The sequence below is a fragment of the Populus nigra genome, chromosome 15 (genome assembly GCF_951802175.1).
Source record: "Populus nigra chromosome 15, ddPopNigr1.1, whole genome shotgun sequence".
Classification (NCBI taxonomy): Eukaryota; Viridiplantae; Streptophyta; class Magnoliopsida; order Malpighiales; family Salicaceae; genus Populus; species Populus nigra.
In genome coordinates, this window is record NC_084866.1 from 6,477,785 (window position 1) to 6,766,142 (window position 288,358).

General features: G+C 35.5%; 2 protein-coding genes and 1 pseudogene across 2 annotated transcripts; all 3 read right to left on the minus strand.

Moving 5' to 3' along the window:
• Positions 1-32,349: 32,349 nt before the first annotated feature.
• LOC133674687 (uncharacterized) lies at positions 32,350-218,884 on the minus strand (annotated as a pseudogene).
• LOC133674485 (eukaryotic initiation factor 4A-15) lies at positions 137,723-140,715 on the minus strand. Its single transcript, XM_062095607.1, has 5 exons — positions 140,537-140,715; positions 139,902-139,971; positions 139,651-139,757; positions 138,848-139,278; positions 137,723-138,709 (listed from the first exon to the last, which is right to left on the minus strand). The coding sequence occupies exons 2-5, from the start codon at positions 139,967-139,969 to the stop codon at positions 138,074-138,076; spliced, it is 1,242 nt and encodes a 413-aa protein (XP_061951591.1). The 5' UTR covers positions 139,970-139,971; positions 140,537-140,715; the 3' UTR covers positions 137,723-138,073.
• A 25,998-nt stretch (positions 218,885-244,882) lies between the features above and the next one.
• Positions 244,883-248,445, minus strand: LOC133674688 (U-box domain-containing protein 35-like). Its single transcript, XM_062095899.1, has 9 exons — positions 248,283-248,445; positions 248,099-248,184; positions 247,875-247,996; positions 247,555-247,764; positions 247,151-247,476; positions 246,947-247,071; positions 246,276-246,704; positions 245,272-246,081; positions 244,883-244,945 (listed from the first exon to the last, which is right to left on the minus strand). The coding sequence occupies exons 1-9, from the start codon at positions 248,443-248,445 to the stop codon at positions 244,883-244,885; spliced, it is 2,334 nt and encodes a 777-aa protein (XP_061951883.1).
• Between the last annotated feature and the right edge of the window lie 39,913 nt (positions 248,446-288,358).

Here is a 288,358-nt window from a genome sequence, read left to right on the forward strand (position 1 = left end):
TTTTCTGAATCTCCTAGCTCTACAAGGATCTTTAATGTGCTGTAATATAATTCTAAATGCAGCAAGGATTCATAAATGTTTCAAAATCCTTTTCTTATAAGTATTCCTTATTCATCCTAGCTACAACAAAGAAAGAAAGTCAGCAATTTATTCTTCTAATTAAGTAAGGAAGTTGGTCAGATCTTATTCCTAAAGAGAGAAGGATTATTTGATGCTTTCCCTAACTTAGGAAGGAAAGTAATTAAATTAACAACAAAGGAGGAAAATTGTTTTTTTATTGTCCAAGTTAAACAATGAAATCCAGTTAATCAAGGACATTAAAGGGGGAAGCAACACAAAATTTCCAAATCAGATTCCTCCTAGTTTATTTGGGACTTCTTAACGGTGACAAATTTGATTCTAGCATATTTAAGATGATAACTTTTGGATTTTTAATATTTTTATTATTTTCTTCCTAGTCTTTGGGTTATTATTACTTATTTGAGTCAATTATAAGTGGGCTTCATATAAGTCCACCTAAGGAGGTCCATTAAGTCAAGAGTTAATATAAATAAAGGCATAATCAAACATGTAAGGTTACACAATTGTCAGATCAATAAACTTCTTCTCTGCACTTGTTGTGTGTTGGTGGGATAATCTCTTTCTTCAATAAGTCATTTTTCAGTTCTTTACACAACCAAGGAAGGGAGATTATCCCACTAACACACAAGAAGTACGGCAAACAAGAAGTTTCATTAATTTAAATTCTATAACCTTACATGTCTGGTTATGCTTTTATTTATACTACTCTAGACTAAACAAACCTTAATGGACTTTTTATGTCAGCTTATATGATGCCCACTTACAATTAAACCCAAATAACATAAATAAAACCTAAACTAAAAAGAAAATAATAACAATAATAATAAATTCGAATTTAATATCCTAAATATGATAGGATCAGATTTGTTGCTCTTTAGAAGTCCCATATAAACTAGGAGAATTAAATTTGAAGTTGCCTTCTCTTCAGTTTCCTTATTTGTAAAGTATTCTTAGCTGACTTGGAAACTTATTTTTCTTCTTTTAATACATACGTCAACTTACCAAAAAAAGACTTGGAAACTTATTTAATGATAGATTCCTACTATAATAAGGAGAAAATAATTGTTTCCTTCCATAAGGATTCCTCCACCTTAATATGGAGTCCATACCATATATGGAAACTATGTTGTTGCCCATTAAATATCCTTGCAAGACTAGGAAATTCCTAAAATCAGCTGCCAAATCCTTTTAGGAAAAGAATTCTAGCCAAATAAAAAGTCCACAAATCAAAAGAAAGTAAATAACAGAATTTATATAGCCTTTGTTGACTAGTATTGCGCTGCCTTTCCGAACTCCGATTAACCTGAAAATGTTAACCCAAGATAGGACAACATGTTCGGAGACTTCTCTTACAATTACAGCCCAATTAAATAGTCGAATTGGAAATTATGACTATTGTTGTGAAACTGGACAATTGCACATTTTACATCATCTTGGAAGCCGAATTTAAAGAGAGAGGGTGTTGTCCGGCCGAGATCCTTTGTTCCTTCTAGAACTGAACCACCAAAGGCTCAAGTTGGTGTCCCTATTAGTGCCAAAGGTAAATCAGAAACTCAACCTAAATGTACTCATGATAAATATTTCAGGTGTTAGGAACATGGACATTATGCTTCAGAGTGTCCAAATAAGAGAATCATGATGATTAGAGGTAATGGTGATATAGAATCTGAAAGGAACAAATCTGATTGTGAAAGCATGCCACCATTGGAGGATAATGATGGGGATAAGTTAGTATTCCGGTTGAGTCCTTCGTTATAAGGCGAACACTTTAGGTTTAGGTCAAGGAAGATGAAACTAATCACTAGCCCCACCCTATTAAGGCCAAATTCCGCTGTTTTCTAGTGTTTTTAGGCAGTTTTAGTTTTCTAGCGTAGAATATTTATACAATTTGCATTATTTTCAATCTCTTGTGTGATTGGTTTATTTTGAGTTTTCTTGAAGATTTATGCCTGTAACTCGTTCTACTAATCAAATTCAAGTGCAGTTGGATCTCGAAATAGAAAACACTTTACGTAGGTTACGAAAGGAAGCTTGCCTCAAAACCATGGCTGTTGCACGACAACAAACACTTAAGGAGCTTGCTGCTCCTAACGTGGAAAACCAACCATTGTGCATAAACATCGACAATAATGTAAACTTTGAGCTCAAATCTGGTTTTATACATTTGTTACCAACATTCAATGGTCTTGTAGGAGAAGATCCTCATACTCATCTCAAGGAGTTCCATATGGTTTGCATTGGCATGAAACCGAATGGAGTTGACGAAGAACAGGTTAAGTTGAAAGCTTTCCCTTTCTCTTTAAAAGGGGCAGCAAAGACATGGCTTTTCTCTATTCTCCCAGGATCTATTGGAACTTGGAATGCCATGAAGAAGATTTTCCTTGAGAAGTATTTCCCAGCATCTCGAGTTGCCAACATAAGGAAAGAAATATGTGGGATTCGGCAATCTCATGGAGAGGCACTCTCCGAATATTGGGAAAGATTTGAGCAACTCTGCATTCAATGTCCTTATCATCAAATACCTGATCAACTGCTCATTCAATATTTCTATGAAGGATTGATGCCTACTGACCGTAGTATCATTGATGCTGCAAGTGGAGGGGCATTGGTAGATAAGACACCCGAGGCTGCACGCCAATTGATCTCAAACATGGCAGCCAACTCGAAAGAGTTTGGCACTCGTGGAGATTTCTCAAACAAACGAGTAAATGAGGTAAGTGTTTCTAACCTTGAAAATAAAGTTAATGATCTTACTTCTCTTGTGCGTTCTTTGGCTTGTGGAAATGTTCAGCAGGTAAAAGTTTGTAGCATATGTTCCTTACAAGGACATGCCTCAGATATGTGCCCAACAATGCAAGAAGATTATATTGAACATGCTAATGCAGTTGATGGAGCATTCAATGGACAGCCCCAGCGTAAATATGATCCCTTTTCCAACACGTACAATCCCAGATGGAGAGATCATCCCAACTTACGCCATGGGAACCCACCTCAACAAAGCAATCAAGGCCGACAGTTCCATCCCCATGGATTTCAATCCCAACAGAATTATCAAGCAAGACAACCCCCTCCTCCATTCACAAACTCCAATGTTATGGGGTCGTCATCCAATGATGATCTTCGTGAGATGATGAAAACTTTGGCTTCTAACACTGTGACCTTACAACAAAATGTCATGTCTTTTCAACAGGAAACAAGGTCAAGTATTCACAACTTGGAAAAGCAAATGGGGCAAGTAGCTTCAAGTGTAGGGAAATTGGAGGCACAAATGAATGGAAAATTGCCCTCCCAAATCAGTAAATGGAAGACAGAATAGAAATAAGCTTCTATCACTTACAAGGGAGGATGGAGAGGTTGTCGAAGGACACGAGGCAGTCAAATCAGAAGTAATTGCATACTTCCATCGTGTGTTAGGAGTGGATCAGATGCCTAGGGTTCTGAACGAGGAAGTGATGGACTCGGCAATTAACTTGAAACTGTCTTCAGCGCAACAGCATCTACTCGCACAAGATGTAACAAGGGAGGAGATTAAGCATGCTATGTTTAGTTTGAAGAACAACAAAGCCCCTGGTCCGGATGGCTTTAACGCAGGTTTCTTCAAAAGAATGTGGCACATAGTTGGGGAAGATGTAATCAACGCTGTTAGATCCTTCTTTCAGACTCGTAGAATGCTTAAAGAAATGAATGCTACATCCATTTCTCTTATTCCTAAAGTTGTTAATCCTACAAGGTTGACTGATTTTCGTCCTATATCTTGCTGCAATACAGTGTACAAATGCATCGCTAAGATTCTAGCTGGGAGAATCAAAGTTGTTTTGCCATCCTTAGTTGGTCCATATCAGACTGCTTTTATCTCAGGACGGTGAATCAGTGATAACATTCTTTTGTCTCAGGAACTAATGAAAGGCTATCATAAATCTACGGGACCTGCTCGTTGTGCTATGAAAGTTGATCTGATGAAGGCTTATGACTCGGTGCGGTGGGATTTCGTTGACGCCATGTTAATAAAAATGGGATTCCCTATAACAGTCATTGATTCGATCATGGTTTGTGTTACATCATGTCAATTCTCTATCAACGTCAATGGTGAGCTTGCAGGTTACTTTCAAGGGGGAAGAGGGCTGAGACAAGGGGATCCATTGTCGCCATATTTGTTTGTCCTATGTATGGAAATCCTTTCGGGGCTATTCTGCAAGATGAGTGCCAACCAAGAATTCAAGTTCCACTGGAGATGCAAGAAGGACAAAATTTCTCATCTTTGTTTTGCTGACGACTTGATGATTTTTAGCAACGGGGATGTAAAGTCAATTCGTATGATCAGAACGGTGCTCACAAAGTTTCAAGACCTATCAGGTCTGTATCCAAATCCAAACAAAAGTGACATCTTCTTGAGCGGTGTGTTAAATGCTGAGAAGGAGCAAATTATTCATATTCTTGGGTTTAGAGAGGGGGAGCTCCCTATGAAATATTTGGGAGTACCTCTTCTCTCATCCAGACTAAAGGCTGTTTATTGTAAGGGCCTCGTGGATCGAATCACCTCTAAAGTTCGACATTGGACTTGTCGAACACTCTCGTATGCAGGACGGGTACAACTGATTAATTCAGTCTTATTTTCCATACAAGTCTATTGGGCATCTCTCTTTCTCTTACCTGGGCAAGTAATTAAAAATGTGGAGCAAATTATGAAATCCTTTCTTTGGTCAGGTTCAGATATGAGAACTACTGGGGCTAAAGTGGCTTGGGATCAGGTATGTCTTCCAAAAAAGGAGGGGGGGCTAGGAATAAAACGGATAACAGAATGGAACAAGATTGCTTTGTTGAAACACATTTGGAACCTGTGCAATGACTCAGATGGCTCAATATGGTCTACTTGGATCAGATCCAATCTGTTGCGAGGTAGGAATTTCTGGACAATCAAGACACCACAGAATTGCTCTTGGGCTTGGGGAAAGATTCTAAAGCTGAGATCCTTAGCATGGCCAAAGATGAAGTACATCATAGGAGATGGAATGACAACCTCTCTATGGTTTGACAATTGGCATCCTCACAGCCCACTCGCGGATTCTTACGGGGAAAGATTCATCTATGATTCAGGTATGGCCAAGAACGCGAAGGTGAATGTGCTAATTCATAACTCAGAATGGAAAACTCCTACCACCCAAGCTATTGCCTGGCACCCCATTATAGAAGCTATTCCTTCCAATTCTAATCCTAAAATGGGGCAAAAGGATGAGATAGTTTGGTTGGATTCACCAAATCATAGATTCTCGATCAAAGTAGCTTGGGAACAACTAAGACGTCATCGTCAGATGGTTGAATGGCATGACATTGTGTGGTTCAAGAATGCTGTTCCAAGACATTCATTTCTTCTATGGATGGCTGTCCAACAGAAACTCACAACTCAAGATAAACTTCATCGGTTTGGTATACATGGTCCCAATAGATGCTCGCTCTGTCTCCGCAACAATGAGGATCACAACCACTTGTTCTTTGAATGCTCCTATACTAAAGCGATCTGGTGGGATGTTTGTGACAGATCCGACATTCCAAGAATGACAAAAGGCTGGGATGAATGGATTCGATGGGCCACTGTCTCTTGGCATGGCAAGAGTTTCGTCAATTTTTCTCGTAAACTGAGTTTTGCAGCTACAGTGTATCATGTATGGCAAGAACGGAATGCAAGGATCTTTGCTGGAATGTCTAGAACTTCGAATTTGGTCTTTAATCAAATCGAATGTATCATTCGTGATAAGCTTGATTTGATGAGGAATGTCGCACCAACAAATGAAAACAAAAGGATCCAACGAGCTTGGAGGGTGAATACCATAGATTCTTAATTTGTTAGTTAGCTGGTTGTATTGGTTTCCCTAACGAATCCAGTGAGGTTTCAGTGTTATGGTCGATGGCTAGCTTGTAGCCATCTGTTGTTTTATGTTTCTGTTATCATTGTAAATCTGGGGTATGCCCCTTATAATGTTTGTATCTTCTTCTTTTAATACATACGTCAACTTACCAAAAAAAAAAAAAATTGCCCTCCCAAGCTTTGAATCCAAAAGAGAATGTTAGTGCAATAATGCTGCGAAATGGGAAAGAACTTGAAAGACAAAGGTCAAAACAAATTGAGATGGAGGAAGAAGAAGAGATAGAAACCGAATTGAGTACAAAGAAGAAACATCCTTCTCCTTCCCAAACTGAAATAACGACCAACACTCCAAAGGTAATTCCTCAATCAATGAATTCCAGTTTTAAAACAATTCCACCCTTTCCTGTAAGTTCTTCTAGGTCAAAGAAAGAAGACAAAGAAAAAGAGATTTTAGAGGTTCTCAAGAAAGTGGAACTCAACATTCCTTTGCTTGATGCTATCAAGCAAATTCCCAAGTATGCCAAATTCTTGAAGGAGCTGTGTACTACCAAGAGAGCTTTCAAACTGAAAGGTCACGAAACGGTAAGTATGGGTGAAGTTGTCTCTGCTGTTGTTCTAAAGAATATGCCTTTGAAGCAAAAAGACCCAGGTGCGTTTACTATCCCATGTGTTATTGGTAATGCTAGTTTCAAAAGGGCCTTGTGCGATTTAGGTGCATCCATTAGTGTTATGCCCAAACATGTTTATGATTCTCTTAGTCTGGAACCTTTGAATAAAACTAGTATTGTCATACAACTTGCGGATCGTAGTTTTGTTTATCCACTTGGTGTGATAGAAGATGTCCTAGTCAAGATTGATAGTTTGGTTATTCCATGTGATTTTTATATTCTTGATATGGAACATGATTCTTGTGATTCATCAAACAACACTCCTATATTGTTTGGGAGACCATTCTTGAAAACTGCCAACGCAAAGATTGATTGTGGTAAGGATACCTTGTCTATGGAGGTAGGAGATGAAAAAATTGAATTCAATTTTCATGATGCAATGAAATATCCTTATAGCAATGTTTATTATATCACATGCTATGACCAAATTGATAAGTGTGTGCACCAAGTTTGTGATTTTGATTGCGAAGACGGATTAAGCGTAGCTTTAAGCTATAGCTATGATTTTACCAAGATAAAAGAGATGGAGAGGCACATATGTGTTCCCCAAAATGTGCACCAATCAGCATTGACTTTCCAAGCTTTGCAAACTATCCTCCATGATGCAGGAGTCATTCCCCCCATCACAGATAGTGAATGGGTGGCGTCTATCCTTTTGGTACCCAAAAAGACTGGAACCATGTTAGAAGAGATTCGAAATGATGCTTACGAGAATGCAAGGATTTACAAAGAAAAAACTAAGAGTCTCCATGACCGAATGATTACAAGAAAAGAGTTTAATGTTGGAGACAATGTCCTTCTTTATCATTCGCGTTTGAAACTTTTTCCTGGAAAGTTACGCTCTCGTTGGATTGGACCATTTGTTGTTTCTAATATTTTTCCTTATGGTGCAGTTGAAATTACAAGTTTAGAAACCAACAAAGTACTCAAGGTCAATGGGCATCGTTTGAAACCTTTCTATAAAGGTTGGACGGCAGAACTCACCGCTTCTATAGAGTTAGCTGAACCAATCTATGAAGAATGAACATGCAACATGTCAAGCCAATGACATAAAAATAAAAGCGCTTACTGGGAGGCAACCCAGAACAAAAAAACAAATCAGATTTGGTTTCTTTTTCCTTATCTTTTATTTTTTTCGCATTTTCATTTGTTTTCTGTCATTCTCTTATGTTCCTTTGCTTTTATTTCAACATTGAGGACAATGTTGTGTTTTAAGTGTGGGGGTATTGGGAGAATTTTAGTTTTTTGTGTTGTTTTAAAAAAAAAAAAATTGTGTTTGATCTTTTTAACTCCCATTGTTTTTGAGAATATGAGTATTATGTATGAGAATTAATTGAGATAGATGAAGATCTAAATCAAATGAAGAAGTATGCATGCAAATTTTAAGGTTTAATTGGTTTAGGGATTGACTTTGAGAATATGCCATGTTGACTTTATAGTGTTATACCAATGCAAGCTTTTTAGCCTTCAACATTATATTCTTTGAGTGAGCATTCTTTCAATGATATGTATCGCTAGAACTTGCTTCATATCTTGTTGAGATTACATTCACATTACATGTGTACATGAAGATGATAAAGGCATTAGAAATTTTAACCACTTGAACCAAAAAGCCAACCTAAAGCATATTGTCCTTAGTGAGCCTCTTTTGAGCTTGTTTATCTTTTCTTTGCTTTATCCATGTCTAAGCCTTAACTTTTTATATGTTTTCCTTTTCCCCTGGCCAAGGATTAGTAGAGCATATACTTGTGATATCTCATGGAATTATAGTTAGAAATTATGCGAAAAGAAAGAAGAAGTGATGCTTGATGAAAAGATGGGGAAAGTTGCCAAACGTGAAAAACAAAAAAAAAATAAGAAAAAAAAAAGTGTTCCTATATATTCTTAAGATTTTATGTTGAAAGAGCTTGAAATCAAAAGAAGAGAAGCATTGATGATTGTCTGGGTTGTAGGACAGATTCGGACTTCTTTGTTGTTGCTACAATTTGGACTTGAAAACAGCCTTTTTGAATCTTTCCATCCATATAAAATAGACCTAAATCCAAGATCTACAGCTCCATATATGACCCAATTACCGAACAGTGTTCCAGTTTGGACTGCACCAACATCTCTTTTCTAAGTTTGGCCATCTCTTTGTCTTTTCAATTTCAGTACTTCAACTCATCAATCAATTCTTTCATTTTTGTGATAGGCCTGCATTTAAGATGAACATTTACCATAAATTAAAGGTATCTTGTATAATTAGATATGTTATTGTAAAACATGCTTTAATTAAGGAGTTATTGATACTTTAAGTGCAAAATGATGATATAAAACCTTGATAAAAATGCACTTTTAAGTACTAATCACACCCCCCAACCAGCTTATTACTAGTCCCTAGTAATTAAGGCGTTAAAATAGCAAAACAATTTGCAAATTCCACAAAGCAAGGCATTCATCATTCAACTTCCATTAATCTATCCAGATAAACAAACTCTCATTAAATTTTGTATATCTGCTCAATATCTCTTAAACAAAATATTAATAAACCTTCCTTGTTATGTGCTCAATGTATGAAACATAGATGATGGGGCTTTTATTGGAAGAAAACAATATTTTGTTCTAATGTTTAAGGTTAACTTCCTTGGGTTGGGATTGTTTTATTTTATTTTACTCTTTTTTTTTTCTTTTTTTTTTATATCTATACATATAACATAAAACACAATGCATCTTTAACCCATGTAACGAGCTTTCGGCTAATGACTCCCAGACCAGTTGATCTTAGGGCATTAGGTGTTGAGACACCCCTACGAGCGTAGTAACTCGGGTTGCAGATACTGATACGTAGATAGTGATAAAATATCAGACTGCTTTTATCTCAGGACGGAGAATCAGTGATAACATTCTTTTGTCTCAGGAACTAATGAAAGGCTATCATAAATCTACGGGACCTGCTCGTTGTGCTATGAAAGTTGATCTGATGAAGGCTTATGACTCGGTGCGGTGGGATTTCGTTAACGCTATGTTAATAAAAATGGGATTCCCTAGAACAGTCATTGATTGGATCATGGTTTGTATTACATCATGTCAATTCTCTATCAACGTCAATGGTGAGCTTGCAGGTTACTTTCAAGGGGGAAGAGGGCTGAGACAAGGGGATCCATTGTCCCCATATTTGTTTGTCCTATGTATGGAAATCCTTTCGGGGCTATTCTGCAAGATGAGTGCCAACCAAGAATTCAAGTTCCACTGGAGATGCAAGAAGGACAAAATTTCTCATCTTTGTTTTGCTGACGACTTGATGATTTTTAGCAACGGGGATGTAAACTCAATTCGTATGATCAGAACTGTGCTCACAAAGTTTCAAGACCTATCAGGTCTGTATCCAAATCCAAACAAAAGTGACATCTTCTTGAGCGGTGTGTTAAATGCTGAGAAGGAGCAAATTATTCATATTCTTGGGTTTAGAGAGGGGGAGCTCCCTATGAAATATTTGGGAGTACCTCTTCTCTCGTCCAGACTAAAGGCTGTTTATTGTAAGGGCCTCGTGGATCGAATCACCTCTAAAGTTCGACATTGGACTTGTAGAACACTCTCGTATGCAGGACGGGTACAACTGATTAATTCAGTTTTATTTTCCATACAAGTCTATTGGGCATCTCTCTTTCTCTTACCTGGGCAAGTAATTAAAAATGTGGAGCAAATTATGAAATCCTTTCTTTGGTCAGGTTCAGATATGAGAACTACTGGGGCTAAAGTGGCTTGGGATCAGGTATGTCTTCCAAAAAAGGAGGGGGGGCTAGGAATAAAACGGATAACAGAATGGAACAAGATTGCTTTGTTGAAACACATTTGGAACCTGTGCAATGACTCAGATGGCTCAATATGGTCTTCTTGTCTGTTGCGAGGTAGGAATTTCTGGACAATCAAGACGCCACAGAATTGCTCTTGGGCTTGGGGAAAGATTCTAAAGCTCAGATCCTTAGCATGGCCGAAGATGAAGTACATCATAGGAGATGGAATGACAACCTCTCTATGGTTTGACAATTGGCATCCTCACAGCCCACTCGCGGATTCTTACGGGGAAAGATTCATCTATGATTCAGGTATGGCCAAGAACGCGAAGGTGAATGTGCTAATTCATAACTCAGAATGGAAAACTCCTACCACCCAAGCTATTGCCTGGCACCCCATTATAGAAGCTATTCCTTCCAATTCTAATCCTAAGATGGGGCAAAAGGATGAGATAGTTTGGTTGGATTCGCCAAATCACAGATTCTCGATCAAAGTAGCTTGGGAACAACTAAGACGTCATCGTCAGATGGTTGAATGGCATGACATTGTGTGGTTCAAGAATGCTGTTCCAAGACATTCATTTCTTCTATGGATGGCTGTCCAACAGAAACTCACAACTCAAGATAAACTTCATCGGTTTGGTATACATGGTCCCAATAGATGCTCGCTCTGTCTCCGCAACAATGAGGATCACAACCACTTGTTCTTTGAATGCTCCTATACTAAAGCGATCTGGTGGGATGTTTGTGACAGATGCGACATTCCAAGAATGACAAAAGGCTGGGATGAATGGATTCGATGGGCCACTCTCTCTTGGCATGGCAAGAGTTTCGTCAATTTTTCTCGTAAACTGGGTTTTGCAGCTACAGTGTATCATGTATGGCAAGAACGGAATGCAAGGATCTTTGCTGGAATGTCTAGAACTTCGAATTTGGTCTTTAATCAAATCGAATGTATCATTCGTGATAAGCTTGATTTGATAAGGAATGTCGCACCAACAAATAAAAACAAAAGGATCCAACGAGCTTGGAGGGTGAATACCATAGATTCTTAATTTGTTAGTTAGCTGGTTGTATTGGTTTTCCTAACGAATCTAGTGAGGTTTAAGTTTTTGGTCGGTGGCTAGCCTGTAGCCATATGTTGTTTTATGTTTGTTATCATTGTAAATCTGGGGTATGCCCCTTATAATGTTTGTATCTTCTTCTTTTAATACATACGTCAACTTACCAAAAAAAAAAGATACGTAGATAGTGCAATGTTTGATTCCCTTAAGCTTTTCTCCTTAACCCATGTAACAAGCTTTGGGCCAATAGCTTCCAAGTCAGTTGACTTTAGGGTATTAGGTGTTAAAACACCCCTTCGGGCTTAATTACTTAGGTTAGGGAGGCTACGAAACCAAACTTATCTACGTTTTTATTATCATCATTTTTTCTTTTTTTTTTTTTTTTTTTTTTTGCAAATTATAAACTATCCCTATCCCTTAGTTGTTACCTTTAACAAAAGAACATAAATAACGTAATAATCCAATGTGCAACCCACAATCATATGTTAAAGTGTGTGTGTGAAAATGAAGGTTTAAGAATAGTTGTTAAATGAGTATATGAGCAGAACCAAGTGATAACAATGCGAGAGTTTGTAAACCTGAATATTTCAAGAAGTATTCTAATAGGCCTTGTTATGAATATTGCAAATAACCATTAGAAAATGTTTACTAAAATGCGTCTCAAGAGTCATTCCTCCTTACTCTGCCATCCTAGTAATAACAGTTTTGCCAAATGGTTTTTAAAACAAAAACAGTTAGTTGGTTAGTTTTTTTTTTTTTTTTAAATACTACTACTCTCTCCCCCCAACCAAAACGAGACATTGTCCTCAATGTCCTAAGGTAGAAAGATAGAGTATAGAAGACATTACCTGAAACAACGAACACTGACAAACCTGAAACACACTTAAACAAATATAAGAAATAACAGAACAAAATACTATGCTAGAAATAAAACCAAAAGACACAAGGATTCACAAATGAAGGCTCAAATCCAATCTAAGCTTTTTACGGCTTTCTGTAGTTGACCAATTGATGCGACTCATGGAAGGATCAATTACAGGGGTGAAAGATTGTAGTTTGTCGATCAATTGTTCAGCCGTAGCAACAGAGATTATGATTTGTCGTGCCGAAGATGTTAGAAATTCCTGTTCCACAGCTTGATCAAGAAAAGACAACAAAGTATCATAAAAACCATTAACATTGAGCAAACCTATAGGTTTATGGTGAATGTGAAGTTGGGCCCAAGAGGAAATATGAAAGATCTCTTCCAATGTGCCCAGACCACCTGGTAAGGCAATGAAGGCATCAGCATGGTTAAACATTGTATTCATTCGATCAAACATTGTGGAGACCTGTAGTTCCTCTCCAATTGTTATTCCAATGATGTCCCCTTTTGTTAAAGCTTCGGGGACAACCCCCAAAACTTGACTACCTCCTAAAAATGCAGCTATTGCCACACCCCCCATTAACCCAAGGCTGCCTCCCCCATACACTAAATGAATCTTTTTCTCAGCTAGTACCTGACCAAGATGATTTGCTGCTTCTAAAAAAACTATTTCCTTCCCAGGACTGGATCCACCGAAAACACAAATATTTTTTATGTGATAACTTGAGGAACCTGCCATTTCTACACGCTTCTATATCTGTCTAATGTAAGGGATGAGTAGAAATGAGGGGAAGGAAGAGAAGATTTTATAGATGAGAAATTGAAGATGCAATCATACCACCTATATGTAGGCCAGCTGGAGTCTCACACTCTCTCTCTTTATTTATTTATTTATTTTGAAAAAGCATGTGTATGTACAGGTAGTTGTGATTGTGGCTCACATCTTCCCTTGGTTTTACGTCCAAGAACGGCTTAAACGCCCTCTATGGGTCGGGGATAGGCTTCCCATCCAGTTTTCTTAAAAACTGGCAAACAGGGTCTTTTTTAGTCAGATTCCCAAGACTAAGTCTATCATGTTCTTTATGAAAATGGGGCCATAAATCATGAATTGCACGATGCACATCTCCACTAGGATGCGTCTCACGGGTCAACAAAAGATTATCTAAAGACCCCTTACTCAGGCCATCCTTAATGAATTGTATTTTATCTTCACGGTTTATAGATACCATTCCTAAAGAACGACATGTTGCATTGCAAGTCCATCTGGCACATTTGTGACAGACTTTCAGTCGTTTTGCACGACGTTTCTTTGCAAAAGTGCTTTTACCTGTTCCAAGCATGTGTGAAATGAAAGAATTGGAGGACTCACCTGATAATCGGACCTTTGCTTCAATCAGCCAGCGAATATCTTCAGGAATTCCATGATTCATTAACAACTTCAATCTTGCACACCTAGCACGGTAAATTTTTGTAATCGCATTCTGAGGCAGAGCGGGAAAGTACTTTTTCAATTTTTCAAGAATGGTGTCCATTTTGAAATGAGAATTGAAGAGATTCAAAGAAGAGAGGAAGAGCAAAGAATTGTACAAATATATACAAATATCAGTTATTATGGGAAACTGAAAGAACCGACTGAAGTCACGGAGTACCGTTATCCGCCTTTTGACCGGGGTGAGAGACTAGCAAAACAAGAGTCACACCAAAAGGAAACACCAAAAACAATGTGAGAAAATGAATCAATCTTTATATACAGGATCACTCAATTCAATCGAGTCATTTTCAACTGAAAAATTATCAAAGTAGACTTTCAAACGATGTCCATTTACCTTGAAAACATTGTCATTCTTTGGATTCTCGATATCACAGGCCCCATATGGATACACATGTTTCACAATGAAAGGACCACTCCATCTTGATCTTAGTTTTCCAGGAAATAAATGGAGTCGAGAATTATAAAGCAAGACTTTTTGACCAACATTAAATATTTTTCTCAATATTTTATTGTCATGCAACTCTTTGATTCTTGCTTTATGAATTCTTGAATTTTCATATGCATCATTTCTTATTTCCTCAAACTCATTTATTTGTAATTTTCGCAGTTGACCAGCATCATCAAGGTTTGAATTAAAAGCTTTAATAGCCTAATAAGCTTTATGTTCAAGTTCCACAGGCAAGTGACAAGGTTTTCCATAGACTAGTCTATAAGGTGACATACCTAATGATGTTTTATAAGCAGTTCGATAAGCCCAAAGTGCATCATTAAGTCTTAAAGACCAGTCTTTCCTATTAGGGTTCACTGTTTTCTCCAAGATTTGTTTGATCTCCCTATTAGCAAGCTCTACCTGTCCACTAGTCTGAGGGTGATAAGGGGTGGCAACTTTGTGAGTGATTCCATATTTCTTCATTAAAGACTCAAATGGCTTGTTGCAGAAATGTGTTCCACCATCACTTATCATGGCTCGAGGGATTCCAAATCGACTTAAGATATTTTCTTTCAAGAATTTTATCACTGTTTTGTGATCATTGTTTCGACTTGGAATTGCCTCTATCCATTTTGAAACATAATCTACTGCGACTAATATGTACACGAAACCAAATGATGAAGGAAATGGACCCATGAAATCTATACCCCAACAGTCAAAGATCTCAATGACAAGAATAGGATTTAAAGGCATCATGTGACGTTTTGAAATAGATCCCAACTTTTGACAATTTTCACAAATCTTACAGAATGCATGTGAGTCCTTGAACATGGTGGGCCAGTAAAATCCGCATTGTAAGATTTTTGCAGTTGTCTTTCTTGATGAGAAATGGCCCCCACATGCCTCAGAATGACAAAATTTAATGACACTACTTACCTCATTGTCAGGAATGCATCTTCGAAATATTTGATCAGGACAATATTTGAATAAATAAGGGTCATCCCAATAAAAGTTCTTCACTTCATTCAAGAACTTTCTTTTGTCTTGGGTACTCCAATGAGCTGGCAATTGTCCTGAAACAAGAAAATTAACAATATTAGCAAACCAAGGCATCGTAGAGACAGAAAATAAAGATTCATCAGGAAAGTAGTCATCGATTGGTGTGATGTCAGATTTTGAATCTGTTATCAATCTTGACAAATGATCGGCGACAACATTTTCGGTGCCCTTCTTGTCTTTGATTGTGATATCAAATTCTTGAAGTAACAAAATCCACCGAACCAATCTAGCCTTAGAATCTTTCTTAGAAAGAAGATATTTCAATGCTGCATGATCACTAAAAACAACAACAGGTGAGCCAACAAGATAAGACCTGAATTTTTCACATGCAAATACTACTGCAAGTAATTCTTTTTCAGTAGTGGTGTAATTCATTTGAGCACTATTCAAAGTTTTACTTGCATAGTAAATCACATAGGGTTTCTTATCTTTTCTTTGTCCCAAGACAGCACCCACGGCATAGTCACTAGCGTCACACATTATTTCAAAAGGTAAAGACCAATCAGGAGGTTGAATGACTGGAGCAGAAGTAAGCTGGTTTTTAAGTTTAACAAAGGCTTCTTCACAATGTTCAGTCCATTCAAAGATATTATCCTTTGTTAGAAGGTTACTCAAGGGCTTAGATATTAAGTTAAAATCCTTGATGAACCTTCTATAAAAACCAGCATGTCCTAAGAATGATCTAACATCTTTAATAGATTTTGGTGTTGGCAAGTTAGCAATTAACTCGATTTTAGATTTATCAACCTCAATTCCTTTTGATGAAACAATGTGACCAAGTACAATGCCGTCTGTTACCATAAAGTGACATTTTTCCCAATTCAGTACAAGATTCTTCTCTTCACACCTGCTCAAAACCTTTTCTAAGTTAGTCAAACAATCATCAAATGAATCACCAAAAACAGAAAAATCATCCATAAAAATCTCAAGAAAACGTTCAACCATATCACTGAATATACTAAGCATGCATCTTTGAAACGTGGCTGGTGCATTACATAATCCGAAAGGCATTCTTCGATATGCAAAGGTACCAAATGGACATGTGAAAGTAGTTTTCTCTTGATCTTCTAATGCAATTTCAATTTGGTTGTAGCCTGAATAGCCATCTAAGAAACAATAAAATTCATGACCTGCAACTCTTTCTAGAATTTGATCCATGAAAGGTAAAGGAAAATGATCTTTTCTAGTCATTGAATTAAGTTTCCTATAATCAATGCACATGCGCCAACCAGTAATAGTCCTAGTTGGAATTAACTCATTTTTTTCATTTGTTATCACAGTAACTCCAGACTTCTTAGGTACCACTTGAGTAGGACTTACCCATTTGCTGTCAGAAATAGGATAAATGATTCCATTATCTAGAAGCTTAATGACTTCATTTTTCACTACTTCTTTCATATTAGGATTAAGCCTTCGTTGCATTTCTCTAGAGGGTTTAGCATTTTCCTCCAAATAAATCCTGTGAGTGCAAATCAAAGGACTAATTCCTTTTATGTCAGCTATGGTCCATCCTAATGCATTTTTGTGCATTTTCAGAGTTTGTAATAACTTACCTTCTTGCTGTGCATTAAGTTTGGAAGAGATTATTACCGGAAAAGTTTCATTTTCTCCCAAAAATGAGTATTTGAGATTGAGGGGTAACGGCTTCAAATCAGGTTTTGGTGGTTGAACACTTGAAGGTATTGGCTCAATTGATCACGGCGACAATTCCTCAATTTGTGGTCTCCAATTACTTGCCTTTGATTCTTCCTGAAAATAAACCATTTACAAATCATTAGATTCATCAATCTCAATTTCATTGGAAGTGGTTTGAAATTGATCATGAACTAATTTTTCAGTAAAGTCCACTTCTTGTAAATCATTATCTTCCCCAGGTTGCTTGCAAATGTTGAAAATATTCATCTCCAATGTCATGTTTCCAAAAGATAGCTTCATGAGTCCATTCTTACAATTAATCAATGCATTAGAAGTTGCAAGAAATGGACGTCCTAAAATAACAGGAAATGAATTACATGCTTCAACAAGTTGTGTATCCAAGACAATAAAATTCACAGGATAAATGAATTTATCGACTTGTACTAACACATCTTCAACTATTCCTCTAGGCACGTTTACAGATCTATCGGCAAGTAAAAGAGTCACAGAAGTTGGTTTTAACTCACCTAGATTGAGACTTTGAAAAACTGAATATGGAAGTAAATTCACACTAGCTCCAAGATCAAGTAAAGCTCTTTCAATTTTATGTTCTCCAATAAAGCATGAAATTGTAGGACAACCAGGGTCTTTATATTTCAATGCATTATTGTTCTGAAGAATGGCACTTACTTGTTCGGCTAAAAAGGCTTTCTTTTTCACATTCAGTTTTCTCTTCACAGTGCACAGATCTTTCAAAAATTTAGCATAAGAAGGAACCTGTTTAATAGCATCCAGCAAAGGTATATTGATCCTTACCTGTTTGAAGGTTTCAAAAATTTCAGAGTTGTGATTGACTTTCCTTTGTTTGGTCATGGCATGAGGAAATGGAAGTGCCGGCGGAGAATCAGTCTTTTCTTTGCAATGATCAGATTCAATCCCTTCCTTACCCTCAGAGATTGACTCATCATCATTCTCACAAGGTTCAAGAATGGGTTTTTTAATAACCTTACCACTACGAAGAGTGATGACTGATTTGGCTTGATCCATGTGTTGGCTTCCAGAACTACTTGCATTTACATTGTATTGCCCCTTTGGATTTTGTTGTGGTTGAGAAGGAAACTTACCTTTCTCTTGGAAACTGAGAGCAGATGTGAACTTTGCAAGAGTATCTTTAAAATCTGTCATGCTTTGAGCAAGTTAAGTGTTAATTGCCTCTTGCTTTTCCATAAATGCATGCAATGTTTCCTCAAGATTTCTTCTAGGAGGTGGAGCATAAGGAGGTGCATATCCACGAGAATTTTGGAAATTATGATGTGCTTGAAACGGTGGCTGTGAAGTTTGAGCATTATTGTTCTCACTCTTCCAACTGAAATTTGGATGATTTCTCCAACCAGGGTTATATGTTTGCGAATATGGGTTATGGTTGGGCCTTTGAAAATTGTTTAATGCATAGGCTTGTTCATGGAGACATTCTTTAAAAGAAGGCAAGGTTGGACAGTCATTGGTTGAATGTTCGTTGGTTTCACAGATTTGACATGCAATGACATAAAACAAAAGCGCTTACTGGGAGGCAACCCAACACAAAAAAAATAATCAGATTTGCTTTCTTTTTCCTTATCTTTTATTTTTTCGCATTTTCATTTATTTTCTGTCATTCTCTTATGTTCCTTTGCTTTTATTTCAACATTGAGGACAATGTTGTGTTTTAAGTGTCGGGGTATTGGGAGAATTTTAGTTTTCTTTGTTGTTCTATAAAAAAAAAATTGTGTTTGATCTTTTTTAACTCCCATTGTTTTTGAGAATATGAGTATTATGTATGAGAATTAGTTGAGATAGATGAAGATATAAATCAAATGAATGAGTGTGCATGCCAATTTTAAGATTTAATTATTTTAGGGATTGACTTTGAGAATACGCCATGTTGACTTTATAGTGTTATACCAATGCAAGCTTTTGAGCCTTCAACATTATATTTTTTTTTATTGTGCATTCTTTCAATGATATGTATCTCTAGAACTTGCTTCATATCTTGTTGAGATTACATTCACATTACATGTGTACATGAAGATGATAAAGGCATTAGAAAATTTAACCACTTGAACCAAAAAGCCAACCTAAAGCATATTGTCCTTAGTGAGCCTCTTTTGAGCTTGTTTATCTTTTCTTTGCTTTATCCATGTATAAGCCTTAACTTTTTATATGTTTTCCTTTTCCCCTGGCCAAGGATTAGTAGAGCATATACTTGTGATATCTCATGGAATTATAGTTGGAAATTATGTGAAAAGAAAGAAGAAGTGATGCTTGATGAAAAGATGGAGAAAGTTGCCAAACATGAAAAACAAAAAGAAAAAAGAAAAAAGAAAAAAAAAGTGTTCCTTTATATTCTTAAGATTTTATGTGGAAAGAGCTTGAAATCAAAAGAAGAGAAGCATTGATGATTAAAGATGGAAAATTTATGTGCTTTAATGGAATATCTTGTTTGAAATATCATTTTTCAGAATGCTCTACTTTCTTTGGTTTGAACCTTTCCTTTTACTCTCTTTTACCTCACCTTAACCTTAGCCCCATTACAAACAGAAAATAAGACCTTTTGATTCATGCATTGCTTGTAATATGTGGTAATGAAGATAAGATTGACGAGCAAGCTTATGGTAGAACATATTCTTTGATTGAATTTGAGAGATTTAAACACATAAACCCTAAACACGTGAGTGTTGGAGTGTATATCAATAAGAGGACCTATTACTTTGGCATGGCATAGATTTCATTTAAATCCCGACGATTGATTGAGTTTTGAAGTTTGCATGTAAATGAATTCATGAGAATTATACTATTTATCCTTCATGATTGTATTCTTGTTTATAATGCATATATTCTTGGACATTGATGGAAGATTAAGAGATTGATCATAGTTATTTTCAATTTGATTTTATCTATCCTTTCTCGAGGACGAGCAAGAGCTAAGTGTGGGGGTATTTGATGTAACCATATTGTTCGATAGTTTCACCCATATTTAACTAGTGTTTTGCCTATGTTTTATGAATAAAATACCTTGATATTCTTTGTTTTATGTTTTGAAGGCACCTTTAGATGAAAGATGCAAAAAGGAGTAAATTGGAGGTAATTGACAGATTTGACCCTCAGTCGATGTTTTGTGCAGAGCGTGAGTTCTAAAAGTCGAAACGAAGTGATTCCAGTGGCATTAGAAAGATAACATCCATACCTTTCTGGAAATCCAAGTGAAGAAAAATAAAATGACAAAGAGCATGGAAATCACATCCTTCAAAGTCAAAACTCGCATTCTGCCAGTGTTGACCTTTGTCCATTCAAAATTCAATATCTGGAGCTGTAGATATCCAATTGATTCAAACTCAATTGTTTTGGATTCCTGACTCAAAGGTCTATAAACGCTCCAAATTTCAGCCAAAAACGATGTCATATGAGGGAGATATGAGTTTTCAAAGATGACAACTGAATTCTGCCAGCAAACAGGTTTCGTGAAGAAACGAGTCCAAATTACATCCCGAAACATCAAAACCGACATCCAAGTTTTAATTTCAGCAATTTAGCTCCTCAAGAACATCAATCCAGAAGGTCAAGGAAGGCAGCCACCAACCTCAAGCCACCAACCTCAAACCACCAACCACAAACCAGCTGCCAGCCACCAGCCGCCAGCCGCCTTCACACTACCACCATCTATTGATATTCACACTTGAACTTTGATTTTTCTTACTTATAATTTGTGTATAAATAGGCAGCTAAGTTTATGCTATGAAGAGAGCCAAGAGAGAGGGAGAGGGAGTGCAGTAGAATCAAAGAAAGAAGGGTGGCAGCCATAAGAGAAGAAACACAAACTCTCCCCTCTACAACCCAAAAATCATGTATTCTTTCATCTTTAGGAGTAGTTGTTCAATAGATATGTAAGGCTAAGCTCGTTTTCTTGGTTGCAAGGACGCAAACACCTTCAGATTTCAAGAACTGTGAGATTTATTCTTCCATTTATTTTCAGTTTGTATTATGAATGCGTATGTTTGTTTTCCAATGCATAGTTTCTATGATTGTTTATCTTAATTGCTAGAGCGGACTCTAAGTTATTATTGTGAACAATCTATTGCTAAGTTTGATATCAAAACCGGAGTTGTGGTATATAAACTTGTGAAGCAACTAAGCTTGATAATTGTAGCGGAACAACGTTATTAAACTTAGGGAGAACATTCGATCAAATGCAACACAAGCTGACAACTTGGTTGTTAAGATTAATGAATTTATCTAGATCTTAAGGCTGCCATTGGAATAAATCATTAGTGCGGACACTGTGATTGTTTGTTGGTTAGAGTTAGTTATACGGCGGATCCGTTAATTAACCAATGTTAAGAAAAGATAAAAATTCAGAATATAAACTGGAGTTTCGTTTCAAGGATCAGTTCTGATTTCTGTTGGTTGATGTGTGCTTGCGACCAAGGTTTGTTTTCTTGATATATTTCAATTTCAATTGATTTTATTTGCTATTGTAATTTCTACCATAGTTTAGATCATTGCAAATCAAACCCCCCCAATTACATAACGTATAGCATAAAAATCTGAACTAAACCTTCCTCGTGGGATCGACCCCTTGCTTGCTCTATACTATCTTGTTTATTTTAAGCTAGGGTAATTAATTTGTGCGACCGCGACATCGCAACAAATTTTGGCGCCGTTGCCGGGGAAGTAATTTTACGTCATCGTCAGATGGTTGAATGGCATGACATTGTGTGGTTCAAGAATGCTATTCCAAGACATTCATTTCTTCTATGGATGGCTGTCCAACAGAAACTCACAACTCAAGATAAACTTCATCAGTTTGGTATACATGGTCCCAATAGATGCTCGCTCTGTCTCCACAACAATGAGGATCACAACCACTTGTTCTTTGAATGCTCCTATACTAAAGCGATCTGGTGGGATGTTTGTGACAGATGCGACATTCCAAGAATGACAAAAGGCTGGGATGAATGGATTCGATGGGCCACTGTCTCTTGGCATGGCAAGAGTTTCGTCAATTTTTCTCGTAAACTGAGTTTTGCAGCTACAGTGTATCATGTATGGCAAGAACGGAATGCAAGGATCTTTGCTGGAATGTCTTGAACTTCGAATTTGGTCTTTAATCAAATCGAATGTATCATTCGTGATAAGCTTGATTTGATGAGGAATGTCGCACCAACAAATGAAAACAAAAGGATCCAACGAGCTTGGAGGGTGAATACCATAGATTCTTAATTTGTTAGTTAGCTGGTTGTCTTGGTTTCCCTAACGAATCTAGTGAGGTTTCAGTTTTATGGTCGGTGGCTAGCCTGTAGCCATATGTTGTTTTGTGTTTCTGTTATCATTGTAAATCTGGGGTATGCCCCTTATAATGTTTGTATCTTCTTCTTTTAATACATACATCAACTTACCAAAAAAAAAAAAGATGAAACTAATCAACAAAGGGAGAACATCTTTCACACGCGTTGTTATGTACAAACTAAGGTGTGTAGTTTAATTATAGATAGTGGAAGCTGTGTTAATGTTTGTAGTACCACCCTTGTTAGTAAACTGAATTTGTGTACTCTTAAGCATATGCTAAATCATATAGATTGCAATGGCTGAATGATAGTGGCGAAGTGAAAGTGACTAAACAGGTTACCATTCCATTTTCGATTGGAAAATATATTGATGAAGTTCTGTGGGATACCAACCAATGCACATAAGTCATATCATGGGTTAAAAATAGGTATACCATTGTAAAAGATGGTAAAACCATCACTCTTATACCTTCTACACCCAAACAGGAGTATGATGATCAAATAAAGCTAAAAAGTGAGCATGAGGCAGGAGGAGAGAAAATCAAGGTGAGGAACAAGGGGAGAGAAAACCATCAGATTCAGAAATTGGTGAGGTTTGAACTAGGTCATTGGGTTTGGGTGCATATGAGAAGGGAAAGTGATGCGAACCTCGTGGTCACGGCCATTGGGTTGGTTTATAGTCTTGTTGCCTTGAAGCATGTCTTCCATTGTGATAAGCTCATATACTTCATCTTAGGTTTACCTAGGTCAAAACAGGGTAGGGATTCAATTTTTGTAGTTGTTGATAGGTTTTCAACATGGCACACTTTATTCCATGTCATAAAACCGATGATACAACTAACATTGCTGATCTATTCTTTAGGAGTACGGCTTCCCGGGGTTCCTAAGAGCATTGTGTCTAATAGAGATGTTAAGTTCCTTACCTATTTTTAGAAGGTGTTATAGGGCAAATTGGGTACTAAACTGTTGCTTTCAACTACTTGCCACCCCCAAAAAGATGGACAAACCAAAGTAGTTAATAGGACCTTAACACAACTTCTTCGTGCTGTCATTCAAAAGAACTTAAAGACTTTGGAAGATTATTTGCCATTTATAGAGTTTGCATACAATCGTAGTGTGCATTCTACTACTGAATTTTTACCATTTGATATTATGTATGGATTTCACCTTTTAACTCCCATGGATTTGATTCCTTTGTCTGTTGATGAAAGGGTTAGTTTGGATGGTAATCGTAAAGCACAGGTGGTGTAGACACTCCATGAGAGTGCAGCAAGAGATTGAAAAGAGAAATTGGGTATATGCGAGCAAAGCCAACAAGGGGTGAAAATATGTTGTCTTTCAGCCCGGTGATTGGGTTTGGGTGCATATGCACATAGAAAATCAAAGCTACAACCACGAAGATACGATCCGGGCAACGAAAAAACAATCAGATTCGAATTCTGACGTAAAATGCAGCACTTGTTATGTGTTGGTGGGATAATCTCTCCTTCTTGGTTATCTAAAGAACTGAAAATGACCTATCAAATAATCTTAGCCAAATAGGAAGTCCATAAGTCAAAATGAAGCAAATAACAAAATTCATACAGCCTATGTTGACCCGTATTGCAATGTCGTTTCGAAGTCCGATTGACCTAACATTTTAACACAAGGTAGAACAACATGTTAGGAGATGCCATGTAAACTTTCAGCTCAATACAACGGTTGGATTGAGAATTTTGACTATTGCTGTAAAATTGGACAGTTGCGCATTTTATGTCAGAATCCAAATCTGATTGTTTTTTCGTTTCCCTGATCTTATCACTTCTTATGGGTGGAAAATCAGATTTTTATTATTTTCTTCTTAGTCTTTGGTTTATCATTACTTATTTGGGTCAATTTTATAAGTGGGCTCAAATTAGCCCATATATGAGGATCCATTAGAGCTATTTAAAGCATTACATAAGTGTTTTGTATGCTGAAAAACACGTAGTCATAGATTTATAAAATAAGCTAGGTTTTGCACGATGCAACACGTTATCTTTGTTGGAACAAATATCAAATCTAACTTATCAAGGTATAAGTGGCCTTGTGACGTCATTCAATTTAATTCTAATAGTGATGGTGCATTGAGACAAATTTTAATTGTATCACACTTCTTAAACCAGATTTTTCAGCTTTTTTGAGAAAGTATCATCTTTGTTGGGGGTTGCTTGACTACGTAATCAAGAGGTTCGCATATGTAGCTCTCATAAATCTTTGATAATCAGATTGATGCTAGCTAATGCAGTATACTAAATTTAGAGGTAGATGAATTCTCAGCTCCATGGTGAGGCTCTTTATAATGTTTTGGTTGTTTTATAGTGATATCATTAAATGTATTGATGCAAACCTCGTAATCACGTCGTCATGCAACCCACAATCAAGATTGAGATTTGATCCCGGAAAGCCGAAATAGATCTGATAGGAGTGTGACACAATGGAAACCTGCCACAAGGCACCAACACTATTGGATTGAGTAGAATGATGCCACGAAGCCAGTTAATCTTCGATAAGTCAGATTCAGTTCGTTCATGAAATGAAGAACGCAAAAATCAATCTCACACGTTAAAACTAAAAAATTTAGAAGTAATTATCATGAAAGCTGCCGAATTTTTGGCTTACATGAGTTTAAATAGTTCTTGGAAAGTTAACTCTAATGGCCCCCTTATGTGGACTTATATGAGGTCCACTTAAAACTGACCCAAAAACCCTAAACTAAAAGGTCCATAACTTGATCTGAGCAAGCCTTGAATCCTAGCTCAAAACAAAGTTTTAATTAAGCCCAAACATGATAGAAAATACCACTAGCTTTTCTTTCCTTCTGTAGCTAGGATGAATAAGGAATCCTTATAAGAAAAGGATTTTGAAACATCAATGAATCCTTACCACACTTGAAGATTATACTGCAGCTCATTAAAATCCTAGTGGAACTAGGAAATTCTCAAAACCAGCTGCCACATCCTTGTAGGAAAAGAATCCTAGCCAAATAGGAAGTCCACAAGTCAAATGAAAGTAAATAACAAAATTTATTCAGCCTATATAGACTAGTATTGTGGTGCCTTGCAGAAATCCGATTGACCTGAAATTTTAACCCATAGTAGGAAAACATGTCTGGAGAGTCCACATGAACTTTTAACCTGATCCAACGGTCGGATTGAGAATTATAACTGTTGTCGTAAACCTGGACTGTTGCGCTTTTTATGCCAAAATCCGAATCTGACCTTACTTGGATCGTATCACAAGGCTGAACCGTATCATTCCCTCCCTCTTCAAGAAGATTCGCCCTCGAATCTTGAATAGGATGAGTAGCAACTTCAGTAGCCTTCAGAATTCCCTTATTACTGTATAGAATTAGTGACCGACGAGAATTTCAAATAAGCACGCTGTACTAACCACTTGCGTACATACTTTTGAATGATAACCACAATGGCTCTCCTTCGTCTTTCTTTTTTTGGCATTGTACCTCCTTTTCCTATGAAGCTTGAAGATCATAGAATAATCTTCTACACTTATCAACTTCTCGTTCTAAAGCCCCCAAACCATGGCTTAGTTTTTTGCATCGTTGATCTAGAATCCTCCTCTGTTCCCTCTCCCTTGGTGAATACATGACACAAATAGGGAGGAAAAAAAACAAAAATAAAAATAAGACAAATACAAGAATAGAGTTTCATAACAGGAAGAACATTGATTTAAACTTGAAATTATAAATCTGACTATCGTTTGGACCAGAATTGATCGAAAACAAGCAAATATGAAATTGATGAGAATGACTCAAACAATAGCCAAATATCCCAAATATGATAATAAATATACTGAAAGGAACAAAATCAACAGAAACAAAACAAGTTTTGAAAGACAACGCAAAACAAACCCGTTACAGCAAGACAAAACCCGATTCTGGAACCTAAAGAAAACGCAATTCAAATGACCTTGAGTTTCAAATATAGTATTAGGATACCAAGAAAACAATAAATCTCAGTTTCTAGGTCGTTCTATTATGTCTAGGTACCCAAACCCCGTGTATGATAAGTTTGTGGTAAAATTGAACCTCCAATTAAAACATCAAGAAGCCGTTATCAAAATAAGCCCAAATTTAATATGTAGTTCGATCTCATCCCCAATACACAGAATATGAAGTTTCAATTGATTCTAAGGTGATTTACTTATGGTTCACTAAAAGTAGTGTTTCTGCGGTAAAATTGATCCTCGAATTAAAACCTCAAGCAAACAAGATCAGAATAAGGGAAAATTTGACAAATGAAGTGATCACACCCCTAGTAGACTGAATATGAAGTTTAAATTGATTCCGAGGTGGTTTGCTTATGGTTTACCAAGAGTTGTGTTTCTATGGCAAAAATTGAATGATACTTCAAATTTCACTTAATCCCCACCCCCTCTTTTTTTTTTCTTTTTAATATACTGATACGATTAGAGATAGTGACAAGATGAAATATAACCTTTTTTTTTTTGCTTAGATGACGCAAACACAAAGAAGAAGATGGACGCAAACACTGATAAACTTAAAGGAACACTAAGAAAACAAAAACAACATAAGGATGTGACCTTGTTTCGGAGCCTAGCTCTGATACCAACTGATGCGAACCTCCTGATCACACAACTCACAATCAATATTGAGATCTAATCCCGGAAAGCCGAAATAGGTCTGATAGGAATGCAACACAATGAAAACCTGCTCCAAGGCACCAACACCATTGGATTGAGTAGAATGACGCCACGAAGCTAGTTAATCTTTGATAATTCAGATTCAGTTCGTGCGAACTGAAGAATGCAAGAATCACTCACACGTTAAAACTAAAAAATTCAGAAGTAATTATCATAAAAGCTACTGAAATTTTGGGTTACATGAGTTTAAATAGTTCTTGAAAAATGAACCCTAATGAACCTCTTATATGGACTTAGGTTAGGCGGATTTTGTTTTCCTATTCGAGCTTTTTTATGTTGTTTTGTTACTTTTTGGTTAATACATTTACTTTATCCAAAAAAGAATTACCTTTGTTTTCTTGAATGTCCAAACAACCTTAAAATTAAGATTTGACACTAAAAAATAAATTAAAGAAACCAAAGAGAATGAGATTGGAGATGTATATCTCTTAGTTCCTGAATTCAATCTTTTGTAATTTCAAGTTTACAACATAATCAATTTTTTTTGTGATTTCGTTATTTTTCATATATGAGCTACTAATTTTCATTTGATAGTAATGAAATTCAAAGACCCCCCCCCCCCCCAAATAATCAGTTTTGAAGAAAGAACACTAAACAAATATGAAAACTTAAAAGATAAAAGGATATAATTTGATCTTAACACCTTATTCTGATGTTAATTGATGTGAACCCGAAGGGTAAGAACCTAACCACATACAAGAAAGCTAAAATCAGATTTGGTTGATAAAATCTTGAGACAATTTTTACTTGAACCAAAACACCAAAACTACTAGAATGAAACCTGATACGATCTAGAAAAGGTCAAATTCGGATTTTGACTTAAAAAGTGTATCTATCCAGTTTTACAGCAACAATTATAATTTACAATCCGATCGTTGGATCGGGCTGAAATTGTACATGGAGTCTTCTGACATGGTGTCCTACCATGGGTTAAAATGTCAGGTCAATCGAAGTTCGGAAAGGCATCGAAACACGGTTCAACAAAGGCTGTATAAATTTTGTTATTTACTTCCTTTTGACTTGTGGACTTCCTATTTGGTTAAGATTCTTTTCCTAAAACGATATGGCAGCTTATTTTAGGAATCTTCTAATTCTACAAAGATCTTTAATGGGCTGCAACATAGTTTCCAAGTGTGGCAAGGATTCATAAATGTTTTAGAATCCTTTTCTTACAAGGATTCCTTATTCATCCTAGCTACAAAAAGGAAAGAAGACTTCAGAATAAATTCTACCTTGAGATCAGATTTCCTAGTCTATTTAGAACTTCTTGACGGTGACAAATCTGATTCTAGCATATTTAGGATGGTAAGTTTTGGATTATTATTATTTTTTTATTATTTTCTTCTTAGTCTTTGGGTTTTTATTACTTATTTGGGTCAATTGTATCCATGGTTCTCTAAAGAACTGAAAAACGACTTATCAAAGAGCAACTATCTTCGTGGCATCATCCTTATACTTCTTGTTCGCGAATCAATATTCATTGAGTGGGGGGTCTCCGTTTACAATAGTGCTTGTGCCTAGGTACAAGTTATATTTGTGTCACACTCCTATCAAACCTGATTTACTTCTTGTTCTCGAATCAATGTTCAGGAATTGGTGTCTTTGCGTGTTGGTAGCGTGACCGTGCGATCACGAGGTCCGTATCGATGGTGTCAGAGAGAATCAAAATTACATCCTCGTGGTGATGGTCCATTTCAGGTTTTAGAGAGAATCAATAACAACGCATACAAAATTGACCTTCCAGGTGAGTATGGTGTTAATGTTACCTTTAATGTTGGTGATCTTACGTTGTTTGACACAGATTTTGATTCGAGATCAAATCCTTTCGAGGAGAGAGGGGATGATGTGGATCAGCCTAGAAACACCAGCAAGGACCTATTACATGTTCCAGATGGTCCAATGACTCGATCCAAGACAAATGCATTGAATGCACAGATTTTGAAGGTTTTAACCAAGTAAAAATTGAAAGGTCCATTAGAGTATCAAGAGAAGACCCTAGTACATCTTATCCATATGCAAGAGGGCCCTAATACAATCTTATTTAGGCCATGAGGTGAGGACAACAAAGAAAACAAAAGAATCCTACTACAACTTGGAAATAACATAGGTGACTACCTTTTCCTTTTGTTTCTATGATTAATGGGCTGCATAAATAAGCCTTGAATCAGTTTTGTCATATTATACTTCCTTCTCTTCTTCTCATGGGAGAACATGGATTTAATATTAGAGGCTTTATTTTATTTTGTTAGCGACAACACAAAGCTTGTTTGGACTTAATTAATACTTTGTTTTCAGCTAGGATCCAAGGCTTGTTTGGATCAAGTTATGGGCTTTTCAATTTAGGGTTTTTGAGTAGAACTCATATAAGTCCACATAAAGGGTCCATTAGTGTTAATTTTTCAAGAACTATTTAAACTTATGTAACCAAAATTTCAGCAGCCTTTGATGACTATTAGTTCTAAATTTTTCAGTTTTAATGTGTGAGAGTGATTTTTGCATTCTTCAGTTCTTGAATGAATTGAATCTGAGTTATTGAAGATTAACTAGCTTTGTGGTGTCATTCTACTCATTCCAACATCGTTGGTGCCTTAGGGCAGGTTTCCATTGTGTCACACTTCTATCAGACCTATTTCGGCTTTCCAGATCTCAATCTTGATTGTGGGTTGCATGATCACGAGGTTCGCATCACCTAGGAAGGAAAGTAATTAAATCAACAACAAAGAAGGAAATTTGTTTTTCTTATTTGTCCAAGTTAAACAAGGAAATTCAAGCTAATCAAGGACATCAAAGGAGACAGCAACACAAATTTTCCAAATCAGATTTCTCCTAGTTTATTTGGGGCTTCTTAACGGTTACAAATCCAATTCTAGCATATTTAGGATGATAATTTTTGGATTTTTATTATTTTCTTCTTAGTCTTTGGGATATTATTACCTATTTGGGTCAATTGTAAGTGGGCTTCATATAAGTCCACCTAAGTAGGGTCCATTAGGGTTTCTTTAAGTCTAGAGTCATTATAAATAAAGGCATAACCAAACATGTAAGGGTTAGACAATTCAAATTAATAATTCTTGTTTGCCACACTTGTTGTGTGTTGGTGGGATAATCTCCCTTCCTTGGTTCTCTAAAGAACTGAAAACGATTTATCTAAGAATAACTGTCTTCATAGCGTCATCCTTATACTTCTTGTTCATGAATCAATATTCGTTGGGTGGGGGTCTCCGTTTCCAATAATACTGGTGCCTAGGTACAAGTTATCTTTGTGTCACGCTTCTATCAAAACTGATTTACTTGGCTTTCTAGGAATTGGTGTTTTTGTGTGACTACATGATCACGAGGTTCGCATCATTAAGCCTACACCAAAATCGGTAAGTGAGGTAAGGAGTTTTCATGGACTTACTAGTTTTTATAGAAGGTGTGAAGGATTTTAGTACTATTACTGCACCTTTAACTGAAATTGTGAAAAAGTCGTTAGATTTAAATGGAACAAGATAAGGCTTTTAATTTGTTGAAAGATAAACTTTGTTCGGTGCCTATTTTAGCTTTGCCAGACTTTACGAGACCTTTGAAGTTGAATGTGATGCTTCAAGTATAGGTATGAGAGGTTAATGCAGGATAGGAGGCCTATTGCATATTTCAGCAAAAAACTTAATGGGGCAGCCTCGAATTACCCTACATATGACAAGGAGCTCTATACCTTGGTAAGAACTTTAGAGTCCTGGCAGCATTACCTATAGCGTAAGGAGTTTGTTATACATTTAGATCATAAATCATTGAAGCAGTTGAAAGGGTAAGGTAAGTTGAGTAGGCCATCTTAAATGGGTTGAATTTATTGAAACATTTCCGTATGTGATCAAGTATAAGAAAGGAAAAGAAAACATTGTGGTTGATGCACTTTCCCGTAGGTATATTCTTTTATCTACTTTGGATGCTAGGTTTTTAGGATTTGAACACATAAAAGAAATGTACAAGGATGATAGTGATTTTGCTAATGTTTATAATGCTTGTGAAACTTCAGCTTTTAGGTTGTTCTAACTTTATGGATATTTGTTTAAAGAGAATTGTTTATGTATTCCATTAAGTTCTATGCGTGAATTGCTTGTGTGAAGCACATAAAGGCGAGTTGATGGGTATTTTGGTGTTGTTAAGACTTTGAATGTGTTGCATAAACATTTATATTGGCATAAAATGAAAAAAGATGTGCAACACATATATGAGAAATGCATATCTTGTAAGAAAACAAAGTCTAGGACTTAACCACATGGCTTGTATATCCCTTTGCATGTACCTAAGGAACCATGTGTAGATATTTCGATGGACTTTGTCATAGGTTTACCTAGATCAAAACGGGGTAGGGATTCAATTTTTCTAGTTATTGATAGGTTTTCAAACATGACACACTTTATTCCATGTCATAAAATCAAATGATGCAACTAACATTGCTGATTTGTTCTTTAGGGAGATAGTACAACTTCACGAGGTCCCTAAAAGCATTGTGTCTGATAGAGATGTTAAGTTTCTTAACTATTTTTGGAAGGTGTTATGGAGCAAATTGGGTACTAAAATGTTGTTTTCAACTACTTGTCACCCCCAAATAGATGGACAAACCGAAGTAGTTAATAGGACCTTAACACAACTTCTGCGTGCTGTTATTCAAAATAACTTAAAGAATTGAGAAGATTGTTTGTCATTTATAGAGTTTGCATACAATTGTAGTGTGCATTTTATTACTGAATTTTCACCATTTGAAATTGTGTATGGATTTAACCCTTTAATTCCTATGGATTTGATTTCTTTGCCTGTTGATAAAAAGGGTTAATTTGGATGGTATTCGTAAAGCACAGGTGGTGAAGACACTTCATGAGAGTGTGCGACAACAGATTAAAAAGAGGAATCATGTGTATGCGACCAAAGCCAATAAAGGGCGCAATCTTGTTGTCTTTTAGCCTGACGATTGGGTTTGAGTGCATATAAGAGTGTGTGGCAACAGATTGAAAAGAGAAACCGTGTGTATGGGACCAAAGCCCATAAGGGGCGCAATCATGTTGTCTTTCAGCCTGGCAGTTGGGTTTGGGTGCATATACGCAAGGAGAGATTTTCAGCCGATAGGAAATCAAAGCTACAACCATGAGGAGATGGGTCATTTCAGATTAAGCCAAACCCTTTCCTCTGCCAAAGTAGCAGAGCCACTAACACCTTCCTCTTTTGACCATAACCAGGACCTCCATCTCTCCATTTTTCATCACTTTAGTAACCTAAAAACACTTGAAACCATAAAATTATAACAAAACATACAAGATAACCTTTCTCTCCTCACGACCTTTAACTATCATCAACCACTCCTCAATAGCTTCACCATCAGCAAAACAGTAACTGAGACAACACAATAGCTCCTCCTCACTTCTCTTTTCCTTGTGGCAGCATCGCCAGCCTCTCATCACCCACAAAGGCAACAACGACATCAACGTCGCCTCCTTTCACTAGACTCACAGCATAGCTCACGGTCTCTCCTCTCTCAACTGACTAAAACAATAACCACCATTAACTATCTCCACCATACACGACAACTTCCTTACTTCTCTCAGCACCATCTCCTTCTATTGCGCCTCTTTTCTATCGTTGGTTGTTGAAACAACCAAAAAGTTAAAAAAAAAACTAAGAGACCCATAAAGACAAAACAAAAAAAAATCAATTATTTCTTACATTTTATTCCTTTTACAGGTGACAATGATATTCACCAAAAACACAGGAAGAAAAAGGAGGAAATGTCGCTCAAATCCACCTATTTTTGTCTCTACCAGTGATAGCAGCGTGTGGTTCTACCCACGGCCATTGTTTTAATGGTCCTAAAATTCCAGTATGCCTTTTGAGTTCCCAGCAATCTCTTCAACCTATTTCCAACCTTTGAAAGGACCATTTCGCAAGTTTTTGAATTTTATATGTGTGTGTTTTTAAATAATTGCTAAATTTTAAATTTATATGGTTTGTAAACATGTAATTCTGGGATGTGTGAGTAAAATATTGTAAAAACAAATGTGTCTATGCATAGCAATTTCTTTTTATTACTTTATTTATTTATTTATTTTTATTTTTTTGGTAAGTTGACGTATGTATTAAAAGAAGAAGATACAAACATTATAAGGGGTATACCCCAGATTTACAATGATAACAGAAACATAAAACAACAGATGGCTACAAGCTAGCCACCGACCATAACACTGAAACCTCACTGGATTCGTTAGGGTAACCAATACAACCAGCTAACTAACAAATTAAGAATCTATGGTATTCACCCTCCAAGCTCGTTGGATCCTTTTGTTTTCATTTGTTGGTGCGACATTCCTCATCAAATCAAGCTTATCACGACGTCATCGTCAGATGGTTGAATGGCATGACATTGTGTGGTTCAAGAATGCTGTTCCAAGACATTCATTTCTTCTATGGATGGCTGTCCAACAGAAACTCACAACTCAAGATAAACTTCATCGGTTTGGTATACATGGTCCCAATAGATGCTCGCTCTGTCTCCGCAACAATGAGGATCACAACCACTTGTTCTTTGAATGCTCCTATACTAAAGCGATCTGGTGGGATGTTTGTGACAGATGCGACATTCCAAGAATGACAAAAGGCTGGGATGAATGGATTCGATGGGCCACTGTCTCTTGGCATGGCAAGAGTTTCGTCAATTTTTCTCGTAAACTGAGTTTCGCAGCTACAGTGTATCATGTATGGCAAGAACGGAATGCAAGGATCTTTGCTGGAATGTCTAGAACTTCGAATTTGGTCTTTAATCAAATCGAATGTATCATTCGTGATAAGCTTGATTTGATGAGGAATGTCGCACCAACAAATGAAAACAAAAGGATCCAACGAGCTTGGAGGGTGAATACCATAGATTTTTAATTGTTAGTTAGCTGGTTGTATTGGTTTCCCTAACGAATCCAGTGAGGTTTCAGTGTTATGGTCGATGGCTAGCTTGTAGCCATCTGTTGTTTTATGTTTCTGTTATCATTGTAAATCTGGGGTATGCCCCTTATAATGTTTGTATCTTCTTCTTTTAATACATACGTCAACTTACCAAAAAAAAAATCAAGCTTATCACGAATGATACATTCGATTTGATTAAAGACCAAATTCGAAGTTCTAGACATTCCAGCAAAGATCCTTGCATTCCGTTCTTGCCATACATGATACACTGTAGCTGCAAAACTCAGTTTACGAGAAAAATTGACGAAACTCTTGCCATGCCAAGAGACAGTGGCCCATCGAATCCATTCATCCCAGCCTTTTGTCATTCTTGGAATGTCGCATCTGTCACAAACATCCCACCAGATCGCTTTAGTATAGGAGCATTCAAAGAACAAGTGGTTGTGATCCTTATTGTTGCGGAGACAGAGGGAGCATCTATTGGGACCATGTATACCAAACCGATGAAGTTTATCTTGAGTTGTGAGTTTCTGTTGGACAGCCATCCATAGAAGAAATGAATGTCTTGGAACAGCATTCTTGAACCACACAATGTCATGCCATTCAACCATCTGACGATGACATCTTAGTTGTTCCCAAGCTACTTTGATCGAGAATCTGTGATTTGGTGAATCCAACCAAACTATCTCATCCTTTTGCCCCATTTTAGGATTAGAATTGGAAGGAATAGCTTCCATAATGGGGTGCCAGCCACTAGCTTGGGTGGTAGGAGTTTTCCATTCTGAGTTATGAATTAGCACATTCACCTTCGCGTTCTTGGCCATACCTGAATCATAGATGAATCTTTCCCCGTAAGAATCCGCGAGTGGGCTGTGAATCATAGGTTGTCATTCCATCTCCTATGATGTACTTCATCTTCGGCCATGCTAAGGATCTCAGCTTTAGAATCTTTCCCCAAGCCCAATAGCAATTCTGTGGTGTCTTGATTGTCCAGAAATTCCTACCTCGCAACAGATTGGATCTAATCCAAGTAGACCATATTGAGCCATCTGAGTCATTGCACAGGTTCCAAATGTGTTTCAACAAAGCAATCTTGTTCCATTCTGTTATCCGTTTTATTCCTAGCCCCCCTCCTTTTTTGAAAGAGATACCTGATCCCAAGCCACTTTAGCCCCAGTAGTTCTCATATCTGAACCTGACCAAAGAAAGGATTTCATAATTTGCTCCACATTTTTAATTACTTGCCCAGGTAAGAGAAAGAGAGATGCCCAATAGACTTGTATGGAAAATAAGACTGAATTAATCAGTTGTACCCGTCCTGCATACGAGAGTGTTCGACAAGTTCAATGTCGAACTTTAGAGGTGATTCGATCCACGAGGCCCTTACAATAAACAGCCTTTAGTCTGGATGAGAGAAGAGGTACTCCCAAATATTTCATAGGGAGCTCCCCCTCTCTAAACCCAAGAATATGAATAATTTGCTCCTTCTCAGCATTTAACACACCGCTCAAGAAGATGTCACTTTTGTTTGGATTTGGATACAGACCTGATAGGTCTTGAAACTTTGTGAGCACCGTTCTGATCATACGAATTGACTTTACATCCCCGTTGCTAAAAATCATCAAGTCATCAGCAAAACAAAGATGAGAAATTTTGTCTTTCTTGCATCTCCAGTGGAACTTGGAGAAAAAAGGAGAAAAAGATAAAATATTTTAATTACATACGGTCAAATTCTAAAAATTTCCATGCATATTTTCTAAAACCAAATTGTATTTTTTTTAATCATGTTTTAACAAACACAAAATAGATATTGTAACTAGTTTATGATCATTTATTAGGATTTGACCAAAATATCAAAAATCTTATAACAATTATTTTGTTTAATATTCAGAATGTTAGGATTTAGCTGTAGAATTTTATATTTGGGGGTATGAACTTACATTTTAAAGGTAGAAAATAGAAAATAAATGTGATGCTAAATTTGAGACGTAAAACGATTAAGATTTAACCCAATAAAATAGAGACTTCCTCACAAAGGTAGATCTGCCTTAACTTTAGATAAAACCAATGAATAGAAATATAACCTAGAAAAACAATCAATCATCAATGCAACTTACCCTAAGTTTGGTGCACTAAAGATGGTGTATCTTTTCCCTGCACAACTAATCATCTTACTCAAACTCCTGCAGACTATTAGGTTTTATAGTAACCATAATATTAGGTGATGACTTCTGAACTCTATAATCATAACTTTATGATTAAATCCAAATACCACTGGTTTCCAGGAGACAACTCTGCCATTCGAGGTCATACACGTCATGACAACTGTAAAAATTGGTTTTGACCCTGACATATTGATTTCGATCAATTTTGACCCAACAAACTCGGTTTTGACCTGAAAATGATTGTTTTAGCTAATCTTGATGAAAATCTCAATTTTTGATTTGGTAACTTATTTGTTTTTTCTTAAAAAAATTCTTTTTACCTAAAAAATCAGTTTTTAGGTTTGGAAAATAAATATTATTTCTTCTTTAGGTCACAATATCAAAAATGGTTTACAATAACAATAATCAATAATAATATTATTCAATTATTTCAACAACCAAAATTGACTCGTAACTTCAACACCACTTTTATTACCTCTACAATCCCACTAACATTACATCATCACTCAGTCATTGTCACCACCATCATTATCCCATCATTGCAACACATTATTGATGTGCCGTGAATGATTCGAAAATCGACAACAATGAATCTGATGAAAATGGATGAATGATGGGTCTGGTTGTGTTGTGTTGTCTTTCTTTTGGTGTTTAGGCTGGATTATAGTGATTTCAAGGTAAATAAGATGGAGGATAGATTAGAATGATACTTTGATAAGTCGATCTGGACACCACAAAGATCAATCTAGGATTTCGACGCCACACTCTTTGTGATCGAAGAGTGATAAGTCAGGTAGGGTTCTTCACAAAATCAATCTGGAAGAACAACTCTTAATTCTGTGAATTAAGTTTCAAATCTTGGCCAAAAAGTGCTTTATTACATATTCTGATACTATATTTATAAGTGGAACATCCCTCCAAAGTTAGGAAAAATTCAACATGGCAGAAGTCAAGCCCAAAAAACAGACTTTGACAAAATAACCTAAACAAATTAACTAGCACACGTTTTTTGACCTTTCTAACATAAACAAACCAAATTTAAAACAACAACATAGCATAAGTCAAGCCTAAAAAACAGAATTTGATAAAATAACCTAGACAAATTGACTAGCACACATTTTTTGACCTTTCTAACAAAAACAGACCAAATTTAAAACAACCATATCATCTTACACAAAAGTCCAATGCAGTCATGGTTGGACAATCTAGAAAGAGCACGTTCTGAACTTGAAATCCACCTAAATTAGTCTTGTTTTCACATGCAATGGATGATTTCAAATTCGGGTTCAAATTCATTTGTTGTTCTAACCATAAACAACATCAATTCCTTCACTTATTTACATATCAACCCAAATTCAAGTAGCCCAGCATCAAAAGAACCATTAAGAGCTTTTCCCATCTCCAAGTTCCAATCTTGGACTCAGTTTATCTTATTAGAATTTTGCTCTCTCTAATATTTGTATGCTACCATAATGTCTCTATGTTCTTCTGTGGAAAATGTTCCAATGGTTAGCTCTCACATTGAACAACATAATCAAGTTAAGTCTGGGCATACATTAAGATTAGAACTGCAGGATATGTTGAATAGCCATGGGATGAGGATTTCTCAGTTTCAAGCTGATTCTGATGCTAGTATAGAGAAACACTCTACTGCCCAAGCTTTTAATGTTGTTCCAGAAATGAACCATGTGTTGGGTTCTAAAGTTGATGAGGTGAAGGTAGGGTCTCATCAACAAGAACAACTAAAACCTAGACCCAAATTGAATTTTTTAAATGCTTTGAAGGGTTCTGGTGTTGATGACAATGAGGGTAGCAAGACCCTTGGCATTAGTTCAGTCCGTAATCTGCACTTTGCTCCCCCTACTATGACTGATGGTCGTGTGACAGTAGCTCCTCCTCTTGATGTGTTTGAAGATGGCTGTGAATTTTGGAAATCCACCCTAGTTGGTCATTTTGTGGGGCAGAAATTACCGTATCCCGTGGTTAATTCTATTGCCAAAAGAATATGGAGCTCCTACGGTCTATCAGAAGTTTTGTCTTCGGATAATGGCTTCTTCATCTTCACCTTTGATTCGGTTGATCATGCCATTAATGTGCTGGAAAGAGCCCCATGGCACATGGCAAACAGGCCTTTGGTGCTTAAACGTTGGCAACCGAACATGCAATTTTTGAAAGATGATTTGGCAAGAGTTCCGGTATGGGTTAAGCTGTATAATGTCCCTCTCGAGTATTGGACTATTAAGGGGCTGAGCTGTGTAGCGAGTGCTATTGGAGTCCCCCTTCATGCGGATCATACGACATTGTTGCGTAAAAGGCTTAGTTACGCAAGAGTTTGCGTTGAGATAGATGCTTCGAAGACGTTGGTTAAGGAATATGATCTTCGCTGTCCAAATGGGTTATTCATAACAATTTCAGCTGAATACGAATGGATACCGTCGAAGTGCAGTAATTGCAATGTCTTTGGACACACCACAACGCTATGTGCTACTAATAACATTGATAATCTTAAAGTGGTGGCAGAGGGTAAGAGGAATCTAGGAGCTATGAACTCTAAATCTGCGGATAACAAGCCGAATCAGTTTCAGTGGCAGGTAGTTGGTAAACGAAACAAGGGTTCTGTGAGTGGGGAGAATGCTCCCTTGGCATCTAAAGTGGGTAATTGTGATGAGAATGGTTGTTCAACATCTGGTATACATATGCCTGATTGTAATATGAATGATCATGCGACATCAGATGTGTGCAATGCTGGTTGTCATGAAGATGAAAATCCTTCCTCTCCTCTTGTCTTGAAGAGTTTACGAGAAGACATGAAACAGGAGCAAGGGGCTGCAAGTACTGCTTTAGATCAAGATATGGACGCAATGGGAGGTGATACAGATGGGGAACCAACCGATATCATGACAACCCCTCAAACCCTGAATTCCACCGAAAGGGAAACTGTTAATCAGTTAGCTATTAAGGCTAGAGACTCTCAAGAGAAAAAGAAAAGGGGTTCAAAAGCCTCTTCAAAGAAGAATCAGAAATCTGGCTCCTCTCCAGGAGGCACGTCAAGGTAATCTTTGTGTTGTTGTTTGTACTCCTCTCTATTTTCCTATGATTATTGGATGTTGGAATATTAGAGGTTTGAATGATCCTATAAAGCATTCAGAATTGCGTAGACTCATCCATCAAGAGAGGATAGCTTTTTTTGGTTTGGTTGAAACTCGAGTTAAAGACAAGAATAAAGATAATGTTTCTAAACTTCTTCTGCGTTCTTGGTCCTTCTTGTATAATTATGATTTCTCTTGTCGTGGTCGTATTTGGGTTTGTTGGAATGCTGATACGGTGAAGGTGGATGTTGTTGGAAAGTCAGACCAGGCTATTCATGTTTCTGTCACTATATTAGCTACCAAAATCAGTTTCAATACTTCAATTATTTATGGAGACAACAATGCTTCCTTACGTGAGGCATTATGGGCTGATATAGTGAGTCGTAGTGATGGATGGGAGTCAACCCCGTGGATTCTTATGGGTGACTTTAATGCTATCCGCAACCAGTCGGACAGGTTAGGAGGGTCTACTACGTGGGCTGGTACCATGGACAGATTGGATACATGTATTCGAGAAGCGAAAGTAGATGATCTTCGGTATTCAGGAATGCATTATACTTGGTCGAACCAATGTCCTGAGAATCTGATCATGCGGAAACTAGATAGAGTACTTGTTAATGAGAAGTGGAATCTGAACTTTCCATTATCGGAAGCGAGATTTTTGCCTTCGGGTATTTCAGACCATTCTCCTATGGTGGTAAAGGTTATTGGCAATGATCAGAACATAAAGAAACCATTCAGATTCTTCGATATGTGGATGGATCATGACGAGTTCATGCCCTTGGTGAAGAAGGTATGGGATCAGAATTCGGGGGGTTGTCCAATGTATCAGCTGTGTTGCAAATTAAGAAAGCTAAAGCAGGAATTGAAACTTTTCAATATGGCTCACTTCTCTAACATTTCAGATAGAGTTAAAGATGCAAAAAACGAAATGGATAAGGCTCAACAGGCTCTGCATACAGCGCATGAGAATCCAATTTTGCGCATGCGAGAAAGGGATGCTGTTCGTCTATACGCTTCTACCGTCAGGGCTGAAGAGAGTTTTTTCAAACAGAAGGCAAGGATACAATGGCTTAGCTTGGGGGATCAGAATACTAGCTACTTTCACAAATCAGTAAATGGAAGACAAAATAGAAATAAGCTTCTATCACTTACAAGGGAGGATGGAGAGGTTGTCGAAGGACACGAGGCAGTCAAATCAGAAGTAATTGCATACTTCCATCGTGTGTTAGGAGTGGATCAGATGCCTAGGGTTCTGAACGAGGAAGTGATGGACTCGGCAATTAACTTGAAACTGTCTTCAACGCAACAGCATCTACTCGCACAAGATGTAACAAGGGAGGAGATTAAGCATGCTATGTTTAGTTTGAAGAACAACAAAGCCCCTGGTCCGGATGGCTTTAACGCAGGTTTCTTCAAAAGAATGTGGCACATAGTTGGGGAAGATGTAATCAACGCTGTTAGATCCTTCTTTCAGACTCGTAGAATGCTTAAAGAAATGAATGCTACATCCATTTCCCTTATTCCTAAAGTTGCTAATCCTACAAGGTTGACAGATTTTCGTCCTATATCTTGCTGCAATACAGTGTACAAATGCATCGCTAAGATTCTAGCTGGGAGAATCAAAGTTGTTTTGCCATCCTTAGTTGGTCCATATCAGACTGCTTTTATCTCAGGACGGAGAATCAGTGATAACATTCTTTTGTCTCAGGAACTAATGAAAGGCTATCATAAATCTACGGGACCTGCTCGTTGTGCTATGAAAGTTGATCTGATGAAGGCTTATGACTCGGTGCGGTGGGATTTCGTTGACGCTATGTTAACAAAAATGGGATTCCCTAGAACAGTCATTGATTGGATCATGGTTTGTGTTACATCATGTCAATTCTCTATCAACGTCAATGGTGAGCTTGCAGGTTACTTTCAAGGGGGAAGAGGGCTGAGACAAGGGGATCCATTGTCGCCATATTTGTTTGTCCTATGTATGGAAATCCTTTCGGGGCTATTCTGCAAGATGAGTGCCAACCAAGAATTCAAGTTCCACTGGAGATGCAAGAAGGACAAAATTTCTCATCTTTGTTTTGCTGACGACTTGATGATTTTTAGCAACGGGGATGTAAAGTCAATTCGTATGATCAGAACGGTGCTCACAAAGTTTCAAGACCTATCAGGTCTATATCCAAATCCAAACAAAAGTGACATCTTCTTGAGCGGTGTGTTAAATGCTGAGAAGGAGCAAATTATTCATATTCTTGGGTTTAGAGAGGGGGAGCTCCCTATGAAATATTTGGGAGTACCTCTTCTCTCATCCAGACTAAAGGCTGTTTATTGTAAGGGCCTCGTGGATCGAATCACCTCTAAAGTTCGACATTGGACTTGTCGAACACTCTCGTATGTAGGACGGGTACAACTGATTAATTCAGTCTTATTTTCCATACAAGTCTATTGGGCATCTCTCTTTCTCTTACCTGGGCAAGTAATTAAAAATGTGGAGCAAATTATGAAATCCTTTCTTTGGTCAGGTTCAGATATGAGAACTACTGGGGCTAAAGTGGCTTGGGATCAGGTATGTCTTCCAAAAAAGGAGGGGGGGCTAGGAATAAAACGGATAACAGAATGGAACAAGATTGCTTTGTTGAAACACATTTGGAACCTGTGCAATGACTCAGATGGCTCAATATGGTCTACTTGGATCAGATCCAATCTGTTGCGAGGTAGGAATTTCTGGACAATCAAGACACCACAGAATTGCTCTTGGGCTTGGGGAAAGATTCTAAAGCTCAGATCCTTAGCATGGCCGAAGATGAAGTACATCATAGGAGATGGAATGACAACCTCTCTATGGTTTGACAATTGGCATCCTCACAGCCCACTCGCGGATTCTTACGGGGAAAGATTCATCTATGATTCAGGTATGGCCAAGAACGCGAAGGTGAATGTGCTAATTCATAACTCAGAATGGAAAACTCCTACCACCCAAGCTATTGGCTGGCACCCCATTATAGAAGCTATTCCTTCCAATTCTAATCCTAAAATTGGGCAAAAGGATGAGATAGTTTGGTTGGATTCACCAAATCACAGATTCTCGATCAAAGTAGCTTGGGAACAACTAAGACGTCATCGTCAGATGGTTGAATGGCATGACATTGTGTGGTTCAAGAATGCTGTTCCAAGACATTCATTTCTTCTATGGATGGCTGTCCAACAGAAACTCACAACTCAAGATAAACTTCATCGGTTTGGTATACATGGTCCCAATAGATGCTCGCTCTGTCTCCGCAACAATGAGGATCACAACCACTTGTTCTTTGAATGCTCCTATACTAAAGCGATCTGGTGGGATGTTTGTGACAGATGCGACATTCCAAGAATGACAAAAGGCTGGGATGAATGGATTCGATGGGCCACTGTCTCTTGGCATGGCAAGAGTTTCGTCAATTTTTCTCGTAAACTGAGTTTTGCAACTACAGTGTATCATGTATGGCAAGAACGGAATGCAAGGATCTTTGCTGGAATGTCTAGAACTTCGAATTTGGTCTTTAATCAAATCGAATGTATCATTCGTGATAAGCTTGATTTCATGAGGAATGTCGCACCAACAAATGAAAACAAAAGGATCCAACGAGCTTGGAGGGTGAATACCATAGATTCTTAATTTGTTAGTTAGCTGGTTGTATTGGTTTCCCTAACGAATCCAGTGAGGTTTCAGTGTTATGGTCGGTGGCTAGCTTGTAGCCATCTGTTGTTTTATGTTTCTGTTATCATTGTAAATCTGGGGTATGCCCCTTATAATGTTTGTATCTTCTTCTTTTAATACATACGTCAACTTACCAAAAAAAAAAAAAAAAAAAAAAAAAAAGTTCCAATTGTAGGCAAATAAACATCCTTGAACCAATTTCAAACTGATTGTTAATTTTTAACTCCGATGCAGCTTCAATTATTCCAATTTGACTTGTCAAGGCCCTTTGCAGTTGTTTCGCTCTCGCTCTTGTCATTGGACCATCTGAATCCTCTTGCATATTAGATTTAGCTTTACAAGATGGATTATAATTCCCATAATGCACATCATCAGCCCCGGGTTGAAAATGATTTGTCCTCAAATCAGAATCGTCATCGTCATCCAAGTATGGAGTCAAGTCTTTCACATTAAAAGTAGCTGATACGTTGTAATCACCAGGAAGATCTACCTTATACGCATTGTCATTCACCTTCTCTATAATCCGAAATGGACCATCAGCTCTCGGCATCAACTTGGACTTACATTTGCTTGGGAATCTGCCCTTGCTAATATGAATCCAAACAAGATCTCCAGGTTCAAACTTCCGCCCCTTGTTAGCTTGTTTAGCATACTTTTTCGTTTTCTCCTGAATATGTAATCGAACCTGCTCATGTAGTTTCTTCATCAATTATGTCTTTCTAATTCCATCCATAGATGTCCTCTCATCAATTGGAATATGAACAAGATCAATAGAAACACAAGGATTAAAGCCATACACAACCTCAAATGGTGAAAATTTTGTAGCCCCATGTTGTGTTCTTGGTAACCTAAGTACAAAGTCCATGCTAACATCCATCCATGGTTGCTCTGGAATAGGCAATGGCATATACAGTCCATATGCATTCTCTTTACCCTTAGCTTTCTTGCAAATAGCACATCTCTCAATCACCTTGTGCACATCCCGTAACATGCTAGGCAAAAAAAAATGTTCTCTCAGCAGCTCATAAGTCTTCTTCTCCCCAAAATGACCACTAAGTCCACCACCATGAGCCTCTCGCACAAGCACCTCCCATTACGATCCTGAAGGAATACACATTCTGCCCATTTTGAACAAGTAACCTTCATGCATAAGGAACCCATCACAAGCTCCCTTTGCACATTCGACAACCACATTAGCAAAGTAGGAATCATTAGCATACTGTTCCTTCACTTGTTCAAAACCCATCAGCTTTGCATTCAACATAGAGATCAGTGCAAACCTCCTAGAAAGAGCATCAACAACCACATTAACTTGCCCTTTCTTGTACTTTTATGACATAAGGAAATGACTCCATAACTCCACCCATTTAGCATGTCTGCGATTCAGCTTGCTTTGCCCCTTAAGATACTTCAAGGATTCATGATCACTATGTATAACAAATTCTTTAGGCAACAAGTAGTGCTGCCATACCTCTAGAGCCCAAATCAAAGCATAGAACTCCTTGTCGTAAATAGAGTAGTTCAAACGAGCTCCATTTAACTTTTCACTGAAGAATGCAATCGGCCTCTTTTCTTGCAGCAAGACAGCCCCAATTCCAACTCCGGAAGCTTCGCACTCTATTTCGAATGTTTTAGCAAAGTTTGGCAGTGCTAAAACTAGAGCAGTACACAACTTTTCCTTAATTAGCTCAAAAGCTTTCTGGGCATCTTCACTCCATCTAAAGTCGTCCCCTTTTTTCAAGCATTATGTCATAGGAGCAACAATAGAGCTGAAGTCTTTCACAAATCGCTTATAGAAAGAAGCTAGACCATGGAAACTCCTTACATCAGCAATACTAGCAGGTTTTGGCCAGTCCCAAATTGCCTCAATTTTCTCCTCATCAACCTTAACTCCCCTGCTAGAGATAATATATCCAAGAAACACGACACTTTCTTTACAGAAGTAACACTTTGTGAGTTTCCCATACAACTTAGAATCTCGTAAAGTTTCAAACACAACTCTAAGATGCTTTACATGATCATCAAAGGTCTTGCTATACACCAGGATATCGTCAAAATATACTACAACAAACAGCCCAATATACTTCCTTAAAACATGATTCATCAGCATCATAAATGTACTAGGCGCATTAGATAACCCAAACGACATTACCATCCATTCATATGACCCCTGTTTAGTTTTAAATGCTGTTTTCCATTCATCTCCTTCTTTCATTCTAATTTGATGATAACCACTCATCAAATCGACTTTAGAAAACAATGCAGTACCATGCAACTCATCAAGCAAATCACCAAGCCTGGGTATAGGAAATCGATACTTAACTGTTATTTTGTTGATAGCGCAGCTGTCCATACACATCCTCACGGTACCATCTTTCTTCGGTAAAAGCAAAGTAGGTACAGAACATGGACTAAGTGATTCTCACACATAGCCCTTCTCTAAGAGCTCACCAACCTGCTTTTGAATCTCTTTTGCTTCCTCTGGATTACATATGTATGCTGGTCTGTTAGGAATCGAATCTAGTGAGGTTTCAGTTTTATGGTCGGTGGCTAGCCTGTAGCCATATGTTGTTTTATGTCTCTGTTATCATTGTAAATCTAGGGTATGCCCCTTATAATGTTTGTATCTTCTTCTTTTAATACATACGTCAACTTACCAAAAAAAAAAAAGTGAAGCTCCCGACACCAAATCAATTTGATGCTCAATTCCACGAATAGGTGGTAACCCTTTAGGTAATTTATCTGGAAACACATCTTTAAATTCTTCAAGCAATTCCTTAATTTGTATTGGTAAGTCCAATCCTTCTACTTGTAGTAATTTTTTTGGGTAAGTTCACGTATGTATTAAAATAAGAAGATACAAACATTATAAGGGGCATACCCCAGATTTACAATGATAAAAGAAACATAACACTGAAACCTCACTAGATTCGTTAGGGAAACCAATACAACCAGCTAACAAACAAATTAAGAATCTATGGTATTCACCCTCCAAGCTCGTTGGATCCTTTTGTTTTCATTTGTTGGTACGACATTCCTCATCAAATCAAGCTTATCACGAATGATACATTCGATTTGATTAAAGACCAAATTCGAAGTTCTAGACATTCCAGCAAAGATCCTTGCATTCCGTTCTTGCCATACATGATACACTGTAGCTGCAAAACTTAGTTTACGAGAAAAATTGACGAAACTCTTGCCATGCTAAGAGACATAAAAACAACCCTTGCCGAAGCTAATGCTTGTTTGATGTCTCCTTTTTTGGCTAACAACAACCCCTTACGTGATTTCACCTCCTTTTGTTGGCTTCGTATCTGATCCTCCCTAACCTGTTGAGAACTCAATGGTAACAAGTTCACCTTCTTTCCATTCAGCATAAAAGAATAACTGTTCTTTCGTCCATTGTAGGTCATATCCTTATCAAACTACCATGGACGACCCAGCAACAAATGGCTAGCTGACATTGGCGCAACGTCACACAAAACCTCGTCATGATAGGTTTTAATGGAAAAAGGTACACGGACTTGCTTTGTCACCCGAATCTCCCCATTCTCATTCAGCCATCGCAAACTGTATGGCTTGGGACGCGGAAGGGTAGTTAAACCCAATTTCTCCACCAAGGTAGTTGACGCAACATTAGTGCAACTTCCATTGTCAATGATCATTCCACACACCTTATCTCGAATCTGACATCGAGTATGAAAGATGTTCTCGCGTTGCTCATCACTAATGTCAATTTGTGCATTCAGAACCCGTTGTACAACCAACAAATCTCCCTTCACTGGTTTAAAATCCTCTTCTTGTTCAGCCACATGTCCCTCATCTTCATCTTCAGTTTCAACCTCATCTCCACTAATCAGCTCTCCATGCAAAATCATCACCTTTTTATTTGGACATTCCGAAGCAATGTGCCCATGTCCTAAGCACTTAAAGCACTTGATGTCCCGAGACCTCCTAGAATGTTGAGGTTCTGTCACCTTCTCCTTGCCCTTCAAAGAATCAGAACTGGTATTCCCTTTAGTAAACTCCACCTTCTCATCTCGTTTAGGTGTGCTCCATGTTCGTGTAGGTGTAGAAACAGCCTATTTGTGCTTGATGTAGTTACACTAGTTCGGACACCTCCTCGTTTCTGCTGCCTCTCTACTTGAGTTGCAAGCTTTATAACTTCCTCAAGGAAGATGTACGGCTGTAGTTCAACAACATTAGCTATATCCTTCCTCAACCCTCCAAGAAATCTAGCTATTGTTTGCTCTTGGGGTTCCATCAATTCACATCGAATCAGCAGCAACTCAAACTTTTTCACGCTCAAAGATCCTTGTCGCAGAGTCTGAAGTCTGATGTATAGCTCTTGTTTATAGTAATCAGGAACAAATCTCTTCTTCATCACTCTTTTCATAGTTGCCCACGTTGTAATCTCCTCTTCCCCATCCCTTCTCCTCTGAATTTTTAAATTTTCCCACCACAAAAGAGCATAATCCGTAAACTCAAGTGCTGCCACCTTGCACTTCCTTTCTTCAAAATATTCATACCATTCGAACACCTTTTCAACCTTCTGAATTTCGACGCCACACTTTTTGTGTCTGAAGTCTGATCTGGACGCCACAAAGATCAATATAGGATTTCGACGCCACACTCTTTGTGATTGAAGAGTGATAAGTCAGGTAGGGTTCTTCACAAAATTAATCTGGAAGAACAACTCTTATTCTGTGAATTAAGTTTCAAATCTTGGCCAAAAAGTGCTTTATTACATATTTTGATGCTATATTTATAAGTGGAACATCTCTCCAAAGTTAGGAACAATTCAACATGGCAGAAGTCAAGCCCAAAAAACAGACTTTGACAAAATAACCTAGACAAATTAACTAGCACACGTTTTTTGACCTTTCTAACATAAACAGACCAAATTTAAAACAACAACATGGCAGAAGTCAAGCCCAAAAAACAGACTTTGACAAAATAACCTAGACAAATTGACTAGCACATGTTTTTTGATCTTTCTAACATAAACATACCAAATTTAAAACAATCATATCTTCTTACACAAAAGTCCAATACAGTCATGGTTGGACAATCTAGAAAGAGCACGTTCTGAACATGAAATCCACCTAAATTAGTCTTGTTTTCACATGCAATGGATGATTTCAAATTCGGGTTCAAATTCATTTGCTGTTCTGACCATAAACAGCATCAATTCCTTCACTTATTTGCATATCAACCCAAATTCAAGTAGCTCGGCATCAAAAGAACCATTAAGAGCTTTTCCCATCTCCAAGTTCTAATTGTAGGCAAATAAACATCCTTGAACCAATTTCAAACTGATTGTTAATTTTTAACTCCGATGCAGCTTCAATTATTCCAATTTGACTCGTCAAGGCTCTTTGCAGTTGTTTCGCTTTCGCTCTTGTCATTGAACCATCTGAATCCTCTTGTATATTAGATTTAGCTTTACAAGATGGAGTATAATTCCCATAATGCACATCAATTATTTTCCTCCCTTACCTATAAAATATTTTTTTTATTTGTGAAATATTTAAAACAAAATATATAACCTCTTTCAAAGTGGATTTAAGTTAAGAGTCACTTGAGTGACAACCTGCCACTTAACAAAAAGCTCCAAGAATAGGTATGATATATTTGTTAATTATACTTTATAGAATAAAAATTATCTCTACTTCATAAAATATCCAAATATAAAATGAAGATTGTCTAAAACTCTAATTATCCACACGTATATATAAAAAATAAAAAAAAATGTTTCTTAAATATAAAAAATCTTATTTATAATTTTGCCCATCCCATTATTCACCTTAAATGGACTTTTAGCCGTTTAATCTTTGAAAGATAAGGATACGCGGATGCGGATCCCGCTAGATCAAACGACGAGCAATAGCATACAATCACAATGAGTGACCCAGCGCCGTGGCCTTAACAATTTAGATCTGTCAGCAGTGATCGGAACCCAAACACCAGTTTCCTCCCTCCCTATTCTAGATAAAAAAAAAAAAAAGAAGAAGAAAAAAGCGGACTTTTCGATGAGCTTTGTGGTAAACAAGTGTAGTTCAACAGATCTGCAATTTCCTTTGTAAAAAAGTTCAAAACCCTAAATTCATCTTCTAATGGAGATAACAGAAAACGGACAAGAGACGTCATCGACGGTTACGAGTCTTCTTCTCCTTCACTCTCGATCGCCTCCACAAGTATTGAGAAAGCTATTTGGGAATGCTAACTGAGATTATGTTATTATTAGTGGTTGAAAAAGGAACCAGAGTTACTTCGGGTAGATTCGGAGAGAATTCAGAGGCAAATGCAGGAGGTAGCGGTAGGGAATAACCGCTCCTTTATTTTCTGCTGTTGATCCTTCGCTTGCTATTCGACACCAAGTTTCCTCCATGGATAACCACATTCAATCTCTGGCACTCCATTCGCTTCATTTTAGTTCATGCAATCTGAAGTGATCAATGATAATTTTGTGATTTCATTAGTATTTTTCACTGCTATGTTTACTGTTCAAGTCTCAATAGATAATGCAGGTTGATACATGATGTTGATGATGCTAGGAGAGAAAGAGAGTCGAGGCCGGTTAAAATTGCGGTAGCTAAAATTATGGTGGTGATTGTAATTTAAAATGTTTTTTATTTAAAAATATATTAAAATAATATTTTTTATTTTTTTAAAATTATATTTTATATTAATATATTAAAATAATCTGAAAATATAAAAATATAATTTTTAGTAAAAAAATTTTAAAATTTAAAGAAACGTGTTTTGCATCGTATTTTCAAATAAACCCTTAGCATCTGATAAGGTGATGGGTTCGTGTACCCCGAAGGTTTTTCTAATTAAGGTAGCGTTTGGAACATCATTTTTTTTAATTTAATATTTTTTGTTTAAAATTATATTTTATATATATTTCTAAATCGTTTTTATATGAAAAAACAATCAAATACCATGAGAGAGAGAGAGAGAGAGAGAGAGAGAGAGAGAGAGAGAGAGAGAGAGAGAGAGAGAGAGAGAGAGAGAGAGAGAGAGAGAGAGAGAGAGAGAGAGAGAGAGAGAGAGAGAGAGAGAGAGAGAGAGAGAGAGAGAGAGAGAGAGAGAGAGAGAGAGAGTGGTGCTGTCGGAGCTACATTTACTCCGTCCACCGTTCTCATTTCTAACTATGTTGTTCCTTCCAACCTTCTCTCAACATTGACCGAACGGATCTGTTATCCAATCAACGAGGTAAGAGATATTGTTCTCGCAATATTTCTACTATTCTGCATTTTCAGTTCTGTAACTATTGAGAAGTGGTGAAGTTGCAGCATAGTGAATGGTTTTTCTTCATGATTTCTCTTATGGTTGTCCTAGACATGAAAGCCTTTGCCATATGTGAAGATTAAATCACAGTTCTTTGGAAAAAGTTTCATTTTTCTTGCTAGTTTCAGAGTGGTTTGTCGTAGCTTGATCTCATTTGTTCACCGTTGGATCGTTACCATTTTTGAGTATGTTGTTCTTCGGAACCTACTCTACATCTTGACCGAACGGATCATTGTTACAATCAGTGTGCTGGGAGATATTGGCCTCGTAATTCTGTAATTCTCTTCTTCCTTCATGAACTAATCTGCATCTTGTTGTTTATGAGTTAGGTTGCTGTTATTTCTGAGCTTAGGTTGCTTCTTGGACTCAGTTTATCTTCTTAGAATTTTGTTCTCTGTAGTATTTGTATGCTACCATAATATCTCTATGTTCTTCTGTGGAAAATGTTCCAATGGTTAGCTCTAACATTGAACAACACAATCAAGTTAAGTCTGGACATACATTAAGATTAGAATTGCAAGATATGTTGAATAGCCATAGGATGAGGATTTCTCAGTTTCAAGCTGATTCTGATGTTAGCATAAAGAAACACTCTACTGTCCAAGCTTCTAATGTTGTTCCAGAAATGAACCATGTGTTGGGTTCTAAAGTTGATGAGGTGAAGGTAGGGTCTCATCAACAAGAACAGCTAAAACCTAGACCCAAATTGAATTTTTTAAATGCTTTGAAGGGTTCTGATGTTGATGACAATGAGGGTAGCAAGACCCTTGGCATTAGTTCAGTCCGTAATCTGCACTTTGCTCCCCCTACTATGACTGATGGTCGTGTGACAGTAGCTCCTCCACTTGATGTGTTTGAAGATGGCTGCGAATTTTGAAAATCCACCCTAGTTGGTCATTTTGTGGGGCAGAAATTACCGTATCCCGTGGTTAATTCTATTGCCAAAAGAATATGGGGCTCCTACGGTCTATCTGAAGTTTTGTCTTCGGATAATGGTTTTTTCATCTTCACTTTTGATTCTGTCGATCATGCCACTAATGTGCTGGAAAGAGCCCCATGGCACATGGCAAATAGGCCTTTGGTGCTTAAACGTTGGCATCGAACATGCAATTTTTGAAAGATGATTTGGCTAGAGTTCTGGTATGGGTTAGGCTGTAAATGTCCATCTCGAGTATTGGACTATTAAGGGGTTGAGATGTGTAGCGAGTGCTATTGGAGTCCCCCTTCATGCGGATCATACTACATTGTTGCGTAAAAGGCTTAGTTACGCAAGAGTTTGCGTTGAGATAGATGCTTCGAAGATGTTGGTTAAGGAATATGATCTTCGCTGTCCAAATAGGTTATTCATAACAATTTCAGCTGAGTACGAATGGATACCGTTGAAGTGCAGTAATTGCAATGTCTTTGGACACACCACAACGCTATGTGCTACTAATAACATTGATAATCTTAAAGTAGTGGCAGATGGTACGAGGAATCTAGGAGCTATGAACTCTAATTCTGCGGATAACAAGCAGAATCAGTTTCAGTGGCAGGTAGTTGGTAAACGAAACAAGGGTTCTGTGAGTGGGGAGAATGCTCCCTTGGCATCTCAAGTGGGTAATTGTAATGAGAATGGTTGTTCAACATCTGGTATACATATGTCTGATTGTAATATGAATGATCATGCGGCATCAGATGTGCGCAATTCTGCTTGTCATGAAGATGAAAATCCTTCCTCTCCTCTTGTCTTGAAGAGTTTACGAGAAGACATGAAACAGGAGCACAGGGCTGCAAGTAATGCTTTAGATCAAGATATGGACGCAATGAGAGGTGATACAGATGGGGAACAAACCGATAAGGAGTTAACGTCAATGATCCTGACAACCCCTCAAACCTTGAATTCCACCGAAAAGGAAACTGTTAGTCAGTTAGCTATTAAGGCTAGAGACTCTCTAGAGAAAAAGAAAAGGGGTTCAAAAGCCTCTTCAAAGAAGAATAAGAAATCTGGCTCCTCTCCAGGAGGCACGTCAAGGTAATCTTTGTGTTGTTGTTTGTACTCCTCTCTATTTTCCTATGATTATTGGATGTTGGAATATTAGAGGTTTGAATGATCCTATAAAGCATTCAGAATTGCGTCGGCTCATCCATCAAGAGAGGATAGCTCTTTTTGGTCTAATTGAAACTCGAGTTAAAGACAAGAATAAAGATAATGTTTCTCAACTTCTTCTGCGTTCTTGGTCCTTCTTGTATAATTATGATTTCTCTTGTTGTGGTCGTATTTGGGTTTGTTGGAATGCTGATACGGTGAAGATGGATGTTTTCGGACTGTCAGACCCATTCATGTTTCTGTCACTATATTAGCTACCAATATCAGTTTCAATACTTCAATTATTTATGGAGACAATAATGCTTCCTTACGTGAGGCATTATGGTCTGATATAGTGAGTCGTAGTGATGGATGGGATTCAACCCTGTGGATTCTTATGTGTGACTTTAATGCTATCTGCAACCAGTCGGACAGGTGAGAAGGGTCTACTACGTGGGCTGGTAATATGGACAGATTGGATACATGTATCCGAGAAGCGAAAGTAGATGATCTTCGGTATTCAGGTATGCATTATACTTGGTCGAACCAATGTCCTGAGAATCTGATTATGCGGAAACTAGATAGAGTGCTTGTCAATAAGAAGTGGAATATGAACTTCCCATTATCGGAAGCGAGATTTTTGCCTTTGGGTATGTCAGACCATTCTCCTATGGTGGTAAAGGTTATTGGTAATGATCAGAACATAAAGAAACCATTCAAATTCTTAGATATGTGGATGGATCATGACGAGTTCATGCCCTTGGTGAAGAAGGTATGGGATCAGAATTCGGGGGGTTGTCCAATGTATCAGTTGTGTTGCAAACTAAGAAAGCTAAAGCAGGAATTGAAACTTTTCAATATGGATCACTTCTTCAACATTTCAGATAGAGTTAAAGATGCAAAAAGCAAAATGGATAAGGCTCAACAGGCTCTGCATACAGCGCATGAGAATCCAATTTTGTGCATGCGAGAAAAGGATGCTGTTCGTAAATACGCTTCTACTGTCAGGGCTGAAGAGATTTTTTTCAAACAGAAGGCAAGGATACAATGGCTTAGCTTGGGGGATCAGAATAGTAGCTACTTTCACAAATCAGTAAATGGAAGACATAATAGAAATAAGCTTCTATCACTTACAAGGGAGGATGGAGAGGTTGTTGAAGGACACGAGGCAGTCAAATCAGAAGTAGTTGCATACTTCTATCGTGTCTTAGGAGTGGATCAGATGCCTAGGGTTCTGAACGAGGAAGTGATGGAATCGGCAATTAACTTGAAACTGTCTTCAACGCAACAACATCTACTCGCACAAGATGTAACAGGGGAGGAGATTAAGCATGCTATGTTTAGTTTGAAGAACAACAAAGCCCCTAGTCCGAATGGCTTTAACGCAGGTTTCTTTAAAAGAATGTAGCACATAGTTGGGGAAGATGTAATCAACGCTGTTAGATCCTTCTGTCAGACTCGTAGAATGCTTAAAGAAATGAATGCTACATCCATTTCCCTTATTTCTAAAGTTGCTAATCCTACAAGGTTGACAGATTTTCATCCTATATCTTGCTGCAATACAGTGTACAAATGCATCGCTAAGATTCTAGCTGGGAGAATCAAAGTTGTTTTGCCATCCTTAATTGGTCCATATCAAACTGTTTTATCTCAGGAAGGAGAATCAGTGATAACATTCTTTTGTCTCAGGAACTAATGAAAGGCTATCATAAATCTACGGGACCTGCTCGTTGTGCTATGAAAGTTGATCTGATGAAGGCTTATGACTCGGTGCGGTGGGATTTCGTTGACGCTATGTTAATAAAAATGGGATTACCTATAACAGTCATTGATTCGATCATGGTTTGTGTTACATCATGTCAATTCTCTATCAACGTCAATGGTGAGCTTGCAGGTTACTTTCAAGGGGGAAGAGGGCTGAGACAAGGGGATCCATTGTCCCCATATTTGTTTGTCCTATGTATGGAAATCCTTTCGGGGCTATTCTGCAAGATGAGTGCCAACCAAGAATTCAAGTTCCACTGGAGATGCAAAAAGGACAAAATTTCTCATCTTTGTTTTGCTGACGACTTGATAATTTTTAGCAACGGGGATGTAAACTCAATTCGTATGATCAGAACTGTGCTCACAAAGTTTCAAGATCTATCAGGTCTGTATCCAAATCCAAACAAAAGTGACATCTTCTTGAGCGGTGTGTTAAATGCTGGAGATGGAACAAATTATTCATATTCTTGGGTTTAGAGAGGGGGAGCTCCTTATGAAATATTTGGGAGTACCTCTTCTCTCGTCTAGAAAGGCTGTTTATTGTAAGGGCCTCGTGGATCGAATCACCTCTAAAGTTCGACATTGGACTTGTAGAACTCTCTCGTATGCAGGACGGGTACAACTGATTAATTCAGTCTTATTTTCCATACAGGTCTATTAGGCATCTCTCTTTCTCTTACCTGGGCAAGTAATTAAAAATGTGGAGCAAATTATGAAATCCTTTCTTTGGTCAGGTTCAGATATGAGAACTACTGGGGCTAAAGTGGCTTAGGATCATGTATGTCTTCCAAAAAAGGAGGGGGGGCTAGGAATAGAATGGAACAAGATTGCTTTGTTGAAACACATTTGGAACTTGTGCAATGACTCAGATGGCTCAATATGGTCTACTTGGATCAGATCCAATCTGTTGCGAGGTAGGAATTTCTGGACAATCAAGACGCCATAGAATTGCTCTTGGGCTTGGGGAAAGATTCTAAAACTCAGATCCTTAGCATGGCCGAAGATGAAGTACATCATAAGAGATGGAATGACAACCTCTCTATGGTTTGACAATTGGCATCCTCACAGCCCATTCGCGGATTCCTACGGGGAAAGATTCATCTATGATTCAGGTATGACCAAGAACGCGAAAGTGAATGTGCTAATTCATAACTCAGAATGAAAAACTCCTACCAGCCAAGCTACTGGCTGGCACCCCATTATAGAAGCTATTCCTTCCAATTCTAATCCTAAAATGGGGCAAAAGGATGAGATAGTTTGGATGGATTCGCCAAATCACAAATTCTCGGTCAAAGTAGCTTGGGAACAACTAAGACGTCATCGTCAGATGGTTGAATGGCATGACATTGTGTGGTTCAAGAATGCTGTTCCAAGACATTCATTTCTTCTATGAATGGCTGTCCAACAAAAACTCACAACTCAAGATAAACTTCATCGGTTTGGTATACATGGTCCCAATAAATGCTCACTCTGTCTCTGCAATAATGAGTATCACAACCACTTGTTCTTTGAATGCTCCTATACTAAAGCGATCTGGTGAGATGTTTGTGACAGATGCGACATTCCAAGAATGACAAAAGGCTGGGATGAATGGATTCAATGGGCCACTGTCTCTTGGCATGGCAAGAGTTTCGTCAATTTTTCTTGTAAATTGAGTGTACAGCTACAGTGTATCTTTTAATACATACGTCAACTTACCAAAAAAAAGAAATTAAGTTAAGAGATGCTAAATTCTGATCATGAGCCCTTCTAACTATATTAATTGTTGCACAAGTTGAATCTATTAATTAGTAGCATTTTACTTTAACTACGTGCTATATACTATCATTGTCATATTTTAGTGTCTTTAGCCTTCATTAATAAGATTTGCTTCCCTTGAACCTGACGCCACATTATACCTTATTATATATTCTGCACAGTACTTCATGAGCTGGAATATCTTACTATAAAACCTAGATATGTATATTTCCAGTGGGGTTTTCGGCTTCTGTTTCATGAAACATCAAGTGACTGGTCAAACTTTCCTGTAGAACTAGAATATTGCCCATGATTATCTATTTCCTTACAGGACAATAAGATTGATTCATCAATATAAACAAAGAACATGCATGTATAGAGATCAGTAGTTGATCATTTATGTGCCATCAAAAGCATGATGAACAATCAAATCTACATATAATATCCAACTGACAGAAATGTTGGTAGGTGCTTATTAACTGCAGAAGAATTAAGGATCCCAAATTGACTGGTTAATTAAAGGATGAACTCTTAACTTAGGTCTCCACCACATGTTTTCAAGCATAAGCTAACCTATATTTCATTCGGATTCAAATGGGCACTAATGCCAGTATCAGCTGAGAGAGAGAAAAAAAAGAAGTAAAATTAATATCATTATTAGTTACTTTCAAGTGTTAATTGCAATCAAGATTTAAGGCCAAGATTCTACTTTTATGCATCAAAGTGAAATAAAATGACAATTTATTAATTTCGACCTTATAACTACAAAAGTTTCAAGGAATTGTATGTTTGACCACTGATGAATGAAGCTAGCACTAGCAGTGCAAAAATAAAAACATGAATCTTCAAATAGTCCATGGAACGAAACAGCCTAAATGAGAGCCCGTGCACACCTGTGATGCTTAATTTCCTTGATATATATTTATATATGCAACAAAATAACGCAATTAAATTATATTCAAACACTAAGAATTCATTCACACACAACATAAGTACGCAGGACAGGCAAGGAAAGGGGAAGAGCCTTATGGTGATGGGGTGACAGATAGAGGGTGGGCACGCAAAGCTTCAAGCATGAACGTCATGCAAGAAAGTACCCTGTGTGCTCACTCTCTTCTGTCACCTCACTTACCCTTAAAACCCTCGAATCTTTAAGCATCAGACTCAACCCTTGTAGCCTCTCGCACCAGAAAAAATAACAAAACCCTATTATGCTATGACCCTAACTTTTCCATAAAGAACTGGAACCTTGCTGTGTTTGCTTTGATGAGATTAAGTGGTGGCATGTTAGTCCTTTATATAGAACCAGAAAGAGACTTGCCTCACGCAGGGAATAAATGTGGGTGTAACCCTGATTAGCTGCTCTCCAATATTATAATACAATAGCATGACACAAGAAGAGAGAGAGAGACAGAGAGAGAGGTAGACAGATAGTCCACATAAAGCATTAATATTATCTTTTGATGCCTCCCCATACAACCCTAACCACATACATTTATTCAATTACTCTTACCAATCCAAATGTTTTCTCTTTTTGTCTCCTTTAAATCTATATCCTATCTCTGCCAGTGCTCTGTCTTGTACATTAAATGGCATGCGTAAATCTGGCTTGTTTGGGTATTTTCATGCTTTTTTGGGTTGGAGGATTAGAATCGTGCCTAATTAATTAGAGAAAACTCACGAAACTTCCACATAATTTAAGCTTTGAGAACCTGTAAAGCAATATATAGCATGAATGAGTTTTTTTATTCTGAAAAAAAAATTGAATACAATATTTTTTAAAGTTGTAGGGAAGACACCCTCAAGTCTAATTCCAAGATAAATGACAATAGCAAGTCTACAAAATAGTTTAAATATATAGTCTATATTTTAAATAAGCTATAAACATGGCAGCTTTCCCCCCCTAACGGGGCTATTGCAATAGATTTTGAAGAAAAATTGTTAAACTCAATAGTAGTTTTAGAACGTTTCAAAATTTTCGGATTTAAATGAAAAGTTCATCAAACTTTTGGTTGTCATAAACCCCCCTTTAGCCGTAACTGTAACGTTTCATTCCCGAGTTTTATTATAACATGGTTGAAATTGTATTTTTTAAAATTTATTTTTTTTATTTAAAATTAATTTTTAAAATATTTTTATATTATTTTGATGTATTAATATAAAAAAAATTAATATAATTTTAAGCAAAAAATATTTTAACTATAATATTACAACAATCTCAAACACTTTCTACACACACACGGTTGAGAGAGAACAATTAATATACTAAAATATATAAACATGTAAATGGTCCTCTCAATATGGTTTGAGAGACATGTTTCGAAGAAGAAAAAATATCACTAGTGGTTTTTATTTTTTATTATTAAGATGTTCAAATTCGAAATCTCTTAAAACGTATGACAATAATACCAGTACTTAAATTACAATTAGCGTAGGCTCGTAATTAAATTAAAAGAGAAACTAAATAATTGACCTCTTTCTATTGAAATTCCCGTTATTCTTTACATATATAAAATCTTACAGTCAGATAATTATTTCATTTCTAGCTCATGTTTTTCTCAGTTGTGTTACCGAAAGACAGTCATAGAAATTGATAGTATATCCTAGACACTATTAATAGGAACTCTCGATGCGCTAGAAATCTGATGAGTCCCCACAAATTAAGGTTTCAGAAAATTTATATTGTAATACACTTTTGCCAATTATTAGTTCTAGATCTCAATTGTTTCTACCCCTATATATATATATATATATATATATATATATATATATATATATATATATATATATATATATAACAATTGAGATTAAACACTATAGATTGTCAAGAAATGGTCAACAGTACTAAATAATTCTGAATAATTAATTCATGCAACGACCAAATCTCAAATTAACCATTAACCTTGTAGCAGGATATCTGGTAAGAATTGGAAATTTTCAGTTTAAGTGACCTGATCATTAAGGCTAGCCAGACTTTAACTCGGAATTTATATTCTTAAGTGTCGAACCCCCATTAACTTATATTTTTTGTTTTTGTTTTTGTTTTTGAATCTGGGAAAATTGGTAACATTGCCTTGCTCTTTTGTGTCATGGATCATGTGTATGATCCTATCAAGTCAAACAAATTACTTATAATTTTTTTACATGAATGTTTTGGGGCACGAAAATGTTATTCAAAGTATTGCGCAAATATTAGTTGTAATGACCTGGTTTCTGCAAATATATGGTATGGTAAAACAACCGGTCCCTTTAAGGCCCCGTTTGTTTGCAGGAAAGTAGTTTCCTTTTGGAAAGTAAATTCCTAGGAAAGTGAATTCCGAGAAAGTGAATTCCAGAAAAGTATTTTCCGATGTTTGGTAGTGTAATGAAAAATAAGTTGGAAAACACTTTTTAGTGTTTGGTTATGTTATGGAAAATGAGTTGGAAAATAACTTATTAATGTTTTATTTTTTCAAGTTTATTAAAATAATAAGAAAAAAATCTTACAAATTAAAAAGTTGAATGAGAATGAAATTGAAAAAAAAATATAATTTCATAAATTATCTCAAATAAAATAAATAATAATCAAAATAATAGAGATCAAATCTAAAAAATTAAAAAAAAATGAAAGGTGAAGAAATTAAAATAATAATAATTAACATTTCATAAATTATTTCAAATAAAATAAGTAAAAATCAAAAGAATGAGGATCAAATTTGATAGATAAAAAATTTCAATAAAAAAATGATAAGGAAAAAGCAAATAGCAATTATAAAAATAAGGACCAAAATTAATATAAAAATTAAATTTTAAGAGATGAAATTGAAAAATAAATATTCAAAACAAATTATATATAGCAATCAAAAGTTTGAAGATCAAATTTGAGCAAATAATGATATTTCTAAATTTTTCACAACTTCCGGAAAGTGTTTTCCGTCCAAATTTTTCAGGAAAACACTTTCCTGAAAACCAAGCCAAATTTTCCTTTGACTGGAAAGTGTTTTCCGTTGACCAACTTTTTCAATGGCAAATAAACACATGAAAGTTTGGAAAGTGGTTTCCCGGAAACCACTTTCCGGAAAACAAACACAGCCAAAGGAAAAACATTTTCCTAGAAATCAAACCAAATTTTTCTTCGACTAGAAAGTGTTTTCCGTTGACCAGAAAGTGTTTTCCGTTGATCAACTTTCCTAATGGCAAATAATGGCAAACAAACACAGGAAAGTTTGGAAAGTGGTTTCCCAGAAAATAAATTCCGGGAAACAAACATGGCCTAAACAGGTTCATGGATTGCAAGAACTGCTAAAGATGTCATTCTTTTGGAGTTAGTTAATTAATCACCCGAGAATCATGTACTTCAACTTAAAACAACCGGTGCCTTTACCTTTGGAAAAGATGAAGAAAAGGAAATCCAATAACAGACCAACAGAGTCCCATAAATACAAACCCACGCAAAGATCTAATACGGCGCTAAAGTAGCTTTAAGTATATATGCTTTACATTAATTAAGCAAATTATGTTGCAAAGCATCATTGACAATTGCTCTAACCAATCATTCTAAACCGCGGTTTACGGGACGTCATACCTTTTCTACATTCCCTATTGAGTAGTTTAATTATCATCAGATTTGATACTTGTGTAAAGCAGGTAAACAAAATCCAATTAATTCGTTAATTACATTCTTTCCAATAACATCTTTAAAATCATTTGACCCAAATCATTTGACCACATTAATTGCATCGAATGTAGCATAATGATACCAACAAGATTAAGCCAATCATTTGACCCAAAATCAAGTTCACATAACTGATAATTAAAACATGCCAAGCATATCATAAAGAATTAGAAATAAATTCACAACGTGAAATAATTTTTATTGTTAATTCACACACAAATATCAAGAATAATTATGATAAATAAATAAACAATCATATAATATAGTATTTTACGAGATTAGTAGTGTCTATGTGCATGTAAAAAAACAAAAAGAAAGTTTTCTAAAATAAAAAATTTAGAAAAACTCACATTTCCACTTTATTCTAATCCTAATTATATCCAAAATCTCACATTATTTTTAAAAAATAATGAATACTAATTATATCCTAATTATGAATGCTATTTTTTTAAATGCATCAAATGTATAGCATGACCCTAATGAATACTAAATTGAATCCTCACAAGAAGTCTATACCTAACTAATTCGACCGGCAACAAGTTTATTTCTCCATACGTTCATGAACCTAAATACAATCCATAACTCAAAAGTTATATAATAGTAGAAGATGGACTGTATATGATGATCATATGCCTAGCTAATCACCATCTCATCTAGCCATGCAATATCGAGGAAGTACTTCTAATGATGTTAGTTTGTGGGTACAAACGAAATATGTCGTTAACCTTTCCCATTTTGGAAGTGGACATTACAATAATATGGAATGAAAACTTTCCCCATTCAGGAGTGGGGGTTGAGAGGATAGCTTACGTCCACGTTGATTCCCATCAACAGATATGAAAGCAAATCTTATTGTCAAAGAAGCGCATACCACTTTCATCATCATCTTCCACCATGTAACACTACTTTCAAGAGAAGAGTCATGTTAAAGGTTTGGATGCGCTATTGAAGATTTTATCAATAATTTTTTTATTAATTTTATGTAAAATAAAATTTTAGTTTTTAATTGAGTTATCAAAAAATTCTAAAAATTTATGTGAAGTATTCTAATATGATGCTTTAACTTGGGTTAAAATTTCAAAATTTTTGGAGAAATTCAGAAATTTGATGAAAAATCACAATTTGTTAGTTTTACATTAATGAATGTAATTTTTAATCCGACCATCAGATTGAGCTGAAATTTTATGAAGGATCTGAATATATATTGAATAAAATTTGGTTAAGATTTTAGGATGAACGAAGCTTGGTAGTGCTAACAAAAAAAAGACCGTCAAATAAAAGCAAAATGACTCATTAAAGGTAAAATGATTATTTGCCATTAAAAAATAAAACAAATAAGCTCTTCCTTCCTTTTATATATTGCCGACTCGGTAGAAACAGAATACGAAAAGAAAGAAAAGAAAAGGCAAGAGAGAAAGAGAGAAAAGTAAGGGGAAAATGTATATAAAAAAAATCCAAGGAAAAAAATAAGAAAAGTGAGAGAATAACTTTGTAAACTTACAAAGTCCAACTTATAAAACACTAATCTAAGAAAGAATCAAGTGAGGGAATGAGGAATTGAGAGAGGGAAAAAATTAATTACTTTATTTTCCAGTTGACATGAGATTGTTATTTTATCCCGGTTGAAGGGTTGTTACAATATCGATTCATATTCGATTATCACTACAAGATTTCACAGTTTTACCGACGGACATATTCCGTCAGTATGTGATTAAGGTATCGTCGGTAATTTATTAATCGACGTCCTCACCGACGGAATATGTCCGTCAGCTTTCCTTTCATCGGTAATACCACATTCTGTCGCTATATCTATCGGAAAAATAAAAAAACATTTACCGATGGTTTTACAAACGGAAATTGCGCGCAAAAAAAAAAAAGTTTCCCGCTTGAAATATACCGATGGATTTAGCCCGTCGGTGATAGTGTGACATATCGATAGATGAAAATCGTCGGTACAATTTTCGGTGAATGTTTGGAATACCGACTGAAGATATCCGTCTGTACATTTGTCGGTCATTGTGGCAGGCACTATAAAATACCGACGGATTAAGTCTGTCGATAAAGTTGACGGTGAGTGCGAAATACCGACCGAATATATCCGTCTATAAATTCGTCGGTGATTGTGGCAGCTACTGTCAAATGCCGACGGATATATTCCATCGGTGAAACCCTCTATGATTATTTTTAAATATGTTTTTTTTTAAATTATATAGAATACATAATATAAAATTATATAAATTAATGGTAATAAAAACCAATTATGCAAATAAATTTTTTATTAAACATCAAAAACAAAAGAAATAAAGTTAAATAATATTCATTACAAACTAAATGTATTTTAAAAAATATTAAATTAACTATTAAAGTTAAATAATAATCATTACAAATTAACATAATGATGGAGCTGGAGGAGGAGCTGGAGGAGGAGGAGGAGGAGGAGGAGGCTGGTTGTTATACGGCCAAAAAGAAGGAGGCGCACATGTATCACCACTCTGTGATGCCATGTTCATGACAAATTTGCGAAGCTGGTCATGCTCCGCTTTTTGTTGTGCATTATCCGCTTTGAGTTGTGCATACGTCGCTGATAGGCGATCGTATTTTTCGGTGAGCTGAGCCGTGTGTTGCTGCAGAGCTACGAACTCCTTAGATTGGGTGCTCAATACTGATTGGGAGCTCCCAACAGTTGAAACACTACGGGCCGTCCGCAAGTTCTCGGTCGTAGTGTTGGAGAGCCCGTAAACCCTATTTTTATCGGGTCCACTAGACGATCCAACCTCCATCCACAAATGCGGATCGAATTCCGGATGGGTCAAAGGATCTTCCCCATATCTCTCCCTCAACCGGCTATTATAGGTATCCTGAAAATAAAAAAAGTAATCATCATATTCAATTCAATAAAAATAATAACTTACAAAATAAAATGGTTGAACAAACATACCACGAAGTGTTGAGCACGGTTGTCAACGAACTGTTGCCCCCCCTTTTGGCAGTCTCGGCTCGCGTTCAAGAAACGTAGCCTATAATGAAAAAAGATTAATTAACAACAAATTAATTTAACGATATATTTCATTTAAATTAATCTTACCATTTGTTTCGCATGTGCAGCAAACAGAACGGAGTTGCCGGTGCGCGTTGTCGCCGAGCCATGAATTGGCCGATTCTGGTTGCCAGCACCGGATTGTGAGCGTCGTGTGAACCGCTCAGACGTCACGTGCTCAAGATAGCGCGGTCATGTATCTTCCGAGATGTATATCGGTTTGAAATCCCTCCAAATCGCCACATCGTTCCAGCCTTGGAGACCCCAATCTCTGTCGGTTTTGTTTGTCTTTTTTGTGCTTCATACCAAAAATCACGCAACCTACTTCCATAGCGAGAAATTAGAAGTTGAAACATAAATTTTTTCCTAAAAAAATCTTGTATTGTTTTCGATGTTACCTAGTTGCCGCGTGATTTTTCCATACCCTCCTCACGACTTTGACATGCGCCCTATCCCAGGCGAATTTGTGCTGTGTATAAATAATTAGATAAATAAAAATGATAATTTGTTTACAATTATATTAATAAATTATTAGAAATAAGCTGGAAATTAGAAATTAACACCAACCTCAAATCTGCTAAACCATACATCGATTTGAGTTATCTATTCAGAATGTCTAGATACCTGACTCCATTGAAATAATGGAATCTCCATCAACGATTTAAACGTCGATGATATTACTCGGGCGACCTCAATGTTTGTGAACCTGAAAATAAATTAAATTCATAAAATATTGATTAGTTGTTCAAAAATTATGTTATAATTTAAAAGAAAAAACTATAACCTTAACAAACTTAAATTGAAAGGTCGTCCTTCCATTATGCCTCGTACTTGCAGGTGAACTGATTCTGCTATGAAGGGACGTCACCTTTGCGCTGTGAACCCGCGCTGGAAGAGGTAGCATCGGTTGACGGTGCAAGTGGTGTAGGTGCCACTTCTTGAGAGGCATCTAAGGATACGTCATCCTTGCTGTTAGAAAAACTAGCTGCGATCATACATGAACGACCAGCTCTGGTTTTTGTTCTACGCATCTACACAATTATATACGAATAATTATATAATTAAATTCGAATGTTAAAAAAAATTCGACAGCACCTCCCCTATACTGGATACTACCCAGATCCACAAACCTGCAAATATTGACAAAAGCCACAACCAATTGACTCCATCTATATTAATATTGTATATAACATAACATCTATACATATAACATTCATACTAATTACAAGGTAAATTCAACATTAACAACATATTCAATCATTATATAAATACAAAGAATAAAAAATATTAAATAAATTCAAAAAAAACTCTAGACTAACAATTAAAATTAATGCAAATAATTAAACACAACTCATGCAATAATATAGTAAAATTACTAATTATTCCAACATATTCAATTACTAATTCTAAGGTAAATTCAATATTAACAATCACAATTCAACAAATTATTCAATAATTATGCCAATACAACAATAAAATATATTCAATAAATAAAAAAACTATAGAATTTAGGAATGAAACATGCATACCTTAATAATGTATTGATTTCAAGACTTTATCTACATTATAAAAATACACCAAAACAAAAAATATAAAAAAAATAGCTAAAACAAAAAAAACTCTTAAAGTAAAATGAAATAGAGGAAACACATACCTTTTAATCTGATGAAAATTCACAAGAACACTTGCTAGATATTGAAGGTGAAGAACGGAAGAGATGAGAAAATGAATTGAAGGGGCAGACGATGGGATTTATAAGCAGTTTTACCGACAGATATAAAAAAAATATTATTTTAATTTATTCTGTCGGTGACGTTTCGAAAATCCGTCGGTAATTTTTGAATTTCGCACCAATATTTTTAATTATCCTCCATATTTTTCGCTGTCTGTTGGTAATTCCGTCAGCCAACTCACACGGTCAGAGATGCATTTAATGCACCGTTCTTTGGAATTCGCACAATTCGTCAGTGATTTTGTCTGTAATATTACCTGCCGACAATTGACCGATGAACTTTATTCTATCGGTACAGTCGTCGGTGATTGTGGCATTTTCAAGTAATTTTTTGCGAATTCTCTGTGAAATGCCGACGGACTTTTATTCGTCGGTATGGGCGTCGATAATTGTGGCATTTTCAAGTAATTATTTACAAACTCTTTGTGAAATGCCGAAGGATCTTTATTCTGTTGGTATGGACGTCGGTAATTGTGGCATTTGAAGTAATTATTTTTGAACTCTCTGTGAAATGCCGATGGACCTTAGTCCGTCGGTAATTGTGGCATTGTACAAGAAAGATTATCTTTGGATTGTCTATTTACCTTCCTGCAAACACTTAAATGATAAACTGTAAGTCGCACAAAACAATAACAACACTGCTTAAACAATACATAATATATATTACATGAAAAAAATGTTTTACATAGGGTTTCATTCTGATAGTTAGTCAGAATTTTCTTCTTCTTCGTCGTTAATTAAATGGTCATCACCTTCATCACAATCTTCAATATGGATATCATCATCTTTATCGATATTTGCTTGTTTGCTAGAGCTCAAAACAACTTTCAACTCCTCTGCGTCAACATCAACAAGACTATCATCGAGAACACAAAAATTTGAATTTTCTTCCAAGTCAATCGAAGGAGCAACTCGATATGGTTCAACCAACTCACTAGCTTGAGACTTCATCTCACACACTTGTGTCTTCATTCTTATCCTGAACAAGCTCGACACGACCCTTGGGTTTCGTTTTTAAAACGGACAACCAATCCACTCATGATCGATCCTTTCTAAAAGAAGGGTTGTACATGTAATAAACTTGTTGACATTGCTTTGCAAAAACAAAGACATCGTTTACGTTGTGGAGTCTAGCTTTTGAGTTGATTTCGACCAGACCATAGTGCGGATCAACTCTGATTCCTCTCTCAGTCGTGTCATACCAATAGCATTTGAATAAAAACACTCTATTCTGCTCACTATGATATTGCAATTCAACGACCTCTTCTAATCTACCATAGTAGTCAACTTCTAACTCACTACTAGTCGATCCCTTAACACAAACACCATTGTTGTATGTCTTTCTTCCATGCTCTTATTCTTCAGTATGGAAAAATATCCATTGACAAAATACCAGTTGTAGCACTAAACTTTTCTTTCAAGGCCCATGTTTAGTGAAGACAATGACTTAGCCGCACTTCTTCTCATTTGATAAACCTTGTATATAATGTATATCAATGAACAGTAAACGAGAATCACGTAATGACATACATACAATAATTTTGCAAGTGAGAATGAGTTTGTGATAGTGCTTACATGTGTTCTGAACCATGTGGCAAATTGTTCATCTTATAATTGAAAGATTTGGGATTCGGTCAGCTATGAGTTATTGGACAATAAATATTGTCGATGTTCCCTGCAAGTGGTAATGGTGTATTATATTACAATATATAATTAACAGTATATTATTGACAAAGTTTAATTAGTATTACACATATATAAACTTACTGAATAAAAGGTCTCAGCTCATTACAGTTAAATAGAACATAATTGTGTGTTTGTTTGAACTCTATTTCTGACAAATATCTTCCTCTTACGACATTTTTATGTGTGGGTCGTCCAAGATAAGAGAATATTGACAAGTTCCCACTGGAAGACACTTCACTGCCATCATCATTCCGTGGAACACGATTGATTATCGTTCTCAGATGAGGTTCGAAATAGTACGAGATAAATGTTGGGATCTCCTCAACAATATAGGCCTTAACAATATTTGGTATTCTCAGATGCGCCTTGTTCTTAACCTTTTTCTTGAGATTAAACAAGTACCTGCATTGAATTAATCAAATATTTTCAATTAAGAAAATCAAATAAAATACTTTTATATATGAATTACATTGCAACTGTAATATCTATACTGGATTGGTCCTCCAACTTTTGCTTTGAACTGTAGATGTATGGGGAGATGCTCCATTGAGTCAAAAAATGATTGAGGGAATATCATCTCAAGTTTGCATAGTGTCTCGACAATATTCGTTTCAAGCCTCTCAATGTGATCAACATTCAACTTGATAGAACATATATCTCTAAAGAAATGACTGATCTCCGTGAGTGCATCCCATATCCCCTTTGGTAACAAATCACGAAAAGCTAATAGGATGAGTGTTTGCATAAACACGTGGCAATCATGATTCTTCATTCTATATAATCTGCATTCCTCCATAATAACCAGCCTTGATATGTTCGAGGCATGTCCATCAGAAAAACACAAACTCTTAAGCCATTTGTAGACTAGTAGTTGTGCGTTTTTCTCTAACACGAAGCTTGCTCTTAGTTTTGCGACCCGTGACCCATCACAAACCAACTCCATATTTTTACGGTTACATAACAACGTTAAATCCAATCTAGCCTTGATGTTGTCCTTTGTCTTCCCCTTCACATCCATGACGATGTTGAAAATGTTCTCAAACACGTTCTTTTCAATGTGCATGATGTCAAGGTTATGGCGGAGAATATTGATCTTCCAATAAGGAAGCTCCTAAAAGGTACTTCGCTTTACCCAATTATGGGTCAAACCAAAACCAGGGAACTTTTGCTTACCTGATTGGAGACCAAACACAATGTCACTGTACTCTGATACAACATTATGCAATTCTTCACCAGAAAGACGCGGGGGTGCAACATCCTTTTCAACTCTGCCAACAAAGATATCTTTTCTGTTCTTTCTGTACCTGGGATTCAATAGCAAGAAATGACAGTGACAGTAAAAAAAAGAAGTTTTACCCCCGTTTGTTAGCGTGAATGCCTTGTTGTTTTCCATACAGTATAGACATGCTAGTTTTCCATGCGTGCTCCAACCAGAAACCATTCCATAAGCTGGAAAATCATTGATGGTCCACGTCAAAGCCACTCTCATAAAAAAAATTTATGTTTCCTCAAGATATCATAAGTCAAAGCTCTAGAAGACCACAACTGCATCAACTCATCAATCAACAATCGAAGACAAACATCTATATTTCGGACCGGGCTGCTCGGACCTGGTATGACCATAGATAAAAACATGAACTCCAGCCTCATACACATCCTCGATTGCAAGTTATAAATCGTCAGTATGACCGACCAACAAGAATAAGAAGCAGCAAATGACCCGAAGTGATACAATTCAGCCTTGTGATACGATCCAAGTAAGGTCAGAATTTGATTTTGGCGTAAAAAGCGCAACAATCCAGGTTTACGGCAACAATTATAATTCTCAATCCGACGGTTTGATCGAGCTAAACTTTCTTGTAGACTCTCCAGACATGTTGTCCTACTATGGGTTAAGATTTCCTATCAATCAGAGTTTGGGAAGACACCACAATACTGGTCAAAAGAGGCTGTACGAATTTTGTTATTTACTTCCATTTGACTTGTGGATTTCCTATTTAGTTATGATTTTTTTCCTACAAGGATGTGGCAGCTGGTTATGGGAATTTCCTAATTCCACAAGGATCTTTAATGAGCTGCAATATAATCTCCAAGTGTGGCAATGATTCATTAATGTTTCAGAATCCTTTTGTTATAAGGATTCCTTATTCATCCTAGCTACACAAGGAGAGAAGTGGTATTTAATGACAAATTAGTTATTTTTATTATTTTATTTTGTTAGCTACAGCCCAAGGCTTGTTTGGGCTTACTTAATATTTTGTTTTCGGATAAGATCCAAGGCTTGTATGGATTAAGTTATTGGCTTTTTAGTTTAGGGTTTTTGGGTTAGTTCAGCCCACAAGGGTAGATCAATTAGGGTTACTTTTAAGAACTATTTAAACACATGTAACATAAATTTCGGCATCTTTGATGATAATTACTTCTGAATTTTTCAGTTTTAACATGTGAGAGTGATTCTTGCATTCTTCAATTCTTGAACGAATTGAATCTGACTTATCGACGATTAACTGGCTTCATGGCGTCATTCTACTCAATCCAATAGTGTTGGTGTCTTGGGGCAGGTTTTCATTGTGTCACACTCCTATCAGACTTATTTCGGCTTCCAGGATCAAATCTCAATCTTGATTGTGGATTGCGTGACCACGTGATCACAAGGTTCGCATCATGAATGGGTTGAATCCGTCTATACACAACCCAAGATGCACGTTCCTTGATTCAGCTAAAAAGTGAGGATGCACACTGTTAAAGTGTTTACACGCTTCGCCGTCAGAAGGATGCACAATCACTCCATCAACCGCATCATGTGATTGTTGCCATGTCATATGCTCAGCAGTCCTTAGTGACATGAATAACCTCTGCAATTTACATGTGATTGGGAAGTATCTAAGTTTTTTATATGCCACTAGAGTCTTTGCCTTACCAGTTCTAGGTTTGTAACGGGAATGCCTGCATGTCATGCACTCGGTCATCTCAACATTTTCAAGGTAGTATAACATGCAGAAGTTAAGGCACATGTCAATTTTCTGGTATCCTAAACTGATGGGTTTCATCATGGACTTCGCAACATAGAAGTTCTTTTTCAGCCTGTTCCCTTCAGGTAAAATATTTCTCGTCCATTCAATAATCTTGTCATACCCGGCCTCACTTAACCCGTGATTTGACTTGATGGTGAACACCTATGCTATGACCAATAATTTACCGTGGTTCGTGCAGCCATCCTATAATGGTTTGTCAGAATCTAACAAATAAAAAAACCTAGCTGCATCTGCATTAGGTTCTTCTTCTACAATTGGACATTGACTGACATTACCTTGATTCATTCTCATTACATCCATAACCATATTCCTGTAAGGATTAGTGTTGTCATTTGCCGCTTCATGCACGTTGCTAGCACTAGAAGTTAACCCAACCACCCTTTTCTTTCATTCTCTTCTTACTAGCAAATACTTCTTCGTGTGCATACCAACACTGGTAATTCTTTATAAAACCCTTTGTATAGAAGATGCATCGTTACAATATCTGGATGCAGATACTTTTTATTTTGACACTTCCTGCACGGACACCTAATACCGCCTCTAATAAAATTTCTAGCAATAGAGGTTGCAAAATTAATAAAACCCTGAACCTCGTTACAATAATTCATCCTTCGCAATCATTGGGGTGAATCTCGATACATCCATGAATGATCATCCATGACTTCTATTGAATTTTTATAAAATTATGATGACAACATGTATTAATTAACTATGTTAGGTAAATATATTTGCAAAAATATTGGTTTACCTCGAGATTATCCAACAAACCAATTATAACTTCTCATAAATATTAAATATTCATTATCAATTATCAACGTACATACAAATTAATACTTATATATCAAATTATAGAAATTACAACTCCGCAATACCATTGATGATAAAATTAAAACGGACTCATTAAACAACTATTAATTATTTCAAAACAACACATGTAATTCGGTAATTCAATAAAATTTCAACAATTTACAAACAAATACAATCTTACAAAATCTAAAACAAACCATAATAAGTATAAAATTATACATTCGTATATTACAAGTTTGTTTGAGAAATAACAATAAAACATGTATATCTACTAACAAAATACATATACTAAAAAAACAATAAAAATCGTGATATTGAAATGTTAAAATTTTAAAAGATAGAATTACTTACAAAAACTGATAAAAATCCATCGGTAAATTAGAACACGAATGTTGTGATAAGAAGACTTCAAGATATATGACATATTGTGCTGAGAAGAGGGAGATTTTTTTTGGGGGGCGCTGGTTGTTTGCAGTTGGGGAGAGTTGAGATGAGGAAGAAAGAGAAATAGGGGAAGATAGGGTCGAGTTTGAAGGGATATATTAACTTTTGCCGACGGCTTCCCCGAAGGATTATTCTATTTGTGAAGCCGTCGACTAATCTATCGGCAAACAGGACACGTTACCATACGGTGCTGCCATTTTGAATCCATCGGCGATTCCGTCGGTATTTTCATCGGTGAATTGGTCACGTCACCATACGAAGCTGACGTTTTGAATCCCTCGGTGAGTTCGTTGGCATGGCCATCGGTGAATCAGTCACGTCATCGTATAGAGCTGACGTTTTGAATCCCTCAGTGATTCCGTTGGTAAATAATACCCCTAATAACCGCTCTTTTTTTAATTCTCAATATTCCGTACGAATGTTGGCCATTGGTAGTTACAGACGAAATTACTGACGGAGTAAAGTCTGTCGGTAATGGCGACCCCAAATTACTGATAGAATTATTCCGTTGGCAATTCGTTGGTATTAAGCGAATTTCTGGTAGTGTATAAATTAATTATATTTCACAAAACATCGAAGGATGTAACTTCAATAGTGAGTTTATTTTTACTTTCACTTCAATTCTATGTACTTTCAAATTTATTTTTTAATATTTTGGATAGTGTATTTGAATTAAAACTTTACTAGTAACTTTAAAAATTCATGTAGATTAGTTAATAATTAATCTTAAAAAAATATATATTTATTTAATAGCCCAGGGTAGGAAATTTTTTTGGCTCCGCCCTTGACTGCATATTCTCTCATTTCCCCTTTTTAATATATATATGAGCAGAGCAGAGAAGGAAACACATGCAAATTAAAGATAAGACATAAATGGGCAGTTCTAGCTGTCTTGTAAAGTAAGGACTAGCGAAGTAATCGCGTTATCAGAGAGTTGATTTGTGAATTTAATAAAATAAATTGAAATTATATAAATAATAAATTGTAAACAAAATTTTATCCCTAACTAAAAACTAAAGAGAAACCTGAAAAATAAATGTACATGAAAATATTTTATCTTGTAACATTTGAAAATATTTAATTATATAAAAATAAAGTAAAATTTTTATAAGAAAAGTAATAATTAAAATTCTATAGAAAAAATATAAATATTTTTATAAAATTTATTATGTTATTAATGTATTTTTTTATATAAAAAAAAAGTTTAGCTATGTTGTTTATTTCATAAAAAATGAAAGCAACTAAAATCGATATAAAAAAAATAACAATTTGAAATCAGTATAAAAAGGCATATCTTTAATTAAAACCCCTTTCCCTTATTAATGTATTCTTTTCTATACTCTTTTTATTGAAGTATTTTTATTAAGAAAAAAACTTATTATAATTTTAAAATTTAATTTTTAATAAAACAAATAAAAAATAATCATTTTGATGTGAGTGTATTAAATGAATTTCAAAGATCTTAGGCAAATCTAAACAAGGTTTTCAAGCACGCTCATCATAAAATATTTTTATATCTCAATACATTCAATGCCAGATAGCTGCCAAGAAGCATAAGCTATAAAAATAAGAATAAAACAATTATATATATATATATATATATATATATATATATATATATATATATATATATGAGATATTTCATCCACATTTGAAAAATTATACATATTATGTTCATATATAATTACTCAAAAATAAATTGTTAATATTACCATAAAAAATGATAAAATTATCATAAATATGATAATATTATTTAAAAATAATGGTTTAATTGGATAATTATTTAAACATCATTTAAATAGATTTATTTAAAAATAATCTAATTATAAAATATAAAAAAGATAATAAAAAAATAATGAAATAAAAAAATAAAAGGTCAGACGCTCATGAGTTAGAAGAATAGGCTCGCATACCTGACTCATATCTAAACCTAGATTGCACAGGCCTAGAAGCTTAAGCCAACAACCTGGTTTTTACTTTTTTCCTTCAAAGACGAACAACCAGATTTTTTAAAAAATAATGGATGACACGTTGCTTACTAAGGTACACAACACGTCGTCTATTTTTTTTTTTGTCACTAGAGATGGCTATGGTGATCTAGATTTTAAATCATATTTTCAACTAGAAACATGAAAAAAAGAAGAAGAAGAAAGAAACATCCAGTGAACTTATATAACCTTGTTTCTAATAACAAAACACATTATATTCAATCTAAAAACTCAAAATCAAATTGAAGCTAAAAATATTCTAGAGATCTCTTCTATGTTTTCTTATATTAATAAAGGTGTAGCCTAACTTTATTAAGTTTTTCTCTCAAAGCCAAATCTATATATACCAAAATCAAATTTATTAGTGACTAAAATTTCGCCACCCATGAGTTTCCTCTCTTCTTAAAATGTGTGAAGAATTTCTCTCTTTTCTCTCAATTTCTAGGGACTTAAATGTAAAAAGTGAAGTTTACGACCTAATAGAAAATAAAATAAAATTAAAAGGATCATAAATTAGAAAAAATAAAATAAAATTGAGTGACTTAAGTGTAGATTAACTACCTTTTTCTACTATCCTTTTTCCTTTTTGTTTTTTTTAATAAAGTAAATATATTAACTAAAAACAAAACACAACAAAAGGGAAAGCCCTTTAAAGTTAAAAGAAAAAAAGGCAAACAAAACCCACCTATCCTAAAGTATTTTTTTTCCTGGGGCATACCTTAGAATAAAACCAAAGAGGACAATCCTCTAAACCTAAAAAGGAGCAAATCAAGTTACAAAGATATCATCAGATAATCCCTATGCAATACGAAGCCTGCTATTAATATCCATAACAACCATATTGCGAAGGAGATAAACTTCACAAATCAAACACATAACAATATCTTCTTTGTAGATAATCAAAGTGTTACAGGGAACTGATTAGTACTTAAAAGTACATTTTCATTAAGGTTTTATATCAACATATTGCACTTAATGTTTGTATCTTCTTCTTTTAATACATACGTCAACTTACCAAAAAAAAAAAACATATTGCACTTAAAGTATCATTAAATTCCCTAACTTAAACATGTTTTATAATAGCAAGTCTGATAATATAAGATATTGTTAATTTATGGTTAATGCTAATTTTAAATACAAGCATATCTCACAATTTAAAGTATTAATTGATGTGTTGAACTATTAAAATTGAGAAGACAAAGACAGGGGCTAAGCTTAGAAAAGAGATGCTGGTTCAATTCAAACTAGAACACTATTCAGCTATTAGGTCATAACTGGAGTTGTAGACCTTGGATTTAGGTCTGATTTATCTTAATGGAAATATAAAACATAGTCCTAAAATATTCATGAAGAGTCCAAGATTCAAAACTGCCTTTTTTATGTTCAAATCTTAACAACAAAAGAGAAATCTGAATTTGTCCTGCAACTCAAACACTGTTTGGTGTTTGGCCTATAACTCGAGTTCTAGAAATCCAAATGAATTCATGAAGAATATATGTTCAAATGCTGATGTTAGAAATGACGTTCATGAAGAATATATGTTCAAATGAGTTCGGGAAGACATCGAAACACGGGTCAACAGAGGTTGTACGAATTTTATTTTTTACTTCTTTTTTACTTGTGGACTTCCCATTTGGCTAGGATTCTTTTTCTAAAAGGATATGGTAGCTTATTTTGGGAATTTTCTAATTCTACAAAGATCTTTAATGGGTTGCAATATAGTTTCCAAGTGTGGTAAGGATTCATAAATGTTTTAGAATCCTTTTCTTACAAGGATCCCTTATTCATCCAGCTACAAATAAAGGAAAGGAGATTTCAGAATTAATTCTACCTTCAGAGTTTGGTTACGCATATTAAGTGGTAGACTTTGTAAGAAATCTTCATCTAGCTATTCCTTCCAATTCTAATCCTAAGATGGGGCAAAAGGTTGAGATAGTTTGGTTGGATTCGCCAAATCACAGATTCTTGATCAAAGTAGCTTGGGAACAACTAAGACGTCATCGTCAGATGGTTGAATGGCATGACATTGTGTGGTTCAAGAATGCTGTTCCAAGACATTCATTTCTTCTATGGATGGCTGTCCAACAGAAACTCACAACTCAAGGTAAACTTCATCGGTTTGGTATACATGGTCTCAATAGATGCTCGCTCTGTCTTCGCAACAATGAGGATCACAACCACTTGTTCTTTGAATGCTCCTATACTAAAGCGATCTGGTGGGATGTTTGTGACAGATGCGACATTTCAAGAATGACAAAAGGCTGGGATGAATGGATTCGATGGGCCACTCTCTCTTGGCATGGCAAGAGTTTCGTCAATTTTTCTCGTAAACTGAGTTTTGCAGCTACAGTGTATCATGTATGGCAAGAACGGAATGCAAGGATCTTTGCTGGAATGTCTAGAACTTCGAATTTGGTCTTTAATCAAATCGAATGTATCATTCGTGATAAGCTTGATTTGATAAGGAATGTCGCACCAACAAATGAAAAAAAAAGGGATCCAACGAGCTTGGAGGGTGAATACCATAGATTCTTAATTTGTTAGTTAGCTGGTTGTATTGGTTTTCCTAACGAATCTAGTGAGGTTTCAGTTTTTGGTCGGTGGCTAGCCTGTAGCCATATGTTGTTTTATGTTTGTTATCATTGTAAATCTGGGGTATGCCCCTTATAATGTTTGTATCTTCTTCTTTTAATACATACGTCAACTTACCAAAAAAAAAAATCTTCATCCTTTTCAGAAAACATGGCAGAAGAGGATAACCAAACACTTCATAATGAGAATAACCGTGTTAGAATATTTAGAGACCACATGAATCTAACAAGAACAAGTGCACCATCATATATAGTTTTCTCTCCTAATGCATCTCACTTCAATTTTAAACCAGGTATTATTTAACTTTTATCTATTTTTCATGGCTTAGACCTAGAAAATCCAAACTTGCATTTGAGAAAATTTGAAAAAGTTTGTAACACTTATAATGACTCAACTTATAACGTGAATACCATCATACTAAAGCTTTTTCCTTTTTCTTTAAAAGATAAAGCTAAAACATATTTGCAAAATCTTAGGTTAGGATCCATTCATGCTTGGGATGAAATGCAACAATAGTTTTGAAGTTTTTTCCTTCTCATATAACAAACTCTTTCAAAAGACAAATCACCACATTCACTCAAAAATTAGGAGAAATATTTTTACTAGTGTTAGGATAGGTATAGAGACTTGCTTAGCACATGTCATCGTCATGCTTTTGAAACATGGAGATTTGTTTCATATTTTTATGAAGGGTTAACACCTAAAAATAGGCAAATGATGGAATTGGTGTGCGATGAAACTTTTAAAGATAAAAACCCTAATGAAACAATAAAACACATACATCTGGTGGAGGCATGTACAACCTTAGAGAATATCATGACCTCCAAGCCAAATTTGCATCTTTAGTTAGAAAATTCAAGGAACTAGAATTGAAAGGGAGTGCTCAATTAAAATCTGTTCAAGAAATTGTGTGTCAAATCTGAGAAACGAATGAACACTCAACCAATTATTGTCCAACTTTGTCTTCTTTCAAGGAATATCTCCATGAATAAGTCAATGCTATAAACAGTTTTCAAATGCCAAATCATAATCCATACTTGCAAATATACAACCCTAGGTGGAGAAATCATCCACTTTTCAGTTGGAAGAATAGTAATAATAATGCACAAACTTCACAACCATCATTTGAAGCACACCATAATTTTTAAAATTCTCATGGATATACACCTTCTCATGACCCCCTCTCCTAAAAGAAATCTTGAGGAAACATTGCATGCATTTATTGAAAAGCAAAAGATAATCAACACTCACATCTGCTATAAGTTTTTAAAACAAATGTAAGTTTCCATCTCAAGCACGGCAAAATCCCAAAGGGAATACAATTCAAGTGCAAGTAACTCTAAATGCTAACAGATGGAACAAGTCAAATTAATCATTACTCTCTACAGTGGTAAGGTTATTGAAAAATCCATTCTTGAACCTTGTGAGAAAGATGACGAATCAATCTCTAAGGGCAAGGAAAAAGTTGAACCTGAATTTTGCAAAGAAAAGATTGATTCCCTACCAGCATTTCCATTTCCTAATGCCATGACCAAACAAAGAAAAGCAATCACAATTTCGAAATCTTTAAAACTTTCAAATAGGTAAGGATCAATATACCTTTATTCAATGCTATTAAATAGGTTCCTTCTTATGCTAAATTTTTGAGAAACTTGTGCACTATGAAGAGAAAATTGAATGTGAAAAAGAAAGTTATTTTAGCCGAACAAGTAAGTGTTATTCTTTAAAACAATAATGCTATGAAAAGGTTTACACTTTCAAAACAATAAAGACTTTGGTTGTCCTATAATTCCGTGCTTTATTGGGGAATATAAAATTGAAAAGGCTTTACTTGATTTTGGAGCTAGTGCGAATTTGCTTCCATATTCAGTTTTTCAAAGTCTAAATCTAGGTGAGTTAAAACCAACTTCTATAACTCTTTTACTTGCTGATAGATCTGTAAAAGTGCCTAGATGAATAGTTGAAGATATGTTAATACAAGTTGATAAATTCATTTATCACGTGAATTTTATTGTCTTAGATACACAATCTGTTGCAATATGTAACTCAATTCTAGTTATTTTAGGGTGTTCATTTCTTGCAACTTCTAATGCATTGATTAATTGTAAGAATAGACTGATGAAGTTATGTTTTGAAAACATGATATTGGAAATGAATGTTTTTAATATTTGTAAGCTACCTAGAGATGATAAGGATTTATAAGAATTAAAATTTATTGAAAAATTAGTTTATGATCAATTTGAAACTATTTCTAGTGAAATTGAGTTTAATGAATCTGAAATTTGCAAATGGTTTATTTTCAAGAAGAATCAAAGGGAAGTAGTTGGAGACCAAAAATTAAAGAATTGCCACCACGATCAATTGAGTCTAAAACTTCAAGTGTTCAACCACCAAAACCTAATTTAAAGTCGTTACCATTTGATATCAAGTACTTAGTTTTGGGAGAAAATGAAACTTTTCGGGTAATAATCTCTTCCAAACTTAATGCACATCAAGAAAGTAAGTTATTACAAACTCTGAAAATACACAAAAATGAATTAGAATGGACCATAACTGAAATAAAAGGAATTAGCCCTTTGATTTGCACACAGGATTTATTTTGAGGAAAATGCTAAACCCTCTAAAGAAATGCAATGAAGGCTTAATCCTAATATGAAAGACGTAATGAAGAATGAAGTCATTAAGTTTCTAGATAATGGAATCATTTATTATATTTCTAACAGCAAATAAGTAAGTCCTACCCAAGTTACACCGAAGAAGTCTGCAGTCATTATGATAGCAAATGAGAAAAATGAGTTAATTCCAACTAGGACTATTACTGGCTAGCGCATATACATTGACTCTAGAAAACTTAATTCAATGACTATAAAATATCATTTTCATTTACCTTTCATGGATCAAATCGTAGAAAGAGTTATTAGTCATGAATTTTATTGTTTCTTAGGTGTCTATTTAGGTGACAACCAAATTGAAATTACTTTTGAAAATCAAGAGAAAACTACTTTCACATGTCTATTTGGTACTTTTACATATAGAATGATGCCTTTTGGATTATGTAATGCACCAACTACATTTGAAAGATGCATGCTTAGTATATTTAGTGATATAGTTAAACGTTTTCTTAAGATTTTTATGGATGATTTTTCTGTTTTTGGTGATTCATTTGATGATTGTGTTAACTAACTTGGAAAAGGTTTTGAGAGGTGTGAAGAGAAGAATCTTGTGCTAAATTGGGGAAAATGTCATTTAATGGTAACAAACGACATTGTACTTGGTTACGTTGTTTCATCAACAGGAATTGAGGTTGACAAGTTTAAAATCGAGTTAAATGCCAACTTGCCAAAACCAAAATCTATTTAAAATATTAGATCATTCTTAGGACATACTGGTTTTTACAGAAGGTTCATCAAAGATTTTAATGTAATATCTAAGTCATTATGTAACGTCTTAACAAAGGATAATGTTTTTGAATGGAGTGAACATTGTAAAGAAGCCTTTGTTAAACTTAAAAACTTGCTTAGTTCTACTCCTATCATTCAACCTCCTGATTGGTCATTACCTTTTGAAATAATGTTTGACGCTAGTGATTATGTCATGGGTGCTGTCTTGGGTCAAAGAAAAGATAAGAAACCTTATATAATGTACTATGCAAGTAGAACTTTAAATAGTGCTCAAATGAATTACACTACTGAAGTGGAATTACTCGCAATATTATCATGTGAAAAATTTAAATCTTATCTTGTTGGCTGACCTATTATTGTTTTTAGTGATCATGCAACATTAAAATATCTTTTTTCTAAGAAGGATTCTACTAGATTGGTATGTTGGATTTTGTTACTTCAAGAATTTGATATCACAATTAAGGACATGAAAGGCACCACAAAAGTTATTGCTGATCATTTGCCAAGATTGACAATAGATTTCACATCTGACATCACACTAATCAATGATTACTTTCCTAAAGAATCTTTACTTTCTATTGTTATAATGTCTTGGTTTGTTAATATTGTTAATTTTCTTGTAACATGAAATTTACCAGCTCATTGGAGTATCCAAGACAAAAGAAAGTTTTTAAGCGAAGTGAAAATTTTTTATTAGGATGATCCTTATTCAAATATTTCAAAGATGCATTTCCAATAATGAGGTACGTGGGGGTCATTTCTCATAAAAAAAAGATGACTGCAAAAATTTTACAATGTGGATTTTATTGGCCCACTATATTCAAGGACACAGATGCATGTTGCAAAACTTGTGAAAATTATCAAAAGTTAGTATGATACGATCCAGGCAAGGTCAAATTCGGATTTTGACGTAAAATGTGCAACTATCCAATTTTACAACAACAGTTATAATTCGTAATCTGACCGTTGTATCGAGCTAAAATTTTATGTGGAGTCTCTTGACATATTTTCCTACCTTAGGTTAACATTTCAAGTCAATCAGAGTTCAGGAAGGCATCGCAATACTGGTCAACAGAGGCTCCATGAATTTTGTTATCTACTTTATTTTGACTTGTAGATTTCCTATTTGGCTAGGATTCTTTTCCTAAAAGGATGTGACAGGTTGTTTTGGAAATCTCCTAGTTCTACAAAGATCTTTAATGGTCTGCAATATAGTTTCCAAGTGGCAACGATTGGGAGAAGACATCAATCTTTTGATCGTGTCAAGTTTTTGGCGCCGTTGTCGAGGAGGTAAATTCTTGTACAAATTATAATATTTATTTTATTTTCTCTTTTCACTTTTCTTGTATCTAACTTTGTTTCTTTTGTTTTGTTTTGTTTTGTTCTTTTGCTTTCTTCTTCCTTTATTCCTACACGTGCATGAGAGTTTGGTCACGTACATTAAGTGGTAGACTTTTTAGGGTATCCTCATCATTTTCAAAAAATATAGCCGAAGAAGATAATCAGTCGCTTCATAATGAGAATAATCGAGTGAGAACACTATTCAACTTTTACCTTGTTTTCATGGCTTAGATTTAGAAAATTCATCCTTGCATTTAAGGGGATTTGAGGAGGTTTGTAACACCTATAATGATTCAAATTGTAGCATGAACACCATTAGATTTAAGCTTTTTTCCTTTTTCATTAAAAGATAAAGCTAAAACATGGCTACAAAATTTGAGACCAGAATCTATTTGTGCTTGGGAAGAAATGCAACAATAATTTTTAAAGAAGTTTTTTCCCTCTCACAGAACAAACTCTTTCAAAAGACGAATCATCACTTTCATTCAAAAACTAGGAGAAACATTTTACCAATATTGGGACAGGCATCGAGACTTGCTTAATACTTGCCCTCATCATGGTTTTTAAACATGAAGATTGGTTTTACATTTTATGAAGATTGGTTTTACATTTCCTAGAGATAGGCAAATGGTTGAATTGATATGCAATGGAACTTTTGAGGATAAAAACCCTAATGAAGCAATGGAGTACCTAAACTTGTTAGCTGAAAATGCTCAAAATTGGGACACTACAGACACTTATAAGGCACCGAGTAAAACTCAACCTCATACATCAAGTGGAGGTATGTACAACCTTAGGGAAGATCATGACCTCCACACCAAGTTTGCAACTAAAATTAAAAAAGAAAAGTCGAGGCACTAGAATTAAAAAAGAGTGGTCAACTAAAATATGTTCAAGACATTGTGTGTCAAATCTGTGAAACTAATGAACATTCAACCTATGACTGTCCAACTTTGCTTTCTTTTAAGGAATGTCTCTATGAACAAGCTCATGCTTTAAACAGTTTCCAAAGGCCCAATCATAACCTATACTCGCAAACATACAACCCTGGTTGGAGAAATCACCCAAATTTCAATTGGAAGAGTGATAACAATAATGCACAAACTTCATAGCCACCGTTTCAAGCACACCATAATTTTTAATAATGCTTTGAAAATATAAAGACTCTGGTTGTCCTATAATTTCTTACTTTATTAGAGAACATAAAATTAAGAGAGCTTTACTTGATCTTGGGGCTAGTGTGAATTTACTTTCATATTTAGTTTTTCAAAGTCTCAATGTAGGGGAGTTAAAACCAACTTTTGTAACTCTTTTACTTGCTGATAGAGATCTGTAAAAGTGTCTAGAGGAATAGTTGAGGATATGTTGGTACAAGTTGATAAATTCATTTACCATGTCGATTTTATTGTCTTGGATACACAACCTGTTGAAGCATGTAATTCATTTCCTGTTATTTTAGGACGTTCGTTTCTTGCAACTTCTAATGCATTGATTAATTATAGGAATGGACCTATGCAGCTATCATTTGAAAACATGATGTTGGAGATGAATATTTTCAACATTTGTAAGCAACCTGGACATGATAATGGTTTACAAGATGTAGATTTTATTGAAGAATTAGTTTATGATCAACTTGAATCTACCTTGAGTAAAACTGAGTTTGATGAATCTGAAGAATTGCAATTGATCTATCCTCAGGAAGAAATCACAGATGAAAAAGGCATCGAAAATGTTCATGCAGATCTTTTGTCAAGAGTGACAATAGATTTGATATCTAACATCACACCAATCGATTATTACTTTCCTAACGAATCCTTACTTTCTCTTAGTTCAATGCCTTGGTTTGCTAAAAAAAATCAATTTTCTTATTACAAGAGATTTGCCAACTCAATGGAGTACCCAAGAAAGAAAGTTTTTGAATGAAGTGAAAAAATTTATTGGAATGACCCCTATTTATTCAGATATTGTCCTGATCAAATAATTCAAAGATGCATTGCGGACAATGACGTAAGTAGTGTTATTAAACTTTATCATTCTGAGGCATGTGGGAGTCATTTCTCGTCAAAAAAGACGACTGAAAAAATTTTACAAAATGAATTTTATTGGCCACCATATTCAAGGACACGCATGCATTCTGTAAAATTTGTGAAAATTATCAAAAAGTTGATACTGGTCAAAAGGTTTTGCTTTATAATTCTTGACTCCATTTATTTCCTAGAAAGCTAAGATCAAGATGGAGTAGTCCATTTATTGTGAAACATGTGTATCCTTATGGGGCCTTTAATATTGAGAATCCAAAGAATGACAATGTTTTTAACGTAAATGGACATCATTTGAAAGCTTACTTTGATAATTTTCCTATTGAAAATGAATCCATTGGTTTTAATAATCCTATAGATAAAGGTTGATTATTTTGTTTTTCTCATATTGTTTTGTGTTTTGTTTTGGTGTGGATTTTGTTTTGCTAGTCTCTCTCATCCCAGTCAAATGGCGGATAACGGTACTCCGTGACTTAAGTCGGTTCTTTCAGTTTCCCATAATAATTGATATATGTATATATTTATGCATTTCTTTGCTCTTTCTCCCTTCTTTGAATCTCTTCTCCAATTCTCATTTGAAAATGGACCACCACTCTTGAAAAATTGAAAAAGTATTTTCCCGTTTTGCCTCCAAATGCGATTGCAAAAATTTACCGTGCTAGGTGTGCAAGATTGAGGTTGTTAATGAATCATGAAATTCCTGAAGATATTCGCTTGCTAATTGAAGCAAAGGTGAGTCCTCCAATTCTTTCATCTCATACATGCCTGGAACATGTAAAAGCACTTTTGCAAAGAAACATCGTGCAAAATGACTGAAAGTCTATCATAGATGTGCCAGATGGACTTATAATGCAACATGTCGTTCTTTAGGAATGGTATCTGTAAACTGTGAAGATAAAATATAATTCATTAATGATGGCCTGAGTAATGGGTCTTTAGATAATCTTCTATTGACCCTTGAGACACATCTTAGTGGAGATGTGCATCGTGTAATTCATGATATATGGCCACAATTTCATAAAGAACATCGACTTATTCTTGGGAATATGACTATAAAAGACCTTGTTTGCCAGTTTTTAAGAAAATTGGATGGGAAGCCTATCCCCGACCCATAGAAGGTGTTTAAGCCGTTCTTGGACGTAAAACCAAGGGAAGATGTGAGCCACAATAACAACTACCTGTACATACATATATTTTTTCAAAATAAATAAATAAATAGAGAGAGAGAGAGAGAGAGAGAGAGACTCCAACTGACCTATATATAGGTGGTATGATTGCATTTTCAATTTCTCATCTATAAAATCTTCTCTTCCTTCCTTTCATTTCTACTCAACCTATACATTCAACAAATACAGAAGTGTGTAGAAATGACAGGTTCCTCAAGTCATCACATCAGAAATATTTGTGTTGTCGATGGATCCAGTCCTGGAAAAGAAAATGAGTTTTTAGAATTAGCAAATCATCTTGGTCAGGTACTAGCTGAGAGAAAGATTCATTTAGTGTATGGAGAAGGCAGTCTTGGGTTAATAGGGGGTGTGTCAATGTTTGCATTTTTAGGAGGTCGTCAAGTTTTGGGGGTCGTCCCCAAAGCTTTAGCAAAAGGAGACATCATTGGAAAAACAATTGGAAAGAAACTACAGGTCTCCACAATGTCTGATCGATTGAATGCAATGTTTAACCATGCTGACACCTTCATTGCCTTACCAGGTGGTCTGAGCACATTGGAAGAGATCTTTCATATTTCCTCTTAGGCCCAATTGCACATTCACCATAAACCTATAGGTCTGTTTGTTAATGGTTTTTATGATAATTTATTGTCTTTTATTAATCAAGCTGTGGAAAAGGAATTTCTAACATTTTCGGCAGGACAAATCATAATCTCTGCTGCTACTACTGAACAATTGATTGACCAACTACAATCTTTCATCCCTGTAACTGATCCCTCCATGAGTCGCATAAATTGATCAACTAAGAAAAGTCGTAAAAAGCTTAGATTGGATTTGAGCCTCGTCTATGAAAACTTATGTCTTTTGGTTTTATTAATAGCATAATATTTTGTTTTGTTATTTCTTATATTTGTTTAAGTGTGTTTCAGGTTTGTCGGTGTTCGTTGTTTCAGGTGATGTCTTCTATACTCTATCACTCTAACATATGATTGTGGTTTCACATTAGATTATTACATTATTTATGTTCTTTTGTTAAAGGTAACAACTAAGGGAAACTTTATAATGTTTGTATCTTCTTCTTTTAATACATACGTCAACTTACCAAAAAAAAAAGTAACAACTAAGGGAAATGGATAGTATACAATTTGCAAAAAAAAAAAACAAATTGATAATATTGATGATAATAAAAACGTAGATAAGTTTGGTTTCGTAGCCTCCTAACCTAAGCAATTAAGCCCGAATGGGTGTTTTAACATCTAATACCCTAAAGTCAACTGACTTGGGAGCTATTGGCCCAAGGCTTGTTACATGGGTTAAGGAGAAAAGCTTAAAGGAATCAAACATTGCATTATCTACGTATCAGTATCTGCAACCCGAGTTACTAAGCTTGTAGGGGTGTTTCAACACCTAATGCCCTAAGACCAACTAGTCTGGGAGTCATTAGCTGAAAGCTCGTTCCATGGGTTAAAGATGCATTGCGTTTTAAGTTATATATATATATATTAAAAACAAAAAAGGAAAAAAAAAAGAAGAAGAAAAGGATAATAATACCAACCTAAGGAAGTTAACCTTAAACATTAGAACAAAAATTTTGTTTTCTTCCAAGTAAAGCCCTATAACTATGTGTTGATACATGAAGCACATAAAAAGAAAGGTTTATTAATATTTTGTTTAAGAGGTATTGAGCAAATATATAAATTTAATGAAAGTTTGCTTTAATGGAAGTTGAATGATGAATGCCTTGCTTTGTGGAATTTGCAAATTGTTTTTCTATTTTAACGCTTTGATTACTAGGGACTAGTAATAAGCTGGTTGGGGGGTGTGATTAGTACTTAAAAGTGTATTTTTATCAAGGTTTTATATTATCATTTTGCACTTGAAGTATCATTAACTCAACTAAAGCATGTTTTATAATAACAAGTCTGATATCATAAGATACCTTTAATTTATTGTAAATGTTCATCTTAAATGCAGGCCTATCACATAAATGAAAGGATTGATTGATGAGTTTAAGTACGGAAATTGAAAGGACAAAGAAAGGGCCAAACTTAGAAAATAGATGCTGGTTCAGTCGAAACTGGAACACTATTTGATTATAGGGTCATATCTGAAGCTGTAGATCTTGGATTTAGGTATGCCTTATATGGATGGATAGCTAAAACATAGGCCTAAAACTTTCATGAGGAGTCCAAGATTTAAAAAGGCTGTTTTCAAGTCCAAATTATAGTAACAATAAAGAAGTCTAAATCTGTCCTGCAGCCCAGACACTGTTTAGTAAATAGGATTTTTTTTGTTTCCTTTGTTATCCTCACCTAATGGCCCAAATAAAGTTGTATTGGGCCCCTTTTGCATTTGGATAAGATGTACTAGGGTCTCCTCTTGATACTCTAATGGGCCTTTTAATTCTAACTTGGTTGAAACCTTCAAAACCAATGCATTCTAACTTTGTCTTGGGCCGAGTCATGGGACCATTTGGAACATGTAATGGGTCCTTGCTAGTGTTTCTGGGCTGGTCCACAACAGATTTGGAATCCTTCGAGCATGATAAGTAATGGTGGTACACATTTCTACAACAAGCTATTTGAATCTTTAATAAAGAAATATGAAATCATACACAAAATTACAACCTCTTATCAACCATTAAACAAATGGACAAGTAGAACTTGCTAATAGAGAGATCAAACAAATCTTAGGAAAAACAGTGAACCCTAATCAAAAAGACTGGTCCTTATGACTTAATGATGCATTTTGGGTTTATTGAACTGCTTTAAAACATCATTAGGTATGTCACCTTACAAGCTAGTTTATGAAAAACCTTGTCACTTACTTATAGAACTTGAACATAGAGCTTATTGGACTATTAAAGCTTTCAATTCAAACCTTGATGATGCTAGCCAACCTACGTAAGTTACAAATAAATGAGCTTGAGAAAATACAAAATTATGCATATGTGAATTCAAAAATTCATAAAGTAAGAATCAAAGAGTTTCATGACAAGAAAGTCTTGAGAAAAACATTTAATGTTGGTCAACAAGTTTTGCTTTATAATTCTCAACTCCACTTATTTCCTAGAAAACTAAGATCAAGATAGTGCCTAATGATGTTTGTGAAACAAGTGTATCCTTATGGGGCCTTTGTTATTGAGAATCCAAAAAATGACAATATTTTTAAGGTAAATGGACATCGTTTGAAAGCTTACTTTGATAATTTTCCTAGTGAAAATGAATCCATTGGTTTGGACGATCCTATTTAAAAAGATTGATTATTTTGTTTTTCTAACATTGTTTTTGTGTTTCTTTTTTGTGTGACTTTTGTTTTGCCAGTCTCTATCCAACCCCGGTCAAATAGCAGATAATGGTACTCTGATGAGGATTAGCCAAACACCAAGCGTAATCATGCCAACGAATTGGAGGTGCCAATTGGGTCAATTACAAGAGCTAGGACGAAGAAGCTTAAAAAAACATTGAATGAGCTTGTTTAGAACATATAGAGCAAAATAGACCTAGAGGGGCTTAGAACATTTAAGGAGCATGAAGGACAACCTTTAATTCATTAATTCAAGTCCAAGAAGAGCTCAATTCATGTGGAACGAGGGGCTGATGTGTGCGGCCCAATACTAGCCTGATTAGGCTCGTTTTTTTTCTAATGCTAGAAGGATAAAAAGTCAGCAATTTATTCTCCTAATTAAGAAAGTTGGCCAGATCTTATTTCTAAAGAGGATAGGATTATTTAATGTTTTTCCTAACTTAAAAAGGAAAGTAATTAAATTAGCAACAAAGGAGGAAATTTTTTTTCTTTGTTTTCCAAGTTAAACAAGGAAATCCAAGCTAATCAAGGACATCAAAGGCAGCAGCAACACAAATTTTACGTATCATATATATATATATATATATATATATATATATATATATATATATATATATATATATATCCCAACCTTGGGAAAACATTAGAACAAATTTTGTTTTCTTCCAAAAAAAGCCCCACAACTATGTTTTAATATATTGAACACAGAAAAAAGTTTATTAATATCTTGATTAAGAGGTATGGAGCAAAGATATAAATCTAATGAGAGTTTGTTTATTTGAATAGATTAATGGACGTAAAATGATGAATGCCTTGTTTTTGTTTTTTTAGTTTGTAAATTGTTTTTCTACTTGAACGCTTTAATTACTACGGACCAGTAATAAGCTGGTTGCTGATCAGCACTTAAAAGTGCATTTTCATTTATGTTTTATATCATTATATTGAACTTAAAGAAAATCGGAACATAAAAAACCCTAGAGAGAGAGAGAGAGAAGAGAGAAAGAGAGAGAGTGTGGTGCTATAGGAGCTACATCTACTCCGTCCACCGTTGGATTGTTCTCATTTCTGACTATGTTGTTCCTTCCAACCTTCTCTCAACATTGACCGAACGGATTTGTTATCCAATCAATGAGGTAAGAGATATTGATCTCGCAATATTTCTACTATTTTGCATTTTCAGTTCTGGAACTATGGAGAAGTGGTGAAGTTGCAGCATAGTGAATGGATTTTCTTTATGATTTCTCTTATGGCTGTCATAGACATGAAGGCCTTTGCCATATGTGAAGATTAAATACTATTCATGTTTCTGTCACTATCTTAGCTACCAAAATCAGTTTCAATACTTCAATTATTTATGGAGACAATAATGCTTCCTTACGTGAGGCATTATGGTCTGATATAGTGAGTCGTAGTGATGGATGAGAGTCAACCCCATGGATTCTTATGGGTGACTTTAATGCTATCCGCAACCAGTCGGACAGGTCAGGAGGGTCTACTGCGTGGGCTGGTACTATGGACAGATTGGATACATGTATTCGAGAAGCGAAAGTAGATGACCTTCGGTATTCAGGTATGCATTATACTTGGTCGAACCAATGTCCCAAGAATCTGATTATGCGGAAACTAGATAGAGTGCTTGTCAATGAGAAGTGGAATCTGAACTTTCCATTATCGGAAGCGAGATTTTTGCCTTCGGGTATGTCAGACCATTCTCCCATGGTGGTAAAGGTTATTGGCAATGATCAGAACATAAAGAAACCATTCAGATTCTTTGATATGTGGATGGATCATGACGAGTTCATGCCCTTGGTGAAGAAGGTATGGGATCAGAATTCGAGGGGTTGTCCAATGTATCAGGTGTGTTGCAAACTAATAAAGCTAAAGGAGGAATTGAAACTTTTCAATATGGCTCACTTCTCCAGCATTTCAAATAGAGTTAAAGATGCAAAAAACGAAATGGATAAGGCTCAACAGGCTCTACATACAGCGCATGACAATCCAATTTTGCGCATGCGAGAAAGGGATGCTGTTCGTCTATACGCTTCTACCGTCAGGGCTGAAGAGAGTTTTTTCAAACAGAAGGCAAGGATACAATGGCTTAGCTTGGGGGATCAGAATACTAGCTACTTTCACAAATCAGTAAATGGAAGACAGAATAGAAATAAGCTTCTATCACTTACAAGGGAGGATGGAGAGGTTGTCGAAGGACACGAGGCAGTCAAATCAGAAGTAATTGCATACTTCCATCGTGTGTTAGGAGTGGATCAGATGCCTAGGGTTCTGAACGAGGAAGTGATGGACTCGGCAATTAACTTGAAACTGTCTTCAACGCAACAGCATCTACTCGCACAAGATGTAACAAGGGAGGAGATTAAGCATGCTATGTTTAGTTTGAAGAACAACAAAGCCCCTGGTCCGGATGGCTTTAACGCAGGTTTCTTCAAAAGAATGTGGCACATAGTTGGGGAAGATGTAATCAACGCTGTTAGATCCTTCTTTCAGACTCGTAGAATGCTTAAAGAAATGAATGCTACATCCATTTCCCTTATTCCTAAAGTTGCTAATCCTACAAGGTTGACTGATTTTCGTCCTATATCTTGCTGCAATGCAGTGTACAAATGCATCGCTAAGATTCTAGCTGGGAGAATCAAAGTTGTTTTGCCATCCCTAGTTGGTCCATATCAGACTGCTTTTATCTCAGGACGGCGAATCAGTGATAACATTCTTTTGTCTCAGGAACTAATGAAAGGCTATCATAAATCTACGGGACCTGCTCGTTGTGCTATGAAAGTTGATCTGATGAAGGCTTATGACTCGGTGCGGTGGGATTTCGTTGACGCCATGTTAATAAAAATGGGATTCCCTAGAACAGTCATTGATTGGATCATGGTTTGTGTTACATCATGTCAATTCTCTATCAACGTCAATGGTGAGCTTGCAGGTTACTTTCAAGGGGGAAGAGGGCTGAGACAAGGGGATCCATTGTCGCCATATTTGTTTGTCCTATGTATGGAAATCCTTTCGGGGCTATTCTGCAAGATGAGTGCCAACCAAGAATTCAAGTTCCACTGGAGATGCAAGAAGGACAAAATTTCTCATCTTTGTTTTGCTGACGACTTGATGATTTTTAGCAACGGGGATGTAAAGTCAATTCGTATGATCAGAACGGTGCTCACAAAGTTTCAAGACCTATCAGGTCTGTATCCAAATCCAAACAAAAGTGACATCTTCTTGAGCGGTGTTTTAAATGCTGAGAAGGAGCAAATTATTCATATTCTTGGGTTTAGAGAGGGGGAGCTCCCTATGAAATATTTGGGAGTACCTCTTCTCTCATCCAGACTAAAGGCTGTTTATTGTAAGGGCCTCGTGGATCGAATCACCTCTAAAGTTCGACATTGGACTTGTCGAACACTCTCGTATGCAGGACGGGTACAACTGATTAATTCAGTCTTATTTTCCATACAAGTCTATTGGGCATCTCTCTTTCTCTTACCTGGGCAAGTAATTAAAAATGTGGAGCAAATTATGAAATCCTTTCTTTGGTCAGGTTCAGATATGAGAACTACTGGGGCTAAAGTGGCTTGGGATCAGGTATGTCTTCCAAAAAAGGAGGGGGGGCTAGGAATAAAACGGATAACAGAATGGAACAAGATTGCTTTGTTGAAACACATTTGGAACCTGTGCAATGACTCAGATGGCTCAATATGGTCTACTTGGATCAGATCCAATCTGTTGCGAGGTAGGAATTTCTGGACAATCAAGACACCACAGAATTGCTCTTGGGCTTGGGGAAAGATTCTAAAGCTCAGATCTTTAGCATGGCCGAAGATGAAGTACATCATAGGAGATGGAATGACAACCTCTCTCTGGTTTGACAATTGGCATCCTCACAGCCCACTCGCGGATTCTTACGGGGAAAGATTCATCTATGATTCAGGTATGGCCAAGAACGCGAAGGTGAATGTGCTAATTCATAACTCAGAATGGAAAACTCCTACCACCCAAGCTATTGGCTGGCACCCCATTATAGAAGCTATTCCTTCCAATTCTAATCCTAAAATGGAGCAAAAGGATGAGATAGTTTGGTTGGATTCACCAAATCACAGATTCTCGATCAAAGTAGCTTGGGAACAACTAAGACGTCATCGTCAGATGGTTGAATGGCATGACATTGTGTGGTTCAAGAATGCTGTTCCAAGACATTCATTTCTTCTATGGATGGCTGTCCAACAGAAACTCACAACTCAAGATAAACTTCATCGGTTTGGTATACATGGTCCCAATAGATGCTCGCTCTGTCTCCGCAACAATGAGGATCACAACCACTTGTTCTTTGAATGCTCCTATACTAAAGCGATCTGGTGGGATGTTTGTGACAGATGCGACATTCCAAGAATGACAAAAGGCTGGGATGAATGGATTCGATGGGCCACTGTCTCTTGGCATGGCAAGAGTTTCGTCAATTTTTCTCGTAAACTGAGTTTCGCAGCTACAGCGTATCATGTATGGCAAGAACGGAATGCAAGGATCTTTGCTGGAATGTCTAGAACTTCGAATTTGGTCTTTAATCAAATCGAATGTATCATTCGTGATAAGCTTGATTTGATGAGGAATGTCGCACCAACAAATGAAAACAAAAGGATCCAACGAGCTTGGAGGGTGAATACCATAGATTTTTAATTGTTAGTTAGCTGGTTGTATTGGTTTCCCTAACGAATCCAGTGAGGTTTCAGTGTTATGGTCGATGGCTAGCTTGTAGCCATCTGTTGTTTTATGTTTCTGTTATCATTGTAAATCTGGGGTATGCCCCTTATAATGTTTGTATCTTCTTCTTTTAATACATACGTCAACTTACCAAAAAAAAAAAAAATGTTCCAATGGTTAACTCTAACATTGAACAACACAATCAAGTTAAGTCTGGACATACATTAAGATTAGAACTGCAAGATATGTTGAATAGCCATGGGATGAGGATTTCTCAGTTTCAAGCTGATTCTGATGGTAGTATAAAGAAACACTCTATTGTCCAAGCTTCTAATGTTGTTCCAGAAATGAACCATGTGTTGGGTTCTAAAGTTGATGAGGTGAAGGTAGGGTCTCATCAACAAGAACAATTAAAACTTAGACCCAAATTGAATTTTTTAAATGCTTTGAAGGGTTCTGATGTTGATGACAATGAGGGTAGCAAGACCCTTGGCATTAGTTCAGTCCGTAATCTGCACTTTGCTCCCCCTACTATAACTGATGGTCGTGTGACAGTAGCTCCTCCACTTGATGTGTTTGAAGATGGCTGTGAATTTTGGAAATCCACCCTAGTTGGTCATTTTGTGGGGCAGAAATTACCGTATCCCGTGGTTAATTCCATTGCCAAAAGAATATGGAGCTCCTACGGTCTATCAGAAGTTTTGTCTTCGGATAATGGTTTCTTCATCTTCACCTTTAATTCTGTCAATCATGCCACTAATGGCTGGAAAGAGCCCCATGGCACATGGCAAACAGGCCTTTGGTGCTTAAACATTGGCAACCGAACATGCAATTTTTGAAAGATGATTTGGCCAGAGTTCCAGTATGGTGTTTAAAGAAATGAATGCTACCTCCATTTCCCTTATTCCTAAAGTTGCTAATCCTACAAGGTTGACAGATTTTCGTCCTATATCTTGCTGCAGTACAGTGTACAAATGCATCGCTAAGATTCTAGCTGGGAGAATCAAAGTTGTTTTGCCATCCTTAGTTGGTCCATATCAGACTGCTTTTATCTCAAGACGGAGAATCAGTGACAACATTCTTTTGTCTCAGGAACTAATGAAAGGCTATCATAAATCTACGGGACCTGCTCGTTGTGCTATGAAAGTTGATCTGATGAAGGCTTATGACTCGGTGCGGTGGGATTTCGTTGACGCTATGTTAATAAAAAGGTTTCCCTAACGAATCTAGTGAGGTTTCAGTTTTATGGTTGGTGGCTAGCCTGTAGCCATCTGTTGTTTTATGTTTCTGTTATCATCGTAAATCTGGGGTATGCCCCTTATAATGTTTGTATCTTTTTCTTTTAATACATACGTCAACTTACCAAAAAAAAGAAATGGAATGACCATGAAATGATATAGCATGGATTTTTATAAAGCTCTTTAAATACCTTTTTTTTTTCGAGTCACCTTTTCTAGAAACCTCAAAATACTTGAGTGACACCAATAATCTTCTCTAACTTTTTGCTTCCTACCTATTAAGCTAATATTCAATTTGAATTTCACAATTAATAACTCAACTTAATATTCAATTTCAATTTCAATTTCACAATTAACAACTCAAAGGAAGTTCATTGCATTTATTTGCTCCAAACTTCATGGACCAGGATAACACTCTATCAACAAGCAAGATAGCATCTGAGATTAATCAAGTTCTAGTGGAAAACTTTCAGTTTTCATCTTTTTTTTTAAGAATAACCTTAGCATCCTCAAACCAATGCATGTAAAGGTATTAAGATGCACATTCTAAAAAATAGAAGGGTACCAATATGTAGGATTGAAAAACGGAGCATAAAAAGTGGAAATTCTACACTTTAAACTCCATTTATTAGCACATTATTAGATTAGTTTGTTTCAAGAAGCAATATATTTAGAATTCCAACCACTATGAAATCTGAAATAGTAATGACAATGCAGCTAGACAATCAAAAAACGGATCCATAAGTAGGACAAACTTAATGATTGTGCAAAGGAATAAAAAGGAAAGAAAGACTGTTATCTTGTTGATAACAGAGAGCATAGAAATAAATCGATCAACAACTCATAGAAAAACACGGAAACTGCAAGCAATACATCACCAAAGAATTAACGTGAAAGAAAAGAAAGAAACAAAGGCACGTTACTGTAACAAAAAAAAAAACGCATAAGGAAGCAAGAAAAAACAAACCTGAAACAAGGAAGAAACAATTCTAGTAGGCCCTTTCCAATGTAAGCAAGAAGACCTAAACCAAATATTGCTAGAAAAGAGATAGGAAGAATGTTCAGCATCAATGAAAGCATGACAAAGAAACACAAATAGTTCAACAACCCAAACAAACTAGAGAAAGCAAATGCATTGAAGACCAAAGCAAACCAACCTAGAACAAAGCCAAACTCATAAAAATGGCACGAGAACAACTCTCTTACAAAAAAAAAATGCAAAAAGAAAGGCTTAAATAACCTTACACAACCCCTAAGATAGAGACCAAAGTCTAAAGGGAAGAGAAAGAACAACACAAAAAAAATAAGCACTTTCCCCACAAATACCTCAATCACCCTAGAAGGAAATGACATAAGAAACCAAAAAGACCCCATCCTAACCATAAAATAAAAAACAAAAGTAGATATAATCTTCCAAAATTAAGAACGACATTCGAAGTGACCCATAACAATATTTATGAAAAGGATGAGAAATAGAAACACGACATGCTTGATTTAAAGCTATACAAAGTATTGGTAAGTTAATTCATTATCTATCTCTTATATTTATTTTTTAAACTATGTTGGCAACAATTTTCTCATGGTTTTTGAATTACTGTAGATCTACAATTAGGTTTATGAATTGTGAAAGGATTTAAATTAAGGTTATCCACAAAGCCTTTAGTCACTGAAAAAAAAATCATGAAGCATTATTATTTAATGGTTTAAGATATAAATGGTCAAGGACAAATTTTAGATGGTGAAATACTTAAACCTTTTGATAAACGGTAAGGAAAGGAATTTTAAGCTATGAGAATTTTAAGGATTAATAAATGCAAGAATGGAAGTTGAACTATACAAAACAAACTTCCCTACTGAAGTATAACAAACTTTAATGGTAGCTTGCCTTTTTTTGAGACAATACTTTTGGTTGATGATTAGTAATCATGTTGTCCCTTTGAAATGACAAAGAGTTTTTTTTTTTTTTGGTAAGTTGACGTATGTATTAAAAGAAGAAGATACAAACATTATAAGGGGCATACCCCAGATTTACAATGATAACAGAAACATAAAACAACAGATGGCTACAGGCTAGCCACCGACCATAACACTGAAACCTCACTGGATTCGTTAGGGAAACCAATACAACCAGCTAGCTAACAAATTAAGAATCTATGGTATTCACCCTCCAAGCTCGTTGGATCCTTTTGTTTTCATTTGTTGGTGCGACATTCCTCATCAAATCAAGCTTATCACGAATGATACATTCGATTTGATTAAAGACCAAATTCGAAGTTCTAGACATTCCAGCAAAGATCCTTGCATTCCGTTCTTGCCATACATGATACACTGTAGCTGCAAAACTCAGTTTACGAGAAAAATTGACGAAACTCTTGCCATGCCAAGAGACAGTGGCCCATCGAATCCATTCATCCCAGCCTTTTGTCATTCTTGGAATGTCGCATCTGTCACAAACATCCCACCAGATCGCTTTAGTATAGGAGCATTCGAAGAACAAGTGGTTGTGATCCTCATTGTTGCGGAGACAGAGGGAGCATCTATTGGGAGCATATATACCAAACCGATGAAGTTTATCTTGAGTTGTGAGTTTCTGTTGGACAGCCATTCATAGAAGAAATGAATGTCTTGGAACAGCATTCTTGAACCACAATGACAAAGAGCTTTGCAAGCCTACATCACGAGGAAATGTATAAATGAACAATTATACATTGATATATGCATCCTTTCATTTATATGCAATACTTTTATGTATCCATGTGTTGCATATGTAGCACAGATAATAAACATACCTTATAAGCCTTGAATGTTGTTTGAATCCAAGTAACAGTCAACATCATTTGCAACATGTCAATAAATCTAGGATTGGCCCTACCAACATCTTTTGCAAAACCAATAGAGTTTTTTTTATAGCTTGTTCTTCCATTTGAATCCATTTGATTTTGCAAAAGTTTAAAACCCTTGTTTAGATTACAATAATACATGTTGTAACATCTAATAAGTTAAATTGTAAAAATTTAATTTGCCATCGTCCTGATAACAATACTTCTAACAATAACCATAGCCTCCTTGCAATAATATTCAATCACCAGTTGTTTACAACTAAAAAATTGAATTTTCATATTATAATAAACCTCAAAAAAGCAAATAATTTGGATTGATTTGTTTAAAAGCTTATGCTGGTAAATGTAATACATATGTATATTTCACTAATATAAAAAGCTTTGTTAATAAAAATTATCATTTATATTGCCTTTAACAATAAAAATATTATTTAAAACTGATATTGAGAAGAGATAATTATCAACAATTACAATAGGAATGAGAGAGCAAATAGAACAAAAAATGAAAGAGATAACTATCTGGCAATTTTCTAGCGAAACCAGCAAAGGGAGAAGAGACAAAAGGTAGAAACAAACGTAAACATCCCGTCCTCAAGCAATTAAGAAGAAGCAAATCAATGGGTCAAGAAGACTGAAAAAAGATTAAGCACCAATATAAGAAATTGTCAACACCATCAACACAAAAACAAGAGCCTTCATAAGTTCTTTAATCTATAACTCTATACCCAAGAACAAGAAAGACTAAACAATCTAACATAAAATATAATTAAATCTACCCAAAAAATTAATGGCAAAAAAAGGAAGTTTAAAAAACCCCAACAAAAAAGAGACAAACCTTTCAAAGTTAGGAATGGACTGTAACAAACATAAAATATAAAATTGCACAGGCAACCACATCAAAGACACAAACCTTTTATAGATTTTGCTTAAAGTTGACAACTTTAACAGATATCCTCAAAACCCAGATTCAAGTCTTTAAAAGCTCGTAAACTTAAATGAATCAAATGGAAAACAATAAAGGAAGTCTGGATCAAATAAAATAAATATAGGATCACTAAGACAAACTTACTACATTATTAGCAAAAGATATTTTTGTAATTTCACTAATGCAGTCCAATTAGTGAAAAACATTTGATGTTTATAACAACAGAAAACATTACTCAAAACCTATGATAAAAATTAATCTAAAAAGCAAAATTTTTGAAATAAAGAGAAAAGTTAAATGCTACAATTAAACACCCTAAAAAAAAAGTTGAGCAGCAATGTCATATTTCAATTAATTACAAAACAAATCTAGGATTAATTGATGATTGGGGTAGGGTTCACCATGTCAATTGGATGTGATGTTAGTATTTAGATTGTGTGTTAGGCTCCAACTCAGTATAGCATATGATATATTTTGTAATCCTATTTATATAGTCTAACCCAGTAAGCTAGTGAAAAACTTTGATGTCTATAACAAAAGAAAACATAACTCAAAACCTATGATAAAAATTAATCTAAAAAGTAAAAATTTTGAATCAAAGAGAAAACTTAAATGCAATTAAACACCCAAAAAACAAAAGTTGAGCAACAACGTCATATTTCAATTAATTCCAAAAAACAATAAAAAAAATCTAGGATTAATTGATGATTGGGGTTGGTTCACCAATGTCAAGTGGATGTAATTTTAATGTTTGGGTTGTGTTCTAGGATCTTTAAAGAGAGGAAATGTATATTGATGGCTGAGTTTCTTATCGAGGTCTTTGAAAAGAGAGATGGTGGGTTATATTTCTAGTTGGTGGTGAGGGGTAGTTTTATTGGTTTTTAAGAAGGGAACCTTTGGCCTATGAGATGAAAACTAGGTTAAGGTTTGATAGTGTGGCCTATGGTGAGGAGAGCTAAGCAAATCATGAAAAAGAGAACTAGAACCATATGATGGACTTCTTTATGTGGCCTTTTCTTTTTCAGTGTGACCTCAAGTCTATCGCTTTAGACCGATAGCCTCTTTTTCTTTAGGTCAATCGCCTCTCTCATCGTTTTATCTCCTATCTTTTAGGATTGGAAAAAGCATAGGTGAGTTGAAAGATATGATATTAGTTACAGAAGCAAATATATCTAAAAAAAAAGGTAACGGATAAGTCATGTCTCGTGGGAAAAGTGAAAAATAACAAATATATGATATTTTATTTTTTATAGGAAAAGATATAATTTAAGGAGTCACCACCTAATTTTATGGTGATTAAAAAACCCTGACTAATCTATAGAGATTTAGTAGTATGAGATTGTTTACGTTAAAGGGAAGATATTATCACTCATAAAGCATTCTATATAAAATAGGCTACATTAGTTGCTTTGTCTTAAATTATTACGGATTTGTTGTGCTATGTGAATATTCAACTTAGAAATACTTTAAGCTCTAATGATGGTAAGTATTGCATGCAAGAGGTTTATAACATTGACACTAGTGAATATTAGGGCTCAAAGTTATTGCTAATCCTAGTGATAATATTCCTAATTTCAACATTACTGAATAATGATGCTATGGGTATTCCTAATTTTGATATTGGTATATATTTATATTCTTAACCTTGGTGTTGGTGAATAATTTCTTTTTTTTGGTAAGTTTACGTATGTATTAAAAGAAGAAGATACAAACATTATAAGGGGCATACCCCAGATTTACAATGATAACATAAACATAAAACAACAGATGGCTACAGGCTAGCCACCGACCATAAAACTGAAACCTCACTAGATTCGTTAGGGAAACCAATACAACCAGTTGGTGAATAATTTCAAATTTATTTGAGGTGAAAAAACTATATTGTTTTTATATTTAAGGTAATAATTTGTTGTGAGTCCATTTGATACAGTTCAGCCTTGTGATACGACCCAAGGAAGGTCAGATTCGGATTTTGACGTAAAATACGCAACAATCCAAGTTTACAGCAATAATCATAATTCTCAATTTGACTGTTTTTTTTGGTAAGTTTACGTATGTATTAAAAGAAGAAGATACAAACATTATAAGGGGCATACCCCAGATTTACAATGATAACATAAACATAAAACAACAGATGGCTACAGGCTAGCCACCGACCATAAAACTGAAACCTCACTAGATTCGATAGGAAAACTAATACAACCAGCTAATTATAAGAATCTATGGTATTCACCCTCCAAGCTCGTTGGATCCTTTTGTTTTCATTTGTTGGGACGACATTCCTCATCAAATGAAGCTTATCACGAATGATACATTCGATTTGATTAAAGACCAAATTCGAAGTTCTGGACATTCCAGCAAAGATCCTTGCATTCCGTTCTTGCCATAATACACTATAGCTACAAAACTCAGTTTACGAGAAAAATGACGAAACTCTTTTTTTTTTTTGGTAACCCGGGGTGTCCGGGCCAGCTTACGCGCACCACAACTAATCCCCGGACCCACTGAACACCCTGCAAGCCCAGTAGGCATGTAAGACACCGCGGGGGTGACAGGCGTGCACGCTAGGGCTCGAACCCAGGAGACAGAGGCAAGGAAACCTTGCCTCTGCCGCTGGGCTACAAGCCACGAAACTCTTGCCATGCCAAGAGACAGTGGCCCATCGAATCCATTCATCCCAGCCTTTTGTCATTCTTGGAATGTCGCATCTGTCACAAACATCCCACCAGATCGCTTTAGTATAGGAGCATTCCAAGAACAAGTGGTTGTGATCCTCATTGTTGCGGAGACAGAGTGAGCATCTATTGGGACCATGTATACCAAACCGATGAAGTTTATCTTGAGTTGTGAGTTTCTGTTGGACAACCATCCATAGAAGAAATGAATGTCTTGGAACAGCATTCTTGAACCACATAATGTCATGCCATTCAACCATCTGACGATGAGCAATTTTATGTGGTCCCAATCAATTTGACCGTTGGATCAGGCTATAATTTTATGTGGACTCTCCAGACATGTTGTCCTACCTTGGGTTAAAATATCAGGTCAATCAGGGTTTGGAAAGACATGAAAATACTGGTCAACAAATACTATATGAATTTTGTTATTTACTTCCTTTTGACTCGTGGACTTTCTATTTTTTTTTTTGGTAAGTTGACGTATGTATTAAAAGAAGAAGATACAAACATTATAAGGGGCATACCCCAGATTTACAATGATAACAGAAACATAAAACAACATATGGCTACAGGCTAGCCACCGACCATAAAACTGAAACCTCACTAGATTCGTTAGGGAAACCAATACAACCAGCTAACTAACAAATTAAGAATCTATGGTATTCACCCTCCAAGCTCGTTGGATCCTTTTGTTTTCATTTGTTGGTGCGACATTCCTCATCAAATCAAGCTTATCACGAATGATACTTTCGATTTGATTAAAGACCAAATTCGAAGTTCTAGACATTCCAGCAAAGATCCTTGCATTCCGTTCTTTCCTTACATGATACAGTGTAGCTGCAAAACTCAGTTTACGAGAAAAATTGACGAAACTCTTCCCATGCCAAGAGACAGTGGCCCATCGAATCCATTCATCCCAGCCTTTTGTCATTCTTGGAATGTCGCATCTGTCACAAACATCCCACCAGATCGCTTTAGTGGACTTTCTATTTGGTTATGATTCTTTTCCTACAAGGATATGGCAGCTGGTTTTGGGATTTTTCTAGTTCCACAAGGATCTTTAATGAGCTGCAATATAATCTCCAAGTGTGGCAAATATTCATTAATGTTTCAAAATCATTTTCTTATAAAGATTCCTTATTCATCCTAGCTACACAAGGAAAGAAGGGCTAGTGGTATTTAATGACAAATTAGCTTAACATTGAGAAGGAAATTTATTTTCTTATTTGTCCAAGTTAAATAAGGAAATTCAAGCTAATCAAGGGCATCAAGGGGGGCAGCAACACAAATTTTCCAAATCAGATTTTTCCTAGTTTATTTAAGACTTCTTAAGGGTGACAAATCTGATTTTAGCATATTTATTAGCATGAAAATTTTTGGATTTTTATTATTTTTATTATTTTCTTCTTAGTTTTTGGGTTATTATTACTTATTTACGTCTATTGTAAGTGGGATTAATATAAGTCCACCCAAGGGGGGTCCATTAGGGTTTCTTTAAGTCTAAAGTCAGTATAAATAACGGCATAACCAAACATATAAGGTTACGCAATTTCCAGATCAATAAACTTCTTTGCTGCACTTATTGTGTGTTGGTGGGATAATCTCCCTTCGTTGGTTCTCTAAAGAACTGAAAACGACTTATCAAAGAACAACTGTCTTCGTGGCGTCATCCTTATACTTCTCGTTCGTGAATCAATATTCGTTGGGTGGGGGTCTCCATTTCCAGTAGTGCTGGTGGTTAGGTACAAGTGATCTTTGTGTCACACTCCTATCAAACCTGATTTACTTGGCTTTCCGGGATTTGGTGTCTTTGCGTGTTGTCCTAACATGTTGTCCTACCTTGGAGTCTTTCCGGGAATTGGTGTCTTTGCATGTTGTCCTAACATGTTGTCCTACCTTGGTGTCTTTTCGGGAATTGGTATAAACTAGAATGATATTAACATCAATTCCTTCACTTATTTGCATTATCAACCCAAATTCAAGTAGCTCAGCATAAAAAGAACTATTAAGGGCTTTTCCCATCTCGAAGTTCTAATTGTAGGCAAATAAGCACCCTTGAACCAATTTCAAACTGATAGCTAATTTTTAGCTCCGACGCAGCTTCAATCATTCCAATTTGACTTGTCAATGCCCTTTGTAGTTGTTTCACTCTCGCTCTTGTCATTGGACCTTCTGAATCCTCTTGCATATTAGATTTAACTTTACGAGATGGATTATAATTCGCATGATGCACATCATCAGCCCCGGGTTTAAAATGATTTGTCCTCAAATCAGAATTGCCGTCGTCATCCAAGTATAGAGTCAAGTCTTTCACATTAAAAGTAGCTGATACGTTGTAATCACCAGGAAGATCTACCTTATACGCATTGTCATTCACCTTCTCTATAATCCGAAATGGACCATCAGCTCTTGGCACCAACACTATTGGATTGAGCAGAATGACGCCACGAAGCCAGTTAATCTTCGATAAGTCAGATTCAGTCCGTTCAAGAACTGAAGAATGTAAGAATCGCTCACATGTTAAAACTGAAAAAGTCAGAAGTAATTATCATCAAAAGCTGTTGAAATTTTGGCTTACATGAGTTTCAATAGTTCTTGAAAAATTAACCCTAATGGACTCCTTATGTGGACTTATATGAGGTCCACTCCGAACTGACCCGAAAACCCTAATCTAAAAAGCCCATAACCTAATCCAAACAAGTCGTGGATCCTAGCTCAAAATAATGTTTTAATTAAGCCTAAATATGAAAAGTAATAATAATAGCTAATTTGTCATTAAATACCACTAGCTTTTCTTTCCTTGTGTAGTTAGGATGAATAAGGAATCTTTATAAGAAAAGGATTCTGAAACATTAATGAATACTTGCCACAGTTGGAGATTATACTGCAGCTCATTAAAGATCCTAGCGGAACTAGAAAATTTCCAAAACCAGCTGCCACATCCTTGTAGGAAAATAATCCTAACCAAATAGGAAGTCCACAAGTCAAATGGAAGTAAATAATAAAATTCATACAGCCTCTGTGGACCAGTATTGTTGTGCTTTACCGAAGTCCGATTGACCTGAAATTTTAACCCATTGTAGGAAAACATGTTTGGAGAGTCCACATAAAAGTTTAGTCCGATCCAATGATCAGATTGAGAATTATAACTGTTGCCGTAAACCTGGATTGTTGCGCTTTTTACGCCAAAATCCGAATCTGACCTTACTTGGGTCGTATCACAAGGTTGAACAGTATCAGGACCCTTGACCTAAGTTTTGTTTTGTTTGTTTATGCTATGATAAGATTGAAATTTTTTAATTTTTCAACTATGGATGGTATACTTTGTATAAGAGTTTTATCATGCATTCTTTTTTACATCATGACATGTATAGGCCATGCATCAATTATATTAAGCTTACACTGAAAAATTTTGATTTAAGTTAAGTGGGAGACTAGCAACTTACCTTATGATTTTTAGTCAAGGTTTAAGTTTGTGTAAACCTCAACTCTTTATCAAGTGCTTAGACTGATGATGATGGTACACATAACATCTCATTGTAGCCCCCATATTGTCTTCACAAGGGTGATCTCTGAGACATGAGACCCTTTTTAGAAACCAAGCAGTAAACCTATCCTTTATCTTATATAAAAAAAGTAGAACCTGCTTTTATGGTGTATTCTTCTTACACATATTTTGCATCAAGGCAATACCTTCATATAACATCTTGAATTCAGGACTTGTATGTGATATAATGGCCATCACTCGGGAAATTTCATTATATAGTTCGGGAAATAATCAAAATTCTTGTTCATCATGCAAGAGTAACAACTATGTGTCACCTTTAAAAGGCAAACCTACATTTAATTTACCTATTCTTCTTCACAAGCATATCATATTGCAACATTATATGTTTTTCATCTGTAGAATAAATATAGGTCCCCAAGATCCAAATCCCATATCCACACAAGAGGATAAAGACATGGACATCGTAATGAAGGAGATATCCACCTTTACATATATGTTTGGAAAAGCTCAACATGCCCTCGCTACGAAGATACCAGAAAATGCTTCAAAACATTCAACAGAAAAACTCATTTTGTAATTGGGATCTGATACGATCCAGGAAAGGTCAAATTCGGATTTTGATGTAAAAAGTGCAACTATCCAGTTTTACGGTAACAGTCATAATTCTCAATCCGATCGTTGGATCAGATGCAATTTTACGTGGAGTCTTCTGACATGTTGTCCTACCTTGAGTTAAACTTTCAGATCAATCGGACTTCGGGAAGGCATTCAATACGGGTCAACAGAGGTTGTATGAATTTTGTTATTTACTTCCTTTTGACTTGTGGAGTTCCTATTTGGCTAGGATTATTTTCCTAAAAGGATGTTGCAGCTTATTTGGGAATCTTGTAATTCTCCAAAGATCTTTAATGGGCTGGAACATAGTTTTCATGTGTGTCAATGATTCATAAATGTTTCAGAATCCTTTTCTTACAAGGATTCCTTATTCATCTTAGCTACCAAAAGGAAAGAAGACTTCAGAATAAATTCTACCTTTAGATCAGATTTTCTAGTCTATTTGGGACATCTTAATGGTGACAAATCTGATTCTAGCATATTTAGGATATTAATTTTGGATTTATTATTGTTACTATTATTTTCTTCTTAGTTTAAGGTTTATTTATATTATTTGGGTTTAATTGTAAGTGGGCATCATATAAGTCCACATAAGGGGTCCATTAGGTCTATTTTAGTTTGAAGTCACTATAAATAAGGGCATAAGTAGACATGTAAGGCTAGACAATTCAGATTAATAAAACTTCTTGTTTGCCGCACTTTTTGTGTGTGTGTGTTGATGCGATAATCTCCCTTCCTTGGTTCTCTAAAGAACTGCAAACGACTTATCGAAAAACAACTGGTTTCGTGGCGTCTTCCTTATACTTCTCATTCGCGAATCAATATTCGTTGGGTGGGGGTTTCCGTTTCCAATAGTGCTGGTGTCTAGGTACAAGTTATCTTTGTGTCACACTCCTATCAAACCTAATTTACTTGGCTTTCCGGGAATTGGTGTTTTTGTGTGTGGGTTGTGTGATCACGAGGTTCGCATCAGGATCTCAAGTATCGACGGTATCATAATTCTCTTCTTCTCAACATCAGAAGATAGACAGTGCCTCTCTAAGGTTAGTGTATGCTGAGAACCCTGAAGTAGTCGACACAAGTCTAAAACTATCCTTAGTAGTAGTAAGAAGTGAAAGGGATGACTTATTAAGCCTATTATGGGAACAACAACACCTTCTTCAAGAGTTACATAACTTTAGATGTCAACATGGAGTAGGATCACCTAATGATTGAAATAACACAAAGAGAAGTCATGGAAAATGAATGACCAAAGAATTCCCTTGAGTCAATAAAGATGAGATGGTCACAGACGCTTTCATTGATAAGGAGCCATTTTCTAGGCATCTAGAATATATAGGGGATTTCGTGTTGCACTTCATTCTTACAAAAAAAAAAAAAACAGTGCTCCTAGTACCCGTACTTGTCATTAGGTATCCTTACACAACTCAGGGTAGTTAAAAGGGATATAAAAAAGTTAGCCCAAATAGCCTCAAACACAACTTACATCGATATCTGCACTGTAAAAAGTGCCACCTGAAGGAACAAATTAGAAGATTCTCAAATGACATCTTAACTATCCTTTGTACCATGGACTCAATGAAACACTAAAATCCCTAGTTGATCTGGTAGAAGTAGTTATAGGAGTTGTATATGTGAGGACAATGAACAATCCCTTGACATAGTATGTGAACCATTAAAGGTTGTGATGAAACCATTCATTTGCCCAGACACACTAGGGTATCCTTCAACTGAGCTGCATGAAACATGCAAGAAGAAAGGTCTCAAAGTCAAGTTTGAGGATTCTTAAGATGAAGGATGGACTATGAAAGTCTTCATTAATGGTCATTTTATGGGAAAAGGGGAGTGTGACCATAAAAAGTAAAAAACTAATAATATGGTAGCTAAGAATGCACTTGAAAAACTAGAGGATACCTACGAATGCGATGTGCCTACATGACATATGCAGTCAATACAAGACTTTCATTTTCAATATCTTTTGTCTATGTTATTATTGTTTTGAAATAAAGAGATGTTATTGTGAAGGTATCATTTGGCATTTTATTTTTCCTCTTTACTCAAATTAATATAATGAAAATTTATCAAAATGGTTGAACTCCAAGATGCATCAAGATGCTAAGAACTTTTCTCACCCTTTCAAAATATTATGACCAAATCTGTTTTATGAAAATCTTTACAAAAAAATAAATAAATAAACGCATATTTTAATTTCAGAAATAATTTGATGTTTGCTCAAAACAACGTTTCAACATCGTATTTATAGGATGACAAACGATTCATTCAAATGATTCTTATTTTGAGGTGACCAAACAATTCTGAACCAAGAAATGAAAAATGAAAAATACACAAAAAGCTTGCATCCCATATCTCTTGGGCTAAATTTTAGTTGTTTGTATAATCGCATGCAAATCTGCTTGTCGCTGATTCATATAAACAGTTATGCTGAACAAGGACAAAACTTATCGGTTCTAACTACTTGTGCTTGAAATAATGGGAGGCCATCTTTGTTATTCCTTCACACTCTAAAATATATCATTTGTGGTTCCCATTTGAGCCTGAAATAGTTTTTCTTTGTAAGAACCCTGATTAGGATCACACCTCATACTAAGGGCAAATGACAATGTTGATGATCAATGGATGATCTAAACTGGGATCACACCCTATATTGGAGTGCAAACAGAAATATTTAAAGATCAAAGGCCAAAGAAAGGTCATGAAAAAGCAAAAGAGCTCGAGAAATTCAAAATGCTTGGGGGCATGCCCAAATGAAAAGGATAAAAATGACTATGTTAAAGGTCAAAACAAAATAATAATGCCCCACCAAAGCAATCAAAAAGGGAAAATTGAAGAAACACGATGAAAGACGTAATGACAGTAATCCTTGAGTTTTTAGAACCTTGAAACACTATTTGAACTTATAAATCCTTTTCTTTCATAGCCAAAAGCTAGCCCATGTGCATTTAAAAGTCTTTTCTAATCAAGCAAGTAAGCAACTTGTACCAATAAATGACATTTTCAAAATATAGAAGAACTTTTCACAAGAATTATGACATTGCAGACAAAACTACTTATAATTCATGCTGATAAAGTAAGTGCTGAAAATAAGAATTTTTTTTTAACAAAACCTTGAGTTTTTACTCAAGCCTATTGCTTTGAAATCGAAAAAAACAGAAAGTTCTAGACATTCCAGCAAAGATCCTTGCATTCCATTCTTGCCATACATGATACACTGTAGCTGCAAAACTCAGTTTACGAGAAAAATTGATGAAACTCTTGCCATGCCAAGAGACAGTGGCCCATCGAATCCATTCATCCCAGCCTTTTGTCATTCTTGGAATGTCGCATCTGTCACAAACATCCCACCAGATCGCTTTAGTATAGGAGCATTCAAAGAACAAGTGGTTGTGATCCTCATTGTTGCAGAGACATAGTGAGCATCTATTGGGACCATGTATACCAAACCGATGAAGTTTTATCTTAAGTTGTGAGTTTCTGTTGGACAACCATCCATAGAAGAAAAGGATGATATGGTTCAATTAGATTCGGATTTTAGCATAAAAGTTTATACCATTCAGTTTTATGCTATTAAGTATAACTTCAAATCTAATTGTTGGATCAAGCTGAAACTTTACCAAAAGATTCAAAAGGTGTTTGTCTATGTTGGGGTACATTTTCAGGAGAATCCATCTTCGGAAAAGACTTGCAATATAGGTTCGAACAGGCTATACAAATTCTGTTATTTACTTTCTTTTGACTCGTGGACTTCCTATTTGGCAAGGATCCTTTTCCTACAAGGATATGGGAGCTTGTTTTGGGAATTTTCTAATTCCACAAGAATCTTTAATGAGCTGCAATATAATCTCCAAGTGTAGCAAGTATTCATTAATGTTTCAGAATCCTTATAAGGATTCCTTATTCATCCTAGCTACACAAGAAAAGAAGGGCTGGTGGTATTTAATGACAAGTTAGTTATTTTTATTATTTTCTTTCATGTTTGGGCTTAATTAATACTTTGTTTTCAGTTAGGATCCAAGGCTTGTTTGGATTAAGTTATGGGCTTTTTAGTTTAGGGTTTTGGGTCAGTTTTGAGTGGACCTCATATAAGTCCACATAAGGGGTCCATTAAGGTTAATTTTTTAAGAACTATTTAAACTCATGTAAGCCAAAATTTCGGCAGCCTTGATGATTATTACTTCTGAATTTTTCAGTTTTAACGTGTGAGTGCGATTCCTGTATTTTTCAGTTCTTCAACAAATTGAATCTGACTTATCGAAGATTAACTGGCTTCGTGGCGTCATTCTACTTAATCCAATAGTGTTAGTGCCCTGGGACAGGTTTCCATTGTGTCACACTCCTATCACATCTATTTTGATTTTTCGGGATTAGATCTCAATCTTGATTGTGGGTTGCGTGATCACGAGGTTCACATTAGAGGATTAAGAATGCTTGGGATAGCTAACAAAGGCACCTTATGATAATGGAACATCGAAAATGTGTCTATATTTCAAATCTGGTAAAGATGCATGCATATCATCTAACCCAAAAGGATTGAAGTGTTTTTGAAATTTTACAGAAAAAATCCACAATGAAACCAAAGTTGACAAAAACAATCTTTGAGTTATGATAGCAGGGAATCTCAATTTTAACCTTGCAATTAAGAAGATGAGGAGAGAAACCCTACCATCAAGAATTTCTTTATTCTTTGGCATCAAGTAATGTCAAAATGTTCAACTTCGAGAAGTATCAGATGTCAACCCTCCAATCAATATGTTCCCAATTCAATCAAAACAGATAAGATGCCTTTGGACAATTCTAGTTGAAGAGATTTACTAAGATACATTTCAGGTCAATCGAGCTGAAACCAAAAGTCATTGAGATAACAAGACCCCACCAGAAAATAATGTCAAGAAAATAATTATGAGAATATTGTTTTCCTGGTAGCTGTATGATACGGTTGAACCATGGATTTCATCCAGACCCAAATTACCCATTGACATGATCAAATGGCTGATGTCTTATCCTAAGTGCAGGAGTGCCAAAGTAATAAATAACCCGACAAGACCGGGGTTGATCCACATGGAGGTCAACTATATAAATTATAAATAATATATATAATTTAACAAAGAGTTAAAGAGATCTTTCACATGTGAGATTAATGTGCTGATTAAAAAAAAACAATTGTCAAGGTTAGAAGATCCACTAATGGTATTAGAAATAAGTATAATATAAACTCATTTTATTACCCAACTAGAAACCACGCACAAAGGAGGTTCCAATCGGATGATTTATCCTTAATAGCTCATTATAAATTTTTAACATGATCATATTATAATAACACCATACTTTTAAATATTTTCAGGAATTCATGATGCTAACTTATGTTAACAACAAATCAAATTCCTCTCATATCAATGATGTCGACCGAAGACTATGAAGGATCAAGCATTTTTGTACCCAGTGTTATACAACACAAATTTAAATTAATCAAGTAAGGTACGCAGAATTAGTAAGATAAAAAGATAAGACATATTAATAACAAACTTTCTTGGATATAAACATTGAAGTCCATGTTGAGTTTATATTATACATATTCTAACACCATTAGTGAAACTTTTTCACCTTGACAATATTAACTTAGCTAGACATAATGAAGAAGAAGAACATAAATAAACAAGATAAGAACATAATTATGATATAAGTTAACTAAGAGTGGTAAAGGAAATGCAAAATCATAAACAAGAGATTAATGAAAATATAACATGAAATAGAACTTGAACATTACAAAGAGAGAAAGGAAGAAAATGATCTTGATCTGAAAACCAAGATGTCTAAATAAATGACAAATGCCTCCTTTTATAGGCCAAAAAGAACTATTCATTTGGTAATTAACTATTGAATTAGTGGCCAACTAATGACTTAGTGGACTTGGTAGTTTAGGTATGGCTTGTTTTCTGGATGAAATGACATTTCTTCAATCCAGATTTGGCAAAGTGGTCTTCATGAAAATGTAGGAATATGTTTCAGCTATCCACTAGAAGAAGAATGAGCTCATTTTTAATCCTACAACCCGAGATATGAACTGAAAACTAAACAGTGTCTAGGCTGTAGGACAGATTTTGACTTCTCTTTTGATGCTAAGATTTGGACTCCAAAATGGTAGAATAGAGTCTTGGATTCTTCATGAATGTTTTAGGCCTATGTCTTAGCTTTCTATCCATATAAACCAGACTGAAATCCAAGATCCACAGCTCTAGATATGACCCAATGACTGAATGGTATTCTAGTTTTAATTGAACCAGCATCTCTTTTCTAAGCTAAGCTGATTAGTTCTTAAAGGTGCATTCTCACTAAGGCTTTATATCATCATATTGCACTTAAAAGTATCATTAAATTCCCTAACTTAAGCATGTTTTATAATAACAAGTCTGATAAAATAAGATAGCATTAATTTATTGTAAATGCTCATTTTAAATGCTCATTTCTAAGCCTATCATATAAATCAAAGGATTGATTGATGAGTTCAACTACTGAAATTGAGAAGACAAAGAGAGGGTTAAGCTTAGAAAAGAGATGCTGGTTCAGTCCAAACTAGAACACTGTTTAGTCATTTGTTCATTTTAAATGCTCATTTCTAAGCCTATCACATAAATCAAAGGATTGATTGATGAGTTCAACTACTGAAATTGAGAAGACAAAGAGAGGGTTCAGCTTAGAAAAAAGATGCTGGTTCAGTCCAAACTAGAACACTGTTTAGTCATTTGTTCATTTTAAATGCTCATTTCTAAGCCTATCACATAAATCAAAGGATTGATTGATGAGTTCAACTACTGAAATTGAGAAGACAAAGAGAGGGTTCAGCTTAGAAAAAAGATGCTAGTTCAGTCCAAACTGGAACACTGTTAAGTCATTTGGTCATATCTCGAGCTGTAGATCTTCGATTTCAATTTGGTTTATATGGCTAGAAAGCTAAGACATAGGCCTAAAACATTCAAGGGAGTCCAAGACTCAATTCTTCTATTTCTAAGTCCAAATCTTAGCAACAACGTAGAAGTTAGAATTTGTCCTATAGCCAAGACACTATTTAGTGTTCAGCCCATATCTCGAGTTCTAAAAGTCCAAATGCATCGATTCTTTTTTTGTTGGAAAGCTCAGACAATATCCTAGAACTTTCATGAGGACACTCTATTCAAATTCTGATATTAACAATAACGTTTTGTTCAGACAAGAAGATAAGGATTGTCACCAAGTCAAGATGTGGGTACCCACTCAACAATTAGTCATCAAATCAATAGTTTCAAATTTTGGCCTATAAAAGGAGGCATTTGCCATGCATTTTGGCATCTTGGTTTTCAGATCAAGATCATGTTCTTGCTCTCTCTTTATATTTTTGTAATGCTTATGTTTTGTTTATATTAATCTCTTGTTTATGCTTTTCATTTCCTTTCCTTTACTTAGTTAACTTATATCTTATTTATGTTCTTATCTTGTTTATTTATGTTTCTCTCTTTCATAATGTTCAGCTAAGCTTATTATGTCAAGGTGAAAAGGTTACACTAATGGTATAAGAATAAGTATAGTATAAACTCAACATGAACTTTAATGTTTGATACTAATATGTTTTGTATTTGTTATCTTATTTACTTTTAAAACTTTGCTTCTTAAATCGTTAATCTAGATTTATGTTGTATAACCTTTGGTACAACAAATACTTGACACTTTCATAGCCCAACCGTATGGTATATACCAACACCTGTTCTACTTAACTTCATTTATTGTTAACATAAGTTATGATGTGCATCATGAGAATTATAATTCATCTTGTAAAGCTAAATCTAATATGCAAGAGGATTCAGATGGTCCAATGACAAGAGCGAGAGTGAAACAACTACAAAGGGCCTTGACGAGTCAAATTGGAATGATTAAAGTTGCGTTGAAGTTAAATATTAGCAAGCAGTTTGAAATTGGTTCAAGGATGTTTATTTTCCTACAATTGGAACTTGGAGATGGAAAAGCCTTTAATGGTTTTTTTGATGCTGAGCTACTTGAATTTCAGTTGATATGCAAATAAGTGAAGGAATTGATTGTGTTTGTGGTCAGAACAACAAATGATTTTGAACCCGAATTTGAAGCTATCCATTGCATGTGAAAACAAGACTAATCTAGGTGGATTTCAAGTTTAGAACGTGGTCTTTCTAGATTGTCCAACCATGATTGCATTGGACTTTTGTGTAAGAACATGTGCTAGTTAATTTGTCTAGATTAGTTTGTCAAAGTCTGTTTTTTGGACTTGACTTCTGCCATGTTGAATTTTTCCTAACTTTGGAGGGATGTTACAGTTATAAATATAGTATCAGAATATGTAATAAAGGACTTTTGGCCAAGATTTGAAACTTTATTCACAGAATTAAGAGTTGTTCTTCCAAATTGATTTGAAGAACCCTGCCTAACTTATCACTCTTCAATAACAAAGAGTGTGGCGTCGAAATCCTAGATCGATCTTTGTGGCGTCCAGATCGACTTATCAAAGTATCATTCTAGTCTAAACACCAATCCAGCCTAAACACCAAAAGAAAGATAACACAACCAGAGCCATCCTTCATCCATTTTCGTCAGATTTATTGTTGTCGATTTTCGAATCATTCACGGCATATCATCTGGTATCAGAGCATCAGTTGCGATCTAAGGCAGGAGCCAAAAACAGAAGAAAGGCTTGCTGGAATTAAGGTTGATGAACTTAATTATGGCTGGAGATAAAGAAGATTTGTCAAGAGGGTTAAGTTTGGAACAAGCACAGGTTATGGGCTTACAATAATCTCATGCTAAGATTCGGGATGAAATTACTGGAATTCGTGAACAATTGAATGGTTGCATTTGAAGCAAAGAAATAATTTGCAACCCCAACAGAGGCAAGCATTTAGGGTGCCATGAAATGATATTATAAAAGCTGACAAAGATCGAAATGGGGATGATGAGGCCGACGATAGGGGCAGACCAAGAAGGCAGAATTATAATCCTCCTAATGGTCTCAAACTTAAGATTCCACTGTTTAGAGGAAGTAGTTCACCCGAGGAATACTTGGAGTGGATTCAGAAGGTTGAAAAGGTGTTTGAATGGTATGAATATTATGAAGAAAGGAAGTGCAAGGTGGTACCATTTGAGTTTACGGATTATGCTCTTTTATGGTGGGAAAATTTAAAGATTCAAAGGAGAAGGGATAGAGAAAAGGAGATTATCGAAGAACAACTATCTTCGTGGCGACATCCTTATTATACTTCTCGTTCGCGAATCAATATTCGTTAGGTGAGGGTCTCCGTTTCCAATAGTTCTGGTGCCTAGGTACAAGTTATCTTTGTGTCACACTCCTATCAAACCTGATTTACTTGGCTTTTCGGGAATTGGTGTCATTGTGTGTGGGTTGTGTGATCACGAGGTTTGCATCAGAAACATATTACCAATGTTGGGATAGGTATCGAGACTTGGTTAATACTTTCCCTCATCATGGTTTTGAAATATGGAGATTGGTTTTACATTTTTATAAAGGGTTAACACCTACAGATAGACAAATGGTGGAATTGATGTGCAATGGAACTTTTGAAAATAAAGACCCTAATGAAGCAATAGAGTACCTAGACTTACTAGCTGAAAATGCTCAAAATTAGGACATTACAGGCACTTATAAGGCACAAAGTAAAACTCAACCTCATGCATCTAGTGGAGATATGTACAACCTTAGGGAAGATCATGATCTCTAAGCCAAGTTTGCATCTTTAGCTAGAAAGTCGAGGTACTAGAATTGAGAAAGAGTGGTCAATTAAAATCTGTTCAAAACATTGTGTGTCAAATATATGAAACCAATGAGCACTCAACCAATGACTGTCCAATTTTGCCTTCTTTCAAAGAATGCCTCCATGAACAAGCCCATGCTTTAAACAGTTTCCAAAGGTTCAATCATAACCCATACTCGCAAACATACAACTCCTAAATTTCATTTGGAAGAGTGGTAACAATAATGCACAAACTTCACACCCACCATTTCAAGCACACCATAATTTCCAAAATGAGATGAATATGTACCTACTTATGCTCCACCTCTTATAAGAAATCTTGAGAAAACATTGCATGCATTCATTGAAAGCAAGTGATCACCACTCAACTTTTTTTTTTGGTAAGTTGACGTATGTATTAAAAGAAGAAGATACAAACATTATAAGGGGCATACCCCAGATTTACAATGATAACAGAAACATAAAACAACAGATGGCTACAGGCTAGCCACCGACCATAAAACTGAAACCTCACTAGATTCGTTAGGGAAACTAATACAACCAGCTAACTAACAAATTAAGAATCTATGTTATTCACCCTCCAAGCTCGTTGGATCCTTTTGTTTTCATTTGTTGGTACGACATTCCTCATCAAATCAAGCTTATCATGAATGATACATTCGATTTGATTAAAAACCAAATTCGAAGTTCTAGACATTCCAGCAAAGATCCTTGCATTCCATTCTTGCCATACATGATACACTGTAGCTGCGAAACTCAGTTTACGAGAAAAATTGATGAAACTCTTGCCATGCCAAGAGATAGTGGCCCATCGAATCCATTCATCCCAGCCTTTTGTCATTCTTGGAATGTCGCATCTGTCACAAACATCCCACCAGATCGCTTTAGTATAGGAGCATTCAAAGAACAAGTGGTTGTGATCCTCATTGTTGCGGAGACAGAGTGAGCATCTATTGGGACCATGTATACCAAATCGATGAAGTTTATCTTGAGTTGTGAGTTTCTGTTGGACAGCCATCCATAGAAGAAATGAATGTCTTGGAACAGCATTCTTGAACCACACAATGTCATGCCATTCAACCAGCTGACGATGACGTCTTAGTTGTTCCCAAGCTATTTTGATCGAGAATCTGTGATTTGGCGAATCCAACCAAACTATCTCATCTTTTTGCCCCATCTTAGGATTAGAATTGGAAGGAATAGCTTCTATAATGGGGTGCCAGCCAATAGCTTGGGTGGTAGGAGTTTTCCATTCTGAGTTGGAACAAGCTTGAAAAAGAAGGAACCATAGTGCAACAATCATTGTTTGAGCTTGGAAGTTATAAAACATTCATTCAACCTAGTAGATGATGTCCATGAGGCACACACATCTAGCATGTTCTTTCATATTTTATGTTATTTTTGAACATTTGTTGTATTATATTGATTTAAGCTTTGATTTTGATTAATGTACAAAATGTCATATTTTTTCTTTGTTTAATCCTGTTTGGAGTTGCCTGTTAATGTTGTTGGATTGATGCGAACCTCGTGATCACATGGTCACGTAACCCACAATTTAGATTGAGATCTAACCCCGGAAAGCCAAAATAGGTCTGATAGGAGGGTGACACAATGGAAACCTACCCCAAGGCATATTAGAATGAAGTCGAATGACGTCATAAGCTAGTTAATCTTCAATAATTCAGATTCAATTCTTTCAAGAACAGAAAAATACAAAAATCACTCTTACTTGTTAAAACTTAAAAATTCAAAGGTAATTTTCATCAATGGTTGTTGAAATTTAGGTTACATGAGTTTCAATAGTTCTTGAAAAATTAACCCTAATGAATCTACCCTAGTGAATTGATTTGGCCCACATACAAAACTGACCCAAAATTCCTAAACTGAAAAGCCCATAACCGTATCCAACAAAGCCTTGGATCTTAGCTGAAAACAAAGTATTAATTAAGCACAAATAAGTTATAGGCTGTAACTACCAAAAATAAAGATAAAGCCTATAAGTCCTAAGTCTTTATTTGCCTAATGATCCTAGAAACTAATATGTCATTAAATATCACGAACCCTTATTTCCTTATTTAACTAAGATGAATAAGGAATTTTTGTAAGAAAAAGATTCTGAAACATTAATGAATTCTTGCCACACTTGGAAACTATGTTGCAGCCCATTAAAGATCCTTGTAGAACTAAGAGATTCTTAAAACAAGTTCCCGCATCCTTGTAGGAAAACGATCCTTGCCAAATAAGAAGTCCACAAGTCAAAAGGGAGTAAAGAAAAAAATTCATACAGGCTATTCTGACTTATATCACAAGCCCTTCCTAAGCTTCAATTCACCTGAACGTTTACTTCAACATGGAAAAATACGTTTGGAACTATTTGGTAAAGTTTTAGCTTGATCCAACGGTAGAATTTCGAGTAATGTTCAATAGAGTAAAACTGGACGACAGAAAATTTTACGCTAAAATCCGAATCTGACCTTACTTGTATCATATCATGGATGTTAAAATATGCTTGGATGTTTAGATTAAATGAAATAAATTTATTTGGAAAACTGGTAGTAGGGTTATTGATGTTTTTTTCTGATTTGTAAGTGTATGGTCTTGGTTCTTGAGCATGGTTGGGGTTACAAGTGTGTTTTGGAAGTCAGTTTTAAATCAAAATTTGATGTTTTTGTTGGCTGTCATTGGGGCTGCAGTTATAAAGTTGGACTCTAACGCATTATTATAATGATTTGATGTTTTTTGTTAGTTCTTTTGATTAAACTATGCTTGATATTAATAATGTGGTTTGTGAGGACTAAAACAACTGTGTTTAGAGGCCTAAAATGCCTGTTTATAAGGCTTAAAAGTGGCTGGGTTTTCTGAGGTAGTGTTCTTTCTGTTCTTAGGAAGAACATTACCTTAGCTCTAGGGTCTCCATCCATTTCAGTCCATCTCTTTGCATTAACAGTTCGTTGGACTTTGAGATTTTGAGTTTTTTTGCGTTTTTTGGTGTTCAATTTATTTTTGGCTTTGTTTTTTTTCTGGGATGTTTTCGGATCAAACTCAAATCTTTGATTTGGTTTACAATCGAACGAACGATTTTGGGTCAACTCAATTGTTTCAAAATCAGCTCATGGCTAAGGTCTTGTTTGGATGACAATCTTTTTGCTAAAGAGTTTTTTTTGTTTAAGGATATGTTTGACAAACACTTTCTTAGGCCTGTTTTGGTAATTTTATTACAAAGAAATATGTCAAACAAGGCCTAAAAAATGCTATAAAAATTAAAACAAATAATATATATAGTATTTTATTTTATTATATATATATATATAATAAAATAAAATACTATCTTTTTTTTTGTATATGGCCAAAAATCCTGAAAAATTATTTGAACATTTTAAAAAACAAATATCTAAAATATTCTAGAATGTTTTTTTTTTTAAATATTGCATGGATTTTACAATAAGTTTGTAAATTTCAAAGGATTTCTAGCCTTTATTTCAAAAAATATAAAAAATAGATTTTTAGGGATAATAATTTATTATTACTCACTCTAATATAAGGATAAAAAAAACTTGTATAAAGTTAATATTCAAAATATTATTGAGAACAATACAACTTGTTCACTTCTAATATAAAGATAAAACTACAAGGGATTTTATCTAAAAATCATTTAGAAGAACACCACAAAATTAGTTATACTTTTATAAGTTTAATTGTTCTTCGTTTAACCAAAGAGAAAAGTATTGCATCACGCAAAACACAAGTTTATTCAAAACATTTTGGTTGTAAAGCTAAAAAAAGGTATAATCTAAATAACCCTATTTATAATAGATGAAAACAATCCTAAACAATTTTGAAAAAAATAATAAAAGAATCCTAAATAAAATAGAAAAAAGAATCCTAAACCAATTAGAAATCTAATATAAATCTCACACAATAGCTTCTAGACTTTATTGCAAGGTCTTCCTAATGTTGGATTGATATGAAATCTTAACACGATATAAAACAAGACCTTTGAAAACGTTTGGTAAAATTTTTGTCCAATCCAACATTTGAATTGCGAATTATTCATGTTAGCATAAAAATATGCAATAGAAAAAATGAACCCAAAAATCCTTGTAAGAAAAGGATTTTGAAATATTAAAGGAATTATCACACTTAGAATATATATTGTTGCGCATTAAAGATCCTTGTAGAATTATAAAAAGTTTCAAAATTAGAAAAAGGCAACAAATAACAAAATCGATAGTGCATCTTCAGACCTGTATCGCAATGTCTTGTAACACTCTGATTGACTTGAAATTTTAACAAAGTGTAGGAAAATATATCTAAAAACTATTGGTTAAATTTTATCTTGATCTAATAGATGAATTGAGAGTTATGCTTGATAGCGTAAAACGAGATAGGAGGCACAATTACGCTAGAATTTGAATTTTCTTGTTCAACCCTTTCTTGAAGCGTATCATTAAACTCTTGGAGTAGGAGGATCCATCGGATCAAACATGGCTTGACATATTATTTGGTGGGCAAATATTTTAATGTTGCATGATTAGTGAAAATAATAACAAAAGATCTAACCAAATAAGACCTGAATTTGTCTAATGCGAAAACCACAACTGAAAGTTCTTTTTTGGTGGTTGTGTAATTCCATTGATCTTCATTCAAAATCTTGCTAGCATAATAAATAATATAAGATTTCTTATCTTTTCTTTGCCCTAAAACAACCCCTACCATAAAATCACTAGCGTCACACATCAATTCAAATTATAAAGACTGATTAGGAGCTTGCATGATTAGCTTAGTGGTCAACAAACCTTTAACCTTTTCAAAAGCTTCTTTACATTTTGAAGTCCAATGAAATTGGATGTCTTATGACAATATGTTACACGATGGTTTGGAAATAGTACTATATGAATGAATGAATGAATCTCCGGTAAAAAACAGTGTGTCCTAAAAAGGATCTCACGTCTTTCACAGTCCTAAAAGTGGGCGATTCTTGAATGAGTTTAACTTTTGACTTATTTTGAAGATACAAGGTGACTTAAGACAATGACATATGTCACCTCACCAATAAAATTGAAAAATTCAGTCAGATCAGCCTAACACCAAACATAATCATGCTAACAACCCATTAGATTTGCTAATTGGGCCAATTACAAGAGTTAGGGCAAAGAAGTATTGAATGGGCTTGTACGTAATATATGGAGAAAGATGGACCTAGAGGAGCTTGGGAGATCTAAGGAGCATGAAGGACAACCTCTAATCCAGGTCCAAAAAAAGCCTAATTCTTGTGGAATAAAGGGCTGATGGTTTGGTCCCATAACAACCTTGTTGGACTTGTTTTTCTCTAATGCTACAAGGATAAAAAGTTAGGAATTTATTCTACTAATTAAGTAAGGAAGTCGGCCAACTCTTATTTATAAAGAGGGGAGGATTATTTAGTGTTTTTCCTAACCTAGGAAGGAGAGTAATTAAATCAGCAATAAAGGAGGAAATTTGCTTTGTTATTTGTCCAAGTGATACTACGAAATTCAATCTAATCAAGGAAAAGAAAGGGGTGGCAGCAAGGAAACCAAATAAGATTAATTAGGTTTTATGTTCTCAAGTTATACGCGACAAAACAATACCAGACTTTATGTTATTTTTATTTCTTTATGTTTTGGGTTATATTTGGGTTTAATTGTAAGTGGACCTTATATAAGTCCAAATAAGGGGTCCATTAGGGTTTATTTTAGTTTGGAGTCAGTATAAATAAGAGCATAACGAGATATGTAAGGCAACGCAATTTTCAGATCAATAAAATTCTTTTGCCGTGTTGGTGGGATAATCTCCCTTCCTTGGTTCTCTAAAGACTAAAAAACAACTTATCAAAGAACAACTGACTTTGTAGTGTCATCCTTATACTTCTCGTTCACAAATCAATATTTGTTGGGTGGGGGTTTCCGTTTTCAATAGTGCTGGTGCCTAGGTACAAGTTATTTTTGTGTCACACTCCTATCAAACCTGATTTACTTGGTTTTTTAGGAATTGACGTCTTTGCATGTGGGTTGCATGACCACATGATCACGAGGTTAGTATCACTCAGAAGTGTTATTCATCAATGGCTGTTGAAATTTAGGTTACTTGTGTTTAAATAGTTTTTTAAAAAGTATTAACCCTAATAGATCCCATAATATTAAATTCTTGTTCTACCATGAGAAGAAAAGAAGGAAAAGAAATATTACAGAACTGATTCAAGGCTTATTTATAACTTTCCATGCAACCAATTAACATTAAAAGAAACGTAGAAGAAGAGAAGGAAAAGAAATATTACAGAACTGATTCAAGTCTTATTTATAGCCTTCCACGCAGCCAATTAACACTAAAAGAAAGGTAGCCATCTATGTTGTTTCCAAGTTATAGAAGGATTATGATCTCGGACTTATGTTTTTTTTTTCTTTTTTAAAAAAGTGAAGTAATTACTAGTATTAATTCCCTTTTTTGCCACCTCTTAGAATCCTTCTAATACTAGGAAACATAAATGAAGTTGTTGAAATAATCTCCTTATGGTCGGTGGCTAGCTTGTAGCCATCTGTTATTTTATGTTTCTGTTATCATTGTAAATCTTGGGTATGCCCCTTATAATGTTTGTATCTTCTTCTTTTAATACATACGTCAACTTACCAAAAAAAAAAATAATCTCCTTGCATAATTAGGAAGCATTGCTGTCATTTTTTATGCGAATCTCATGATCACGTGGTCAAGCAACCCTCAACGAAGATGATACTTTTCCAAGAAAGCTAGAAATCAGGTTTGAGAAGTGTAACACAATGAAAACTTATCTCAAGGCACCAACACTATTGGAATTGAATCAAATGACGCCTCCAGGTCAGTTGTACCTTAATAAGTTAGATTTGATCTTTGTCCTAGCAAAGATAATGTGTTGCATCATGCAAAACATAAGTTCATTTCATAAATCTACGGCTACCTGCTTTTCAACTTACAAAACACTTATATAATGTTGATTTGAGTCCACTTACAAAATTGACCCACAAAAGTAATAATAAGCCACAAATTAAGAACACAATAATAAAAATCTAAAATTAATATCCTAGAAATGTTAGAATCAGATTTGCAACCCCGAATAAGTCCCAAATAGATTAGAAAATCTAATCTAAATGTGGAATTAGTTTTGTAGTCTTCTAGCCTTGTTGTGCTTGGTTCCTTGTTTTATATAGACAATTGATGAAGAAAATCTCCCTATTAGAAAATGTGGAATTAGTTCCTTGGTTCCTTGTCTTCTAGCCTCCTGCCAATGTAGTTTCCTTCCTAGAATAGAAGAATCATTAATTAATCCTTTCTAGCTTAGAAAATCAGATCTGGCTGTCCCCCTGGTACCTTTCTTGACTAGGAAACTTTCTCCTTTGTTGATAAATATTCTTCTAAATAACATGGAAAATAATGAACGAAATTTCCTTGAATTTTAGGATAATATTTTGTTGATTTAAGTCCTTGAATTTTAGGGGATGACGAGGATACCAATGCCAAAGACCCATTGGAGATGCTAAGTGGGCCAATTACAAGAGCTAGGGCAAAGAAGTTTAAAGAGGCATTGCATGAGTTTGTTTAGAACATATGGAGTAAGATAGACCTAGAGGAGCTTGGAACGCCTAGAGAGCATGAAAGACAACCTCCAATTCATCTAATCCAAGTCCAAAATGAGCCCAATAAATGTAAATCAAAGGGTTGATGTCTGACCCTATAACAACCTTGTTAGGCTTGTTTTTCCTAATGTTATAAGAATTGAAAGTCAGCAATTTATTCTCCTAAACAAACAAGGAAAGTAATTAAATCAACAACAAAAGGGGAAATTAGCCTTATTATTTGTCCAAGTTATACAAGAAAATCCAAGCTAATCAAGGGACTCAAAGGGAGGTAGCGAAGGAATCCAATGGTGTGTTTGTTTCCCGGAAAGTTGTTTTCGAGAAATCACTTTCTAAACTTTCCTATGTTTGTTTGCCATTAGAAAAGTTGATCAACGGAAAACACTTTCCAGTCAAAGAAAAATTTCGCTTGGTTTCTAGGACAGTGCTTTCCTTTTATTTTAGGCGGAAAACACTTTTCGAAAGTTGTGAAAAATTTAGAAATATGATACTATTTGCTGATTATATCAAATTTGGTCCTCAAACTTTGGATTGCTAGATATATTTTGTTTTGAATATTTGTTTTTCAATTTCATCCTTTAGAATTTAATTTTTACATTAACTTTGGTCCTCATTTTTATAATTGTTATTTGCTTTTCCCTTATCATTTTTTTAATTGAAATTTTTTATCTATCAAATTTGGTCCTCATTCTTTTTTATTGTTATTTATTTTATTTGAAATAATTTACAAAATGTTAATTATTATTATTTTTATTTCTTCATCTTTCAATTTTTTTTATTTTTTAGATTTGATCTCTATTATTTTTATTATTATTTATTTTATTTGAGATAATTTATGAAATTATATTTTTTTTTCAATTTCATTCTCATTCAACTCTTTAATTTGTAAGATTTGTTCCTCATTATTTTAATAAATTTGAAAAAAATAAAACATTAATAATTTATTTTTCAGCTTATTTTTCATGACATAACCAAATACTGGAAAGTATTTTCCAACTTATTTTTCATTATACTACCAAACTTTGAAAAATAATTCACTTTCCCGGAATTCACTTTCCAAAAGAAAACTATTTTCCAGCAAATAAACGGGGCCCAAATCAAATAAGATTTTCCTAGTCTAAAAGGGACTTATAATAGCAGCAACTAGTCCTATACATGCAAGGATGGTTTACTCAGCTATAACAACTTATAAACTAGGGGAAATCAAATTATTTAGCTTTCATTTTCTCTATTTTATACAACAACAATATCAGGCTTTATTTCATTCTTATTTCTTTAATTGTAAGTGCGTCTCATATAGGTCCACATAAGGGGGTCATTAGGTTTCATTTTATTCTAGAGTCAATATAAATAGAGCCATAACCAGACATGGAGGGACACATAATTCAAATTAATAAAAAAAATTTTGCTACATCTTGTTGTGTGAGTTGGTGAGATATTCTCCATTCATTGGTTCTCGAAAGGATTGAAAATGATTTATCAAAGAACAATTGACTTCGTGGCATCATCCTTATACTTCTCGTTCCTGAATCAATATTCGTTGGGTGGGGGTTTTCGTTTTCAATAGTGCTAGTGTCTGGATACAAGATATCTTTGTGTCACACCCCTATTAAACATGATTTACTTGGTTTTTCCGGGAATTGATGACTTTACGTGTAGGTTGCTTGACAACGTGTTCAAGACGTTCACATCATTGTTTTACTAACCATTCATACAAACCATGCTTAGTCTTAAATATTGTTTTCCACTCATCACCTTTTTTCATATTAATTTGATAGTACCCACTTTTCAAGTCATTTTTAGAGAAAATAGATCCATGTAACTCATCTAACAAGTCATCAAGCATGGGAATGGGATGTTGTTGATGGCTCGATAATTAACACACATTCCCCATGTTCCATTATTCTTAATGCGAACCTCATCATCACATGGTCACGCAACCCATAATCAAGATTAAGATCTAATTCTGGAAAGCCAAAATAGGTCTGATAGGAGTGTGACACAATGAAAATCTGCCTCAAGGCACCAACACTATTGGAATGAAGTAAAATGATGTCACGAAGCCAGTTAATCTTCGTTAAGTCAAATTCAGTTCGTTCAAGAACTGAAGTATGCAAGAATCACTCTCACACGTTAAAACTAAAAAATTCAAAAGTATTATTTATCAATGGTTGCTGAAATTTTGGTTACATGAGTTTAAATGGTTCTTGGAAAATTAACCCTAATGGATCTACCCTTATGAGAAGAATTGGACCCTATACAAAACTAACCCAAAAACTCTAAATTGAAAAAAGCCCATAACTTGATCCAAACAAGCCTTGAATCCCAGCTCAAAATAAAATTTTAATTAAGCTCAAACATGAAAGAAAATAATCAAAATAACTAATCTTTCATTAAAAAGCATCAACCCTTTATTTTCTTGTGTAGCTAGGATGAATAAGGAATCCTTATAAAAAAAGGATTCTTGATCATTAATGAATTGTTGCCACACTTACAAATTTTAAATTATGGACTTCCTAATTTGGCAAGGATCCTTTTTCTACGAGGATGTGGAAGCTTGTTTTGGGAGTTTTCTAGTTCCACAAGGATCTTTAATGGGCTGCAATATAATTTTCAAGTGTGGCAAATATTCATTAATGTTCTAGAATCCTTTTCTTATAAGGATTCCTTATTCATCCTAGTTACAAAAGAAATGGAGGGTTGGTGGTATTTAATGACAAATTAGTTATTTTTATTATTCTCTTCATAGTTTTTGGGTTATTATTACTTATTTGGGTCAACTGTAAGTGGGCTTCATATAAGTCCACCTAAGGGGGATCCATTAGGGTTTCTTTAAGTCTAGAGTCAGTATAAATAAAAGCATAACCAAACATGTAAGGTTACGCAATTTTCAAATCAATAAACTTCTTTGCTGCACTTGTTGTGTGTTGGTGGTGGGATAATCTCCCTTCCTTGGTTCTCTAAAGAACTGAAAACGACTTATTGAAGAACAACTGGCTTCGTGGCGTCATCCTTATACTTCTCATTCACGAATCAATATTCGTTGGGTAGGGGTTTCCGTTTCCAATAGTGCTGGTGCCTAGGTACAAGTTATCTTTGTGTCACACTTCTATCAAACCTGATTTACTTGGTTTTCCGGGAATTGGTGTCTTTGCGTGTGGGTTGCGTGACCACGTGATCACGAGGTTCGCATCATCACGATAAAGTACAAACATCTCATTCCTAGGCTTGATGACATGCTAGATGATTTACTTGCATTCTTTAACGAACTGAATCTGACTTATCAAATATTAACTAGCTTTGTGGCATCATTCGACTTCATTCCAATAGTGTTTGTGTCTTGAGATAAGTTTTTATTATGTCGCATTTTTATTAAACCTCTTTTGGCTTTTCAGGATCAAATCTCAATGTTGGTTATGAGTTACATGACCACGTGATCATAAGGTTTGCATGGTAAAAAAACAACAAAAAATATTACATTAATGTAAAGAAATGTTAAAGCCATTTATTGTGTTTTTTTTTAAACCTAACAATATCTCATCTATTTTTTTCTGTTAATGCATTTTGTTGGTAAATTTTAGGCTCAACTTTAAACATGTCGTTCTCTCTCTTTCGGATGAATTAGCAAGCCTACCATATATCATTGGAAAGTTAAAGATGTCAAGTTTCTAACCCAATTGGAATCACATCCAAAATCTTCTTGTAATATGACCCAAAAAATAAACAAAGGTCCAGATTGGCAAATTTGAACCTTTTAAACCAAGTCTTTTGACTTAACCCATTAAACTCCTCTTAGATCCACTTTGATTAAGACCTTAGAATAGACCCAATAAACACTCATAATGGATCCTTTGATGTTATAACCATGATCGCATCATGCTTTCTCTCCTCAAAAGAATTCGACCTCGAATCATCACCTACATCAAACAAAAAAAGATAAAAAAAAAACTTTGAATATATCACTAACATTATACTCATCTTGTAGATTCATTTTGTAGGCATTGACTCCTTCAAGGAATCTGAGTAAACCATCTCCTTTAAACATCAACTTTGATTTTCTATGTCTAAGAAAACTCCTTTTGTGCATATGCACCCAAACCCAATCTCTTGGTTCAAAGAGAACCCTTTTTCATCTTTTGTTTGCTTGGAATGCTTACTTCTCATTCTTTCTCTCAACACATGTTGTACCTTATTAAGAAATGCTTTCATCACTTGTTCTTTTATATTGCTATCAAGTCTAACCATACTATATTGATTGCATCCTTTATCAATGGCAAACCACTATGGATGTCATTACGAAATACATAGAAAAATATGGACAACAAGTTCAACCATTTATCAGAAAGCATTACCAAACTTCGATCATCTTGAAATTTTAATCTAAGATAGAAAAAGATCTCTGAAAACTTTTGGCAAAAATTTTAACTTGATCTAATGGTTGAATTGAAAATTATACTTGTTGGTGTAAAAGACAAATTAAGCTCAAATCTGAATTTGAAACACCACACAAACGGGGAGGAGGAGATTGTGTTGATGATTTATTTTTGAAAAAACACTAGAAAGATGCAAGGAAATGAGGGAAAGAAGATTTTGGTGTTTTGATGGAGGATATGTGGCTGTTTTCATCGATTTGGGGCGTGAGGCACAATAAAAGGTTTTTGGTAGGTGAGCAGCAACTATAGGTGGGAAAGAGAAAGCTAGATTTTTATACTAATTGAACACGTGATTCTGAATATCGGTTTTGTTAGGTAACCATGATTTAGAGTCGTGTATTTGAATAAAGTGTGATTGGTAATCACTTTTTTTTGTTTAAAATACGTTATTTCCCAAATATTTTTTTAGTCAATATCATTTTACTAAAATTCTATTTAAACAATGTTATTGCGCAAAAAAACCCATTTATTGACAAGTGAATCTTACATGACATGTTTAATGGGAACGAACAACCATTTTTTTCCTAGGAAAAATCTCTTTTTTCTTGTCTTTATTGGTTTTTGCATGTTCATATTTTGAGCGTTTGACTAGTTAGAATGAATAATACCATATGTCACTACTAGTTTCAATTTATATTTATTATACATTTGTATTTATTAGAAATATAATTACAACAAAAAACTAAAGCTTGTGGCGTTTCTCACTGTAACAAAAAAAAAATACTATGGATCCTCTTAATTTCATTGTGGATTAGAGCAGTAAATTTTTTACCATTTTAGTCCTCAAACTTTTTTGTTCACAATTGAGTCCTTTTGAGACCATATTTATAACCTATTACTTCATTTTTTTTAATTTTTTTTAGTCTCTAGTTTAAGATAGGAGAAAGAAAGTCACTTGATTCTAATAGTAGAGAAAAAAAATATTAATTGATACTGATTTTGGCCACAGAAAAGGCCATTATTAGTGTCAATGGGATGCATTCGATGAAAAGAGTTTATCTAGGGTGTTTTTTTACCTTGCTATGACTTGAGATGGTGGATTTGACCTTGAAAACATTTTTTTAATTCAAGTTGATTTTGAATTTTTGGACCATTTATTGGTTATTTGACCAAATTGTTTTTTTTTAATATGTTTTTCTTAATGTATTTTCAACCCTTTATAGATATAAATAATGATAAAAAATCATTCTTTATTATTTAAAAAATCCTTTTTTCCCATAACCCTATCTTGTTTGTTTTTTTTTATTTGATACAAAAAGTGAAGCGGATCAGCCCAAAACCAAGCGTAATCATGCCAACGACTCATTGGAGGTGCCAATTGGGCCAATCACACGAGCTAGGGTAAAGAAACTTAAAGAAGCATTGAATGGGCTTGTTCATAACTTATGGAGCAAGATGGACCTAGAGGGGCTTGGGACATTTAAGGAGCATGATGAACAACCTTTAATTCATCTAGTTCAGGTCCAAGAAAAGCCCAATTCGTGTGGAACAAGGGGTTGATATGTCCGGCCCAATACCAGCCTTGTTAGGCTTGTTTTTTTTTATAATGCTACAAGGATAAAAAGTCAGCAATTTATTCTCCTAATTAAGTAAGGAAGTTGGCCATATCTTATTCCTAAAGAGGGGAGGACTATTTAATGCTTTTCCCAACATAGGAAGGAAAGTAATTAAATCAGCAACAAAGGAGAAAATTTGTTTTCTTATTTGTCCAAGTTAAACAAAGAAATACAAGCTAATCAAGGACATCAAAGGAAAGGGGGCAGCAACACAAATTTTCCAAATTAGATTTTTCCTAATTTATGTAGGACTTCTTAAGGGTGACAAATATGATTCTAGCATATTTAGGATGGTAATTTTCAGATTTTTATTATTTCTATTATTTTCGAATTGGTGTCTTTGCATATGGGTTGCATACCACGTGATGACAAGGTTCGCATCATTTGGTATCAGAGCATGACTCCATTAATCAGGTTATATCCTTCTGAAATTTTTGTTTCTTGTTGTTTTCGCAAAAAAATTCCTTAGTGTCCAAGTTCTTCTCCTTGAATTTGCGACGTATAAAAAAAAATTGTTATTTCATTCAGTTATTGTTCAAAATATATCAGTAGCATCAAAAACAAAAAAAAAAGAGAAAAAAGAGAAACAAAAAAAAAATCGTTCAAAAAAGATGTTTATTGGATTCTACCGCAGAAAACTAAACAAGAGAAAATTGGATCAAATCAACTTGGAATTAACTCAAATTTGATACTCTAATTACTGGGGTCCTAGTAGCACCACATATCAAATTTGGGGTCAATTGGATATCGTTTTCTTTGGGTTTCAAATTCGGGTCTAATCAGGTCTGATTCATAACGTTTTTGCGTCAGTATATCAAACCTTATCGTAAATTGCTCAAAATTTATATTCTGTATATTTGGGTTGATATCGCACTATATCTGAAATTGTAACTCAATTGGACATAATTTACTTTAGGTTCCAGATTCGAACTTAACTCGTCGTAAACGAGTCTGTTTTGCGTCAACTTTTAAAATTCGCTTGCTTCCTGTTGTTTTCATTTATTGCAGTTTATTGTCATCATATCCAACATATTTGGGTGTTGATTCATCATTTTGCATATTTTTGTTTCTGTTTTTTTTATTCGAGTTTTCAGTTTCGTTAATATTTCGGATATACTCGCTTGCTACTCGTGAGACTATAATCGCAGTTTCATTTTGCTTGTTTTCTAGTTTTTATTGCTTCTTGAGTCATATATATATTTAGATTGCGCTGCCAAGTTGGTTCTATTTGGTGTTGGTTTCAATTTCGCAAAAAGCGCAAGAAGGTGAGACTAGAGGTGTGAGCGTGTGAGGATATTAAGAATGTTTGAGTGAAACACGAGCGACGTGAGGATAATTTTTTTTTACCACTAGCCAATTTTTACAGGTACTATCATGTCAGATCAAAACAACACACCACCTCATCCCGAGGGAGAACTTAAGTTCCAAATGCAAGCCATGACGCAGATGATGGAGAAGATGAATTTTGTGATGGGAAATGTGTGTGACAGACTTGATAGGGTGGAGAAATGTGGTAATGATGCTGGTACAAGCACCTAAAATATGAGGAAGCTTGGGGCTGAACCGAAAGCAAACACTGGCAGTAGGGCCGAAAGGCCAAGGTGGGCTGATTATGAGGATTTTGAGGAGGCCGTTGATGATATTGGCGATGGTGGTTTTGAGGATGAGGCCATAGGCCATCGGGAAGGTTTTCGACAGCCTAGAAACCGAAGGGATTATAGGAATAGAACTAGGGGCCAATTCGGTCAAAGGGAAAATTTCCGTAGTGTTGGGCGACATGCTGATTTAGATGGGTGATTTGGATGCTATCAAACTGGAAATACCTTCTTTTCAATGTAAAAACGATCCCGAGACATATTTGGAGTGGGAGAAAACGGTGGATTGGATTTTCAATTGCCATAACTATTCGGAGGCGAAGAAAGTGAAATTAGTAGTCATCGAATTCACGGATTATGCACTGATTTAGTGGGATCAGAATGTTATTAGTAGAAGCAGGAGTGGAGAGAGGCCGGTAGCATCGTGGGAGGAAATGAAAGTGTTGATGAGAAGGCGATTTGTGCCTAACCACTATTACAGAGATTTGTATCTGAAATTGCAGGGTTTGAATCAGGGTTCTAGGTCCGTGGATGAGTATTTCAAGTAGATGGAGATTGCCATGATTCGAGCCAATGTGATTGAGGATCGAGAAGCCACTATGGCTAGATTTCTAAATGGACAGTGCTAGAATTACAACATTGTGTGGAATTGGAGGACATGGTCCATATGGCAACGAAAGTGGAGAGGCAAATAAAGAGAAGGGGCAGTACACGTTTTCAGACCAATTCGGCTTTATCTTCCTCAATATAGAGGCTGAATTTGAAAAGAGAGGGGGCTGTCCAACCAAAGCCTTATGCAAAAGCCGAACCACCTAAGGCCAAAAAGGATACTCATACTGATGGGAAAAGTAAATCTGAATCTCAACCTACTCATGATAGAGATATTAAATGCTTTAAGTGTTTAAGGAAGGGGCACATTACATCTCAGTGTCCAAACCGAAGAGTTATGCTTACAAGAGACAATGGGGAGGTTGAATCCGAAAGTGACAAATCTGAAAGTGAAGAGATGCCACCTTTGGTGGATTGTAGTGATAAAGAGATTGCATATCCTATTGAGGGAGAGGCCTTGGTTATAAGGCGTGCGCTGAACATGCAAATCAAAAAAGATGATGTAGATTAGCAACGGGAAAATATATTTCATACTCAATGTCACATCCAAAACAAGGTATGTAGCATGATAATTGATGGAGGTAGTTATGCTAATGTTGCTAGTGATACCCTTGTGAAGAAATTGAATATGAGTTGTATTAAGCATCCTAGGCCTTATAAATTGCAATGGTTGAATGAATGTGGTGAAGTGAGGGTTACTAAGCAGGTTTTGATTGCATTTGCTATTGGAAAGTATTCTGATGAGATTTTTGTGATGTAGTCCCAATGTATGCTAGTCACTTACTTTAGGGCGTCCATGACAGTTTGATCGGAAAGCGATTCATGATGAGTTTAGAAATAGGTTCACTATTGTAAAGGATGGTAAAACCATCACTCTTGTACCTCATTCTCCAAAACAAGTGTATGATGATCAAATGAAATTAAAAAAAGAATGTGAGGATGGGAAGAGTGAAAATTCACGTGCAGACAATGGTGAGAGAAAACCATCAGATTCGGCTAAACCTAAATTATTAATTAAAGCGGTTGAGAGTGGAGGTAAAAACCGAGGAGTGAAGAAAGTAAGCTCGTGTGATGATAGTAATGTGGAAAAATTAAAGAAACAACCTAATTTTTATGTAAAAGGATCTCAAATCAGATCTGAATTTTTCACTAATAAGCCAATGATCTTACTTGTGTATAAGGAGGCTTATTTTAACACTAACGATCTTGATTCTGCCATTCCTAGTGTGGCTGTTTCTTTGATGCAGCAGTTTGATGATGTATTCCCTGAAGACATCCCTAATGGATTACCACCATTAATGGGGATTGAACATCAAATTGATCTTGTGCCCGGAGCTTCGATTCCTAACCATCCAGCCTATAGAAGCAACCCCGAGGAGACAAAGGAGCTTCAAAGGCAAGTAGATGAGTTGATGATGAAGGGGTACATTCGTGAGAGTATGAGTTCTTGTGCTGTGCCAGTGCTACTTGTGCCTAAAAAGAATGAAACATGGAGGATGTGTGTTGATTGTCGTGCCTTCAATAACATAACGGTAAAGTATTGACATCCTATTCCTAGGCTTGATGACATGCTAGATGAGTTACATGGATCATGTATTTTCTCTAAGACTAACCTAAAAAGTGGGTACCATCAGATTAGGATGAAAGAGGGTGATGAGTGGAAAACTGCATTTAAGACTAAGCATGGTTTGTATGAATAGTTAGTCATGTCGTTTGGACTTACAAATGCGCCTAGCACGTTTATGCGTTTAATGAATCATGTATTGCGTGCGTTTATAGGTAAGTTTGTTGTTGTGTATTTTGATGACATTTTGATATGTAGCAAGAACTTAAATGAGCATCTTGATCATTTGCGTAATGTACTTAGTGTGTTGCGTAGTGAGCAATTATATGCTAATCTTAAGAAGTGTACCTTTTGTATGGAAAAAATTGTGTTTCTTGGCTATGTCGTAACTGCGCAGGGTATCGAGATGGACAAGGAGAAAGTTAAGGCCATCCGGGATTGGCCTACACCAAAATCGGTAAGCTAGGTAAGGAGTTTTCATGGACTTGCTAGTTTTTATAGAAGGTTTGTGAAGGATTTTAGTACTATTGTTGTACCTTTAACTGAAATTTGGAAAAAGTCTGTTGGATTCAAATGGAATGATGAACAGGATAAGGCTTTTAATTTGTTGAAAGATAAACTTTGTTCGGCGCCTGTTTTAGTTTTGCCAGATTTTACGAGAGCTTTTAAAGTTGAATTTGATGAGGAATATCGTACCAACAAATGAAAACAAAAGGATCCAACGAGCTTGGAGGGTGAATAACATAGATTCTTAATTTGTTAGTTAGCTGGTTGTATTGGTTTCCCTAACGAATCTAGTGAGGTTTCAGTTTTATGGTCGGTGGCTAGCCTGTAGCCATCTGTTGTTTTATGTTTCTGTTATCATTGTAAATCTGGGGTATGCCCCTTATAATGTTTGTATCTTCTTCTTTTAATACATACATCAACTTACCAAAAAAAAGAATGTGATGCGTCAGGTATTGGTATAGGAGCTGTGTTAATGCAGGATAAGAGGCTCATTGCGTATTTCAGCGAAAAACTTAATGGGGCACCTTTAAATTACCCTACATATGACAAGGAGCTCTATGCCTTGGTAAGAACTCTAGAGACGTGGCAGCATTACCTGTGGCCCAAGGAGTTTGTGATACATTCTGATCATGAATCATTGAAGCACTTGAAAGGGCAAGGTAAGTTGAGTAGGAGACATGCCAAATGGGTGGAATTTATTGAAAACTTTCCGTATGTGATCAAGTATAAGAAAGGAAAAGAAAACATTGTGGCTGATGCACTTTCGCACAGATATGTTCTTTTATCTACTTTGGATGCTAGATTTCTAGGATTTGAACACATAAAAGAATTGTACAAGGATGATAGTGATTTTGCTAATGTTTACAATGCTTGCGAAACTTCAGCTTTTGGAAAGTTTTATAGATTTGATGGATATTTGTTTAAAGGGAGTCGATTGTGTGTTCCATTGAGTTCTATGCGTGAATTGCTTGTACGTGAAGCACATGGGGGGCGGGTTAATGGGGCATTTTGGTGTTGTTAAGACTTTGGATGTGTTGCATGAGCATTTTTATTGGCCTAAAATGAAAAAAGATGTGCAACGCATATGTGATAAATGCATAACTTGTAGGAAAGCAAAGTCTAGGACTCAACCACATGGCTTGTAAACCCCTTTGCTTGTACTTAAGAAACCATGGGTAGACATTTCGATGGATTTCGTCTTAGGTTTACCAAGGTCAAAACGGGGTAGGGATTCAATCTTTATAGTTGTTGATAGGTTTTCAAAGATGGCACACTTTATTCCATGTCATAAAACTGATGATGCCACTAACATTACTGATTTGTTCTTTAAGGAAATAGTATGACTTCATGGGGTTCCTAAGAGCATTGTTTCTGATAAAGATGTTAAGTTCATTAGCTATTTTTGCAAGGTGTTATGAGGAAAATTGGGTACTAAACTGTTGTTTTCAACTACTTGTCACCTCCAAACAGATGGACAAACCGAAGTAGTTAATTGGACCTTAACACACTTCTGCGTTCTGTCATTCAAAAGAACTTAAAGAATTGGGAAGATTGTTTGCCATTTATAGAGTTTGCATATAATCATAGTGTGCACTCTACTACTGAATTTTCACCATTTGAAATTGTGTATGGATCTAACCCTTTAACTCCAATGGATTTGATTCCTTTGCCTATTGATGAAAGGGTTAGTTTGAATGGTAATCATAAAGCACAGGTGGTGAAGACACTCCTTAAGAGTGTGCGGTAACAGATTGAAAAGAGGAATCATGTGTATGCGACCAAAGCCAATAAGCGGCACAAACATGTTGTCTTTCAGCCCGGCGATTAGGTTTGGGTGCATATGCGCAAGGAGAGATTTTGCGGCCCATAGAAAATCAAAGCTACAACTACGAGGAGATGGGCCATTTCACATCCTTGAGAGGATCAATGACAATGCTTATAAAGTTCAGGTCCAAGAAGAGCCCAATTTATGTGGAACAAGGGGTTGATATGTCCGGCCCAATACCAGCCTTGTTAGGCTTGTTTTTTTTTCCTAATGCTACAAGGATAAAAAGTCAACAATTTATTCTCCTAATTAAGTAAGGAAGTTGGCAATATCTTATTCCTAAAGAGGGGAGGACCATTTAATGCTTTTCCTAACATAGGAAAGAAAGTAATTAAATCATCAACAAAGAAGAAAATTTGTTTTCTTATTTGTCCAAGTTAAACAAGGAAATCCAAGTTAATCAAGGACATCAAAGTAAAAGGGGCAGCAACACAAATTTTTCAAATTAGATTTTTCTTAGTTTATATAGGACTTCTTAAGGGTGACAAATCTGATTCTAGCATATTTAGGATGATAATTTTCAGATTTTTATTATTTCTATTATTTTCTTCTTAGTTTTTGGGTTATTATTACTTATTTGGGTCAATTGTAAGTGGGTTTTATATAAGTCCACCTAAGGGGGGTCCATTAGAGTTTCTTTAAATCTAGAGTCTATATAAATAAACGCATAACCAAACATGTAAGGTTACGCAATTTTCAGATCAATAAACTTCTTTGCTGCACTTGTTGTGTTGTTGGTGGAATAATCTCCCTTTCTTGGTTCTCTAAAGAACTGAAAACGACTTATCGAAGAACAACTGGCTTCGTGGCGTCATCCTTATACTTCTCGTTCGCGAATCAATATTCGTTGGGTGGGGGTTTCCGTTTCCAATAGTGCTGGTGCCTAGGTACAAGTTATCTTTGTGTCATACTCCTATCAAACCTGATTTACTTGGTTTTCTGGGAATTGGTGTCTTTGCGTGTGGGTTGCGTGACCACATGATCACGAGGTTCGCATAAAAAAGAATCTCATGTACTTGATTGTGGTGTAATTAAATGAAAAATAATTTAAGAAATAGCATATTATTAAATTAAGTGGGATATATGACCTTAATCGCGGGTTTGACATAGGTTCACTCAGATATTTTTAAAAAAATTTCTTAATTAAATATTTTATTTTCAATTTCTCTTTTTATAGGCCAAATGCACAGGTGGGTCTATGCGCCAAACTTGATTATTAATTTTTTAAATTTTTTTTACTTAATGTATTTTCAGCTCATTGTTTTTTTAAATTTTGTTATTTAAATGTCTTTTTTTTACTTGATTTGATTTTTTTGTTATTTAACTTTTTAAAAAATAGGTTTTTTTTTAGTCCCACACGTTGTCCTATTTTTTCTTTTTAATTTTTTTATTTTATAGAATATGTGTCTCACTCACATGCTTGCTATGTAATTAAATAAAAAATTATTAAATCTATTAAGATAGATGATCTAGATTCAATGCTTAATAGGTTGACCCGAGTTTATTCGTCTTTTTTTAATTAAATATTTTTATTTTTTATTTTATTTTTTAATACTGAGTTGCTTTGGGATTGGACATTATTATTTCTTTCAATTTTTTTTTATAGAGTTGCCGTAGTTTTATAATTTGAGTCACAAGTTTTAATAATTAACCTGAAATTAATTTAGATCAATCTAATATATAATTATTTTAATATTTTTTTAAAAAAAATTATCGTTTCATTTTTTCAAATCTTACATTTATGATTACCTTTTTTTTTTCTTTTGGAAAAACACGGTATCACTTAGAATTTTTTATTTTTTTTGAGTTTGAAAAAACATATCCTGTGCCGCGGGAGAATGGACTAGTATTATTAGTATCTGATTGTATACAGAGAGAAATCCAAAATATCCCCATATTATACTACTGACTTCTTGTTCAAAAAATCAATTTTCGTAGAGTTTGATGTAATGGATTCGCTAGATGGAGTCTTGAAACTGTATGTATACATAAGTTCGTATACATAAGTTTTGCTCAGACAGTTCTAATAATAATATGTTCACCATTGGTATGAACCCACTCTGTACGTCACGTAACGGCCATAACAGGGCCGAGAGTTTCCAGGCACCATATTTACTCCCATAATTTTTGTTGGAAGTGTCTATTTCTGAACCGCGATCCATTTTCATTTCAGAAAGAGGATGTATGTCGATCAACGAAACAGGTATCGCTGCGTTATCTTCCATTGCCATTTATGAGACTTAAAAGCAACACACACTACGAGAAGACTCCAAATAATAATATGTTGCTTACACATGGAGCAACAAGCTCGAAATAATGACAAGGTTGTATTCAGTGTTCACAACAACGCGACTCAGAGTTATAAGCTACTGTAATAGAGAATTTTTGAGCTTATGTTTATTTGTTTTTATATTTTAAAATATTTTAAAAAAAATTTAAATTTTTTTTATTTTTTTCTTCAAATTAATATTTTTTTAATATTTTTAAATTATTTTGATATATTGATTTTAAAAATAATTTTTAAAAAATAAAAAAATATTTTAATATATTTTTAAATAAAATATATTTAAAAAAAATTATAATCACAATTTTAAACAAGCCAAGCAAGCAAGTCGAGAATGGTGGTTGGGCAGGCGTAACGTGCTAGCCATCTCGTTTTGCAAACTGGTCAATAGGCCACGCTTTTTACTACAAGTCTTGAGACTATTCAACCTTTAATCCCTGAGAAGATATCAATGTGCCTAGCACGATCAATGATAAGGTGCAGCATCATCTTGATGAAAAGCGGAGCTAGAAATTTTTTTTATTCTAAGCTATTGAATAAATATATAAATTTTTTTTAAGATAAATTATTAATTTATATATATAAATTTTTAAAGTTAACGATAAAATTTTTATTTAAATATATTATCTAAAATATTAAAAATTAAATTTAAAAATACATAAAATTAAAGTGGAAGTAAAAATAAATTCACTATTAAAATTACATCTTTCGATATTTTATGAAATATAATTCATTTATAATTAAATCTAAATTAATATTGTAACAACCCCTCAGCCAAGATAAAATAACAATTTCATGACAAAGTAATTAAATTTTTTCCCTCTCTCAATTCCTCCTTTCTTCATTTGATTCTTCCTTAGGTTAGTGTTTTATAAGTTGAACTTTGTAAGTTTACAAAGCTATTCTTTCACTTTTTTTATTTTTTTCCTTTGATTTTTTTATGTGTTTTTCCATTCCTTTTCTCTCTTTCTCTCTCGTCTTTTTTTTTTCTTTCTTTTTCTATTCTGCTCTTGTCCAGTCGGCAACATATAAAAGGAAGGAAGAATTGATTTTTTATTATTTTTTAATGGCAAATAACTATTTTATCTTTAATGAGTCGTTTTGCTTTTATTTGACGGTTTTTTTTAGCACTATCAAACTCTGTTCATCCTAAAATTTAAACCAGATTTTATTCAATATATTTTAAGATCCCTCGTAAAATTTCAGCTCAATCTGATGGTCGGATTGAAAATTACACCCAATAACGTAAAACTGGTTAAATTATTATTTTTTAGTAAATTTCTGAATTTCTCTAAAAATTCTGAAATTTTAAATTAAGTTAAAGCATCATATTAGAAGGCTCCACGTAAATTTTCAGAATTTTTTAATAACTCAATTAAGAATTACAAATTGTTTTTACATGAAACTAATCAAAAAATATTAATAAAATCTTGATGTGAGCTATAGCTTACCCAAGATTTTGCATTGCCTCCGCCCATGATCTCGACAAAACCCAGACTTTGCCAATTAAAATAGGGATTTACACTTCCTAAACTTAAGTTAAAAATATCGAAGTCTATAGTTAAGTACCTAATCAATAAACCCAGGTAAGAGATCATACGCACACACCATAAAACACAAATTTCTATGGAAGACTGATAAATAACTTATATACATGCTTCCAAAATGTTATCTTTCCAAAGATATATAACCCAGCGAAAAAATGTAAATTAATATTGTTGGCACTTCACATGCATACATGCCAGTCTAAGAATTGCAGAAGGTATAGAAATATTCGGGCAAGGCCGTGCTTTGGTAATATCACTCTGAATAGGATTCCTCGCTTTACCGAGTTGATATTGCGGTAGGCTGCTGGTTGAGCTGACAGGCTGAGTGAGAGCTCCAACCAAGATTAGAGACGCTAACATAACAGGGGCAGGAGACATATCTTTAAGAACCAAGAATGGGATATTCGCATTAGCAGAAGGAGGAGAGCGAAGAGATGAGCACTTTTCAAGCAGCTTTCCTTAACGAAGTCATCTATGTGACCAATGCACGCTTCAAAGAAAGCAAAGAAGGATGCTCGCTAGCAGCTCAAGGCGACCGAAGGGACGGCAGGGCTCTTGTTGAAAAATTGAGTAAGGTCTAAAAATTACTCAATTATTAAGAAAAAAAAACTGATAAAAAAACTAAATTTTACACTTAGCTTCGCATATAATTATATTTTTATTTTTATTTTTATGTATTTTTTAATTTATTTTATAAATAAAAATTCATCTCACAAATTTAGCAAATTTAATCAAGCATATTTTTTCGAACCACAACTTGACCACACACTTAGTAAAACACTGTTGTAACACCAAACCAGTTGGGATATGCCTGTACGAGTATCTGATTACCTCCCATCTAGTTTTTCTATGGGGCGTGACATGCCTTCAGGCAGGTAGGGGGAAGGAAAGGATAACTTACCGGTCAAAGGAGAAAGAATCAAGAAACACGACTTAAAATTGCCGAAAAGAACAGTAATGGAGAGTCAAATATTCTGAAGTAATAGCTTAATCAATTGTTTTAACCTACAGGAAATTCCCTTGCATAAAATAAAAAACCAAGCACGGAACCAAATTCTACGACAGACACTACAGTACTTCTGCAAACTTTACTCCGACACAAAGGAAAATGCGAAAACAAACTTGCAAAAATTTAACACAATGGATTATTCTGCACACAATGGGATTCGCCCCAATCTAAAATGCACAGAGAGCCAAGTCTGAAGGGTAAGTCAAATCCAAGCTAAATAGAGGCCCCAAACCTACAACGAGGATAATAATTTGAACTTCCAAACTCAAAAGTCTTTTAACTTGGTGAACCAAAATTGCTTCAAAGAAGATCAGCAACATTTGACGGTAGCTCCTCAACTGTCACATTATAAAATCTCTGGATGTCAGAAAGCATTCTTTCATCATCCTTGGTAACAAAATTTATAGCAACACCCTTCCTTCCAAAACGTCCACTACGACCAATACGATGGAGGTAGTTCTCTGGCTGTGTTGGCAGATCATAATTGATCACAAGTGATACTTGCTGGACATCAATACCACGAGCTAACAGATCAGTAGTGATCAGCACACGAGAGGAACCAGAGCGAAATTCCCGCATAATAATGTCCCTTGTGTTTTGGTCCATATCTCCATGAGTGGCAGAGACTGTGTGATCACGACTGCGCATCTTGTCTGTAAGCCAATCTACCTTACGCCTAGTGTTCACAAAGATAACACTTTGGGTTATTGCCAAGGTCTCATATAGATCACAAAGCGTCTCAAGCTTCCATTCCTCCTTGTCAACATTAACATAGAATTGCTTGATACCCTCAAGCGTAAGCTCATCACGCTTCACTAAAATCCTCACAGGTTTATTCATGAACTTCCTTGTAATTTCTAGTGCCTCAGGTGGCATAGTGGCGGAGAAAACCCCAACTTGAATCTTAGGGGGCAGCAACTGGAAAATATCATATATCTGTAATAAAAAAAAAGTCCAATCATTAGAGCAAAAGAATTCCAAGAGATGCACATGTGCATCTTCAAATGATGGCATCATGTAAACAGTAACAGAAAGTATTAAGAAAGAATGCAGGTGCAAATTAAAGGTTGGAACCTGATCCTTGAAACCTCGTGAGAGCATTTCATCTGCTTCATCCAATACAAACATCTTGATATAGTCAGGCCGAAGTGATTGTCTCCGCAACATGTCGAACACACGACCAGGGGTACCAACTACAACATGAACCCCTGCTGAGAGAATGCGCTGGTCCTCACGAACACTAGTTCCACCAACACAAGCATGAACCTTGACACCCAGATAATCACCTAGTGCTCTCATAACCTTTTCAATCTGTTGTGCTAGTTCTCGAGTAGGTGCAAGAACCAGTGCTTGGCATTCAACTACATCATAATCAAGCTGCTGCAAAATTCCAGAGCAAAAAGTAGCTGTTTTTCCAGTTCCTGATTGTGCTTGCTGGATTACATCAAGTCCCTTGCAGAATGGGACAATCCCCCTTTGTTGAATTGCAGATGGCTTCTCAAAACCTTCAAACAAATTTGGATCACACCATGAGATTTTAAATTTGTCAAGCACAGACATGATTCCTACTATATAAAAATTATTTTTGAGGACAAGAAAGTAGCTTCAAAATAAATGTTATTCGTCATATAAAATTTCAGAAAAATAACAACAAATTATAGCCAACACTTGATAGGTGGGAGTGTATGAGGTACGATAAACTCAATTAAGCCAAACATCTGGATTCTGAATATGTTCCATGAATCAATGAAAACAATTTGAATTGATCTTATCATGCACAGGATAGTTTCACTGCTTGCTTTTGATACTCAGGCAATCAGAAAATTTTCCAAAATTGTAATTTTACATGAAAGGATTGCAGTTTTAATGCAACTTACCATATGCATAAATACCCCTCAGAAGGTTCTCCTTCAAACCCATAGCATCAAAAGTGTCATACACCTCATCGTATGAAGTAAAGAAATCTTGCCCATCAGTTGTGAGCCTGCACACATCAAGTTAAAAAAATTCAATATCTCAGATGTTGAAAACACCAGGAGATTAAGGATAAGCAGAAGCTAATAAATCGCATACGCTATTCAGTAAGCATATCATAATAATAATAAAAAAAAAGAATACAAAAACTTACAACTCATTCATCTTAGAATCGAATTGACGAGCATCGAATTGGGATCCTTCAGGTGCCAAACCAGCCATAACTGCAAACAGTAAACGACATATAACTCTCCATGACCCAATAACGTAATCATCAAAGAGACTAAAACCCCATTAATTATTCACCCAAAAAACCACATATTCCGTGCCCATCTTTCCCGTATTAAGAAAAAGAAATAACAAAAAAGCAAAGGTCAATACTTTTTCGCACTAAATCCACACCCCTATCAAACCGGAAAACATACACACTAATCTAAATAAAACCATATCAAATTCTCCAATAAACCCAATAAAAACATCTCTATATACTTACAAAAACATAAATATAATCATCAATCCATATCCCTTAAGCCCCCACAAAATCGTAATAAAATTACGATAAACAGCAATTGTTCATCCAATCAAAAACAGATTTTGTACATTAATCCATCATTAATTATCGGATAATTCAAAAAAACAAGGTATTAAAAGAAGAAAAAAGGAACAAAAACCAACGGATCTGATTACAGAAAGAAAAGAACAAGCGCAAAAGGAGCACGAAACGTTACGGGAAAAAAAACAAATGAGATTGTTAGCTGATAAAGAAAAAATAATGAAAAGAATGAATACCTGAAAATAACGACGTTTGATTAGAGAGAAAAGAGGTAGATTGACTTAGGGTTAGGGTTTCTTATCCCTAAACTCCTCGGATCTTTTGTTGTTTGTGCTGGAGGAGTGTAAGGAACACTCTGTTTGTTTAGATAGATAGATAGAGCACTGTGTGGGAGCCAGAGAGATGGACTTGCTTAACTATGTACCAATTTGAGGGTGTTTTTCTTTTGACTACTTTGCCCTTATCCTTGCCCTTTTCCTTTATTTTTCCTTTTTTTTTAAGGCGGTGAGCCTTGATGGGCTTGCTCGTGAGGGAAGGGCCCAATGCAGTTTCAATTCCTAATAGCCATATGGGATAATTGCACTGTTAAGACACCAATTTCACATTAGGCAAAGGGATAATTGCACTGTTAACACATCAATTTAACTTCTTCTTTTTTCAGTAGAGTATATAAATTCTTAATCATTTAAGTACATTAATTTTTTTTATAATTTTAATCAACTACTTCTATCCAAATTTCATTAATCGATCCATTTACTAAAGAAAATTGAAATTTCGTTAGTACTACAACTTTTAGTTTTTCTCCATTGAATACATAAACTTTAATTTTTTTTCTCATTTTATGGTATATTAACCTTTTCAATTCTGCCAATCCAGTAATTCTATAAACAATCCATTAGTTTTTTTTATTTTTTATATTGCAACCACATGATATTTGTTTATCTTGTTAAAATAATAAATATTTTAATTGCAGTAATAATCTATTTGCTACTCTTAATTAATCATAGAATAGTTTTTAGTTTTTTTTTTTTTTGCATGACTTAGTATTAATAAAAAGAGTTTATACCATAATTTTAAAACTCGGCCCAGCCTGGCAAATCGATCCGGGACCCGGCCAACCCAGGGCTAGAACCGACCCGAGTTAAAGAAAAAACAAGGAAAGGAAAAACCTAGTGTGACCCAGCTGATCCGATAGGTTGACTCAGCAAGATCCGGTCAAAAACCTAATTGCAACTCGTTGACCTTCGTTTTTTTTACTAAAACGACGTCGTTTTGATTTTAAAAAAAAAACTGACCCGGGCGACCTAGTGACCCAATCAAAACCCGGATCTTGGACCGAGCCGGCTCTAAAAACTATGGTTTATACCTTAAAAAGATTTATTTTGATTTCATTTTAAAATATTTTATTTTGAATTTAATATATTTTCATTTATTAAATATACTCCTTTCTTGAAGGGTATTTTAACTAAAAAAAACTCATTACTTAATTGGAACAATAAAAAACATTTAGTATATCAAAATGAGAAAAAAAAATGTGTACTCTATTGATTAAAATAAAAGGAGTATCAATATCGAAAAAATAACACATTCGTCAAATAAAAAAAAGTTGATGAAATGTGAATGAAGTACTTAATTGGATTTTTTTTATAAAAAGGTCAGTATTCTTAAACAAAAAAAAAGTTAAAAATCACAAAAAAAAATATATTTAATATTGATGTACTAATAGTATAATCATCCTTAATTCCTCCCGTTATCTTTAAATTTTATAAAATTCTTCCATCAATATCATCTTTTTAGAAATAGAATTGTAAGTCTTTTATAATAATAATAATAATAATAATAATGCATTATACTAAGAAGCTTTTGATCGTACAAAAAAAAGTCCTTAATAGAACCAAATCTACATAAAGTTTGCCCTTAAATTCTAATTGGTTTATAAGCATCCACTCTTTTCCTTTTGAAAATAGAGTTTGCCTTAGACTTTTTTCCTAGTGCATAATCCATTGCCTTTAAAATTAGTGAAGTAGTAAATTATTATTATTATTATTATTATTAGTACAAGTGTTTCATTTTTGTTAAAATATTGATATAACTTCAATTTATACATAAACCTATTGATATCTTTTATCCATAATCTCTGTAATAATTATATAAGAAATAGTTATAAATTTGTTTTTTATATTTTTTAAAAAATATCTTTTAATCTATCCGTATAATTATATATTATATTATTATGACAACAAAATGTACCATACAAAGTAATACACATAATCAAACTCTTAAAACTCATTTGTCTTAATTTACCATCCAAATTTATTTGGTGAAATTAATTTGTGTTTGTGTTTAACTAAAAAAAAATAGTAGTAATATATTTCAAATACAAAAACTAAGTTTTCTAGATTTTTCTTTCTTTCATTCCATTGTTTCACGCACCGCTTACATTTAACTATATAATGCAATAGCAAAAAGCAAGAACTCTTTATTTTTCTTTCTTTTCTTTTAGTATATGGTTGCTTAGCCAACACAAAATTCCTCATTTTTTTAATTTTTGCACCAAAAGCACAATTTTCAATTCAACATCTTCTTTTTCTAAAAAGAAATAGACAAAAGCTTAAGCCAACATTTTTCATCTCAGTCCCTAATTATCTCTTTCTTTTCTTTTTTGTCAGCTGTTTTAGGAGGAAACCCTAATTTTTTTTTTAAAAAAAAGGCAAAACCCTTAATTAGCCTAGGTGGTCAAATAATCGAAAGAGGTGAAGAAGAAGAGACGTAGAGGCCTTGCTCTTGAATCAGTTTAGTAGACGATGATGGTGCTAGAGTTGGATATAAATTTTCCTTCTTTTGATGTCTTTTTTATTCGGCAATTGACCTTCAGATTTGATATCTTGGCTTGAGAGGGTGAGTGACTTGTTAGACACCATCAAAAACCACCTGCCACGACCACTTAACCTTTGTGTTGCAGCCACTTGCCATTGTCCACGCCTTCATGTTAATTTGGGTTTGAGTTTGGGTTCAGGTATGAATAGTATAAAATCATATCCATGAGTACCTATAGTCATCCCTAATTATTAGCCCCATTTTTTTTTTTTCAAAAGTAGGTTGAATTCTTTTTTAAAAAATAGTTAATACTAGATAATTGACCTAAGCTAGCTATGGGTCGAACTAAAAAAGCATTTATGTGAAAATATATTTTCTAGGCTAGGAAAAACTCTTTGACATTGTTATTAAACTTGACTCAAAAGGTCAAACTTTAAATCTCTTGACCATACTTCTCAAATTAAATTGTGTGAGAGTTACCTCTTTTTTTTTTTTTTGGTAAGTTGACGTATGTATTAAAAGAAGAAGATACAAACATTATAAGGGGCATACCCCAGATTTACAATGATAACAGAAACATAAAACAACAGATGGCTACAAGCTAGCCACCGACCATAACACTGAAACCTCACTGGATTCGTTAGGGAAACCAATACAACCAGCTAACTAACAAATTAAGAATCTATGGTATTCACCCTCCAAGCTCGTTGGATCCTTTTGTTTTCATTTGTTGGTGCGACATTCCTCATCAAATCAAGCTTATCACGAATGATACATTCGATTTGATTAAAGACCAAATTCGAAGTTCTAGAAATTCCAGCAAAGATCCTTGCATTCCGTTCTTGCCATACATGATACACTGTAGCTGCAAAACTCAGTTTACGAGAAAAATTGACGAAACTCTTGCCATGCCAAGAGACAGTGGCCCATCGAATCCATTCATCCCAGCCTTTTGTCATTCTTGGAATGTCGCATCTGTCACAAACATCCCACCAGATCGCTTTAGTATAGGAGCATTCAAAGAACAAGTGGTTGTGATCCTCATTGTTGCGGAGACAGAGCGAGCATCTATTGGGACCATGTATACCAAACCGATGAAGTTTATCTTGAGTTGTGAGTTTCTGTTGGACAGCCATCCATAGAAGAAATGAATGTCTTGGAACAGCATTCTTGAACCACACAATGTCATGCCATTCAACCATCTGACGATGACGTCTTAGTTGTTCCCAAGCTACTTTGATCGAGAATCTGTGATTTGGTGAATCCAACCAAACTATCTCATCCTTTTGCCCCATTTTAGGATTAGAATTGGAAGGAATAGCTTCTATAATGGGGTGCCAGCCAATAGCTTGGGTGGTAGGAGTTTTCCATTCTGAGTTATGAATTAGCACATTCACCTTCGCGTTCTTGGCCATACCTGAATCATAGATGAATCTTTCCCCGTAAGAATCCGCGAGTGGGCTGTGAGGATGCCAATTGTCAAACCATAGAGAGGTTGTCATTCCATCTCCTATGATGTACTTCATCTTCGGCCATGCTAAGGATCTGAGCTTTAGAATCTTTCCCCAAGCCCAAGAGCAATTCTGTGGTGTCTTGATTGTCCAGAAATTCCTACCTCGCAACAGATTGGATCTGATCCAAGTAGACCATATTGAGCCATCTGAGTCATTGCACAGGTTCCAAATGTGTTTCAACAAAGCAATCTTGTTCCATTCTGTTATCCGTTTTATTCCTAGCCCCCCCTCCTTTTTTGGAAGACATACCTGATCCCAAGCCACTTTAGCCCCAGTAGTTCTCCTATCTGAACCTGACCAAAGAAAGGATTTCATAATTTGCTCCACATTTTTAATTACTTGCCCAGGTAAGAGAAAGAGAGATGCCCAATAGACTTGTATGGAAAATAAGACTGAATTAATCAGTTGTACCCGTCCTGCATATGAGAGTGTTCGACAAGTCCAATGTCGAACTTTAGAGGTGATTCGATCCACGAGGCCCTTACAATAAACAGCCTTTAGTCTGGATGAGAGAAGAGGTACTCCCAAATATTTCATAGGGAGCTCCCCCTCTCTAAACCCAAGAATATGAATAATTTGCTCCTTCTCAGCATTTAACACACCGCTCAAGAAGATGTCACTTTTGTTTGGATTTGGATACAGACCTGATAGGTCTTGAAACTTTGTGAGCACCGTTCTGATCATACGAATTGACTTTACATCCCCGTTGCTAAAACTTTGTGTGAGAGTTACCTCGACATGTTCCAGTTGACTTAGCGAGTTCGAAGACAATTTGGATGACTAGAAAAAATATGGTTTGACTTTAAAAAAAAAATTAATATGACATCTTTATTTTAAATATTGAGATTGTGACATATTAGATCGATCCAAGTTTCATGACTTAACCCGCCAAACCCGTGACCCTGGTCATAGACTTCACTAAGTTTAATAACTTTATTCTTTTAAGCTATTTTTACTTAATTATATAATGATAAAAATAGACACTCATAAAATCGAGCATGGATCAAATATCTGGATGTTTGTTTAAGACCTCAATTACCCTGTATATAGCAAACGAAAATAAATTATGAAGTTAAATTCTCAATCAATCCAATTTAACTTGCCAAACACGCGATCCACATAATGGATTTCAATAGGTTTAATAATTTTTTTAACTATTTTTTTTAATTATGTGATAGGCCTGCATTTAAGATGAATATTTTCCATAAATTAAATGTATCTTATATTATTAGACATATTATTATAAAACATGCTTTAGTTAAGGAGTTATTTATACTTCAAGTGCAAAATGATGATATAAAACCTTGATAAAAATACATTTTTAAGTACTAATCACACCCCCCAACCAGCTTATTGCTAGTCTCTAGTAATTAAAGCGTTAAAATAGAAAAATAATTTGCAAGTTCCACAAAGCAAGGTATTCATCATTCAACTTCCATTAATCTATCCAAATAAACAAACTCTCATTAAATTTATATATCTACTTCATACTGTTGAAATAAGATATTAATAAACCTTTTTTTTATGTGCTCAATATATGAAAACATAGATGATGGGGCTTTTATTAGAAGAAAATAATATTATGTGCTAATGTTTTTCTAAGGTTAACTTTCTTGGGTTGAGATTATTATCTTTTTTCTTTCTTTTTTCTTTTATTTAATATATATACATATAACTTAAAACACAATGCATCTTTAACCCATGTAATAGCTTTTGGCCAATGACTTCCAGACCAGTTAGTATTAGGGCATTAGGTGTTGAGACACCCCTTCGAGCTTAATAACTCGGGTTGCAGATACTGATACGTAGATAATGCAATGTTTGATTCCCTTAAGCTTTTCTCCTCAACCCATGTAACAAGCGTTGGGCCAATATCTCCCAAGTCAGTTGACTTTAGGGTATTAGGTGTAAAAACAACTTATCTATGTTTTTATCATTATTTTTTTGTTTTTTTGTTTTTTTGCAAATTATATACTATCCATTTCCCTTAGTTGTTACTTTTAACAAAAGAACATAAATAATGTAATAATCCAATGTGCGACCCATAATCATGTGTTAAAGTGTGTGTGTGAAAATAAAGGTTTAAGAATACTTGTTAAATTAGTATATAAGCAGAATCAATTGATAATAATGTGAGAGTTTGTAAACTTGAATATTTCAAGAAGTATTATGATAGACATTGTTAAGAATATTTACTAAGATGCGTCTCAAGAGTCACTTTAACAAAAGAACTCCTTGACTCTGCCATCTTAATAACAACGGTTTTGCAAATAAAAAACACAGTTAGTTAATTTTTTTTAGGTATCGACTACTCTTTTTCCCCAACAAAAACAAGACATTGTCCTCAATGTTCTAAGGTAGAAACATAGAGTATAGAAGGCATCACCTGAAACAACGAACACTGATAAACCTGAAACACACTTAAACAAGTATAAGAAATAACAAAACAAAATAATAAAACAAAACGACACAAGGTTTCACAAATGAAGGCTCAAATCCAATCTTTCATCCCTATAATTGATCCCTTCATCAGTCGTATAAATTGATCAACTTTGGAAAGTCGTAAAAAGCTTAGATTGGATTTGAGCCTTCATTTGTGAAACCTTGTGTCTTTTGATTTTATTAATAACATATTATTTTGTTTTGTTATTTATTATATTTGTTTAAATATGTTTCATGTTTGTTATTTCTTATATTTTTCTTGTACCCATATGTACAATGTGTATTTGTGGTTGTGGCTCACATCTTCTCTTGGTTTTACGTCCAAGAACAACTTAAACGCCTTTTATGGGTTGGGGATAAGCTTCCCATCCAGTTTTCTTAAAAATAAAAAAACATGGTCTTTTTTAGTCAGATTCCTAAGACTAAGTCGATCATGTTCTTTATGAAAATGGGGCCATAAATCATGAATTGCATGATGCACATCTCCACTATGATGCATTTCAAGATTTGATAGAAGATTATTATCTAAAGACTCCTTACTCAGTCCATCCTTAATGAATTGTATTTTATCTTCACGGTTTATAAATGGCATTCCTAAAGAACGACATTGTGCATTATAATTGCATCTCGCACATCGGTGACAAACTTTCAGTCGTTTGGCACGACGTTGCTTTGCAAAAGTGCTTTTACCTGTCCCAAGCATGTATAAAATAAAAGAATTGGAAGACTCACTTGATAATCAGATATTTGCTTCAATCATCCAACGAATATCTTCAAGAATTCTATGGTTCATTAACAACCTTAATCTTTCACACCTAGCATAATAAATTTTTGCAATCGCATTTGGAGGCAAAGTGAGAAAATACTTTTTCAGTTTTTGAGTGAAAGTGGTGATTTGTCTTTTAAAAGAGTTTGTTCTGTGAGACGGAAAAAACTTCCTTAAAAATTGTTGTTGCATTTCATCCCAAGTACAAATGGATCCTGGTCTCAAATTTTATACCCATGTTTTAACTTTATCTTTTAATAAAAAGAAAAAAGCTTTAATCTAATGGTGTTCATGCTACAATTTGAGTCATTATTAGTGTTACAAACTTCTTTCAATTCTCTCAAATACAATTATGGATTTTCTAGATCTAAGTTATGAAAAGAAGATAAAAGTTGAATAATGCCTGACTTAAAATTGAAGTGAGATGCATCAGGAGGAAAAACTATACATGAAAGTGTATAGTTTTTGTAGGATTCATGTGGTCTCTAAGTGTTCTAACTCGATTATTCTCATTATGAAGCGACTGGTTATCTTCTTCGGCCATATTTTCTGAAAATGATGAAGATATCCTACAAAGTCTACCACTTAATGTACGTAACCAAACTCTCATGCACGTGTAGAAAGAGAATAAAAGGAAGAAGAAAACAAAACAAAAAAAAAGAAACAAAAGTTATATACAAGAAAAGTGAAAAGAGAAAATAAAATAAATATTATAATTTATACAGGAATTTACCTCCCACAGAATTTCTGGACAATCAAGACACCACAGAATTGCTCTTGGGCTTGGGGAAAGATTCTAAAGCTCAGATCCTTAGCATGGCCGAAGATGAAGTACATCATAGGAGATGGAATGACAACCTCTCTATGGTTTGACAATTGGCATCCTCACAGCCCACTCGCGGATTCTTACGGGGAAAGATTCATCTATGATTCAGGTATGGCCAAGAACGCGAAGGTGAATGTGCTAATTCATAACTCAGAATGGAAAACTCCTACCACCCAAGCTATTGGCTGGCACCCCATTATAGAAGCTATTCCTTCCAATTCTAATCCTAAAATGGGGCAAAAGGATGAGATAGTTTGGTTGGATTCACCAAATCACAGATTCTCGATCAAAGTAGCTTGGGAACAACTAAGACGTCATCGTCAGATGGTTGAATGGCATGACATTGTGTGGTTCAAGAATGCTGTTCCAAGACATTCATTTCTTCTATGGATGGCTGTCCAACAGAAACTCACAACTCAAGATAAACTTCATCGGTTTGGTATACATGGTCCCAATAGATGCTCGCTCTGTCTCCGCAACAATGAGGATCACAACCACTTGTTCTTTGAATGCTCCTATACTAAAGCGATCTGGTGGGATGTTTGTGACAGATGCGACATTCCAAGAATGACAAAAGGCTGGGATGAATGGATTCGATGGGCCACTGTCTCTTGGCATGGCAAGAGTTTCGTCAATTTTTCTCGTAAACTGAGTTTTGCAGCTACAGTGTATCATGTATGGCAAGAACGGAATGCAAGGATCTTTGCTGGAATGTCTAGAACTTCGAATTTGGTCTTTAATCAAATCGAATGTATCATTCGTGATAAGCTTGATTTGATGAGGAATGTCGCACCAACAAATGAAAACAAAAGGATCCAACGAGCTTGGAGGGTGAATACCATAGATTCTTAATTTGTTAGTTAGCTGGTTGTATTGGTTTCCCTAACGAATCCAGTGAGGTTTCAGTGTTATGGTCGGTGGCTAGCTTGTAGCCATCTGTTGTTTTATGTTTCTGTTATCATTGTAAATCTGGGGTATGCCCCTTATAATGTTTGTATCTTCTTCTTTTAATACATACGTCAACTTACCAAAAAAAAAGAATTTACCTCCCCGGCATCGGCGCCAAAAACTTGGCACGATCAAAGAGTTGATGTCTTATCCTAAGTGCAGGAGTGTCGAAGTAATAAATAACCCAGCAAGACCGGGGTCGAACAACGGAGAGATGAACTATATAAAATTATAAACAATAAATAAAAAGGAGTTGAAGAGAACTTTTGAGATGTAATATTGATGTATTGATTAAACAAGGACAAAATAATTGTCAAGGTTAGAGGATCCACTAATGGTATTTCAAACAAGTATAGTATAAACTCATTTTATTACTTGACTGGAAACCACACACAAAAGAAGTTCCAATCTGATTATAAATTGTTAACATGATTATATTAATTATTTTATTCTAGTAATGCCAATACTTGTAAATATTATCAGATATTCATGATGATAACTTATGTTAACAACAAATCAAGTTCCTTTCATAGCACAGGTGTCGGTTATACTATACAATTGGGTTATGAAAGTGCCAAGTATTTGTTGTACCAAGGGTTGTTCAACACAAATCTAGATTAACCATTTAACAAGTAAGATATTAAGGGTGAGTAAGATAATAAATACAAAACATGTTAGTATCAAACATTAAAGTCCATGTTAAGTTTATACTGTACTTATTCTTACATCATTACTTATTCTTAGCTAAACATAATGAAAAAGAAGAACATAAATAGACAAGATAAGAACATAGTTAACTAAGTATAGTAAAGGAAATGAAAAACATAAACAAGAAACTACTATAACATGAAATAAAACTTGAACATTCTAAAGAGAGAAAGCAATAAAATGATCTTGATCTGAAAACCAAGATGCCTAAATACATGGCAAATGCCTCCTTTTATAGGCTAAAATTCAGAACTATTGATTTGATGACTAATTGTTGAGTGGGTGACAATCCTTATCTTCTTGTCTGAACAAACATCATTGCTAACATCAAAATTTGAACATATAGTCTTAATGAAAGTTCTGGGAAATTGTCTCAACTTTCCAACAAAATAAGAATCAGCCCATTCAGACTTCTAAAACTCGAGATATGGGCTGAACAATGAACAGTGTCTGGGTTGCAAGATAAATTCTGACTTCTCTGTTGTTGCTACCATTTGAACTCGAAAAGAACACTTTTAAATCTTGAACTCCTCATGAAACTAAACCTATGTCTTAGCTTTCCATACATATAAACCAGACCTAAATCCAAGTTCTACAGCTCTAGTTATGATCCAATAACCGAATGGTGTTTTAGTTTGGATTGAACCATTGTCTCTTTTCTAAGCTTAGCCCTCTCTTTGTCTTCTCAATTTCAGTACTTAAACTCATCAATCAATCCTTTGATTTATGTGATAGGCCTGCATTTAAGATAAACATTTACCATAAATTAAAGGTGTCTTATATTATTAGACATGTTATTATAAAACATGCTCTAGTTAAAGGAGTTATTAATACTTCAAGTGCAAAATGATGATATAAAACCTTGATAAAAATACACTTTTAAGTACTAATTAGAAATTAAAAAAAAAAGCCAATAAAAACTCAATGTTGAATGATAAGATTAGAAAAAAATTAAGAAAAAAATCAAATGAAAAAAAAAGCCAGGTTTGAAAGCCTAGGTGGCAATATGAGTCTTGGATTTTAAATAACAGGCGTTTTCGTAAGATTTTTTTTTCCTCAGAAGCGGGCTACATGTGACCTAACAGTGGTGGCGACTTTTCGCAGACTAGGCCACCTACTGAATATGGACACCACTGTAGTGGCATAAAAATCAAGGTGGAGGTAGGGAATTTGGCTTAAAAATCCATTTTGCAACCTATTTTAACAAATAAAAACCCTAAGAAACATCCTTAAATCTTTATAAATCATTTACCAACTCAAAAACACCTTAATTTAACTAAAAAAATAAAAATCAGCCAACTCAAAGTGAACCAACTGTACCCAAATATACTTTTTCCCTCCATATTTAGAGGGAAAAAGACAGAAAGAGCATATTGGAATGAATAATTGGAGATAAGAAGTGTGAATCCAAATTGCATTAGGAATCTAGCTTGCACAAGAAATCGTAGTGGGATTAGAATTGGTGAAAGAACATTTGTCAAACTAGATCACGTGTACCCTTTGAACCGTATATGGTTGGCATAACCCATCTAGATGAGAGAAAACAACATATTTGAAGTTGTTTTTGAAATCTACCAGCAATCTAGCGCAAGTCCAAGTCATCTTTTCATATTGAGATAATGATATGACAGGTTATTGATGACATTAAAATGGTCCCACATGACCAGAAAACCTCTTTAGAAGGTCAAAGTCCGTGCACAAGTCATTAGAATTAGATTAGTGTCAAGAAACCTTAAAGTAATATATTTATAAATTATTTATTAACTAGAAAACTTCTCCACCTTCTTACACATATGTAACCAACCCTAGCCTTAAAAAAAAAAAAGGAAATCACATAGAATGTAGGAGAAGAGAAAAAATGATTCTATTATTTTTAGAATTATCTTTTTTCTTTTCTAAATTTGTTACAAGCTCAGTTTTTAATTTTAAGAGATTAGTATTCTTGTATTTTAGATTATCATAAGGATTTGTACTTTAAATTATTCTATATCTCATTGAGATATTGGAATATCTTATATTTTTATATAATTAAACTCGATGATTGATGACTGGAATTCTATATGATTAGGAACATATATTTTTGGTTTTAAATTTATTGTTATTGATTAGTTTATGTAGGATGCATGACTAATTAACTTAAGTAGTAGAAGTATCTAATTTTCAAACCCATGTTTGATTATTTGTTACATGGAAAATATAAGTCTTGATTAAATTAACTCTACATGCATTTTAATTATCATGAATCAATTACACCTATCTTAATCTAAATGCTCATAAAATTAAATCTTGCATACTTAATGAAAGTTATTATATGATTAAAGTTGATTGATGCACAAATGTTAGGTTAACTAGAAAGTAAGGATATTGATGCGAATCTTTTAATCACGTGGTCAAGCAACTCTCAACGAAGATGATACTTCCCCAAGAAAATCAAAAATCAAGTTTGAGAAGTGTGACACAATGAAAACCTCTCCCAAGACACCAACACTATTGGAATTGAATTGAATGACACCACAAAGTCAGATGTAATCTCTATCCCAACAAAGACTACGTATTGCATCTTACAAAACACAAGTTTATTTTATAAATACATGGCTCCTTGCTTTTCAACATACAAAAAACACTTATATAATGCTTCAAATAACCCTAATGGATTCGCATATGTGGGTTGATTTGAATCCATTTAAAAAATTGACCCAAGTAAGTAATAATAAACCAAAGATTAAGAAGAAAATAATAAAAATTCAAAATTAATATCCTAAAAATGCTAGAATCAGATTTGTCATCCTAAGAAGTCCAACTTGATATGAATGTGGAATTAATTCTGAAGTCTTGTTGCCTTATTGTGCTTAGTTTCCTTGGTTTACATGGACAATTAATGAAGAAAATCTACTTCTTTTATACTTGCCAATTTAGTTTTCTTCCTAGACTAGGAGAATTATTAATCAATCCTTCATAACTTAAGAAATCAAATCTAGCAACCCTCTAGCATCCTTTGTTAACTAGAAAACTTTCTCCTTTGTTGATAATCAAATCTAGCAACCCTCTAGCATCCTTTGTTAACTAGAAAACTTTCTCCTTTGTTGATAAATATTCTTCTAAATAATAGAAAAGGCAATGAACAAAATTTCCTTGAATTTTAGAATAATATTTTGCTGATTTAACTACTTGTAGAATTAGAAATCGGAAACAAATTCAATCCAAATTACCTAACATCTTAATTAACTCAAGCCAACTTTGGACCTCATGTGACCCAAATCCATATTCATTAATAGAGATTAAATTAGATCCAAAATACACTTCAAAAAAACTTTCTTTGCTATCCAAAAACATCTCATGCATAACCTGTCCTAATTTGACTGAATTACCCACAAGAAAATGATCCAACCTGATTAGTACTTAAAAGTGCATTTTTATCAAGGTTTTTTATCATCATTTTGCACTTGAAGTATCAATAACTCCTTAACTAAAGCATGTTTTATAATAACATATCTAATACTATAAGATACCTTTAATTTATGGTAAATGTTCATCTTAAATGCAGGCCTATCACATAAATGAAAGAATTGATTGATGAGTTAAAGTACTGAAATTGAAAGGACAAAGAGATGGCCGAACTTAGAAAAGAGATGCTGGTGCAGTCCAAACTGGAACACTGTTCAGTAATTAGGTCATATCTGGAGCTGCAGATCTTGGATTTAGGTCCATTTTATATGGATGGAAAGATAAGACATAGGCCTACAACTTTCATATGGAGCCCAAGATTTAAAAAGGCCGTTTTCAAGTCCAAATTGTAGCAACAACAAAGAAGTCCGAATCTATCCTGCAGCCCAGATACTGTTCAGTGTGCAGCCCATATCTCAAGTTCTAGAAGTCAAAATGATCTCAAATGTTTATCCTCGAAAGATGAGACAATTTCCTAGAACTTTCATGATTTAAGTTTGTTCAAATTATGACGTCATCAATGACGTTTTTGGCAGACAAGAAGATAAGAATTGTCACCAAGTCGAGATGTGGCCACCCACTCATCAATTAGTCAACAAATCAATAGTTTCGAATTTTGGCCTATAAAAGGAGGCATTTGCCATGTATTTAGGCATTTTGGTGTTCAGATCAAGATCATACTCTTGCTCTCTCTTTATATTTTGTAATGCTTAAGTTTTGCTTATATTAATCTCTTGCTTATGCTTTTCATTTCCTTTCCTTGTTTAAATACGTTTCTTTCTTTCATCTCTTGCTTATGCTTTTAAGTTAATCTCTAACCTTGACAATTACTTTTTATCCTTGTTTAATCCTTACATCAATATCATATCTCAAAGCTCTCTTTAACTTATTATTGTTGTTATTGTATTATTGTTGTTTATAATTTATACAATTAACCTCCCTGTGGTTCGAGCCCGGTCTTGCCGGGTTATTTATTACTTCGACACTCCTACACTTGGAAAAACACATCAATCTTTTGGTCGTGTCACAACCCATCATCCATAAGAATCTCAATTTGACCGTATGCATCCCTAGGTAAAACTCCATCATGAAAAGCCCAAAGTTGAACCATATCAACAACCAATTTCAAACACGTAACTGAATGATTACTATAAGAAATACAAGGATGAACCTGAACCGTATCAGATATGTAAAATTTTTTTTTCATTTTTTATTTATTTATTATCATAACTTATATTAGAAAATATATCTAAATTCAATGATTGATATTTTATTAACATTGAGAAATACTTTATATAATTGAAGTTAAAACATTTTTCTCTCTATTTCTTACATTTTGTCGGTTTGCCTCTTATTTTTTAGAATTGATTTCTTTAATTATTAGCTTTATAAGTTGTTTCTAGTTAGTTTAGATCATAAACAAACCCCACTTTTAATTACTTATCATTTAAATTGTTAGTTAATTTTATCATATTAGTATATTTAGTGCATTAGTACTTCGTTTGCTTTTATCTAAACTTAAATATCTTATTTTGATTGAGTAATTAAGTTCTAACACATGTATCTCTAAAAGACGATACCTTTACTTTCTATACCACATATCATTAATTTCAAAGGTTTAAATTTGCACAACTTTGACTCATCAAAATTTTGGCATTATTGTCAGGGAAACTAATCATTTTTTGCTTGAATCCAGCTTATGTTGTTTAGTTTAGCTTATTATTGTGGGTTGTATTGTAATTTTGAAGAAGAAAGACAACCTAGCAAGGAAGAGTTAGAAAGATTTTTACCAAGCATAAATAGAGGCACTAAATCAATCTCTTCGACAATTATTCGATCAAGAAAATGATATGATAAATATTGTGAGGGATTACATAAAGTCCATTACAAGTATAAGTTTTGCATCACCAAATATGCATCATTTGGCAAATGAGCTAAAAGAGAACAGCAAGAAGACTTCATATCACATATTTTAAAAAGAGTACCACCAACAAATTCCATCAACAAACACTTTAATATGACCATCCAACATCCTCACACTCTTAAGGAGCTTACTGCTCCAAACTAGAACCAATAACAACCAATAACCACTTTGCATTAAATTTTCACAAATTGATGTTTTTTTTTTTAACTTAAGTCTGGTCTTATTCATTTACTTCTTCTTATGGCTTTGCAAATGATGATGCCCATAAGAATCTTAAGGGATTTCATGTTGTTTGTTCAAGTATCAAACCTGCTAGGGATCATAGAGGAATAACTAAAATTGATAGCCTTTCCTTTCTTTTAGAAGAAATTGGTAAATGATTGGTTGTATTATCTGCCACTTGGATCCATTACCTTATGGGAAGAGATGCAAAGATATTTCCTTGAAAAATACTTTCTTGCATCTAGGGTTTGGAAGTATAAGAAAAGAAATTTATGGAATAAGGCAAATGAATGGGGAATACTTGCATGAGTATTATGAAAGGTTTAATAAACTATGAGCTTAATTGCTATTAACATTAAATTTCTGAGCAACTTATCATTAATACTCTTATAAGGAACTTAATCTCCATGATAGGAGCATGATAGATATAATTAGTGGAGGAGCTTTTGTGGAAAAAACTCCTGAAGCAACTAGAAAATTGATATCCAACATGACTGCCAATACTCAACAATCTATTTAATAGGCCGTTAAACATATCTATTAAACATGTTAGTGAGGTAAATTCTTCTAATTTTAAGCAAATATTAGATACTCTTATCTCTTCGATGTGTTGTTTGGTGACATGTAACTCACAGGTTAAGACTTGTGGAATTTATGTGATGCAAAGACATGATATTGAGTCATGCCTAACATTTCAAGAAGTTAACATTATGGAAAGGAACTCACACTCACAACACAAGTATGATCCCTATTCTAATACTTCTGGATGGAGGGATCATCCCAACTTGAGATATAGAAATCAAGAAGGTGGTTTTGCATCATAAAATCAAGGTGGCAACCAACGACATACCCAATATCCTATTGGTGTGCTTGAGGATGTGTTAGTGCAAGTTAGAGGTCTGGTATTTCCTGTTGATTTTTACATTATTGATATGAAAGATGAAAACTTATTTAATTCATCACCCATTGTTTTAGGAAGACCATTTCTTAGAACAATCAGAACTAAAATTGATATGCATATGGGAATATAACTATGGAGTTTGATGGTGAAATAATTAAATTAAATATTTTCAGTGCCATGTGATTTCACTTGATTGTGACAATAAGCCAAAGTCTGGATTTGACTTGTAAAAAAAAAAGAGCTAGCTATTGATAATGATTTGGTTCATTCGGTTATGGTATTGCAAGCTTTTCAAGCTATGTCACACAGGTATAACGTATTTTATGATTTACTTATCTCCTATAAGAGGTTTTTACCTGTTATTTTGCAGGCATCTAGACTTGAATTGAAACCTTTACCCGATCACTTAAAGTATATATTTTTAGGTAACAATTAGATGTTACTTGTGATTATTGCAAAGAACTGAACAAATATACAAAAGAAAAGCTTGTTCATGTGCTTCGTGACCATAAAACCCTAATTGTATGGACCTTGGTTGGCATTAAAGGAATTAACCTTTTCACTTATATGCATCATATACTTTTGGAAGAGAACTTAAAGCTAACAAAAGAGATGCAAAAAGTGTTTGAATCTGCCTATGATAAAGGTGGTAAAGGTTGAAATCTGAAAGCTTTTAGATGCTGGAGTAATCTATCATATTTTGGATAACTAGTCCAATCCAAGCTAAGCTTGAACACACATAAAGATCACTTTCCTTTACCTTTCATGGATCAAATTCTTGAGAGATTTGCAGGTAAGTCTTACTATTACTTTCTTGATGAATATAGTGGTTATAATCAAATTGTTATTACACTCGAAGATCAAGAAAAGACTACTTTTACTTGCCTCTTTGGTATTAATAAGGATCAGCCAAACACCAAGTGTAATCATGCCAATGACCTATTGGAGGTGCCAATTGGGCCAATTACAAGAGCAAGGGCAAAGAAGCATTGAATGGGCTTATACAGAACATATAGAGCAAGATGGACCTAGAGGAGCTTGGGACATCTAAGGAGCATGAAGGATAGCCTCTAATTCAGGTCCAAGAAGAGCCTAATTCCTGTGGAACAAGGGTTGATGTGTTCGGGCCTATACTAGTCATGTTAAGCTTGTTTTTCCTAATGATATAAGGATAGAAAGTCAGCAATTTGATTCGAGCTTAGGCTAAGAAGGATTATTTAATGTTTTTCCTAGCCTAGGAAGAAAAGTAATTAAATCAGCAACAAGGGGGAAATTTATTTTCTTATTTGTCCAAGTTAAATAAAGAAATTCAAGCTAATCGAGGATCTAAAGGGGGCGGCAACACAAATTTTTCGAATCAGATTTCTCCTAGCTTATATAGGACTTCTATAGGCATAGTTATTAAACCCGGCTCGGGTGTTGACCCGGCCAAGGGGCCGGGTCCAGGGTTTCATGGGTCAACCCGGAAAAATTAAAAAAAATAAAGTTTTAATATTTCATATGAAAAAATTCATGTAAATATAGGTTACACATATTGTAAACAATAAAGTTTAAAAGAATATTTTAGAAAGTTTTTTATTTCACATTAAAAAGATATTATGTTAAGCTTTTAAGTTGAAGTATTTAAACCAAAAAAGTTTTTTCTCCCACATCGAAAAAACTTAACTTCTTTCTTGGGAACATAGAATATATATACTAATAGGTAATCCTTTTTTTTTGGTAAGTACTAATAGGTAATCCCACATTGAAAAAATATAACTTCTTTCATGGGAACATAGAGTATATATACGAAAGGGCTTCAAATCCCACATTGAGAAGATACTATGTTATCTTTTTAAGTTAAAGTATTTAAACCAAAAATTTTTTTATCCCACATTGAAAAAACATGATTTTTTTCTTGGGAACATAGAGTATATATACTAATGGGTTTCAAATTCCACATTGAAAAAACATAACTTTTTTCATGGGAATATAGAGTATATATACGAAAGAGCTTCAAATCCCACATTGAAAAGATACTTGTTATCATTTTAAGTTGAAGTATTTAAACCAAAAGGTTTTTTTATCCCACATTGAAAAAACATAATTTTTTTTTTGGGAACATAGAGTATATTTACTAATGAGTTTCAAATCCCACATTGAAAAAACATAAATTTTTTCATGAAAACATAAAGTATATATACGAAGGGGCTTCAAATCCCACATTGAGAGGATACTATGTTATCCTTTTAAGTTGAAGTATTTAAATCAAAAAGGTTTTTATCCCACATTGAAAAAACATGATTTTTTTCTTAGGAACATAAAGTATATATACCAATGGGTTTCAAATCCCACATTGAAAAAACTTAACGTTTTTCATGGGAACATAGAGTATATATATGAAAGCGCTTCAAATCCCATATTGAAAAGATACTTGTTATCCTTTTAAGTTGAAATATTTAAACAAAAAGGTTTTTTATCCCACATTGAAAAAACATGATTTTTTTCTTGGGAACATAAAGTATATATACTAATGGGTTTCAAATCCCACATTAAAAAAAACATAAGTTTTTTCATGGGAACATAGAGTATATATACGAAAGTGTTTCAAATCCCACATTGAAAAGATACTTGTTATCCTTTTAAGTTAAAGTATTTAAACCAAAAGGTTTTTTTATCCCACATTGAAAAAACAAGATTTTTTTCATGGAAACATAAAGTTTATATATGAAAGGGCTTTAAATCCCACATCCAAGACATTCATTTCTTCTATGGATGGCTGTCCAACAGAAACTCACAACTCAAGATAAACTTCATCGGTTTGGTATACATGGTCCCAATAGATGCTCGCTCTGTCTCCGCAACAATGAGGATCACAACCACTTGTTCTTTGAATGCTCCTATACTAAAGCGATCTGGTGGGATGTTTGTGACAGATGCGACATTCCAAGAATGACAAAAGGCTGGGATGAATGGATTCGATGGGCCACTGTCTCTTGGCATGGCAAGAGTTTCGTCAATTTTTCTCGTAAACTGAGTTTCGCAGCTACAGTGTATCATGTATGGCAAGAACGGAATGCAAGGATCTTTGCTGGAATGTCTAGAACTTCGAATTTGGTCTTTAATCAAATCGAATGTATCATTCGTGATAAGCTTGATTTGATGAGGAATGTCGCACCAACAAATGAAAACAAAAGGATCCAACGAGCTTGGAGGGTGAATACCATAGATTTTTAATTTGTTAGTTAGCTGGTTGTATTGGTTTCCCTAACGAATCCAGTGAGGTTTCAGTGTTATGGTCGATGGCTAGCTTGTAGCCATCTGTTGTTTTATGTTTCTGTTATCATTGTAAATCTGGGGTATGCCCCTTATAATGTTTGTATCTTCTTCTTTTAATACATACGTCAACTTACCAAAAAAATAAATAAATCCCACATTGAGAAGATACTATGTTATCCTTTTAAGTTGAAATATTTAAACCAAAAGGTTTTATATCCCAAATTGAAAAAACATGATTTTTTTCTTAGGAACATAGAGTATATATACTAAAGGGCTTCAAATTCCACATTGAAAAGATACTATGTTATCCTTTTAAGTTGAAGTATTTATTTAAACCAAAAGATTTTTATCCCACATTGGAAATACATGATTTTTTTCTTGGGAACATAGAGCATATATAGTTATATACTAATGGGTTTCAAATCCCACATTTTAAAAAAAAAATCGGGTCTCGTTCGGGTTCGCCCGGGTCATGGGTCGACCCGTCGAATCGCCCGGGTTTGACCGGGCTGTTGCCCCAGCCGGTCTTTTAGTAAACTCGGCCCGGTCTAGTCGCTGGGTCGATCGAGTTCCGAGTCGGGCCAGGTTTAATAACATTGTCTATAGGGCAACAAATTTGATTTTATCATATTTAGGATATTAAATTCGGATTTATTATTGTTATTATTATTTTCTTCTTAATTTAGGGTTTTATTTATATTATTTGGGTTTAATTGTAAGTGGGCCTCATATGAGTCCATATAAGGGGTTCATTAGGGTTTGTTTCAGTATAGAGTCGGTATAAATAAAGGCATAACCAGACAGGTAAGGGAAAATTAGATCAAATCAACTTGAAATTAGCTCAAAGTTGATACTCTGATTATTGGGGTCCTAATTGCACCACATATTAATTGGGGGGTCCATTGGATATTGTTTGCTTTGCTTTTCAATTTTGAGTCTAATCAGGTCTGATTCATAATGTTTTTACGTCAGCATATCAAACCTTATTGTAAATTACTCAAATTTTATATTCTATCCATTTGGGTTGAAATCGCACTATATCTAAAATGTCAGCTCAATTGTACATCATTTACTTTAGGTTCCAAATTCAGACTTAACTCATCGTAAATAGGTTTGTTTTGCGTCATCTTTTGAAATTCGCTTTGTTTTTGTTGTTTTCATTTCTTGCAGTATATTTTCAACATATCTAACATTGGTTGTTGTTTCATTGTTTTACATATTTCATTTTGGTTTTATTTGAGTCTTTAGTTTCCTTCATATTTCGGATAGATTCGTTTGCTACTCGCGAGATTATCATCGCAGTTTCGTTTCACTTGTTTTCTGGTATTTATTGCTTCTTGAGTCATATATACATATTTGGATTGCACTTCTAAATTGGTTCTATTTGGTGTTGGTTTTAGTTCAGCAAGAACCATAAGAAGGTGAAATTAGAGATGTGAGCGTGAAGATATTAAGAGTGTTTAAGCGAAACACAAGGATTAGCAATATTAAAGGTAACACTAACACCATAGTTACCTGGAAGGTCAAATTTGTATGTGTTGTCATTGATTCTTTCTAAAACCTGAAATGAATCATCACCACGAGACTGTAATTTTGATTTCCTTTCCAGCCTACTCACCTCAAATAGACAACTCCATGAAAATCGTTCCTTACGCTTGTGCATCCAAACCCAATCACTAGGTTGGATGACAACCAGTTTATATCCCTTATTTGCTTTAGAAGCGTCAAGTCTGTTCTTTTTCTCTATTTGCAATCAAACTCCCTCATGAAGTTGTCTCACTATCTTTGCCTTCTTTTCACCATCTAAACTTACCCTTTCTTCAAAAGGTTAAGGAATTAAATCCATAAGAGTTGGTGGATTAAAACCATAAACAATTTTAAAAGGAGAAAAATCAGGGTCAAATGCACAGTTCTTTTTTTTTTTTGGTAAGTTGATGTATGTATTAAAAGAAGAAGATACAAACATTATAAGGGGCATACCCCAGATTTACAATGATAACAGAAACATAAAACAACAGATGGCTACAGGCTAGCCACCGACCATAAAACTGAAACCTCACTAGATTCGTTAGGGAAACCAATACAACCAACTAACTAACAAATTAAGAATCTATGGTATTCACCCTCCAAGCTCGTTGGATCCTTTTGTTTTCATTTGTTGGTACGACATTCCTCATCAAATCAAGCTTATCACGAATGATACATTCGATTTGATTAAAGACCAAATTCGAAGTTCTAGACATTCCAGCAAAGATCCTTGCATTCCGTTCTTGCCATACATGATACACTGTAGCTGCAAAACTCAGTTTACGAGAAAAATTGACGAAACTCTTGCCATGCCAAGAGACAGTGGCCCATCGAATCCATTCATCCCAGCCTTTTGTCATTCTTGGAATGTCGCATCTGTCACAAACATCCCACCAGATCGCTTTAGTATAGGAGCATTCAAAGAACAAGTGGTTGTGATCCTCATTGTTGCGGAGACAGAGCGAGCATCTATTGGGACCATGTATACCAAACCGATGAAGTTTATCTTGAGTTGTGAGTTTCTGTTGGACAGCCATCCATAGAAGAAATGAATGTCTTGGAACAGCATTCTTGAACCACACAATGTCATGCCATTCAACCATCTGACGATGACGTCTTAGTTGTTCCCAAGCTACTTTGATCGAGAATCTGTGATTTGGTGAATCCAACCAAACTATCTCATCCTTTTGCCCCATTTTAGGATTAGAATTGGAAGGAATAGCTTCTATAATGGGGTGCCAGCCAATAGCTTGGGTGGTAGGAGTTTTCCATTCTGAGTTATGAATTAACACATTCACCTTCGCGTTCTTGGCCATACCTGAATCATAGATGAATCTTTCCCCGTAAGAATCCGCGAGTGGGCTGTGAGGATGCCAATTGTCAAACCATAGAGAGGTTGTCATTCCATCTCCTATGATGTACTTCATCTTCGGCCATGCTAAGGATCTGAGCTTTAGAATCTTTCCCCAAGCCCAAGAGCAATTCTGTGGTGTCTTGATTGTCCAGAAATTCCTACCTCGCAACAGATTGGATCTGATCCAAGTAGACCATATTGAGCCATCTGAGTCATTGCACAGGTTCCAAATGTGTTTTAACAAAGCAATCTTGTTCCATTCTGTTATCCGTTTTATTCCTAGCCCCCCCTCCTTTTTTGGAAGACATACCTGATCCCAAGCCACTTTAGCCCCAGTAGTTCGCATATCTGAACCTGACCAAAGAAAGGATTTCATAATTTGCTCCACATTTTTAATTACTTGCCCAGGTAAGAGAAAGAGAGATGCCCAATAGACTTGTATGGAAAATAAGACTGAATTAATCAGTTGTACCCGTCCTGCATACGAGAGTGTTCGACAAGTCCAATGTCGAACTTTAGAGGTGATTCGATCCACGAGGCCCTTACAATAAACAGCCTTTAGTCTGGATGAGAGAAGAGGTACTCCCAAATATTTCATAGGGAGCTCCCCCTCTCTAAACCCAAGAATATGAATAATTTGCTCCTTCTCAGCATTTAACACACCGCTCAAGAAGACGTCACTTTTGTTTGGATTTGGATACAGACCTGATAGGTCTTGAAACTTTGTGAGCACTGTTCTGATCATACGAATTGAGTTTACATCCCCGTTGCTAAAAATCATCAAGTCGTCAGCGAAACAAAGATGAGAAATTTTGTCCTTCTTGCATCTCCATTGGAACTTGAATTCTTGGTTGGCACTCATCTTGCAGAATAGCCCCGAAAGGATTTCCATACATAGGACAAACAAATATGGCGACAATGGATCCCCTTGTCTCAGCCCTCTTCCCCCTTGAAAGTAACCTGCAAGCTCACCATTGACGTTGATAGAGAATTGACATGATGTAACACAAACCATGATCCAATCAATGACTGTTCTAGGGAATCCCATTTTTATTAACATGGCGTCAACGAAATCCCACCGCACCGAGTCATAAGCCTTCATCAGATCAACTTTCATAGCACAACGAGCAGGTCCCGTAGATTTGTGATAGCCTTTCATTAGTTCCTGAGACAAAAGAATGTTATCACTGATTCGCCGTCCTGAGATAAAAGCAGTCTGATATGGACCAACTAAGGATGGCAAAACAACTTTGATTCTCCCAGCTAGAATCTTAGCGATGCATTTGTACACTGTATTGCAGCAAGATATAGGACGAAAATCAGTCAACCTTGTAGGATTAGCAACTTTAGGAATAAGAGAAATGGATGTAGCATTCATTTCTTTAAGCATTCTACGAGTCTGAAAGAAGGATCTAACAGCGTTGATTACATCTTCCCCAACTATGTGCCACATTCTTTTGAAGAAACCTGCGTTAAAGCCATCCGGACCAGGGGCTTTGTTGTTCTTCAAACTAAACATAGCATGCTTAATCTCCTCCCTTGTTACATCTTGTGCGAGTAGATGCTGTTGCGTTGAAGACAGTTTCAAGTTAATTGCCGAGTCCATCACTTCCTCGTTCAGAACCCTAGGCATCTGATCCACTCCTAACACACGATTGAAGTATGCAATTACTTCTGATTTGACTGCCTCGTGTCCTTCGACAACCTCTCCATCCTCCCTTGTAAGTGATAGAAGCTTATTTCTATTCTGTCTTCCATTTACTGATTTGTGAAAGTAGCTAGTATTCTGATCCCCCAAGCTAAGCCATTGTATCCTTGCCTTCTGTTTGAAAAAACTCTCTTCAGCCCTGACGGTAGAAGCGTATAGACGAACACCATCCCTTTCTCGCATGCGCAAAATTGGATTCTCATGCGCTGTATGCAGAGCCTGTTGAGCCTTATCCATTTCGTTTTTTGCATCTTTAACTCTATCTGAAATGTTAGAGAAGTGAGCCATATTGAAAAGTTTCAATTCCTGCTTTAGCTTTCTTAATTTGCAACACAGCTGATACATTGGACAACCCCCCGAATTCTGATCCCATACCTTCTTCACCAAGGGCATGAACTCGTCATGATCCATCCACATATCGAAGAATCTGAATGGTTTCTTTATGTTCTGATCATTGCCAATAACCTTTACCACCATAGGAGAATGGTCTGACATACCCGAGGGCAAAAATCTCGCTTCCGATAATGGAAAGTTCAGATTCCACTTCTCATTAACAAGTACTCTATCTAGTTTCCGCATGATCAGATTCTCAGGACATTGGTTCGACCAAGTATAATGCATTCCTGAATACCGAAGATCATCTACTTTCGCTTCTCGAATACATGTATCCAATCTGTCCATGGTACCAGCCCACGTAGTAGACCCTCCTAACCTGTCCGACTGGTTGCGGATAGCATTAAAGTCACCCATAAGAATCCACGGGTTGACTCCCATCCATCACTACGACTCACTATATCAGCCCATAATGCCTCACGTAAGGAAGCATTGTTGTCTCCATAAATAATTGAAGTATTGAAACTGATTTTGGTAGCTAATATAGTGACAGAAACATGAATAGCCTGGTCTGACATTCCAACAACATCCACCTTCACCGTATCAGCATTCCAACAAACCCAAATACGACCACGACAAGAGAAATCATAATTATACAAGAAGGACCAAGAACGCAGAAGAAGTTTAGAAACATTATCTTTATTCTTGTCTTTAACTCGAGTTTCAACCAAACCAAAAAAAGCTATCCTCTCTTGATGGATGAGTCTACGCAATTCTGAATGCTTTATAGGATCATTCAAACCTCTAATATTCCAACATCCAATAATCATAGGAAAATAGAGAGGAGTACAAACAACAACACAAAGATTACCTTGACGTGCCTCCTGGAGAGGAGCCAGATTTCTGATTCTTCTTTGAAGAGGCTTTTGAACCCCTTTTCTTTTTCTCTAGAGAGTCTCAAGCCTTAATAGCTAACTGATTAACAGTTTCCCTTTCGGTGGAATTCAGGGTTTGAGGGGTTGTCATGATATCGGTTGGTTCCCCATCTGTATCACCTCCCATTGCGTCCATATCTTGATCTAAAGCAGTACTTGCAGCCCCTTGCTCCTGTTTCATGTCTTCTCGTAAACTCTTCAAGACAAGAGGAGAGGAAGGATTTTCATCTTCATGACAACCAGCATTGCACACATCTGATGTCGCATGATCATTCATATTACAATCAGGCATATGTATACCAGATGTTGAACAACCATTCTCATCACAATTACCCACTTTAGATGCCAAGGGAGCATTCTCCCCACTCACAGAACCCTTGTTTCGTTTACCAACTACCTGCCACTGAAACTGATTCGGCTTGTTATCCGCAGATTTAGAGTTCATAGCTCCTAGATTCCTCTTACCCTCTGCCACCACTTTAAGATTATCAATGTTATTAGTAGCACATAGCGCTGTGCTGTGTCCAAAGACATTGCAATTACTGCACTTCGACGGTATCCATTCGTATTCAGCTGAAATTGTTATGAATAACCCATTTGGACAGCGAAGATCATATTCCTTAACCAACGTCTTCGAAGCATCTATCTCAACGCAAACTCTTGCGTAACTAAGCCTTTTACGCAACAATGTCGTATGATCCGCATGAAGGGGGACTCCAATAGCACTCGCTACACAGCTCAGCCCCTTAATAGTCCAATACTCGAGAGGGACATTATACAGCTTAACCCATACCGGAACTCTTGCCAAATCATCTTTCAAAAATTGCATGTTCGGTTGCCGACGTTTAAGCACCAAAGGCCTGTTTGCCATGTGCCATGGGGCTCTTTCCAGCACATTAATGGCATGATCAACCGAATCAAAGGTGAAGATGAAGAAGCCATTATCCGAAGACAAAACTTCTGATAGACCGTAGGAGCTCCATATTCTTTTGGCAATAGAATTAACCACAGGATACGGTAATTTCTGCCCCACAAAATGACCAACTAGGGTGGATTTCCAAAATTCACAGCCATCTTCAAACACATCAAGAGGAGGAGCTACTGTCACACGACCATCAGTCATAGTAGGGGGAGCAAAGTGCAGATTACGGACTGAACTAATGCCAAGGGTCTTGCTACCCTCATTGTCATCAACACCAGAACCCTTCAAAGCATTTAAAAAATTCAATTTGGGTCTAGGTTTTAGTTGTTCTTGTTGATGAGACCCTACCTTCACCTCATCAACTTTAGAACCCAACACATGGTTCATTTCTGGAACAACATTAGAAGCTTGGGCAGTAGAGTGTTTCTCTATACTAGCATCAGAATCAGCATGAAACTGAGAAATCCTCATCCCATGGCTATTCAACATATCTTGCAGTTCTAATCTTAATGTATGTCCAGACTTAACTTGATTATGTTGTTCAATGTGAGAGCTAACCATTGGAACATTTTCCACAGAAGAACATAGAGACATTATGGTAGCATACAAATATTAGAGAGAGCAAAATTCTAATAAGATAAACTGAGTCCAAGAAGCAACCTAAGCTCAGAAATAACAGAATTACGAGGCCAATATCTCCCAGCACACTGATTGTAACAAAAATCCGTTCGGTCAAGACGTAGAGTAGGTTCCGAAGAACAACATACTCAAATATGGTAACGATCCAACGGTGAACAAAGGAGATCAAGCTACGACAAACCACTCTGGAACTAGCAAGAAAATTGAAACTTTTCCAAAGAACTGTGATTTAATCTTCACATATGGCAAAGGCCTTCATGTCTATGACAGCCATAACAGAAATCATGAAGAAAATCCATGCAATATGCTGCAATTTCACCACTTCTCTATAGTTCCAGAACTGAAAATGCAGAATAGTAGAAATATTGCGAGATCAATATCTCTTACCTCGTTGATTGGATAACAAATCCGTTCGGTCAATGTTGAGAGAAGGTTGGAAGGAACAACATAGTCAAAAATTAAATGCACAGTTCTATTATAAGCAAATTCAACAATAGGCAAACATTCTTCCCAACTTTTCAAATTCTTTTGAATTATAACACGATGTTCTCTTTGCCTTGCTTATACTTGTTTATGGAAGGAAAAGTTTCAATGAATTCAATTCATTTTGCATGACTCCTATTCAATTCGCCTTGACCTTTCAGGTGTTTCAAAGACTCATTATCCCAATAGATTACAAACTCTTTTGGCCACAAGTAATGCTACCTAGTCTCAAGTGCTCTTACCAATGCATAGAGTTCTTTGTTGTAAGTGGGATAGTTCAAGGTCGCTCCATTTAACTTCTTATTGAAATATGTAATAGGTCTTCGATCCTGCATCAAAACAGCACCTATTCTCATTCCAGACGCATCACATTCTATTTTAAATGCTTTCGTAAAGTCAGGTAAAGCCAAAACATATGCAAAACATAATTTCTCTTTCAAAAGAACAAAAGCCAATTCTTGTACTCTCCATTTAAATCCATCTTCAAGGGTACAGCTATTGTACTGAAATCTTTCATAAAATGCTTATAAAAACTAGCTAACCCATGAAAACTCCTTACCTCACTTACTGATTTGGGTGTAAGCCAACCCCGGATGACCTTAACTTTCTCTTCATCCATCTCGATACCCTGAGCAGTTACAACATAACCAAGAAACACAATTTTCTCCATGCAAAAGGCACACTTTTTATTATTAGCATACAATTTCTCACTACGCAACACACTAAGTACATTACGCAAATGATCAAGATGCTCACTTAAGCTCTTGCTATAGCTTAGAATGCCATCAAAATACACAACCACAAACTTACCTATGAATGCACGCAACACATGATTCATTAAACCCATAAACGTACTAGGTGTATTTGTAAGTCCAAACGGCATTACTAACCATTCATACAAACCATGCTTCATCTTAAATATCGTTTTCCACTCATCACCTTCTATCATCCTAATCTGATGGTACCCACTTTTCAAGTCAATTTTAGAGAAAATACAGGATCCGTATAACTCATCTAACATGTCATCAAGCCTAGGAATGGGGTGTCTATACTTTAATGTTATGTTGTTGATGGCTCAGCAATCAACACATATCCTCCATATTCCATTCTTCTTAGGCACAAGTAGCATGAGTACAACACACGGCTCATACTTTCACGAATGTATCCCTTTTCCATCAGCTCATCAACTTGCCTTTGAAGCTCCTTTGTCTCCTTAGGATTGCTTCTATAGGCTTGTTGGTTAGGAATTAAAGCTCCGGGTACAAAATCAACCTGATATTCTATCCCCCTCAGTGGTGGTAATCCGTTAAGAGTATCGTCGGGGAACACTCCTGCAACAAAAAAATAGCAACAGTAGGCACAAAATGATTAATATCATTAGTATTAAAGTAAGCCTCTTTGTACACGAGTAAAATCATTGGCTTGTTAGTGAAAAATGCAGATCTGACCTCACCCTCTCTAGCATAAAAATTTGGTTGTTTCTTTAGTTTTTCCACACAATTCTCATCACCTTTCCTGATTTTCTTCACTCCTATTGTCTTACCTCCACTCTCAGCCAGATTTGGGTGTTTTTGAGTAGTGGTCGAATGGTCTAATTTGATTAGAGTGTTGGCCGAATATCTGTTTGTGTTTCGATGGGTGGCCGAATGGGTTGTAGTGGTTTGGGTTCTTGCTGAATCTGATGTTCTTCTCTTCCCTTGTTCCTCACCTTGATTTTCTCTCCCCATCACCTCATGCTCACTTTTAGCTTTATTTGATCATCATACACTTGTTTGGGTGTAAGAGGTACAAGAGTGATGGTTTATTTTTAACCCCATCATGAAATGCCTTCCTATCATATTGTCATGGTCTTCGCAACAAGATGTGACTTGCTTGCATTTGTCCCACGTGGCACAGAACTTCATCAACATATTTTCCAATCGAAAATGGAACGACAACCTATTTAGTCACTTTCACTTCACCACTATCATTTAACCATTGCAATCAATATGGTTTACTTATGGTTTGAATTGATTCTAAGGTGTTTTGCTTATGGTTCACTAAGAGAAGTGTTTCAGCGGCAGAATTGAACCTCAAATTAAAACCTCAAGTAAACTATATCAAAATAAGTCCAAATTTGACATATAATGTGATATCATCCCCAATACATAGAATATTAAGTTTCCATTGATTCTAATATGGTTTGATTATAGTTCACTAAGAGTAGTGTTTCTGTGGTAGAATTCAACCTTGAATTAAAACCTCAAATAAACGATATTAAAATAATCCCAAATTTGACATATGATGCTATCTCACCTCCAATAGACTGAATATGAAGTTGAAATTTATTCGGAGGTGGTTTGCTTATGGTTCACCAAGAGTTGTGTTTCTGTGGTAAAAATTAAATCGTCCTTTAAATTTCATATAATCTCTCTCTCTCTCTCTCTCTCTCTCTCTCTCTCTCTCTTCTTTTTAATATACTGATATGATTAAAGACAAAAACAAGATGAAATGTAACCTTTTTTTTTCTTTGTTTTTTTGCTTAGATGACGCAGACACAGAACAAGAAGATTGACGCAAACACTGAAAAACTTAAAGGAACACTATAAAACATAAAAATAACATAAGGATATGACCTTGTTTTAGATACCAACTGATGTGAACCTCGTGATCACATGGTCATGCAACCTACAATCAAGATTGAGATCTGATCCTAGAAAGCCGAAATAGGTCTGATAGGAGTGTGACACAATGGAAACCTACCCCAAAGCACCAGCACTAATGGAATAAGTAGAATGATGCCACAAAGCTAGTTAATCTTCGATAAGTCAGATTCAGTTCGTTCAAGAACTTAAGAATGCGAGAATCACTCTCACACGTTAAAACTGAAAAATTTAGAAGTAATCATCATTAAAGGCTGCCAAAATTTTGGTTACATTAGTTTAAATAGTTCTTGAAAAATTAACCCTAATAGACCCCTTATGTGGACTTATATGATGTCGATTCAAAACTAACCCAAAACCCTAAACTAAAAAGCCCATAACTTCATCCAAACAAGCCTTGGATCCTAGCTGAAAACAAAGTATAAAATAAGCCCGAATAAGCCTTGGGCTGTAGCTAACAAAATAAAATCCTAATATTAAATCCATGTTATGCCATGAGAAGAAGAGAAGGAAGTAAAATTTTACAAAACTGATTCAAGGCTTATTTATAGCTTTCCATGCAGCCCCTTAATCATAGAAACATAAGGAAAAGATAGTTACCCATGTTGTTTCCAAGTTGTAGTATGATTCTTTTGTTTCCTTTGTTGTCCTCACCTAATGGCCCAAATAAAGTTGTATTGGGCCCCTCTTGCATATGGATAAGATGTACTAGGGTCTCCTTTTGATACTCTAATGGACCTTTCAATTCTGACTTGGTTGAAACCTTCAAAATCAATACATTCAATGCCTTTGTCTTAGACCAAGCATTTGGAACATGTAATGGGTCCTTGCTGTTGTTTTGGGGCTGATCCACATCAGCTCGATAGCGTCGTGGGAGGAGATGAAAGTGTTGATGAGAAGGCGATTTGTGCCTAACCTAGTTTATAGAGATTTGGATATGAAATTACAAGATTTAAATCAGGATTCTAGGTCCATGGATGTGTATTTCAAGGAGATGGAGATCACAATGATTCGGGCCAGTGTAATTAAGGATAAGAAAATTACTATGGCTAGATTTCTAAATAGGCTGAATAGGGACATTGCGAATGTTATACAATTACAACATTGTGTGGAATTGGAGGACATGAGACAATAGGGAGGTTGAATCTAAAAATGACGAATCTGAAAGTGAAGAGATGCCACCTGTGGTGGATTGTAGTGATGAGGAGATTGCGTATCCTGTTAAGGGGGAGGCCTTGGTTATAAGGTGTGCGCTGAACATGCAAATCAAATAAGGTGATGTAGATCAGCAATGAGAAAACATATTTCACATTCGATATCACATCCAAAACAAGGTATGTAGCATGATAATCGATGGAGATAGTTTTGCTAATATAGCTAGTGATACTCTTATGAAGAAATTAAATCTCAGTTGTATTAAGATAGGCCTTATAGATTGCAATGGTTCAATGAATGTGGTGAAGTTAAGGTTACTAAGCAAGTGTATGATGGTCAAATGAAACTAAAAAAGGAATGTGAGGATGAGAAGAGTGAAAATTCATGCGGGGACAATTGTGAGAGAAGATTATCAGATTTGGCTAAACCTAAATCATTAATTAAACTGGTTGAGAGTGGAGGTAAAACCCGAGGAGTGAAGAAAGTAAGCTTGTGTGATGATAATAGTGTGGAAAAATTAAAGAAACAATTTAATTTTTATACAAAAGGAGCTGAAATCAGATCTGTGTTTTTCACTAACAAGCTGATGATCTTACTTCTATATAAGGAGGCTTATTTTAACATTAATGATCTTGATTCTGCTATTCCTAGCGTGGCTGTTTCTTTGTTGTAGGAGTTTGATTATGTATTCCCTAAAAACATCCCTAGTAGATTACCACTATTAAGAGGAATTGAACATCAAATTGACCTTGTACTCGGAGCTTTGATTTCTAATTGTCCAGTCTATAGAAGCAACTCTGAAGACATGAGGACTCTTCCGACCCCACAATTAGCTGTAAATTCATCTTCTTCAACTCTGTTAGGTCATCTCGCCCTTGTTCCTCCATATTACTTACTATCGCCCCTTTTCCAACTTAAAGCATCATTAACCATGTTAGCGTTTTGAAAATGATTTTAAAATAAAACAGCAACACAAAGTATTGATTGTGTTTGGAGGAGAGAGAGAGAGAGAAAAGAGAGAAAGAGAGAGAGAGTGGTGCTGTCGGAGCTACATCTACTCCGTCCACCATTGGATTATTCTTATTTTTTACTATGTTGTTCCTTCCAAACCTTCTCTCAATATTGACCGAACGGATTTGTTATCCAATCAACGAGGTAAGAGATATTGATCTCGCAATATTTCTACTATTCTGCATTTTCAGTTCTGGAACTATAGAGAAGTGGTGAAATTGCAGCATATTGCATGGATTTTCTTCATGATTTCTGTTATGGCTGTCATAGACATGAAGGCCTTTGCCATATGTGAAGATTAAATCACAGTTCTTTGGAAAAGTTTCATTTTTCTTGCTAGTTTCAGAGTGGTTTGTCGTAACTTGATCTCCTTTGTTCACCGTTAGATCGTTACCATATTTGAGTATGTTGTTCTCCGGCACCTACTCTACGTCTTGACCGAACGGATTTTTGTTACAATCAGTGTGCTGGGAGATATTGGCCTCGTAATTCTGTTATTTCTGAGTTTAGGTTGCTTCTTGGACTCAGTTTATCTTATTAGAATTTTGCTCTCTCTAATATTTGTATGCTACCATAATGTCTCTATGTTCTTCTGTGGAAAATGTTCCAATGGTTAGCTCTCACATTGAACAACACAATCAAGTTAAGTCTGGACATACATTAAGATTAGAACTGCAAGATATGTTGAATAGCCATGGGATGAGGATTTCTCAGTTTCAAGCTGATTCTGATGCTAGTATAGAGAAACACTCTACTGCCCAAGCTTCTAATGTTGTTCCAGAAATGAACCATGTGTTGGGTTCTAAAATTGATGAGGTGAAGGTAGGGTCTCATCAACAAGAACAACTAAAACCTAGACCCAAATTGAATTTTTTAAATGCTTTGAAGGGTTCTGATGTTGATGACAATGAGAGTAGCAAGACCTTTGACATTAGTTCAGTTCGTAATCTGCACTTTGCTCCCCCTACTATGACTGATGGTCGTGTGACAGTAGCTCCTCCACTTGATGTGTTTGAAGATGGCTGTGAATTTTGGAAATCCACCCTAGTTGGTCATTTTGTGGGGCAGAAATTACCGTATCCCGTGGTTAATTCTATTGCCAAAAGAATATGGAGCTCCTACGGTCTATCAGAAGTTTTGTCTTCGGATAATGGCTTCTTCATCTTCACCTTTGATTCGGTTGATCATGCCACTAATGTGCTGAAAAGAGCCCCATGGCACATGGCAAACAGGCCTTTGGTGCTTAAACGTTGGCAACCGAACATGCAATTTTTGAAAGATGATTTGGCAAGAGTTCCGGTATGGGTTAAGCTGTATAATGTCCCTCTCGAGTATTGGACTATTAAGGGGCTGAGCTGTGTAGCGAGTGCTATTGGAGTCCCCCTTCATGCGGATCATACGACATTGTTGCGTAAAAGGCTTAGTTACGCAAGAGTTTGCATTGAGATAGATGCTTCGAAGACGTTGGTTAGGGAATATGATCTTCGCTGTCCAAATGGGTTATTCATAACAATTTCAGCTGAATACGAATGGATACCGTCGAAGTGCAGTAATTGCAATGTCTTTGGACACACCACAGCGCTATGTGCTACTAATAACATTGATAATCTTAAAGTGGTGGCAGAGGGTAAGAGGAATCTAGGAGCTATGAACTCTAAATCTGCGGATAACAAGCCGAATCAGTTTCAGTGGCAGGGTAGTTGGTAAACGAAACAAGGGTTCTGTGAGTGGGGAGAATGCTCCCTTGGCATCTAAAGTGGGTAATTGTGATGAGAATGGTTGTTCAACATCTGGTATACATATGCCTGATTGTAATATGAATGATCATGCAACATCAGATGTGTGCAATGCTGGTTGTCATGAAGATGAAAATCCTTCCTCTCCTGTTGTCTTGAAGAGTTTACGAGAAGACATGAAACAGGAGCAAGGGGCTGCAAGTACTGCTTTAGATCAAGATATGGACGCAATGGGAGGTGATACAGATGGGGAACCAACCGATATCATGACAACCCCTCAAACCCTGAATTCCACCGAAAGGGAAACTGTTAATCAGTTAGCTATTAAGGCTAGAGACTCTCTAGAGAAAAAGAAAAGGGGTTCAAAAGCCTTTTCAAAGAAGAATAAGAAATCTGGCTCCTCTCCAGGAGGCACGTCAAGGTAATCTTTGTGTTGTTGTTTGTACTCCTCTCTATTTTCCTATGATTATTGGATGTTGGAATATTAGAGGTTTGAATGATCCTATAAAGCATTCAGAATTGCGTAGACTCATCCATCAAGAGAGGATAGTTTTTTTTGGTTTGGTTGAAACTCGAGTTAAAGACAAGAATAAAGATAATGTTTCTAAACTTCTTCTGCGTTCTTGGTCCTTCTTGTATAATTATGATTTCTCTTGTCGTGGTCGTATTTGGGTTTGTTGGAATGCTGATACGGTGAAGGTGGATGTTGTTGGAATGTCAGACCAGGCTATTCATGTTTCTGTCACTATATTAGCTACCAAAATCAGTTTCAATACTTCAATTATTTATGGAGACAACAATGCTTCCTTACGTGAGGCATTATGGGCTGATATAGTGAGTCGTAGTGATGGATGGGAGTCAACCCCGTGGATTCTTATGGGTGACTTTAATGCTATCCGCAACCAGTCGGACAGGTTAGGAGGGTCTACTACGTGGGCTGGTACCATAGACAGATTGGATACATGTATTCGAGAAGCGAAAATAGATGATCTTCGGTATTCAGGAATGCATTACACTTGGTCGAACCAATGTCCTGAGAATCTGATCATGCGGAAACTAGATAGAGTACTTGTTAATGAGAAGTGGAATCTGCACTTTCCATTATCGGAAGCGAGATTTTTGCCTTCGGGTATGTCAGACCATTCTCCTATGGTGGTAAAGGTTATTGGCAATGATCAGAACATAAAGAAACCATTCAGATTCTTCGATATGTGGATGGATCATGACGAGTTCATGCCCTTGGTGAAGAAGGTATGGGATCAGAATTCGGGGGGTTGTCCAATGTATCAGCTGTGTTGCAAATTAAGAAAGCTAAAGCAGGAATTGAAACTTTTCAATATGGCTCACTTCTCTAACATTTCAGATAGAGTTAAAGATGCAAAAAACAAAATGGATAAGGCTCAACAGGCTCTGCATACAGCGCATGAGAATCCAATTTTGCGCATGCGAGAAAGGGATGGTGTTCGTCTATACGCTTCTACCGTCAGGGCTGAAGAGAGTTTTTTCAAACAGAAGGCAAGGATACAATGGCTTAGCTTGGGGGATCAGAATACTAGCTACTTTCACAAATCAGTAAATGGAAGACAGAATAGAAATAAGCTTCTATCACTTACAAGGGAGGATGGAGAGGTTGTCGAAGGACACGAGGCAGTCAAATCAGAAGTAATTGCATACTTCCATCGTGTGTTAGGAGTGGATCAGATGCCTAGGGTTCTGAACGAGGAAGTGATGGACTCGGCAATTAACTTGAAACTGTCTTCAACGCAACAGCATCTACTCGCACAAGATGTAACAAGGGAGGAGATTAAGCATGCTATGTTTAGTTTGAAGAACAACAAAGCCCCTGGTCCGGATGGCTTTAACGCAGGTTTCTTCAAAAGAATGTGGCACATAGTTGGGGAAGATGTAATCAACGCTGTTAGATCCTTCTTTCAGACTCGTAGAATGCTTAAAGAAATGAATGCTACATCCATTTCTCTTATTCCTAAAGTTGCTAATCCTACAAGGTTGACTGATTTTCGTCCTATATCTTGCTGCAATACAGTGTATAAATGCATCGCTAAGATTCTAGCTGGGAGAATCAAAGTTGTTTTGCCATCCTTAGTTGGTCCATATCAGACTGCTTTTATCTCAGGACGGCGAATCAGTGATAACATTCTTTTGTCTCAGGAACTAATGAAAGGCTATCATAAATCTACGGGACCTGCTCGTTGTGCTATGAAAGTTGATCTGATGAAGGCTTATGACTCGGTGCGATGGGATTTCGTTGATGCCATGTTAATAAAAATGGGATTCCCTAGAACAGTCATTGATTGGATCATGGTTTGTGTTACATCATGTCAATTCTCTATCAACGTCAATGGTGAGCTTGCAGGTTACTTTCAAGGGGGAAGAGGGCTGAGACAAGGGGATCCATTGTCGCCATATTTGTTTGTCCTATGTATGGAAATCCTTTCGGGGCTATTCTGCAAGATGAGTGCCAACCAAGAATTCGAGTTCCACTGGAGATGCAAGAAGGACAAAATTTCTCATCTTTGTTTTGCTGACGACTTGATGATTTTTAGCAACGGGGATGTAAAGTCAATTCGTATGATCAGAACGGTGCTCACAAAGTTTCAAGACCTATCAGGTCTGTATCCAAATCCAAACAAAAGTGACATCTTCTTGAGCGGTGTGTTAAATGCTGAGAAGGAGCAAATTATTCATATTCTTGGGTTTAGAGAGGGGGAGCTCCCTATGAAATATTTGGGAGTACCTCTTCTCTCATCCAGACTAAAGGCTGTTTATTGTAAGGGCCTCGTGGATCGAATCACCTCTAAAGTTCGACATTGGACTTGTCGAACACTCTCGTATGCAGGACGGGTACAACTGATTAATTCAGTCTTATTTTCCATACAAGTCTATTGGGCATCTCTCTTTCTCTTACCTGGGCAAGTAATTAAAAATGTGGAGCAAATTATGAAATCCTTTCTTTGGTCAGGTTCAGATATGAGAACTACTGGGGCTAAAGTGGCTTGGGATCAGGTATGTCTTTCAAAAAAGGAGGGGGGGCTAGGAATAAAACGGATAACAGAATGGAACAAGATTGCTTTGTTGAAACACATTTGGAACCTGTGCAATGACTCAGATAGCTCAATATGGTCTACTTGGATCAGATCCAATCTGTTGCGAGGTAGGAATTTCTGGACAATCAAGACACCACAGAATTGCTCTTGGGCTTGGGGAAAGATTCTAAAGCTCAGATCCTTAGCATGGCCGAAGATGAAGTACATCATAGGAGATGGAATGACAACCTCTCTATGGTTTGACAATTGTCATCCTCACAGCCCACTCGCGGATTCTTACGGGGAAAGATTCATCTATGATTCAGGTATGGCCAAGAACGCGAAGGTGAATGTGCTAATTCATAACTCAGAATGGAAAACTCCTACCACCCAAGCTATTGGCTGGCACCCCATTATAGAAGCTATTCCTTCCAATTCTAATCCTAAAATGGGGCAAAAGGATGAGATAGTTTGGTTGGATTCCCCAAATCACATATTCTCGATCAAAGTAGCTTGGGAACAACTAAGACGTCATCGTCAGATGGTTGAATGGCATGACATTGTGTGGTTCAAGAATGCTGTTCCAAGACATTCATTTCTTCTATGGATGGCTGTCCAACAGAAACTCACAACTCAAGATAAACTTCATCGGTTTGGTATACATGGTCCCAATAGATGCTCGCTCTGTCTCCGCAACAATGAGGATCACAACCACTTGTTCTTTGAATGCTCCTATACTAAAGCGATCTGGTGGGATGTTTGTGACAGATGCGACATTCCAAGAATGACAAAAGGCTGGGATGAATGGATTCGATGGGCCACTGTCTCTTGGCATGGCAAGAGTTTCGTCAATTTTTCTCGTAAACTGAGTTTTGCAGCTACAGTGTATCATGTATGGCAAGAAAGGAATGCAAGGATCTTTGCTGGAATGTCTAGAACTTCAAATTTGGTCTTTAATCAAATCGAATGTATCATTCGTGATAAGCTTGATTTGATGAGGAATGTCGCACCAACAAATGAAAACAAAAGGATCCAACGAGCTTGGAGGGTGAATACCATAGATTCTTAATTTGTTAGTTAGCTGGTTGTATTGGTTTCCCTAACGAATCCAGTGAGGTTTCAGTGTTATGGTCGGTGGCTAGCTTGTAGCCATCTGTTGTTTTATGTTTCTGTTATCATTGTAAATCTGGGGTATGCCCCTTATAATGTTTGTATCTTCTTCTTTTAATACATACGTCAACTTACCAAAAAAAAAAGAGATAGATGCTTCGAAGACGTTGGTTAAGGAATATGATCTTCGCTGTCCAAATGGGTTATTCATAACAATTTCAGCTGAATACGAATGGATACCGTCGAAGTGCAGTAATTGCAATGTCTTTGGACACACCACAGCGCTATGTGCTACTAATAACATTGATAATCTTAAAGTGGTGGCAGAGGGTAAGAGGAATCTAGGAGCTATGAACTCTAAATCTGCGGATAACAAGCCGAATCAGTTTCAGTGGCAGGTAGTTGGTAAACGAAACAAGGGTTCTGTGAGTGGGGAGAATGCTCCCTTGGCATCTAAAGTGGGTAATTGTAATGAGAATGGTTGTTCAACATCTGGTATACATATGCCTGATTGTAATATGAATGATCATGCGACATCAGATGTGTGCAATGCTGGTTGTCATGAAGATGAAAATCCTTCCTCTCCTCTTGTCTTGAAGAGTTTACGAGAAGACATGAAACAGGAGCCAGGGGCTGCAAGTACTGCTTTAGATCAAGATATGGACGCAATGGGAGGTGATACAGATGGGGAACCAACCGATATCATGATAACCCCTCAAACCCTGAATTCCACCGAAAGGGAAACTATTAATCAGTTAGCTATTAAGGCTAGAGACTCTCTAGAGAAAAAGAAAAGGGGTTCAAAAGCCTCTTGAAAGAAGAATCAGAAATCTGGCTCCTCTCCAGGCGGCACGTCAAGGTAATCTTTGTGTTGCTGTTTGTACTCCTCTCTATTTTCCTATGATTATTGGATGTTGGAATATTAGAGGTTTGAATGATCCTATAAAGCATTCAGAATTGCGTCGACTCATCCATCTAGAGAGGATAGCTTTTTTTGGTTTGGTTGAAACTCGAGTTAAAGACAAGAATAAAGATAATGTTTCTAAACTTCTTCTGCATTCTTGGTCCTTCTTGTATAATTATGATTTCTCTTGTCGTGGTCGTATTTGGGTTTGTTGGAATGCTCATACGGTGAAGGTGGATGTTGTTGGAATGTCAGACCAGGCTATTCATGTTTCTGTCACTATATTAGCTACCAAAATCAGTTTCAATACTTCAATTATTTATGGAGACAATAATGCTTCCTTACGTGAGGCATTATGGTCTGATATAGTGAGTCGTAGTGATGGATGGGAGTCAACCCCGTGGATTCTTATGGGTGACTTTAATGCTATCCGCAACCAGTCGGACAGGTTAGGAGGGTCTACTACGTGGGCTGGTATTATGGACAGATTGGATACATGTATTCGAGAAGTGAAAGTAGATGATCTTCGGTATTCAGGTATGCATTATACTTGGTCGAACCAATGTCCCGAGAATCTGATTATGCGGAAACTAGATAGAGTGCTTGTCAATGAGAAGTGGAATCTGAACTTTCCATTATCGGAAGCGAGATTTTTGCCTTCGGGTATGTCAGACCATTCTCCCATGGTGGTAAAGGTTATTGGCAATGATCAGAACATAAAGAAACCATTCAGATTCTTTGATATGTGGATGGATCATGACGAGTTCATGCCCTTGGTGAAGAAGGTATGGGATCAGAATTCGGGGGGTTGTCCAATGTATCAGCTGTGTTGCAAACTAAGAAAGTTAAAGCAGGAATTGAAACTTTTCAATATGGCTCACTTCTCCAACATTTCAGATAGAGTTAAAGATGCAAAAAACGAAATGGATAAGGCTCAACAGGCTCTGCATACAGCGCATGACAATCCAATTTTGTGCATGCGAGAAAGGGATGTTGTTTGTAAATCCGCTTCTACCGTCAGGGCTGAAGAGAGTTTTTTCAAACAGAAGGCAAGGATACAATGGCTTAGCTTGGGGGATCAGAATACTAGCTACTTTCACAAATCAGTAAATGGAAGACAGAATAGAAATAAGCTTCTATCACTTACAAGGGAGGATGGAGAGGTTGTCAAAGGACACGAGGCAGTCAAATCAGAAGTAATTGCATACTTCCATCGTGTGTTAGGAGTGGATCAGATGCCTAGGGTTCTGAGCGAGGAAGTGATGGACTCGACAATTAACTTGAAACTGTCTTCAACGCAACAATATCTACTCGCACAAGATGTAACAAGGGAGGAGATTAAGCATGCTATGTTTAGTTTGAAGAACAACAAAGCCCCTGGTCCGGATGGCTTTAACGCAGGTTTCTTCAAAAGAATGTGGCACATAGTCGGGGAAGATGTAATCAACGCTGTTAGACCCTTCTTTCAGACTCGTAGAATGCTTAAAGAAATGAATGCTACATCCATTTCCCTTATTCCTAAAGTTGCTAATCCTACAAGGTTGACAGATTTTCGTCCTATATATTGCTGCAATACAGTGTACAAATGCATCGCTAAGATTCTAGCTGGGAGAATCAAAGTTGTTTTGCCATCCTTAGTTGGTCCATATCAGACTGCTTTTATCTCAGGACGGCGAATCAGTGATAACATTCTTTTGTCTCAGGAACTAATGAAAGGCTATCATAAATCTACGGGACCTGCTCGTTGTGCTATGAAAGTTGATCTGATGAAGGCTTATGACTCGGTGCGGTGGGATTTCGTTGACGCCATGTTAATAAAAATGGGATTCCCTAGAACAGTCATTGATTGGATCATGGTTAGTGTTACATCATGTCAATTCTCTATCAACGTCAATGGTGAGCTTGCAGGTTACTTTCAAGGGGGAAGAGGGCTGAGACAAGGGGATCCATTGTCCCCATATTTGTTTGTCCTATGTATGGAAATCCTTTCGGGGCTATTCTGCAAGATGAGTGCCCACCAAGAATTCAAGTTCCACTGGAGATGCAAGAAGGACAAAATTTCTCATCTTTGTTTTGCTGACGACTTGATGATTTTTAGCAACGGGGATGTAAACTCAGTTCGTATGATCAGAACTGTGCTCACAAAGTTTCAAGACCTATCAGGTCTGTATCCAAATCCAAACAAAAGTGACATCTTCTTGAGCAGTGTGTTAAATGCTGAGAAGGAGCAAATTATTCATATTCTTGGGTTTAGAGAGGGGGAGCTCCCTATGAAATATTTGGGAGTACCTCTTCTCTCGTCCAGACTAAAGGCTGTTTATTGTAAGGGCCTCGTGGATCGAATCACCTCTAAAGTTCGACATTGGACTTGTAGAACACTCTCGTATGCAGGACGGGTACAACTGATTAATTCAGTTTTATTTTCCATACAAGTCTATTGGGCATCTCTCTTTCTTTTACCTGGGCAAGTAATTAAAAATGTGGAGCAAATTATGAAATCCTTTCTTTGGTCAGGTTCAGATATGAGAACTACTGGGGCTAAAGTGGCTTGGGATCAGGTATGTCTTTCAAAAAAGGAGGGGGGGCTAGGAATAAAACGGATAACAGAATGGAACAAGATTGCTTTGTTGAAACACATTTGGAACCTGTGCAATGACTCAGATAGCTCAATATGGTCTAGTTGGATCAGATCCAATCTGTTGCGAGGTAGGAATTTCTGGACAATCAAGACGCCACAGAATTGCTCTTGGGCATGGGGAAAGATTCTAAAGCTCAGATCCTTAGCATGGCCGAAGATGAAGTACATCATAGGAGATGGAATGACAACCTCTCTATGGTTTGACAATTGGCATCCTCACAGCCCACTCGCGGATTCTTACGGGGAAAGATTCATCTATGATTCAGGTATGGCCAAGAACGCGAAGGTGAATGTGCTAATTCATAACTCAAAATGGAAAACTCCTACCACCCAAGCTATTGGCTGGCACCCCATTATAGAAGCTATTCCTTCCAATTCTAATCCTAAGATGGGGCAAAAGGATGAGATAGTTTGGTTGGATTCGCCAAATCACAGATTCTCGATCAAAGTATCTTGGGAACAACTAAGACGTCATCGTCAGATGGTTGAATGGCATGACATTGTGTGGTTCAAGAATGCTGTTCCAAGACATTCATTTCTTCTATGGATGGCTGTCCAACGGAAACTCACAACTCAAGATAAACTTTATCGATTTGGTATACATGGTCCCAATAGATGCTCGCTCTGTCTCCCCAACAATGAGGATCACAACCACTTGTTCTTTGAATGCTCCTATACTAAAGCGATCTGGTGGGATGTTTGTGACAGATGCAACATTCCAAGAATGACAAAAGGCTGGGATGAATGGATTCGATGGGCCACTGTCTCTTGGCATGGCAAGAGTTTCGTCAATTTTTCTCGTAAACTGAGTTTTGCAGCTACAGTGTATCATGTATGGAAAGAACGGAATGCAAGGATCTTTGCTGGAATGTCTAGAACTTCGAATTTGGTCTTTAATCAAATCAAATGTACCATTCGTGATAAGCTTGATTTGATGAGGAATGTCGCACCAACAAATGAAAACAAAAGGATCCAACGAGCTTGGAAGGTGAATACCATAGATTCTTAATTTGTTAGTTAGCTGGTTGTATTGGTTTCCCTAACGAATCTAGTGAGGTTTCAGTTTTATGGTCGGTGGCTAGCCTGTAGCCATATGTTGTTTTATATTTCTGTTATCATTGTAAATCTGGGGTATGCCCCTTATAATGTTTGTATCTTCTTCTTTTAATACATACGTCAACTTACCAAAAAAAAAAAACTCTGAAGACATGAAGGAGCTTCAAAGGCACTTAGATGAGTTGATACGGATCAGCCCAACACCAAGCGTAATCATGCCAACGACCCATTGGAGGTGCTAATTGGGCCAATCATAAGAGCTAGGGCAAAGAAGCTTAAAGAAGCATTGAATGGGCTTGTTCAGAACTTATGGAGCAAAATGGACCTAGATGGGCTTGAGACATTTAAGGAGCATGAAGGGCAGCCTTTAATCCATCTAGTTCAGGTCCAAAAAGAGCCCAATTCGTGTGGAACATGGGGTTGATGTGTCCGGCCCAATACCATCCTTGTTAGGCGTGTTTTTTCTAATGCTACAAGGGTAAAAAGTCAGCAATTGATTCTCCTAATTAAGTAAGGAAGTTGGCCATATCTTATTCCTAAAGAGAGGAGGACTATTTAATGTTTTTCCTAACTTAGGAAGGAAAGTAATTAAATTAGCAACAAAGGAGGAAATTTGTTTTCTTATTTGTCAAAGTTAAACAAGGAAATCCAAGCTAATCAAGGACATCAAGGGGGGGCAGCAACACAAATTTTCCAAATCAGATTTGTCCTAGTTTATTTGGGACTTCTTAAGGGTGACAAATCTGATTCTAGTATATTTAGCATGATAATTTTCGGAATTTTATTATTTTTATTATTTTCTTCTTAGTTTTTGGGTTATTATTACTTATTTGGGTCAATTGTAAGTGGGCTTCATATAAATCCACCTAAGGGGGGTCCATTAGGGTTTTCTTAAGTCTAGAGTTAGTATAAATAAAGGCATAACCAAACATGTAAGGTTATGTAATTTTCAGATCAATAAACTTCTTTGCTGCACTTATTGTGTGTTGGTGGGATAATCTCCCTTCCTTGGTTCTCTAAAGAACTGAAAATGACTTATCGAAGAACAACTATCTTCGTGGCGTCATCCTTATACTTCTAGTTCGCGAATCAATATTCGTTGGGTGGGGGTCTCCGTTTTCAATAGTGCTGGTGCCTAGGTACAAGTTATCTTTGTGTCACACTCCTATCAAACCTGATTTACTTGGCTTTCCGGGAATTGGTGTCTTTGCGTGTGGGTTGCATGACCACGTGATCATGAGGTTCGCATCATTTGGTATCAGAGCTTGGCTCCATTAATCAGGTTATATCCTTCTAAAATTTTTGTTTCTTGTTGATTCCGCAAAAAAAATTCCTTAGTATCCAATTTCTTCTTCAACTTGTTTTAGCTTTGCCAGACTTTACGAGAGCTTTTGAAGTTGAATGAAAAGCTTACACTAAAAAGGGTGGAGAGAGAGAGAGAGAGAAAAGAGAGAAAGAGAGATAGTGTGGTGTTGTCGGAGCTACATCTACTCCTTCCACCGTTGGATTGTTCTCATTTCTGACTATGTTGTGCCTTCCAACCTTCTCTCAACATTGACCGAACGGATTTGTTATCCAATCAACGACGTAAGAGATATTGATCTCGCAATATTTCTACTATTCTGCATTTTCAGTTTTGGAACTATGGAGAAGTGGTGAAGTTGCAGCATAGTGAATGGATTTTCTTCATGATTTCTCTTATAGACATGAAGGCCTTTTCCATATGTGAAGATTAAATCACAGTTCTTTGGAAAAGTTTCATTTTTCTTACTAGTTTTCAGAGTGGTTTGTCGTGGCTTGATCTCCTTTGTTCACCGTTGGATCGTTATCATTTTTGAGTATGTTGTTCTTCAGAACCTACCCTACATCTTGACCGAACGGATTATTGTTACAACAAGTGTGCTGGGAGATATTGGCCTTGTAATTCTGTAATTCTCTTCTTCCTTCATGAACTAATCTGCATCTTGTTGTTTATGAGTTAGGTTGCTGTTATTTCTGAGCTTAGGTTGCTTCTTGGACTCAGTTTATCTTATTAGAACTTTGCTCTCTCTAGTATTTGTATGCTACCATAATGTCTCTATGTTCTTCTGTGGAAAATGTTCCAATGGTTAGCTCTAACATTGAACAACACAATCAAGTTAAGTCTGGACATACATTAAGATTAGAACTGCAAGATATGTTGAATAGCCATGGGATGAGGATTTCTCAGTTTCAAGCTGATTGTGATGGTAGTATAGAGAAACACTCTATTGTCCAAGCTTCTAATGTTGTTCCAGAAATGAACCATGTGTTGGGTTCAAAAGTTGATGAGGTGAAGGTAGGGTCTCATCAACAAGAACAACTAAAACTTAGACCCAAATTGAATTTTTTAAATGCTTTGAAGGGTTCTGATGTTGATGACAATGAGGGTAGCAAGACCCTTGGCATTAGTTCAGTCCGTAATCTGCACTTTGCTCCCCCTACTATGACTGATAGTCGTGTGACAGTAGCTCCTCCACTTGATGTGTTTGAAGATGGCTGCGAATTTTAGAAATCCACCCTAGTTGGTCATTTTATGGGGCAGAAATTACCGTATCCTGTGGTTAATTCTATTGCCAAAAGAATATGGAGCTCCTACGGTCTATCAGAAGTTTTGTCTTCGGATAATGGTTTCTTCATCTTCACCTTTGATTCTGTCGATCATGCCACTAATGTGCTGGAACGAGCCCCATGGCACATGGCAAACAGGCCTTTGGTGCTTAAACTTTGGCAACCGAACATGCAATTTTTGAAAGATGATTTTGCCAGAGTTCCGGTATGGGTTAAACTGTATAATATCCCTCTCGAGTATTGGACTACTAAGGGGTTGAGCTGTGTAGCGAGTGCTATTGGAGTCCCCCTTCATGCGGATCATACGACATTGTTGCGTAAAAGGCTTAGTTACGCAAGAGTTTGCGTTGAGATAGATGCTTCGAAGACGTTGGTTAAGGAATATGATCTTTGCTGTCCAAATGGGTTATTCATAACAATTTCAGCTGAATAAGAATGGATACCGTCAAAGTGCAGTAATTGCAATGTCTTTGGACACACCACAAAGCTATGTGCTACTAATATTATTGATAATCTTAAAGTGGTGGTAAAGGGTAAGAGGAATCTAGGAGCTATGAACTCTAAATCTGCGGATAACAAGCAGAATCAGTTTCAGTGGCAGGTAGTTGGTAAACGAAACAAGGGTTCTGTGAGTGGAAAGAATGCTCCCTTGGCATCTAAAGTGGGTAATTGTAATGAGAATGGTTGTTCAACATCTGGTATACATATGTCTGATTGTAATATGAATGATCATGCGACATCAGATATGCGCAATGCTGCTTGTCATAAAGATGAAAATCCTTCCTCTCCTCTTGTCTTGAAGAGTTTACGAGAAGACATGAAACAGGAGCAAGGGGCTGCAAGTACTGCTTTAGATCAAGATATGGATGCAATGGGAGGTGATACAGATGGGGAACAAACCGAGAAGGAGTTAACGTCAACGATCCTGACAACCCCTCAAACCCTGAATTCCACCGAAAGGGAAACTGTTAATCAGTTAGCTATTAAGGCTAGAGACTCTCTAGAGAAAAAGAAAAAGGGTTCAAAAGCCTCTTCAAAGAAGAATCAGAAATCTGGCTCCTCTCCAGGAGGCACGTCAAGGTAATCTTTGTGTTGCTGTTTGTACTCCTCTCTATTTTCCTATGATTATTGGATGTTGGAATATTAGAGGTTTGAATGATCCTATGAAGCATTCAGAATTGCGTCGACTCATCCATCAAGAGAGGATAGCTTTTTTTGGTTTGGTTGAAACTCTAGTTAAAGACAAGAATAAAGATAATGTTTCTAAACTTCATCTGCGTTCTTGGTCCTTCTTGTATAATTATGATTTCTCTTGTCGTGGTCGTATTTGGGTTTGTTGGAATGCTCATACGGTGAAGGTGGATGTTGTTGGAATGTCAGACCAGGCTATTCATGTTTCTGTCACTATCTTAGCTACCAATATCAGTTTCAATACTTCAATTATTTATGGAGACAATAATGCTTCCTTACATGAGGCATTATGGTCTGATATAGTGAGTCGTAGTGATGGATGGGAGTTAACCCCATGGATTCTTATGGGTGACTTTAATGCTATCTGCAACCAGTCAGATAGGTTAGGAGGGTCTACTACGTGGGCTGGTACTATGGACAGATTGGATACATGTATTCGAGAAGCGAAAGTAGATGATCTTCGGTATTCAGGTATGCATTATATTTGGTCGAACCAATGTCTTGAGAATCTGATTATGCGGAAACTAGAAAGAGTGCTTGTCAATGAGAAGTGGAATCTGAACTTTCCATTATCAGAAGTGAGATTTTTGCCTTCGGGTATGTCAGACCATTCTCCTATGGTAGTAAAGGTTATTGGCAATGATCAGAACATAAAATGATCAGAACATAAAGAAACCATTCAGATTCTTCGATATCTGGATGGATCATGACGAGTTCATGCCCTTGGTGAAGAAGGTATGGGATCAGAATTCGAGGGGTTGTCCAATGTATCAGCTGTGTTGCAAACTAAGAAAGCTAAAGCAGGAATTGAAACTTTTCAATATGGCTCACTTCTCCAACATTTCAGATAGAGTTAAAGATGCAAAAAATGAAATGGATAAGGCTCAACAGGCTCTGCATACAGCGCATGAGAATCCAATTTTGTGCATGCGAGAAAGGGATGTTGTTTGTAAATACGCTTCTACCGTAAGGGCTGAAGAGAGTTTTTTCAAACAAAAGGCAAGGATACAATGGCTTAGCTTGGGGGATCAGAATACTAGCTACTTTCACAAATCAGTAAATGGAAGACAGAATAGAAATAAGCTTCTATCACTTACAAGGGACGATGGAGAGGTTGTCGAAGGACACGAGGCAGTCAAATCAGAAGTAATTGCATACTTCCATCGTGTGTTAGGAGTGGATCAGATGCCTAGGGTTCTGAACGAGGAAGTGATGGAATCGACAATTAACTTGAAACTGTCTTCAACGCAACAACATCTACTCGCACAAGATGTAACAAGGGAGGAGATTAAGCATGCTATGTTTAGTTTGAAGAACAACAAAGCCCCTGGTCCGGATGGCTTTAACGCAGGTTTCTTCAAAAGAATGTGGCACATAGTTGGGGAAGATGTAATCAACGCTATTAGATCCTTCTTTCAGACTCGTAGAATGCTTAAAGAAATGAATGCTACATCCATTTCCCTTATTCCTAAAGTTGCTAATCCTACAAGGTTGACAGATTTTCGTCCTATATCTTGCTGCAATACAGTGTACAAATGCATCGCTAAGATTCTAGCTGGGAGAATCAAAGTTGTTTTGCCATCCTTAGTTAGTCCATATCAGACTGCTTTTATCTCAGGACGGAGAATCAGTGATAACATTCTTTTGTCTCAGGAACTAATGAAAGGCTATCATAAATCTACGGGACCTGCTCGTTGTGCTATGAAAGTTGATCTGATGAAGGCTTATGACTCTGTGCGGTGGGATTTCGTTGACGCTATGTTAATAAAAATGGGATTCCCTAGAACAGTAATTGATTGGATCATGGTTTGTGTTACATCATGTCAATTCTCTATCAACGTCAATGGTGAGCTTGCAGGTTACTTTCAAGGGGGAAGAGGGCTGAGACAAGGGGATCCATTGTCCCTATATTTGTTTGTCCTATGTATGGAAATCCTTTCGGGGCTATTCTGCAAGATGAGTGCCAACCAAGAATTCAAGTTCCACTGGAGATGCAAGAAGGACAAAATTTCTCATCTTTGTTTTGCTGACGACTTGATGATTTTTAGCAACGGGGATGTAAACTCAATTCGTATGATCAGAACTATGCTCACAAAGTTTCGAGACCTATCAAGTCTGTATCTAAATCCAAACAAAAGTGACATCTTCTTGAGCGGTGTGTTAAATGCTGAGAGAGAACAAATTATTCATATTCTTGGGTTTAGAGAGGGGGAGCTCCCTATGAAATATTTGGGAGTACCTCTTCTCTCGTCCAGACTAAAGGCTGTTTATTGTAAGGGCCTCGTGGATCGAATCACCTCTAAAGTTCGACATTGGACTTGTAGAACACTCTCGTATGCAGGACGGGTACAACTGATTAATTCAGTCTTATTTTCCATACAGGTCTATTGGGCATCTCTTTTTCTCTTACCTGGGCAAGTAATTAAAAATGTGGAGCAAATTATGAAATCCTTTCTTTGGTCAGGTTCAAATATGAGAGCTACTGGGGCTAAAGTGGCTTGGGATCAGTTATGTCTTCCAAAAAAGGAGGGGGGGCTAGGAATAAAAAGGATAACAGAATGGAACAAAATTGCTTTGTTGAAACACATTTGGAACCTGTGCAATGACTCAGATGGCTCAATATGGTCTACTTGGATCAGATCCAATCTGTTGCGAGGTAGGAATTTCTGGACAATCAAGACGCCACAGAATTGCTCTTGGGCTTGGGGAAAGATTCTAAAGCTCAGATCCTTAGCATGGCCGAAGATGAAGTACATCATAGGAGATGGAATGACAACCTCTCTATGGTTTGACAATTGGCATCCTCACAGCCCACTCGCGGATTCTTACGGGGAAAGATTCATCTATGATTCAGGTATGGCCAAGAACGCGAAAGTGAATATGCTAATTCATAACTCAGAATGGAAAACTCCTATCACCCAACTATTGGTTGGCACCCCATTATAGAAGCTATTCCTTCCAATTCTAATCCTAAGATGGGGCAAAAGGATGAGATAGTTTAATTGGATTCTCGGTCAAAGTAGCTTGGGAACAACTAAGACGTCATCGTCAGATGGTTGAATGGCATGACATTGTGTGGTTCAAGAATGCTGTTCCAAGACATTCATTTCTTCTATGGATGGTTGTCCAACAGAAACTCACAACTCAAGATAAACTTCATCGATTTGGTATACATGGTCCCAATAGATGCTCACTCTGTCTCCGCAACAATGAGGATCACAACCACTTGTTCTTTGAATGTTCCTATACTAAAGCGATCTGGTGGGATGTTTGTGACAGATTCGACATTCCAAGAATGACAAAAGGCTGGGATGAATGGATTCGATGGGCCACTGTCTCTTGGCATGGCAATAGTTTCGTCAATTTTTCTCGTAAACTGAGTTTTGCAGCTACAGTGTGTCATGTATAGCAAGAACGGAATGCAAGGATCTTTGCTGGAATGTCTAGAACTTCGAATTTGGTCTTTAATCAAATCGAATGTATCATTTGTGATAAGCTTGATTTGATAAGGAATGTCGTACCAACAAATGAAAATAAAAGGATCCAACGAGCTTGGAGGGTGAATACCATAGATTCTTATAGTTAGCTGGTTGTATTGGTTTCCCTAACGAATCTAGTGAGGTTTCAGTTTTATGGTTGGTGGCTAGCCTGTAGCCATTTGTTGTTTTATGTTTCTGTTATCATTTTAAATTTGGGGTATGCCCCTTATAATGTTTGTATCTTCTTCTTTTAATACATACGTCAACTTACAAAAAAAAAAAATTTCTTCTTCTCCTTGAATTCGCGGCATATAAAAAAAATTGTTATTTCATTATGTTATTGTTTAAAATATATCAGTAGCATCGAAAACAAAAAAAAAAAGAGAAAAGAGAAAAGCAAAAAAAAAATCGTTCAAAAAAAGATATTGGATTTTGCCGCAGAAAACTAAACAAGAGAAAATTGGATCAAATCAACTCGGAATTAGATCAAATTTTATAATCTGATTACTAGGCTCCTAATCACACCAGATATCAAATTTGGGGTCAATTGGATATCTTTTGCTTTGGGTTTCAAATTCGGGTCTAATCAGGTCTGATTCATAACATTTTTGCGTCAGTATATCAAACCTTATCGTAAATTGCTCAAACATTATATTCTGTCTATTTGGGTTGATATCACACTATATCTGAAATTTTAACTCAATTGGACGTCATTTACTTTAGGTTCCAGATTCGGACTTAAATCTTCGTAAACGAGTCTGTTTTGCGTCAACTTTTGAAATTTGCTTGCTTTCTGTTGTTTTCATTTCTTGCAGTTTATCTTCATCATATACAACATATTTGGGTGTTGTTTCATCATTTTGCATATTTTTTGTTTCTGTTTTTTTTTTGAGTCTTCAGTTTCATTCATATTTCGAATAGACTCGCTTGCTACTCGCAAGACTATCATCGCAGTTTCGTTTTGCTTGTTTTCTAGTTTTTATTCCTTCTTGAGTCATATTTATATTTGGATTGCGCTGCCAAATTGGTTCTATTTGGTGTTGGTTTCAGTTTCGCAAGAACCACGGAAGGTGAGACGAGAGGTGTGAGCGTGTGAGGATATTAAGAGTGTTTGAGCGAAACACGAGCGACGTGAGGATAATTTTTTTTTTTTACCACTAACCAATTTTTGCAGGTGCTATCATGTCAGATCAAAACAACACACCACCCCATCCCAAGGGAGAACTTACGTTCCAAATGCAAGCCATGACGCAGATGATGGAGAGGATGAATTTTGTGATGGGAAATGTGTGTGACAGACTTGATAGGGTAGAGAAACGTGGTAACGAGGCTGGTACAAGCACCCAAAATATGAGGAAGCTTGGGGCTGAACCGAAAGCAAACAATGGCGGTAGGGCCAAAAGGCCAAGGTGGGTTGATTATGAGGATTTTGAGGACTTCGTTGATGATATTGGTGATGGTGGTTTTGAGGATGAGGCCATAGGCCATCGGGAAGGTTTTCGGCAGCCTAGAAACCGAAGGGATTATGGAAATAGAACTAGGGGCCACTTCGGCCAAAGGGAAAATTTGCGTAGTGTTGGGGGACATGCTGATTTAGATGGTGATTTGGATGCCATCAAACTGAAAATACCTTCTTTTCAAGGTAAAAACGATCCCGAGGCATATTTGGAGTGGGAGAAAAAGGTGGATTGGATTTTTGATTGCCATAACTATTCGGAAGTGAAGAAAGTTAAATTAGTAGTCATCGAATTCACAGATTATGCACTGATATGGTGGGATCAGAATGTTATTAGTAGAAGAAGGAGTGGAGAGAGGCCGGTAGCGTCGTGGGAGAAGATGAAAGTGTTGATGAGAAGGTGATTTGTGCCTAACCACTATTATAGAGATTTGTATTTGAAATTGCAGGGTTTGAATCAGGGTTCTAGGTCCGTGGATGAGTATTTCAAGGAGATGGAGATTGCCATGATTCGGGCCAATGTGATTGAGGATCGGGAAGCTACCATGGCTAGATATCTAAATGGGCTGAATAGGGACATTGTGAATGTTGTAGAATTACAACATTATGTGGAATTGGAGGACATGGTCCATATGGCAACGAAGGTGGAGAGGCAAATAAAGAGAAGGGGCAGTACACGTTTTCAGACCAATTCGGCTTCATCTTCCTTAATATGGAGGCCGAATTTGAAAAGAGAGGGGGCTGTCCAACCAAAGCCTTATGCAAAGGTTGAACCATCTAAGGCCAAAAAGGATACTCATACGGATGGGAAAGGTAAATCTGAATCTCAACCTACTCGTGATAGAGATATTAAATGCTTTAAGTGTTTAGGGAAGGGGCACATTGCATCTCAGTGTCCAAACCGAAGAGTTATGCTTACAAGAGACAATGGGGAGGTTGAATCTGAAAGTGACAAATCTGAAAGTGAAGAGATGCCACCTTTGGTGGATTGTAGTGATGAGGAGATTGCATATCCTGTTGAGGGGGAGGCCTTGGTTATAAGGCGTGCGCTCGATGATATAGATCAGCAACGGGAAAATATATTTCACACTCGATGTCACATCCAAAAGAAGGTATGTAGCATGATAATTGATGGAGGTAGTTGTGCTAATGTTGCTAGTGATACTCTTGTGAAGAGATTGAATCTGAGTTGTGTTAAGCATCTGAGGCCTTATAGATTGCAATGGTTGAATGAATGTGGTGAAGTGAGGGTTACTAAGCAGGTTGTGATTGCGTTTGCTATTGGGAAGTATTCCGATGAGATTTTGTGTGATGTAGTCCCAATGCATGCTAGTCACTTACTTTTGGGGCGTCCATGGCAGTTTGATCGGAAAGCGATTCATGATGGCTTTAGAAATAGGTTCACTATTGTAAAGGATGGTAAAATCATCATCACTCTTGTACCTCTTTCTCCAAAACAAGTGTATGATGATCAAATGAAATTAAAAAAGGAATGTGAGGATGGGAAGAGTGAAAATTCACGTGAGGACAATGGTGAGAGAAAACCATTAGATTCGGCTAAACCTAAATCATTAATTAAACCGGTTGAGAGTGGAGGTAAAAGTCGAGGAGTGAAGAAAGTAAGCTTGTGTGATGATAATACTGTGGAAAAATTAAAGAAACAACCCAATTTTTATGCAAAGGGATCTCAAATCAGATCTGCATTTTTCACTAATAAGCCAATGATCTTACTTGTGTATACGGAGGCTTATTTTAACACTAACGATCTTGATTATGCTATTCCTAGTGTGGTTGTTTCTTTGATGCAGGAGTTTGATGATGTATTCCCTGAAGACATCCCTAATGGATTACCACCATTAAGGGGGATTGAACATCAAATTGATCTTGTGCCCGGAGCTTCAATTCTTAACCGTCCAGCCTATAGAAGCAACCCCGAGGAAACGAAGGAGCTTCAAAGGCAAGTAGATGAGTTGATGATGAAGGGGTACATTCGTGAGAGTATGAATCCTTGTACTGTGCCAGTGTTACTTGTGCCTAAAAAGGATGGTACATGGAGGATGTGTGTCGATTGTCGTGCCGTAAATAACATAACGGTAAAGTATCGACATCCTATTCCTAGGCTTAATGACATGTTAGATGAGTTACATGGATCATGTATTTTCTCTAAGATTGACTTAAAAAGTGGGTACCATCAAATTAGGATGAAAGAGGGTGATGAGTGGAAAACTGCATTTAAGACTAAGCATGGTTTGTATGAATGGTTAGTCATGCCGTTTGGACTTACAAATGCACCTAGCACGTTTATGCGTTTAATGAATCATGTATTGCGTACGTCTATAGCAAGAACTTAAATGAGCATCTTGATCATTTGCGTAATGTAGTTAGTGTGTTGCGTAGTGAGCAATTATATACTAATCTTAAGAAGTGTACCTTTTGCATGGAAAAAATTGTGTTTCTTGGCTATGTCGTAACTGCGCAGGGTATCGAGATGGACGAGGAGAAAGTTAAGGCCATCCGGGATTGGCCTACACCAAAATCGGTAAGTGAGGTAAGGAGTTTTCATGGACTTGCTAGTTTTTATAGAAGGTTTGTGAAGGATTTTAGTACTATTGCTGCACCTTTAACTGAAAATTGTGAAAAAATCTGTTAGATTCAAATGGAATGATGAATAGGATGAGGCTTTTAATTTGTTGAAAGATAAACTTTGTTCGGCACCTGTTTTAGCTTTGCCAGACTTTACGAGAGCTTTTGAAGTTGAATGTGATGCGTCAGGTATTGGTATATGAGCTGTGTTAATGCAGGATAGGAGGCCCATTGCGTATTTCAACGAAAAACTTAATGGGGCAGCCTTGAATTACCCTACATATGACAAGGAGCTCTATGCCTTGGTAAGAACTTTAGAGATGTGGCAACATTACCTGTGGCCCAAGGAGTTTGTGATACATTCTAATCATGAATCATTGAAGCACTTGAAAGGGCAAGGTAAGTTGAGTAGGTGACATGCCAAATGGGTTGAATTTATTGAAACCTTTCCGTATGTGATCAAGTATAAGCAAGGGAAAGAAAACATTGTGGCTCATGCACTTTCGCGCAGCTATGTTCTTTTATCTACTTTGGATGCTAGATTTCTAGGATTTGAACACATAAAAGAATTGTACAAGGATGCTAGTGATTTTGCAAATGTTTACGATGCTTGCGAAACTTTGGCTTTTGGAAAGTTTTATAGACTTGATGGATATTTGTTTAAAGAGAATCGTTTGTGTGTTCCATTAAGTTCTATACGTGAATTGCTTGTACGTGAAGCACATGGAGACGGGTTGATGGGGCATTTTGGTGTTGTTAAGACTTTGGATGTGTTGCATGAGCATTTTTATTAGCCTAAAATGAAAAAAGATGTGCAACGCATATGTGATAAATGCATAACGTGTAGAAAAGCAAAGTCTAGGACTCAACCACATGGCTTGTATACCCCTTTGCCTGTACCGAAAGAACCATGGGTAGACATTTCAATGGACTTCGTCTTAGGTTTACCTAGGTCAAAACGGGGTAAGGATTCCATCTTTGTAGTTGTTGATAGGTTTTCAAAGATGGCACACTTCATTCCATGTCATAAAACTGATGATGCAACTAACATTGCTGATTTGTTCTTTAGGGAGATAGTACAGCTTCACGGGGTCCCTAAGAGCATTGTTTCTGATAAAGATGTTAAGTTCCCTAGCTATTTTTGGAAGGTGTTATGGGGAAAATTGGGTACTAAACTGTTGTTTTCAACTACTTGTCACCCCCAAACAGATGGACAAACCGAAGTAGTTAATAGGACCTTAACACAACTTCTGCGTGCTGTCATTCAAAAGAACTTAAAGAATTGGAAAGATTGTTTGCCATTTATAGAGTTTGCATATAATCGTAGTGTGCACTCTACTACTGAATTTTCACCATTTGAAATTGTGTATGGATTTAACCCTTTAACTCCAATGGATTTGATTCCTTTGTCAATTGATGAAAGGGTTAGTCTGGATGGTAATCGTAAAGCACAGGTGGTGAACACACTTCATGAGAGTGTGCGGCAACAGATTGAAAAGAGGAATCGTGTGTATGCGACCAAAGCCAATAAGGGGCGCAAACATGTTGTCTTTCAGCCCGGCGATTGGGTTTGGGTGCATATGCGCAAAGAGAGATTTCCGGCCCATAGGAAATCAAAGCTACAACCACGAGGAGATGGGCCATTTCAGATCCTTGAGAGGATCAATGACAATGCTTATAAAGTTGATTTGCCAGGTGAGTATGGTGTTAGAGCTACCTTTAATGTTTCTGATCTTACTCTGTTTGATGTAGGTGATGATTCGAGGTCGAATCCTTTTGAAGAGCGAGGGGATGATACGGATCAGCCCAACACCAAGCATAATAATACCAACGACCCATTGGAGGTGCCAATTGGGCCAATCACAGGAGCTAGGGCAAAGAAGCTTAAAGAAGCATAAAGAAGCATTGAATGGGCTTGTTCAGAACATATGGAGCAAAATGGACTTAGATGGGCTTGAGACATTTAAGGAGCATGAAAGGCAGCCTTTAATCCATCTAGTTCAGGTCCAAGAAGAGCCCAATTCGTGTGGAACATGGGGTTGATGTGTCCGGCCCAATACCAGCCTTGTTAGGCTTGTTTTTCCTAATGCTACAAGGATAAAAAGTCAGCAATTGATTCTCTTAATTAAGTAAGGAAGTTGGCCATATCTTATTCCTAAAGAGAGGAGGACTATTTAATGCTTTTCCTAACTTAGGAAGGAAAGTAATTAAATCAGCAACAAAGGAGGAAATTTGTTTTCTTATTTGTAAAAGTTAAACAAGGAAATCCAAGCTAATCAAGGACATCAAAGGGGGGCAGCAACACAAATTTTCCAAATCAGATTTGTCCTAGTTTATTTGGGACTTCTTAAAGATGACAAATCTGATTCTAGCATATTTAGCATGATAATTTTCAGAATTTTATTATTTTTATTATTTTCTTCTTAGTTTTTGGGTTATTATTACTTATTTGGGTCAATTGTAAGTGGGCTTCATATAAATCCACCTAAGAGGGGTCCATTAGGGTTTTCTTAAGTCTAGAGTTAGTATAAATAAAGGCATAACCAAACATGTAAGGTTATGTAATTTTCAGATCAATAAACTTCTTTGCTGCACTTATTGTGTGTTGGTGGGATAATCTCCCTTCCTTGGTTCTCTAAAGAACTGAAAATGACTTATCGAAGAACAACTATCTTTGTGACGTCATCCTTATACTTCTCGTTCGCGAATCAATATTCGTTGGGTGGGGGTCTCCGTTTTCAATAGTGTTGGTGCCTAGGTACAAGTTATCTTTGTGTCACACTCCTATCAAACCTGATTTACTTGGCTTTCCGGGAATTGGTGTCTTTGCGTGTGGGTTGCGTGACCACGTGATCACGAGGTTCGCATCAGCTGGCAAATATCCTAAAACAAAAAAATTGACAAAATTAGCAAACCAAGGCATTGAACTAAGAGAAAGTAAGGATTCATTAGGAAAGTAATCATCGATTGGTGGGATGTCATATGTCGAATCTATTATTAGTTTTAACAAATGATTTGCAACAACATTGTTGGTGCCTTTCTTATACTTGATTTATTCCTGAGAATAAATCATTTGCAATTCTTCAGATTCATCAAACTCTATTTTACTCAAGGTAGATTCAAATTGATCATAAACTAATTCTTCAATAAGATCTACTTCCTGTAAATCATTATCATCTCCAGGTTGGTTGCAAATGTTGAAAATATTCATCTCCAATGTCATGTTTCCAAATAATAGCTTCATTAGTTCATCCCTACGATTAATCAATGCATTAGAAGTTGCAAGATATGAACGTTCTAAAATAATTGGAATTGATTACATGCTTCAACAGGTTGTGTATCCAAGACAATAAAATTCACAGGATAAATGAATTTATCAACTTGTACTAACACATCTGTAATTATTCCTCTAGGCACTTTTACATATCTATCAACAAGTAAAAGAGTTACAAAAGTTGGTTTTAACTAACCTCGAGATTTTGTTGTGGTTGAGATGAAAACTTACCTTTCTCTTGAAAACTGAGAGCAGATGTGAATTTTACAAGAGCATCTTTAAAATCTGTCATGGTTTGAGCAAGTTGAGTATTGATTGTCTCCTGCTTTTCAATGAATGCATGCAATGTTTCCTCAAGATTTCTTCTAGAAGGTGGAGCATAAGGAGGTGCATATCCATAAGAATTTTTGAAATTATGGTGTGTTTAAAATGGTGGTTGTGAAGTTTGTGCATTATTGTTATCACTCTTCCAACTGAAATTTGGGTGATTTCTCCAACCAGGGTTGTATGTTTTGAATAGATTTTAATTGACCACTGTTTTTCAATTCTAGTCCAAATTTTGAGCATTTTCAACTAGCAAGTCTAGGTACTCCATTGCTTCATTAGGGTCTTTATCTATAAAAGTTCCATGGCACATCAATTCCACCATTTGTCTATCTTTAGGTGTTAACCCTTCTTAAAAATGTGAAATCAATCTCCATGTTTCAAAACCATGATGAGGGCAACTATTAAGCAAGCCTCGATACCTATCTCAACATTGGTAAAATGTTTCTCCTAGTTTTTTAGTGAAAGTGGTGATTTGTCTTTTGAAATAGTTTGTTCTATGAGACGGAAAAAACTTCTTTAAAAGTTGTTGTTGCATTTCATTCCAAGCACGAATGGATCCTGGTCTCAAATTTTATAGCCATGTTTTAGCTTTATCTTTTAATGAAAAAGGAAAAAGTTTTAATGTGATGGTGTTCATGCTACAATTTAAGTCATTATAGGTGTTACAGACTTCCTCAAATTCTCTTAAATGCAAGAATGGATTTTCTAACCCATATAAAGAAGGTAAAAGTTGAATAATGCCTGGCTTAAAATTGAAAATAGATGCATCAGGAGGGAAAACTATACATGATGGTGCACTTGTTCTTATAAGATTCATGTGGTCTCTAAGTGTTCTAACTCGATTATTCTTATTATGAAACGACTAGTTATCTTCTTTGGCTATATTTTCTAAAAATGATGAGGATACTCTACAAAGTTTACCACTTAATGTACGTGAACAAAATCTCATGCATGTGTAGGAAGAGAATAAAAGGAAGAAGAAAACAAAAGCAAAATAAACAAAATAAAAGAAACAAAAGTTAGATACAAGAAAAGTGAAAAGTGAAAACATAAAATAAAATAAATATTATAATTTATACAGGAATTTACCTCTCCGGTAAGGGCGCCAAAAACTTGACATGATCAAAGAGTTGATGTCTTATTCCAAGTGCAAGAGTGTCGAAGTAATAAATAACCCGGTAAGACCGGGATCGAATCACAGGGAGATGAACTATATAAAATTATAAACAATAAATAAAAAGGAGTTGAAGAGAACTTTTGAGATGTAATATTGATGTAAGGATTAAACAAGGATAAAATAATTGTCAAGGTTAGAGGATCCACTAATGGTATTTCAAACAAGTATAGCATAAACTCTTTTTATTACTTGACTTGAAACCACACATAAAGGAGGTTCTAATCGGATTATAAATTGTTAACATGATTACATTAATTATCTTATTCGAGTAATGCCAATACTTGTAAATATTATCAGGTATTCATGGTGATAACTTATGTTAACAACATTATGAATAAAAGAAACATAGATAAACAAGATAAGAACATAATTATATAATTATAGTAAAGAAAATGAAAAGCATAAACAAGAGATTAAGGAAAATATAACATGGAATAAAACTTAAACATTACAAAACAATGAAAGAGAGCAAGAGCAAGATCTTGATCTGAAAACCAAGATGCCTAAATGCATGACAAATGTCTCCTTTTATAGGCCAAAATTCAGAACTATTGATTTGATGACTTTGTTGAATGGGTGACCACATCTTGACTTGGTGACAATCCTTATCTTCTTTTCTGAACAAAACGTCATTTATAACATTAGAATTTGAATAGATAGTCTTCATAAACGTTCTGGAAAATTGTCTCAGTTTTCCAACAAAACAAGAATTGACACATGGACTTCTAGAACTCGAGATATGGGTTGAACACTGAATAGTGTCTGGGCTGCAGGACAAATTCTGACTTCTCCGTTGTTGCTACCATTTGAACTCGAAAATGGCACTTTTAAATCTTAGACTCTTCATGAAAGTTTTAGACCTATGTCTTAGCTTTCCATACATATAAACTGCACTTAAATTCAAGTTCTACAGCTCCAGTTATGATCCAATAACCAAATGGTGTTCTAGTTTGGACTGAATCAGCATCTCTTTTATAAGCTTAGCCCTCTCTTTGTCTTCTCAATTTCAGTAGTTAAACTCATCAATCAATCCTTTGATTTATGTGATAGGCCTGCATTTAAGATGAACATTTACCATAAATTAAAGGTATCTTATATTAGTAGACATGTTATTATAAAACATGCTTTAGTTAAGGAGTTATTAATACTTCAAGTGCAAAATGATGACATAAAACTTTGATAAAAATACACTTTTAAGTACGAATCAACCTCATATAAGTCCATATGGTCCATTAGGGTTAATTTTTCAAGAACTATTTAAACTCATGTAACCAAAATTTCGACATCCATTGATGAATATTTCTTCTGAACTTTTCAGTTTTAATGTGAGAGTGATTCTTGCATTCTTCAGTTTTTGAATGAACTAAATCCAACTTATCAAAGATTAACTAGCTTTGTGGCGTCATTCTACTCATTCCAATAACGTTGTTGCCTTGGGGCAGGTTTCCATTGTGTCATAGCCCTATAAGATATATTTCAACTTTCTAGAATCAGATCTCAATCTTAATTGTGGGTTGCGTGGCCACATGATCACGAGGTTCGCATCAGTAGTTTGTTCTTGTATGGTGTTGATCCTAATATAAATTTGTAGTTTCTTGGTGCTCTCGGCTATAGGGAAGAAAAATTATTGGTTAGGTATCTTGGTGGAATCTTATTACTTCAAAGCTATCTTCTTATAGTTGTTAAGTTCTTGTGGACCAAATCATGGCTAAAGCGAGGAGTTGGTTGAACCGCTATCTTTCTTATGTGGATAGACTTCAACTTCTCAACTCCATCCTTTTCTCTATTCAGATGTATTGGTCTTGCCTTTTTATTCAACTTCTCAACGTTATTGGCATGGCAAGAGTTTCGTCAATTTTTCTCGTAAACTGAGTTTTGCAGCTACAGTGTATCATGTATGGCAAGAACGGAATGCAAGGATCTTTGCTGGAATTTCTAGAACTTCGAATTTGGTCTTTAATCAAATCGAATGTATCATTCGTGATAAGCTTGATTTGATGAGGAATGTCGCACCAACAAATGAAAACAAAAGGATCCAACGAGCTTGGAGGGTGAATACCATAGATTCTTAATTTGTTAGTTAGCTGGTTGTATTGGTTTCCCTAACGAATCCAGTGAGGTTTCAGTGTTATGGTCGGTGGCTAGCTTGTAGCCATCTGTTGTTTTATGTTTCTGTTATCATTGTAAATCTGGGGTATGCCCCTTATAATGTTTGTATCTTCTTCTTTTAATACATACGTCAACTTACCAAAAAAAAAAAAAAAAAAATTGAGAAAATAACCTCTTTATTGAGGTCTTTTTTATGGAAAGGTAGTGATTTTTCTTATGGTAATGCAAAAGTTGCTTGGGATACAATTTGTTTGCCTAAAAAGGAAGGGGGTTTGGGTGTCAAAAATCTTGAGGTATGGAACTGGACAACAATGGTTAAACACTTATGGTCTATTTGTAATCCAGCCAAATCTATATGGTCTTCATGGATATCTTCTTATTTGTTGCATGGTAGGAGTATTTGGGAGATTCCTTGCCCTGGAAACTATTCTTGGAGCTAGAGAAAGATTTTTGGTCTTCTTGGAGTTATTCAAAAATTTATCTACTTCTATGTTGGCGATGAACGTTCTATTTCACTATGGTTTGATAATTGGCATCTGTTAGGCCCCTTGGTGGAGTTCTTTGGGGATAGGATTATTACTAATTATGGCTTAGGAATGGATGCATAGTTGGGTTCTATTATTGTTAGTAAGGAGTGGATTTGGCCACCTCCTAGATCCCCCGAATGGATTGAGGTTATTCGATGTACTCCCCACTTCCTTTCTCCCAGATGATAAGAGTGACCTTGTATGTTGGAAGGATGCTCCAAAGGGTACATTCTCTATTCGTTGCGCTTGGAACTCTATTCGTCTTGTTCGAGATAAAGTGGAGTTGTAGAATCTTGTTTGGTATAAACATGCTATTATGCGATTTTCATTTATCTTATGGGTTGTTATTCATGATGCTCTCTCTATTTAGGATAAGCTAAGGTGCTATGTTGTTATTCAGACTATCCAATGCCATTTATGTGGAGGTGATAAGGAAGATGTTGACCACTTATTATTTGATTGCTCATTCTCCCATCGCATTTGGTTTGATTTATGCTCCAGATGTCTTATTATGTCTCGCTGTTGTTCTTAGGTTAACACCGTCTCTTAGCTTTCTAACTTGAGTGGAGATCGCTCTCTTAATTCTGTGATTATGAGATTGATGTTAATTGCTACTATTTATTATATTTGGAGGGAAAGGAATGCTCCCCGTACTGGTTCGATGATTTTTAGAGATATTGTTAGTTGTATTGTTTCAAAAGTTAATTCTATTCATAATATGACTTCTTCGAGTACTAATAGAAAACTTCATATTACATGGGGATTTTCTGATGATATTTTCAATCCTATTTGATTTGATTATTGGTTATTTAGGTTTTGAGGACAATTTCTCCTAGTTGTTCCCAGAATTTACCCCGGTTATTAACGTTGTTCCTGTACTGTTTAGGGTAAGTGGGTTTGTCCGTCGGTGCCCCTTGTAGGGTTAATATCCTTTACTGTATTTTGCTATTTTTTGGTTAATATACATACCTTAATAAAAAAAAACATGTACATCCTCAAGGATTCTTCCATCTAAAATTCTATAGGCTAAAACATGGGTATTAACATTAAGTGTTCATTTCATCAATTTTTACTACATCATTTTAAGTGTTAGAACCTTTAACCAACAAAAAATTTCAAGTAAAGATTAAAGCATGATTAGTCTTAGCTCGTTTAGTCCATCCAACCCCAAACACTGTTTGATATTTTAATCGTAACTAAAGTTTTAAAACTCCTTTTCGACTGTGATTTGTCTCTATGGAAAGCTAATACATAGAGCCACAACTTTCATAATGGATACAACACCTAATTTTATCATCTACAAATCTAAACTAACTCATTACAGTAGCATAAGAAATATGTTTGGTACCATATCAGTTTGGACCCTTACTCAGTGAGTTTTTTATATTTGGAGTTATACAACTCCAAATAAGTCAAGACTAGATCCATGTAAACAATAACTTCCATATCGACAACTTTTATAAAGACATCAACTATAAATTACATCATTTTAAGGCTCCAAATTAACAATTACTATAGCACCCAAAATCTATTTAGTACTATGTCGGTCTGGACCTTTACTTGGTTGTTTTCTCATATCTGGAGTTATAAAACTCCAAATAAGTCAAGCCTAGTTCTATTTGAAAGATAACATCTATACCTACAATTTTTATAATACATCAACTATAAATCACATCGTTTTCAAGTTGTAATTTCAACTAAAAGTTGGCTAGTAAGACTATCAGAATTTTAATTACATGAGAGATAAATTTGACAAGCACACTAAATGTTTCATGCATCATAACATCCATTATCATTACTTCATGTTCAAAGAAACTCTTATTTCCTATATATTTTCAAGAACCCTAGAATCACAACATTAAGGATTTTTCAGTTATCTTTTACTAACTATGAAATCAAGTAAAACTTAAAAAGAATACTTTTATCAATAATTTTGAGTTTAAATTGAAGAGTTCTTCCCAATTTCTTCTTCAGTTGTTCTTCCTCCTCATTACCCATACTTGTCCCTCAAGTTCCTCTCTTTCAACCAAGCTTCCTAATTTCAACCTAAGTGTGTTTCTCTCCTCACAAACCTATTTGCAAGCTTCAATATCATAATTTGGAAAGATTTCTCAAATGATTTTTAAAGAGAGGCAAGAGAGAAGCCTCTTCCTCAATTTTTAGCTAATGTTCCTCGTGAATAGTAGCAGCAAGCATAGTTACATTAGGTTTTATGAGTCAATTACTATTATACCCCAACTTATCCAGCTAAATTTTAGTTTATGCACTGAATTGACATTGTGTTTTTATTTTCAGGACCTTCGCGAAGTTTGATCAACCTCCAATTTAACACAAGGTAAAATATTATATCTTAAGACCCTATATAAAATTACAGCCTGATCCAACGATCGATTTGAAAGATACATTCAATATTGTAAAACTGGATAGTTGGAAATTTCGCATACCATAAAATTTACTTAAATCATCTTGGGTCTTAGATTAATTCTTTGGAGATTCCTATTCATAACAAAACATCATTGCTAATGTCAGAATTTGAATAAATTGTCCTCATGAAAGTTCTAGAAAATTATCTCATCTTTCCAACAAAAAAGAATAGGTGCATTTGGACTTCTAGAACTCGAGATATGAGTTAAACAGATTCTGACTTCTCTATTGTTGCTAAGATTTGGACTTCCAAATAGCAGAATTGAGTCTTGGACTTCTCATGAATGTTTTAGGCCCATGTCTTAGTTTTCTAGCCATATAAACCAAATTGAAATCCAAGATCTACAGCTCCAGCTATGATTCAATGACTGAACAATATTTCAGTTTAGACTGAACCAGCATCTCTTTTCTAAGCTTAACCCTCTCTTTGTCTTCTTAATTTCAGTAGTTGAACTCATCAATCAATCCTTTAATTTATGTGATAGGCCTGCATTTAAAATAAGCATTTATCATAAATTAAAGCTATCTTATGTTATCAGACTTGTTATTATAAAACATGCTTAAGTTAGGGAATTTGATGATACTTTAAGAGCAATATGATGATATAAAGCCTTAGTGATAATGCACTTTTAAGTACTAATCACACCCCCCAATCAGCTTATTACTAGTCCCTAGTAATCAAAGCGGTAAAATAGAAAAACAATTTGCAAGTTCCACAAAGCAAGGCATTCATCATTTAACTTCCATTAATCTATCCAAATAAACAAACTCTCATTAAATTTATATATCTGCTTCATACTTCTTAAACAAGATATTAATAAACCTTCCTTTTGTGCTCAATATTTCAACACAAGTTATGGGGCTTTACTTGGAAGAAAACAAAATTTGGTTCTAATGTTTAAGGTTAACTTCCTTGGGTTATGATTATTATCTCTATTTTTTTTATTATATATATATATAACTTAAAACACAATGCATCTTTAACCCATGTAACGAGCTTTCGGCTAATGACTCCCATACCAATTGGTCTTAGGGAATTAGGCGTTGACACACCCCTACGAGCTTAGTAACTCGGGTTCCAAATACTGATACGTTGATAGTGCAATGTTTGATTCCCTTAAGCTTTTCTCCTTAAACCATGTAACAAGCTTTGGGCCAACAGCTCCCAAGTCAGTTGACTTTAGGGTATTAGGTGTTAAAACACCCTTTCAGGCTTAATTGCTTAGGTTTGGGAGGCTACGAAACCAAACTTATCTATGTTTTTATTACCATCAATCTTATCAATTTGTTTTTTTTTTTTTGCAAATTATATACTATCCCTTTTTCTTAGTTGTTACCTTTAACAAAAGAACATAAATAATGTAATAATTCAATATGCAACCCACACTTATATGTTAAAGTGTGTGTGTGTGAAAATGAAGGTTTATGAATACTTGTTAAATGAGTATATGAGTAGACTCAAGTGATAACAATGCGAGAGTTTGTAAACCTGAATATTTCAAGTATTCTGATAGACCTTGTTAAGAATGTTTACTAAGATGCGTCTCAAGAGTCACTTTAACAAAAGAACTCCTTTACTCTGCCATCCTAGTAACAACATTTTTGCAAATGGTTTATGAAATAGAAAACACAGTTAGTTAATTAATTTTTTTTAATATCAACTACTACTCTCCCCCCTAACCAAAACGAGACATTGTCCTCAATATCCTAAGGTAAAAAGATAAAGTACAGAAGACATCACCTGAAACAAAGAATACTGATAAACCTGAAACACTTAATGAACGCTTAAACAAATATAAGAAATAACAAAACAAAATAAAATGCTAATAAAACCAAAGGACACAAGGTTTCACAAATGAACGCTCAAATCCAATCTAAAGCTTTTTACGGCTTTTCATAGTTGACCAATTTATGTGACTCATGGAGGGATCAAGTATAAGGATGAAATATTGTAGTTGATTAATCAATTGTTCAGCAGTAGCAGTAAAGATTATCATTTGTCGTGCCGAAGATGTTAGAAATTCCTGTTCCACAACTTGATCAAGAAAAGACAATAAATTATCATAAAAACCATTAACATTTAACAAACCTATAGGTTTATGGTGAATGTGCAGTTGGGGCCAAGAGGAAATATGAAAGATCTCTTCCAATGTGCCTAGACCACCTAGTAAAGCAATGAAGGCATCAACATGGTTAAACATCACATTCATTCAATTAGACATTGTGGAGACCTGTAGTTCCTCTATAATTGTTTTTTCAATGATGTCCCCTTTTGCTAAAGCTTTGGGTACAACCCCCAAAACTTGACTGCCTCCTAAAAATACAGCTATTGACACCCCCCCATTAACCTAAGGCAGCCTCCGCCATACACTAAATGAATCTTTCTCGCAGCTAGTACCTAACCAAGATGATTTGCTGATTCTAAAAACTCATTTTCTTTTCAGGACTGGATCCACCAAAAACACAAATATTTCTTATGTGATGATGACTTGAGGGACCTGCCATTTCTACACACTTCTATATATGATGAATGTATGGGTTGAGTAGAAATAAAGGGAAGGAAGAGAAGATTTTATAGATGAGAAATTGAAAATGCAATCATACCACCTATATGTAGGCCATTTGGAGTTTCACTCTCTCTCTCTCTCTCTCTCTCTATTTTATTTATTTACTTATTTATTTATTTTGAAAAAGCATGTGTATGTACAAGTAGTTGTGATTGTAGCTCACATCTTTCCTTAGTTTTACATCCAAGAACAGCTTAAACGCTCTCTATAGGTCGAAGATAGGCTTCCTGACACGATCAAAGAGTTGATGTTTTATCCCAAGTGCAAGAGTGTCAAAGTAATAAATAAACCGGCAAGACCGGGGTTGAACACAGGGAGGTGAAATATATAAATTATAAATAATAATAATAATAATAATAATAAATAACAAATAATAAATGATGATGATGATGATGATGGTGGTGGTGGTGGTGATGAGTTAAAGAGGACTTTGAGATGTAAGATAAATGTGAAGATTAAACAATGATAAAAACAAATGTCAAGGTTAAAGGATCCACTAATAGTATTAGAGATAAATAAAGTATAAACTCTTTATAAATTATCAACATGATCATATTAATCATCTTATTTACATAACACCATACTTATAAATTTTATCAGGTATTCATGATGGTAACTTATGTTGACAACAAATCAAGTTCCTCTCATAATAACGATGTCGGTCGAAGACTATGAAGGATCAAGTATTTGATGTACCAAGTGTTATACAACACCAATCTAGATTAACCATTTAACAAGATATTAAGAATTAATAAGATAAAAATGATAAGACATGTTAATAGCAAACTTTCTTGGATATAAACATTAAAGTCCATGTTGAGTTTATATTATACTTATCCTAACACCATTAGTGAAACCTTTTCACCTTGACATAATTAACTTAGCTAGACATTATAAAGAAGAAAAACATAAATAAACAATATAAGAACATAAACATGATATAAGTTAACTAAGTATAGTAAAGAAAATGAAAAGCATAAACAAGAGATTAATGAAAGCAAAACTTAAGCATTACAAAAATATAAAGAGAAAGCAAGAACATGATCTTGATATGAAGAACCAAGATTTCTAAATTAATGGCAAATGCCTCCTTTTATAGGCTAAAATTCAGAACTATTCATTTGGTAATTGATTATTGATGTAGTGGCCAACTATTGATTTAGTGGACTTGGTGGACAGCAGCACTCAAGCATTTTGGTTGGATGAATTGACATTGCTGCAATCAGAATTTGGATGTGTTCCGCATGAAAGTTGTTGGCAATCATCTTTTCTTTCCACCCATAACATTTCAGAGCATTTGGATCACTAGAACTCGAGATATGGCTAAAATACTGAGTAGTGCTGCTAGTGGACGTGGTGGATAGCCCTCAAGCTCTTGTCTGGATGAAATATCATTGTTGCCATCAGAATTTGAGCAGGTCTTCTCATGAAAGTTGTTGGAAATTGTCTTTTCCTTCCACCCACCGAATATCACGTCATTTGTCCTTCTAGAACTCCAGATATGGGTAAAATTCTGAGCAGTGTTTGGATTGGATTGCAGGACAGATTCTGACTTTTCTTTTGTGAGGAAACTTTGGATTTGAAAACGGCAAATTTGGGTCTTTCACTATTCATGAACATTGTAGGCCTATTTCTTATATTTCTATCCATATAAATTAAACTGAAATTCAAGATCTACAGCTCCAGATATGACCTAATAACTGAACAGTGTTCCAATCAAGTTTTCTTAAAAATGACCTTTTTAAGTATTAATCACTTCCCATCAAGTTTTCTTAGAAACTGGCAAATAGGGTTTTTTTAGTCAGATTCCCAAGAATATGTTTAACATATTCTTTATGGAATTGTGGCTATAAATCATGAATTGCACGATGCACATCTCCACTAGGGTGCGTCTCAAGAGTCAATAGAAGATTATCTAAAGACTCCTTACTCAGGCCATCCTTAATTCATACCAAAAAAAAACACAAAAACAATGTGAGAAAAAGAATCAATTTTTATATATAGGATCACTCAATTCAATAGAGTCATTTTTAAATGAAAAATTGTCAAAGCAAACTTTCAAACGATGCCCATTTACCTTGAAAACATTGCCATTCTTTGGATTCTTGATATCACATGCCTCATATGGATACACATGTTTCATAATAAAAGGACCGCTCCATCTTGATCTTAGTTTTCCAGGATATAAATGGAGTCAAGAATTATAAAGCAAAACTTTGTGACCAACATTGAATGTTTTTCTCAATATTTTCTTGTCATGAAACTCTTTAATTCTTGCTTTATGAATTCTTGAATTTTCATATGCATCATTTCTTATTTTTTCAAGCTCATTTATTTGTTATTTTTGTAGTTGACTAGCATTATCAAGGTTTGAATTAAAAGCTTTAGTAGCCCAATAAGCTTTATGTTCAAGTTCCACAAGCAAGTGACAACGTTTTCCATAGACTAATCTATAAGGTGACATACCTAATGATGTTTTATAAGCAGTTCGATAAGCCCAAAGTGCATCATTAAGTCTTAAAGACTCGTCTTTCCTATTAGGGTTCACTATTTTCTCCAGTATCTGTTTGATCTCCCTATTAACAAGTTCTACTTGTCCACTCGTCTGAGGATGATAAGGGGTGGCAACTTTGTGTGTGATTCCATATTTCTTCATTAGAAACTCAAATGACTTGTTGCAGAAATTTATTCTACCATCACTTATCATGGCTCGAGGGATTCTAAATCAACTCAAAATATTTTCTTTCAAAAACTTTATCACTATTTTGTTATCATTGTTTCGACTTGAAATTGCCTCTATCCATTTTGAAACATAATCTACTAAGACTAATATGTACTAGAAACCAAATGATGGAGGAAATGGACCCATGAAATCCATACCCCAACAGTCAAAGATCTTAATGACAAGAAAGGATTTAAAGGCATCATATGATGTTTTGAAATAGATCCTAACTTTTAACAATTTTCACAAGTCTTGTAGAATGCAGTGAGTCCTTGAATATGGTGGGCCAACAAAATCCACTTTGTAAGATTTTTGCAGTTGTCTTTCTTGATAAAAATGACCCCCACATGCCTTAGAATGATAAAATTTCGTGACGCTACTTATATCATTGTCAAGAATGCATCTTTGAAATATTTGATCAGGACAATATTTGAATAAATAAGGGTCATCCCAAGAAAAGTTTTTCATTTCGATCAAGAACTTTCTTTTGTCTTGGGTACTCTAATAAGCTGGGAAATGTCCTGAAACAAGAAAATTAACAATATTAGCAAACCAAGGCATTGTAGAGACGGAAAGTAAAGATTTGTCAGGAAAGTAATCATCGATTGGTGTAATGTCAAATCTCGAATCTCTTGTCAATCTTGACAAATGATCTGCAACAATATTTTCAGTGCCTTTCTTGTCTTTGATTGCGATATAAAATTCTTGAAGTAACAAAATCCACCGCACCAATCTAGCCTTATAATCTTTCTTAGAAAGAAGATATTTCAATGCTACATGATCACTGAAAACAACAACAGGTGAGCCAACAAGATAAGACTTGAATTTTTCACATGCAAATACTACTGCAAGTAATTCTTTTTCAGTGGTGGTGTAATTCATTTGAGTACTATTTAAAGTTTTACTTGCATAGTAAATCACATAAGGTTTCTTATCTTTTCTTTGTCCCAAGACAGCACCCACGGCATAATCACTAGCATCACACATTATTTCAAAGACAATGACCAATTAGGAGGTTGAATGATAGGAGCAAAAGTAAGCAAGTTTTTAAGTTTAACACAGGTTTCTTCATAATGTTCAGTCCATTCAAAAATATTATCCTTTGTTAGAAGGTTACTTAAGGGCTTAGATATTACACTAAAATCTTTGATGAACCTTCTATAAAAATTAGCATGTTCTAAGAATGATTTAACATCTTTAATAGATTTTGGTGTTGGCAAGTTAGCAATTAACTCGATTTTGGATTTGTCAACCTCAATTCCTTTCGATAAAACAATGTGACCAAGGACAATGCCGTTTGGTACCATAAAATGATATTTTTCCCAATTCAGTACAAGATTCTTCTCCTCACACCTGCTCAAAACCTTTTCTAAGTTAGTCAAACATTCATCAAATGAATCACCAAAAACAGAAAAATCATCCATAAAAATTTCAAGAAAACGTTCAACCATATCACTAAATATACTGAGGATGCATATTTGAAACGTGGTTGGTGCATTACATAATCCAAAAGGCATATTTTGATATGCAAAATTACTAAATGGACCTTCTTTTGATCTTCCAATGCAATTTCTATTTGGTTGTAACCTAAATAGCCATCTAAGAAACAATAAAATTCATGACCTGTAACTCTTTCTAGGATTTGATCCATGAAAGGTAAAGGGAAATGATCTTTTCTAGTCATTGAATTAAGTTTCCTATAGTCAATACACATGCGCCAACCAGTAATAGTCCTAGTTGGAATTAACTCGTTTTTCTCATTTGTTATCATAGTGACTCCAGACTTCTTGGGTACAACTTGGGTAGGACTTACCCATTTGCTATTAGAAATAGGATAAATGATTCCATTATCTAGAAGCTTAATGACTTCATTTTTCACTATTTCTTTCATATTAGGATTAAGCCTTTGTTGCATTTCTCTGGAGGGTTTAGCATTTTCCTCCAAATAAATCCTGTGTGTGCAAATCAAAGGACTAATTCATTTTATGTCAGCTATGGTCCATCCTAATGTATTTTTGTGGATTTTCAGAGTTTGTAATAACTTACCTTCTTGATGTGCATTAAGTTTGGAAGAGATTATTACCGGAAAAGTTTCATTTTCTCTTAAAAATGAGTATTTGAGATTGAATGGTAACGGTTTCAAATCAGGTTTTGGTGGTTGAACACTTAAAGGTATGGACTCAATTGATCATGGTGGCAATTTCTCAATTTTCAGTCTCCAACTATTTGCCTTTGATTCTTCCTAAAAATAAACCATTTGTAAATCATCAAATTCATCAATCTCATTTTCACTGGAAGTGGTTTGAAATTGATCATGAACTAATTTTTCAGTAAAGCCCACTTCCTGTAAATCATTATTATCTCCAAGTTGCTTGCAAATGTTGAAAATATTTATCTCCAGTGTCATGTTTCCAAAAGATAGCTTCATTTGCCCATTCCTACAATTAATCAATCCATTAGAAGTAGCAAGAAACAGACTAGCTCATGATCAATTACATGCTTCAACAGTTTGTGTGTCCAAGACAATAAAATCCACAGGATAAATGAATTTATCAACCTATATTAACACATTCTCAACTATTCCTCTAGGCACTTTTACAAATCTATCACCAGTAAGAGAGTTACAGAAGTTAGTTTTAACTCATTGAGACTTTGAAAAACTGAATATGAAAGTAAATTCACACTAGCTCCAAGATCAAGTAAAGCTCTTTTAATTTTATGTTCTCCAATAAAGCAAGAAATTTTAGGACAACCACGGTCTTTATATTTCAAAGCATTATTGTTTTGAAGAATGACACTTACTTGTTCGGCTAAAAAAACTTTCTTTTTCACATTTAGTTTTCTCTTCACAATGCACAATCTTTCAAAAATTTAGCATAAGAAGATACCCGTTTAATAGCATCCAACAAAGGTATATTGATCCTTACCTGTTTGAAAGTTTCAAAGATTTCAGAGTTGTGATTGACTTTTCTTTGTTTAGTCATGACATAAGGAAATGGAAGTGCTGGCGGGAAATCAATCTTTTCTTTGCAATGTTCAGATTCAACCCCTTCCTTACCCTCAGAGATTGACTCATCATTTTTCTCACAAGGTTCAAGAGTTGGTTTTTCAATAACCTTACCACTGCGAAGAGTGATGACTGATTTGACTTGATCCATATGTTGGCTTCTAAAACTACTTGCATTTGCATTGTATTGCCTCTTGGGATTTTATTGTGGTTGAGATGGAAACTTACCTTTCTCTTAAAAACTGAGAGCAGATGTGAACTTTGCAAGATTATCTTTAAAATTTGTCATGCTTTGAGCAAGTTGAGTGTTGATTGTCTCTTACTTTTCAATGAATGCATGCAATGTTTCCTCAAGATTTCTTATAGGAGGTGGAGTATAAGGAGGTGCATATCCATGAGAATTTTTGAAATTATGGTGTGCTTGAAATGGTGGTTGTGAAGTTTGTGCATTACTCTTCCAACTAAAATTTGGATGATTTCTCCAACTAGGGTTATATGTTTGCGAGTATGGGTTATGATTGGGCCTTTAAAAACTATTTAAAGCATGGGCTTGTTCATGGAGGCATTCCCTAAAAGAAGGCAAAGTTGGTTTCACAGATTTGACATATAATTTCTTAAACAGATTTTAATTGACCACTCCTTTTCAATTCTAGTGTCTCGATTTTTCTAGCTAAAGATGCAAACTTGGCTTGGAGGTCATGATCTTCCCTAAGGTTATACATTCCTCCACTAGATGTATGAGGTTGAGTTTTACGTGGTGCCTCATAAGTGCTTGTAGTGTTCCAATTTTGAGCATTTTCAGCTAGTAAGTCTAGATATTCCATTGCTTCATTAGTGTCTTTATCTTCAAAAGTCCCATTGCACATCAATTCCACCATTTGTCTATCTTTAGGTGTTAACCCTTCATAAAAATGTGAGACCAATCTCCATGTTTCAAAACCATGATGAGGGCAAGTATTAAGTAAGTCTCGATATCTATCCTAACATTGGTAAAATGTTTCTCTTGGTTTTTGAGTGAAAGTGATCATTTGTCTTTTGAAAGAGTTTGTTCTGTAAGACGGGAAAAACTTCTTTAAAAATTGTTGTTGCATTTCATCTCACGCACGAATGGATCCTGGTCTAAGATTTTGCAGCCATGTTTTAGCTTTATCTTTTAATAAAAAAGGAAAAAGTTTTAATCTGATGGTGTTCATGCTATAATTTAAGTCATTATAGGTGTTACAAACCTCCTCAAATTCTCTCAAATGCAAGTATGGATTTTCTAGATCTAAGCCATGAAAAGAAGGTAAAAGTTGAATAATGTCTGACTTAAAATTAAAATGAGATGCATCAAGAGGGAAAATTATGCATAAGAGTGCACTTGTTCTTGTGGGATTCATGTGGTCTCTAAGTGTTCTAACACGGTTATTCTCATTATGAAGCGATTGGTTATCTTCTTCGGTCATATTTTCTGAAAATGATAAGCATACCCTACAAAGTCTACCACTTATTGTACGTGATCAAACTCTCATGCACGTGTAAGAAGAGAATAAAAGGAAGAAAAGAAAAGAAAAAGAAACAAAACAAAAGAAGTAGAGTTAGATAAAATGAAAAGTGAAAAGAGAATAAAATAAATATTATAATTTATACAAGAATTTACCTCCCCGGTAACAGCGCCAAAAACATGACATGACCAAATAGTTGATATCTTCTCCCAAGTGTAGGAGTGTTGAAGTAATAAATAACCCGGCAAGACCGAGGTCGAACCACGGGGAGGTTAACTGTATAAACTACAAATAAAGAAATAAATAATAATAGAAAAGGAGTTGAAGAGAGCTTTGAGATGTGATATTGATATAAGGATTAAACAAGGATAAACTAATTGTCTAGGTTAGAGGATCCACTAATGACATTTCAAACAAGTATAGTATAAACTTTTTTTATTACTCTACTGGAAACCACACACAAAGGAGGTTCCAATCGGATTATAAATTGTTAACATGATTACGTTAGTTATCTTATTCGAATAATGCTAATACTTGTAAATGTTGTCAGGTATTCATGATTATAACTTATGTTAACAACAAATCAAGTTTCTTTCATAGCCCAAGTGTCGGTTATACCATACGGCTGGGCTATGAAAGTGCCAAGTATTTGTTGTACCAAGGGTTATACAACATAAATCTAGATTAACCATTTAACAAGCAAAGTATTAAAAGTGAACAAGATAACAAATACAAAACATGTTAGTATCAAATATTAAAGTCCATGTTGAGTTTATACTATATTTATTCTTACACCATTAGCGTAACCTTTTCACCTTGACATAATAAACTTAGTTAAATATAATGTGTAATGACCCCGCCTTTTCAAGGCCAAAGTACTGGAATTTATTTTTTTTACATTACATCATATCGACATATTCATAAATTTCCATTCTTGTTCTAATCTTGTATCATCACAAGAGTGTCGAACAACAAGTTACACAACTAGTATTTTTATTATCCTACCGCGTGTGATTCTTACAACATGATGTCCTCATTAGATGAATACCTTATATGAGTATTCATACACTTCATATCAACCTATTTGTACATTCTCGTTCGTATTCCATTTCAATATTTAATTACTAGTTTTTACAAAAAGGATTATATAATTCTTTGCATGTCCGTTCATACAGAACTCATATCACCCATAATATGCGAGTATATAATTCTTTCTGAAATGTCTGAGCCACGAAATGAATTTCCTTATGCACCATATTGGTATGATGTCCTTGTTACTACACAAGGTAATTTTAAGCATTATAGGCCATTTAAGAAAACATAATAAAACAAGATTAAAGTCGCATTTCATTCATGTAAATACCACCGTTAATGATTCATCAATTACCGAGGCTAATCGCAGTACTCAAACCCGATCATTCATTTCAAATGCCGTTAGTTGAATTAATGTTTTTCTTTGTTTAAAGCATAACTATTATAGTCCTTTCATATACCTAGTATATACGAAACGTAGTATACATGAACGCATCAGTTCTTAAAACTAACTCATACACTCAAATTTGACTATCCTCTTAGCAGGCCATTAGCCGAAGCCAATCATTTATTCATCCTGTCATCCACTAGGTGGCCATTAGCCGTAGCTACTCATATTTTTTTTTCCATCTCGGTCATTTACCTAAAGATGCGATTAATTGCAGCTAGTCATTTCTTCATCCTGATTATCCATTTAGAATGCTATTAGCCGAAGTTAGTCATTTATTCATCCCGATTATCCATTTAGGATGTCATTAGTCATAATTAATCATTTGTTCATCTCAATCATCCACCCAGGATGCTATTAGCCGAAGCTAGTAATTTATGCATCTCAACTATCCATTTACCATTAGTCGTAGTTAATAATTTGTTCATCTCGGTTATCCACCTAGGATGTTATTAGCCAAAGCTAGTAATTTATGCATCTCAATTGTCCATTTAGGATGCCATTTTTCGAAGATAATCAGTTATTCATTTTGGTAATTCATCTAGGGTGCCATTACCGTAGCTAATCCTTTATTCATCTCGAGTATCCATTTAGGATGCCATTTACCGAAGCTAATCATTTATTCATTCTGGTAATTCATCTATGGTGCCATTACCATAGCTAATCATTTATTCATCTCGATTATCCATTTAGGATGCCAATAGTTGGAGCTAATCAATCATTTATCCCGGTCATCCATTCGGATGCCATTAGTAGAAGCTAATCTTTGTTCATCCCAGTCATCCACTTTGGATGCCATTAGCCGGAGCTAATCAATCATTTACCCAGGTCATCCATTCGAATGCCATTAGCCAAAGCTAATCAATCATTTATTTCGGTCATCCCTTCGGATGCCATTAGCCAAAGCTAATCAATCATTTATTTCGGTCATCCCTTCGGATGCCATTAGCCGAAGTTAATCAATCATTTGTTCCGGTCATCCATTGGATGCCATTAGCCAAAGCTAATCAATCATTTGTCTTGGTCATCCATTCAGATGCCATTAACCTCTCGGTCATCCATTTGGATGCCATTAGCCAAAGCTAATAATTGTTTCATCAAACAATTCATGACAATTTGACATTCCCTGCACCATAATAGCAAACCCTTCGGGATACTCGTACCACCATTTCCTAGTAGTTTATCATTCCTAACACGATGATAGATCCTTTATAATGCAGAACCAAACATCCCATAACGGTTTAGCATTCAGTATAACACAACAATACCCTTTGTATCACTCATCCAACCATTCATGACAGTTAATATTCAATGCAACACAACAATAAATCCCCCGTAATACTCACACCACCATTTGTGGTAATTAACCATCAATACAATACAATGGTACGTCTTTCATAACACTCATACAATCTTTCATCACCATTACATTCAATAAAAATACAACAGTAGATCATTGGTAATATATTCATCACAATTACATTCAATATAATAAAACAGTAGATTCTTAATAATACTTATACAATCATTCATCACCATTACATTCAATAAGAATACAACAGTAGATCCTTCGTACTGCTCATACTACCATTCATTAGCAGCCCAAATTCATAATAGCCCCAACAACATCTCATATTCGGTTTAGTATTCATCACAACTCAATAAGATGTTCACCTTAAATGGGTCATTTTAGAACTTAACATTTTCACCATTGTTTCAACATTCATCAAGAACTTGTTCGACATTTCATAGTCGTTTCGACAATCATCAAGAATTTAATCCAACTCTTCTTCATCGTTTCCTCTTACAACAAGGATTTAAATAAAATATCATTACAAGTGAATCATTTCAAAACATAAACATCAAAATGGGAGAAAGGTGGAAACCACCTACCTTCTCCACTTGTGGTCTATCCTTGTCCTGGCGGTGGTCTGATCCCGACCACAACACCTAAGACACCAATGTCAACAATCAATTCATTTGCAACTTCAATTCACATTCATCACCACACTTATTTCAAGAGTTCATATGTTCACATTCAAGTGTTCTACATTTTACACCATCATACCATGAAATTATTCCTAGCATTTAAGTCATTTCTGCCTAGAAGGCCTACTGTAGAAATCGACAGTGAAAACTGGTTCACTACAGGCTGCCCAATTCGGCAGCTAAAACTGGTTCGCTGCTGGCACCACAATTTCGACAGCGAAAACTGGTTCGCTGCAGGCTGCCCATGCGGCAGCAAAAACTGTTTCGCTGCTGACGCTATAATTTCAGCAGCGAAAACTGGTTCACTGCAGCCAACACATTTTGCAGCAGCACTTGCTACTTGCTGCAGCCAACTCAGTTTCGATAGCGAATCACAATTTCGCTCCAGGACACACAATTCGGTAGCGAATGCTAATTCGCTATAGGAAACGCAGTTTCGGCAGCGAATCCCAAATTCGCAGTAGCCCACTTAACCTCGACAACAACTCCTAAATTCACTGCGAAACACACATTTCGACAGCGAATGCTAATTCGCTGTAGAAAACTCAGTTTCGGCAGCGAATCACAATTCGCTGCAGACAACTCAACTTCGGCAGCGATTCACAAATTCACTACAGAACACACATTTCGGCAGTGAATCACAAATTCGCTGCAGAACACACATTTCGGCAGAAAATGCTAATTCGCTGCCGACATCTCAGTTTCCGCACCGAATTGCAAATTCGCAGCAGCCAACTCAACTTTGGCAGCGACTCCTAAATTCGCAACACAACACACATTTTGGCAGTGAATGCTAATTCGCTGCGGACAACTCAGTTTCGGGAACGAATCACAATTTGCTGCAGACAACTCAACTTCGACAGCGAATCACAAATTCACTGTAGAACACACATTTCAGCAACGAATCACAATTCCGCTGCAGACAACTCAACTTCAACAGCAAATCACAAATTCGTTGCAGAACACACATTTCAACAGGGAATGCTAATTCGCTGCAGACATCTCAGTTTCGGCAGCGAATCGCAAATTCACAGCAGCAAACTCAACTTCGACAGCGACTCCCAAATTCGCTACAAAACACACATTTCAGCAGCGAATGCTAATTTGCTGCGGACAACTCAGTTTGGGCAGTGAATCACAATTCGCTGCAGACAACTCAACTTCGGCAGCGAATTACAGATTCGTTGCAGAGCACACATTTCGGCAGCGAATGCTAATTTCACTGCAGACATCTCAGTTTTGGCAGCAAATCATAATTTCGCTGCAGGACACACAATTCGATAGTGAATGCTAATTCGCTGCAGGAAACTCAGTTTTGGCAGCGAATCACAAATTCGCAGCAGCCAACTCAACTTCGGCAGTGACTCTCAAATTTGTTGTAAAACACACAGTTCGCCAGCGAATGCTAATTCACTGCAGAAAACTCAGTTTCGACAGCGAATCACAATTCGTTGCATAACACCCCATTCGGTAGCGAAAACTAATTTGCTGCCCAACCCACATTTTGGCATGAACACACACCACACATGCTGTAACAACCCAACACATAAATTGTCACTAAGTTCCAGTGGAGCACACACATTGAAACCATCAATTCCAGCATATAATCTTTCAATAAATTCCAGCAGAACACACACATTAAAACCATCAATTCCAGCATATAATCTTTTGTTAAATATTCTGGAATTAGGTCCCCTCATCCAGCCCCGTTTTTGTCCCCCCTTTTAGCTTAGTTCTTTCCATAACAGTTGGAGTAAAGTTCCTAGGCCATGCATCCATAGTTTTCTTCTTCCTTTCGATTTCAAGACCTTAAGAACAGGTGGAGAAAGACATGGTTCATACCTCACGGATTTAGCATTTTTGGGAGGGGTTTGACAACATTTCTCCCCTTCTACTCCCAATTGCTCCTTCCTCTTCCTCTCTTTCAGTTTTTCTCCTCCTTTTGTTAGTTTCCCACCGATTTTAGGCCTATACTCCCTTCATGTTTGCAGCTGTCCAGCCTCCTGTCAAGCTCTCCCTTCTTTCTCTCACGCCTAAGAAGGGCACTAGCAGTCGGGGTTTGGTCAAGTTCTTTCCATGGAAAGGGAAAGAGGGAAGGGGACAAGCATCTTATTTTTAGGGAGAGGGAAGGGGACAAGAGCATGCAGCTCACTTTAGGGAGAGGGAAGGGGACCAGAGCATGCATATCATTTTTGAGGAGGGTGTCCCCCCCTCTCTCTCCTTGCTGCATTTATACCTTTCCTAAAAGCAAAAAAAAGGGGTGTTTGGATGTTGGACCAAGGCTGCCCTAATCCCCCTTTTAGTTTATCCTTGAACTGATTTCCATTCCCTTTCTTTCCACTAGGATAGGTCAGTCTCACACTAAATCCCGGTTTTTTTAAAGTCACTGTCGATTCCAAAATCGGCAGCCTCAAATTGTGTCGCTTCTAATTCAGGAATCAGCAGCCTCAAATTGTGTTGCTGTCGATTCCAAAATCAACGGCCAACGATTGCTTCGCTGCGCATTTAGAAATCGGCAGCTTGAAACTGTGGTGCTGCTGATTTAGAAATCGGCGACCCGACAATGTGTCGAAACTGCGTCGCTGCCGACTCAGAAATAGGTAGCCCAACATTGTGTCGCTACCAATTCAAAAATTGGCAGCCCGAAATTGCATCGCTGTCGATTCAGAAATTGGTAGCCAAACTGCGTCGCTGCCGATTTAGAAATCGGCAGCGATGGTGGAGTCATTTTGGTTCCACTTCTTGTTTTTTTTTTTGTTTTTACATTTTAAGGAGCCCGACGACCCCGCCAGCACAACCAGACAGCCAGTGAGGTCGGCTCTGATACTAAATGTAACAACACGGCCAAACTTGCCATATATTGTCCGCTTTAGGCCTTACCGCCCTCACGGTTTTGTTCTTAGTAACGCGAGCCCACTTCTGAGCCTGATGCCCCAAAACACGTACAACAAGTTGGCACCCAGCACTCTTAATAAGGCCAGTTACCACTCCCTCACCCGCCGATGTGGGATATTACAATTCATCCCCCTTAAGGAGCCCGACGACCCCGTCGACACAACCGGACAGCCAATGATGTCGGCTCTGATACCAAATGTAACAGCCCCATAGGATTTAATTAGTATGGTATTGTTCATTGTCATTTTGAGAACAACCCCCCGTCTGCGTTTCTTTCCTTGTTCTCTACACAACTATCCCATCTGATTTCTTTTCTTTTCTCTGCAACTTCCTGTTAGTCTCCATGATTCTCTTGCTTGATTTTGGAGCTGCAGATCATGTTTTGTTTTCAGCTTTAATCCAAAGGAGACAACATCTTTTGTGCCTCCTCTGTGCTAGCTGTAAAATGACATGAAGAGAGGAACCTCACCATCATCTAGTGGCTTGGATTTTATCCCTAACATAGATGGCTGGGATGAGGTGTTAATGTGGAAAGTAATGACTGATTATCACAATATAGGAATTAGAATATTTTAGTTTCCTATTTTTGCTTTATTTGATCACCTGAGATCACATACTAGAATTAATGTAATATTCGTTTCCTAATAAGAGCTGTGATTAGGTTATATAAACCTCCTCTACTGGGAGTAAAAGGAAAAAAAAAAAGGGAAAGAGACAGAGGAAAAAGAAGGAGAGGAGGAGAAGAAACGTTTTGAGATCTACAACATATAAAAAGTAAGCTTTGCTGCTAAACATTGACAAAAACTTTAGACTATCAAAACTGATGAGGCCTGCAGAAATGAGGGAGATCTGCAGCATATGGAGAGGGAGCTTTGCTGTTAAACCTTGACAGAAATGTTCATTTGGATTGTATTTCATCTTTTGCAGTAAAAAAGTAGTGAGACTTGCAGGTATAAGTCTTAACTTTCTCCTCCCTTGCCGCATTTAAATCTGTTGCTTTGATGTTTTAAAAACCTGTTTTATCTTTGCTTTGCACATTCGTTTTCCAATTTTAGACCATACAATGAATGCTTGCCTTTTGTTCTTGTCGTGGCTTTAAGTTTTAGATGAGTGATTATGTTAAGAGTTGGCTGGTTCTTTTTTTTTTCTTTCGCTAGTTCATGAGGAACCGTGGGGGGGCGACTGTTGGTTCTTCAATCATCAGCTCACTTTTTTTGTTTTTTCATTTTCTCTTTTGTATTAAACTAGTATAGCAACATCTCCCATATTGGTAAAAGAAGGTAGGTCATGAGTCACGGACACTGCACTAGAATTTAGATTTCAAATTTTGGTTTCAGAACTTTGGCTCCCTTGAGCCTACGGAGGTGTTTCATTTCCAGTTATAAAAATTTAAGATAAGCCGGCTTTGAACATTTTTTTAGTTGTTTTAAGTTTCTTGTAAATCTTATAATATATATGATGGTTTGCTACCTTCTATTATGATGTTTGCATTTAATTATGATACTCGTGTTTCGATAAAAATATAAAAATATTTTTGTGTGTTGCATATAGCCAATACCCTAACATATTTTGAACATTCCTTTTAAAAAAACAAATATTTGAAGTTTCAAAAATGTGTTTTCGCATGGATTTCTTAAACACAAACAAAAATTATTTTCTTGCATTCTGAATTTTACAACATGTTTGTAAAATGCCAAAGGGTATTGACCAATATTCCAAAAATACAAAATCTTATTTTTGGGGAATTCTACTTTATTCACCATTTATATTTGGATAAAGAAATTCTAAAGGGATTAATATCCAAAATATTATTGGGAATAACTTGTTATTATTCACTGTTAATGTTTGGATAAAAAAAACCAAGTGGTTGATATCCAAAATATTTTTCTAGGAATAATAACTCATCACATATCCTTGAAAGAAACCTCGATTATAAATTGAGGACATTTTAAGTTTTGACTCCACAATTTACGAGCCATGAAAGTATGAAACACCAAGGAAAAAATAAACTTTTAAAGCGCTTTGAATTTCCTTAGATTTCTAAATTTTTGTTCCTCTTCCTTGCGATTTACAAGTCGCGAACACTTGAGATACTAAGGAAAAAATGAGCTTCGAAGCACATTGAATCTCTTTAGATTCCTATCTTAGCTATCTTTTCATTCAAAGGTTATAAATTTAGTTTCAAATCAAACACAGATTTCAAGAGATCTGCATTGGTTCTTCTTGGCATGCTGTAAACATATCTAAAGATATGATCTATATTGGCCAAGGGTTCTTGCTTTTAGACTTTGAACTCAAGTTTTTTTTTTCATAGTAAACCTATCTTAGGAAAACTAATAGGATTAGAAAACACCAACAACATAAAAACTATAAGGCAAACCAAACACCAAGCAACTTACCTTAGGTAGAGCATACTAAGGGTGCTAAAACCTTCCCTTTACGCAACCAGTCCCTTGTCTTAGAATCTTTGAAAGACCAGTTAGGTTTTCTAATGAACATAATACTAGGTGGCGACTCTCTTATTCACAAAAACAAAAACCCCGACACAATCCCCCGCTTCGGGAAGGGTCGTTGTGACGCCGCGCTCTCGCGAGGGTGCAACAGGGTTTACAATACTGAACCTTGGATATATATCTATATGGACTTTGTTTTAGGTTTACCTAGGTCAAAGAAAGGTAGAGACTTTATTTTTGTTGTAGTTGATAGGTTTTCTAAGATTACGCATTTTATTATATGTCATAAGACTGGTGATGCATCTCATATTGCAGATTTGTTCTTTAGGGAGATTGTATGTTTGCATAGCATTCCTAGAAGTATGGTGTTAGATCATGATGTTAAGTTCCTTAGCTACTTTTGGAAGACTTTATGGGGAAAGTTAAGAACTAAACTCTTATTTTCGACAACTTGTCATCCTCAAACAGATGGACAAACTAAGGTAGTGAATAAAACTTTATCCTAACTTTTGCATGTTTTTATTCAAAAGAATCTAAAAAGTTAGGAAGAATGTTTGTCTTTTGTTGAGTTTGCTTATAATATATATTCAACCACTGACTTTTCTCATTTTGAAATTGTTTATAGGTTTAATCCACTAACTCTTATTGCTTGACCGCTTTTTATGATCGACTTGTTTTAACTCACAAGTGCACGAGTGTGTGATGTAGCAAAAATAAATCAAATGTTATTTGTTGTGTGGACATGTAAGATCATAGATTGTGCTTGGGCTGATTTAGGGCTAAATTTAAGCATCAAATAAGGATACAAATGTACCTATTATTTGGGCTAAAATTGACATTGAAACCTTGAGTGTTTGATGGCTGAAGTTTGCACATAACATAAGGCAAGTTTGGGCTTGAAATCGATCATATGATAATCCTTTTTAGAATTGGAATAGAATTGATTTTTAGAGCAAATTTGTAGCACTTATTTGAACCAAGATTTGCTTCAATCTTCAACTAAATTTCTCTTCAATTCTTTATTCTGAATTCCGACGTTGAATTTACTGAAATAATTCATTTAAGCTCCAAAAACCTATCGAAACATTAAAAGAAACTTCATTACTAAAAAGCACATCAATTATTATAAAAACCTCAAATAAAAACAATAAATACATATGTAAAATAAAAGACTTAATGATACTTTTGATACATAATCACACCCCCAACTTAGATTTTGCTAGTCCTCAAGCAAAACAAAACATAAAACCTTTGAAATAAAAAGAATAATAATAACCATAATTAGGCTGGACTCATCACACTTGAAGGACCTATCATGCAAACATTGTTATCTTTAACTTAGTATACACAATAGCGAATAAAGAAAAATAAGCATACTCACATTCTCTAAATCAAACATCCATACAAAATTCCAAATTCAATCGTATTTATCATGCAAGCAACATAATTGATACACGTTAAAACTCAACTTATAATCTTTCCTTCTCACCACTACAAACAAGGTAGCAAACTAGAGAAATATATATATATATATATATATATATATATATATATATATATATATATATATATATTTCCTCTTTTTTTTTTGTTTATTCTTTGTCTTTAAGTGGTCACTTCCCTTTTGACACGAATACAAACATTTGTGATGAATGCACCCGGTTACTCACAAAGTCACAAACTTAAAGTGCTTTGCATACTCATATTTCAAGCTACCGTTTGACATAAAGATAAACATTTGTGATGAATACCTCTAGTTACTAAGCAACTCAAAATATTGGAGTAGATAGAACTTTGTACACATTTATTTATTTAATTGTCTAATAATTATTACTCTATTTACTTAAACTTTGTTTAGGACTAGATCAAAAGGGATGATCACAAGTAAAGCATCACACTCATCTTTCATGCATAATCACATAACTTTTACAAGGAAAGATGTACTTGAATAATCTTAAAAAATATATATATGTTATATCTTGCTTTATAAGATATTATCTATACCAAATTAAAGCATGCAATGTTCAACACAATAATGAATCCAAAAATGCAATGTTGATCCTATACAAGTGTCATTCACATACGAATGCAAGTTTTTTTTTTTTCAAACAACTATGGTCATCTCAAGCATTCAACATAATCAAATATCTAAAATTAAGTTTTACATTATCCTCAAATGTAAAAAAGAAGGAGAACAAAAGTATAAAGATTAGAAAACTGTTACTCCCCTTTTGTTTTCAAGGATGAATGTCTGATTGAATTGGACATAAGATGGCTTCTTGCTTGATTTTTTTTTAACCTGCATATCACAACTAAAAAGAAAAAATTGATTTTTTTTATAAATAAAGAACCTCACACCCCCAACTTAAAATAATGCATTGTCCCTAATGTATGAACAAGAATATATAAGAGATGGAAGAAAGAAAAAAAAATGAAAATGAAAAAATGAAAATAAAAATAAAAATAAAAACTCATTACTTCTAATACTACAATGGTATTGGATCTTCAAGATCCAATGTCTCAACTTCAGCCACAACGTTTTCAAGATAAGGTTTCAATCGATGACCATTTACTTTGAAAACATTTCCATTCTTAAGATTTTCTATCTCAAATGCACCATGTTTAGAGATGGATTTACTCACAAATGGACCAATCCATTTTGTCCTCAACTTCCAAGGAAATAGATGTAATCGTGAATTATACAAGAGAACCTTTTGACCAACATGAAAGGATTTTCTAAGAATATGTTTATCATGCAAGGTTTTCATCTTATGTTTTGAAATTTTTGCATTTTCAAATGCATCATTTCTCAGCTCATCTAATTCATCCAATTGAAGCTTTCTATTTTTACCAACCTCGTTTTCATTGTCATTAAATTGCTGGATAACCCAATATGCACGGTGCTCAATCTCAACAGGGAGATAACAAGGCTTTCCATAAACTAGCCTATAAGGAGACATTCCTAAAGAGGTCTTGTAAGTAGTACGATATGCCCACAAAGCATCAACTAGTCGTAGGGACCAATCTTTATGGTTTGGATTGACTGTTTTCTGTAAAATGTTCTTGATCTCCTTATTTGCCAACTTAGCTTGACCGCTAGTCTGTGGGTGATAGGGGGTACTGACCTTGTGAATTACACCATATTTTCTCATCAAAATGCCAACGGGCTTGTTACAAAAATGCTTTCCCCTATCACTAATCATAGCCTAGGGCATGCCAAAATGAGAGAAAATATTTTCTTTCAAGAATTTGACCACAACTCGATGGTCATTGGTTCGAGATGCAATGGCCTCCACCTATTTAGACACATAATCAACAGCTACCAAGATGAATTGGTAACCAAATGAACTTTGAAAAGGTCCCATGAAATCAATCCCCCAACAATCAAATATTTCCAAAACAAGAATGGGGTTTAGAGGCACCATGTTACGCCTAGTGAGGTTACCTAGTCATTGGCATCGGTCACATGCAACACAGAAGGCATGGACATCTTTGAACATGGTGGGCCGATAAAAGCCACACTCCAATATCTTGGTAGTGGTTTTCTTGGAAGAGAAATATCCACCACAGGCTAATGCATGACAAAAATTAATGACACTTGTAATTTCATGATCAGGGATGCATCGCCTAACAATTTGGTCAAGGCAGTATTTAAATAGGTAGGGGTCATCCCAAAAAAGATACGCATGTTGCGCAAGAATCTTTGTTTGTCAAGTTTAGACCAATGAGAAGGAATCTGACTTGTGGCTAAGTAATTTGCTATGTCAGCATACCATGGAGAGCCAATGTAGGAAACAATACCTGCACAAAATAAATTTTCATCAGCAAAGAATTCATTTTTTAGAGATTCATCAATTATGGTCTCATAGCTTGAAAGACCTAGGGGTAGGTAATTTTTGAATGACTTCAACTTTTGACTTATTTACCTCTATCCCTTTTGAAGAGACAATGTGACCTAAAACAATGTCATGTGTCACTATAAAATGACACCTCTTCCAATTAAGTACAAGATTGCTCTCTCCACACCTTTCAAGAACTTTTTCTAAATGCATTAGACATAATTCATAAGAATCCCCATAAACTGAAAAATCATCCATGAAAACTTGCATAAAAATTTCCACCATGTCACTAAAGATACTAATCATACACCTTTGAAAAGTGGATGGTGCATTACACAAGCCAAAAGGCATTCTTCTATAAGCATAGGTACCAAAAGGACAAGTGAAAGTGGTTTTTTCTTGGTCTTCTAAAGAAATCTCAATTTGGTTGTAACCTGAGTATCCATCAAGAAAATAATAGAAAGCTATTCCGGCTACTCTTTCAAGCACTTGGTCTAAAAATGGAAGCGGAAAATGGTCATTCCTAGTCACCATGTTCAACTTACGATAATCAATGCACATACGCCATCCAGATTGGATTCTAGTTGGTACTAACTCATTAATTTCATTCTTCACTATCGTGACTCTAGATTTTTTAGGGGCAACTTGGGTTGGACTAACCCATTTTGAGTTTACAATGGGGTAAAATGATACCTGCATCAAGTAGCTTAAGCACTTCACCTCTTACTACTTCCTTCGTGTTTGGGTTCAATCGTCTTTGCATTTGCCTCACAGATTTAGCCTCTTCTTCAAGATAGATTCTATGTGTATATAAAAGGGGGCTAATTCCTTTCAAGTCAGTAATAGTCCACCCAATTGCTTTCTTGTGTTTTCTCACCACTCTCAAATGTTCTTGTTCCTGCTCTATGCTAAGTTTTGATGAAATCACAATAGGATATGATTCATCTTCCCCTAGAAATGCATACTTAAGATCACTCGGTAAAGGCTTCCTTTCTGGTTTATAAGGTTGGACAAGAGTGTCGCACCCTCCCGAGAGCTCGACGTCGCGGCGACCCATCCTCGTAGCGGGGATTGATGTTGGGGTCTTTCTATTGTGAAAAAAGGAGTCGCCACCTAGTATTATGGTCATTAGGAAACCTAACTGGTCTTTCAGAGATTCTAAGGCAAGGGACTGGTTGCGTAAAGGTAAGTTTTAGCACCCCTAGTACGCCCTACCTAAGGTAAGCTGCTTGGTGTTTGATTTGCCTTATAACTGTTATGGTGTTGATGTTCTCTAATCCCATCAGTTTCCTAGGATAAGTCTGCTCTGATGAACGCAATCTAGAGTGCTTTAAAAATCTATTTTTTTTGTCTTGGTGTTTTATACTCTCACGGCTCGTGAACCGTGGAGTAAAAAAAATTGAAATGTGCTCGATTATAATCAAGGCTTCTTTCAAGAATGTGTGCGGATTTATTATTCCTAGAAAATTATTTTGGATATTTACCACTCCGGGTTTCTTTATCCAAAATTAACAATGAATAATAACAAATTATTCCCAATAATATTTTGGATATTCGTCCTTTAAGGATTTCTTTATCCAAACATTAGTGGTGAATAATAGATGAATTCCCTCCAAAAATAAGAGTTTTATATTTTTTGGAATATTGGCCAATACCATTTGGAGTTTTACAAACATGTTGTAAAATCCAGAAATGCAAGAAAAATGATTTTTGTTGTGTTTAAGAAATCCATGCGAAAACACATTTTTGAAACTTCAAATATTTGTTTTTTAGATAAAAAAAAATGTAAAAACAATGTTAGGGTATTGGCCGTATGCATGAAAACAAAACATTTTTTATTTTATATTTTTTTGATGTCTTGATGAAAACCGGGTATTTTAATACCGGATTTGTAACTTTACAGTATAAAAATACAAACCGATATTGATCAAAATGCAGTAACAGATTTGCGGAAAATCACAGGTTTTTTGAAATAATTCTTTGAAGAAAATTTTTCAAACTGGTCAGACCTGGCCCAAAAGGAAACTGGGCCGAGATCAGCCCAAAATAAATTGGGGCTTGGTTTCTACAGGGCTGGACTCAGCCCAGCAGCATAGGCTGGGCTGGGGTTCCAGCCCGAAACAAGCATGGACTGGTACCTGCACAGTACCCGGGTACTGTGCACTTGCACAGTAACCAGTTAATTAATTAGCCAGTTACTGTACACATGCACAGTAACCAGGTAATTATTTTCTTGCTTGCAGAACGTGCACAGTGCATGTTCTGCATGCAAGAAGATGAATAGTAAAATGAGATAAGGGGCAGAGGGTTGACCCAAGTAAAAAAAAAATGAAGAATGGTCTCATTCTAATGGGTGACCTACCCAGAAAAAATGATGGTCTCATTATGATGGGTGACCTACCCAAGTGGAAAATTATAGTCTCATTATGATGGGTGACCTACCCAGATGTAAGAGAAAAGGTTTTTAGAAAGGGGTCTCCAGTGCCCATTTTATTTTGTTTTTATTTTATTTTATTTTTATTATTATTAGAAAAACTCCATGCTTTTTCTAGGGAAAGGTCTCAACATCGGATGATCTGCCCGTTTTGAATTTCAAAAGAAAACATCTTACCTCGAGGAAATGAAACAGCGCTGGTTCACAATTCATATTCTTTTCCGTAGCTACGTTGACTCGAGACTTTGTCTCTTAGTGATTCCCAAAAACTTGAAACTATTTTGGCTTTCGTCCCATCTTTCCTGCTAGGTTAGTGTTATGACAATATAGCATGCATGTTTTTGTTACCTATCTTTGGAAACATAGGTCCCCCTTTCGTTGTAAACTTCTTCGAGCTCTTGTTTCCATTTGTTTGTCCAACCTTTTCTCTTGAATCGGAATATGCTCCGCACATTATACTTCATATCCTCTTGGTGAAGAGATCTCTGATTCCTTAAGGGGCCCTTTCTTGCTTCATTGAGTATTGTCCTTTATTATTATTTTAAAAGGAAAACTCAAAAGATTTGGTTTTGTTCATGAAAACTGAAACTTTCAATGTAATTGGCAATTCTCATAAAAGATGCTTTTTTATAAGTTTTTATGATATACCCCTTTGGGCTTTGGTTCACTATGGACCCCTATGTGCACTTCGTACACTTCTTGCCCCCAATGTGGTGTGCATAAATATGCCAAGTTTAGATTTGATTTGGTTCCCTCCAATTGATGGAGTCATTTCCTTAGTCATGTGTAAGCAAAAAAGAGTTTGTTTAAGTAAAAGATTTCAAATGCTATGAGATCATGCTTTTTATGAAGAAAGGTTTTTTTACAGAGAAAATTCATGGCCAAACTTTATTTTATTGATTGGGAGATTATGGAATACATCCAGCGTAATATTTCCTTACAGAGTCAGAATTCACTGGCCTAACTAGATCTTCTCCATCCATTCTAGATAATAGCAAAGCTCCTCCCGAGAATGCTTTCTTCACCACGTAAGGGCCCTCATAGTTCGGCGCCCATTTACTCTGATCTTCTCCTGGTAAAGGCAATATTTTCTTCAGTACAAGATCTTCTTCGTGGAATCCTCGAGGTCGAACCTTTTTGTCGTATGATTTGGCCATCCTTCTTTGGTAAAGTTGATGATGACAGATTGCGGCTATCCTCTTTTCACTGATCAGATTCAGCTGTTCATATCTAACTTTTGCCCATTCTACCTCTTCCAGCTCAGAGTCTACTAGTACTCTCAATGAGGGGATTTCCACTTCTAAAGGCATAACCGCCTCCATTCCATATACCAACGTGTACGGGGTGGCTCCTGTTGAGGTTCGGACTGCGGTGCAATACGCATGAAGGGCAAATGACAACATCTCATGCCAATCCTTATAGGTGACTACCATCTTCTGAATAATCTTTTTGACATTCTTGTTAGCAGCTTCTACCGCACCATTCATCTTTGGTCTATACGGCGAAGAGTTGGAATGCTTGATTTTCCATTTAGCGTAAATTTCTATTATCATCTTGCCATTCAAATTCTGGGCATTATCAGTGATAATCTTTTCTGGTGGACCATATCGACAAATCAAATCTCTCTCAATAAATTTCTTCACTACTTTTTGCGTCACATGAGCAAATGACCCGGCTTCTACCCATTTTGTAAAGTAGTCGATAGCCACGAGAATAAACCTATGACCATTGCTGGCTTTTGGGTTTACAGGTCCAATCACATCAATTCCCCACATCGCGAAGGGCCATGGAGATGTCAAGTTAAATAGAGGAGCTGGAGGGGCGTTGATTTTGTCACTGTATGCTTGGCACTTATGACATTTTCGGACATAGTCGATGCAATCCTTTTCTAATGTCATCCAGAAGTAACCGGCTCTTTGTATCTTCCTAGCCATCACGTGTCCATTAGCATGGGTTGAGCAAATCCCTTCATGGACTTCTCGTAACGTGCTTTTTGCCTCAAATTCATCCAAACATCTCAATAAAGTCCCGTCGGATGATTTCTTATACAAAATCTCCCCATCAAGATAAAAATCCAATGCCAACCTCCTCAAGGTCTTCTTGTCGATTTTGGATGCCCCCATGGGATATGCCTGGTTTTGGATGAAATTCTTGACATCATAGTACCAAGGGTTTCCATCCACTTCTCTTTCGACTAAGCAGCAATGAGCTGAGTTATTTCTGATATTGATATGTACCGGTTGTACCTTGTGCCCAAAGTCTATCTTGGCCATAGATGCTAATGTCGCCTAAGCATCTGCAAACTGGTTCCTTCCCTTCCTAGATGGGTGAACTTTATTTCCTCAAATTCTCTAGCCAACTTAGACAGGTATTCTTGGTAAGGTCTTAACCTCTCTTCCTTGGTTTGCCATTCTCCTTTTACTTGGCAAATGATCAACATTGAGTCTCCATACACATCTATCTTTTTATGTTCATCTCTAATGCAGCCTCTAAACCAAGAATGTAGGCTTCATACTCAGCCGTGTTGTTGGTGCACCCGAACTGCAACTTAATTGAAACTGGATACTGCTTCTTATCAGGGGAGATTATCACTGCACCCGCTCCGTTACCACATACATTTACAGCACCATCAAAGTACATAACCCACCAATCTGATTTCTCTTCCTCGATTGCAAGCACATCTTCATCGAGAAAGTCAAAGTCTAATGACTCATAATCTTCCATAGCATGGTCAGCCAGGTGATCGGCAATAACACTCCCTTTCACGGCTTTCCTTGTCATATATACTATGTCATACTCAACCAATAGAACTTGCCATCTTGCAATTCGGCTAGATAGATAGGGTTTTTCACAAATGTACCTCAACGGGTCTAATTTGGAAATTAACCACGTAGTGTGATATAACATATACTGACGTAATCTCTTTGCAGCCCATGTCAGTGCGCAACACAGCTTCTCAATCATAGTATACCTAGACTCACATTCCGTGAACTTCTTGCTCAGGTAATAAATGACCCTTTTCCTTCCTTCCGGTTTCATCGTGTTGCCCAAGCACACATCCCATTGCTGTTTCTGTTACTGTTAGTTCCAATATCAATGGCCTTTCTGGTACAGGAGGAACAAGCAAGGGCGGATTCAACAGTATTGCTTGATTTTCTCAAAAGCCTCTTCGCACTCTTCATTCCAACTTCCAGGGTTCTTCTTCCTTAACAAACGAAAGATCGGGTCACAAGTCGTGGTTAATTGAGATATAAACCGAGCAATGTGATTCAACCTTCCTAAGAAACCTCTCACATCTTTCTCAGTCTTGGGAGATGGCATAGATTGAATAGCTTTTACTTAACCGGGGTCCACTTTTATCCTTTTATCACTTATCATAAATCCCAACAACTTCCCAGATTTCAACCCGAATGAACACTTTGTGGTTAAGCCTCAACTTATTCTTCTTTCAAGACAATTCCTTCAATATTTGGACATGATTCTCTCCTTCTCTAGGTTTAGCAATCATGTCATCCATATCTTCAATTTTTCTCTTATTTTTTCATTGCTCGAATCTATGGTTTCAAGCTCCTCTCTAGCGAGTTTCCGAGCTTGTTCATGTTGTCCTATTTTCATCTACATCTTCCTCTTCTATAGCTACTATGTATTCTTAAGTTTGGCCATTCATTCTCAGTGTAAAGTGTAGATGTTTGTTTTGAAAGATCCGATTTGAAAATGGAAAGTGATGTGTAAAAACATCAAGATGAACTTTTGAAAATGCATGATCTCATTAAAGGAAAAAATTGTCTCAAAACATTTGCTTGAGCCAACCGATTAGGTGCGCAACATCATTCCAGATTCCTTCAAGCTTTCTTTGGTACTGAGCTTTTGGGTGTAACCTTTCTTCATTTTCCATCCTTTTCTCTAATCGAGTGTTGTGGATTCTAGAAGGGGGATCTATGTTTCTAAGTCTGATGCGTGCATAGATGTATAAGAAAATGCATGACATAATGCATGATTGTCATAAGAATGCTTTGTATATTGGGTATGGATGCATCCTTCTTGTGAATGAATAACAGCCACCACCTTATAAACATAGGCTCTCTTGTCACATTGCTAGGAGTACTGCCTTTCAAGTCGTTTGCTTGAATCATGTTCACCAAGAGATAGATTTTGCATAAGAAGATGGGTCAATGCCCTTTTCATTAATGCTTGATAAGTTTATTATATTAAAAAGGAAATACAAAATATATTAATCCCTTTCCTCCATAAAATCTCTAGCCAAAGGTAAAAAGGCAAAGCCGCGGTTCTCCTAGAAAGGCATCGGTTTCAGCTAGGCTTCAGCGATAGCGAATGATGTCCCCTCCCACTTTTCACGCATTGATTCAAATAATCCGAGCATGTGCATCAGCTTCATCCATTTGCTCATCTCTCTTGGTCATCTTTTATATTAGCAACATATTGGTTCTGTTTAAAGCAGCGTTGTTGGCGTCGATTTGATCTTTGTGTTTTTCCATTGCTGCTAGCTTCTCGTCCAAATACTTTACCTTTTCACGTTCCTTGTCAAGTTTTATCCTCATAACTTTTATCTCATTCTTCTTAACCGCTAATTCTGTTTCAACAGCCTCAAAATCTTTCCTTTTACTTTCTTTTGCAGTCCCCATCGAACGGCTTTCCAACTCCATATATTTCTTTCTTAAATCCTCACACTTCCCAATCATATCCATTAATTCAAATTGGACTTGTGCAAATTTTTCTTGGAAATATTCTGCACTTCCTTGGCAATCGTTAAAATCAATCTCCATAGCTTCAAGTTCAGAGCAACTTTGCATCCAATCCAAACTCCTTTCCCTAGCAATCTTCTCTTCACCTAGCTTTAACTCAAGCTTTGTTATTCTCGCATCTCTAGATTGTATTTGCTCATCTAGAAATGCTCTCCTTTTATCCCCTTCTAGCATCATTTTTTCCAACATTGTCTTGTCTTTTCTACTTTTGCTCAACTCTATCCGAAGTTTTTCCACTTGTCTTCTCAACTCCTCTTCATTATTGACCCTTTTCCTTTTAGTAGGCTCTTCTATAGTTTGGGGAGATTTGACTCCTACACAAGGCATGGCTGAAGCTGCTAAGTCTCTCCATCTTGCATATCCTTCGCTTGCACTTGGATCCTTTAAACCTTCTATCTCAACCAAAACCAGATGCTTCCAATCTTGTTTGATGATCTCCAAAACTTCTTGTGCAATGGGATCTTTGAACAAACCAAAGAATTGAGCAATTCCCATAGTCCTTGGAACAAATTGCATGCCCCCAAGTTGCCTTATGACCAGGGCAGGAGCATAACTCACATAGCCTGTAATCCCCACCAATGGCACCCAACGTCTCTGTCCACAACTCATTAGGACTTTCACTGTCGTTACCCATGGGGCTCTCCACTTGAAATCACTTATTAGGCAAACCTTCTAATTTGTCAACCCAACCTTGGTTGTTTAGATCTCCCCATTCTTCTTCTTCTACCAACTTCAGGGGTTTTTGGGTGAACCACAAAAAATTATTGAAGACAGGTTTTTTTGTTTCGATATGGCTAACCATCCAGATATACAACAACTGCGTGCAACATCTCATTGCCCCTTTTCCGGTCCTCCTACAATGATTAAGCGTCAAGATGGTTTCAGCTAAAATAGCAGCCACTGGATTGATTTGTGTATTCTCATACTCTACATAAGCAGCAGCGGCCTCCAAACTCACTAAACCCGTTTGACTTGGGAACAACACAAGGCCAAATATGCCCAAGGCAATCAATCTCTCTCTTTCTAATCCTGACTTCTTTTCCAGTTCAATTTCTAGCATCCTCCATTTTAGACCGATAGCATTCTTTTCCAAAAACTTTTCCAAGCTGGAGATTTTGAGTAGTTTTGACAGTTCGGGGATGATCTTGTTAGATCTCAAAGGAAAATAAATCCGATACAGATTGTTTGGAAACTCAGTCAACATCCCATATTCCTCCATAGTGGGACATAGGTCTATGCTTCCAAAAAAAAAACACCGGTAGTCTAGATCCCAAAAATGAACTATGGCTCGCACAGCTGGGCTTAAAACTTCTACCCTTGCAATTTCCATCAAACGTCCGTATTTATTAAAAAAATGCATCCTTATCCACATTCTGAAAATGAGTTATTAACTTGTTCACCTCATTCATAATGCAATTCAGGTTCTTGATTGGTGACAGTTTCTTAACATCGCTTCTAAGGCAGTCTCCTTCAGTCAATTGTGATAGTTCAGAATTGTGATGGAAAATTTAGCAATGGTGGCCATTTCGTTCACAAGTCCTGCAATTCAAAATGCCTTGGTTAGACTTGTATTGATGCAAAAGATATTATGGATCATACACCTTAAGGATAGGTTCTAGTTCCTTTACGTGAGACATCGGGTAGGTTTGCTACTTGGTCTCTAAAAAAGGGTCTCTTGCTGTCCCAGTGATCGCCCTCTTAAAGGCAATATGGGGGTTCAGCAGATAGTGGGATGTCACATGTACCAATCACTATCAGTCTAAATACTCAGCAAAGAGTTGGGGTTTACACAAACTTAAACCTTGACTCAAGTCATAAGGCAAGCTGCTAGTCCCCCACCTAACTTAAAGTTTAATGTGTGTGCTCTTGACAAGATAGTAATAATACAAGTGATGCATGATAGGATGCAATAAAATCTATATCCATAACTGATATACCATGCATGACAGGATGTAAATATGCATGCTAAAGCTTTTAAACAAAGTATCATTCATATAAGAAAACAACACATGGCATAACACAAACAAAATACCAAGCCTAGTCCTAGGGTCCCCAGTGGAGTCGCCATCCTGTCGCACCCTCCCGAGAGCTCGACGTCGCGGCGACCCATCCTCGTAGCGGGGATTGATGTTGGGGTCTTTCTGTTGTGAAAATGGGAGTCGTCACCTATTATTATGGTCATTAGGAAACCTAACTGGTCTTTCAGAGATTCTAAGGCAAGGGACTGGTTGCGTAAAGGGAAGTTTTAGCACCCCTAGTACGCCCTACCTAAGGTAAGCTGCTTGGTGTTTGATTTGCCTTATAACTGTTATGGTGTTGATGTTCTCTAATCTCATCAGTTTCCTAGGATAAGTCTGCTCTGATGAACGCAATCTAGGGTGCTTTAAAAACCTATTTTTTTTTGTCTTGGTGTTTTATACTCTCACGGCTCGTGAACCGTGGAGTAAAAAAAATTGAAATGTGCTCGATTATAATCAAGGCTTCTTTCAAGGATGTGTGCGGATTTATTATTCCTAGAAAATTATGTTGGATATTTACCACTCCGGGTTTCTTTATCCAAATATTAACAGTGAATAATAACAAATTATTCCCAATAATATTTTGGATATTCGTCCTTTAAGGATTTCTTTATCCAAACATTAGTGGTGAATAATAGATGAATTCCCCCCAAAAATAAGATTTTTATATGTTTTGGAATATTGGCCAATACCATTTGGAGTTTTACAAACATGTTGTAAAATCCAGAAATGCAAGAAAAATGATTTTTGTTGTGTTTAAGAAATCCATGCGAAAACACATTTTTGAAACTTCAAATATTTGTTTTTTAGATAAAAAAAAACGCAAAAACAATGTTAGGGTATTGGCCGTATGCATGAAAACAAAACATTTTTTATTTTATATTTTTTTGATGTCTTGACAAAAACCGGGTATTTTAATACCGGATTTGTAACTTTACAGTATAAAAATACAAACCGATATTGATCAAAATGCAGTAACAAATCTGCGAAAAATCACAGGTTTTTTGAAATAATTCTTTGAAGAAAATTTTTCAAACGGGTCAGACCTGGCCCAAAAGGAAACTGGGCCGAGATCAGCCCAAAATAAATTGGGGCCTGGTTTCTACAGGGCTGGACTCAGCCCAGCAGCATGGGCTGGGTTGGGGTTCCAGCCCGAAACAAGCATGGACTGGTACCCGGTACTGTGCACTTGCACAGTAACCAGTTAATTAATTAGCTGGTTACTGTACACATGCATAGTAACCGGGTAATTATTTTCTTGCTTGCAGAACGTGCACAGTGCACGTTCTGCATGCAAGAAGATGAATAGTAAAACAAGATAAGGGGCAGAGGGCTGACCTGTGGTGGCTCTGAAGGTGGTGCTGCTGGCGGTTGCTGACCGGAGGATGGCTGGGCTGGTGGTCGGCCTTTCTTCCTTTCTTCGCTGCTGTTTTTTTCCTACTCTGTTCTCCTCTGCTTCTCTTTTCTTCTTCTGTTTCTCATGGTGCTCTTCCTTCTCACGGTGGTTCTGCTGTTTTTTTAGCAGTACTGATGGTGCTGGTGGCAGTGGAGAGAACGCCTGATGACAGCAGCTGTTTTCTTCTTCTTCTTCCCTGTGCAAAGACGTTGCTTCTTCTCTTGGTTTCCTTTATTCCCTCTGTCAACGCTGTTCTTCCCTCTCTACAACAACTTCATGGAGGTGCAGGTGGTAGGGAATGGCTATGGTGGGAGTTAGTCTGGTGTGGGAGGCCTTTCCTCCTCTTCTTCTCTATGTTTTTCTTCAAGCCTTGTTCTCATCTGTTTCCGTTTCTTCCTTCTGCTTTTTTGCGGGGCTTTTCTTGACTGAGATGGCAATGGCAGCTGGTGGCGGTGGAGAGGAAGTGCTCTGTTCCTGGTGGTGTTGCTGCGGCTGGGAAGAAGATGGTGAGCGGTGGCTGAGGGAGCCCGATGACAGCAGGTGTTCTTTCCTCTCTGCAGTGGTTCAAGGGAGGTGGGAAGGTGAAGGTAACAAATCAATGGTGTTGGCAGTGTTGGTGTGTTTTTCTTTCCCTCCTGTTCGGTTTCAGAGCTTCCCCGTTTTCTCCCCTTCTTTTTCTATCTCGTTTCCTCCCTTCCTAGCCTCTCACTGTGGCTATCTTCATTTCAAACTTCCCTCCCCTTTCAGTTTCAAAAGAGCCCTCTCTCTTCTTCAAACTCCACCCCTCTCCTGCTGGTGTTGAGAGCACTATTTATAGGCTAGAGGGGCGCAGGCTGCTGTTGCGCGTGGGGAGCAGGGGAGCGGCCTGCTGGTCGGCCAGACAGGGGGCGTGGGGCTTTAGGTTCGGTCACTGTTCCATGTTTTAAGGGGGGTGTGGGGCTTTAAATTTTTTTTTAAAATTTAAATTTTATTTTATTTATAGGGACCCAAAAATGGGTTACAACAAAGAGATGCCTCAACTTTCACTTGGGGTGAAATCAAAGGCTCAAACGATGGGGTCCATTGACCTATTGACATAATAGGCATTGGATCTAGATAAGTCTCGAGTTCTCTTACTTCCTCGTCAACACATTTCAAAGAATAAAATCTTTCATCGTGAATTAAAGTTCTCTCTAATTGATCCTTTATCCACTCTCTCTCAAAGTGTTCTTGACAAACTGTTTGGATCAAATCCACCTCTCTAATGTCCTTATGCTCACCAATTTGTTTGGAGACATTGAATATGTTCATCTCCACAGTCATATTCCCAAAAGACAATTTCATCACCCCATTCCTACAGTTAATTACAACATTGGATGTAGCTAGGAAAGGTCTACCTAAAATGATTGGAATGGGAGCATTAGAACCTTGAGTAGGTGCGGTGTCCAACACTATAAAATCAACAGGAAAGTAGAATTTATCTACTTGGACCAACACATCCTCAACAATACCTCTAGGAATCTTGATTGACCTATCAGCTAATTGAAGGGTGATTCGAGTAGGCATGATTTCTCCTAAACCTAACTGTTCGTAAACAGTGTAGGGTATCAAATTCACACTTGCTCCTAAATCCAACAAAGCTTGGTCTATCTTATGATTTCCAATAATGCATGAAATGGTAGGACAACCAGGATCTTTGTATTTGGGAGGGATCTTAAACTGGATGATAGCACTAGCATGTTCAGTTAGAAAGGCTCTTTCTTTCACATTCAATCTCCTTTTGACTGTGCATAAGTCCTTATGGAACTTTGTATAAGATGGGACTTGTTTAATTGCATCAAGGAGTGGAATGTTGACTTTCACTTGTTTAAACAATTCATAAATTTTCGAGTTCATAAGATCATGTTTAGGTTTCCATAACCTTTGTGGAAATGGTGCTCTAGGAACAAATTCTAAATCACTCACTTTGACTCCAATTTTTCTTGAATCATCTCCTTTCTCACTCATCTCTTTCTCATTTATCTCACCTTCTTTGTCACTTGTGTTTTGATTTCCTCTTCATTTTCCCTAGATTCCTCCTCCACAATACCTCTAGGAATCCCAAAACCTATAGCTTTGTCAACAATCTTTCCACTTCTAAGGGTCGTGATGGCTTGGACTTGTTCATGGTTTGAAGGTTCACTAGATGACGATTCACTCATGTGTACCTGACCTCTAGGATTTGGCATTGGTTGAGCTGGGATCTTTTCCTTCTCTTAAATGCTTAGTGATTGAGTCAACTTGGTTAGTTGACTTCGAATGTCATCTAAGGTCCTATTGGTCTAGTCTTGAAATTTGTAAGCTTGGTTGTTGATTCCTCCTTGCGTTTGCATGAATTGTTGAAGAGTATCCTCTAGGGATCTCTTATGAGGTGGTTGGTACGTGTTATGTGTGGGAGCATGAAATGGTTGGGGTGGAGGTTGAAATGTTTGAGGTACTGAAGAGCCCTCATTTCTCCATCCAAAATTTAGATGGTTCCTCCATCCAGGATTATAGGTCTTAGAGTAGGGATTGCTTACTTGGTTTGAAAATGGCTTTCTAACATTACTTGAATCAGAAGTTTGGCCATATAGCACTTCCTTGAAGGCTGGAATGGTAGGACACTCAGTTGTCCTATGCCCTTTGCTCTCACAAACAACACAATTTTCCTCTTGTTGTTCACTCATGACATACACTTTTTTAATCTCAAGAGACTCTACTTTCCTAGCCAATGAGGCTAACCTAGCATTAAGGTCATCAGTCTCTTTCAATTGGAACTTCCCACTTGAATGAGAAATGGTGTTTCTAGACTCAATATGAAGTGGGAAAGAAGTCTCCCATTGCTTTGTGTTTTCAGCCAATTGATCAAAACAATCGAAGGCCTCACTTGGTTCTTTGTCATAAAACTCACCATTACACATGGTTGACACTAGCTTTTTAAAATCTGCGGTAAGAGAGTCATAGAAGAAACTCACTAACCTCCACATCTCAAAACCATGGTGGGGGCATGTATTTAACAAGTCTTTGAACCTTTCCCAAGCTTGGTGAAATGACTCATTTGGACTACAAGAAAAATTTATCATTTGATGTTGTAAGGTTGCCGTCCTATGAGTGGGGAAGTATTTTTTCAAAAATTCAGCTTGCATTTCTCTCCATGTACCTATAGACCTAGGACACAAGGAGTTTAGCCAAAGCTTGGCTTTATCCTTTAGAGAGAATGGGAACAATTTAAGTCGAATGGTTTTCTCGGTGCATGTTTAATTAATAAAAGTATTACATACCTCTTCAAAGTCCTTAATATGTATGTATGGATTTTCAGAATCCATACCGTGAAATGTGGGAAGAAATTGAATCATGCCCGGTTTCAAATTGAAAGCTTGTTGGTTAAGAGGCAGGATAATACACGAAGGTGTACTTTATCTAGCCGGGTGAAGATACTCCCCTAAGAGTTCAAAAATTAGGTTGATCATTGAATTGTGGAGGTCCATTACCTTGAACACTCTTTTCACCCTCTACATCTTCAACATTAACCATGATAAAAACAAATAATAATATAACAATTATATGAATACGAAAGGAAAGGAAAAAAAAAGAAAAAAGAAAAAAGAAAAAAAAAAAGGAAGATTGCAAATAAAAGTGAATGAAACGTAAAAGATAAAGTAATAGCTCAAAAATAAAAATACAACAAATTAAGAAATTCACTCTCCATCTAATAAGCAATATTAACAACAATAAACATTAAAAGATAATTATAACAAGCATGAATAAAAAGGCGATAATACCGGCCAAGCACTTCAAACAATAAATATAAAAAAATAATCACAACAAAACAACAAAATAAAATAAAATGAACAAGAGACGGTAATACCGGCCAAGCACTTCGGACAACAAATATAAGAAAATTAATAACAACAAAATAAAATAAAATAAACAAGAGGCGGTAAAACCAGCTTTATAATATAAACAATAAATATTAGAAACTAATTAGAACAGACAATAAAAGAAAAATGGTTGAACCAACCAAAACCCAACAATTAATAGTCCAGTCCATAGTCCAATATCCGAAATGTTGAGGTCAATTTTTTTTTTTTAGGCGGTAAAACCAGCCATTTGATTTTTTATTTATATGTATTTTTTTTTGTTTTCCAATAATCAAATATAAATTTGTTACCTTTGCTTGCTAGCTCCCCGGCAAGAGCGCCAAAATTGCTTGACCACTTTTTATGATCGACTTGTTTTAACTCGCAAGTGCACGAGTGTGCGATGTAGCAATTAACTCTGTAAGATCGAGGTCATATCCACAGAGAGCTAGATCTGGAAATTAAGCTAGGTAACCAAAAAAACTCAATAGAAATTAAATTAACAATAACTTGGTTGAAAATGATTGATGGATTTGTTTTCAAAGATGAAAAAGTGTAAATAGATTTTAAATGACAAGAAAAAGTAAGTCTTGGTCCAAATCAATTTTAATGGTGATGTATTGGGGATTCCTTCAACATATATAAGATTACTCAACCTAATATCAATGATGGTGATATTAGATCGGAAGATATTACAATGAAGTTTAAAAAGATGAAAATTGATTATTGCTTAAGAATGAACAAGTACTTTCATATTAAGTAAGACATTGAATCAAGCAATCTCTATACCAAAACTAAGGTTTGTGCATAAAAATTCAAGATTATAACATTAACTAAATGATTTCTAAAATTTCTTTGCAATAATAAAACGTTCATGAAGAAAATAAGAAGATAAACATTAAGATTCATTCATATCTTAAAGAACTCACCTCAATCACCATCATCCTTGATTTGGATCCAAGAAGGAGATTAGCCAACCATGATTATATATAATAACACTTTAATAAATATGAAATAACTTGAATCAAACTAAAATAATGAGTTTTACAAGCTGAAGAACCGAAATCTATAAAGAAGAACACAACACAATTTCAGTAAAAATTCGAACACAAATCTGACTCTAACTTTGGACAGCAATTCGACCCTCTTAGAAGCCTCTCCTGGAGATGGCTATTAGAGACATATTTATAGATCATTCTGTTAGATTTCCAGATCATTAAAGAATAGCTCATTTGGATATCTGAGTCAAAGGTTATGGGCAAAAAACCAAAAGGTGTTCTGAAAAATCAAATCAGGCCAGCTTGGAGAACACTTTGGTGCACGTTTTTATTCCTTCTTTGTGAGCTGTCTCTTTCTTCTTTTTGACCCAAAAGAATGTGACAGTGTCCCCTCCAGCTTTCCATCCATGTGCTTGCCCTCTTGGGTCAATGAATTACCCAAAATAAATCAAATATTATTTGTTGTGTGGACATGTAAGATCATGGATTGTGCTTAGGCTGATTTGGAGCTAATTTGAGGCTGATTTGGGGCTGAATTTAAGCATCAAATAAGGTTACAAATGTACCTATTATTTGGGCTAAGATTGACATTAAAACCTTAAGTGTTTGATGGTTGAAGTTTGCACACAACATAAGGCAAGTTTGAGCTTGAATTAGATCATATGATATTCTTTTCTAGAATTGCAATAGAATTGATTTTTGGGGAAAATTTGGAGCACTTATTTGAACCAAGATTTGCTTCAATCTTCAACTAAATTTCTTTTCAATTCTTTATCCCGAACTCCGACGTTGAATTTTCTGAAATAATTCATTTAAGCTCCAAAAACCCATCGAAACATTAAAAAAAACTTCATTACTAAAAAGCACATCAATTATTATAAAAAAACCCAAATAAAAACAATAAATACGTATGTAAAATAAAAGACTTAATGATACTTTTGATGCACAATCACAAAATACAAGTTTATTTCATAAATTTATCTTCCTCTGCTTTTTAGCATACAAAAAACTTATATAATGTTTCAAATAACCCTAATGGATCCCATATCTTGGCTGATTTGAGTCCACTTACAAAATTCACCCAAATAAATAATAATAAACCAAAAACTAAAAAGAAAATAATAAAAATAGTAAAACTCCAAAATTAATATCCTAGATATACATTTCCCACCATAAGAAGTTTCAAATATACTAGAAAATCTGATCTGAATGTAAAATTGATTTTGAAGTGTTTTTGCCTTGTTGTGTTTAGTTTCCTTGTTTTACATGGACAATTAATGAAGAAAATCTCTCTTTTATAATTGACAATTTAGTTTCCTTTCTAAACTAGGAGAATCATTAATTAATCCTTTATAGTTTAGAAGATCATATTTGGCAGCCCTCCTAGCATCCTTTATTGACCAGAAAACTTCCTCCTTTATAGATAAATATTCTCCTAAATAATAGGTAAAATAATGAACAAAATTTCCTTTATTTTAGAAGATTATTTTGCTGATTTAAATCCTTTTAGAATTAGAAAATCAATCTCCAACAAATCTGATCTGATCCGACCCTAACATCTTAATTAACTCAAGTCAACTTTGAACTTCATGTGGCCCAAACCCATATTCATTATTAGGGACCAAACCATACTCAAAATACACTACAAATAAACTTTCTTTGATGTCTAAAAATATATCATGCATAGCCTATCCTGATCTGGCCGAATGACCCACCAAAAGAATTAGGTCGAACTCATCATTCATAAGAACATCAATTTGACTAAATGCATCCCTAGATAAAGACCCATAATGAAAAGCCCAAGATTGAACTATATACTGAACTGTATCAACAACTAATCTCAAACACATAATTGAATACGTATTATAAGGAATCCAAAGATGAACCTAAACTGTATCATTTTTGTTATGATTTGTTCATTAATAATGAGATGGTACTTTATGTTGTTTTGTAGCTTTGTTCAGTCTTCTCAATCTTTGAAGCTGAGATAAGGATGGAATCATCATACTCCTTAATTTGTATTTGTGTTCAATATCACTTGAAGGAACACTGTTTTATAGCCAATGTCTTAACACAGTTGAGATAAAAATTATTGTCAGCAGAGATTACATAAAACTGATATCCAAGTTAGAGAAAAGATAATAATTTTCCTTTGACTCTTTTTTTTTTTTTTAGTTTTATGATGATGATGATTATTATTATTATTTTTTAGGAGAGGTTAGATTAAAGGTGGTATAACTAAGCAAGCTTCCTTTAAATTATCTTCTTAATAGTGTGTAATTAAAACATTATCAACAAAACTTACTGTTTATTGTGGTGCAAGAACAAAAGCAATTATTGAAATACCGGAGCCACTTTCACAAGAGAGTGAAGATACACAGATATTACTTCCCATCATTTCTGATATATGTCTCTTGTTTCATCTTGTTCTCAAAGCAAAATAATTCAGACCTCGAACTGCATACATCTTTCAATTTTCCATGTTTCTTTAGTTTATCAACACTGTGATTCTTTTCTATCAGCAAGTAGCTTTCTGGTTTTGGTTCAAGCAAGTCGGCCATTTAATTTTCTTTGCTGTCATCCGCTTTCTTGGTTAGAGCCATGCTTAGTTCTCTTTCCACAAGACCTGTATGCGTTCTCCTGCTTAATTAACAACAAAACAGCACATTAGAAAACAGATGGTTCAACTAACGCATGCTATGGCTTAATACGGAGAATGAACAGTAAAACGAATCCTTTGTGGTTGATTAAGTGATTGTGGGTGATGAAGTTGAACTTCTCAAGTTTCATGACCTGTATCATTATTTTTTTGCATCAAAAGGTCCCTTAATTTGTCCTCCCTATTCCTCCAAATGTTGCCACTATTTGTCTTCCTGCCTAGCACCTTAATCCCAAACAACCGAGTTTAAAAAAGTTGAAAATTCATCAACTTTTGGTATCTATATGATGAGTCAATATTGACCAACCTGAGTAGCATTTGGCATCCTTCCCTGTGAAGTTGACAGAGGATGTGAAAGGGGACTGCGACTACGACCTCTGCTGTTGACTTCTCGGCTCTGGTGATTATCTTTGCTTCTTTGCTGCTCCGTGTTCATTCCTAGGTCTCTCAACCGGTTAAGCTCTGGCACTATAACCGTGGCAAGACTTGGCCTGTCTTTCTTCCTTAATTCAGCACACTTCAATGCCAGTGCAGCAAATCTTAACGCCTCTTCCACAGGCCAGTCTGGTACTGTTTGGTCAAGCATGTCTGCAAATTTTCCTCTTTCAATGGCCCTCCCCACCTGATGAGCAAGACCCATCGGAGGCTTGGCTGTGATGATTTGGAGAAACATTATTCCCAACGAGTATATGTCTGATCTTGTAGTTAACATTCCTGTTTGTTGATACTCGGGATCTATATAACAAAACGTTCCTGCAGCAGAGGTCATGTGGTATTGTGTGACACTATCAGCTACAGAAAGAGGGACTAACCGAGCGAGGCCCACATCACTAATTTTGCACACATAGTTGCTGTCCAAAAGAATGTTTGCTGGTTTAAGGTCCCGATGGACGAGGGGCTCTGGCTTTGCTTGGTGGAGGAACAGAAGTGCGGTCGCAATCTCAGCAGCTATTTTGAATCGTATGCCCCATGGAATTGGAGGGGTGTTGTGTTTTTGAAGTAGCCTGTCTTCCAAGCTTCCGTTGTCCATGTATTCATATACCAAGATTCCATACTCAGGGCAGGCACCAAGAAGAAGGACCATGTGTGGGTGTCTAATGCAGCTGAGAACCTCAACCTATGAAAGATCACATTGCTAAGAATGCTAAAACAGTCATGAATTTATTCAACTTCAAACTTAAACAGTTGTTAGACTTCTCACCAATGGTTAATGGTTTTACGGGAAAAACACACTATTTAAAGATGAATTGCTTGATTAGATTGTGCAAAAAATCACATTTACAGTCCTGACAAAATTATTTGGAACCGTACCTCCTGTTGGAACTGCTTCTTTCCTTGAGCAGCATCCGGTCTTAAAGCCTTGATTGCAACTGGGGTATGATCAAGTTTGCCTTTATACACAGGTCCATATCCTCCTTCACCAATTTTATTTGATGGTGAGAATTTATCCGTGGCTTCTTCAATCTCTTCGATTGTGTATCTTCTGTACCGCACATCATTATGTGCCAAAGCATTTAAAGCACGATTCTTCTCCTCTGTCTCTCGCTCAGCTTTCTTCTCTGCATGTTTTCTTTTCTGTCCTTCCAACTCCGCTAGTTTCTGTGATTTCTCAGCTGCTTCAATGGCAACTTTGCACTTAGCCTTCTCCAACTCTGCCACGGCAAGGGCTGCCTCTCCTGCGAGCTTGGCTTCCTCAAATTTACGAACCTCGTCAATCTTCCATTGATTAAGTTCACTAGCCTAAATTCAGAGCATTCAGAATTAAACCATTTGAGCCAATTCAAAAGACATAACATTTGTTAATGGTGCATTTAGTTTTGGTGTCTCATATCATTTTCTTTATAATTTATCAATTAAGTTCTTTCCAGGTATTCAGTAGCCAACAGAGTCTGAAAACTGCTGAATGTTCGAAGGCAGGATTAAGATCAATGATAGCTAAGTTCTTTCGAGTTTTTGGAGCATAAAACGATGGTATAAACTACCTTCTGTTTGGCTGAGAGTGCTTCTTTGCAAGCTGTGCTATACATTTCCATGGTCTGCTTCAACTCAAGCCTCAGCCTTCTCATCTCAACTTCTAAATGGTCCTGCAATGCATAATCCAACGATACTACGATTATTGATATCCATTTTTGATAATGCAGCAATTCTTATTGCATATACAAAAAGTTCATCCTAAAGAAACCTACTGGTATCAACTGAACACCACTTTGCACTTACCGCATTTGACTCATTCAGATTAGAGGCTGAAGCAACAGAGAAATCTGAACTTTGGGCTGAGCTGTCCATGATTGATGTTGCGAATAATCCTGAAAATTCAGATCCATCAGATGTAGAAACACGGGAAGTTGATGGTCTTCCGCAGGACGAGGGAAGGTAAGTGCTGTCCATAGAGAAATTAGAGATGGAATTTCTGCCTCTCTCAGATTGTGATCCTCTCATGGGATCATTGACCTTGTCCAAAGGAAATCCACCTGCTTCGGCACTTCTCCACCCTCCTTTCTCGGACTGTGCCCTAGTTTAAGGGGGGGAAAGAGAAACATTAAACCATGCATTCATTAGCAAGAAATGAAATGTGCAGTGAAAGTCTTACCTAACTCCATCCAAATCTAGTTCAGCATTATCCTGTAGACTTTGAGATGGAATTACTGGCATGGATGCTGTCTTCTGTGGGACATTATAAGTAGGCGTCCGTTGTGCTTTTTGGGTGGAGAGGATCTTTCCTTTGGTGATTACATAAACAGAACAAAAATCTGGGGCAATTTTCATAAAGCTAGTTGGCACATCTTGGTTTTTGAATTTCCTGGGCACTCATAACATGAGATATCTTAGTACTGGACATGATAATTTTAATTTCTCAACAACTTTCTATAAACCAAAGATTTTTCTAGTTCAATATTTTGAGAGAGAGACCTTGTAAGAACATTTCTTCCTGATGCACCAAACACAATATTTCCAATTAAATTGATGTTGATGTAGTCCGCAACTGCCCGAGCAACATCAATGTCATCAAGCACAACCTCCTTCAAACGAACCTGAATTTGGCAATGCAATATGGTGTAATAATTTCCATTTTAATGTAGTTCTCTTAACCATACAATGCTGGATTCTACATGTATGGCATGAACTTTACTTACCCCTTTACGGGCGCAATATCCACGGTAGGGAGTGAAAAGCTGATGCGCCTCATCAGCATCATCACCATCCTGACCATTAGCAATTTCTGGATGAATCTCAACAGATAAAACAAAATAATCAGAGAAAAACAATACCAAAAACCTGCACTCATTTCTAAAATGAGAAATGAAAGAGGGTGCCTACGATATTGATGGTTTTTGTGCTTGACATGAATTAGGACAAGAACCGAGTTATTGCTTGCGAGATTATCGACAGCCCAGCGAACAGCATGCTGGCTGTTCTTATCTTTGTCGATGGCTACAGAAGTGGCGTTGAAGAGGGAATCAGCAGTGGCATTGGAAGCCATTTAGGAATGTTGATGCCACTCGAATTAGATATTATATAATATAACAATTACGAAAAATCGGAGTCAGGATCTCCAATACCACCACAGGTTAAGTCTGGCTAAAGAAGAATAAAACAGAAAAGAGATTGAAGGCAGGAAGAAACTAATCCTTAGCTTGTCTTTATTTTCCTGTCTAGATGGAATTGAAACCCCATGAAACCTGTCAAACTGACAGGGGGGCAACAAACTTTAAGTTTCTTGCCTGTTTTGGGCAATTTTGACCAGGACTTTCTGTCTGGACTTGTAGACAACTAGGTTGAGACTTGAGATAAACCTATTTATGCTTCGAATAGTAAATACTTTGTCTGGCTATGTTGGAAACTTGACTTGCGTCAAACCAAAGGGCCAACACTTTTCTTAATTGTTTTTAGATAGAAATTAATTAAAACAATTAGATACTTCATAGCCATTAATTTCGGTGATATTTTTTTTATTAAAACAATTAGCACACTAAAATTTCACGTGGAATAGCACAATTTAAAAAAGTTTTAGTAAAATAATATAAATTAAGCTTGTCGGGCCTCAATTCACAATATGTATTAAATGTTGTTACTTTCAAGAGTGACAACCACCATGTTAGGTTTCAGAATAACGACTACTTAATATTTCGTGCTTCTAAAGCACAACATGTCATGAAATATAGCTTCTTCCCTAGCTCACAAAACACAAACGCACTACCCCTCTCTCTTTACAAACCGATGCCCACAACCCCTCTTTCTAAAAAACCCATGGATTATTTGTTTTTTTGTTCTCAAAACATCCAAAACTTGAATTCATTTTAGTCTTATAGGACGTTTTCCTCTTCAAAATCAGTTCGTTGTCACCATTGCCACCACTTCTTAATCCCACAAGTAAGTCAAACATGCTACATTACTATTAATTATGTGAGTTTTATATTTAACTTATGATGAGTTTAGTTTAAATTAGGTTATTGATTAGGGTTTAAGTCAAATTTAGGGTATTTTGAATTATTAAAAAATTGGCCTATGAATGTCATTAATTAGAATTGATTCAATGTAGTTGAGCATGAAAATAAAATCAATTAGGTTGAATTTTAATGAATTATATGTTGCGTTGGATTTTGAATAAGTTATCGAATTTAGAATTTTTTGTGAATTTGTTTCAAAATTTTGAGAATTTGTTTGAATTTGCCATGAATTTAGGTAGTTAAGGTTGATTTCATGCAATTTAGTTTAAATTATATCTAATTGACCGCAATTAATACTTTTTTTTACATAATGTATTATAATGTCTTATGTTATGTCATTATGGTGGTACTATTATTCTTGATGTAAATAGTAGTATCACATACAATGGTGGGAGTAGTGTATTGTTAAATACTAATTTAGGCATGTCATATGCAGAAATGAAAAAAAAAAAACTATATGTCATGGACTTGAGTGAAATTATAATAATGATATTGAAGTTGATATAACTTGGAGGTGTCAATTTAGAGAGCATTAACATTATCATGTACTAATTGTGTGTGATGATAGTTTTGATGCGATGTCGCGGTCGCACAAATTAATTACCCTAGCTTAAAATACACAAGATAATATAAAGCAAGCAAGGGGTCAATCCCACGAGGAAGTTTCAAGTCAGATTTTTATGTTGTACGTTATGTAATTGGAGGGATTTGGTTTGTGATTATCTAAACTATGGCAGCAATTAAACTAGCAAACAAAATCAATTAAAACCGAAACTTATCAAGAAAACAAACCTTGGTCGCAAGCACACATCCACCAACGGAAATTAGAACCGATCCTTGAAACAAAAATTGCAGTTTATGTTCTGAAACTTTATCTTTTCTTAATGTTGATTAATTAACGGATCCGCCGTATAACTAATCCTAACCAACAAACAATCAAAGTGTCCGCACTAATGATTCAATTTAATGGTAGCTTTAAGAACTAGATAATTTCATCAAGATTAACATACAAGTTGTCCGTAGCTTGTATCACTTTGTTCAAATGTTCTCCCTAAGTTCAATAATGTAGTTCCGCCACAATTATCAAGCTTAGTTGCTTCACAAGTTCATATATCACAACTCCGGTTTTGATATTAAACTTAGCAATAGATTGTTCACAACAATAACTTAGAGTCCGCTCTAGCAATCATCAACAACAATCATAGGAAATATGCATAGGAAAACAATCATACTCATTCATAACATAAACTGAAAATAAAAGGAAGAATAAATTAAACGGTTCTTGAAGTCCGAAGGTTTGTTGTGTCCTTGCAACCAAGAAAAGAGCTTAGCCTTGCATAACTATTGAACAACTACTTCTAAAGAATGAAAAGAGCATGATTTTTGGGTTTGTAGAGGAGAGAATTTGTGTTTATTCTCTGCTGGCTGCTGCCTCCTTCTACTCTCCCTCTTTTCTGCTGGCTGCTGCCCCTTCTCTCTTTCTTTTTATATGCTAAGAAACCCTAGTCCTATTTTACAAAATAGTCCTTCCTTAAGTTGACAGTTTACATTTAAGTACTTCAATAACTATTTTTCCTAAAAAGGAGAAATAGCCTTGCATGAAATCTTCAACCTCTGACTTAGAGGAGCTAAATTGCTGATATAAAAACTTGGATGTCGGTTTAGATGCTTTAGAATGTAATTTGGACTCGTTTCTTCACGAAACCTGTTTGCTGGCAGAATTCAGTTGTCATCTTTGGAAAATCATATCTCCCTCATATGACATCGTTTTTGGCTGAAATTTTGAGCGTGGATAGGTCTTTGAATTAGGAATCCAAGAAAATTTAGTTTGCATCAATTAGACTTCTTTAGCTCCAGATATTAAATTTTGAATGGCCAAAGGTCAACACTGGCAGAATATGAGATTTGACTTTGCAGGATGTGATTTCCATGATCTTTCTCCTTTTATTTTTCTTGCATTACATTTCCAGAAAGGTATGGATGTTAGATTTTTAGTGCCACTAGAATCACTTCATTTCGATCTCTAGAACTCACGCTCTGCACAAAACATCGACTGAACGTAAAATCTGCCAATTACCTCCAATTTACTCCTTTTTGCATCTTTCATCCAAAAATGCCTTCAAAACATAAAACAAAGAATATCAAGGCATTTTATATATAAAACATGGACAAAACATTAGGTAGATGTGGGTGAAACTTTGAATAATATGGTTACATCAAATACCCCCACACTTAGCTCTTGCTCGTCCTCGAGAAAGGATAAATAAAATCAAATTGAAAATAACTATGATCAATCTCTTAATCTCCCATCAATGTCCAAGAATATATGCATTATAAACAATAATACAATCATGAAGGATAAATAGTATAATTCTCATGAATTCATTTACATGCAAACTTCAAAACTTAATCAATCGTCGGGATTTAAATGAAATCTATGCCATGCCAAAGTGATAGGTCCTCTCATTGATATACACTCCAACACTCATGTGTTTAGGGTTTATGTGTTTAAATCTCTCAAATTCAATCAAAGAGTATGTTCTACCATAGGCTTGCTTTTCAATCTCATCTCCATTAGCAACTTATTACAAGTACTATATGAATCAAAAGGTCTTATTTTCTGGTTGTAATGGGGCTAAGGTTAAGGTGAGGTAAAAGAAAGTAAAAGGAAAGGTTCAAACCAAAGAAAGTAGAGCATTCTGAAAAATGATATTTCAAACAAGATATTCCATCAAAGCACATAAATTTTCCATCTTTAATCACCAATGCTTAACTTCTTTTGATTTCAAGCTTTTTCAACATAAAATCTTAAGAACATAAAGGAACAGTTTTTTTTTCTTTTTTTTCTTTTCTTTTCTTTTTCTTTTTCTTTTTTTTTAACCTTTGGCAACTTTGCTCATCTTTTCATCAAGCATCACTTCTTCTTTCTTTTCACATAATTTCCAACCATAATTCCATGAGATATCATAAGTATATGCTCTACTAATCCTTGGCCAGGGGAATAGAAAAACATATAAAAAGTTAAGGCTTGTACTTGGATAAAGCAAAGAAAAGATAAACAAGCTCAAAAGGGGCTCACTAAGGATAATATGCTTTAGGTTGGCTTTTTGGCTCAAGTGGTTAAAATTCCTAATGCCTTTATCATCTTCATGTATATATGTAATGTGAATGTAATCTCAACAAGATATGAAGCAAGTTCTAGCAATACATATCATTGAAAGAAGGCACAATCAAAGAATATAATGTTGAAGGCTCAAAAGCTTGCATTGGTATAACACTATAAAGTCAACATGGCATATTCTCAAAGTCAATCCCTAAACCAATTAAACCTTAAAATTTGCATGCATACTCCTTCATTTGATTTATATCTTCATCTATCTCAATTAATTCTCATACATAATACTCATATTCTCAAAAACCAATGGGAGTTAAAAAGATCAAACACAATTTTTTTTTTAAAGAACATCAAAGAAAACTAAAATTCTCCCAATACCCCCACACTTAAAACACAACATTGTCCTCAATGTTGAAATAAAAGCAAAGGAACATAAGAGAATGACAGAAAATAAATTAAAATGCGAAAAAATAAAAGATAAGGAAAAAGAAAACAAATTTGATTTTTTTTTTGTGCTGGGTTGCCTCCCAGTAAGCACTTTCATTTTATGTCATTGGCTTGACATGTGGCATGCTCATTCTTCATAGATTGGTTCAGCTAACTCTATAGAAGCGGTGAGTTCTGTCGTCCAACGTTCATAGAAAGGTTTCAAACGATGCCCATTGACCTTGAGTACTTTGTTGGTTTCTAAACTTGTAATTTCAACTGCACCATAAGGAAAAACATTAGAAACAACAAAGGGTCCAATCCAACGAGAGCGCAATTTTCCAGGAAAAAGTTTCAAACGCGAATGATAAAGAAGGACTTTGTCTCCAACATGAAACTCCTTTCTTGTAAGCATTCGGTCATGAAGATTCTTAGTCTTTTCTTGTAAATCCTTGCATTCTCGTAAGCATCATTTTGAATTTCTTCCAACTCTTGTAGTTGCAGTTTTCTTGCAATCCCAGCAGCATCATAATCCATGTTACATTGTTTAATGGCCCAAAAAGCTTTGTGTTCAAGTTCCACCGGTAGATGACATGCTTTCCCATAAATCATTCTATAAGGTGACATTCCTATAGGTGATTTATAAGCAGTCCGATAAGCCCAAAGTGCATCTCCAAGACATAGACTCCAATCTCGCCGGTTAGGTTGCACTGTTTTCTCCAAAATAGACTTGATTTCTCGATTTGAAATTTCAGCTTGGCCATTCGTTTGAGGATGATATGCTGTGGAAGTTCGATAAGTCACATGATATTTGCATAGCAATGCTTCGATGGAACGATTACAGAAATGAGTGCCACGATCACTAATGATAGCTTTAGGGATTCCAAACCTGTCAAATATATGAGTCCTGACAAAATCTAAAACAACCTTAGCATCGTTAGTTCGTGTGGCTTTCACCTCAATCCATTTGGACACATAATTAACAGCAAGAAGAATATAAAGATTGCCAGATGAAGAAGGAAATGGACCCATAAAGTCAATACCCCAAACATAAAAAATTTCACTTACAAGAATATTCGTTAAAGGCATTTGATTCTTATGAGTGATATTACCTGTTCTTTGGCATTTTTCACATGATTTGCAGAAGTGATATGCATCTTTAAAAATAGAAGGCCAATAGAAACCACTTTCAAGTACCTTGTGGGCTGTTCTTTTTGCTCCAAAATGCCCACCACAAGAATGAGAATGATAAAAAGTGAGAATGAAATGAAATTCATCTTGTGGTACACACCTTCTAACTACTTGATCCGCACAAAATTTCCAAAGGTAAGGATCGTCCCAAAAATAATATTTAGCATCAGCTCGTAACTTATCTTTTTGGGGTTTAGACAAACCTGAAGGGAATTCTTTAGTGACTAAATAGTTTACCAAATCAGCATACCATGGTCTTGTAGAGGAATGCAACATATACAACTGCTCATCGGGGAATGTCTCTCTTATTGTTTCGATCTGTATATCCTCGGTCCTCAATCGGCTCAAGTGATCAGCCACATGGTTTTCAACACTTTTTTTGTCTTTGATCTCAAGATCGAATTCTTGTAAAAGCAAGATCCACCTAATCAGTCTTGGTTTGGACTCCTTCTTCTTCAAAAGATACCTGAGAGCTGCATGGTCAATAAAAACAATGACTTTTGTACCAAGTAGATATGACCTGAATTTTTCAAGAGCAAACACCACTGCAAAAAGTTCCTTTTCAGTTGTATGATAATTGCATTGTGATCCATCCAACATGCGAGAAGCATAGGCGATAACATGCAAATTCTTCCCAATTCTTTGCCCAAGCACAGCTCCTACCGCATAGTCACTCGCATCACACATTATCTCAAAAGGTTCATCCCAATTTGGTGGTTAGATGATAGGGGCAGATGTGACACGTCTCTTAAGCTCATCATGGGCATCTTTACATGCTTGATCAAACACAAAATCCACTTCTTTAGCTAATAGTTTGCACAAGGGTGTTGTAATCTTCGAGAAATCTTTGATAAAGCGTCGATAGAAACCTGCATGGCCTAGAAAAGAACGAACTTCCCTCACACATGAGGGGTAAGGCAATGATGAAATAACATCTATCTTAGCTTTATCAACCTCTAATCCATGTAAAGACACAACATGCCCAAGAACTATTCCTTGTTCTACCGTAAAATAACACTTTTCATAGTTCAAGACAAGGTTAGTTTCAATACACCTTTTTAAGATTAAAGATAAATTTTCTAGACATTTATCAAAAGAATCACCATACACTGTCAAATCATCCATAAAAACCTCGATTATTCTTTCAACATAGTCAGAAAAAATACTCATCATGCATCTTTGAAAAGTTGCAGGAGCATTACAGAGACCAAAAGGCATTCTCCTATACGCATATGTACCAAATGGACATGTAAATGTAGTCTTTTCTTGATCCTCAGGATTAATAACAATCTAATTGTATCCACTATATCCATCAAGAAAGCAATAAAAAGACTTACATGCTAGGCGTTCAAGCAATTGATCCATGAATGGTAATGGGAAATGAGCTTTGCGTGTAGAAAGATTGAGCTTTCTGTCATCAACACACATTCTCCATCCACTCGAGATGCGAGTAGGAATGAGCTCATCATTTTTGTTTTTCACCAATGTGATTCCGGTCTTTTTGGGCACCATATGGATTGGCGCGACCCATTTACTGTCAGTGATGGGGTAAATGACTCCTGCATCTAATAGTTTTAAAATTTCAGCTTTCACTACCTCCATCATAGGCGGGTTCAACCTCCTTTGCATTTCCCGTGTTGGTTTTGCGTTGTCCTCCAATAGTATGTGATGCATACACATTGAGGGACTAATGCCCTTGATGTCGGCTAAAGTCCATCCAATGGCCGTCTTGTGATCACACAACAACTTCACAAGTTTTTCCTCTTGCATACTTGTCAAACCTTTTGCTATGATAACGGGAAGTGTATTGTTGTCGCCAATGAATACATACTTCAAATTATCGGGCAAAGGTTTTAATTCTAACTCGGGGGCCTGTAAAATAGATGGCAAAAGCTTTTTATGTGAGAGTACTAAATCAACAAAGACATTACCATAAGGAACGGTTTGCAAAGCTTGTAAGGTCAATACTGATTCGTGCACGTTTTGGGGAACACACACGTGCCTCTCCATCTCTTCTATCTTGGTGAAATCATAGCCATAGCTCAAAGCTATGCTTAATCCGTCTTCACAATCAAAATCACAAACTTGCTGCACACACTTATCAATTTGGTCATAACATGTGATAGAATAAACATTGCTATAAGGATATTTCATTGCATCATGAAAATTGAATTCAATTTTTTCATCTCCTACCTCTATAGACAAGGTATCCTTACCACAATCAATCTTTGTGTTGGCGGTTTTCAAGAATGGTCTCCCAAACAATATAGGAGTGCTGGTTGATGAATCACAAGAATCATGTTCCATATCAATAATATAAAAATCACATGGAATAACCAAACTATCAATCTTGACTAGGACATCTTCTATCACACCAAGTGGGTAAACAAAACTACGATCCGCAAGTTGTATTACAATGCTAGTTTTATTCAAAGGCTCAAGACTAAGAGAATCATAAACATGTTTGGGCATAACACTAATGGATGCACCTAAATCGCATAAAGCTCTTTTAAAACTAGCATTACCAATAACACATGGGATAGTAAACGCACCTGGGTCTTTTTGTTTCAAAGGCAGATTCTTTTGAACAACGGTAGATACAACTTCACCCATACTTACCGTTTCATGACCTTTCAGTTTGAAAGCTCTCTTGGTAGTACACAACTCCTTCAAGAATTTTGCATACTTGGGAATTTGCTTGATAGCATCAAGCAAAGGAATGTTGAGTTCTACTTTCTTGAAAACCTCTAAAATCTCTTTTTCTTTGTCTTCTTTCTTTGACCTAGAAGAACTCACAGGAAAGGGTGGAATTGTTTTAAAACTGGAATTAATTGAGTGAGGAGTTACCTTTGGAGTGTTGGTCTTTATTTCAGTATGTGGAGGAGGAGGATGTTCCTTCTTTGTACTCAATTCAGTTTCTATCTCTTCTTCTTCCTCCATCTCAATTTGTTTCAACCTTTTCTCTTCAAGTTCTTTCCCACTTCGCAGCATGATTGCACTAACATTTTCTTTTGGATTTAATGCTTGGGAGGGCAACTTTCCATTTATTTATGCTTCCAATTTCCCTACACTTGAAGCTACTTGCCCCATTTGCTTTTCCAAGTTGTGAATACTTGACCTTGTTTCCTGTTGAAAAGACATGACATTTTGTTGCAAGGTAACAGTATTAGAAGCCAAAGTTTTCATCATCTCACGAAGATTATCATTGGATGACGACCCCATAACATTGGAGTTTGTGAATGGAGGGGGTTGTCTTGCTTGATAATTTTGTTGGGGCTGAAATCCATGGGGATGGAACTGTCGGCCTTGATTGCCTTGTTGGGATGGGTTGCCGTAGCGTAAGTTGGGATGATCTCTCCATCCGGGATTGTACGTGTTGGAAAAGGGATCATATTTACGCTGGGGCTGTCCATTGAATGCTCCATCAATTGCATGAGCTTGTTCAATGTAATCTTCTTGCATTGTTGGGCACATATCTGAAGCATGTTCTTGTAAGGAGCATATGCTACAAACTTTCACCTGCTGCACATTTCCACAAGCCAAAGAACGCACAAGAGAAGTAAGATCATTAACTTTATTTTCAAGGTTAGAAATACTTACCTCATTTACTCGTTTGTTGGAGAAGTCTCCATGAGTGCCAAATTGTTTTGAGTTGGCTGCCATGTTTGAGATCAATTGGTGTGCAGCCTCGGGTGTCTTATCCACCAATGCGCCTCCACTTGCAGCATCAATGATACTACGGTCAGTAGGCATCAATCCTTCATAGAAATATTGAATGAGCAGCTGATCGGGTATTTGATGATGAGGACATTGAATGCAGAGTTGCTCAAATCTTTCCTAATATTCAGAGAGTGTCTCTCCATGAGATTGCCGAATCCCACATATTTCTTTCCTTATGTTGGCAACTCGAGATGCTGGGAAATACTTCTCAAGGAAAATCTTCTTCATAGCATTCCAAGTTCCAATAGATCCTGGGAGAATAGAGAAAAGCCATGCCTTTGCTGCCCCCTTCAAAGAGAAAGGAAAAGCTTTCAACTTAACTTGTTCTTCATCAACTCCATTCGTTTTCATGCCAACACAAACCATATGGAACTCCTTGAGATGAGTATGAGGATCTTCTCCTACAAGACCATTAAATGTTGGTAACAAATGTATAAAACCAGATTTGAGCTCAAAGTTTACATTATTGTCAATGTTTATGCACAATGGTTGATTTTCCACGTTAAGAGCAGCAAGCTCCTTGAGTGTTTGTTGTTGTGCAATAGCCATGGTGTTGAGGCGAGCTTCCTTTCTTAACCTGCGTAAAGTGCTTTCTATTTCAAGATCAATCTACACTTGAATTTGATTAGTAGAACGGGTCACAGGCATAAATTGCTAAGAAAACTCAAAAGAAAGTAACCACACAAGAGATTGCAAACAATGCAAATTGTACGAAAATCCTACGGTAGAAAACTAAAACTACCTAAAAACACTACAAAACAACGGATTTTGGCCTTAATAGGGCGGGGCTAGTGATGTATCACTAGTCCTGTTCAGAACATCGTTTTCCTTTAGGAAACCAAAGACCGATACCTAATTCCACCAAAAACTCTGTTTTGGACAGTACCGCTGCCGCAAGTAAACAGTACCGTCGCAAGCAAAAATTCTGTTTCTCTTTTTTTTTTTGAATCACAGCAAATAAAAATAACAGTACAAGCACAACAATCAACTAAAATTACCTCCCCGGCAACGGCGCCAAAATTTGATGCGATGTCGCGGTCGCACAAATTAATTACCCTAGCTTAAAATACACAAGATAATATAAAGCAAGCAAGGGGTCAATCCCACGAGGAAGTTTCAAGTCAGATTTTTATGTTGTACGTTATGTAATTGGAGGGATTTGGTTTGTGATTATCTAAACTATGGCAGCAATTAAACTAGCAAACAAAATCAATTAAAACCGAAACTTATCAAGAAAACAAACCTTGGTCGCAAGCACACATCCACCAACAGAAATTAGAACTGATCCTTGAAACAAAAATTGCAGTTTATGTTCTGAAACTTTATCTTTTCTTAATGTTGATTAATTAACGGATCCGCCGTATAACTAATCCTAACCAACAAACAATCAAAGTGTCCGCACTAATGATTCAATTTAATGGTAGCTTTAAGAACTAGATAATTTCATCAAGATTAACATACAAGTTGTCCGTAGCTTGTATCACTTTGTTCAAATGTTCTCCCTAAGTTCAATAATGTAGTTCCGCCACAATTATCAAGCTTAGTTGCTTCACAAGTTCATATATCACAACTCCGGTTTTGATATTAAACTTAGCAATAGATTGTTCACAACAATAACTTAGAGTCCGCTCTAGCAATCATCAACAACAATCATAGGAAATATGCATAGGAAAACAATCATACTCATTCATAACATAAACTGAAAATAAAAGGAAGAATAAATTAAACGGTTCTTGAAGTCCGAAGGTTTGTTGTGTCCTTGCAACCAAGAAAAGAGCTTAGCCTTGCATAACTATTGAACAACTACTTCTAAAGAATGAAAAGAGCATGATTTTTGGGTTTGTAGAGGAGAGAATTTGTGTTTATTCTCTGCTGGCTGCTGCCTCCTTCTACTCTCCCTCTTTTCTGCTGGCTGCTGCCCCTTCTCTCTTTCTTTTTATATGCTAAGAAACCCTAGTCCTATTTTACAAAATAGTCCTTCCTTAAGTTGACAGTTTACATTTAAGTACTTCAATAACTATTTTTCCTAAAAAGGAGAAATAGCCTTGCATGAAATCTTCAACCTCTGACTTAGAGGAGCTAAATTGCTGATATAAAAACTTGGATGTCGGTTTAGATGCTTTAGAATGTAATTTGGACTCGTTTCTTCACGAAACCTGTTTGCTGGCAGAATTCAGTTGTCATCTTTGGAAAATCATATCTCCCTCATATGACATCGTTTTTGGCTGAAATTTTGAGCGTGGATAGGTCTTTGAATTAGGAATCCAAGAAAATTTAGTTTGCATCAATTAGACTTCTTTAGCTCCAGATATTAAATTTTGAATGGCCAAAGGTCAACACTGGCAGAATGTGAGATTTGACTTTGCAGGATGTGATTTCCATGATCTTTCTCCTTTTATTTTTCTTGCATTACATTTCCAGAAAGGTATGGATGTTAGCTTTTTAGTGCCACTAGAATCACTTCATTTCGATCTCTAGAACTCACGCTCTGCACAAAACATCGACTGAACGTAAAATCTGCCAATTACCTCCAATTTACTCCTTTTTGCATCTTTCATCCAAAAATGCCTTCAAAACATAAAACAAAGAATATCAAGGCATTTTATATATAAAACATGGACAAAACATTAGGTAGATGTGGGTGAAACTATCGAATAATATGGTTACATCGGTCGATGAATTGATTCTCATTTGCACAACGAGATGAATGCAAAAGAAGGTCATGCACATTATAGATATGTTATATGCAAGGAGACAAGCCATAAAAAAAAACATGTCATGTCCAACATAAATTTGTTGATACATTTAAAACATATTTTGTTATTGCTTTAAACATCATGATGTTTTTGTTGTTTAATAATAATATTAAACTAATCGAATTTCATATTATACACGGGTATTATTACATAGGATGTCATGCATGTGAGGTGACATGTCTTGTTCTTCTCATAGAGGACATAAATATTGTTACTACCCAATTTTTGACAAATTTTTAGAAAAAAAAATAGCAAAAAAAACAACGAAAACCCCAAAAAATGCATTCTTGATATATTTGCATTGTTTTTAACATTTTCAATCTCAAAAGAATTTAAATTTTCAAAGCTATTTTGAACGCGTTCAACTTTTAACGCGTAAATTTTACAATCATTGATTTTTCTTATTGAGTTGACGTTGATATGGCTTGTTTTAAAAAAAATCAAAATACAAAAAAAAAAGAAAAATCAAAATTTGCAAAAAAAAAAAAGGGAAAAAGAAAAAGTTGAGAGACTAGTTTGGAAACCTAACAACATTTTACCTATAAATACAGAGAAAACATTTATAGGAAAAGAGGAGGAGACAATTCAGAGAAAACAATTTAGGGCAAATAAAAAAAACCCTTACGCTATCCTTTCTATCAAAGGAGCCGCAACCCCCCTTTCCCTTGAAAAAAACCTAAACTGGCCACTACCTACTCTTCACCACACATGCCTGGACACAAGCCTTTCTTCCCTTGTCTCAACCGACTTAGAGCATTCGGCCAAGACCAAAGAGAAGCCTCTGCTCCTCCCTTCTCTTTGACAGAACAGAATCCCTTCACTCTCTCATCTCCATCGCAAGGTCTCTCCTCCATTCGGCCCCCAGCGAGGCTGAACAGCAGCAGCCAACAACCTCTTCATCTCCTTCAACCAGCCTCGCCCGGCCACAACACCATTAGACCACCACCCGACCTCTCTTCCCCATATCTGACCGATCCCTCTCTCAACCACCAAGAACGTTTCCTAGCAGCCCGCAGGCCCTCGTCCTCGCCAAGACCCGAACCAGCCGTAAGCAGCTTCACAGCCACAACAGAAATCCATTCATCAACAATCCCTTGGTCACATTGTTGACCACCTAAAACAAAGAAGAAGGGGAAATGAAAAGAAAAGGAGCTACCAAGAGGGAAGTAGATCTGCAAAACAAAGAAAAAAAACTTAAATCGTCTACTTATGTGTTTTCTTTTGTTGCAGGTAATAGTGGTCCTCATAGCTGGCAAGAAAGGTAAGAGAAGAGGAAGCAAAGCCAGATCCACCCCTGTCCCCTTGGTTTCTTGTGGAAGCGCGTGAACCCACACGTCGCCAGTGGCCGCGCGTGAAGCAGGCGCACCGCCATTGTTCAGGCGACCCAAAGGCTTCACAACACTGTTCCTGTGACTTAGGGCTTCCGACACTATTCATGATTTTAGTACAGACCCTTTTTTTGTAAATTTAAATTGTTTAATGTGTTATTCAGATTGTTGCGATGTCACAGTCGCACAAATTAATTACCCTAGCTTCAAACACAACACACAAGATAGTATAAAGTAAGCAAGTGGTCGATCCCACGAGGAAGGTTCAAGTCAGATTTTTATGCTAGATAATATGCAATTTAGGGGGGGTTGGATGTTATCTAGGCTAAAGCCAAAGAAAACATAAAACTATCAAACAAAATTTAATAAAATCAGAAAATTATCAAGAGAACAAACATTGGTTGCAAGCACACATCCATCTATGGAAATCAGAACTGATCATGGAAACGAAACATTAATTTATATTCTGAATATTTATCTCTTCTTAACATTAATTAGTTAACGGATCCGCCGTATAACTAACCCTAACCATCAAACAACCACAGTGTCCACACTACTAATTTAATTCAATGGCAGCCTTAAGAATTAGATAAGTTGATTAATCAAGAAAACATAAATGTCTGCAGTCTATGTTTGATTTGATTGAATGTTCTTCCTAAGATTAATAACATAAATCTACCACAATCATTAAACTCAGTTGCTTCACAAGTTCATATACCACAACTCCGATTTTGATATCAAACTTAGCAATAGATTGTTTACAATAATAATTTAGAGTCCGCTCTAGCAATTAAAATAAACAATCATAGGAAAAATAAGCATAGGAGAACAAACATATTCATCATATAAACTGAAATAAAAGGTAAAATCAATCTCACAGTTTTTGAACTTCAAATGTTTCTGTGTCCTTGCAACCAAGAAAACAAGTTTAGCTTTGCATGTTTGTTGAACAACTAATAAAAAAGAAGGAGAAATGCATGATTTCAGGTTTCTTAGAGGAGGGGGGCGTTTTTCTCCTCTTGGCTAGCTGCCCTCCTTCTCTTCTCTCATTCTTTTTATATCCTAGAAAACTCTAGTTTCTATTTTACAAAATAGTCCTCCCTTAAGTAGATTGTTTACATTGAAGTACTTCAATAACTATTTTCCTAAAAAAGGAGAAATAGCCTTACATTAAATCTTCAAGCTTTGACTTAGAGGAGCGAAATTTCTGAAATAAAAACTTGGATATCGGTTTAGATGCTTCGGAATGTAATTTGGGCTCGTTTCTTCACGAAACTTGTTTGTTGGCAGAATTCAGTTGTCATTTTTGAAAAATCATATCTCCCTCATATAACATCTTTTTTTGATGTTATTTGGAGAGTTGATAGGACTTTGAGTCAGAAATCTAACAAAATTGAGTTTGCATCAATTAGAGTTCTGTAGCTCCAGATATTCAAGTCGCAATGACCGAAGATCAACACTAGTAGATTGCAAGATTTAACTTTGAAGGCTGCGATTTCCATGCTCTTCCTTATTTTATTTTCTTGCCTTAGATCTCCAAAAATGTATGGATGTTAGCTTTTTAATGCCACTGGAATCACTTCATTTCAACCTCTAGAGCTCATGCTCTGCACAAAACATCGACTGAAGGTCAAATCTGCCAATTACCTCCAATTTACTCCTTTTTGCATCTTTCATCCAAAAGTGCCTTCAAAACATAAAAAAATAAAATAATATCAAGGCATTTTATATATAAAACATAGGCAAAACACTAGTTAAATGCGGATGAAACTATCGAATAATATGATTGCATTATGAACATTGATTATTTTGTAATATTTAGTCATGGGTGCATGTGAGTATATTATAGTAAAAAAGGTGATGTGTGTGTGTATTTGTACTTTTTTTTTACGTATGTTATTGAATTATAAAATCAAAAAGGCAAAAAAAAGAATTTAATGTTTTAACTTGCATATGGTCAAGTATCTAAAGTACAAATAAAATCATGTTGTATTTCCCGTGAAAATGTAAGAACATGTTTCTACATATATTTTAGGATTTAATAACTGATTTATTAAAGTCTTAAGAATTTGATTAATATTTTAAGTTTTTTAAATCACATCAAATCACGAAGCAGCTTACCTTAGGTGGGGTATACTAGGGGTGTTAATACCTTCCCTAGCAACAACCAATCTCTTACCCTTAAATTTCTGACAACGACCAGTACACTTGGGTTTCCTAGTAGCCTAAAATCAAATACTAGGTGGCGACTCTAAAGACCCAAACAAGCAAACAACTGAAAATCGCCATCAAGATGCCATGCAGGGACATGCGACAAATATTATGATGTTGATATGCCCAGAGTGTATGATTATTTTGTTGGAGAGTTTAAGTCATAGTACATGTTTATTGGGCCCGCTGACACTTTTATCTTATGGTTGCGGGATAAACATAGATTGGAGAACATTTTTACCAGGATTTTGAGTATATTTAAAATGAATTAATAATTTCATTACTTCACATTTAATGTACTTATGTGATACAGTTCAGCCTTGTGATACAACTCAAGCAAGGTTAGATTTGGATTTTAGCGTAAAGTTTTATACCGTCTAGTTTTACGTTACTGAGCATAACTTCAAATCCAACTACTGGATCAAGCTAAAACTTTACCAAAAGATTTCAGAGGTATTTGTCTATGTTGGGGTAAATTTTCAAGTGAATGCATGTTTGGGAAAGACTTGTGATATATAAGGCAGAATAGGCTATATGAATTCCGTTATTTACTTCCTTTTGACTCATGGACTTCCTATTTGGCAAAGATCCTTTCCCTACAAAGATATGGGAGCTTGTTTTGGGAATTTTCTAGTTGTACAAGGATCTTTAATGAGCTACAATATAATCTCCAAGTGTGGAAGGATTCATTAATGTTTCAGAATCCTTTTCCTATAAGGATTCCTTATTCATTCTAGCTACACAATGAAAGAAAGACTGGTGCTATTTAATGGCAAATTAGTTATTTTTGTTATTTTCTTTCATGTTTGGGCTTAATTAATACTTTGTTTTTAGTTAGGATCCAAGGCTTGTTTGGATCAGGTTTTGGGCTTTTCAGTTTAGGGTTTTTTGGGTCAGTTTTGTATGTGGGTCACTGATTAGTACTTAAAAGTTCATTTTTATCAAGGTTTTATATCATCATTTTCCACTTAAAGTATCAATAACTCCTTAACTAAAGCATATTTTATAATAACAAGTCTGATACTGTAAGATACCTTTAATTTATCGAAAATTTTCATCTTAAATGTAGGCCTATCACATAAATCAAATGATTGATTTATGAGTTTAACTACTGAAATTGAGAAGATAGGGAGGGGCAAGCTTAGAAAAGAGATCCTAGTTCAGTCCAAACAGGAATACTATTCGGTTATTGGATCATACCTGGAGTAGTAGAACTTGGATTTAGGTCTGGTTTATATGGATGGAAAGCTAATACATAGGTCTAAAACTTTTATGAGAGTCCAAGATTCAAAAAGGTCGTTTTCAAGTTCAAATTGTAGCAACAACGGAGAAGTCAGAATCCATCCTGCAACCTAGACACCGTTCAGTGTTTAGGCCATATCTCGAGTTCTAGAAGTCCAAATGCACCAATTCTTTCTTTATTGGAAACTTGAGATAATTTTCTAGAACTTTCATGAAAAAAATTTGTTCAAATTCTGATGTTAGCAATGACATTTTTGGTAGACAAGAAGATAAGGATTGTCACTAAGTCAAAATGTGGCCACCCACTCAACAATAAGTCATCAAATCAATAGTTCTGAATTTTGGCCTATAAAAGGAGGCATTTGCCATGCATTTAGGCATCTTAGTTTTCAGATCAATATCATGTTCTTCCTCTCTCTCTTTATATTTTTGTAATGCTTAAGTTTTGTTTATATTAATCTCTTGTTTATGCTTTTCGTTTCATTTCCTTTACTTAGTTAACTTATATCTTATTTATGTTCTTATCTTGTTTATTTATGTTTCTCTTTTTCAATATATTTAGCTAAGTTTATTATGTCAATGTGAAAATGTTACACTAATGGTGTAAGAATAAGTATAGTATGAACTCAACATGAACTTTAATGTTTGATACTAACATGTTTTGTCTTTGTTATCTTGTTCACTCTTAATACTTTGCTTGTTAAATGGTTAATCTAGATTTATGTTGTATAATTCTTAGTACAACAAATACTTGACACTTTCATAGCCCAACTGTATTAATCAACACATGTGCTATGAAAGGAACTTGATTTGTTATTAACATAAGTTATAATCATGAATACCTGATAACATTTACAAGTATTAGAATTATTCGAATAAGATAACTAATGTAATCATGTTAACAATTTATAATCCGATTGGAACCTCCTTTGTGTGTAGTTTCCAGTTGAGTAATAAAAAAAGTTTATACTATACTTGTTTCAAATATCATTTAGTGGATTCTCTAACCTTGATAATTATTTTATCCTTGTTTAATCCTTATATCAATATCACATCTGAAAGCTCTCGTTAACTCCTTTTCTGTTATTATCTATTTTTTTATTTGTAGTTTATACAGTTAACCTCCCCGTGATTCGACCATGGTCTTGTCGGGTTATTTATTACTTCGACACTCCTACACTTGGGAGAAGACATCAACTCTTTGGTCGTGTCAGTCAGTTCAGCCCACAAGGATAGATCCATTAGGGTTACTTTTAAGAACTATTTAAACACATGTAACCTAAATTTTGATAGCCTTTGATGAATATTACTTTTGAATTTCTCAGTTTTTACGTGTGAGAGTGATTCTTGCATTTTTCAATTCTTGAATGAACTGAATCTAACTTATCAAAGATTAATTGGTTTTGTGGCATCATTCTACTCATTACAATAGTGTTGGTGTCTTGAGGCAGGTTTTCATTGTGTCACACTCCTACCAGACCTATTTTAGCTTTTCGGAATCAGATCTCAATCTTGATTGAGGGTTGCGTGACCACGTGATCACGAGGTTCGTATTAGTTGGTATCGGAGATAGGCTCCAAAACAAGGTCATATCCTTATGTTATTTTTTTTTAGTGTTCCATTATGTTTTTTAGTGTTTGTATCCTTCTTCTTGTTCTTTGTGTCTGCGTCATCTAAGCAAAAAACAAAAAAAAGGTTATATTTCTTCTTGTTACTGTCTCTAATCATATCAGTAGCATATGTTAAGAGAGAGAGAGAGAGAGAGAGATTTGTTGAAATTTGAAGAATGATTCAATTTTTGTCGTAAAAACACAACTCTTGGTGAACCATAAGCAAACCACCTCAGAATCAATTGAAACTTCATATTCATTCTATTGGGGGTGAGATCGCATCATATGTCAAATTTGGGTTTGTGATGAAATCGTTTGCTTGAGGTTTTAATTTGAGGTTCGATTTGTGCTGCAAAAACACAACTTTTAATGAACTATAAGCAAATCACATCAAAATCAATTGCAACTTCAAATTTTGTCTATTGGTGGTGAGATCGTAACATATGTAAAATTTGGACTTATTTTGATATAGTTTGCTTGAGGTTTAATTCGAGGTTCAATTTTGCCACAGAAACACTACTCTAAGTAAACCATAAGCAAACCACCTTAGAATCTATTGAAACTTCATATTCTGTGTATTGGGGATGCGATCACATCATATATTAAATTTGGGCTTATTTTGATATCGTCTTCTGGAGATTTTTAATTGGAGGTTCAATTTTACCGCAAACTGATCATACACGGGGGTTGAGTACCTAAACATACTAGAACGACCTATAAAGTGAGATTTTATTGTTTTCTTGGTATTCAAATACTATATATTAAATTCTAGGTCATTTGGATTGCATTTTCTTTAGGTTCCAGAATCGGGTTTTGTTTTGCCGTAACAGGTCTGTTTTGCATTATCTTTCAAAACTTGTTTTGTTTCTATTAATTTTGTTCCTTCCAGTATATTATCATCATATTTGGGATATTTGTGTAACAACCCCGATTTCCAACATCCTTTTTCGCAATACATTGGAAATTTTCAAGTAATTTTTTTTTTGATATACCGGTTCCACCAAATTTCTACCAAAATTTCGGCAGAGTCTCCCCTATACTAGGAGGTTCCAAGTTATCGACAAAATCATATTACACTTCCAATTTTAATTCACATCCTGATCCAATCATCCTGGATCTCAACCCAACTCATCATCATCAACACAACACATGTTATTCAATAACGTCATATAATGTAATTCAAGTGAAAGATTTGTTTTCAACTCTAAACATGCATTGTTAAATAGGTACTTAAAGTTACAAACATTAGATTAAAGTCATACATTCAAATTTATGGATTAATATTACATTTCAAGTTTTAGGACATAAGACTCTTAATTTACAAATAATTACATGGTCAAAAACAAAAGATAACTAAACCAATATCATTCCGGACGCGACCCTGATGGACCTGAAAATAGAAATTAACGTGTACACATAAATATAAAAAGGTAGTAACAAACAATAACAATGATAGGTAATAATCTTCATAGAATTTCTTTTGAGACATAAAATTAGGTATAAACCTCTTTTACAACATGCATTTTCAATTTATTACCAATATCCATCTAATATCCTTTCCTATTTGTTGAGAATAATTTCATCTTGGAAATCTCAACACAACCCAACGATTTTCGAACATCATCTCCTTATAAATCAATTCTCTCTTTATACCAAGACATTTCTCTCTTGGTATCATTAGCTTATCTCATTCCTTTTGAATAACTAATTAATATTTTCCCTTTTATTTTCTAGAAAGTAATCGCCGACACTAATAAATCTCATTAGTATTATTAGTCTTTTAATATTAGGATAGACTAATCACTTACATTCACGTACCGATATTAACACAACTGATTAGTATCATTAACTATTCTTATCTGGAGTATCAAATCTTATTCATATATGATTTACCATCAAAGCTGCCGATGTCAAGAACCCTTGACATTATCAGCCTCCTTACCTAGAGTAGCTAATCACATCATAAATGGTTACCGATACCAATGTGACCCATTGGTATCATTAACTATTCTTGACCCAGAATAGTTAATAAACCTATCTTTTTCACTAAACCAGGAGTAATCATGTCGATGTTAGTAATCTTTACTAACATCATTAGTCACCTAATTGCTCGGAATCGACTAATCAATTTAAGAAATGATGGCACTAATGAAACCTCATTGATACCTTTAGCAATCCAAACCCGAATTGCTAATCAATGTTGTCTGAAATGCCGATACCAATGAAACCTCATTGATACCATTAGCTATCCAAACCCGGATAGCTAATCAATGTCACCCTAAATGCCGGTACCAATGAAACCTCATTGATACCATTAGCTATCCAAACCCGGATAGCTAATCATTGTCACCCTAAATGCCGGTATCAATGAAACCTCATTGATACCATTAGCTATCCAAACCCGGATAGCTGATCAATGTCACTTGAAATTTCTATTCGTATCGATCCCCTTTCTTTCTTTTCTTCTTCTTCTTCTTCTTTTTTTTCTTTTTTTTTTTAACATCATATGCATTATAATAACTATTGCTAAGCATCATTCCCACATAAACTTAGTTATCGACACTACGACCATAATAACATAATTAATTCGATACATAACAACACACGCAAGTCACTCCTATTCGTTCAAACATTATCCTAACTAATAGAGGTATATCATTGCACATAAGGTACTCTTACTCATTTCAATATCATCGAAGCAATAAAACAATAAATTCTGAAATTTACCAATAAGTTTACACAACTTAAAAAGACAAGGTGCGATACACCTGCTTCTTTCACATAAATTATTTAAACACATACACATCATCAATATATATATATATATATATATATATATATATATATAAATCGAGCATCAATAATTTAATCATAATATACCATTAATTTATCACCCTAAAGTCGGTACACTTCATTTTTGTTATTATACATCTAACTTGACAGTCAGTACAATAACACCACTAACTCTATTCAAACCAGCTAGTCCACTATATTTTCCTCGACATAAACATTCACAATTACACAAGCACAAGTACATTTATAGAAAATACCATTTATTTAACTCTAACAAGTATTGTAAAAACAAAAGTTTGAGGTGTAAGACCCCTACCTAATGCTTGAACTTGCGCAAAAGTCCCATGCTACTGAACAGATTCTGCAATCTCTCCTATATCATTAAAGATACATATCAAATGTGGCTCCACCATAATTAAAATTCCATTCTAAAATTCATTTAAATTTAAAATCGCATGACACATGCATTCGCATATTTATTTATTTATTTCATTTCCTTTCATGACTTGTCTTTCCAGATTGAATATCTTTAAACATGACCTAACAATCTTATTTTATTTTATTTTTGTCTACTCAACCCATCATGTATAGACTTAGTAACTTCACATCCTTATATTTACTCATACCATTGAAACTAATTCATTTCCTTATCAAACCAATTCTTGGCTGAATGACCTTATTTTTTATTTATTTATTTTCATGATGAGTTTTTTTTTTCAATTCTTTTTCATAAGTCCACTTTACTTCATCTTAAGTAAATTTAACAACATATTTTCATCATAATTCCATTTACGCCTTAATTTAACCTTTTTCTCCCCTTTTATTATCCATTTGGACAGCGTTAAAAGTCCACAAATGAAATTTTCCTCACATTAATCTATTATTTCAAACATAACACAATTCATTTGGCATTCAACAAACCACAATCCCATAAAAATCCCTATAACATTAGGTCGAATAAACTCAAGTTCAAGATTTTCATTTTTGGTTGAATTCCATATTATGATGAGAATTTGGATCTTCTTAAAATTCTTCCAATTGACACTCTACCTAATTTTCTTTATACAGATATATGCATCCATACCTAATTTACATAGAAAATGAATCAAAGTCTTATCTCTTTATTTCTTCTTCATTTAGTCGAATGCCTTCATTCATGGTGAGGGATGGTTCCCTTTTTAATTATTCCAGATAAACCTTTACCCATTCATTTCATATCTATTCTAACCTCATTCAACTCAAATTCCATAGCAATTAAAACAATTAAGCTCATCCTCTCATTTATATGTCTAGGCCGAATCTTTGCATTAAATGGAGCATAAAGTTTTCTTCAAGTTTTCTTTCAATTACCACTAGACCCAATCCTTTTTAATGCCTAAAAACATATATCCATTAAATCAACAAACTCAATGTCCCTTCATCCAAATTTCAAAACTTCCCTAACACATTTTACAACACAATTAATCTATAACAACACTAATAACAAGAATATATTTTACCATTACATCTTACATAAACCCTACACCCACATAATTCTAATTTCATCAAAACATGTAATTAAATCAAGCTTCCTAAATGTTTTACTAAGACTAGCAATAGATTCAAATAGCAACAACGCATCCACCTCTGACTATTTCCTTGAACCCAATGGTAAGAATATATATCATTGTGCTGTGTACAATATATCTCCAAATCAGAATCATCCAACGGTTGGATCTCCATAGATCTGAATACAATCGAACTAACCTGAAAATGGACGAGCTACTATTCAACATGAATGAAACCTTGCCGGAGAGTGAGTTTCCGATCTCCACCATCCAGAATGAAGGCGACATCTAGGCGCACGACATATCCAAAAATAGGCATGATCCAACAGTGAAAGAGAGAGGAATCAGTCGGCGACCAAAACTGCCCTGCAGGTATATTTCCTTTTGTTTTTCAGGACACTTCCGATGATGATTGTTGTTCAATGGATTACGTTCCTTCAAATCCCTCCGGTCCGTTAGTAGAGGAGTGTGAGAAGAACAATATATCCAAAAATAAACATGATCCAACGATGGATTCCAGAGATATGGTCACCGAAGCATTATTGGTTCCTCCAAATCCTGCACCTCTCTGTAACCGAATTCTCTACTTTTCTCACCCCTTTTTGTTTTTCTTTCTTTCTTTTTTTTATCTGGTGAACTTTTTCTGTTTTTAAAGGCACATTTTTCCCTAATTACATTTATGTCCCTCATTTATGTATTTATATATTTTTTTTTATTTTTTTTATTTTTCATGTAAACCATCCAGTTTGTTTTTGCTTAAATCGCCAGTGTTTACAAAACTCCCGTTGGGATGAGATCTTTCACCAATGTAGGAAAACATATTAATAGACTTCATGCAAAATTTCATCCCAATCCGATGATTGGATTAAAAGCTCTACTTTCTAATGTAAAATTGGCCAGTTCATGACTTTTCGTCAACTATCCAAATTCTCTTGTTCAATCTTCACATAAAATAATATCAATTATCCTTCTAAACCTTTAAGGTCATTTTATTATTTTGGAATATATTCATTTTAAAATTTTTACCTTTATTTATTTATCAGGTATTATTATCATTTCAAAGTAACGTCTCTGATTTTTCATTGATGCTTGCACCTTCAGTCCTGTCATTTTCATTGAATTATCCTTTATTATAATGTATTCTTTATTACCTTACTTATTTCTTTGAAACATTTTGTTATTTCTCTCATTATTTTATCCATCAAAACACGTTACCAGTTTCTCTATCTTTATGAATTCTAAAACAAAATTCATTTTATGGAGGTCATCCCCTCCATTATATATCACTTTCAGTCTTACGTTTACGTGGCAGGTTATACATCCGTACATTTAAATTATAAATTTTTCTAGGGTTTCACAATAGAGTCATTTTCATCAATTTCATATTTGTTTGTTTTCGATCAATTCTAGTCCAAACAAAAGTCAGATTCGTAATCTCGAGTCTAAATTAGTGTTCTTCCTATTGTAAACTCTATTCTTGTTGTGTCTTTGTCTTCTTCTATTTTCCGTATTTGTTTCATGTATTCAACAAGGGAGAGGGAATGAAGGAGGATTCTAGCTCAAAGATGCAAAAAACTAAGCCATGGTTTGGGGGTTTTCGAACAAAAAGTTGATAAATGTAGAAGATTATTCTATGATCTTCAAGCTTCATGGGAAAAGGAGGTACAACACCAAAAAATGAAAGATGAAGGAGATCCGCTATTGTTATCATTCAAAAGTATGTACGTAAGTGGTTAGTACGACGTGCTTATTTGAAATTCTTGTCAGTCACTACTTCCATACATTATTGTTAGAGAAAGGTGTTACAACAAGGGAATTCTGAAGGCTTAAATAAGAGGCCAATGAAGTCGCTACTAATCCTATTCAAGATTCGAGGGCAAAATCTTCTTGAAGGGGGAGGGAATGATACGGTTTAGCCTTCTGATACGACCCAAGCAAGGTCAAATTCGGATTTTGGCTTAAAATTTTATACCATCCAGTTTTACGCTATTGAGCATAACTTCAAATCCAACTGTTGGATCGAGCTAAAACTTTACCAGAAGATTTCAGAAGTATTTGTCTATGTTAGGGTAAATTTTCAAGTGAATGCGTGTTCGGAAAGGACTTGCGATATAGGCCAGAACAGGCTATAAAAATTCTGTTATTTGCTTCCTTTTAACTTGTAGACTTCCTATTTGGCAAGGATCCTTTTCCTACAAGGATGTGGGAGCTTGTTTTGGGGATTTTCTAGTTCCACAAGGATCTTCAATGAGTTGCAATATAATCTCTAAGTGTGGCAAGGATTCATTAATGTTTCAGAATCCTTTTCTTATAAGGATTCCTTATTCATTCTAGCTACACAATGAAAGAAGGGCTAGTGCTATTTAATGATAGATTAATTATTTTTATTATTTTCTTTTATATTTATGCTTAATTAATACTTTGTTTTCAGCTAGGATCCAAAGCTTGTTTGGATCAGGTTATAAGCTTTTCAGTTTAGGACTTTTTGGTCAGTTTTGTATGTGGGTTAGTTCATCCCACAAGGATATATTCATTAGGGTTACTTTTAAGAACTATTTAAACACATGTAACCTAATTTTGGCAGGCTTTGATGAATATTACTTCTAAATTTTTCAGCTTTTACGTGTGAGAGTGATTATTGCATTCTTCAGTTCTTGAATGAACTGAATTTGACTTATCAAAGATTAACTAGCTTTGTGGCGTCATTCTACTCATTCCAATAGTGTTGGTGCCTTGGGGCAAGTTTCCATTGTGTCACACTCCTATTACACCTATTTTGGCTTTTCGGGATCAGATCTCAATCTTGATTGTGGGTTGCATGATCACGTGATCACGAGGTTCGTATCATTATGTTATAAATTATTTTGTAGGATGAGGTTATGATTTATTATCGGACATATAAACGGATAAAACTACGTGATCAAATTCATCCTTATGTGTTTTGGGTTGGTTTTTTATACATTAGTTGTTTGGAGCACATCAAACTTGACCATAGCTTGATTTATGCACTAATTGAGCGATGAAGATGTGAGATTCGCACATTCCACCTCAGGCATAAAGAGATTACACCAACACTACATGATGTTGCGGTTTTGTATGTAGCTCTTATTGATAGACAGACAATCATATTTGATGGGGGTGCATAATCGAATTCTGGTATATGAGTGAGCATTTGGATTGACACCCCCTCCTACTAAATTGAAGGGGGGTATCATACATTTTAAATGGATTGAGAAGACATTTACCACACTATTAAATAATGTTAACAACGAGGTCTTGCATAAGTATGTATTAAATTATAATTTGAATGTGTTAAGCATTTGTTTAGTATATATGAATTAGTTTGATCATTTGAATGTGTTATGTAGATATGTCAAAGCGTATATATTCACATACCTCGCAAGGAGATATGTGCCTATGATTTATATAGTGCTTCTTGATGATTTTGATGTGATTCCCACATATAGCTGAGGATATGTTGTCTTGGCATGCCTATATAGACATGTAAATGTTGCATACATGAAGGATGCCAAACAGGTTGGGGGATGTTTGCTACAGGTATGAATTAAATAATTTAAAATAACCATTTACCTGTTTATAGGCAACGTGAAAAAGATAACTCATATTTTTAATAACAGCTATGGTCTTGGAAGCATCTATATATGGTCAGCCCCAAATTCTGAGGAAGCTAATTATGATTGTTCATACCATGAGGGTTACACTTCAACTCCCATTAGGATGCAGGTAATGGAATTTTCAAAATAATTATATACAATTATTTGTCTAATTATTACTTTAAAAATACAATTAAACTAATTAGTGCGAGAGAGTATTTGATAACAATCCAACATATATGCTGTCATTTAATCGACTGAGCTAGATAGGGAGTAATAAATCCAAGTATTTTTTGAACAAATTTTTTTGTACATTAGCTTAACTTAAACCTATTATTGTCGTTTAATATTTACAAAACTTGTATTGTAGGTCATGTGGACTTTGTATGAGGATGATCAACTATCATTTGCTCCAATTGTTACACTAGCGGGATGAATATGTGGACATCAATGGTTCCGCTAATATTTTTTTAGATGGTTGAGCTATATTGTCCAAATCAGGTAATGAAACAATTCAGCAACAAATAACACATTCCAATCAACATCAATATAAGAGATGTGTTACACGCCATAAATCATCGAGGTGAAAATGATAATTATGACAAGTTAAGTCGTTATGAAACTTGTATATCACAGTAGGATGTATAAAGGAAAGAGATATTTACAGAGATGCATTATGTAACATCCTATTATGACGAAACATAATATGCAGGATAATTGGCAAAGCAAAAGTATGAATTTTTTAATTTTTTATTTTTGCTTTCTAGAATCATTTGGTGGTTAACGAAATTTCTGCTGAAATTCCAGTAGAGTTTTCCCTATAGTTAAGCATACCAAGTTATTGACTGCTACCTGTCTTTCAAGGCGTTTATAACCACACCGGTTATTCATCCAATTTCATTACTCAAAATGTTTTCGACATTTCACATTTCGGTCACTTTTCAGCATTTAGGTCACACATTCTCAAAAGTATAACATCAAACATACAATAGATCAAAAGAAGAATTATTAGTAGTTATGCTTGATTTACCTAAGACATACACGTACAAGTATAGATATAATTATGGATAAAATAGTTCAACTTAATAAAGGAAACATACTTAGAGATCTTTTTTTTTTTATTGAGTTACCATTCTACTTGAAAACATACATCAAAGGACTCCAATATATAGGATATTTAAGTGAAATAATAATGTTGCAAAAAAAGAGTTAATGCTTCAGATTACAGAATCTATTACATGCACAACAAAAGATTTCTGAAGCCCTAAAGTCCTTCTGTCTTCTAGTTATTTGGTTCGCTGGTCTATGAAGGTCCTAGAATAAGATTTAATTAGGCAAGATTTGGAAAATTAGTCCTATCTTCTAAGAGTATCGAAAATGAAAATTCACATCCCCTTATATTATGTTAAGGAAATTCCCTCACATATAATACTCATATCCCTTATAACAACTATGTAACAACATCTAAATACATTAGAATACAAGTTTCTAGTCATACAAAATAAAATTTTCAGAATTCATGTATCAGAGGTAACTCAAAACTTATCATTCTCCAACACTATGGAAACAAATGCTAACATTCAATTCTAACATTGACCTTTACCCTATGCAAAGGCAAGTTTCAATTTTGTCTTTAGCTTTTGCTCACTACGAAAGCAACTCAAATTCAATGGTTTTCATTATTACGAAAACAAGTCCAACATTAGCATTCACTCACTGCGAAAGCAACCCAAATTCAACGGTTTCTATAAATAAAAAATAAGCCCAACATTGGCTTTCACTCACTGCGAAAGCAACCCAAATTCAACGGTTTCTATAAATAAAAAATAAGCCCAACATTGGCTTTTGCTCACTATGAAAGCACCCATGATTTTTTTCCTACTCAAATTAAATTCACACATCATCCATAACCTTGCAAATTCTCAATAATTATAAGAATTTTAGAATTTAATTTAGTTCATTCTAGGTGAGATTTCACTTACCTATTTCTCCAATCACGTGAGTTCCACCAATGAAAGACCCTATGCCCGGTGTTCATCCTGTACCACACAATATTTTTTGTCAATATATATTTTAATGAGTTCATATATTCATCTTTATTTTTTTATAAGGATTTACCTTAATAAAATTTTATCTCAAACTCATTATATTCAAACATATGATAAGTGCACTGACATATTGTTTAGGGTCTCTTCCTCCACTAGAGTTATGAGGCTCATTTCCTTTGAGGGTTACTTCCTTGGTGAGCTAAGACACACTCACACATTTGGGATGTAAAAGGTCAACCCAGTTCTATCATTTATAAGTTCAAATTTGTCGCAATATGTTAGTAGGCAGGGCTATCCTGTGACGTAACAATTCGACCCCTGCCTGGTATTTTATCCATATTTAAAGTTATATAATTCCAAATGGAACAAAGATTACATCCTCTGAAAGCTACCATAAAGGCACACATCTTTCATGAAGATATTTACCCCGAAATGTTACAGTTACATGTCCAGAATCCTAGCTCAAAGTCTGGTGTACATGGTGCCTAGAAATTTTCAATTCTGACATGTCTATGGTTTTCTACCAATATATGGGGTTGTACAGCTCTAATTCAGGTGATTCCAGTTTCATTTAAAAGATAACACCCAATTATACAACTTTCATGAAGGGAATTGTACTAGATTATGCCTTTAACTAAGTCATATTTTAGTCACAAACAAACAAATCAACACAGCCCAATTTTTTTTTATTTTATGTCCAACACATAGATCATTATTTTCATGTATTTCATTCCTTTCCTTAACCACTATCACTTACAGAATTTATCCTTACACCAATAATTATAAATGGAAATATAATTTACTCAAAGTTAGGCTTCACAAAAATACAAGTAACAAGGGTTTGTTCATTGGTTTAAACTTTCTAGCACATCATACTTTTTGTGGGATTTTCTACATTGTTATTTTTAACATGCATGCACAACTAGTTTTCAAGGATGCATTTCCCCCCTTCATATTTTTGTTTGGCTGAAGGCTTGTAAACCTTAACTTGGTCTTCATGTTCTTGATTTAGTTAAAGACATCATCACACTCTTCTCCATCTTTCTTCCCTTTCCCATCCCTCTTTAAACATACCTAAAAAAATCCTCAAGAACTCAATCTAGGGTTGTGATTTTCTTCATATAATTACCCAAAATGTTTGAAATTGTTCTAGGAAGGTTGTATGTTTGTTCTAGTTGTGTCTTTTGCTCTTTAAAACCTCCTTCCTCCTTTTAATGTTTTGGCCTCTCTTTTTCTTCCCCCTTGCTGCGGCCAGCTCTTCTTTCCCCTCTTTTTTTTTTGTCTCTTGATTTTAAATCTTTACTCTTCTTCAATGTTTTCTCTTATGTGTTTGGTGGTGAGGGTTTCTTCATGTTTATTTCTTAAAGAAAAGGGCTGAAGAGTGGGTGACTCTTCCTCTTCCCTTTTATATTCCCTTCCCTTGTCGTTAGCTCCTTCTTTTCTTAAGAGCTGATGGGTTCTTCTTCTTTTTTTTTTATTTTTTTTTTGCATCCCTCATTTGTTCATACCTTTTATATCTAGCCCTCCCCTCTTTGTTTTCTAACATTAGGTCTCAAATCTCTCTTCATTTGACTTGTACATTTTCACACTTCAAGTTAGAGTTTTCTTTTCTTTTTAGTGTGAGTTGTCGGCTTATAGTCCCATTTCTCTCTCTCTTTTTTAACACTTTGACCACATCTCTATTTACTTAATCTCATGCGTCGATGTTTAAGGGGTTTACACATTATGTGAATATGGAGACGAGATATATTATTTGGTACATGATTATCACACACTGAGTTATCACACCAGATCCCAACAGGTTCCTTTATCGACAAAGATTCAATATGAGCAACATGCACAACAAATTCAATTACTATAAGTAATCATATCTTTTTAGAATTAATAAATGTTAAACGATGCATTTTATTGATGGATCCTTTAATTTAATGTTAATATTGTTTTAATATTAGATTGGCTTATTGTTATATGAAGGTTGAGAGGTTGTCTCTGTACTTCGTAATATTGACAAAGAAAATGAAGGATACACTTATGCATCTTGGCGGTTCACTATTTACCACAATGCACTTGCAAACTTTGGAGAGACGTTAACTCTTGATGATGTCATAGCCGAGGACGAGGCCACTAAAGTAAGAGCAGGAGGTAGTCATACTATATATTGATGAACCTGGATCATCCAATAAATGGCATAGGCATAGATAAATAAATAGGTTATACTGATATATTTTAGGATTTTAATTAGTAAAATGTTACATTGTTTAAGTATTTCAGATTTTTTATGTTTTTATGTATGTATGTTTTATTTATTTGAATTCATCTCATGAAAACATTCTCATATATAATAGTTCATATATGTGGTGGGTGAAATAATTGAGGTTTGTGTTTTGAGTGGTAAGCCCGAGGCTATCTGTGATTATGAACTTTAAGAACTGTTGTGTTTGGTTACTATGGTTATTTCTATATGTTTTTAAACATGGATAAAATTTTGGATAGAGTTTTTATATAGGATAACTCTGCCAAAATTTCATTAAAACTATGTTATGATTTTTAGGTTATAGGAAATACCATTGTCATGAACCAAATTAATTGTAAGATTAACAAACTAAATAATTATTGGAATTCCAAGTTGTTGTGCAATTCAACCTAAATTCATGCGACATGAAAACAAGATGCCACAATCAGAAACACAACATGTAATGAAGTCATGCTTCTAAAATGTGATATTTAATTGATATCTTGTTTTCCAATTGTGACTTCTTTATGTGTCACATTTCAAAACCACAAGATCAATTAAATATCGCATTTCAGAATCACAATAAATACAAACTATGTTATTTTACCAAAACATTTAACTTTTTATTCTAATAGCCAAAAATAGCCAATTTCGGTGGGTATGACAACCTAACTACTACAGTCGGGGATATTATAAGCCATTGAGACAAGGTAGTCTCCTTTTTAGCCTAAGCAATTGATTAAAGAGAAAAGTTAAAACATGTGGGAAAATAATTGTATATATGTCTTTATTTATTGTGGATTGTAATAGTAAAATAATAATTTTGCCTTTGAGAAAACTCTTAGATTGCTGTCTTTTATAGATAAAATGGTATTTTTCGTTGGTTTATTTGTCATATGAGAAGTGTTTAGGGGTGTCTTTTCCTTTTCATTATGCTTTTGCACAGTAAATTGACTTTGCTACCCTTAAAAGCAAAACATCATTTAACTCTAGTTAAGGGTCTTTTTAAGCATTTCACTTTTTTTGCTAAGATATAATTACTCTATTACCCTTGGATTTGATTTTTTGAAAGCTTGGCATAGCTAATTCGTGATTACATGATTTTTTTTGTAATAATATTTGGGTCATAAGGGTAGAGATGTATTTTCAAGGAAAAAAAAACAAAAAGTTGTTGATGTGTGCATTGAATGCATCAGCCGCTCCACCGCCTTCAGGCAGTGTGTGCAACTAACTCCGATGGTCAGAAAATTGGTTCTTTCATGTCATTCGATTGCTTTTGACCTACTGTTTCTCCTTAGTCATCGAACCTCCAATGCATCCCCGACATCCTTTTGTTTTTCCCTTCCCACCTAAAAATCTGTGTCTAGCCCTCCATAATTTTAATACCAGCGCTTCAAGCTATTTTTCTTTTGATTTTGTCCCTTATTTTTTTTTCTATTGTTTTATTTTTATTCAATTTTTATTTTTTTTTGTTTTCAAATGCATCCTCATTTAGTTTTTTTATCTATCAGATTTGGTCCTCATTCTTTTCATTTCTTTTTCTAATTATTATAGTTTTTTAATTCTTCTTCTTTTTCAATTCACCCCTTCATTTTTTTCTCCTGACATATTTAATGCTCATTTTTTGTTTTATGGCTTTGGTTAATTTTTTTATTTGAGAATTTTTTTTCTCAGTTTCATCATTTAGCGTTAAATTAATTGACAGTTGAAATTCTTATTGAACCTGGGTTTTCAATTTCATAGGTTGCGAATTTCGAATATTAACTAAGATTTATAAGATTCATCCATATCAATTAGTATGGGTTGAAACAGTCAATTTACCGATTTTTCCTACAATATCTTTCATACTCGCACTCCTTTAATTATTGTGAATTAGCTATTTTTTTAATTAATCAAGGTTACTGTTGTCTTTTTTATTTTTTTTTGCAAAGTTAAGTTACTATAATGCCCATAAATGCAAAACAACACTTAACTTGGGTCAAGGTCTTTTTAAAAAAAAAAAAAACAAATCATTTTTAAAGCATGACTTTAGGGCTTAATCGTTGCCTTTAGGGCTTTAGTCTTTTACTTAATGTTGATAATAAAAAAATTATTTTGTCCTCATTTCATGCATCGATGTTGAATTGGTTAAGAAATAGATTTTGTGAATGGTTTTTTCTACTTTGTTTAAGATTATAATGGTCTCTAATAAATATTTCTTTTAGGGTTGATGCTAGAAATTACAAGAATCTAATTTTTATCATATAATTAAGTAAGAATTCTTTTTTTTTTAAAAAAAAGTTATTAAACCCAACAAAAAAACTTGGGTCTAAGGTCTAATTTTTTTTAAAAAGTTCACTTTTAAAGCTTGACTTCAAGGGTTTAATCATCGACTTTGGAGCAATTCAGTCTTTTACTTAATGCTGATAATAATTAAAAACAATTATTTTATTTTTTCCCTCCTTTCATGCTTCGATGTTGAATTAGTTGGGAAATAAATTTTGTGAATGATTTGTTTCTGCTTTGTTTAGAGCTATTAAGGTCTTTAACAAACGTGTATTTTTAGGATTGATGCTCAAAATTGAGAACATCTAATTTTTGTTATATAATTAAGTAAAAATTCTTTAAAAAAAGTTATTAAACCCAACTAAAAAACTTGGGTCTAAGATCTTTCTTTTTTAAATTCACTTTTAAAGCTTGACTTTAAAAGCTTAATCGATAACTTTGGGGCATTAGATCTTTCACTTGATGTTGATAATAATTAAAAGAAAAACTATTTTATTTTTCCCCTATTTCATGCATCGATGTTGAATTGGTTGAGAAATAAACTTTGTGAATGATTTTTTCTGCTTTGTTTAGAGTTATCACGGTCTTTAACAAACATCTATTTTAGGACTGCTGCTTAAAATTTAGAGCATTTAATTTTTATCATATAATTAAGTAAAATTCTTTTTTTAAAAAAAATTAAACCCAGCTAAGTTCATGAATCAAGACGCATGTGACCTAAGTCATCCAATATATTATTGTTTCAATACTTTTTTTAAAAAAAAAATTCTTATTTTTTAAGTTGATTCACGATTTTTCCATTTAACTAAGTTTCCTTTAAACCTAATAAGTTAATTCACATCGAGTTAGCTAGCTATACGGTTTAATTAGAAATTCATGTTAGCCAAAGATCCAAGTTAATAGATTTCAAGATTTATCTTCTTGCTCGGATTTAATAGTATTAAAAAAAATTAACATGTTCTTAGTATTTTATTTATTTAAAAATAAAATAGTTTGGCATGCGGTGCACCAATAAACTAGTAATATTTGAAAGCCGGGCTTTTTAATTTTCTGGTGATGAGATGTGGCTGCAATATATACTGGAGAAGAAATGTTTGTAAAAACAAATTTAATGAAAACCACAAAACTCAATTTTATCCAATCCTATTTAATTTATCGATTCATTATAAAAGTGATACAAATTTCTTAACTTCATCTTGCCTCAACTATTTACTTTCAAAATTACTACGCTTTTTGCATGGTAAAGTGGATTTTCAAACTATTGGTTAACAATTTGGATTTATTCATTAAGATTCTGTATATTTGTTTTTTTCACTATTTTTTAATCCTACTTTATTTCTTGTTGTCATCTTATTTTTAATTTTTTTTTTCAAACATTAATAATTTGAATTTTAAAAAAAATCACATGTATATAAAATTGTTACCACCAATCATTTATTATTATTTTTAACTTTTTGTGCTGGTAAAGAAATTAATTTTTAAGCTAACAAAATATTTCTTTATAGAAAAGAAAAGATATGAGGAAAAGTTTTAAATTTCTTGGAATTCATTGCGTAGAGAATAAAACGAAGATATGAGATTTTCTTTGGAATAAAGACAAGATGAATGATAGGTTAAGCTTCTCACAAAGATAAATAAATTTGAATAGAGAATGACTGGTTTTTGCACCACGCTTCGCCGCAGGAAATTTTTGTTGGAGGATAAAACTTGGTATTTGCATCATTTTCAATCTAATTTACCACATTGCAAGAAGGCTACGGAAGCTCTTTTTTAACTGTCTGATTGTTTAGTATACATGCAGCTTCGAAGCAGGAGTGCTAGCACCAGCAGCTCTATTTTTTATTGACAGCAACCATTACAAATCTGTATACTTCTCTGCAGCAGGAAGGTATATAGTACAGGCAGATGTATGTTCCGCGGTGAATAGCCTACAAAAAATATCGGACCAACTGCAAGTAATTGTAGTTATTAAACCTGGATCGGCCTGGTAGGTCAACCCGGGACCATGTTAATCTAGGGGTTGGACCAATCTAGGTTTGTCAAAAGACCGGCTAGTGCAACGACCCGGTCAAATCCGGTTGACCCGGCGGGTCAACCCGTGACCTGGGTGACTCAGGTGAGACCCTGGCAAGACCCGGTTTTTTTTTTCAAATGTAGGATTTGAAACCCATCAGCATATATACTTTATATTCCTAAGAAAAAAGTTATATTTTTTCAATGTAGAATAAAAAACCTTTTGGTTTAAATCCTTCAATTTAAAAGGATAACATAATATTTTTTTAATATGGGATTTGAAACCCATTAGTATATATACTTTATATTCCCAAGAAAAAAAGCTATGTTTTTTCAATGTGGGATTTAAAACCCATTAGTATATATATTCTATGTTTAAAAAAAATTATCTTTTTTTAATATGGGATTTGAAACTTATTAATATATATATTCTATGTTCATAAGAAAAAAATGTATCTTTTTTCAACGTAGAATTTGAAACTTATTAGTATATATACTCTATGTTTACAAGAAAAAAGCTATGTTTTTTCAATGTGAGATAGAAAAACTTTTTTGGTTTAAATACTTCAATTTAAAAGCTTAACATAATATTTTTTTTAATGTAGGACAAATTTTTTTTAAAAAATATTCTTTTAAACTTCATTATTTACAATATGTATAGCATATATTTACATAGATTTTTTCTTAATTTTTTTATATAAAATATTAAAAATTTAATTTTTATTTTATTTTTCCGGGTTGACCCATGAAACCCGGGATCCAGTTACTTGACCGAGTCAACCCGAGCCGGGTTTAATAACTATGCAAGTAATTGCTTAATGGAGCCAGCTGCTCAATAATTGTTAGATTATGTGTCGTGTGGTAAATGAATAATGTGGCGAGAAGGAAAATAAGATGCAGCATTCAAGTCTAGTTCTGCTCAAAAGATCTGTAGTGTTCTGTACAAACCATTAATGGATGATCTAAGAGTTTGGCTCATCGCATGCACTGTGCAAGAGTTTTCATTAAAAAGCAAAAAGCAAAAAGCAAAAAGAAAAAGAAAAGAGGGTACTGCAAGCAAAAAGGAGTGACTCCTGTTCGAGACAGGGATTATTCTGTCGGGCTTGAATATCCACCTCAGAGTTCCTGGGAAGAAGGATAACACAAACGTAGGAGAGTTATGTTGCTGTGCGGTACCCACAGAAATCAGTAGCCATACCAAATCGACAGAAACAAAAGTGAAATAGTACTCCACCGCACACAACTACACAAGGTTTTTAACGCAGATATGAAAGGGAGATTCACAATTATATTCTTATCTCCTCAGCTTTTTATATCACATGGTCAATCTAATGCAACAAGTGATAAAATCTAAGGCAAAGTTCAGTTTTTCTTGGAAATTCAAAATTGCCCGTATCCCATCTCAAGAGCATCTCGGAAGACTACCTAAGCAAAACTTACTACGTTGCCAGAGTCAGCTATTAATTGGTTAACAAAAAAGAACTCTCTAGCTAAATAAACACCACGCTCTACAAAGTGCAATTAGGGTTTAGAGGGCCATATAGAATGTGTAACAATCACAATACCACTACAAAATCAATCGAACAAATTAATAATAACAAAAAGACCAAAAACTCCAAGGTTTTGAAGTGGACTGGGATTTGGAGGCTACGATGGAGGAGGAGAGTTGGCGGAGCACGTGAGAGAAGACGTGGAACAGAAAGGACCAGCTATCATGTCTTCGATAGTAAGAACTGATGCTTGCTCTCCTTCTAACGATCCATCTTGGAGGGTTTTGCACATTGATTCTGCCATTGTTGACTATCAGAGACTTTGAGAACTCCAAGAAACACCTAATATATCACAAAAAAGCAAACAAACACAACGAAAAAAGCAGGCACTAAAAATCGAAACATAGTAAGAGAGAAAACTTACACTTGTAGTCGAAACACCACCGTTTTTTCACCCAATAATCCTCCTCAGTTTCTCTCTGCCCCCTCTCACGCTTGCTCTCTCTACTCTCTTCTCTCTCCTACCTCGAATCATATGATCTTTCCATGTCCTCACGCCTCAGGGTGGTAAATGATTTGTGATCGTGAGATCTCTCTCTCCAACCCATTATCGGAAAAAAATCATACATGTTTGTCGATTTATATGAACAGTGGCCGACCTTCAGTTATCAAACCATGGATGAACAGACAACTGTGTTATCAGCAAAGGAGGGAGAAGAAGAAGATTGTTGTTCAAATTCAAATTAGTAACTTACCTTACGCACCGTTTTGCTTATTTCCTTAAGAAGCACCGTTTTTATAAGCACATTCCACACGTCTGTAGGTGTTGGGAATAGTCTAGAATTGTTATTCAAGTTATAAATCCATGGAAGGTGATGCGAACCTTAGCAAAATTTAATGGTATTCACGACTCCATAATCAATCTAATCCAAGTTTGTTGAGATTTGAATGAAGTTATCACAATGGAAAACTTGTTCCAAGGTAACAAGACTATAAACCAACTCGATCACAACGCCTATACCTGGAGACGAGCAAATGAAGTATAAATTCACAACAAAGAATGATCAATTCTTTGCAGAGTTGAAAGTTCAATGAAGAACCAAAATTGAGTAACCAAAAGTCGGCTACAATGCTTAAAATATCATCAAAAGTCTGACTTAAAATTATTCTTAAAGAGTATTTAAACTCCAAGTCAAAACTTTAGTTTCCCTAATGGGTCTCACATAAATCCAATTTAAATAATAATCAACCCAAGCTAAAACTAGCCCAAACAAATTAAAATAAACAAAATAAACAAGTCTAAAACCCAAACAAATCGTCTCCTCTCAAAACAAATAAAGTTTGATAGCCAACTAATTAAATAAGACAAGTTCGTTATTTCCGCATTCTGTCTGGCAGTAGTAAAGCCTAACTTAAAACAGATGGTTCTCTCTCGTCTTAATGAATTGGAAGGCTTGCCATATACCGTTGGAAAGGTATCGAAGTCTAGTTTCCAGCACAACTAGAATCACATCAAAATTTGATCTGTAGTTGCAATTATGACTAAAAGAGTAACAAAAGGTCAAACTGTCTGAATCTAGTCTTCTTCTCCCAATCCTTGTGTAATGGTCTTGGTTCCACCAACAAGCCCCTCTTGAACATGAATCAGATTAATCAAGGCTCGCTCTTTATTATTACAAATCATCTTGAAGTTCACCTTAGCCCATGTATCTTGAAGAAGTGCATTGAAAGCTTCTTTGAACTTCTTAGTCCTAAGCCTAGTAACTGGACCAACTGGAACCTCCAATAGATCCTTTAATGGTAGGATCACATCAGAAGGACACACAAAATGAAATGAAAAATGAATGACATTCTTTGAAGTCAGGAATACCAACTTCTCATCACTCTCTGCTAACTATACCTCACAACCACCATGGCTAAACATTGAACCATACCGTACCCGTCTCAACCTTCCCCACTCTATTCATTCCCCTCCACCTCTGGACCAAATCTAGATTGGCACCATAGTATTTTTCCCTTAACAAGTGATATCAAAGCAAGCAATCCCTGGACTACCACCATGCCACCAAACATAAGAGCATTAGAGTTCAAATAGATTGAAGACTTCATCACAGCAGTCAAGCAAGACAGTGGCTAGAAGTATGAAATGTTGATGAATATGCTGAAAGGACAAAGTTTAAAACTCGATCAAACCATTGATAACCAAGGGGCTCAGATTAACGATATCAGGAACATGATGGGAACCATGGCACAACAGATAAAGTTTACCTTGTTAAAATTATCTCAAGCTCCAGGTAGCTCTAGCCACAACATGGAGAGACATACCTCAAGCCCCGAAGGAGCAGAGTTCAGAAATAAGGAGTTGCATAAGGATAAGATACTTAACTATAAGGTACACAAACCCAAACATTTTTTCCCTACTTTTAATGGGGAAGATGTGCACAAATGGCTCTTCAAATGCACACAATATTTTGAGATGGAAAACATGGTTGATTCAGAAAAACTGCAAATAACATCTTATTATCTAGATAGAGTTGCTCTATATTGGCATCAAAATTTTCTAAGAAGTTTGGGAAACCAAAAGGCATCTTGGGAGGACGACATGGATGCTATTTGCTACCGGTTTGGAGGATAACAAGATCCTTTAGAAGAATTGATGGAGTTAAAGCAATAAGGAGAATTGGAAGAATACATTCAAGAATTCGATATCTTGTGGAATAAGGTAGAAATGAGCGAAAAACAAGCTTTGGTTATATTATTGGATGGATTAGAATTGGAAATAAAGAACATAGTCAAGATGTTTGAGCCCAAAACCCTTAAACATGCTTATAATCTAGCTAGATTATAGGCCAATACTCTAGCATACAGGAAGTCTCCAAGCTATGTTAGGAGATCTTTGGGTGTTTTCGCAAACCGTCCTACCCAGACCACGGCTAACCTTCCACAAAACACCATAAATAACATTATAAGCCCCCATCCCATCCCATAAAAACCCATTCTAACCCCATGGACCAATAACCCTAGCAACAGTTTCAGTAAAAACCACATTAAGCCCACAAAATCCATTAGAAGCCAAGAATTTGAGGATAGGCTGAAGGGATTGTGTTTTTTATGTGACAATAAGTTTGTTCCTAGTCACAGGTGTAGGAATAAAAAGGTGTATTCACTTAATGTTGTGGAGCAGGAAGAGGGGATACTAGAGGAAGAGATGCTAGAAAAAGAAGTCAATGGAATAGAGCTCACCCCCCCCCCCCACATTTCCTTGGATGTTTTGAAAGGAACCGTGGGGCTCAACACTCTGAAGGTCAATGGAAAAATAGATAAGACCACAGTTTGCATTTTGA

What these genes read in the sequence shown, in the direction of transcription:
- LOC133674688 (XM_062095899.1), bottom strand. Translation starts at nt 248,445, where the DNA reads ATGGCTTCCAATGCCACTGCTGATTCCCTCTTCAACGCCACTTCTGTA. An exon ending in GCACAAAAACCATCAATATC is followed by an intron (nt 248,185 to 248,282) that starts GTAGGCACCCTC and finishes AGATTCATCCAG; the next exon opens with AAATTGCTAATGGTCAGGAT. An exon ending in GGAAGAAATGTTCTTACAAG is followed by an intron (nt 247,765 to 247,874) that starts GTCTCTCTCTCA and finishes ATGAGTGCCCAG; the next exon opens with GAAATTCAAAAACCAAGATG.
- LOC133674485 (XM_062095607.1), bottom strand. Translation starts at nt 139,969, where the DNA reads ATGGCTGGTTTGGCACCTGAAGGATCCCAATTCGATGCTCGTCAATTC. An exon ending in GATTCTAAGATGAATGAGTT is followed by an intron (nt 139,758 to 139,901) that starts GTAAGTTTTTGT and finishes TGATGTGTGCAG; the next exon opens with GCTCACAACTGATGGGCAAG. An exon ending in GAGGGGTATTTATGCATATG is followed by an intron (nt 139,279 to 139,650) that starts GTAAGTTGCATT and finishes ATTTGTTTGAAG; the next exon opens with GTTTTGAGAAGCCATCTGCA.